Here is a 267,483-nt window from a genome sequence, read left to right as displayed (position 1 = left end):
GTGATGTTTTCACCCTAGAACAGTTACTTTGCATTTTTGGTTCAATAAGCTGATCCTTGAAACAGTTTTTCAGGCTCTTCCCATGATCCCACGGTCTCCACCTGAAATAGTTTCACACCATCTGGAGAGTTATGGTCTGGTAGTTCATAAAAATGTGTAATAAATTTCAAGTTAAATTCATGAAAGATGATCACTGCTCACAATTCCCCACTCAGAGGAATAACCTTGAACCTCACCCTTTGTTCCTTAACCGTGACCTTAGTTGAAAGGGCTTCCTCTTTCTCCTTAGTGTTACTTTACCTGAGGAAAGATCAAAGTCCAGGTCAATAGCCAAGAATTCTAGACTTTCGAGGGAACTGTTGGGACTGTTGAAGAATATGTTTAAACTTAACTCTTCACAGAAACTAAAAACTTGTAATAAAGACAGTTCTGGGGAAAGTTTAAATAGTAATTAGATAAGCCACAACTAGCCTATAGAATGCAGACGTGCAAACTTATTAAAGCAATCCAGCCTACCTCCTGCCAATTAAGTGAATGACATCCATTCAGTTTAAATTTCCCTTTTGGAAAATCCCCTAATAGTTTGTACTATATATAAACCGTTCAAAATTGTAATGTGATTCTACTTTGGTGGGTAGCGTCTGAGGTCTTAAAAGCTTGTGAGTGGCCATCTAAGAAACTCCACTGGTCCCACCCTGTCGGGAGCAAGGGAGAATGAAGAAAACCAGACACAAGGGAAAGATTTGTCCAAAGGACAATGGACTCCAACTACCACAGCCTTCACCAGACTGAGTCCAGCACAACTAGACGGTGCCTAGCTACCACCCCAGACTACTCTGACAGAACAAAATCCTAACTCACAAAAAAAGACCAGACACTTCCTGGTCTGACAAGGACTGGGAAACCCTGGGAGTATGGCCCCGGACACCCTTTCACTCAGTACTGAAGTCACTCCTGAAGTTCACCCTTCAGTCAAAGATTAGACGGGCCCATAAAACAATACGAGACTAAATAGGTGTACTAACCCAGGGGCAAGGATGAGAAGGCAGGAGGGGACAGGAAAGCTGGTAATGGGGAACCCAAGGTTGAGAAGGGGAGAGTGTTGACCTGTCAAGGGGTTGGCATTCAATGTCACAAAACAATTTGTGTATTAATTGTTTAATGAGAAACTAATTTGCTAAGTAAAGCTTCATCTAAAGTACAATAAAAAAAAAAAAAGTGTGGTGGGATGGGCTCATCTCTTTGGAGGGCTGCTCCCTGTTGGAGAACAGTTTTTCTCCCACCCAAAAAACATTTTCACTCTAATTGACTTATTGATGAGATTTTTTCTTTCAACAGGACAGACCCTTCACCAAGAAAGGAAAAGCGAGGACTTCCCCCTTTGACTGTGAATTCATCTTTACGGGTCAGACTAGAAACTGGAATTCCAACCTGTATGATTTTTGTAAAAGAGAAAAAGAACACATCTTTTTCAAAGAATCAAATCCCCCGTGCATCACTTTTCTAAGTCTGGATTTTTTTTTCTCAAAAAATTCCACAGTCTTTGTTTTGTTTTGAATGTTCTTTTTTAATTTTTAAAACAGCTTTATTGAGATATGATTGACATGCCATACAGTTCAACCATTTAAAAACCATGGCTTTTAGTATATTCACAGGATTCACCGATCACCATAATCAATTTTAGAACATTTTTGTCACCTCTCCCCCACTCCCCCAAAAAATATCCCCATTAGTGGTCACTCCCTTTCTTCTCTCTCCCTCCAGCCTTAGGCAGCCGCTCATCCACTTTCTGTCTTTATGGATTTGCCTGTTCTGGATGTTTCATATAGCTGGAATCATACCATTTAGATTTTCCTCCCATCAAACTGGAAGCAAAGCTTCTGAATGATTTGGGGTTAACTTTGCTACAAAAGCTGCTTTTCTTACCATATGCCATGTGCCCCGAGAGGTTTCTTAGACATCATTCACTGCTTTTCAGATGATAAATGAAACTCCTGTTGTAGAAACTTGGGAAGATTACAAAGATGTTAAGGAAGAAAACAGAACCCCTCCCTGCCCCCCATAACCCTATTAGCTTGAGGGGATATTGTTTTCCGATCTTTCTATTCCAATCTGTCTGGTTTTACATTGGGCCTCACACATGATACATGACCAAGAGCTATGTTAATGTTAGATTTTTTTTTTGTGAAGTTTTGTAATGTATGGTGTTGATACCTGATGTATTTTTATACCTTCCCCCTGCCCATCAGTATTTCTCAATGGTTGTTCATGGCTGTACTACATTCCATCATATGGGGCTACAAGAATTTCTTTAACTAATTCTCTATTATTGGGCAGTTGAATTGTCCTCAAGGAGCCCTGGTGGTGCAGTGGTTAAGTGCTTGGCTGCTAACCAAAAGGCTGGCTGTTCGAACCCACCAGCTACTCCACAGAGAAAGGTGTGGTAGTCTGCTTCTGTAACGACTACAGCATTGGGAACCCTATGGGGTAGTTCTACTCTGTCCCACAGGGTCACTAAAAGTCAGAATCGACTCAACGGCAGCAGGTCAGGTTTTGGTTTTGAGTTATCCTCAGTTTTTCACTATTATAAATATTTCATTGGACATAAATGTAAGCAAATCTTTGTGTGCATTTCTGATTACTTCCTTAGTATAAATTGCTCTAAGTGGATTTACAAGTAAACGGGTAGTATAGATTTTTAGATTGTAAATACATGTTGCCAAGCTATACTCCACACGAGTATACAATTGACTTTCTGGTCAGCAGCTGATAATAATTTTAGCACAGTTTCATCAGCACTAGGTATTTGTGTTTTTAAAGAACCTTTGAAAATTCGGCAAACTCATCAGGCATTTTTAGATCTGAACTTGTGTAACTTCTCCCTAGAGTCTGACTGAAGTTAAATATGCAAATAAAAGGATTAATCTGATTGTTGTTTTTATTGTTGGTTGCCATTGAGTTGATACGGAGCCCTGGTGATGAAGTGATTAAGAGCTGGTCTGCTAACCAAAAGGTATGCAGTTCGAATTCACCAGCTGCTCCTCAGAAGCCCTGTGGGGCATTTCTACTCTGTCCTATAGGGCTGTGTCTTAGTCATCTAGTGCTGCTGTAACAGAAATACCACAAGCAGATAGCTTTAACAAAGAGAAGTTTATTCTCTCACAGTCCGGTAGGCTTGAAGTCCTAATTCAGGGCATCAGCTCCAGGCGAAGGCTTTCTCTGTCGGCTCTGGAGGAAGGTCCTTGTGATGCATCAGTCTTCCGTTGGTCTGGGAGCATCTCAGTGCAGGAACCTCAGGTCTAAAGGACGTGCTCTGCTCCCAGCACTGCTTTCTTGGTGGTATGAGGTCCCCATGTCTCTCTACCCGCTTCTTTTTTTCATATCTCAAAAGAGATTGGCTTAACACACTATCTAATCTTGTAGACCTCATCAGTATAAATGCTGCTAATCCATTTTATTACATCATAGTGACAGGATTTACAACATACAGGGAAATCACATCAGAAGATAAAACAGTAGACAATCATACAATCATACAAGGGAATCATGACCTAGCCAAGTTGACAGAAATTTTGGGGGGACACAATTCAATTCATGACCGGCTGCTATGAGTCACAGTCAACTCTGTGGAAACAGGTTTGGTTTGGTTTGAATTGAGTTGATTGTGATTCATAGCAATCTCACGTGCCAGAGTAGAACTTCCTCATGGGGTTTCTTAGCTGTAATCTTTATGAAAGCAGATCACCAGGTCTTTTTCCCTTTCCAAGAGCCGCTGGTATGTTCGAACTGCCAACCTTTCGGCTAGCAGCCAGCTTTTATTTATTTATTATTATTGTGCTTTAGATGAAGGTTTAGAGAGCAAATTAGTTTCTCATTAAACAATTAATACACAAATTGTTTGTAACGTTGGTTGCCAACCCCATGACATGTCAACACCCTTCCCTTCTTGACCTTGGGCTCCCTGTTACCATCTTTCCTGTCCCCTCCTGCCTTTTCCTCCTTGCCCCTGGGCTGGTGTGCCCATTTAGTCTCATTTTGTTTTCTGGGCCTGTCTAATCTTTGAAAGAAGGGTGAATCTCAGGATTGACTTCAGTACCGAGTTAAAAGAGTGTCCAGGGAGCCATATTCTTGGGTTTCTCTAGTCTCTGTCAGACCAGTAAGCCTGGTCTTTTTTTGTGAGTTAGGATTTTGTTTTCCATTTTTTTCCAACTCTGTCCGGGACCCTATATTGTGACCCCTGTCGAAGCAGTCAGTGGTTATAGGCAGGCACCATCTAGTCGTGCTGGACTTAGTCTGGTGGAGGCTGTGGTAGTTGTGGTCCATTAGCCGTTTGGACTAATCTTTCTGTTGCGTCTTGGTATTCTTCATTCGTCTTTGCTCCAGATAGGCTGGGACCAGTGGAATATCTTAGATGCCCACTTAGAAGCTTTTAAGACCCCAGATGCTACTCCTCAAAGTAGGATGTAGAACATTTTCTTTATAAACTATGTTATGCCAATTGAGCTAGAATGTCCCCCGAGACCGTAGTCCCTAGCGCTCAGCCCAGTAATTCGGTCCCTCTGGGAGTTTGGATGTGTCAATGAAGCTTCCATGGCCCTGCCTTGTACAAGTTGTGCTGGCTTCCCCAGTATTGTGTACTGTCTTACCTTCACTTACCACTTAGAGTAGTCGATTTGTAAGGATAGTTTTTTCCTTGCTTCTGAAATCTTTTCCTCAGCCTGGGGCTCACCTGGACCTGATCAGGTAACATCAGAGGCCCATGAGAACAGAAATGTGGCAAGGTAGCCATTGTCGTCGTTGTTCGTTGCTATCAGTTGATTGCAACTCATGGTGACTCCATGTGAGTAGAACTGTGCTCCACAGTCTTCTAAAAGCTGTGACTTTTCCAAAGCAGATCTCCAGGCCTCTCTTCCAAGGCACCTCTGGGTGGATTCAAACCACCAAACTTTCAGCTAGTAATCAGGTGTTTAACCATTTGTGCCACCCAGTTACTCCAAGGGAGCAATTATTTGTCCTTATTGAGGACTGTTCATGCCCAGGGTACGTCCCTCAGCCCACTGGCCTGCCACCTTGAATCAACGGTAGTAACATCCCTTGAGTAGAGTTCCTGGGGAATCATATGAGGTGGTACATGTGGTGCACACAATAAATACTGGCCATTAAAAAAGCCGGCTTTCACCAGTGGGAAGTGGGGTACACCCCTCTGCTCTGGAGTTTCCAAACCTGTCTCCATCAGTCACACCCATCCCTCACACCCTGGATTTTGACCTAGAGGGAGGCCAGGAAGCTGGTCTCAACTCTCCAGTTTCCATACCTCCCTCATAGCTCCTTTCCCTGAGCCTTGACCCTACCATGTGACATATAACCTGCTTATCTCTACCACATGACTTAGAGTGGGATGCCATTGAGTCTGCTCAACATGTAAAGTGAAGGTTTGGGGAATTTAGAAAGCCCTTTTATGTCTCAAGAAAGCCTGGCTCTGGCATACACAAATCCTTGCCTTCCACAACTATTGCTCTGAAAAGGACTTCACTGAGTGCTTCTGTTGAGTATCAAAAGCTGAACTCCAACTCCTTTATCTTACTCTGGTTCTACTTTCATCCATCAGTCATGGTGAGTGGAGTAAGAATTATCAGCAACAAGGATCACATGCAGGTGTGTGAAGGGTTAACATTAGATCTGGGTTGATGTAGGCCTGCCTGGATGTGACTTTGATCTTCTCAATTCCGTTTCCTTGAAACTACAAAATAAGCATGAAATGTTGTGAGTCAGCATGCGGCCTTAGGCCTACATGACTAAAATGGTATAAAGAAGTTGGTGGGAAGGAAAGGCTGGTTTCTCTGTGGGGGGTGAGCCACAAGCATGGTGGCTTCCTGCCTGTAGCCGTACATGCCCCACGTGGTTGAGGAGACCAAAGAAGCTAAGGATGTGGAGAGCTGCTGGCCTTTCTGAAGAGAAGAAGATGGTGGGCATCCCTGGAATTCACTTCCTGTATCCTTTTACAAAACTAATTAAACATAGATCTAAGTAAAAAAAAAAAAGCCGGCTTTCCCACTGGACTCTAGGTCCGTTAGGGCCAGGGCCAGGTCTGTCCCGCACCCTGACCTCTGTACCGTGCCTGGCTGGTGACAGTCACTTCGTAAATGTTGATGGGTGGATGGACAAGTTCATAATTAAAAATCTCTAATTCCATGACCCACTGGTAATATTTTGATATAACATCTAGAATTTTTGTGTGTTTTTTTTTTTAAACAGAAATGGAATCATTTCATTCATTCTATTTTATAACCTGCCATTTGCATTTAACATATGATGGTGCACGTCTTTTAATGTCAAAAATTGTTCTGCCTTATTATTTTTAATGACTGCATTGTATGCCATTATATGGATATTCAGGTTTTTTCTTCAGCAAATCCTGATCTCAGTTCTCAGTTAATGGCTGTTGAGACTGTTACTACTTTTTTACTACAGTGGAGTTTCATTTCACTTGCATGAATTCAACTAAAGCAAAAAAGAGGTGAAAACTACCATTAAAGCAGTAGAGCAGGTGAGTCTGGCTGCCCTGGCCTCAATGCGCATGGGTACAGGTGACTGGAGACAGAAGCCATGAACTTGCTGTCCCCTCCTGAGTTCCTGTCACTTTCCGTGTGCTTGTCCTAACAGAAGCTCTGTCAAGCTAAGGGTGTCTCTAGTATTTAAGGACATTTGTTGAACAATGTGGTCTCTAAACACGAGCCAAATATTTCTTCTGGCGCTGAACCAAAGAAACCATTCTGTTCCAGCATTAGAGAAAAAACTGTGTCTCTTGGACTCCAGACAGAGAGCGCCTTCCTAAGGAGTTCCTGAGAGCAATTTTGATTCTACCCACTTTTCACCAACTGAGCTACATTTCTGACTCAACTCTCGCGTTGTGAGCAGCTCTCTGACGACAGACTTTTGTATCGTCTGTAAACACTGGCATCATTATTTTTGGATTAAAGGGTAGGCTCATTCTGAGAATTTTGGTACGTGACAAATTGCACTTCTCTAAATTCATGCGAGTGAAATACCTACCAGCTGTGTATGAGAAATATGCTGAAAAATACAGCATCTGCAATTGGCAGTTCAAGTGGCTGGCTTTCAGAGCAGATCAGACACGGACAGGATAAAAAAACTGGAAGAAAGGTTCATAGAAAATATCCAAACCAAAGCACCCAGGGAAAAAAAGAATTTAAAACAATAATAGAAAAGAGTGTTTAAAAAAAATGTGGACATAGTCAAAAGGCCTCTGGTATGTGTAGTTAGAGTCGCAAAGGGAGAGGAGAGAAGGAACGGTATTGAAATAATATTCAAAGAGAAAGTAGCTGAGAATTTTCCAGAAGATATCAACCCATCAATTCAAGAAGTTTAGTGATCCCCAAGCAGGAAAAACATAGAGAAAACCATCCTGAGGTACATCGGAGAAAAACTGTTGAAGTTTCCTACAATAGATAGCATCCCAACAGAATATTCTTTATTCAGTCCTCTTTAGATAGTGGTGCCCAATGAGATGCTATCACATGGAGGTTGTGCTTTGCATTCATGGGGCACTTAAAAAAAAAATGATTAGTTTTTTAAAGGAGCAACAATCATTTATTATTAATATCTCTCACAATGCTGGGTGTGGCTGGGCTCAGCAATGCAGTTTTCCCTCAGGGTCTCTCATGCTGTTGCTGTCAGATAGTGCAGGGGCTGAAGTCATCATGAAGACTTTCTTCCTCGTATATTTGGTGATTGATGCTGGCTGTCGGCAATGACCTTAGCAGGGGCTACATGCAGGAACACCTAAACATGGTCTCTTCATATGGTATGGGCTTCCTCATGACATGGAGGTTGGATTCCAAGAGCAAGAGTCTCAAGAGAGCAGGCTAGGTAGAAACTTGTTACGTGCCATTGTGTCCGTTCCGATTCATTACAACCCTACGTACAACAGAACGAAACACTGCCTGGTCCTGAGCCATCCTCACATTTATTACTATGTTTGTAATCATGATTGCACCTACTGTGTCAATCTATCTCCTTGAAGGTCATCCTCTTTTTCATTGACCCTGTACTTTACCAAGCACGATGTCCTTTTCCAAGGACTGGTCCCTCCTGATAACGTGTCCAAAGTACCTCGCTTCTAAGGAGCATTCTGGCTGTACTTCCTCCAAGACAGATGTATTCATTCTTCTGGCAGTCTGTAGTCTGTTCAGTATTCTTTGCCTATACCGTAATTCAAAGGCACCAGCTCTTCAGTCTCCTTTATTCATTGTCCAGCTTTCCCATGCATGTGAGGTGACTGAAAATACCATGGCTTGGGTCAGGTGCAGCTTAGTCTTCAAAGTGATATCTTTGCTTTTTAACACTTTAAAGAGGTCTTTTACATCACATTTACCAAATGAAATACATCGTTTGATTTCTTGACTGCAGTTTCCATGGGCATTGATTGTGGATCCAAGTAAAAGGTTTCTTGACTGCTGCTTCCATGGGTGTTGATTGTGGTTCCAGGTAAAATGAAATCCTTAATAACTTCAGCATTTTCACCATTATCATGACATTGTTCACTGGTCCAGCCGTGAGGATTTTTGTTTTCTTTGTGTTGAGGTGTAATCTGTACCGGAGGGAGTAGCCTTAGATCTTCATCCGTAAAAATTATTATTGTGTTTATTACAGTAAACATAGGTAACAAAACACTTGCCATTTCTACAGTCTTCATATATACAGTTGATGACATTAGTTACGTTCATCATGTTGTGCAGCCTTTACTATTAACTGTTCCTGAATTTTTCCATCGTCCTAACAGAAGCCCAGTGTCCTGTGGTGCACTTTTGATTGCCCCAGTGATTAGGGTCTGTCTTAGTCTCCTAGTGCTGCTGTTACACAAATACCACAAATGGATGGATTAAAAGATCAGAAATGTATTGTTTCACAGTTATGGAGGCTAAAAGGCCAGATCAGAGTCTTGGCCATTCTCACATGACATCTGTCTTCCCCTTGTGTGTCTCTGCGCCTAATCTACTCTTTTCAGAACTTAGAAGTGATTCGATTTAGAACCTGCCCAACTTGGGTATGGTCTAATTAACATAGCAAAGAAAACCCTATTTTCAAACAGGATCACATCTACAGGTGGGAGGTTAGGATTCCAACACATATTTTCTGGGGACACAATTTAATCCATAACAGGGTGCAGTAGAGGCTTGTCTTTGGAGTGAAGTGAAAGGGAGACAGGCTTCCCATCCAGCAAAGTACATCCCATACAATAAAGAACTATCTTGCCACACACTCAAGTCGGTGAAAACCTGTTAATGATGACCTTTACATACGACATCATTACATGTGATGATGTCGTATGTAAAACTGTGTAAAACACAAAGGAAAGTTTTCATGATTCTAATAGTTTTCCAGGAATGCAAATTCTGTGTAAGTTGACAGAAGATTATACTTTGTGTTGTTCTGACCTTTACCAAGCATTGCTCGCCACTTCATAAAGTCACGCTACTAATGGCAAATGCCACAATGGAACCTGAGTCATCCGTACAGTGCACCTGTGTCCGTGTTGTCTGTTTTTGTTGCTGTTGTGTTGGTTTTGATGACTGTGGAGATCAGTGCCAAGCATTTCACAGCATCTCGGGGGGAAGTCACATTCCAGCATTTACATATTGAAACTCATTTTTTATTTCTCCTATATATTGTGGTGAAGGGATTACATTGACTTTGTTTAAACATGTGAACGTAGCAGGTTGTAGCCATTCATTTCGTTTCAGGAGGTGGTATTCAGAAGCTTGTGTCATAAAAAGTGGGCATTAGGATTGAGCTGATCGCAAAGATTCTTGAAACTTTGGAAGCCACGTTAAACAGTTATCAGATACACAGCTGGCCCAGGAGTTGAGAATTCCTTTACACATGCTAAATATTATAAGCTTTTTTTTAAAGCTTCAAAGTGAAACATAGACATGTTTTCATTGCCTTCAAAAGGAAAAGCCATCGCCAAAGCCTCAGAGAAGAAACCAGTCTACAGGGCTGACAGCCTACCCTGAGACCAGAAGAACTAGATGCTGCCCATCCTCCAATACTGACCATGCTAACGAGGGGCACAATAGATAAACCCCGATAAAACGAGAGGAAAATGTGCAAAAGAATCCAAATTCTTAAAAAGTTCAGCTTTAACTGGACCAGTTAAGACCAGAGGGCTCCCTGAGATTGTCACCCTCAGATACTCTTTAATCCTTGAACTGAAACTATCCCCTGAGGTTACCTTTTAGCGAAATAACAGATTGGCACACAAAATAAAGGATATTATCTGTAAGTAAAGTGCTCCACTAAAAAAACAAAAACCAAAAAACATCTATATGAGAGCAAAAGGTCAACAATTATTCTAAAGCAAAGATGAGAAGATAAGGGAGCAAGGAAACTGAACAACTGGTACACAAAAAGAATATTGACACTGTGTGAAAAATGTAACTAATGTCGTTGAACAATTAGTGTAGAAGTTGTCAAGTGGGAACTTAATTTGCTGTGTAAACTTTCGCCAAAAACACAATAAGATAGTATTTTTTAAAAAGTAAAAGCAATTGTTCACTGTTTATAAAAAAGAGGTGGGGGGGCATTTGCATCTGATAGGAGAAAACATTCAATTCAGGAGAAACTTAGTCCTGGTCAAACAATCCCACAGGCACTAAAGCCTTGCTTTCCTAAGATGCCGACATTCCAAATTTGACTCCATGCCAGTGCAATTCAATCCATCTTGATTAATTTCAGCAAACCTTTGTTAAGAGGAGTGTAAGAGTGTAGATTAATGGATATGTCCAAGGCCCTTGCTTCAAAACTAGTTGCACCTCTCACGAAGTTCCAAGACCTTCCTCTGCTTCAGTTTCCCCGTTTGAAAAAGTGGAATTAATAATATGGGGGATTAAATGAGGTCGTTCAGAGCACTGCCTGGCACACAGTGAGCATTGGATGCATGCTGATTTCACAAAGGCACACGGGGGTTCACAAAAGTTAAGGCAAACAGACCTATAGAAACAGTTCACAAAATCTGAAGGCAGGGACAGGGTCAAAGCCCAGCTAAGTTGAGCTCTGTTAGGGACTGAATTGTGTCCCCCCAAAATACATGTGTTGTAAATCCTAACCCCTATGGGGCAGTTCTACTCTGTCCTATAAGGTCACTGTGAATCGGAATCGACTTGATAGCAGCGGGTTTTATATCTGTGGTTATAAACTGATTTGGGAAGGGGTTTTCTTTATATGTTAATAAGACAGGATTGGTGTAGGGTATGTCTTCAGTCAGTCTGTTCTGAGATATAAAAAGAGACTAAACAAGAAAGCAAGAGAAGCAGAGATGGGGGAAGAGAGATGCCAAGCTACATGAAGATCACCCAGGAGCAGAAGCTCAAAAGTGACAAGGACCTTCTTCCGGAGCCAACAGAAAGAAAACAATCCCCTCGACCTGACACCCTGGCCTCCTAAACTATGAAAAAATAAATTGCTGTTTGTTAAAGCTATGCATTTGTGGTCCTTCTGTTATAGCAGCACTAGATAACTAAGACAAGCTCATAAAACCTTCCACATATGAGGCAGGCTTGTGTGGGGTTGTGGGGATTCCGGGCTGCATGAGGAGGGAGGGAAGGGGTTTCCAGCCAAAGGAACAAAAGAACAAAGTCGCTGGCACGGTCAACAGCATAACGTACTTGGGCAACAGAAGATACCTTTGTGTGGCTAGAACGAGGTAGGTAAGGGTGTGGCTGGGCTGGGGATGCTGATGGTTCTGAAGGCCAAGAATGGGGATTTCACCGAGCACATTCAGAAAACAATGGTCCAATCCTATCGCACACCCCATTCTTTGTAGCATTAAAAATAATTTTTTTATTGTGCTTTAGGGGAAAGTTTAAGAGCAAATTAGTTTCCCATTCAATAGTTTGTACATCAATTGTTCCATGACATTGGTTTCAGGTCCCACAATGTGTCAGCACTTTCCCCATTTCTGTCCTAGTTTCCCCGTTTCCTTTCATCCTGGTTTTCTACCCCTTCTTGCCTTCTCATCTTTGCTTTTGGGAAAATGTTGCCCTTTTGATCTCATGTAATTGGTTGTTCTAATGAGCACATTCTCCTTAGGTGTTATTGTTTATTTTATAGGCCTGTCTATGGTTTAGCTGAAATGGTGGCCTCCAAGAATGGCTTAAGTTCCAGTACAGAGGGTGTCTTAGGGCCATAGTCTCAGGTTTCCTTTAGTCTCTGTCAGACCAGTAAGTCTAGTCTTTTCTGAGAATTTGATTTTTTGTTCTGCACTTTTTCTCCCGCTTTATTGAGGGGCCTCTGTTGTATTTTTTTTCTCTTGTGATCCCAGTCAGAGCAGTCGTCTGTGGTAGTAGCCAGGCACGGTCTAATTCTTCTGGTTTCAGGGTCAGTGTCATAAATTGAATTGTTTCCCCCAAAAAATGTACGTCCACTTGGGTAGGCATGATTCCCAGTATTGTGTGGTTGTCCACCATTTTGTGATCTGATGTGATTATTCTATTGTTGTAAGTCCTAACCTCTATGATGTTAATGAGGCAGGATTAGAGACAGTTATGTTAATGAGGCAGGAGTCAATCTACAGGATTAGGTAGTATCATGAGATAATCTATTTTGAGATATAAAAGAGAGAAATGAGCAGAGAGACAGAGGGACCTCATTACCACCAAGAAAGAGGTGCCAGGAGCAGAGTGTGCCCTTTGGTCCCTGCGCTGAGCAGCTCCTAGACCAGGGGAAGATTGATGACAAGGACCTTCCTCCAGAACTAACATAGAGGGAAAGCCTTCTCATGGAGCTGGCACCCTGAATTTGGGTTCTTAGCCTCCTAAACTGTGAGGGAATAAATTTCTCTTTGTTAAAGCCATCCACTTGTGGTATTTCTGTTATAGCAGCACTAGATAACTAAGACAGAATTTGGTACCAGAAGAGTGGGGTGCTGCTCTAACAGATATGTAAAATGTAGAAGCAGCTTTGAAACTGTAAATGGGTAGAGGCTGGAAAGTTTTAAGACTGTTGGTGGAATTATGGACATCAAAGACAATTCTGGTGAGGACTCAGAAGAAAGTGAGGAGAGTTCATACCACCAGGGGGTCCGGTCAGCCCCACTGTAGTTAGGTGTCTTAATTCAGTTAGAGCAGGTCCCACTGTCAAATCTGACTTACATAAAATAGGAATCACCGGAGTCTTCATGGATGCTGGAGCTGCCTTCATAAATTTGTTCCTCATGGTTGTGGTAAAAGATGTGTCCCGTGGGCACTCCATGTGTGGATCTGTGGGTCTAACCTGATAAATCCACTCTAACATGCCAATTTCCCTAAAAGCCTTTGGATACCTTCTTCTACAGTACACCAAGGCAGGTCTGGTACTTCAACTTGATTAGTGTAGGCCACTGCGTAATCCATGCTTCAGTGACCCAACCAAATAAACTATTAGGTCCTTTCCTAACCTCTCCAGGTGAAACATTAAATGAAGAATCTTTGCTTAGTGGCCCCACATCAATAAACTCAGACTTGTCCATCTTTATGTTCCTTGCACCATTACCCCTCACCCTTGATAACCATTCCCACACACATTCCTCAGGTTTCTGTTTGTACATACCTCCTCCTGGGTCACACTTTGTGCTTTGGGGCTGCTGGGACTTAAGTCTAGTTCTAGGTCTAGGAACATTCAGCATTGTCTTGTAAAGCATCTGCCTCAGGCGATACCAATGACTCAGACAAAGAGTCTTTAGACACAGCTGGGTTAGTCTTATCAGATGGGGGTGGAGGGCACGATGATTTTACTGGGGCGGGTGGCTTAAAAGATGAAGTAATCTCTTCAGATGGGAGTGAAAGGGCTCCTGTGGCAGGAGGGATTCAATGAAATTTAGGGGCTCAATGTTCCCAGCTTCCTGATTATCTGCCCATATGTTCCCATCCCAAGTTTCAGGATCCCATTTCTTCCCAACCAACGCCCACACTTCAACTTCAGACACCATCCATGGTTGGGAATTGAGATGGCATAATTCCGCCTCTTAGGATGAGACTCTGGGTTTGGTTTTTGGCAATATCAGCTCAGTTACTATAAGAAATAAGGCTTTCTTTCAAGGCACAAGTGGAAATTTTGAGGTTGTTTATGCAGTGCTTGAGCCCTGACTCTGAAGCTTCAAGCTCATCTTTTTCTTTCACCACTCTGCCTAGCAAAAGTAGGACCAACAAACCAGCTTCCTTTATACCTCTCATTATGACAAAACTGTAGAAAGGTATCAAACATGCGATCACCCAGAGCCTTTCTTTTCACCAATACCTGATTAGATGGTGGTAATAGTTTGCGTATTTCTATTGCCACCTCATGCCATGGATTAGCAGTGCCCTCTTTAATACTGGAAACAGAGTTATCAACATCTTTAAGATTAACGAGCCTTGAAAACCAATTTAGAAGACTCATCCTTATAATTTTGTTTCTCTAGAACCACTCCCAGTACTAAATATCTTAGGCTTGGTTCTCTAGAGAAGCAAAACCAGTAAAGCATATAAATATATAATATATATAGAGAGAGATTTATATTAAGGAAATGGCTCACGTGGTTATAGATGCTGGAACATCCCCAATCCATGGGTCAGGCAGGAGGCTTCTCCTGATTCACATAGCCACAGGGGCTGGTGAACCCAAGATCAGCAGGTCAGACAGCAGGGCTTTGTCTCACAGGCTGTGAAGACCGATGAATCCCAAGATCGGCAGGCAAGATGGCAGGTAAGCCGCTAGTTCAAGTCCCAAGAACAGGAGGTCAGATGAACAGGAGCCAGCTGCAGGATCCAGAGTGAGCAAAAGCCCGTGAGCCTTGCCAGAAAGTCCACCTATATTGGGTGCAGGCCACACCCCCAAAGAAACTCCCTTTCAACTGATTGGCTGCTCACATCAGATCCCGTCATGGAGGTGATCACATCATTACATGACTGCCAAACGACTGAGAATCATGGCCCAGCCAAGGTGACACACAACCTTTACTATCACAATAACTGAAACAGTCCTGTAGGCTGTGGTTCATGTGGTCCATTAGTCTTTTGGACCGTTGCTCCCTTGAGTCTTTGGTTTTCTTAATTCTCCCTTGCACTGGGTGCAAGAGACCAATAGTTGTATCTTAGATTGCCGCTTGCAAGTTTTTAAGACTTCAGATGCTACTCACCAAAGTAGGATGTAGAATGTTGTTTTCATGGACTGTATTGTACCAATTGACTTAGATATCCCGTGTCTATGGTCCTTTGCCTTCAAGCCCGGGAGCTTTGTCTTGTGAGATGTTTGGTTATGACTAAGAAATTGCCCTGACTGTGGTCCTTGTGTGCTCAATCGTCTCTATCAATATATAGGCAGCACCTACAGTTCTGTATGTAGAAATGTCTACCACCAAACCTATATTTAAAGGTGGAAGTGTTCCCTTATATCCATCCTCCCACACCTCTTGGCATATTTATCTCCCTATGTATCCATTCCTAATTTAGTGTTTATTATTACTATCCATGCTGTAGTATTTACTATTGTTGCCCTTTGCTCTTGTGTTCCTCTTAGTGTCCTCCCATGCCTTGGTCATGTTTGCCGGATACCCCATATTGTGTATTGCCTTTCTCTTCACCAATATTAACATGTGTCTTCTATATTTTATAATTCCTCCCTCCTCCACCACCACATCCCTGGTAACCATCAAGAAATTATTTTTTTTCTGTGTGCGAACGTTCTCTTGTTTCTTTATAACGGTAGTCTCATACGATATTTATCTTTTTTGTGATTAACTTATTTCACTCAGTATAATGTCCTCCAAATTCATCCATGTTGTGAGATGTTTTGCAGATTCTTCATTCTTCATCGTTGCGTAGTGTTTCATTGTGCACCAGTTTGTTAATCCATTCATCTGAAGAGCACTTACCTTGTTCCCATCTTTTTGCTGTTGTGAAAAATACTGCAGTCAACATGGGTGTGCATATGTCTATTCGTGTCACAGCTCTTATTTCTTTAGGGTATATACACAAGAGTGCAAATGCTGGGCTCGTATGGTATTTCTACTTCTAACTTTTTAAGGACGTGCTATACCATTTTCCAAAGTGGTTGTACCTTTTTCTTTGCAGCATTTTTAGCGCCAGATTTCAGCACATCATCCTGTCATTTAAGATAAAGTTGCCAGCTCAACTCTGTTAAAAATAAATAGCGTTGTCAGCAATTGCTTGTGGGGGTGGGGGAGAGGAAACTGCGTCTTCTTTCTCTAATAGAAGTCACTTAGTGGTGGAGAAATATAAACGTCAGAACCGTTGCCTTTTGCTCAGTTATGGTCCGCATGAATTATTGGCGAGGACGTCATGATCTGTGGTGGCAATCGATGCTGCTCAGTGGAAGTTAAGTATAAACTAGGACTCAAATCTGATAGCTGCCCATTGAGTATTCTGGCAACTTTTATTCTTCAAAACCTGGGTTGAAAAATAATTGCAGGATTTAAAGATTTACTGACTCAAGCCTTAGTCACCGGGCGGTGACTGATACCAGGAAGAATTGTAGCAATTTTTAGACCAGTTCAGAACACAGGGAGTCCTAGGAACAAAAGGCTTGCTTCAAAGAGGACTGAATTACTGTGAAAATGAAGTCGTGCCTTGGCTCATTTGGTTGGCGTCGTTGGCTGAATTCAGGAGCACAGTATGATCAACTTTCTGAAGTGGAATTTTATAATCAAAACCCTCAGGGAAGGGGGTATGAGTGCCCTTCTGGGAGAGTTCTGGAATAATCCAGAGGCTCACACACCCTCTGGCCCCCACTGTTGGGAACTCAGTCTTTGTAGAAGTTTTAGCTGTGGATTTCAGCACATGAGCATTTAAATGTCCATCATTTAAGATAAAGTTGAGTGTTAACTCTTGCCACTTCCAGATTGAGAGCAGGGCCCTGCCCTGGCCTTCCCTGAAGCCCCTGGCCTGCCATTTCCTGCAGGCAGCCCAGCCCCACTGACCGTCAGGGCAGGACTCTCCTTAAGCCAGGCCACTGGGCAGCGGTGTGCATGTGGGTCCTGGAGAGAGTGCTCTTCTGGTAGATTTTCCCAGAGGAGCAGCGGAGAGAGGTCCAAGGGGTTGCAATGGGATGACCCCCAAGAGATTGGCCCTTGAAGTCCACCCTCCACTTTGATAGCTCCAAGTGGGGTTGTTGGCAGCTCCCTAGAGCCTACCCCAAGGCCTGCTCCACGCAAGGCTGGGAAGCCGAAGGCACCGGCTTTGAAAGACTAGTTGGTTTAGTAAATGGCAGTGAGGGACAGAGGCCTGCCTTCCGCCCGGCATCCCAGCCCTTTTTTTTTTGCAGGGAGTGAATATGCAACTCACAGAGAAGACACACATCAGGAAACTCGGTAGCCAAGAGAAGGATGACCTAGCCCCATGCCCACACCCTGCCAGTCCTCCAGTCTCTGCTCCATCATCTATCTGCCTCTAGGCCACCCTTTACCTTCTTCGGGAGAACCCACAACTCTATCTGCTTGAAGCTCCTTAGTGGTCCCCACTGAACCACTAAGTCCATCTGAAGAACCTACATAGCCCTCGGCAACCTGGTCCCACCTGGCTTCACCTGGCACCTTGTGTAGCCTCCAGCCTGGCTGGCTGACTTTGGTGCTGAAATGTGTTAGGCTGTCTGCTGTGATGCCTTTGCCATGTTGTTCCCTCGGCCTGGGGTGCCACCCCGACTTGTCCCCTTGGGAATCTCCTCTCATCTATAGATTTAGAGCTGCTAGCCATGAGAGGCCACAGAGTGCTTGAGCCTTGGCTGGTCTGAAGTGAGGTGTGTCACCCTTGTAAAATATACACTACATTTCCAAGACTTACGGAAAAGAGGCGGTAAGATAGCTTCTTGATGCTTTTTGATATCAATTACATGTTGAGATGATAACATTTGGGGCATATCGGAAACCCTGGTGGCATACTGGTTAAGAGCTATGGCTGCTAACCAAAAGGTCGGCAGTTCAAATCCACCAGGCACTCCTTGGAAACTCTACCGGGCAGTTCTACTCTGTCCTATAGGGTCGCTGAGTCAGAATCTACTCCATGGCAATGGGTTTTTGGGGGGGGGGTGAAATAAAATGTATTATTAAAATAATTTCATCTGTTTCTTTCTTCTTAAAAAAAAAAATGTGGCGTCTAGTGAATTTGAGATTACAGCTGTGACTCGCATGTGAAGCTGGTATCGTGTTTCCAAGACCGCGAGCTTTCTCCCTGGTTTCGTCTCACTATGCTGTTGTCCTGGGCCCGAGGCAGCAAAGGTTGCCTTTCTCATCTGTACCTCATTGCCTGGCACTCCCTGGGGACACAGCAGGGGCTTCCAGCTTACTTTTCAAAGGGGAGAAAACCTACGGCTCTTTGGATTTTATTATGGGTTATGTCCCCCTAAAAGATCTGTTGAAGTCCTAACTTCTGTACTGGTGAATGTGACCTTGTTTGGAAATAGGGTCTTTGAAAATGTTAACATGAGGTCGTATTCAAGTGAGGCAGTGGTGGGTCAGCAGTGGAATTCTTGCCTTCCATGCTGGGGACCTGGGTTTGACTGCTGGCCAATGCACCTCAGGCGTAGCCACCCCCTGTCTGTCATTGGAGGCTTGCATGTTGCTATGAGGCTGAACAGGTTTCAGCAGAGCTTTCAGACTAAAATGGACTAGGAAGAAAGGGTTGGTGATCCACTTCTGAAAATCAGCCAAAGAGAACTCTAAGGATTACAATGAACTGATCCATAGCCCATCATGGAGATGGTACAGGACCTAGCAGCATTAGTTCCATTGTCAGGAGTCACCGTGAGTCAGGTGCCAACTTCAGGGCACCTAACAGCACAACATAGCTGAGTAGGGTGGGTCCTAATCCCACCTGAGAGGTGTTCATATAAAAGAGAAGAAGAGACACAGAGAGATGGGCAGAAGGAAGACAGCCATGTGAGGATGGAGGCAGAGATGGGAGTGATATTGCCATAAACCAGGAACAACAGGAGCCACCAGAAGCTGGAACAGAGTGAGTCTTCTCCTACAGCCTTCAGAGAGAACATGGCCCTGCCAACACCCTGATTTCGGACTAGAGCGATAAGAGAGTTGATTTCTGATTTTATAAGCCACCCAGGTTGTGGAGCTTTGTTTCAGCAGCCCCAGGAATCCAGTACAGGCTTGTCCCCCACCCTTCTGCAGTGTGTGGGTGTGTCTCAGGGAGCATGTGGGGATTCCATGTGAGGCTGCATGCTGCCTGAGGTCATCGAGCAGCCAGCATCCCCTTCCGTTTCCCCTCAGCAGGTCTCTGGTTCCAGCAGAGTCTGTAGGCTCCGAAAACAGATCTAAGTCCAATTGCTTCTCTGGATTCGGTGTTGTGTTTTTAAATGAAGCTTTGGCTTGGCATCCGGTTCATTTGTAGAAACAAGATGTTCAGTTAGGGGTTTGGTAAAATAATAACGTTTATTCCCGGTTTCTGTCCACTCCCTGTGCAAGACAACCATGTGCCTGTTGCCTAATGTGCTAAGCCTGGAACTTACTGACCTCTGAGTCATATATACCAGGATGATGGGATGGATGTGGGGTCTCTGGGTGATTCAGAAGGTGAACACACTCAGCTGCTGTCTTAGTCATCTAGTGCTGCTAAGAGAAAAACCACAAGTGGATGGCCTTAATGAACAGAAATTTATTCTCTTATGGTTTAGGAGGCTAGGGGAAGGCTTTCTCTGTCTACTCGGGGCAAAAATCCTTGTCTCAGCTTCTCTAGCATTCTTCACGTGGCATCTGTCTTTCCCCTATTTGGGCTTGCTTGCTTCAGTGTCCAATCTGCTTCTTTTTTTTAAATTGTGCTTTGGGTGAAGGTTTACAGAGCAAATTAGTTTCTCCTTAGGCAATTAATATACCCATTGTTTTGTGACATTGGTTGCCAACCCCACGACCTGTCAACATTCTCCCCTTCATCAGCTTTCCTGTCCGCTCGTGCCTTCTTGTTCTTGCCCCTGGGCTGGTGTGCCCACTTAGTCTCATTTTGTTTTATGGGACTGTCTAATCTTTGGCTGAACTAACCTGTTCTTTCTGTATCTCCAAGTGCTTAGGTTTAAAACACATTTCTACACTGATACGGACTCATTAACACAACAAAGAAAACCCTGTTCCCAAATGGGATTACATCCACAGGTATAAAACCCAAAACCAAACCCTTGCCATTGAGTCAATTCTGATTCACCGATAGGGGTTAGGATTTACAACACATATTTTGGGGAGACACAATTCAATCCATAACAGCTGCTAACTTAAAGGCTGGTGGTTAATATCCACCCAGAGGGTCCTTGGCAGAAAGCCTTGGCAATCTACTACTGAGAAATCAGCCACTGAAAACTGTATGGAGTGCAGTTGTACTCTGACCACATGGGGTTGCCATGAGTCAGAACTGACTCGATGGCAACTGGGTTGGGTGTCCTAGGTAGATCCATAGCGTAGAGGTGGGAGGTAGATGACAATGGCTTGGGAAGAGGTAGGATCTTTGAAGAGAAGATGATACCAGGACATCATCCCGGCCATGGTTTACCGCATCCATACCCCACAGTACCCGCAGCTGCCTGTAAGCTCGGAGTCTGGCTCAGCGGCCTCCGCCAGGGGAGGAAAGGCTCTTGGGGTTCCCCAGGCACAGGAGCAAGCAGGGCTGTGCACTGCTGTGCGTGCCTGGCTGCCCCCAGCACCCAGATCTTGGGGAAAAGTGATCTGTGCTGTCTGGGTTCTGTCCTGACGGCCAGGAAAGGGTAAGTCATCCCCTCCTCGACCTGAAAATAAAGCTCCTCTGTAGAAGGAGCTCAGCCTGCTGCCATCCCTGGGATCCACAAAAGAACCTTGTGCTGAGGACCAGCTGTGTCGCCTGGCTTCTTGGACGGGGTGACAGCGGGGGCTGACTCCCTTTCCCAGGGCATCTTGACCCAAAACACATCCCATAGTAGCCAGTGGGCTATCAGCACATCCCTCCCTCTTGTCCTGAGCCCATGTCAACATTCCCAGAACTGCTTAGATAAATGTGTGTGTTATTTGGCACCTGACCAACCCCACTGCTATCTGTTCCCGGTGAGGAGGGAAAGGGGCCCTTCTCCTGCAACACAAGAGAGGGTATGCAAACCATGTCCCCGTGTTGACGGCGTGGGGAGGGCCCTGCTGGCCATGGGGGTAACACCCACTATTGGCACTGACCTTGCTCTGTTTCTTCTCAATGTGAGTAAAGTGTGGTCTCGTCCAGTGTCTGCGTGTAAATCATGTCTTTCTCAGTGACCTTGGACTGTGGACAGAAAGTGTGGCACAACAAGCTGGGTTGACACCCTCTCTGTACCAGCTTCTTGAGAAAGCTGGCTAGCTGAGGTCGGAGTTGCCCTGGCAACCAACCCATCAATCCAGGCATCCCTTGGCTCCTCACAGACTGGTGTGTGTGTAGAGATCAGACCTCCAGGGTTCTCCACACTGAGGTCCCCATGACGAAGTGGAAAGGTAACGCCCCCTGCTGGATCATCCCCAAGGCAAGTAGAGAGTCCATCCAGTGAGCTGTAGGGTCAAGGTTAGAAAAACTCCTTAAAAATGCAATGTCATAAGAAAAAAAAGGGGAGGAATGTTCTAGAATAAGAGAGTTTAGAGACATCATCACATGCAATGTGTGATCCTTGGTCACTTCCTGGTTTTCAAAAAGCGGTTGTAAAATGTACTTTGGGAACTGCAATGAATTCTGACAACATCTCAGGGTTGGGCCAAACTTTGCAGGTTAAAGGCACGGTACCCACAAGACTACCCTCACCTCAGGCCATCCTCACTTCTGACCAGCTGGCTACAAACTCTAGAGTTCCCACTATTCCTTCAGGTTCAGTAATTCGCTAGGATGACCCACAGAACTCAGGAAAGCGCTATGCTTTGATTACAGTTTGACGATAACAAAAGGTTACAAATCAGAACCAGCCGAAAGAAAAGACGCATAAGGCGAGGTCTGGGAGGGTCCCCAAAGTGGAGCTTCTGGGTCCTCTTCCAGTGGAGTCAGGACACCTCAACCTCCAGGCACATTGATGTACTGTGAGTCAGGGTGCTTACCCGAGCTTTAGTGTCCAGAGTTTTTATTAGGGTTTCATCACCTAGGCCTGATGGATTGAGTCATGTGACTGAAATCTGTCTCCAGCCCCCTCTCCTCCCTCCCAGGAGGTCAGGCTGATTTCATGTGGCTCAAAGCTCCAACCTAATCACGTGGTTAGTTTTTCTGGCATGGCCGGCCCCCATCCTGAGTCACCTTGTTAGCATAAACTCTCTAGGGGCCTACCGTGGGTGTCCACATTAGCATCAGCTATCAGGTGTGGTATGAGGGGCCCCCATGAACAACAAAGACACTTCAACCAGTTGGCCAATTCCAACCATTGAGAGGTTACCTCCCAGGAACCAAGATAAAGGCCAGCCAAATTCTTTTTCACACAGGGACAATGGGAGAAACTTGAACATGACCTCCTTCAAGAGAACACTGGGTATCTAATTTGGTTCAGTGTGATGACAATGATGTAGTCAAAGAGAAGAATGTCCTCTTTGACAATGCAGGGTGGGCTGTTTGGGAGTGAAAAGCCACGTCATCTGTCACTTTGAGAGGGTTCAATCAAAAAGTATAAATGAAACGTGGCAAAATGTCAACAACAGCTCATTCTAGACAATGGGTGTATGGGCGTATGCCGTACTGTTTGGTCTGTTCCTCTGTATATTCAGAAACCTAAACGCTGGAAGGAAGGCTGGGGCCGAGGGGTCAGGTGGGGGCCAGTAGTTGGCCTAGTCACCCCAATTTGGACCTTGCTGATGCAGAGCAAGAGAAAACCACTTTGGCTTTGTGGCTTTTCAACTGGATTCAATTTAGTTCGACAAATATTTACTGAGGGCCAGTCTATGTTCAGGGCTCAAAAAATGGCACTAAACACTTGGCCATTTAGCACTTCTCCAAAATCTGTGTGTGTGTGTGTGTGTGTGTACAAATCCCCTGGGGAAGCTGGTGAAATGCGGGTCCTGCTTCACTGGGTCTGAGATTCTGCATTTTTATTCCGCCTGTAATTTCTTCTGTAACCCAGGAGTTTTTGAGCAAGGTGTTGTTCAGTTTCCATGTACTTGATTTTTTTTCCTTGCTTTTTCTGTTACTGATTTCTACTTTTTTAAAAATAATTTTTATTGTGCTTTAAGTGAAAGTTTACAAATCAAGTCAGTCTCTCTCACAAAAACCCATATACACCTTGTTACACACTCCGATTACTCTTCCCCTAATGAGACAGCCTGCTGTCTCCCTCCACTCTCTATTTTCGTGTCCATTTTGCCTGCTTCTAACCCCTCCACCCTCTCATCTCCGCTCCAGGTAGGAGACGACAACATAGTCTCAAGTGTCCACCTGATCCAAGAAGCTCACTCCTCACCAGCATCCCTCTCCAACCCATTGTCCAGTCCAATCCATGTCTGAAGAGTTGGCTTCGGGAATGATTCCTGTCCTGGGCCAACAGAAGGTCTGGGGGCCGTGACCACCGGGGTCCTTCTCGTCTCAGTCGGACCATTAAGTCTGGTCTTTTAATGAGATTTTGGGGTCTGCATCCCACTGCTGTCCTGCTCCTCAGGGGTTCTCTGTTGCGTTCCCTGTCAGGGCAGTCATCGGTTGTAGCCAGGCACCATCTAGTTCTTCTGGTCTCAGGATGATGTAGTTGCTGGTTCACGTGGCCCTTTCTGTCTCTCGAGCTCATAAGCACCTTGTGTCCTTGGTGTTCTTCATTCTCCTTTGATCCAGGTGGGTTGAAACCAATTGATGCATCTTAGATGGTTGCTTGCTAGCATTTAAGACCCCAGATGCCACTCTTCAAAGTGGGATGCAGAATGTTTTCTTAATAGATTTTATTATGCCAATTGACTTAGATGTCCCCTGAAACCATGGTCCACAGACCCCTGCCCCTGCCCCTGCTATGCTGGCCTTTGACGCATTCAGTTTATTCAGACTTCTTTGTTTTTGGTCCAATTGTGCTGACCTCCCCTGTATCGTGTGCTGTCTTTCCCTTCACCTAAAGTAGTTCTTATCTACTATCTAATTAGTGAATGCCCCCCTCCCACCCTCCCTCCCTCCCCCCTCTCCTAACCACGAAAGAATGTTTTCCTCTCAGTTTAAACTATTTCTCAAGCTATTATAATAGTGGCCTTATACAATATTTGTCCTTTTGCAACTGACTAATTTCACTAAGCATAATGCCTTCCAGGCTCCTCCATGTTATGAAATGTTTCACAGATTCCTGTTCTTCATCGATGCGTAGTGTTCCATTGTGTGAATATACAATAATTTATTTATCCATTCTTCCGTTGATGGGCACCTTGGTTGCTTCCGTCTTTTTGCTATTGTAAACAGTGCTGCAATAAACAAGGGTGTGCATATATCTGTTCGTGTAAAAAAGGCTCTATTATTTTTCTGGGATATATTCCAAGGAGTGGGATTGCTGGATAGTATGGTAGTTCTATTTCTAGCTTTTCAAGGAAGCACCAAATTGATTTCCAAAATGGTTGTACCATTTTACATTCCCACCAGCAGTGTGTAAGTGTTCCAATCTCTCCACAGCCTCTCCAACATTTATTCTTTTGTGTTTTTTGGATTAATGGCAGCCTCGTTGGAGTGAGATGAAATCCCATTGTAGTTTTGATCTGCATTTCTCTAATGGCTAATGATCCTGAACATTTCCTCATATATCTGTTAGCTACCTGAATGTCTTCTTTAGTGAAGTGCCTATTCATATCTTTCGCCCATTTTTTAATTGGGTTATTTGTCTATTTGCAAGTGAGTTTTTGCAGTATCATGTAGATTTTAGAGATCAGGCACTGATCAGAAATGTTGTAGCTAAAAACTTTTTCCCCATCTGTAGGTAGTCTTTCTACTCTTTTGGTGAAGTCTTTCGATGAGCATAGGTGTTTGATTTTTAGGAGCTCCCAGTTATCTAGTTTTTCTTCTACATTCCTTATAATGTTTTGTATACTGTTTATGCCGTGTATTAGGGCTCCTAACGTTGTTCCTATTTTTTCTTCCATGATCTTTATTGTTTTAGATTTTATATTTAGGTCTTTGATCCATTTTGAGTTAGTTTTTGTGCATGGAGTGAGGTATGGGTCTTGTTTCACTTTTTTGCAGATGGATACCCAGTTATGCCAGCACCATTTGTTAAAAAGACTGCCTTTTCCCCATTTAACTGTTTTGGGGCCTTTGTCAAATATCACGTGCTCATATGTGGATGGATTTATGTCTGGATTCTCAATTCTGTTCCATTGGTCTATGTATCTGTTGTTGTACCAGTATCAGGCTGTTTTGACTACTGTGGTGGTATAATAGGTTCTAAAATCAGGTAAAGTAAGGCCTCCCACTTTGTTCTTCTTTTTCAGTAATGCCTTATTTATCTGGAGCCTCTTTCCCTTCCATATGAAATTGGTGATTTGTTTCTCCATCTCATTAAAGAATGTCCTTGGGATTTGGATCGGAATTGCATTAAATGTATAGATAGCTTTTGGTAGAATAGACATTTTTACTATGTTAAGTCTTCCTATCTGCAAGCAAGGTATGTTCTTCCACTTATGTAAGTCTCTTCTGGTTTCTTGCAGAAGTGTGCTATAGTTTTCTTCGTATAAGTCTTTTACATTTCTGGTAAGATTTATTCCTAAGTATTTTATCTTCTTGGGAGCTACCATTGATTTGGTGTTTTCCTCTTCGATGTTCTTTTTGTTGGTGTAGAGGAATCCAACTGACTTTTGTATGTTTATCTTGTATCCCGATATTCAGCTGAACTCTTCTATTAGTTTCAGTAGTTTTCTGGAGGATTCCTTAGGGATTTCTGTGTATATAAGATCATGTCATCTGCAAACAGATACTTTTACTTCTTCCTTGCCAATCTGGTTGCCCTTTATTTCTTTATCTAGCCTAATTGCTCTGGCTAGGACTTCCAGCACAATGTTGAATAAGAATGGTCATAAAGGGCATCCTTGTCTGGTTCCCGATCTCAATGGGAATGTTTCAGGGTCTCTCCATTTACGGTGATGTTGGCTGTTGGCTTTGTATAAATGCCCTTTATTATGTTGAGGAATTTTCCTTCTATTCCTATTTTGCTGAGAGTTTTCTGCATCAATTGATAAAATCATGTGATCATCAATTGATAAAATCATGTGATTCTTGGCTTTTGATTTATTTATGTGGTGGATTACATTGTTTTTCTAATGTTGAACCATCCCTGCATACCTGGTGTGAATCCCACTTGGTCATGGTGAATTATTTTTTTGATATGTTGTTGAATTCTATTGCCTAGAATTTTGTTGAGGATTTTTGCATCTACAGTCATGAGGAATATAGGTCTATAATTTTCTTTTCTTGTGGTGTCTTTACCTGGTTTTGGTATCAGGGATATGGTGGCTTCATAGAATGAGTTTGGTAGTATTCTGTCCTTTTCTATGCTCTGAAATACCTTTAGTAGTAGTGGTGTTAACTCCTCTGAAAGTTTGGTAGAACTCTGCGGTGAAGCTGTCTGGACCAGGACTTTTTTTTGTTCAGAGTTTTTTAATTACCTTTTCAATCTCTTCTTTTCTTACAGGTCTATTTAGTTGTTCTACCTCTGTTTGTGTTAGTTTAGGTACGTAGTGTATTTCTAGGAATTCATCCGTTTCTTCTAGGTTTTCCAATTTGTTTCAGTATAATTTTTCATAGTAATCTGGTAAGATTCTTTTAATTTCAGTTGGGTCTGTTGTAATATCATCCCTCTCATTTCTTATTCACGTTATTTGCTTCTTCTGTTTTTCTTTTGTCAGTTTGGCCAGTGGTTTATCAATTTTGTTGATTTTTTTCAAAAAACCAGCTTTTGGTCTTGTAACTTCTTTCAATTGTTTTTGTTTTCTATTTCATTTAGTTCAGCTCTAATTTTTATTATTTGTTTTCTTCTGGTGCCTGTGGGTTTCTTTTGTTGCTCTCTTTCTGTTTGTTCAGGTTGTAGGGATAATTCTTTGATTTTGGCTCTTCTTTTTGGATGCGTGCATTTATTGATATAAATTGGCCTCTGAGCACAGCTTTTGCTGTGTCGCAAAGGTCCTGATAGGAAGGGTTTTCATTCTCATTGGATTCTCTGAATTTCTTTACTCCATCCTTAATGTCTTCTCTAATCCAGTCTTTTTTGAGCAGGGTATTGTTCAGTTTCTAAGTGTTTGATTTCTTTTCCCTGCTTTTCCTGTTATTGATTTCCACTTTTATGGCCTTATGGTCAAAGAAGATGCTTTGTAATATTTCAATGTTTTGGATTCTGCTAAGGCTTGCTTTATGACCTAATATGTGGTCTATTCCAGAGAATGTTCCATGTGCGCTAGAAAAGAAAGTATAGTTGGTTGCTGTTGGGTGGAGTATTCTGTATATGTCTACGAGGCCAAGTTGGTTGATTATGGCATTTAGATCTTCCGTGTCTTTATTGAGCTTTTTTCTGGTTGTCCTGTCCTTCACCGGAAGTGGTGTGTTGAAGTCTCCTACTATTATTGTAGAGCTGTCTATCTCACTTTTCAATGCTGATAGAGTTTGTTTTATGTATCTTGCAGCCCTGTCATTGGGTACATAAATATTTAATATGGTTATATCTTCTTGGTGTATTGTCCCTTTAATCATTATATAGTGTCCTTCCTTATCCTTTCTGTTGGATTTAACTTTAAAGTCTATTTTGTCAGAAATTAACATTGCCACTTCTGCTCTTTTTTGATTGTTGTTTGGTTGATATATTTTCTTCCATCCTTTGAGTTTTAGTTTGTTTGTGTGTCTAAGTCTAAGGTGTGTGTCTTGTAGGCAGCATATAGACAGATCTTGTTTTTTAATCCATTCTGCCACTCTCTGTCTCTTTATTGGTGCAATTAGTCCATTTACATTCAGGGTAATTATGGAGAGGTATGCATTTAGTGCTATCATTTTGATGTCTTTTTTTGTGTGTTGTTGACAGTTTCTTTTTCCCACTTGATTTTATGTGCTGAGTAGATTATCTTTGTATATTGTCCTTTCCTCATATTTGTTGTTGTTGATTTTGTTTCTGCTAAGTCTGCATTTTTCCCTTGTATTTTATTTTGATGAGTAGGATATTTTGTCTCCTTTGTGGTTACCTTATTATTTACCCCTATTTTTTAAAATTTAAAACAAACTTTTATTTCTTTGTATTGCCGTATCTTCCTCTCCATATGGAAGGTGTATGATTACATTTCTTAGTCTCTATTATTTTAATGTTGTCTTCTTTTATATAATAACATCACTGTTACCCTGTTTTTTTTTTTTTTTTTTTAAATAATCTTGCTTTGTTTTTTTTTTTGGATTTCCCTGTCTTGGTTGATTTCTGGTTGCTCTGCCCAGTGTTCTAGTCTTGGGTTGATACCTGATATTATTGATTTTCTAACCAAAGTAATACCTTTAGTATTTCTTATAGTTTTGGTTTTTATCAATTCCCTAATCTTGCATTTTATCTGGAAATGTCTTAATTTCACCTTCATATTTAAGAGACAGTTTTGATGGATATATGATTCTTGGCAGGCAATTTTCTTCCTTCAAGTTTTTAAATATGTCATCCCATTGCCTTCTTGCCTGCATGGTTTCTGCAAGTAGTCCAAGCTTATTCTTATTGGCTCTTCTTTGTAGGTGACTTTTCGTTTATTCCTCGCTGCTCTTATAATTCTCTCTTTATCTTTGGTTTTGGCAAGTTTGATTATAATATGTCTTGGTGACTTTAACATCTACCTTATGTGGAGTTTGATGAGCATCTTGGATAATCTTCTCATCTTTCACAGTACGAGGGAACTTTTCTGCCAACAAATCTTCAACAATTTTCTCTGTATTTTCTGTTATCCCTCCCTGTTCTGGTACTCCAATCACTCCTAGGTTATTTCTCTTGATAGAGTCCCACATGATTTTTAAGGTTTCTTCATTTTTTTAAAATTCTTTTATCTGATTTTTCTTCAAATATTAGTGCCAAGTGATTTATCTTTGGTTTCAGAAATTCTAGCTTCTACTTGCTCTATTCTGCTCCTCTGACTTTCTATTGATTTGTCTAATTCTGTAATTTTATTATTAATCTTCTGAATTTCTGATTGCTATCTATGGATTTTTCCAGCTTATTAAATTTTTCATTATGTTCCTGAATAATCTTTCTAATTTCTTCAGTTGCTTTATCTGTGTGTTCCTTGGCTTGTTCTGCGTATTGCCTCATTTTCTTCCCTATGTCTTGAAGGGTTCTGTGTATTAAACTTTTGTATTCTGGCTCTGGTAATTCCAGGAATGCACTTTCATCTAGAAGATCCCTGGATTCTTTGTTTTGAGAGTCTGTTGAGGTGATCATGGTCTGTTTCTTTATGTGACTTGATATTGACTGTTGTCTCTGAGCCATCTGTAAGTTATTGTATTAGTTTATGCTTGCTTACTGTGTCGTAGCTGCTTGCTTTGTTTTCTTTTGGTATACCCCTATGGGTTTGCTTGAGTGAGCTAGCTTGTTTTTTTTCACCTTTGGAGCTCTGGTGTCCTTTCCCCAGCTGGCTAGAGCTGTTATCAGGTATATCAGTCTGGGAGTCCATTCAGTTTTCTTGTTTGAATTCAGTTCAGGTTTCCAGATAGCTGATTATCAAGTGTGTGGTACAGGCTCTGTCCTACAGTCTTAGAGGGGCAGGGGTGATTGGCGTATATACCAGTATGATTGCAGCAGGGGGTCACGCTCTGAACAAGGCAGGGGGCTGAGAACTGACCCCCAAGTGTCTCTGAGGAAAACACGTCTCTGTTCCCTAGAGCGTGCTGGTGGGTGGGTTCTGCAGAGGGACCATGGGCACCTGAAGGTTTTGGCTGTAAGGACTGGGAAGTACCAGTTATCTATGGACCCCTGTCACGGGTGGCTGGGTGACTTGAGTGGAGCTACCAGTCTTTTGGTCCCTGATGCGGGTAGGTGAGGACCTTGTTTAATAGGCAAAGCAATGTCAAACGTCAAACACCCACCTCTCCACCGCACAGCTGAAATGGTTGGGAGTTTGCCAACAAGGGCCTATTCTCTCGAAATAGGCCCACAGAGGTCTATGCAGAAGGGAAAGGTGCTCAAGGTCCACGGATGGTTTATGCCTGGACGGGAGCTGCTTCTGTCCTGAGCTCCCCCGGATAATGGAGCTAGCAAATTATCTTTTCCCCCCAGTTGCAAATTTTTCCTTCCCCAAGGCCGGGAGGATGGGTCTAGGTCGTCACCAGGGTCTATCTCAGGCCCAGGAATTCAGCCGCTGAAGCCAGCTTGGGGGTGGCGGGGGTGCGGTAAAATATACGCAAGTACTTAGCTTTTGCCAAGAGCGCCGTTCTCAGGTTCTGGACCTGTGAGTGGGCTGTGTGGCTGGCTGCTTCTCCCTGAGGAAACTGCGGCTGAACGCTAGTACCAGCCCGCTGCCGCCGCCGCTCCGGGAATGGTGCCTGAGGGCTCCCCGCGATTCATGTCCGGTAACTCCTCTCCATTTGTGAATGGTCTCTTCTTCCCCCGCCCCTCAGTTCGTTGCCTAAGTTTGCCATTGATACTCAGGGCTCCCAGGTTGTCACAAATGTACTTGTTTCACTTGTTTTTTCAGGTCTTAGTTGTAAAGAGGGCTAGCCGGAAGCGTCTGTCTATTCCGCCGTCTAGGCTCTGCCTCCTGATTTCTACTTTTATGGCTTTACCGTCAGAGAAGCTGCTTTGTATTATTTTGATGTTTTAGACTCTGTTAAGGCTTGCTTTGTGGTCTGATAATGTAGTCTATCCTGGAGAATGTTCCGTGTGCACTAGAAAAGAAAGTATACTTGGTTACTGTTGGGTGGAGTGTTCTGTATATGTCTATGAGGTCAAGTTGGTTGACTGTGGCATTTAGATCTTCATTGTCTTTACTGAGCTTCTTTCTGGATGTTCTGCCTGCCCTTCACCAAAAGTGGTGTGTTGAAGTCTTCTACTATTATTGTGGAGCTATTTCTCTTTTCAATGCTGTCAACAGTTTGTTTTTTGTAGATTGTGCATTTCTCACCAGCTCCCAGGGGATACCCTGCTGCTGGTCCCACACCACACTGTGAGCAGCCAAATGGCAGCCCTGTGGGAGTCAGTGCTTGGTGAGGGTGGGGAGGATGGGGGATAAGACTACATAACTACGGTGTATCTAGGCACCACGGTAAATGCCAACAGGAAAGTGTAAAAGCCATACTATAAAACTCTTACAAGAAACATAGGCATAAATCTTTGTGATCTTGGGTGAGGCAGTGGTTTCTTGGATATACCGAAAGCACAAGCAAACACAAAAGTTGGACTTCATCAAAGTTAAAAACTTGCACTTCAAAGATCATCATCCAGAACCTGAAAAGACAACCCAGAGAATGGGGGATCTGCATCTGTTTGCTGCCTTTCCAACCTTGGTGGCATAGTGGTCAAGTGCTACGGCTGGTAACCAAAAGGTCAGCAGTTCAAATGCACCAGGTGCTCCTTGGAAACTGGGGGGGCAGTTCCACTCTGTCCTATAGGGTCACTGTGCGTTGGAATCAACTTGATGTCAACGGGTTTGGTGTTGTTTTGGGGGAGGGATTTCCTAGCGCCTAGAGCAGTCCCCAGCACAGAGTAGGCGCTCAGGGGGCACTTGCCGAGTGGATGATTTGTGTATTCGTCATTAGTGCAGGGAGGGGAAAATAGCCACTTTACAACCCCGAAGGAGGGTGGTGGTTCCCATCATATGCTTCATATGCAAAGCTGTTTTCTCTCAGTACCTGTGAGTTCATGTGCAGAAAGGTGGAGCTAGGGCGGAGCATGTCATTACGGGGGAGAGCTCAGTGGTGTGCACGGTGAGATGAGAATGTAGAGCTGAGGGGCCCCTGAGGGGCAGTGTGCCTGGGGGCACGGGAGCCAGGCGATGGCGGAAGTCTGAGAGCGGCAGACATGGGAATGCGAGTAAAAAATCCCGTGGATTACTCTGAGAAATGACGTGCCTCACGTGATTGTAAATTTGTGGTGGCCGAGTGGTGTAACCCCTACCATGACTCCCAAAACCTTCAGAAAAAGGTTTGCCTCCTGACATCTGTAGTATCTTAGAAGGGGGTGGGTGCAGGAGGGGGCTCTGTGCCCCAATTTGAGGGTGGAGAAGGAATAAGAACGAGAATTCAGCAGAGGCAGAAAAGCCTGGGGTGTCCACAAGAACATAAACCTTTCTGGGATTTTGCATTTGCCACGGGCAGTATTCTGAACTTCCACAAGGTGTAGAATGGAAACCTTACAGCTGACATTTGGGTTCTATCTATAACAGCCCAAGATTGGCCATTTAATTGTCACCTTTTGAGGAAGGGATAAATCAGCGTGCATCCATGTGATGATGCACTATACGGTCCCACCATTGAGACCTGGGGCAAGGGCAGGACATCATGTGTGGGGTAGAGGTCCTCCTATCTGTGTTTCAGTTGTAATTTTAAGGGTTAAGTGACCCTCTGTGGACTTGTCGGGGCCTCAAATCACAACTGAAGACAGAGCTCACTCAGGGAACTTGTGCCTCTAAGCCTGCAGACTGCATAACGCCTGGACTGTTTGACCAACAATGGGCAGACTGACTGCCGGCACCCAATAGGCGAACAATCCGCCTGACTGGTAGCAGGCTGGTGGGTGCAGTCCGACTGTGCCCCCAATGTGTGAACTGAGGTTGCTTTCTGGGAGGGAGCTGGGGGGCGCTCCATGGGGCACACTGGCAGCTCCCCACTCCCACGGTCCTGCAGAGTGGATGCTTTAGACGCGGCACTGGGTACGCGAGCCATTTCATCACTGCTTCAACAGCTCAAAGGATGTGCATCTTCACAGTCCCCAGAGGGGAGCTTTTATGCATCCAGTGGTCAATGTCAAGCACGAATCCGAGGGCAAAGACAGATTTGTTTTTATTGGACTTGGCTTTGACAAGGTACTGACAAATGCTGCAGACACTAATACAAAGTGATAGTCAACAAACAGTCCTTGCCCGCAGTCAGCAAAGTTCAGAGAAAACACATACAAAAGTGAAAAGTATTCTTTCCAACACTGACAATAGCTTCCGTATTTTCTTCATACTTTGTGCTTTCAGTTTAGTAAAAGTTAAAAAGGATAATAAATTTGTAAAGTCTGATGCCAAAGTGTACAAAATTGACCAGACCTATTTGGGTAGGGGAAGTTATCATTTTACAAAACACTATGATTTAAGATCAGCAGTATTATTACTTTTTTTTTTTTTTTACTTTTAAGTACCTCTGGCAATTTTACCCAGGAAAATAACATGCATCAACAAATAGGAAAACTGGTTTTCTAAATGGGTTTTCTTTATGTGCCGTATTTCCTATTGTGTGTGTATGTAATGAAAAAAAAAAAAATGCTTTTCTTCCTCTGTTGCCAAAATTTAGGCATTGACAAAATAAGTCGCAGAAAATCTATTCAACTTACCAACATGGAGTAAGTGAAGACAAAGAGAAGAACAAACAGAATCCAAGCACAGTCATCCTGGATAAAAATTCACAGGCACAATTTTATAGGAGGCGTGTATTCATAGGACATTCCACTGGTACCTCAGAATAGACAGATGATACGTAAACGCTATGCGGATAAGTTCCCACAACGGTCCGGAGAACAAACATGCCATTTTTACCCTAGAGTGTCTTGCTAAGACAACGTTGTTGGGTTACATGGCACCTTTAGATACATGATTCATTTTTAAAGCTGAAATAAAAATCATTAGAAAAATAATTTGACGAAGAATAATGAAGCATTTCTTTAAAACACAAAGTTAAGAATATTTTTGAGGACGCAAATCTCATCTTTTCAATACATCAGTTTTGGTTTTGAATGCGATTTAAGTCTCGTATCAAATGCAGCACACTTAGAACCATGCAGCCACCGCTACGAAGCTCAGTTGTACAGGAAACTTCCCATTACAATGGATGTTCAACACCACAATGGTACCTACTTCTGTCACAGGCAAAGATCAAAGTCAACACTTTTGTCTTACACCCCCTGGTCTCTGTCAGGAGTCAACCCACCCTTTGCCAGCTAACCTGTTGCTGTCGAGTCGACTCCGACTCACCGCGACCCTACAGGACAGAGGAGAACTACCTCATAGGGTTTCCAAGGAGCAGGTGGTGGATTTGAACCGCCAACCTTCCGGTTAGCAGCCATAGCTCTCAACCACTGCGCCAAACTACGTGGTCAGTATTCACTGATGAAGCCCTACCCTGATTAAGTTAATCAGTGAAACCAAAGTCAACCAATGAGGCCCTGCCTTTTAGCGGGCCTCCCTGTTGTCCACTGCTGAGGTACTGCTAGGGGCCCTGGTGGCCCACCTGGGGAGCAGCAGCAGCGAGGGGGACTGGCCTGGGTTTGGTGTGTTGTGGGGAAGGTGGGGAGGCGGCTTGAATTTCCAGATCCCTGAGCAGAGAGCTGGCTGGGAAAGCACGGAGCACCTGTGCCCTGTGCCAGGATTTACCTCTAGAATTTTTTATTGTGCAAACCACCGAGAAAGAGCCTTGGGCTTCAGGGACTTCCCTTAGTGACCCTCGAGCTGGGTTCGGATGTGCCTCTTACTGGTCACTTCGGTCCAAGCTTTCCTTAAATGAGATACATTCTTGAGTAAGCTCTGCTTTACATCACGCTTCCATCTCACCAACCAAAGTCTGCGCGTCTTCCCAGCCCTGCTTCTTGTTCTTAACTAAAAGTAGAAAAACCTTATAAAACTTTGTTGGCGCAAGCCTCAGTATTTTAGATAAAAGGTAATAGCTATGAACAAATAAATAATGACATAAAACTCCACGGACAGAAAATCAACATGCACAGAAAATTCTTATGGGCTGCCAATTTCCAGACGCTGTTGCCATGCCTCGAGAGGACTTAGTTTTAACCCAAGACAGGAAAGAGACTTTTGATGATGTGGGTCCTTCAGGCCCCTGGTTCAAGTGCGAACGTATGAAGGAGAAAGTGGAGTCCCAACTTGGAAGAATGAGTGAGCTTGACTCAAGACCATTGCCAACCTCAGCGGAGGGGCTCGGGGCCCAGGACCTGCTGCTGGCCCTCCTTGTGAAGACACTTTGGGCTTGCCATAGAGGTAGGAAAGTAGGGAGGGAAACAGGGAAGAGGTGGAGAACAAAGAGCCCGAGGACTGAGGCTCCCCCGTGTGACCCCCAGCTGATCACAAGTAGAAACTACGGTATTGCTGATTGGCTAAGAAGAATCGTCCCCATCAGTAAGCTGCCGAAGACCCGCCGAGCACAAAGCCCTTCATGCTTTTTAGAAGTAGCACTATTAGACAGACTAAAGAGAGCCAGGAAACCAACTGGCTTGGAAAACATGGAAACAAGGACCCAAGCTCCACATACGCTGTGAGCCCACTGACCGGGAGATGACATTCCATGCTTCAACGGTGCTGACGACGCTCGTTTATTGAAAGGTACGGGTCAGTGCGCTCTCCTCAGCTCCGCTCACCTGGGGCAGTCACGGTCGCGAGTCCTGCGCTCGTGGTAACCGCTGGGGCTGCCCATGCGGGAAACCCTGGCCAGCTGGACCTTGGCATGGGCACTTCCTGGCCTCGGCGACAGGGTGGGGCAATGGTGGGTGCCAGCTCACAGTATGGCCCTTCTGTGTACAGTTTATGGGAAGTTATAAAACAATAAAAAAAAGGACGCACGTTTTAAAAGTTATAATTTACAGCATATTCTGTACAAAAGCAGTCTTGAAAAAGGAGTCCTGCTGTTCTGTCAGAAGAAATCCATGGCGGTTGGTCTCCTCTTTGGAGGGGTGGCCAGCACCTTCCTGGGTGCCAAGGGAGTGCTGGAGGGAGAGCTCGTGGGGGTCTTCAGCACCCCATGGAGGGGCCTCTGCTCAGGGTTGAAGGCGACTCGGGAGGGGCCCGTGGGACTGACCAAGATGCTCTTGTCTGTCTTCTTGAACTCTGCCCCAGATGGAAATAAGGCCCCATATTAACCAGGTGACTTGTCTGTGCAGCCGGCCTAGCGCGTCCCCTGGGGCTGGGTCTCGTGTGGCAGTGACCTGCCACCACTCCCACTCACTCCTGAGAACTTTGGGAACTTCAAGTAGGGGAAAACCCCACAGGAATCAGTTACTTCCTCAAGGAATCGGCCCTGAGGGCCTAAAAGGTCCCGAGGCTCATCCCTAACAGATTCTGGGGAGCCCCCAGGGGTGTCCGTCCTGAAAGGACAAACTTTTGGGGAGACGGGTTTAAGGAACATGGACAATTATTAGTAACCCCAGAATAAAGAGGCTGCAGGAGTCTTATCTCAGGGGATCTGGCTCCCCCATCTTCTCCAGCTATAAAGACCAGGCTTCAGTGGCCCAGATGGGGGCTGAGCATATCAGGTCCTGGCCAGACAGCACCTCTGCACACCTGTACGCAGGCACGCCCATGCACACACACAGGTATGTGGGCATGCCCATGCCCGCGCACACACACACACAGGCATGCCCTTGCACGCACATGTGCACGCACACACGTACGCAGGCACACCCATGCACATGCATGCGCGTTTACTTGTGGTCCCTAAAAGTGGCCAGGTCTTAAAAGTTCATCATATACTTTAATCCCCTTCTTCCCTCAGGCAGCAGGTAGTTCCTCTCAGCCAAGAGGCAGCTACACCTGACAGACAGACCATTAACATCTCAGCTGGCCTCTCTGTGTGATGGCCTGTTCTCGGAAGATGGCTTTTCACATCACCTTTTACAGACAGCCTCCCTCAAGGGGTCCCCATATACTCCTCACCCACCTGGGCCCCCAGTGACAGCTCACTTCTGACTCAGGAGCTGGTAGGGGCTTGGAGTTCCTCAGACACCCAGAACTCCACGGCTGCCTGCCTCATGGGTGGTGCCTGCCCTCGAGGGGCCTCCAAGCCCCTCGGCCATGAGAAGAGCCTGTGCTCCTGATGAAACGCCTCCTAACGCAAACACCACACTCACCTGCAGTCATGTTTCTGTTAAGCCCAAAGGTGACCTTCTTGGAGCTGGACGGGGTTTTGTTTAACTGCAGAGGAGGAACAACAATAGGGGTAAAACAGATGAAACTGAGGTGCTGTGAATGCTCTGTGGTGACTTAGATTCTCCCGGGAGAACTCACGGGATACCTGCTGGCCCAGGAGAGAGAGAGACGCGTTCATCACTCGTTTACTAACCACACACCCAGCACAAATGCCAATGGGCCCACTGTTGCCTTCTGCTCAGTCAGGGACGGTGGTGCCACAGCTGGACGCTGATCCTGCCTCCACAGGTCCCTCAACCCCGCAGCATCAAGTGGTTTCCTGTGCACGTGGGACCCCCCGGCGACCCTGGGAGCTGTTCTGGTCACTGTGCAGTCAGTCACCTGCCCGGTCACCGACCTCTTGGTTCCCTACCTGTGCTGCCAGTGAGGACACAGCACACTCACGGTGGCTGAAGCCTTGAATAACAGGCAAAGTCCATCGCTGAAAACTGTCAGGATACACTTTAATAACTCTCATGCATTTCCTCCCAAAGGATTAAGTTTGGACTTGGCCCCTGGAAATAGCTCCGACCCTTCACTGCTACCCACCATGTCCCCTCGGCAGCACCTCCTCCTCGCCCAATTCACGCAGACAGGCTCTCTAGGGCCTTCCTCCCTCTTCTACACTTTTTCTCCAGGTTTCACCTGTTCCCACAGCATCCGTCCGTGGTCAGGAGTCTGCACCTCCACGTGCCCTTCACTGTGGATCCTGTAGCGGCTGCACCTGACCACCCAGAAATGTCTTGACCTGACTGCAAGGCTGAGAACGCGGCCCCAGAGCCAGCCTGGCCTCCTGCCACCCTAGTGTGGCCTGGCACAGGGGACCTGACCCCTGGACAGGACCCAGAGGCCACGGGGTCTGCCAAGAGTGCAATGGTTTTAGAAGCATTGGTGATGCCCAGGCCAGCATCTAGGCCCTGCCTGCTCGCGCCCCTGTGCCCGCCCGTGTCGGGGAGCAGGGGCAGGCTTTAGTGTCACTCAGGTTCTGCAGACACCATGGAACCCGGACGTACCTGGACAGCGGGGCTCAGAAGGGAGATGGGAGCAGTGCTTTTGGTCTTCCTGAAGAACAAGGGCTTTGGTAAGAAGGGGGTGTCAAACTTCACAAAGTCGTTTTCCACCCTCAGCTTCTTCTTCTTCTTCTTCAAGGGGCTGACTGAGCCACTGTTTCCCTATGGAGCAAGTGGAGAGAAGCAGAAACAGAGAGGTCACACCACAGGGCCACCTCCACTGCCACATCATACACACATGAAGTAAAACTGGAGCGAAAACGAGGTGCAGATGTGGCTGAGAGGCCAAGTCCCAGGCCCCAGTACACTTAGGCTGAGACCCAGGCCCTAAGATGAGACAACCCCACGCCACACGGCCTCCTGTACAGGGTTTGCCCAGACGGCTTTACTCAGCAGAGTTCCCTCATGAGGCAAGCCCTTCTTCATGATGGCACCATGTCCACATGAACCCAGAGGCTTCCTGTCTTCCCAAAACATGAGCCCATTTCCTTCTGATCAAAGACAAACGAAACAAAACAAGCCCATTGCTATCTAGTCAATTCTGCCTCATGGCGACCCCATGGGTTACAGAGTAGAACTACTCCATAGGATTTTCTTGGCTTTGACCTTATGGAAGCAGATCACTAGGCCCTTCTTCTGTGGTACTACTGGGTGGATTTGAACCTCCACCTTTAGGTTAGTAGGCAAGTGCCAACTGTTTGCACCCACCCCCCACCCCGGGGCCTGATCAAAGTCTGGCCTGAGAGAACGAGCTGATGTCCCAGACTTGTTCTGTAGGTCCACTGCAGGCAGACACACAGCACTTACTGGGCCTACAAACTGACAACAACCCACAGACTTGCTCTTGGTTTGGGGCCCACAGGTCTGGGAAACCTAATGCTGTTTGTCTAACTGGTGGTTTGGGCAAGTCCTTGTGTTCCTGGCTTGGAGGTATCTGCTGTGGTCCCTCAGTAGACACCATGGTGCCCCCAGGAAGGACAGCCCAGGAGCCGTCTCTGGCACTTCTCCCCCTCTGCCTTTGGAGACGCACAAAATACAGCTCCTTGTTTTGAGGAGGGCAGCCCTGACCCCATGCCTTTCTGTAGTGACTGTCCCAATCTTCTAAGGCTGCCAGTGGCCTGGAAGATGAGACGTGAAGATGGACATTTCTCTGATGTTCTCAATGAAGAGTGTCCAATGATTACGGAAGGAGGGCAGAGGGCAGCCAGGAAGAGGCAAGGGTGACTGTGCTGGGCTTCAGGGAGTGTCTGTTTTCATTTTTCAAATGGTCTCCTGGCCTTTTCTTTAAAGTGCTAGAGTATTAGATGCTTGTAAACAGCTCACATGCAAACACTCATGCAGGTGTGTGTACATACAAAGACGTAGGAGTTCAAATGTAGGGCTTCTGGGATTCTCACGAGCAAACGACACAGTGACTGGCCTTGAAGCCAACTTGAGGCCCTAGCACGAGCTGCTTCCTGGCCATGAGAACAGCCATCTGGGGACGGAGGAGTGGCTGAGCATCACCTGGACAGAACAGTATAGGAGTCTCCCTCCTCCATCTTCCTGTGTGGGCCAGGGACCTGGGTTAGTGCCCGGCCACAGACAGGTGCACTGAGAGCCCAGGAAGGACTCCTGGCAAAGAGCAGAGGGAGCCCAGGAAGCTTGTCCCCAAGTCATCCCCTCCTTGTCACATGGCATGAGGCTAAGCAGACAGAACCTCTGTGGACAGAAGGCAGGGCCCGGAGCCCCTGCATGTCAGAACAGGGAGGACAGCCCCTGGAGGGAACCTGGTCTGGTGGTGACCTGGGGTGGCGGACATGTGGTCTGCTCAGGAATCTTGTGAGAAGCAGAACAGAGCAGGCTCTTGGCTTTACCTTGGGCCTGAAGTCCAGGAGCTCTGGCAGGGGGCCTGGACTCTAGTTTTACCCCACCCCTGACCCTGGTGCTTCTGATGGGCAACCAGGCCTGGAAATAACTCATTTTCCCCTTGACCAACACCTACAGCCTGCCTTCTCCTTCCAGGTGCCGTTTCAAATGCCAGAAGGTTCTGGGGTGTGGTGGAGGAAGAGAGGCAGGCAAAGGGGAGGTGCGATGGAGCTGCTGGATATATGTCTGCTCTGGAGGGGCCTCTCTCAGAGGCTGGACAAACTGATGCAGTGGGCTCCACAGGGGCTGGTGGGCTGCCTCGAAGCACAGAATTCCAGCACAGGAATGGGCAGAGCCTGGGGCATCGTGGGGCCAGCATTACACAGGGCCTTTTAGGTCCAGGTAAGGAGTCTGGAAAGAGCTTTCCCCACCCCCTGGGAAATCACTGGAGGGTTAAGAGCAACAGAATCAGAATCAAGACAAAGAAAATGAACCCTAGAGACATTAAGTGACTTGATAAAGGCCACAAAGCTAGTTAGAGAAAAACCTAAGATTAGAAACAAATTTCCTGAATTCTAGTTTAGTATTCTGATTTCCCTAGTTGAGTCTTTTTACTGACCGTACACTAACTCAACTAACTATTCAGGCCTGAGACCAGCATTTAACCAAGTCGACAGAAACCAAATCACACCAAACGTGTTGCTGTCGAGTCGATACTGACTCACAGTGATTCTACAGGACAGAGCAGAACTGCCCCTTAGAGTTTCCAAGGAGTGCCTGGTGGATTTGAATTGCCGACCTTTTGGTCAGCAACTGTAGCTCTTAACCACTGCGCCACCAGGGTTTCCAAGTCGACACAAGTTTCCTTAACGAAAGGCTGGATGTCTTGACTGCTGCAATGTAGGATGTGTGGCTACAAGCATAGACCAGGGTCGGCACGCTGTTTTTGTAAATGGCAGAGAGGAAACACTCTTGGCTCTGCGGGCCGGTTTGCCAGCCCTGGTATACAAGCACATGCTACATCTAGAGGTGAGGGTGGGAAAAGACCGACCCCATTTACAGCTGGTGCAAGAGATTCAAGTGGAAACAAAGTCTTCTCATCGACAAGATAAGCAAGACAGGAGCATTTTGGGCTTTCTCTTTGCAAAGTGGCCCAGGACTGGCCGTCAGCTAACACAGAGAATGAGATCAGCATGTGGTGGAGATGCAGTTGGCCTGTCCCATACCACAGAGCCGCACTGCCTGCCTGGCCCATGGGAGCATCACCCACAGCCTGATGCCTCCTGTCCACTGCATGGCCCGGGGAGGAAAGGTGGTGGATGTAGGGTGTCCCGGATGTGGCAACTAGGACTGCTCACTTGTTTATCTAATCACCAGGGGAGACTGTTACATGTCATGACCAATTCTAACTGTCCCTTAGGCCAGAGGCCTGACTGTCCCTCCCACGTCACCCCAATAAAATGGGCCTGAAGGAGGTAGCAGAGTCCCCCTAATGCCTCTGGACCAGAAGCCTCAGCCACCCTGCCTCAGGTTCTCCTTACCAGTGTGTGGACCTGCGTGACCTCGGGCTCCAACACCCCATTCTGCTCCACCAGGTGCGGCATCTCTTTCACTTTCTTCCTCTTTTTCAAGATGGCAGTCTTTGGGTTGGACAGGTCATACAGGTCTATGCTGCTGGGTGCTACTTTCTTCTTCTTCAGTCTCACGCCCTGCGCCAGGGCAGGGTGGCCATCCCCTCCCTCCCCAGGGCTGGTCTGAGGGCTCTTCTTCCCTGGCGGAGGCCAGGCCAGCACAGACGGGCTGCTGCCATTGACTGGGAGCGCTCCGAGTTTCCGCTTCCTCTTCAGGACTCGGATGCCACCTGTTGGGGGACTGCGGACGGTAGGTTCCTGAGCATGGTCACTGCTGGGGCTGCTTTTAGCCATGTCCTCTGGAGGCGGCGCTGCTAATCCTGGGACCCCTTCCTGGACCCTCAGGCTCTTCTTCCTGGGCCGCTTCCTTTTGTTGCATGCAGGGATGGCTGGGGGATGCTGCAGACCACCCTCCTCCGCAATGCCGGAGAAAGCTCCTGCTCCTGTCTCAACCACACCTGGAACCTTCTGGTCTTTTCTCTTACTTTCTTCTGGTTCGCTACTCCCGTTCTGGTTTGGGGACGTGGCTTTGTCCCCTGGGCCTAAATTTTCAGGCTGGAGATGGTTCTTCTTTTTCTTTTTCCTTTTCCTCTTCTGAGTACTGCCTTCGTTTTCCTCTTCCTCTGTACGAAAGGACTTGTTTCCTACAAAGACACAAAACCCAATAAGCAGGCATCCTGAAGCCAGGGTGACATGGTAAGGTCTTGCTGATGATGGAGAGAATTTTCTGTCATTTTACTGCCCAGAAGTCTCTGTCCTCCTGATTGGTGCACTGGAACCCTCCAGTGTTCTCACCTGGCCCATTTCTGCCCACACACAACCATGACTGGGGGCCTTCCGCATGCCCTCCTCGACATAAATGGAACTGAAATACTACTCAGATATCGACTGATGTTTAAGGCCAAAAAGGTTTCTTTGATCTAATATAAACTAACAGTAAAAACCAGATTCATAGTAGAAATTAAATTACTGCCCCCAAGGAGTAGTATCTGTCTGCCTCCAGTTCCTACACCCTTAACCCATCTTTTTTTCTTAAAAGATGCCATTAGGAGTAAGAAGCTTTCAGTCTAAGGAGGCTGGATAGGGGGTGCTGCAGAAAATGGAGAATCACCTGAAAAATACCTTTCCTTTCTAGCCATTAGAGAACTAGGGCTTTTTGCTCCGCTAATGACCTGTGAAGACACTGGCTCAGCAGCGCTTCCTATGACATCAACAGCCAGGCCTGGCCACCTCAGGGCCTGCTGCTCCTCTGCTTTTCATCCCTCTTTGAGTTTCGGCTTTGCAGCTCACCTTTCTCTTTTCCTAAGTAGGTTTTCTCTGAAGGCTTATTTCCTTTCTTCCTACTCTTTCCTTGATGGATGGTATGGTCATCTTCATCAGCAGAAATGTCCTCAGGAAAACTGAGCTGAGATATTCTGCCTGCTAGACACCAAAGCACAGCTGGTCAGCTGAGACCTTCAGGACTCTGCCCCTGCCCACCTCATCCAGGCAAATCCTGAACCCTGATTTCTACCTCACTGCCCCTATTCCCCACTATGTCTCCAACCCAAGCCTGAAAGCTGACACAGGAAGTGCAGACATAAAAAGCTTCTTGGATTTCTCAACTGAGGAGGCAATGGATTAAAAGTCATGGCCAACATGGGGTGTACGTGGCAATGGATCATTTTCTTGGTCCAAAGGAATGACTGGATTTAGACTGGTTACAATAGCAAAATTCAAGGAACCCTGTGACAGCAAACCTCTTCTCTTCCTAAGGGATCCAGTCGGAACCTTCCTAAAGTAATACAACTTCATCGTGTTAAAACACCAGTGAAAAACCACCCACCACATCACCCACAGACGAGAGGAGTGTTTGCAGGGAGAGCCGAGTCTGGCTCAGCGTGGGGTCCCTGTGATGGTGAGTGGAAGCTCCTGTATCTGTGCTACTTCAGGGGCTTCTGCCTAAGGCTCAGCAGTGCTAACACATGGCCTCTTCCTACCTAAGGGCACCATTGCTTATGAGATGGCTTCAAAACACGACTCTCAATCCTGGTTTTCAATATTTGGCATAAATATCCTGAAAGGGGTCCATATTCATGTTAAAACACCACGAATTATAATCTTCTGGCTTTCCTTACTGTCATGGATTGAACTGTGTTCCCCCTAAAATATGTGTCAATGCAGTTAGGCTATGATTCCCCTCCATTTTGTGATTTTCTATGTGTTATAAATCATAATCTCTGCCTGTGGTTAAAGAGGATTAGGGTGGGAAGTAACACTCTTGCTCAGGTCACATCCCTGATCCAATGTAAAGGGATTTTCCCTGGGGTGTGGCCTGCACCACCTTTCATCTTACAAGAGATAAAAGGAAAAGGAAGCAAGCAGAGAGTCGGGGACCTCATACCACCAAGAAAGCAGTGCAGGGACCCCTTTGGACTCGGGGTCCCTGTGTGGAAAAGCTCCTAGTCCAGGAGAACATTGATGAGAAGGCCGACCAAGAGAGAGAAAGACTTCCCCTGGAGCTAATGCCCTGAATTTGGACTTTCAGCCTACTTTACTATAAGGAAATAAGCTTCTCTTTGTTAAAGCCATCCATTTGTGATATTTCTGTTACAGCAGCACTAGATGACCAAGACACTTACCTTCAGAAAGATCTTGGAATCTGAAAAAAACAAAAAACAACACAAACAGAAGTTAATAAAGAGAGGGGACAGTGAGTTTCCATGGGAATATTCAGGAACGGTTAATGGTGGTGGCTAAACAACAGATGGACGTATTTAGCGACAACGAACTGAGCACGTGAAGACTTGAAATGGCAAATGTAATCAAGACAATGTAGTGAAAAGAAAGTTTACAGTTAAAAAACCAACCGATGGATGGGTGAAGTGTGTGCTCTGTGAAAGATATCTCGATAAAGCTGTTTTTGAAAAAGAAAAAGATAAAAAGTTTATAAAGAAATCTGACTTCTATAAACATGTCCGTGACTTTGAGAACAATCCATCTCTGGATTATCTGTCAATTTGCTTCCCTTTCCTTCCAGGAGGGGGCGTGAGAGAGGAAAGGTCATTAAAGAAAGTAGGTCTGATGTAATGGCAGGAACTGACAGGTGACACCGCCCTCCATTATCGCCAGTATCATCAGGGACATGCTGATCGAAAGACCCTGTCCTTATGCACCCAAATAAAACTGACGGAATTCATTTCTCCCCCTATTTGTTTCTTAAGGAAGAAATGGTTTAGATAGCTATTCTAAACTTACATTCAGTTCTCCTCCTTCACTTACTGAGTGGAGAAAGGCCAAGCGGTGTTTTGCTAACACAAACTTCTGGTGCACTAGAACACAAATCAAGCATGCAGAAGCTGAGGCATGGTGATGAAGTGCATGGATCCTAAAGCAGAGCACTGGGGCCAGGGGAGGGGAGGCTTCCAGCCCCACCCTTTAATAGCTGTGTGACCTTGGGCAGGTTCTTCACTTTCTCTGTACCCCAGTTAACCTATCTACAAAGTGGAGAAAATTATGGAAACCAGGAAATGATTTCATATAGGCAGAATGCTCAGAACAGGGCCTGGATCATATAAAGAATGTGATCACTCTTACTTTCTAGCAGCCATGGATCACAGGATGCCAAAGGGCTCTGTGGCAAAACCACGGTCGTGGTGACATCAACAAGGACTAATGGATTAACCACACGTTTGACGTAGCCATATTTGGGGGTGGGGTAGAGGGCTGAAAGAACTAAATCCTTATTGATCTTAATAGCACACCAACAGCTGACACTTCAGTGGTCCATTTACATGCCTCTTTCTCCATCTATCAGTTTTAAACATTATCAAGACTTCCCTTTGTGTCATTCTAAAGTGGCTAAAAGGGCTGAGTATGGTTGTATCTGAAGAATGAAACTTGAGGGCAGGGAGCTTTCCATTAAACCTTTGATTTAATATATTCAGAAATCTCAAACAGGGCCTGGCTCATATAAAGAATGGGATCGTTCTTAGTTTTTAGCAGCCACTGATCACAACATGCCCCAGGGCCCTGTCCAAAACCACAGGAACATGGTGGTCGTAACATCAACAAGGACTACTGAATTAACCACACATTTGACACAGCCGTATTGGGAGGTGGGGTAGGGGGTGAAGGAGGGGTAGAGGGGTAAAGCTGCATCTGAAAAATAAAACTTGAAGGCAGGCTGCTTTCCATTAAATCTTTCAATTATCTGTGAATGTTACATTGCTATGGATAAAAGCATTGAAGGACAAAGAAAAAAGGTAAGCCTGATGATAGCTAGTCCTACTAACCAACCAAACAACTCATTGCCACGGAGTTGATTCCGACGCATAGTGACCCGACAAGACACGGCAGAACTGCCCCCTAAGGTTTCCAAGGAGTGGCTGGTGGATTCGAACTGCCGACCTGTTGGTTAGCAGCTGAGCTTTTAAGCACTGCACCACCAGGCCCTGCTAAACGAAAGGACTGGACTTGAACGTGAATGATCACATGAAATCCTCTTACCCAATCACTTACTTTTTGATTAGTTTAGAGAGACATTTCCTGTTGAAGGGAGGGGTGTTTTTTCTGTTGGTTACTCCCAGCAGTCGGTCAGCAACAGCCTTATAGTCAAACTACGTGAAAAGAGAAATAAAGCATAAATCCGCAGGAAAGCACACTGCCTGAGCAGGCCGCGTCTATGTCAGGTACATGGATCCTGGAAGCACTCTGCAACACGACAGCCTGAACTCACGTGTGCTAACACGTGCTAACCATAAATGGAAGCGGCATCTTTGAAAGGTTCATGTTTTATTTCTGAGAGAAGCTGGGTGTACTTCTTTTTAAGTTCCATCTGGAATTTCCATTTGAACCTGGTCGAGTAGCAAACTTCCTTTTATTTGAAGACTATCACTGAAGCCGTCTTTATTGTGCAGAATAGGGCAGATCTTAAGGATTAAAACCAAAACGAGGACGGACAACTTTGCAACTTCCATCATATTTGACTTCCTTCGTCTCAAATAGGAAACCCTGGTGGTGTAGTGGTTAAGTGCTACGGCTGCTAACCAAGAGGTTGGCAGTTTGAATCCGCCAGGCGCTCCTTGGAAACTCTATGGGGCAGCTCTACTCTGTCCTATAGGGTCGCTATGAGTCAGAATCGACTCGACGGCAGTGGGTTTGGCTTTTGTCTCAAATGAGCTCATTAAGAGGAAGGTGACATTTTCCAGTGACTGAAGGGATTAAAAGGAACTTTAGCACCAACCTTCCGGCCGAACTAGCTTTGACCCTAATTCCCAATTAGCTGGGCCAACCCACAGGAATCTATGCTTTACACACAGCAACACCACCACCGACCTGGAGCAGTGGCCCAGGGTCTTCACAGGCACCCACGCTGTCTCTCTCACTGTCATCGCTGACGCCATCTGCTGGGCGACGCTTGCTTAGGGCTATCAAAACACATCCAAAGACAAAATTCTTCCTATTAACAGACTTCACACAGCAAGGACTACTTCTAGACGAGCCACCACCTAATGAAGTGTCTTTGACTGAAAAAGTGTTTTTCTTTAAAAGGGAAAAATCTACAAATATATTTGTCATTTCCCAAAGATAATCTGGTTGCTCGGTCCCTGGGACCGAGGATGGGTCTGGAGAAGCCAGGCTGCCCACGCCGGATGCCACCTTCACAGCTAACCCACACACAGCCTGCCTGGCCTCCTCCTCGGTTTCCCTACCCTGCCCCTCGTCCTGTCAACACGGAGGCGACTGGGAAGTGCTGGAGCTAGCGGACTTGGCCAATGAGTCAGGGCACATGTTGTCCTTGACTATGATAAGGAGAATGGAATTCAGGAGTCTGTCCCCGATTTCAGATAAAAGTTTGGGACCTTGGTAAAAGCTTATTATAGCAGAACACTAATGTTTCATGGGAAACCCTGGTGGCGTAGTGGTTAAGAGTTACGGCTGCTAACCAGGTCGGCAGTTTGAATCCACCAGGCACTCCTTGGAAACTCTATGGGGCAGGTTTAGTCTGTCCTATAGGGTTGCTGAGTTGGAACTGACACGATGGCAATGGGATTTTTTTTTAATATTTCAAAAAAATTAAAACCTCAAAACAAGCAAACAAAAAACCCATTGCCATCAAGTCATTCCAACTTACAGCAACCCTATAGGACAGAGCAGAGCTGCCCATAGGGTTTCCAAAGCTGTGATCTTTATGGGAGCAGACGGCCACATCTTTCTCCCACAAAGTGGCCAGTGGGTTTGAACAGCCGACCTTTCAGTGCACAGCTGAGTGCTTAACCACTGTGTCACCTGTGCTCCTTATGGCCGCCTCGGGAAACATAATGAGTTTATATGAACCTGACTTTAAGCACTTAAAAATACAATTCAAAGAGTGTCAGCAGCTTAGGAAGAAGGGGACCAACCTATGAATCAGAGCTGAGGACTCTTCTCACTTCTGGGCTACTTTTGCAACGTGGAAATCCTGGTGGTGTAGTGGTTAAGAGCTGCGGCTGCTAACCAAAAGGCTGGCAGTTCGAATCTACCAGGTGCTCCTTGGAAATTCTACAGGGCAGCTCTACTCTGTCCTATAGGGTCGCTCTGAGTCGGAATCAACTCGACAGCAACTGATTTGTTTTTTTGGTTTTAAGCTCATTCTTGGAGTGGCTTCAAGGCCGGCCTGGAGGAGACAGAGCAGGGTTTAACCCAGTAGGGTCTCAATAAATGTTTAATGAAGAAACTGGGAGATCTCTGTACCTGCAAACGGGAAAGAGTGAGAGGTCTCTGATTTAGACCGGCAAAAACACGGCAAGCAGAAGAGGCCCAGAGACTGCTCCCAGGATTAGGAAGAATTAGCTCAAGAACATTTCATTAACTCGGCCACCTACACTCCATCTAAAATCAGAATAATTCCTTTTTCTTTTAAAGACTTGTTTTTTTTCTGGTTAAAAAATAATACATGATCATTGTAGACAATTTAGAAAAGTATAAAGAAAACAGAAATCACCCATAATTCTACCACCCAGGGCTAACTATTGACATTTTGGTACGTATCTTTCCAGATTCTCTTTTGCAGACATATATAAATGTTTAAAATAAATCAGGTTCCTCCTACATAGTTTTGTATCCTGCCTCTTTTTTTCCTTCACTTCTATTAAATTTTCCTTGGCCATTAGTTTTTGACATCTCTGCTGTCAAGGCTGTACCATATTTCCAAGTGTGGTGTCCTCTAACTTAACCGTATACTTGATGCAAGCACTGAGATGCTGCAAATCACTGAGAGAGCTTTGATGGGGTGTCATTTCAAAGGCTTGGACTGCACGGAAGTCTTGGGAGATATTTAAACATCCAAAGAAAAAGAACTGAAGGAAGTCGTGAGATCATCGGAGAGCCGTTTGGAGTGTAACTATAAATCTCAGGTCTTCCACAGAGAACACTCATACAGGTACAAGCCCACATCAGGATACTTAAAATACACCAAACTCCCCCAAACCAACAGCGATAGCAACAACAAAATCCTTGGAGGAAGCCCCGAAACCCAGAGAGACACAGAAGCTTGAGGGGTGCACTGTAGCTGGACTTAGGGGTTCCCCAGAAGACCCCGTCCCAGGCACAGCTGTCTTACTATGCCTCTGCTTTTTTTCTTGGGGGAGGGGGAGCACCCTAAGGCAGAGCCGTCTTCTATGAATTCCAGGTTGTTTTCAGTGAGATTCCACAAAATGTATTAAAAAACATTGTTGGGTTTGACAAGCGTTTTACCCAGGAAAAATATGACCTTTTGAGGAGATTCTTGTACCTGTCTTCTTTTTGCTGATCGTTTTTCTCCATGTCATCTCATTACCCTCAGAGATCTCTTCTTCAGAGGGCTGGCTGTCACCCGCTTGGGTTCTCTGCTCCTCCACCACCTCTTCAGGTACAAAAGGAGACTGATCCATGATGGCTTCAAAAACACCCCTCGCTATTGTCTGGACCAACGTGTGGCTGAAGGGGGAAGCACAACAGAGAGAAGGGGATTAAGAAGAATGGCCTGGGCTGTGGTGTTTCAAGGAGTGCTGAGGGTACAGAAGTAGGAGAGAGCGACAGCACACCCTATCAGCCACTGGGCTGACTGATCATCACGTGAGCAAGCACCTGGCTCATCACCTGTGGCTGCGAGGAGCCAACAACAAGCTGCTGATGAGGCCAGGGACAGAAGGCAGAAGGGGCTCTTTGTGTGACAGAACCAAAGAGGACTGGGAGGGCCTGGTTCCCAGAACTGCTGAGGTCAAACCCAGAGGAGCCCATTCCTTTCCAAAAGCCTCCAGTATTTTGCTAGTGGGAGTCAAGAACGTGGTTGCTCTTAGTTTTGGATAACCACTGCAGGTCTCTCATGTCATGCCCCACAATGGAAAACAATTTGTACATTTCCACAATTAAGCACCAACTGAGGCAAGAAAAAACCAACACATGAACCACTTACTCCTTAGTCTTGGCAGCAATTTTGCAGAATGGATCAATAAACTTGAGATTCTGATCGGCCAGAAGCTGCAATTTAGAAATAAAATGGGAAAGAAAAAGTGAGGTGGGGGGGGAAAGCTTTTTATTCTTTCTGACATGTCCTTGAAAAAGGACGTGTCTGCACTTCCACCCAGGCGGAATCAGACTGAATGATGCCTCTCTCACACCGTCCAGAGTGCCCTTTGCATGTCCACCCACTGATACCTGGAACCCTGCTCCAACGTCATGCAGCACTTCTAGCCACCCTGCTACCCCAATGCAGTAACCCAAAGAAACCTGCCCAGTCCAGACTGCATTACTGTACATTTTCAATGTGCATACGCCCTACTTTATGGAGACATTCTATACGGATCTTATCTGGAAGCATAAGACGGGGGAATTCTTTCTTTAATGTAACATTTATATTCTCTTTATATAAAAAAAAATGCTAACTGCAGAACACTTGTGAAAAAGTAAGTAAAAATTAATCATAACCCCCAATTCAGATAAATATGATAAAAAAAAATATATGCTTTCTTCCCAGCTCCGTGTCTGGTTATATGAATCTCTGCTTTCAAAGAAGATCAAGCCATTGATACAGCTTTATCTACTGCGTTTTCCCTACTGCTTTAAAAAAGCTCCGTCCACCCTGAGCATGTCTCTCTGCTATCAAATGCCTTATTTGATTGTGTCAACTGCTTCCAGTTCTGCTTCACAGTATGACTGCGATGTCCACCCTCGGTGCCTAGGGCTCTGTCCACACGCCCTACTAGCTCTTTAGGGTGTACTCCTAGAAGGGGAATGATGGAGTCAAAAGATTTAAAAAAAACAACAAAAAACAAAAAACCAAACCAGGTGCTGTTGACTCCTGGCCACCCCATATCCGTCAGAACAGAACTGCTCCATAGGGTTTCAATGGCTGAATTTTCAGAAGCAGATCACCATGCCTTTCTTCTGAGTTGCCTCGAGTGGACTCAAACCTCCAACCATTCGGTTAGCAGCCGAGCGCATTAACCATTTTCACCGCCCAGGGACGCCGGGTCAAAAGCCAGGCGAAAGCATTCAGTGTTGCTATGGTTACCGGGCAGGCTGAGGGCGGACAGAGGGCATCTGATTAACAACTCATCTGGGCCTTCACCAGAGAGCCAACCCAGCTTCCGTTCAGGTTAGTTGTGGCTTTGCTGCATGGCTGGTAGGATGTCTCACGTCCTCTCACCTCTTTCCCTCCCACCTTGGACAGTTCATCCAGGTAAATATCAATGAAGTGGAACTTCACTCCATTCGGAGACTGGCTCTCAGGATGCAGGATCTCCTTCATTAAGACGTCTAGAAGAAGCTTAATTCGGCTAAGGGAAAAAATACACACGGGTCTGTTAGCTTCAGCATGCAGCATTCCTCTCTTCTCCAAGAGAAACCAGTCATGTTCAGTCGAGTGCCCACACTGCGTAACAATCAAACGCAAAACAGTCCATTAAAAGTGCAAGGCTAATGGCCACGGAGGCTAGATGAACCCCTGAAACTACTGCCCTGGGATAATCTTTAAACCTTAAACCAAAAATATCCCCTGGTGTCTTCTTAAAACCAAACAATAGTTTAGCTTAGCTAGTAAAGAAGACAGCCTTGAGCATTATGCCTTTTTAAGATCTATCTATGTGGGATCAAACTGACACCAGCAATTCAAATGATCAGACAGGAAATTTAGGGGGCAGTGAGTTGATGTTAACAGGGGAGGAACAGCTCAGGAGAGGAGGGAGAATGGTTGCACAACTCCCGGAATATAATCACTGTCACTGAATTGTACATGTAGAAATTGTTGAATGTTCTGCTGTGTATATTCTCAACAAAAATACATTTTATATTAAAAAAAAAAAAAGCCAAGGCTAACAAGATCTTCAAAGGAAAAAAGCAGTCATTAGAATTGGTATAAAAGGTTAATTGTTACCCATGCTTCACTACTTTGTTTCTACTGGGTTCCAAGTTCCTACAGGCAAAGATGGCTTTTCTTTCTCGTAACAATCAATAGCAGTGGGCCTAGATCAGGCAATTAATATTAGCTGATTAATCAAAAAACACTCTATTGCATAAAACACAAAACCTTTTTTTTTATCTGTGGTCCTGTGTGAATCTAATTATGAAAAAAAAAAAATCTGTTGATAATATGCTTTAGCACCGTAAAAGTTTTAAGGTTACCAAATGCTAACACACAGTTGACTAACCCTTCTTCCCAGCCATTTCGCTTCAGCACCTCAAAGGACTGCCTCAGGATCAGACGGGTCAGCTGTAGAGAAAGGACTTCTGTCATAAATGGGAAAGGAAAATCACAGCAGCTCCGCAGAGCCGGGAGAGCAACGAAGCTGGTATAGTCTGATGACCCCTCCAGGAGCCCTGGTAGCTGCATGGTTAACGCACTGGGCTACTAACTGAAAGGCTGGTGGTTTGAACTCACTAGCCGCTCTGCAGGAGAAAGATGTGGCAGACTGCTTCCTTAAGGATTTACAACCTTGGAAATCCCATGGGGCAGTTCTACTTTGTCCTATACGGTCGCTATGAGTCGGAATTGACTCAATGGCAATGGGTTTGGTTTCTTCAGTTTAATGGCCCCCCAAGTCCACTCCCATGACAGCCAAAACAGTCTGTTCACTTATGAAACAAAGCAAGCTCCATGTGGAAGGAAACGGTGTGTGCTCACAGGGAACTTGCTCTGCTTCATAAGCGAACTTTTCTATAGCTTCTAAAACACTGAAAATTCTCTTCTCCACAAGGGCTTTTGAAGTGAATTTGGACAAAAAGCCCCTGCGGTCTTACCATGTAGTACTTGTCCAGGTGCAGCCTGTCAATCCCCTTCCACTCTCGATTCATGGTTTGCCAAAAGGTCTGAATGAACAGGTGCTCTGCAGGAAGAAAAGTCTCTGAATGCTTGGTCCTCATGTTAACATGCTACCACACAGCAAGAAAATAATGAAGAGAAAAAAACTATGATCATTGATCATTTACTCGTCTCAGGAATCCTTGACATATAGAAACTCTGGCCAATAAATAAATATGCTCAATAATTTCTTTTACATTTAAATAAAAGCATATTATTACAACAGCAAGTCAGGTGTTATTTTCATGTTCAGTTAGAGTGCTCCGTGGATGTTTTTCTTTATCCACTACTAAGCCATGTTCCTCTCAAAATCAAAACATCCTCTGATCCTAAGGATGTCTGCTGGCCCTTCCCATCACACTTATACCTAACAATTCCTCCAGAACTGTTAATTTTGATTAATACTTGTATGACCCATGTAGAAACTCAACTTTTTGTCTGATGTTAGGCATCACATGGGTGGACTATAGCACAAAACATTCTATTTATCTCTTCTGAGCCATGAAACTAGCACCTTGTCATTCAAAATATTTTTGTTTGTTTTTTTTTTACTGGTTTGCTTCTTTTCCCCACAATTCTTTTTGGCTATCTGCAAACCTATCCTATATTCTAGATGTAAAAATTTGTTCATTACTACTCAGCTGAAACCCTGCTAAAAGTCAGAGGACTCCTGAAAGTTATTAAAACCATTGGGATAGTTTTGTTCGTAGGAGCGCTAAGCAGAACAAACAAATTCTGCTGGTTTTTTCTTCCTCTGTATGGACTCAAAACCCAAATGCCTCAGAAATCTCTTAATTAATCTTTCTCTTTGCTTATTCTTTTTGGTAAAGAGAAGGCATTTTATAGCTTTCCTAATGAGGTCCTTCCATGGCTCTAACCTTGGGGAAGATAACCTGGCATCCCGAGTTACTGTGAACACTGGCTTATGTAGACACAACCTCAAAGAGGATTAAACAGCTGAGACTTGTGAGGCTCTGCAGGAATTTTTCTTACAACAGTTTCTAGAAATCTTTGAGATGTCAAGTATGAGACTCCATGAGACACTCCTTTGCCCTCGTACCAAGTCCACATCCGAGTTCATCCTGTTTTTTAACAGGAGACAGCTTGTCACCTGCTGTCTGTCTACATACTCAGCATTAGGCTCATCGCGTTACATTAGCACCCTGGAAAACTGCAACTTTGTAGAAAGGAGAGACACTGTACTGAGCAGGTTTCCTAGGAAGTTACCAAAGCCGATGACCAAGGAAGTTTTGAAAGCCATGAAAAAGCCAAGACTTACGCGCCTCTGAGTTGTTAACAACATGGACGAGCTGGGATATCGTGTTTGCTAGCTCCTCCTGCGGGGTGGGTGGGGGAAAACACTGGGATTATTGGGTGCAATACTGAGATGACAGCACCGGGGTCTGTGTCCTCTTGCACCTGCTGGTGGGAAACCTGTCCCTCCTGTTTTCCATGTCACTTCCATTAAGAAATGAGTAAGGGGAGTGTGAACTGCATCCAACATGAAATTCCCAATTTCGACAAACTACCATGTCAACTTCATATGCCTCAGAGCTGTTAACACTGTAGGTTCAAAAAGCATCTCTAGCTATCAGGTCCAGCGCTCCTTGCTTTAAAAATTACTAGTGTAAGTTCAGTTTCCATTCTAATTCCCCAAATAATCTGAGACCCAAAAGACAAAAGGCTGACTTGACTGTGGCTGGATACTGGGGATTCTTGCCCCACAAGACTAAACCCACAGCTTGGTCAGTGCTCGATGGGAAAGCCAGAGCCTAGGGAAGCAAAGGTTATAGCGTCCTTTGAGGTGTTCTGTCCGGGACAAGGGTGTAATCAGAAGAACCTGGCCTGCTGAGATGGGAGGACTCGCCTGCGGGGAGAATTCGGGGTTCGGGTCCTGCCATGGGGAGTGTCCGACAGGGGAATTCTTTTTACGAGGTTACATCAGCAAAGAATGGCTGGCACTTCACCTAGCCTGATATCTTCCTTATCCATGTTAGAGGCACTCCCAGACTTCAAAATGGTGTTCCCCTCGATATCTTCTGCCTCCACTAAAGCTGTTCCTTTGTTACTTTGGAATGAAATTTACAAATACTTTGCCCTGCTGTCCTACTCAAAATATGTTCAGTGGAGTAGAAGCAGTAAGCCCAACCACAGGATTGCGTGGCTTGGGGGGGTGCCGAGGCTGTGCGTCAGGAAAGCAAAATCTCCCCGTGAACTCTTACATGCCTGAGGCACCCTCAAGGCCGACCCCTCTGCTTCCACAAAGGCAGGTCTGCTTGCATGCGGCAAGAGCAAGTTTTTTTTTTAACACTGAAAAGCACTTCCTTACATGGTGGTGGGCTCAGCGGGCTCACAAAACGGGGCCCAATGTACACACACATTTTAGTCCCTATGTGAGGTCTCTACTGAGCTTTGAGTCAGAAGCAGCATCAGCTGCGAGGGCCTGCTGCTCACTTTATGAAGAGCCGAGCACCCAGAGAGGTGGCTGTCTTGCCCCTGTTTACCCGGTGAAGCTGTGGCAGAGATGGGTGAGCCTGGAGCCCTGGATCTTAGACTAGCATTATTTCGTGCTATTTTTGACAACAAACAACAAACAACAAACTTAAAGACAAAACAGAAACCTCAAAATAAGTAATATAAAAACCCAAATGGGACCCATAAAATTGTGGCAGAGAAATAATAAATCTACACCCTATGGGTATCTGTCACTATTTGAAGAGATAATTAACAACCTCAATGCTCTGACACCACTCTCTTTGCCTTCCATATGGACAAGAGGTGAGAACTCAGTGACGGAAGCAACGGGTCTCTACTTGCTTGGGTACATTGGGGGCCTGAAGGAGCCCTGGTGGTCCCCTGGTTATGCACTCGGATGCTAACCCAAGGTTGGCGGTTTGAACCCATCAGCCGCTCTAGGGGAAAAAAGAGCTGGTGATCTGTGTCTGTAAAGATTATAGCCTGGGGAAACCTTATGGGGCAGTTCTACTCTGCCCTACAGGGTTGCTATGAGATGGAATCCACTCAACGGCACCCAACAACAAATCAGGGGACTGACAGTTACAGAAGGACCAGGCCTCTATTACCCATCCACGCCAAAAGCACAGTCATCTGACAGTGGGAAGCGCGTGTTACCTGCAGCAGAGGCTCATCCTGTACCCACATGCAGTAGAAGAGTCCTTTCCAGATCTTCAAAAGTTCTTCTTGGCTGAAGCCTCCTGGAGGGCAAAACGGCATAAAATCTAGTTTAAAGTCTACGTATTTCCTCCTCAAAGTTTAGAATTGCACATAAGCAGCGAAAATCAGACCATAGACATTTCAACTCTCTCTCTTCCACAAGTGCTTTTTTTTTTTTATTTGGAAGTCCACCTTTCTTGTCACTACACATGCGAATGTCGACAGCCTGGGCAGCTTTACCAGCCCCTGGGGAGGAGGCAGGGGGCAGCCTGTTCTCATCATCTGAGCGACATCGGGATGCACACGCCGTCGCAAAAGCCAAAAATTAACTCACGAGCTGGCCATTTATAAAGTTAGTTCCTCTTCCTGCTTAAAACGAGCATCTCACCCATGAACCAATGTTCCCACGAACCAATATTTTCACTGGTCTTGTAAGGTAAAACCGCACGTCCTACAAGAGGTGCAGGAATTCAGCAGGTTGAAGTGGGTGTGAAGAATCGGCCCCTCGAGTTGCAGAGACAGTCCCTGGCAAGGCAACCAGGCAGCCAGCAGAGCCCCTCCTGAGCAAGAGAGCCAGCCAATCACATCAGTCGATCAATATGAGTTCACAGGAGACACAGGTGGCAGAGGAACACGCTATATGAGACCAGGAATGCAATCCACAGCCCTAAATGGGGTGAAATTCTGCAGGATAGACAACCCAGTCACTCCAATAAATACATTACATGGGGAGGAAAAAAAAAAAAAAAGATAGAAAGTGTTAGGAGTTGAGAGTCTTAGGAGACAGCATCCAGTGTGATGGTGGGTCTTGTCTGGCTTCTGATTTCTCATTACATCTATGAGACAACTGGGGAAATGGAACGAATTGGATATTTCACAACCTACAAGGAATTTTTTAAAAGGTGTGACAATGGTACTACGATGGTAAAAAAAAGAAGTCCTTATTTCTCAGAGCTACACCGTGAAGCACGTGGAGATGAAATGAGTGGTTGGATTTGTTCACAATAATCCAGCGGGGAGGAGGAGAGGCAGGCTAGAGGCTAGACAAATGGTCCTGATATTGATAATTGCTGAAGCTGAGTCATAAGTGTACTTTTTTGTGTATTTGAAGTTTTAAGAAGATAAAAATGAAGCATGAAATTATCAAAGTGGGACCATAGGCCCTGCTCTTTTTTTGTTTTGAAAGGCTTCCCGTAAAGGAAACTAGAAGGGCATAAACAGTGATGAACCTGAAAGCACAGAGGATTTATACTGCATGAGGCTCAAGTTCAGGGCACTTCTGGTGTTGGCCGAGCAGCAGCATATGCTGTCACCCTGTTGGATGCTCTGCAGTGGTGGGTGGGGGGGTGGTGGGAAGTGGTCTGGGCAAGCTCACCTCATGAGGTGGCGAGGCCTACCTACGGCAGAGGGGTGGTTCAGGAAGGGACCAATGACCCCCTCACGGATGAAGATCATTTAGCTCAGGCTTTAACAGAGTTTCAGCTCTCACTAGACTGGAAGGGAAGATGAAGGGCACAGAGTCTCAGCCCTCTCACTAGACTGGATGGGAAGATGACGGGCACAGAGTCTCAGCTCTCACTAGACTGGGAGGGCAGATGAAGGCCACAGAGTCTCAGCTCTCACTAGGCTGGATGGGAAGATGAAGTACACAGAGCCTCAGCTCTCACTAGACTAGAAGGGAAGAGGAAGGGCACAGAGTCTCAGCTCTCACTAGACTGGAAGGGAAGAGGAAGGGCACAGAGTCTCAGCTCTCACTAGACTGGAAGGGAAGATGAAGGGCACAGAGTCTCAGCTCTCACTAGACTGGATGGGAAGATGAAGTACACAGAGCCTCAGCTCTCATTAGACTAGAAGGGAAGAGGAAGGGCACAGAGTCTCAGCTCTCACTAGACTGGATGGGAAGATGAAGTACCCGGAGCCTCAGCTCTCATTAGACTAGAAGGGAAGAGGAAGGGCACAGAGTCTCAGCTCTCACTAGACTGGAAGGGAAGAGGAAGGGCACAGAGTCTCAGCTCTCACTAGACTGGATGGGAAGATGAAGTACACAGAGTCTCAGCTCTCACTAGACTGGATGGGAAGATGAAGTACACAGAGCCTCAGCTCTCACTAGACTGGATGGGAAGATGAAGTACACAGAGCCTCAGCTCTCACTAGACTAGAAGGGAAGAGGAAGGGCACAGAGTCTCAGCTCTCACTAGACTGGAAGGGAAGAGGAAGGGCACAGAGTCTCAGCTCTCACTAGATTGGAAGGGAAGAGGAAGGGCACAGAGTCTCAGCTCTCACTAGACTGGATGGGAAGATGAAGTACACAGAGTCTCAGCTCTCACTAGACTGGATGGGAAGATGAAGTACACAGAGCCTCAGCTCTCACTAGACTGGAAAGGAAGAGGAAGGGCACAGAGTCTTAGCTCTCACTAGACTGGAAGGAAAGAGGAAGGGCACAGAGTCTCAGCTCTCACTAGACTGGAAGGAGAGAGGAGGTGCACAGCTTCGCCAAGCCACCTGGCCACTTGAGGGTGGGCCTGCGTGAGGATGGAGAAAAACTAGGTTCTGGCTCATCGGTTATGCTCCTGAACGAAGCTGTGTCTCATCTGTTCCCCTCACAACTAGTGTGGCTTGGATAATCTCACAAGTTGCAACTGAAAGAGTCCTGAGAAATAAAAAACATTTTTACTGCAAAAAAAAAAAAAAAAATCACATACAATCAAAAGTTTGGCTTGTTCACTGCCTCCCAAGGCTCAGTCCCCTCCCCAGAAGAACCACTGTTGCCTGAGGGATGTGGATCTTTCTAGACCCTTTTCTATGCATTTATACACACTTACCTGGTATAAGGGATGCCAGAAATGTCTATTTGTGTGTGTGTAGCATAAGCCGCATCATATTCTATTACTCTGTATCTTGGTCTTTTTCAATTAAAAACAGTACACTGTTGTTGCGTCGATTTCAACTCAGAGTGACCTTACAGGACAGAGTAGAACTACCCCAGAAGGTTTCCGAGGCTGTAACCTTTATGGAAGTAGACTGCAACATCTTTCTCCCACAGAGTGGCTGGTGGGTTTGAACTGATGACCTTTCGGTTAGCAGCCAAGTGCTTTAACCAGTAGGCCACCAGGGCTCCTTAAAAAAAAAAAAAAAAAATAGTGTATATTTATCTGCAGACAGCTCTTCTAAGTGCACCAGTATATGAAACTAACTGTAAGTGACAATATTATACACCCACTACCTTTGGATCACCCACATTTACTACAGGTAAAGGCATAATACACGTGCTATGCTGAGGCTGTCACGATGGAAAACTAGATTTGGACAAAGTAACAGGGTGACACTAGACCCCAGACAGCAGGCAGGAAAGGGCACTGAGGCAAACATGTGTTCCAGCTGTCTCACCTCTACGGGGGCAGCAAAGTATGGGCGAAATAAGCCCGTGGTTGACCCCTAACTGTGCGGTCTTAGAAAACTGGCAACAAATCTTCGGGCCTCAGTTTCCTCACCTGTAATCTACGTGAGGGCTATGGTTAGGGTGAAAAATAAGAGCACATGTGACAAACACTGCATAAGAATAAAAGCACTATTCACTTGGTGGATAGTGTTATAGCCATTGTCTCAGTTTATCTGCGTTCTTTTGAAGCTTTTGTCTTTGAAAACATTGACTTTTAATATATGTGTAGTAATCACTTGTTTTTGACCAGGAATTTAATTGGCAAAAACAAGGTGCTAATTTTGGATGCATTTAAAGTAAAACAGAGAGATGCTCATTACTGAATATCTTTCAAAACTCAGAAAAGGGAAGCACCTGAAGTGGTCTCATTCCATTCTGTCTTTTCTTCTCGGGGCCAGAACTGTAAGTTTCTGCCAATACAGATTTGGTTATGTCAACATAAATGAAGTGAACGTGATAGTGATGGATGTAGGCAGAGTAAATACCAAGAAGCTTTGAAACGAGAAAATCCAACAGCCAGTCTCACCATGCAATGACCACAGAAGCCACTTCAAACGGGGGTGATGTTTTAGACTCTAGCCCACCCCACTGTCACGACAGCCACAACTCCTGTTTGTCAGACCACTGGGCTGAGATGATCCTAACCCTGTCTGCATGAAAAACACTTATTTCCCCATCATCTCCACTGAATTCAGGACACCATCTGTTTTAAGACACACCAAAAAGGAAACAATGATGCAAATGAAACCATCACAAGGTTGGTTGTAAGATACACCTCAATTTTAGGAGATGTTAAAAAAAAAAGTCGTAGAATCACTAGAACAGGCAGGGATTTTTTTTTTAATTAAAACTTTTATTGTGCTTTAAGTGAAAGTTTACAAATCAAGTCAGTCTCTCACATAAAAACCCATATACACCTTGCTACACACTCCCCATTACTCTCCCCCTAATGAGACAGCCTGCTCTCTCCCTCCACTCTCTCTTTTTGTGTCCATTTCACCAGCTTCTAACCCCCTCTACTCTCTCATCTCCCCTCCAGGCAGGAGATGCCAACATAGTCTCAAGTGTCCACCTGATCCAAGGAGATCACTCTTCACCAGTAACCCTCTCCAACCCCATTGTCCAGTCCAATCCATGTCTGAAGAGTTGGATTTGGGAATGGTTCCTGTCCTGGGCCAACAGAAGGTCTGGGGGCCATGACCACTGGGGTCCTTCTAGTCTCAGTCAGACCATTAAGTCTGGTCTTATGAGAATTTGGGGTCTGCATCCCACTGCTCTCCCAGGCAGGGATTTTTGTCTGTTCATTGCTGTATCCCCGATGCCAAGAACAGTGGACATAATGGCACATAGCAGGTGCCCCATAAATGTCTGCTGAATATATGCACGAATAGGTCTGGGCAAGAGGAACTTAAACCAAGGACAGTCTTCATCCCATAAATGTGAATGCCCAACAGGAACAGTGAACGTACCAGAGCAACTGTTAGTGGCTTGAAGATGCATAAAGATTCCTGCTGATGGGCAGCTACAAGGATTACTGAGAGGAAAACTTCAGATTTCCTTTAGCGTGCCCAGAAGAAGACAAAAAACCTATGAGTCTGCCGAAAAGATACAAATGCCGGGTCAATTTACTTCCAAGCTTGTGTTTATTTTGTCATGGCAGCTATGGCCATTGAAAATCCTATAGAGTGCAGTTCTACTCTGAAACACGTGGGGTTGCCATGAGTAGGAACAGACTCAATGGCAACTGGCGGCTGGGGCAGAGACCGTTCTGCTCCTCTCAGTATCACTGTGACCATGACATTTGCTAGGCAGAGTTAGTCTTTGAAGGCCAGGATACCTACTGTAGACATGGAGGTGAATGGAGGGATAACACATGTAATTCTAGGTGGTATGAGCACCAACTGGGCTGGACACTAGGCAGTGGGTCCAACCCAACTGGCCTCGTGCCCCTGCATCACTTTAGCCTCTGGCAGACCCGGGGCCTTGTCACCAAATGAGCAACAGGCCCATTCTACAGCCCCACATGCTGTGCATCTGGGCCTCGGGATGCACACGATTCTGTTCTGCTCTTGTGCATGGCCAGGAACTTCTGCAGCTGGACTTGCTCTGACTTTCAGCTGAGAAAACAGATGGACGCTGATAGCGTTTGGGAGGCGAAAGGATGCCACGTTAACAGCTAAGTGCTACAAGAGAGGTCTACTGTGGAATTTAGCATCTCAGTGGGGGAGGGCGATGATGAGGGGAGGCTTTTGGAGGAAGTGATACTGGACTAAACACTGAAAGCAGAAAGCGGGTGAGATTCTTCACAGAGCAAACAGAAGAAACAAGAGCAGCGGTGTACTGTTGACAGCTTGTTGTTGACGGAGCAGAAAGAGTTAGGTGGGAGCTGAGGGGAGCCCCCGAGTCTCAAGAAAGGTAGTGATGTAATCAGATTTGTTTTAGGAAGATTGCCGTGGGCTGGTTTGCGCAGGATGGATTCCAGGGTTACACAAATAGAGATAAGAAGTTTAAGAAGTACGTAGGTACGTGAGCCCTGACGAGACAGAGGGCCTATGGTTCAGGGAAGGGAGTCCTGGTGGTACAGGTTAAATGTTTGGTGGCTAACCGAGAGGTCAACGGTTCGAACCCACCATCCACTCCATGGGAGAAAGATGTGGCAGTCTGCTTCCATAAGGATTTACAGCCTTGGAAACTCTCTGCGGCAGTTCCACTCTGTCCTATAGGGTTGCTATGAGTTGGAATTGACTTGATGGCAATGGGTTTCTTTTGGTTTATGGTTAATGGTGGAGTAATTCAGGTGGTGAAATAAGTAGGGCCAAGAGATACTGGATGTGGGATGGGGTGGGGGTGGGGTGGGGAGAGGATGGGGCAGAGAGAGCAGTCCAGGATAATACCATGTGTCCACCTGCAGAGTATGAGAGGATGGCGGGAACCAGCAACTGAAACAAGACAGCACAGAAGTGGGTGGGGAACAGTTTTGGGGGAAGAAAAATGAGCTGGTTTTGGGCATTCTGAGCCTGAGGGGCCCGTGAGACACCCAGGTGCCAGGCAAGCCGGTCCTGCCTAAGCTTAAAACGGGAAAAGTCTGGATTGAGGAAAAATTCAGGGTAGAGGGACCACCAGCGTATATGCGATACCTGAAACCATGAGATTAGTGAAATCTCTCAGCAGGAGCCCTAAGAGAATCAAAGGCAGGAATTTCAGTCTTTATCCTCCTTTCCATCTACTACATGTTCCATAAAATTCTATTTTTTTTTCTGGCTCATCTATTTCTCTTCAAAATAAAAGAAACTAAAGCACATCAGTGAAGGCATAGAGAATACCTCTTCCTTCAAGTAGATGCTAAATGCATTAGCAGCAGTAGTAAATGGATCAAACTTTACCTTATTGAAACACAAAATCTCTACTGCACATTGTAGTTCCCACTCCAGGGTTTACAGGAGCATATTTCGTACCAGGTAAATGAAATCCTCCAGTGGTATCCCATGAAATTATCATCCAAAGTACAAAGCCCTGCCTGATCTGGCCACTGTTAGCATTTCCAACTTCATCTTATGACACCCTTACTTACTCTTGTTTCTACCAACTGATCCACTGTTCGTGGGCAGTGGCATTAAAGCATGGGGCAGGTTCAGCTCTTTCCTGCCTCTCTGCATGGCTGGCTTCCTGTCTCTTTTCAGATCTCAGAACATCACAGCAGAGAGGCCTTCCTGGAACAGCCTGTATACAGGTGCTCCCTCCCTCCCTTTATTCTATCATATTACCTGATTTCCATTTCCTTCTTACCCAAGTTTTATTTTATTTGTTTATTCCCCTCCCCAGCGCCCCCCCCCTCCCCAGCTTTACTACTAGAAGTTCTTTGCAGGTAGGAACTCTGTCTGTCTCCTCTCCTGTATCTTCAGCCCTAAAGGTATTGGTCAAATGAAGGCATGAATCAATGAAGGGAACACCAGAATAAACCTGGCTGAGTTTAGTGATTTCAAGAGCAGGCTCAGGAATTAGACCTGGGTCTCATCCCGCTTCCACACTTACTGAATGTGACTTTCACCAAGTTCCTTAACCCCTCTGGGCCCCAGTTTCCTCACCTGTAAAAAGGGACTACACAGTAAGTACGCGGCCACCACAGTGCGGGACACACCGAAGCACGCGATGGATGTCACGAAACATTGCACATAACCGAAATCGAAGTACAGTTCCCTCTCCCTGCTCGCCTGCCTGCCAGCGCCGCCCCGGGGCTGTTCCCCAGGGTGGGCCCTGCGCTTCCCGCCCGCCGGGCCCTCCCGGCCGCCGCAACAGGCTCGGGCCGCCATGTGCGCGGCGCGCTGACCATCGGCGCCCACCTGTCTCCCTCTGCGTCTTCACACTGATGTACTGGCGCAGCTTCCTCACCGCCCGGTCCCGGATCCCCTTCTCGTTGGACGCCAGCCGCTGGGCAAACTGGATCTCGGCCGGCTGCATGGCAGGGGCCATCGCGCCTGCTGGAGCATCCCCTGCCGCTCAGCTCCCGTCCCCTGCGCCGCCCGCCGCAGTCACAGCGCTGCCACCCGGGCCGCGGCTGCGCAGAAGGCGGAAGCAGCTGGGGCTGGCGGCCGGCGCGCGGGCTGATGATGTCACAAAGGCGTGGCTGCGGACTCGCCGCGCGTTCCGGGAGCCAGCTAGCGCGGTGGGAGCCCTGGCGGTGGGGCCCGGCCGCCCAGCCGTCCAGCCGCCCAGCCGGGGTTGGGTCACCCCTTCGCGCCTTCACGTCTTCGCGGTCTTTGGTTGCCAGAATTCAAAACGCACTCAGGACCGTTGACGGCGCGGTCAGCCGGGGTTGGTCTTGGCCAGGCAGAGCCGATGACTATTTTTAAGTGGTCTAGAATCTTGAAGCCCACTTCACAAAAACCCGGTCAGATTAGCAGCTCCCCTAGCATCGACACGGCATCGTGGAGCCGAGTTTTTAATTGTATTAAACTACTCCGGCCGTAGTTGATAGAGCTGAGGTTGGCAAAGATTGGCCGCACCTGGGGATTTCCTAAAAGGCTATTGGGCCAAACATCCCTGGAGGGGCGGCTTTTCGTAGCCCCGCGGCTTTGTGGTTCCCCTGGCAGAAACTGCTCTGTTTTCTTCATGCAAGTGTAGGGGTTTCAGTGTGCAAGCGAATTCGTTCTTTATAGCAGCTTCCATCAGGCCTGGAAAACATCCACACGCTTATGTGATAATATGAAAAATGTTGACTTGTTGCTAACATCAAAGAGGGAAGGAATGTCTCTTAGTCCTTTTGTAGCTTTGGATATATTTTAAAACCATAGGCCACACTACATTTTGTGAATTCAGGATGGGGCAAGTTAATGGACTAGGTGACCTCTTGAAATTTATGATCGTCTTCGTTATTTCACTTAGTTATTTGGCTGAAATAACTTTTCTAGGTAATGGAGGCACAGTGGCACAGTGGTTGAAAATTATGGCTGTAAGCCAAAAGGTCAGCAGTTCGAATACACCAGCTGGTCCTTGGATAAACCTATGGGGCAGTTCTACCCTGTCCTATAGGGTCCCTATGAGTCAAACTCTAAGACAACAGGTTCTTTTTTTTTTTTTTAGGGTGGTGTAGTGGTTAAGAGCTCGGCTGCTAACCACAAGGTTAGCAGTTTGAATCCACTAGCCGCTCCTCGGAAACCGTATGGGGCAGTTCTACTCTGCCCTGTACGGCCACTATGAGTTGTAATTCACACAATGGGTTTGATTAAAAAAAAAAAAAATTTTTTTTTTTAAATCATAGGTGGAGTTCCCGAAGAGTCCAGTTGTCAGAAACAAACCCTTAACTTAGAGTTTAGAAAGCAGGAACGCAGGCAGTTGCTGCGCGGATAGTTTCCTAGAAACAGGGTTCCCATTTGAACGCAGCCGCCCCTTCGCCCAGCATTCCTTGCTAGCGATTCGATGTCTGTTACTTGACCTTTACACCTGTGTCTCACTTCTGCTTTGCAGTTCACGAGATTCAGGGAAAGCTGAAGCGGGGTCCCGCTGAGCCCACCCCTTGCGCCCCGGGCCGAGCGTGCTCCGCAAACTCACCCACGTTTGAGCCTCGCGGCTGTCCGTACCTAACCCGCAGCTGAACACGTTCCCGCGCTTTCCAGCCAAAGGGGGCAGAGGGCGCCGCGCAGGCGCAGAAGTGAGCAGGCGCAGAAGCGAGCAGGAGCGGCCATGGGCGAGTCCAGCAGCGCTGAGGAGGCCTGCCGGGTCAGTGCTGAGATCCGGGCCCCGCATGTCCCTGCCGTCGCTCTTTGCTCCCATGCGCCACACCACAGCCGCCACGACCTTGGAAACACGTAGCCGTCGCGTGGTCGTGGAGGTCTGGCGACTTCTCCACAGACGGCACGGATTGGCCAGGGGGTGGGCGACGCGGGCGTCATGTGACTGTTCAGTGAGGCCCGTGGGGGTCTCCGCCTCAGAAACGAACACGAGTGCAACTCTTGGTGGGGGATAAAGGGTGGGGACCAGGAGATTGGGGGTCAGGGGTTGAATAAGGTGAAGATGGAGATGAGAGGGTGACATGGATGATTAGTCTCTTTGTGCCACCCGGAAGTCCGGTTCTCATCTGAATGACCTGGTCCCTTGTTTCAGAGTTTAGTGTAAGGTTTCGAGAGCACCCGGTCTTCCTCGGAGGCTTCCATTGCATGTGATGAGAAAGTGCTTAAACTTTGGCTCCAAAGTGGATTCAGATCCTGGCTCCGCCCTTTATTAAGGACGCGTCAGAAAAGCAATTCAAGCAAGTTGACTGGCTACATGGGGGACCTCACCTGTGCTCTCTGTGCCTCAGTTTCCTGTTGGACAACATAGACGAGTTGTGGTGAATGTTAAATGAGATGACCAGCAAAGGGCTTGGTACCCCTAGTAGGAACCCAGTAAAGCTGATTTCTTCTGATTAACTGGGTTCTGCAATGCTAACAAAATTTTGCATCATTTTCTTTGGCTTTTAGGATGAGGGCTCTTGTGTGCACAACTTTTCCCCTCATATCTAACTGCCATTTTGAAGGTTTGGTCTTCAGCTCTCAAAATGCAGTATACGCATATAGAAAAGAACACATTAGGAAAGACGTTGTTTTGAAACTATTGTGAGCAGTTAGAAGGAAGCAAGTTGACCTGGGTGGCTGGTTTTAGTCATATGAAGAGAAAATAATCTTAAGTTCTGCTTGTCCTTTTAGCACGTGGGGACTAAAGAAGAATTTGTTAAAGTCAGAAAGAAGGACTTGGAACGGCTGACAACTGAAGTGATGCAAATACGAGACTTCTTACCCAGGATACTAAATGGGGAGGTACTGGAAAGCTTCCAGAAATTAAAGATTGTAGAAAAAAGTGAGTCTCACTCCTTTTTTAGCAGCCATTGGTGATGGCAACAATTTGTTCCAGCAACTATAGTATTACCTTTTGTAAATAATTATAAAGTAATTATAGACAAATTTTAAGATACTGTTATAGATCTTGTAATTATAGGCCTGAGTAAGTCAGCTAATACAGAAAAAAGGGAGGTGCCCTCAAATGAGTACCTTGGATATATGTGAGTTGGTGTTGGATGAAAGCTTGCCACCTCTCTTCCTCAGCAGAAGGATTTTATACTTTTGGTAATTGAAGAGCTCTACCCTAAAAATCAGACCTTTACTTGTGTAAGTTAAAAGTCTTGCCACATAGAGTTGTGTAGAGTTGAATGTGTCTGTGAAGACAGCTAGGCATGTCTTCACTTGTGTCTAGGCTGATGGATGGGTCCATCTGTAGCACCAATTTAAGGTCAGGCTAGGCAGGACTTGTCTGTTCAGACTTTTGTGATTTGAGCTAAGCCGTTATGTCAAATATCAGTCTAGCAGCCAGTTCATGTTCTTGGAGATACTCCAGGACTGATAACAGCACCTGCCTAATGGCAATGAATTAGCTAATTCACCACCCTGCATCTGACTTTTAGCTGTCATGTGCATCTAGGGGCCCAGTTAGTGATTTAGCGCTAGTCTAGACGAGAAGATGCCCTGACTCAAGAATAAAAATTTCTAGTTTGTGCAAATACACCTGGACGACGGGGCAGACATAAGCCACTTAGGAGAGAAAAGGTTCAAGGTTACTATAGCACCATGCCCTGTTTACATCTCTTTGAAGTCCTCAGATCCACACTCCCCTTCTGTGCCTTGTGGTGTGCTCTGGGAGGCAGGCCCCCACAGACTACTCCTCTGGTTCCCGTGTTGGCTGGCTGGCTGCCAGCCAGTTGGGCTCACAATGGAGGCATCAGTGGGAGGAGAGAGGTTGGGGTATTTCCTCCTCCTCCTTCCCTGCTGTGTTGCTTTTCTCTAGCGGTAGCTGCAACCTTCCACACCTGTGTCTCCTGCCTAGTGGCCACCTCCACAGTGCTTTCTCTCATGGGCTCCAGTAACACTGTTTTCTCCCCTCTCTCCTTCAGTTGTTGCTTATGCCTCAGTGCCTCACCATCCCCTGTTCCTTTGCTCCTGTTCTCACCTGTACAGTCATTCCATTAAGATCTTTTGACATTTGGGTTGATTTCTGGTTCTCTTTGGGACCCTAACTGATGTGCTCCAGTAGTTGGTTCCCATGTAGCTCCAGGGCTTCTTAGGTCCTTAGTGCTAATCTCCCAGTCACCTAGCTGCCTCCTGAGAGTGAGTGATTTGTTGTTCCATACGCATTTGCACTCAGGGAAGGAAAGTGCTGACCGGTAAGGGTGAACAGGTCAGCCTGCTGGTTGGTTGTATTTGTCACTGTAAATGAATAAACTGACTTTCTGAAAAATACACCAGGGCCTCATGGCTTGCTTGTTGTTAGTTGCTCTTGAGTTAACTCCAACTCCTGGCAACCTATGTACAACAGAATGAAACATGTCTGGTTCTGGGCAGTCCTCACAATCCTTGCTATGTTTGAGTCTGTGGTGGCTGTTGTGTCATTCCACCTCACGGAATGTTTCTCAAGATTTCGTTGGCCTTCAACTTTACCAAACATGATATTCTTTTCTAGCGATTGATCTTCCCTGATGATGTGTTTAAAGTAAGCAAGCCAAAGTCTCGCCATTCTCGCTTCTAAGGAGCGTTCTGGTTGTATGTCATCGAAGGCTGATTTGTTGGCTATTCTGGCAGTCTACAGCATATTCCATACTTTTTGCCAGCACCACGGTTCAAGCACATCAATTCTTCAGCTGTTGTTCCCATCATCCAGTGAAGTTAGCCAATAGAAAACAATGAATGGGTCACAGCACAATGAACTGCTTAGCATTAGTCAGCCTCTTAGAGGTCAGTCCGTCTGCCAAGATCAGATTGTGCTGCTTATGAAAGGGAGGGCCACAAACAATCTGTGGTAACCTGATCGAAGCCAGAGCTCAGGAGGCCTTATCTGGCAGATCCGACCTTCCTTGGGCTACGTGATTTCTCTCCGCATTGATCTGTCTGGCGTTCCTTCTCAGTCTCTTTTACTGATTGATCTCACTATTCAACAGCCTTCAAATAGTGGAGTTGTTTGCGGCTCAGGCCTCACTCCTTCTCATTCCACGGCCTTCCTTGAAGCAATCTCAGGTATACATGTAGCTTCAATTACCTCCTTCATGCCGCTGGTTCCTAGACCTATCTCTAGCCCGAACCTCTTGTCCAAGCTCAGGACCGTTGTGTCTAATTCCTACTTGACATTTCTTCTTGTTTGTTTCACAATTATTTTGAATTCTAAATGTCCATCCTCATCAGCCTAAGACCAGCTCAGCAGGAACAAATCTGTAGTCCGACAAAGGTTTATTGGCTCATTGCAGTGAGGGGAACCACTCAGCGGAGGACCGTAGGGTGTCTCAGTGGATAAAAGGGAAGAGTTATTTTGATGGGTTTAAAGCAAAGTAGAGCTGTGTGTGTGGGGGTCAACATCAGGCCTGACTGTGGAGAGGACCCAGGACCCATTTGCTTGAAAACTACAAAGTTCAGGTGGACTCTGTAGTGGAACATTGTGCCTAGAAATCCTGTATTTGATACTCTGTACCTGGTTAAAAATCAAGGCCATTTTTCTGCGTCAAAATGACTCAGATTCTCCAGGCAAGAGTGCGATGTTTCTTCCCGTTAGGCTGAGATTTTAGAGAATACATTTTCCCAGTGAATAAGAAGTCAGCAGTCACTCATAGAAGGGGTCGTTAGGACATTTTACAGCTGCCCTATGTCCTTGAGAGAAATACCGTTTCCTGTTCATTTTGTAGAGGCTCTGCGTCTGTTTTCCAGCCTGACAAACAACAGGACACATTTTCACTGTCTCAGAGCCTGCAAATGTTTACTCTTTCATGTCTGACTCATATCTGCCACCCCGCCCCCCTCCAGCTGGCCAGCCTTCAGAGTCCCATCAATGGGACCCCCAATGGACCCCCAGCCTAGAGACCTAGGAGTCCTGCTCGGTGTTGTCTGTCTTCCTCATCATTCCCCCCACCTGTCCACCTGTAAGTCCTGTGCATTTACCTTGTAGATGGCCCCTGAGTCCATTGGTCTGCTCCATCTGGACTGCTCCATCTGAGCCCCAGCCACCGTCTTGTTTTGCCTGAATCCTTGCCTGTGTGTACTGATTGACACTCTCCACACGATAACCTGAGTGATTTTAACAGTTTAGTCTGATTGGTCATTCCCTTGCTTAAGTCTTCAATGGCTTCTCCTTGCTCTTAGGATAAGGACCAAAAACCCCACCAAAACCCACTACTGCCCCCAAAACAAACAAAACTGTACTGTGGCCTGAAAGGCATTCTGTTGTTGGACTCAGCCTCAGGCCAGGTGTTACTTCCTGCGGGGAGTCTTGTCTGACTGCCTAGACAAGACCTAGTTTCCTGTTAAGTATTTTCATAGCACCTGTGCTTTTCTTTTCGACCAAATGGTTCTGTTACCACTTTACGTTATAAGTTGGTGGGTGGGCAGGGCCCTTGTATTTGCATGGCACAGAGAAGGCACACACGTACTCCAGGAAACCTGTTAGGAGAAAGAAAGGATCAAGGTAGACAGGAATGCTTTCAGGGGGCTTCCCTGGGAACTTTGAACTTGAGCTGTACACTGAAGACTTGCTTTTCTGGGTTGCGGACTGGCCTAAAAGAGTACTTGTCTCCTAATTTCAGCTCTTTAGGTCTTACTAACAGTGACATGGAGCAAACCTAAGGAAAACAAATATTTCCCTCTTTTTCTTTCTACAAGGTCTAGTTCCGACGGTCCTTTCAGGGCCTTCACAGGGCCTGTCTTCCCAGACTGGTCACATGGGCCATGGCTCGAAGAATGGACCACACAGAGGAAATTCAAAGTAGACAATGTGGCAGCAAGAGACATTTGATAAGTTGATTCTGCCATGTTTTCTCACCCTGTGGTCCATTAGGGTTCTTGGCTTTTAGTAGCAAAGTTTTTGCTTCTAGAGATTGGTGTGTGCTACCCATCAAGTAGCAGTGAAAGGCAAACTAAGGGTATGAATGAATGCAGGCTGGGAAGAAGTGGGGAAGCCATAGGTCCTTTTTGAGAAGCAGTTTCTTTAAGTGTAGGTGTAGATGGGTTTGGATTGCTTGGGGCCAGGGGACTCAGGCTATATAACTTGTGAGCCCAGCAGAGGATGTCAGTTGATACGAGTATCAAGTAGTAAACAGGGCTTGATTCAGACTCTAACATAGTAGCATCTTTTGGGAAACTGGGCGAGGTAGGTGGTGGAGTTTGGAATAATACAGATGATGGTGTTGCCTGAGAATCTTTAGGGAGTAGGTGAGCAACAGTGAGAGAGGTATGCTTTATTAGAAGAAAAAGGGGAAGAAGTTTGAGGCTAGAATGGCAACTTGAATGAAAGCTGCAAATGGAAGTGAGCAGAATTGATCAGGGATCAAGAAGCTAGTTTTTTGCTTGATGTGTGGAGCAAGGATTGGGGTATAGCCGATTTGAGAATAGTAAATGCGAGCAGGTATGGGAAGCAAAATGACCATGGATTAGATATTTTTAACCTGCGATGAGAGGTAATTGGAAGTTACATGTGGAATGACATCAAAATAGCGATTAAAATGACATTTTCAGGGGAATGATTTTTGTACCTGAGTGTAGGTTAGGCCTGAGGGATAGAGTGGAGGATGAAGGAGAATTAATGACAGGGAGCCATCAAGGAAGGTTGTATGTGTTCCTTTTGTATGTGAGACTGGCTGTGTGAGTGGGGTAGGAGGGAGAGACTCATCTGACAGCATTGCCATGAAGAAATGATTAATCCTGTGATGGAGTGAGAACGGGGCATCCTGGCTCTTTGGGATCAGCAGTGGGAGCACGAAGGTATAGGGAGTTATCGGTCTACAGCTTTCTAACTGATGTCTCAGGGTGTTTCCCTCTCTGTAAGACGGGAACAGTGATACTTATGTCATAGGATGTTGTTGTTCGTTGCCATCAAGTCGGTTCCAGCTCACGTATAACAGGATCAGAGTTGTTAACCCATACGCCCAGGAGAAACAACCTTATCAGCTAGAGGTCAGTGTTATGTGCAGTTCCTTTTGCCTTAGTCTTACAGATTCCACTCATTTCTCGGGTTACTTAGGTCAGCACCCGCAGTGCAATGGGTTTCTCTTTATATATGACCTTTCTGGTCCTGGGTTTGTAGTTCTAGCAAGACGATTTGCTAGGTCACAACCTTGCAAAGAGATTGGACAGTTTATTATGCAAATAAAGTGCATAAAATCCTTGCGGGGATGGGTCAATTACTAAGCAAATTAGGTGATTGTCGCCTACTGAAGAAATTGGTCAGTTTGTGGTCTTGGTAGGAGGAGTAGGCTTATAAAAGAGCCAATCCCACAGAGATTGAGGGGGAACTCACTACCATCAAGAAGAAGAACTTGGAGTGGAGCGCATTCTCTGGACCCTCGGGTCCGTGTGTCGAGAACCTCCTAGACCCAGGAGACAGAGCTGTAACACCGGAGACAGTGTGAGATGGTGCAAGACAGCACCAGACAGTTCAAGCAGTTTGAGTAGTGAGAACCAGGAGACTGGTATGAGACAATTGTGGTGGGCTTCCTGGCCTACGGAGCAAGGTGACTGCAGTGGGCTTGCTGACCCATGGGGTGAGAGCCAAACACCTTCTGGCAGTAGGCTTACTGGTAGAGTAGAGTGCCTCCGGGCACTGGTAGGTGGAGCTAAAGAGCTGTAAAACTTGCCTGAGCAGGGCAGAAGCCAGGAGGAGGCTAGCCTGGCTGAGAAGTGTGGCCTGCCTGTGGGCACAGCCAAGAAGGAGCTGAGAGCTCTCCTGGTTAGAAGCTGTCCTGATTGTCCAACTGTAACCTGTATCCTGTTATCTCCAAGTTGACCCTGACCCTGAGGTGTAACCTGTTACTTCCCTAATAAACCCATAATTGTGAATATGGTCTGTGAGTTCTGTGTGGCCATTGCAATGAATTACCGAACTCAGCAGAGAAGTAGAGAGTGCCGTGGAGGGACAGTTAACGTCAGAATTGGTGAAAAGGTTGGAGAGTGGAGGTATGTCTGACCTCTGCCTCACAGGATGCAGCTTTGTGCTGATGCTAATGATCTTGATTCCCATCCCTCTCCCTGAATTTAGGTAACTTCTGAAGTCACTAGCTTATACCACCTCTCCCCTCACTGCCTTCAGTGAGGTTGTTCCATACATTTGTAATGGAGTTAGATTCTCTTGTCACGGTCTACGTTCCTTTCTGGGATCCCTGGACATCCTAAATGACTTAAAAAATCTGCATACTTTAAGGTTCACTCTGTGCTGTAAAGTTTTGGGGTTTTGAAAAATGTATAATGTCACGTACTCACCTCTACGGTGTCCTTCAGAATAGTTTCACTGCCCTAAAAGTGCCCTGGTGACCTCAGGTGTGTCATAGTGGAACTGTGCTCCGTAGGGTTTTCGATGGCTGGTTTTTCAGAAGTAGATGCCCAGGCTTTTCTTCCAAGGTGCCTCTGGGTGGACTTGAATCTCCAACCTTTTGCTTAGCAGCACCCAGTGAATCAAAGTCGACTCGATGACAACTGGGTTTTCTTTTTGTTGTCGTTGTTTAAAAATGTCCTGTGCTTCATCTATTTAGACACTTTCCCATCCCTTGACAACCATTAATCTTTTTACTGTCTTTTCTAGTTTTTCCTTTTCCAGAATGTCGCATGATAGGAATCATACAGTATGTAGCCTTTTGAGAATGTCTTCTTTTGCTTAGAAATAGGTATTTTTTTTAAGTGCAGGGAAAAAAAAAAGAGCCGTTTTCATGTTCTAGTTCCAAACCCCCCTCCTTGGTTTGCTTAAAAATTTTGGCCCCAAATTAAAGTGTTGTTTGGCTAACCTGGGATGGGCACCAGGATTTCAAAGGCATTTGAGCTCATAATTGTTTTTTCTTTTTTTTGGAAATCCTGGGATATTCTCATTTTACTTGCTTTTTCAACTTCTATATCAGAACATTTATGAAAAATTCCTCAAGGGGATCATTGAGGTTTCTAAAAACCAAATCCATTGCTGTCAAGTCGATTCTAACTCATGGCGACCCCATGTGTTACAGAGTCGAACTGCTCCTTAGGGTTTTCTTGGCTGTAATCTTGATGGAAGCAGATTGCCAGGGCTTTCTCCCATGAAGCCGCTGGGTGGGTTTGAACTGCTAACATTTAGGTTAGGAGCTGACTGCAAACCACTTGCACCAGCCAAGGACCTATCGTTGAGATTTACTAAGTAAGAATGTATGCTTTAATACAAAATACTTAATAGACATTGTCAGCTTTGTGGAGGAAGGGGCCCAGATAATTTTTTTTAAGCTTTGAGTGAGATTAGAGAAGTTTGAGATGAGATTTTTTGAATTCTACTTTCAGCTATTAAGATGGGTAGGTAGGTAGAAAGTTTAAGTGTACTGTGGGGCCATCGCTTACCATCTAAGAAGATAGGCCAGATTAGTGGGTCAGATTCCATGACCTTAAGTATTTTGTAAGCTTCTCATTCCCTGTACTCATTGGTGTTTACACCCTTAACACTTCAAGGACCCTCTATTTGCCTTTGAGCTGCAGGAGCCTGCATCCCAGTGCAGAGAGCCAGCCTGGAAAAGCAGAACCTCAAGACAGAATAGATACTCATCACTTTAAACAAGGCAGGCTTGTTAGGGTTGTGTGTAAGAATAGAGGATTCCATGAGCTTTGGATCTTGATCTGAGATGGAACCCTGGGCCTAACAGTTCTATGTAGTTACTCAAAGGAACAAGAGATACGCAGATGACTACAGTGTAAGGAGGTGTATCATAGATGCCAAATGAATGTGGAAAGGCTATCAGTATTCTGAGGAGGAAGAGGATGGTCAGGGAGGCTTTTTGGAGGAGGTGGACTTAGGATTGGGTCAGGAAGGAGGAGTGGGTTTTCACAGATGCAGGTTACAGGAGCATCCCAGGTAGGAGTGGTCTCAGCCAAGAGCAGAGAGGAGCAAGCATGTGGCATGTTAGGCAATGGAAAATAGTGCAGTTCTAGCATGCTAGAAAAGTGCCGTTTCTGCATCACACCAGGGTGCAGTGCGGAGACTGCTCACTCTGTCCCTGGGGATTTATTAGGCTCTAAAAGTTTTTTAAAAGTCATGCTTCGCGTGGATGTTAGTTAGGGGTATGTTACTGTCTTCTAGGAACCTCTGAGTTACTCAGAGTACCCAGTGTATTCCAACCCTTGGTTATGAGTGGGCACAGAGCTGGGTATGCTTCAGTTTGGGAGCTCTCACCCAATCCTATTAGCTCTTGGGGACCTTGAAGGATCCAGAGTCACCTTGGAGACTGGGGCTGTGTGATTTGGGAAAACCATGTGATTGGGGATGCCTTTGGTCAGTGGGCTGTCACTATCTGCTTGACTGGTCCCATGTGGGGCTGATTGTCGTGTACGTAGGAAGTTCTGATGTGATCCTAGGAGATTACCCCAGATTATTACCCAAATGTCAGCCCACAGTAAAGATGGAATCCATTAATAACTTATTCTAAGTTCTTTCCTAAACCGATTAGAGAATGACAAGAAAGTGAAAATTAGTGGCTGTTAAAAAGCCTTATTTTGGATTTGAGACTCGTTCTTGAGCTATTTTGATCAAAGTCAAATATTTTAACGTTAATATGAAACCAGTCATCATTTCTTATAACCATGCCGGGTGATGTAGTTCTAAGAAGTAGATCTCTTTTGTTCAGTTTTAATTTCTTTGATTCATGTTTTGGAAATCTTGCTCTTCTTCATCGCTGTGCCCTGCCTGTGAGTATTTAAAAACACTTTATTCTCGTGTTCTTAGAGCCACATCGAGAAAGGACTGTGATTTCAGAAGATAGATGTTCCATTGGCCTGTGGTTTGTGCTGTTCCTGTGTATTGGCGGTCTGTCTGGACCTTGCCACACTTCCATTCAGCTCACATAGTTAAATTGCAGTCACTCCTCCGTTTTGAAAAGATTAGCCATGAAATTAGTCTAGGCTGGTGGCAGCCCTGCCCGATCTTAGTGTCAAGGCTGGACAGGATAATCTCTCGACTGCATGTAACGGGTCATTCAGATGTCCATACTCTTTCTGTCGCTTTTTTAAAATCGCAGACGCAGTACATGTTCATCATAGGAGAATGAGAAATATAACCCAAGGAGCTGTGTGCGTCTCTGTGTTCCAGGATCAGCAGAATGACGGAGTGAATGATGAGGAAGTTTCACCATATATGGGTCTAGGCGTTGGGATGAATCAGAAAGCGAAACCGATGAAACCCTCTGCCCTTGCAGTCGTGTAGGGTTGCTATGAATCGGAATTGACTCAACGGCAATTTTTTTTTTTTGCGCAATTGCTTTAGGGGGCTGGGAGTGGGCCAAGTTGAAAACGGTGGGAGTTTCTGAGGTGGCGGCAGTACCCTATCTGGCCACCAGGCGGCAGCTGCGTACTGTGGAGGGGGGCCTGCTTCTTGGAGCCAGTAGGAGTGTTGGCTCTCTGATGCTGAGTTCTAGGTCAGCTACCTGCTGTAGATCGGGATGTTTTAGCCCTGTCCCTTTGTTACATAACCTGCACTGTGGTCATATATGGCTGAATGGAGCGAGGGGCTATGAAACTGCCACAATGAGAATTTCAGGAGTCTCTCTGGCCAAGGGTCAAAATTAATTCCTACAGATTTTTATATGCCATAAGGCTATAGAGATGTAATTTCTTGTCTTTATTATGTTCAAGTAACATATGGTTTAAAAATAGGAGTTAATGGCAAGGAAAGTGTTTTAGACCACCAATAATTTTAGTCCCTTTTTTCATTTTGTTTTACTTTTGGTCTGTGACCATATGTAGTGTGTATTTCACACATAATTACAATATATGTGTAAGTGTATGTAAATAACATATATGTTCATTTAACACTTGTAAATAGGCATCTGTGTAGTGTTTCACAGCATAGCACTTGACTGAGAGCTGGTTTCTTGGATGGCCGGGATCAGTGGGACAAAATAAAGAATACCAGTAAAAGTCATGTATCGTACATCATAAAAGAGCAGAAAACTTGGATTTGAGGGAGAAGAAAGAGTCCAAAGTTATTTCACCCTAGTTTCTAAGAAACATTTGTAGAGCTTTGCCAGCCAATTTCATAATCTCTAGTTCAAATATTTACCCTTAGGTTCTAATCTGAACTTCTAGGGCAGAGGGGCTCTAGAAGGCATAGAGATGCTCCCAAGCTTTGTGACACTGGCCCTATAGCTGCAGGCAGTTCCCACAGGGTTCTCCTTTGGGCTTCCCCTTCCCTTCTCAGATCCCAAGGTTACCAAGCCACGCCCATTCTCTTGTGTCTACTCTTAACTGGGGGAAGTGTCTGTAACCTTTTTCTCCTCTAGGATGGAGTAAGGTTGTATTTTCCAGAGACCTGCACTTTGAGCCAGCCTCTCACACATAGCCGGCTGCCTTCTGCTTCCTTCTAGTTTTTGGTCTTTCGCATTCCTGTGGCTGGGTTCCGTTGCTTGCTGTCACTAGCTGTGCGTTGTGTCTGCATTTCATTTTGTTAGTGACGTGAGACCAGGCTGTGGGCTTAGAGCAGTCACGTTCGAGCTGTGGTTCTGGGACTTGTTGGAAATGCCCATTTTCAGGCCAGCCCCGGACTTACTGAAGCAGAAACTCAGGGGTGGGGACCAACAATCTGTGCTTCAACAAGTCCTCCAGGTGATGTGGGTGCACACTCAAATTTATTCAGTAAGGAAGACCTGGTGGTGTAGTGGTTAAGAGCTATAGCTGCTAACCAAGAAGTCGGCAGTTTGTATCCGCGAGGCGCTCCTGGGAAACTCTACGGGGCAGTTCTACTCTATCCTATAGGGTCGCTATGAATTGGAATCGACTCGATGGCAGTGGGTTTGGTTTTGGTTTGGTGTTCAATAAAGCAGAGGTGCCCTGGTGGTGCGGTGGTTAAGCGCTTGGCTGCTAACTGAAAGTCAGCAGTTTGAACCCACCAGCTGCTCTGTGGGTGAAAGATGTGGCAGTCTGCTTCTGTGCAGATTTACAGCCTTGGAAACCCTATGGGCAGTTCTACACCGTCGCGTACGTAGGATTGCTATGAGTGGGAATCGACTCCATGGCAGTAAGTGGGGCACTGAAGCATGGCTGCCGTAATCAGAAGGTAGACCATTAACTGTAGCATATGTTCCTTGTCAAATCTGGGTATATGTCAGCCTAAAAACTGATGATTTCTCAGCCCTTGCTATCCTTGCACTTAAAATTTTGAATTATGTATCTCTGATTTTCCTGAATGTCAATATTTCTGCAGCATGATATTTTATTTAAAGTTGATACTTTTGATTTCTGATTCGTTGACATGAATTTTTTCTTTTGGCCATTTGAATCATCAGTGGAGTAAATGTGGTAGAGAGGAAGTATCATGGGACTCGCACCCCTGCGCTCTGGCCTTCTCTTGTCCTGGTCACCGAGCCTCCCTCCCCCATTGATGACTGCTGCAGTTGTTCCATTGAGTCAGCGCACCAGTTGGTGAGACTTGCTTGTGAATCAGCCGGTGTTGGCACTGCAGACTCACTGAGCTGCCATCTGCTTTTTATGGAAAAGATACAAGTCTGTGCCATGAGACATTCGGGCTCTCAGCCCTGCCTTCAGTCCTTTAAATAACGCACTTTCTGAAAGTCCTCATCACAAGTCTGGCAGTCAAGTGTGGCCTTAAAAACACAAAACAGAAAACAAGAGTGCTTTCTGCTGTGGGCTCAAACCTGCTGAGAACATAAAAACCCTGACTTTTAGAATATTGGTTATTCAAGGACTGTGGGAAATTAGAGTAAGCCTAAGTAATCAGTACAGTTTTACTAAGAAAAAATTAGGCAAAAGAGATGCTTAGGAGAGGTTAGTGGTTTGAAATATCTTGAGTATTTTTATGTCTCTTTCTTTTAGACCTGGAAAGGAAAGAGCAAGAATTAGAGCAGCTGAGAATGGATTGCGAACACTTTAAGGCCCGCCTGGAAACTGTGCAAGCAGATAGCATGAGGGAGAAGAAGGTACGGTGTTACAGACGGAGTTCCCCAAACACCAGGTTCACATCGTGTCCAAAGTGGGGTTGGCTTACAACCATTTTTAATAAGCCATAGGTCTTAGTATTTCTAGCTCTTCAGCCTTAGGAGATTGCATTTTTAAATGTGTGTATTTTGAATGAGTTGGAAAAGAGTGGAACAATTGGATTTATTTTTTATCGTGGCGAAAATATATACGCAGCAAAACATACGCCAGTCCAACAATTTCTGCGTATGTAACTCAGCAATATCGATTACACTCTCCATGTTGTACAAGCATTATTGCTGTCCCTTTCCAGATTATTCCACCTCCATCTTCAGAAACTCAGTTCCCCCGAGCAAAACCTCGCTCTTCCCCTCCCACCCATCCCTGATGAGTGCTAATAATATTTGGTTTCTGTGTATCTGCATGTTTTGTGTAAGTGAGATCATACAGCGTTTGCCCTTTTGCGACTGACTGACTTTGCTTAGCGTGTTTTTAAGGTCCATCCAACAGTTGGATTTTATAACCACTTAACAGGGTGATTATTCACTTGTTGCTTTTTAACAGTCACTGACTTAATTTTTATGTTTAAAAGGCCAATCCAAAATGTAAAGATTTGTAATAAAATATGAATAGTAAAAGAAAATACAGTATAAGTAGTGGCTTATAATTGGAGATATATTAAACCAGAAGCATTTGTAATTGGGGAATTACTGATATTTTAGAAATAATCAGTTGTATTTTATTTTAATATTGGGAGACTATATTTCTTAAAAATTACACATTAATTTTTACTTTTTGTAATGGTGTAAATTATTTTCTCTTATACAAACCTAGAATTACTCTTCTACTTCTGGTAAAATTTTGGGCTTAGATGTATTTTTGTTTTCGGATAATGAAACAACACTATTACTAATAGTAGTAGCATTAAAAACCCGTTGCATTCGAGTCGATTTCGACTCATAGCGACCCTATAGGACCCAATAGAACTGCCCAAGGAGTTTCCAAGGAGTGCCTGGTAGATTTGAAGTGCTGACCTTTGGGTAGCAGCCGTAGCACTTAACCACTAAGCAACCAGGGTTTCCACTCTTAATATCTAGGTAGGATGTATTGATTGTTTCCTGTGTGCTGGGCATGGGTGAAGCAGCTATCCGTGCATTTCTCTTGCTTCTGTCTACATGGCACCATCAGAGGGTACTGTGAACTCATGGGAATGTTACATAATTGCTCCAGGGTCACGCTGCCTGGGTGCTGAGACCTCACTTCGTATTGCCTCCTTGTGTAAAACAATTCTAAGTGCTTGTGGTTACAATAGAGGTTTTCCCAAAGTGGTGGATTTTGTATAGATTTTAATATTGAACAAGTCAAAAACATGAGGGAAAGAGTTTTATTTTCAAATATGAGTTAGGTGAAGTGCCACATATGTAAAGTTGAAATGTTAGTTGTGTCATATTCTCTTTAGATCGTGATAAACTAAGACGGCAGTCCGGTTGATTAGTCTGGGCTTAGAAGTTTCACGGTCTGAAAGAAGTTGGCCAATGGGCGAGGAGAAATTTGATGAGTGTTAAAAATACAATCCATTGGTCTTGTCCTTCCTCGACTTGCTGGATATATCCTTGTTAAAACTGAAGTTCAAATTCAGCAAGTGCTTAGATTTCTTGTTTTCCTAAATTGATGCAGGCTTTGCTGGCATTTTGGATGTAATGCTTAAAAATCAGCCATTCCAATGAAATGCCGTATAGAAGAATGAAATGGCCATGGTACGTTAGTTTCATATCACTGCAGTGTTACTGCCCTGGTACTTTGATGTTAGTTAAAATGTGATCCTATTGTTGCTTAAAATATTACTTGTTTCTAATTACATTTCCTGTTTAATAGTCCCAGCCATTTAATATAGGTGGCAGCCACTACAGGCTTTCTGCAAACGAGACCATTTCTCATTTTCCTGCTGTGGGGAAGGCCTCTTCTTTGCATTTTCTGTGGTCACAGACAGATCATGGACAGATCATGAGGCTGGACTCTGGAAGCTTATTTTAGAATTGAGGAACCAGGAAAGAATCCCGGGACTAGGATCCTAAATTAGATTATTGTTAGTAAGTACCTCATTGTGAGTAAGAGTCGTTACAAAAAGCCAGAATACTGAGTCCAATATGTAAGGAAAGCTTAGAAACAAAGTATGTCATCAAAGCCCTAAGGAAGTACTGTATTATCAGCAACTCCCATACAGCCTAGAGAATGCCCTCGTTGGTTGAAATATTGCCTCCGCAGTGATTGCGTTGGATCAGTGGAAGGGGCAGGCTTAGATTTGATATCTGCTCTATGGTTCGGAAGTTGGCCAGGAAAGAGTCCTGGCAGCAGAGACCTTCGAACTCTAGAGACAAATCCCAGCTTTTACTGCGTAGGCAAAGCTGTGAAGCACCAAGCTGTTACTCTAAGGTTCGACGTGGCTTTTTGTGAAGTGTCTGCTTGAGGAGCTTCTGCAGTGCCATCCTGGCTTTTTTAAGTGTTTGAGATTATCAGGTAATAGGGGCCTAGAACCCCAGAACCAAATGCTAATTACATGTACAGAGTGAAGCTGTTTTCCATCTGAGGAGAGAGCATCTCGGTTTTAGTTTTGTGATTTTTTTTTTGTGAATTTACGCAGTGTACAACTGTCATTCCAATTTGGTTTGTTTTTGGCTTTAAATTTTTATTTTGATGTAATCAAGATACAGAACTGTTCCATCAGCACCAAGGCTTCTTGTGCCACACCCACCCCCTCTCCTATCCCTCACCCCTGGCAGCCATTTTTTTTTCTATCTCTGTAATTTTGTCATTTCAAGAATGTTATATAAATGGAACCATAGAATATATAACCTTTTGAGATTGCCTTTTTTCAACCACTCTGATCGGTCTAAGTTGTTGCATGTATCAGTGATTCATTCCTTTTTATCGCTGCATAGTACTCCATGGCATGGATGTACCATCGTTTCTTTTACCACAGTTTACTTAATCAATCACTCATTGAAGAACATTACTATTTTTTGCCTATCATAAATGAAAATGCTATGAGCATCCATGTACAGGTATTTGTGTAAATACACATTTTCATTTCTCTGAAATAAATGCCCGGGAGTACAAATGCTGAGTTGGGTGGTAATTGTACATTTATTTTTATAAGAAATTGCCAAATTATTTTCCAGAGTGGCTGTACCATTTTATATTCCTGCCAGCAGCGTGTAAGTTCTTCCACATATTCACCAGCATTTGGTGTTATTACTGTTTTTTAAATTTTTTTATTTTAGCCATTCGGGTAGGTTTATCGTGCTACCTCATTGTGGTTATAATGTGTGTTTCCCTGATAGCTAGTGGTGTTGGACGTCTTGTCATATACTTGTTTGTCATCTGTATATCCTTTTCTTTGAAATGCCTCTTCATGTCTTGCCCATTTTCTGATTGGATTGCTTGCTTTTTGTTGTTGAGTTTTGAATTTTCTTTGTATATTCTAAATATGAATTCTTTGTTGGCTTTGTGGTTTGCACATATTTTCCCCTAGTCTTTAGCTTGTCTTTCCTTTCTCTTGACAGTCTTTCATGGTGCAAAGGTTTTTAATTTTGATGAGGTCCAATTTATCAAGTTTTCCTTTTATGGGTCAGATTTTTGGTGTCAAGTTTAAGACCTTTTCACCTAGTTCTAGGTCTCAAAGATTTTCCTCCGTGGTTTTTTAAATTTTTTTCCCCTGAAAGTTGTATGGATTTATGTTTTACATTGAAGCCCCTGGTTGATTTTGAGTTAGTTTTTGTATAAGGCATGAGACTTAGGTTGAAATTGATTTTTGTTGCTTATGTTTGTCCCATTGTTCTAGCACCATTTGTCAGAAAAACTGCCCTTCCTGCACCGAATGGCTTTTATACCTTTGTCAGAAATCAGGGAGGATACCTGTCTGGGTCTATTCTCAGCTCTCTACTCTGTTCCTTTGCCAGTACCGCGCTGTCATGATTACTGCTGCTATATAGTAAGCTTTAATATTGGGTACAGTGATTTTTCCCATTTAATTATTTTTTTAAAATGATCTTAGCTATTCTAGGTCCTTTTTTTATTTTCCATATAAATTTTAGAGTAAGCTTGTCTGTGTCTACAAGGAAACTTGCTGGGTTTTTGGTAGGAATTGTATTATATCTGTAAATAAATTTGGGAAGAACATCTTTACTATGTTTATTGTTTCAGTCCATAAACTCAGTGTGTTTTTCCATTTACTTAGACTTTCTGCAGTTGCTTTTATCAGCAGTTTGTAATTCTCAGAATACAGGCCCTGTTCATGTTTTGTTAGATTTATACCTTTGAATTTAACTTTTCTTTGGAACAGTTATAACTGGTATTGTGTATTTAATTTTGGTTGCCACTGTTTCGTTGTTAGTGTATAGAAATGCCCACCGCTTGTCTGTCAGTTTGTTGTACCTGTTGTACCGTGGTGGCTTGCATGTTGCTGTGATGTTGGAAATTATGTGTCTTATTATCTAGTGTTGCTTATAACAGAAATACCACATGTGGATGGCTTTAACAGAGAAATTTATTCTCTCACATTTTAGGAGGTTAGAAGTCTGAATTCAGGGCACCAACTTTAGGGGAAGGCTTTCTTTCTATTGATTTGGAGGAAGGTCTTTGTTATCAATCTTCCCCTGGCGTAGGAGCTTCTCAGCTCAGGTACCCCAGGTCCAAAGGACATGCACTGCTCACGGTGACTCTCTTGGTGCTATGAGGTCCGCCCGTCTCCCTGCTTGTTTCTCTCTTTTGTATCTCAAAAGAGACTGTCTCAAGATACAACCTAATATTTTAGATTGAGTCCTAACTCATTAACATAACTGCTTTTAATCCTGCCTCATTAACATCATAGATAGGATTTACAACACTTAGGAGAGTCACATCAGATGACAAAGCGGTGGACAGTCACATAAAACTGGGAATCATGGCCTAGTCAAAATGACACACTATTTTGGGGGACACAGCTCAACCCATAACACTATGCCACAGGTATTTCAGATACCAGCAGGGTCACCCATGGTGGACAGGTTTCAACAGAGCTTCCAGACTATAACAGACCAGGAAGAAGGACCTGGCAGTCTACTTCTGCAAAATTGGCCAGTGAAAATCTTACGAATAGCATTGGAATATTACCTGATACATAGTGTCAGAAGATGAGCCCCTCAGGTTGGAAAGCGCTCAAAATATAACTGGGGAAGAGCTGTCTCCTCAAAGTAGAGTTGACGTTAGTGACATGGATGGAGTAAAGCTTTCAGGACCTTCATTTGCTGTTGCAGCATGACTCTAAAGGAGAAGAAACAGCTGCAAACATCATTTAATAATTGGAATGTGGAATGCACAAAGTACGAATCTAAGAAAATCAGAAGTCATCAAAAAGGAAATGCAATGCATAAAGGCAGATATCCTAGGGATTAATGAGCTGAAATGGACTGGTATTGGCCATTTTGAACTGGACAGTCATAAGGTCTACTGTGCCAGGAATGACGAACCGAAGAGAAATGGTGCCACATTCATCATCAAAAAGAACATGTCATGATCTATCCTGAAGTACAAGGCTGTCAGTGATTGGATAATATCCATACGCCTGCAAGGAAGGTCAGTAAATACTACTATTCAAATTTACGCACCACCCACTAAGGCCAAAGATGAAGAAGTTAAAGATTTTTACCAGCCTCCGCAGTCTGAAATTGATCAAACATGCAATCAAGATGCTTTGATAATTACTGGTGATTGGAATGCAAAAGTTGGAAAAAAGGAACAAGGAACAGTAGTTGGGAAATATGACCTTGGTGATAGAAACGATGCTGGAGATAGCATGATAGAATTTTGTAAGACCAACGACTTATTCATTGCAAACATCTTTTATCAAGAACATAAAAGGCAACTCTACATGTGGACCTTGCCAGATGGAATACAGAGGAATCAAATCAACTAAATCTGTGTAAAGAGAGGATGGGGAAGCTCAATATCATTAGCCAGGACAAGGCCAGGGGTGGACTGCAAAACTGAGCACGAATTGTTCACATGCAAGTTCAAGTTGAAGCTGAAGAAAATTAGAGCAAGTCCACTAGAGCCAAAATATGACTTTGAGTATATCCCACCTATATTTAGAGACCACCTCAAGAACAGCTCTGACGCATTGAACACTAATGACCGAAGACCAGACGAGTTGTGGAATGACAGCAAGGACATCATACTTCAAGAAAGCAAGAGGTCATTAAAAAGACAAGAAAGAAAGAAAAGGCCAAAAGGGATGTCAGAAGAGAGTCTGGAACTTGGTCTTGAATGTGGAGTAGCTAAAGTGAAAGGAAGAAATGATGACGTAAAAGAGCTGAACATAAGATTTCAATGGATTACATCATATCCCTGGAGAAGGACATCATGCCTGGTAAATAAAGTAGAAATTCAGCTAAAAAGAGGAAGACCCTCTGCGAGATGGATTGACATAGTGGCTGCAACACAGTGGGCTCAGACACAGCAACAATTGTGAGGATGGCGCGGGACCAGGCAGTGTTTCACTCTGTTCTACATGGGGTCACTGTGAGTTGGAACCGATTCGATGGCACCTAACAACAGCGATAGAGAAATGCAATGGATTTTTTTGTGTGTGTTTGTCTTGTCTCTTGAGATCTTGCTGAACTCACTCACTTACTAGTTCCAGAAATTTTTTGTAGGTATTTTGAGATTCTTCTATGTAGACAGTCATGTCATGTGCAAACAGGGGTAGTTTCTCCCTTCCGATCTGTGGATCCTTTATTTCTCTTGCCTTGAACTGGGACTTCCAGTACTCTATTGACCAAGAGTGGTGGGAAACATCCTTGCCTTGTTCCTGCATTCAGTCTTTCACCAGTAAGTGTGATGTTAGCTGTAGGCTTTCTGTAAATGCTGTTTACCAAGTTGAGGAACAGCTTGCTGAGAGTTTTCATCATGAATGAGTGTTGGATTTTGTCCAGGTAAGTCATAGAACATTTTGGTCACCCCCAAAAGTTTTCTCATTTCCGTTTGCAGTCTGCTCCCATTCTTGCACTCAGCCTTAGATTTTTTGTCTGTATAAATTTGCCTTTACTGGCGATTTTGTGTAAATGGAACCATACAATATGTAGTCTTTTGTGCTTGGCATAATATTTGGCAGTTTGCCCATGTTACAGCACACATCCGTGGTTTTTTTTTTTTTTTTTTGTATTGCTAAATATTCCACTGAGTGGCTATACTGCATTTTCTTTATTCATTCACCAGTTGATGGACATTTAAATTGTTTCCAGTTTTTGCTGTTATAAATAATGCTGTTGTGAACATTCATGTATAAATGTTTATGTGGACATATGTTTTTATTGAGGAGATACCTAGGAGTGAAATTGCTGGGTCGTACGGTTGATAGTTTGAATCCACCAGCCGCTCTGTGGAAGAAAGATGTGGCAGTCTACTTCAGTAAAGATTTGCAGCTTTGGAAACCCTCTGGGGCAGTTCTACTCTGCTGTAGGGTCGCTATGAGTCAGAATTGACTTGACAGCAGTGGGTTTGGCAGTGGGTTTGGCAGTGGGTATGGTGTGTATATGTTTAGGTTTCAAAGAAACTACCAAAATGTTTTCCACAGTGACTACTGTTGTTGTTGGTTGGCTGTTGAGTCATTTCTGACTCACCGCAACTTTATATATAACGGAATGCAGTGTTGCCTGGCCCTGTGCCGTCTTCATGATCATTGGCATGTTTGAGTCCCTTGTTGGAGCTATTGTGTCAATCCATCTCATTGAGGATTTCCCTTCTTTTTGTTGGCTCTTTACCCTACCAAACATGATGTTCTTTTCTAGTAATTGGTTTTTCCTGGTGATGTGTCCCAAGTAAGTGAGCTGAAGTTTGCCATCCTCACTTCTATGGAACATTCTGGTTGTAGTTCTTCTAAGATTGATATGTTTAATATTCTTTGCCAACACCATAGTTGAAATGCATCAAGTCTTCTGTCTTCCTTAGTCCAGCTTTTGCATGTATAAGGGCGAGTCAGCTGTACATAAGTCATCAAAGTGACATCTTTGCTTTTAAAAAATTTAAAGAGATGTTTTGCAGCAGATTTGCCCAACGCAATAATACATCATTTGATTTCTTGACTACTACTTCTGTGGATGTTGATTATTGATCCGAGTAGAATGAAATCATTGACAACATCAATTTCTTCTCCATTTATAATGATACTGTTTATCAGTCCATTTGTGGGGACTTTCATTTTTTTCACGTTCAGGTATAATCCATACTGAAGGCTGTAGTCTTTGACCTTCAACAGTAAGTGCTTCAAGTAGTCTTCACTTTCGGCAAGCGAGATTGTGTCGTCTGCACATCACAGGTCGTTAACGAGCCTTTCCTTAATCCTCGTGCCGTGTTCCTCAAAAGTGCAGCTTCTTGGATTATTTTTCAGCATATAGGCTTAATAAGTAAGGTGAAAGGATACAACCCTGAAGCATACCTTTTCCAACTCTGAACCATGCGGTATCCTCTTGTTCTGTTTGAACAACTGTCTCTTGATCCATGTACAGATTCTGCATGAGCTCAATAAAGTGTTCTGAATTCCCATTCTTCATAATGTTATCCATGATTTGTTATGATCCACACAGTCGAATGCCTTCTTGTAGTCCATAAAACGCGGGTAAACATCTTTCCGGTATTCTCTGTATTCAGCCAAGATCCATCTGATAAGAGCAGTGATAAAAAATGAAAAACAAAGTGAATATACCAGTTGCCATCGAGTCGATTTCGACTCACGGAGACCCCATGTATGTTAGAGTAGAACTGTGTTCCATACAGGTTCAGTGGCTGATTGTTTTTCCTAAGTAGACCATCAGGTCTTCTGAGATGGACTCAAACTTTGAACTTTGTGGTTAGCAGTCGAGCACATTAACCATTTGCACCACCCAGGGACAAAGTGACTGTACCAGTCTGTATTCCCACCAGCAACGTATGAAGACCCCACTCTCTCCATATTATTGCCAACACTTCGTGTCGTCGGTCTTTGGATTGTAACCATTTTGGCGGCTGTTGAATGGTATATCTTTGTGGTTAAAATTTGCATTCCGCTAATGACTAATTAAAGAACCCTGGTGGCACAGTAGTTAAGCCTTAGCTGCTAACCGACAGGTTGAATGTTCAAACCCACTAGCCACTCTGCAGGAGAAAGATGTGGCATTTTGCTTCTGTAAAGATTACAGCCTTGGAAACCCTGTGGAGCAGTTCTCATAGGGTCCCCATGAGTTGGAATTGACTGGATGGCAACGGGTTTGATTTTTTTTTTAAATTACTAACTAGCGATTAGTATCTTTTCATGTGTTTATTGTTCACTCGTATATTTTCTTTGATTAAATGTCTATTCAGATCTTTTGCTTATTTTTAATCAGTCTGTTTATCTTACTATTGAGCTGCAAGAGTTCTGTGTATATTCTGGATACAAGTCCTTTGTCAGATATATGATTTAGAAATATTTTTTTAGTCTCTGGCTTGTCTTCACTTTCCAGTGGTGTTTTTTGATGAATAAAATTTTTAAGTTTTTTATGAGATTTAATTAATTTTTTTTCATGGATCATGATTTTGGTGTGATATCTAAGAAATATTTAACGAACCCAAGGTCACAAAGGTTTTCATTCTAGAAATTTTAAATTTTGAGTTAATTTTATTTTGTGTATCAGTATCCAGCTGTGCCAGTGTGATTTGTTGAAGACTATCCTTTATCCATTGAACTGTCTTGACAGCTTTGTCAGAAAGCAGTTCATACAGATGCCAGTATTTCACTGATCCATATATCTGTCTTTATGCTAATATGATTCTATCTTGATTTCTGCAGCCTTTTTTTTTTTTTTTAATTGTGCTTTAGGTGAAAGTTTACAGAGCAAATTAGTTTCTCATTGAACAATTAATACACGTATCGTTTTGTGCCATTGCTTGCCAACCCTGCGACATAGCAGTACTCTCCCCTTCTCCGCCTAGGGCTCCCCATTTCCATTTGTCCAGCTTTCCTGTCCTCTCCCGCCTTCTTATCCTTGCCCCAGGGCTGGTGTGCCTATTTAGTCTTGTGTATATGGTTGATCTACGTATTATTGTTTGTTTTATAGGCCTAGCTAATCTTTGGCTGAAGGGTGAACCTCAGGAGTGACTTCAGTACCGAGTTAAAAGGATGTCCAGGAACCATACTCTTGGGGTTTCTCCAGCTTCTGTCAGACCAGTAAGTCTGGTCTTTTTCCGTGTGTTTGAATTTTGTTCTCCGTTTTTCTCCAGCTCTGTCTGGGACCCTCTGCTGTGATCCCAGAGCAGTCGGTGGTAGCCAGCCACCATCTAGGTATGGTGGACTCAGTCTCATGGAGGTTGTGGTAGTTGTGGTCCATTAGTCCTTTAGACTAACCTTTTCCCTTGTGTCTTTTCATTTTCTTCATTCTCCCTTGCTCCAGATGGTATGGGACCAGTAGATGTATCTTAGATGGCCACTTACTAGCTCTTGAGACCCCAGAAGCTACTCAGCAAAGTAGGATGCAGAACTTTTTTTTAATAAACTATGTTATGCCAATTGAGCTAGATGTCCCCCGAGACATCTAGCCCTTAACCCAGCCTTCCGCCCAGTGGTTTGGTCCCTCAGGGACCATCGTGTGTATGTGCCTTTGTTTGTTTATCCATCCATAAGCTGATGGGCACTTAGGTTGTTCCATCTTTTTTCTATTGTGAGTATTGCTGTAGTGAACATGGATGTGCTTATGTCTCTTCGTGTGATGGCTCTTATTTCTCTTGGCTGCATTCCTAGGAGTGAGATTGCTAGATCGTATGGTATTTCAATTTCTAGTTTTTTAAGGAAGTGTTGTATTGTTTTCCAAAATGGTTATACCATTTTGCATTCCTATCAGTAGTGCATAAGAGTTCCAGTCTCCCCGCAGCCTCCCCAATATTTGTTATTTTCTTTTTTTGATTCGTGCCAGTAATGACGGGATGAGATGGTACTTCATTGTAGTTTTGATTTGCATTTCTCTAATGGCTAGTGATGGTGACCATTTCCTCATGTGTCTGTTAATTTCCTTAATCTCTTCTTTGGTGAAGTGTCTGTTCATATCCTTTGCCCATTTTTTTATGGGATTATTTGTAGAGGTGTTGGATTTCCCTATAGATTTTAGAGATCAGACCTTTGTTGGATTTGTCATGGCCAAAAATTTTTTCCCAGCCTGTAGGTTCTCTTTTTACTCTTTTGGTGAAGTCTTTTTTTTTTTTTTTTTAATTTTTATTGTGCTTTAAGTGCAAATTTACAAACCAAGCCAGTCTCTCATACAAAAATTTATATACACCTTGCTATATACTCCTAGTTGCTCTCCCTCTGATGAGACAGTACTCTCCTTCCCTCCAGTCTCTCTTTTGTGTCCATTCAGTCAGCTTCTGACCCCCTCTGCCCTCTCATCTCCTCTCCAGACAGGAGCTGCCCACATAGTCTCATGTGTCTACTTGAGCCAAGAAGCTCACTCTTCACCAGTACCATTTTCTATCCCATCGTCCAGTCCAATCCCTGTCTGAAGAGTTGGCTTTAGGAATGGTTTCTGTCTTGGCCTAACAGAAGGTCTGGGGACCATGACCTCTGGGGTCCTCCTAGTCTTAGTCAGACCATTAAGTCTGGTCCTTTTTACAAGAATTTGAGGTCTGCACCCCACTGCTCTCCTGTTCTCTCAGGGGTTCTCTGTTGTATTCCCTGCCGGGGCAGTCATCGGTTGTAGCTGGGCACCATCTAGTTCTTCTGGTCTCAGGCTTATGTAGTCTCTGGTTTATAGTGCCCTTTCTGTCTCGGGCTCATAATTAACCTTGTGTCTTTGGCGTACTTCATTCTCCTGTGCTCCAGGTGGATTGAGACCAGTTGATAAATCAAAGATGCTTGCTTGCTAGCGTTTAAGACCCCAGATGCCACTCTCCAAAGTGGGATGCAGAGTGTTTTCTTAATAGATTTAATTATGCCAATTGACTTAGATGTCCCCTGAAACCATGGTCCCCAAACCTCTGCCCTGTTACACTGGCCTTCCAAGCATTCAGTTTATTCAGGAAACTTATTTGCTTTTGGTTTAGTCCGGTTGTGCTGACCTCTCCTGTATTGTGTGTCGTCTTTCCCTTCTTTTGCTGAAGTTTTTTGATGCGCATACGTGTTTAATTTTTAGAAGATCCCAGTTACCTGGCTTATCTTCTGGTGTTTGTATTGTTATTTATGATTTGTATCCAATTTATGCCATATATTAGGGCCTCTACTGTTGACCCTTTTTTTTCTTACATGGTCCTTGTAGTTTTTGGTTTTATATTTAGGTCTTGGATCCATTTTTAATTAGTTTTTGTGTATGTTGTGAGGTATGGGTCCTGTTTCATTTTTTTTCCAAATGGACATCTCCTTTTGTCAACACCATTTGTTGGAAAGACTGTCTTTTCCCCATTTAATGAACTTTGGGCTTTTGTTAAAGATCAGGTGACAGTAGGTGGATGGATTTGCATCGCGGGTTCTTGATTTTGTTCTATTTGTCAATGTGGTTGTCGTACGATTACTGCGGTGTTTTGACTACTGTAACTGCATAGTAGGTTCTGAGATCAGATAGTGTAAAGCCTCTTACTTTGTTGTTCTTCAATAATACTTCACTTTTCTGGAGCCTGTTTCCTTTCCATATAAAGTTAATGATTAGTTTTTCCATCTTCTTAAAGAATGCTGTTGGTATTTGGATCAGGATTGCATTGTATTTGTAGATTGCTTTGGATAGAACTGACGTTTTCACCATGTTGCGTCTACATCCATGAACGTGGTGTTTTTTCCATTTATGTAGGTCTCTTCTGGTTTCTTTCAGTAGTGTTTTGTAGTTTTCTTTGTATAGGTCTTTTATGTGCCTAGTTAGATTTATTTCTATGTATTTTATCTTTTTAAAAAGATATGTTTATAAATGGTATTGTTTTCTTGATGTCCTTTTTTGTAGTTGTTTTTATTGGTGTATAGGAATCCAACTGATTTTCGTTTTTCTTGTATCCTGTGACTTTGCTGAATCTTTCTATTAGTTCTAGTAGTTTCCTTTTGGAATCTTTTGGGTTCTCTATGTATAGTATGACATCTGCCAATAGGGACAGTTTTACTTCTTCCTTATCAATTTAAAAACCCATTGAGATGCCCTTTAATTCTGTTTTTTTGCCTTATTGCTCTAGCTAGGACTTCCAGCACAGTGATAAATAGTAGTGGTGGTAAAAGGCATCCTTGTCTTGTTCCTCTTCTCAGGGGGAATGTTTTCAGGCTCTCTCCATTGAGAATGATGTTGGCTGTCGGTTTCGTATAGATACCCTTATTATTTTGAGGAATTTCCCTTCTGTTCCTATTTTAGTGAGAGTTTTTATTAGGAATGGGTGTTGGACTTTATCAAATGCCTTTTCTGCATCAATTGAAATGATCATGTGATTCTTTTTTGTTTTATTTATGTGGTGGATTATATTGATTGATTTTCTAATGTTGAACCATCCTTGCATACCTGGTATGAATCCCACCTGGTCGTGGTATCTTATTTATTTATTTTTGTAATGATGCTGCATTCTATTGGCTAGAATTTTGTTGAGAATATTTGCACATGTATTTATGAGAGATATTGGTCTGTAATTTGCTTTTTTTGTGGTGTCATTGCCTGGTTTTGGTATCAAGGTTATGGTAGCTTTATAGAATTTGGAAGTTTCCCTTCCTTTTCTATGTTCTGAAATAGTTTGAGTAGTACTGGTGTGAGCTGTTCTCTGAATGTTTGGTAGAATTCTCCAGTGAAGCCATCTGGGCCAGGAATTTTTTTTGTTGTTGTTGGAAGTTTTTTAAATTACCTTTTCAATCTCTTCTCTTGTTATGGGTCTGTTCAGATTTTCTATCTCAGGTTGTGTTAGTTTATGTAGGTAGTGTGTTTATAGAAATTTGTCCATTTGCTCTAGGTTCTCATAATTTGTGGGAGTACAGTTTTTCATAGTACTCTGTTATGATCCTTTTTATTTCAGTCAGGTCTGTTGTAATGTCCCACATTTCATTTCTTATTTGGGTTATTTGTGTCCTCTCCTGTTTTCCTTTTATCAGTTTGGCCAATGATTTGTCGATTGTGTTGATCCTTTCAAAGGATCAGTTTTTGGTTTTGTTGATTGTTTCTATTGTTTTTCTATTTCATTTACTTCTGTTCTGATCTTTATTATTTTCTTTCTTCTGGTGGCTGTGGGCTTCTTTTGCTGTTCTCTATTTGTTCAAGTTGTAAAGCTAACATTTTGATTTTATCCCTTCTTTCTCTTTTGATGTGTGCATCTATTGCTGTAGACTGACCTCTGCGCACTGCCTTTCCTGTGTTCAAAAGGTTTCAGTATGATGTGTTTTTATTCTCATTTGATTTTAGGAATTTTTTGATTCCGTCCTTGATTTCTTCTGTGGCCCAGTGGTTTTTAATCAAGGTGTTATTCAGTTCCCATGTTTTTTTTTCCTTTTCCTGTTGTATCTACTCTTATGGTATTGTGATCAGAGAAGTGGCTTTGTATTATCTCAGTGTTTTGGATTTTGTTGAGGGTTGCTTTGTGACCTAAGATGTTGTCTATTCTGGAGAATGTTCCATGTGCGTTGGAAAAGAATGTGTACTTTGTTGCTGTTGGGTGGAGTGTTCTATATATGTCTATGAGGTCAAGTTGGTTGATTGTGGTCTTTAGATCTTTCATATCTTTGTTGAGTTTCTTTCTAGATGTTCTGTCCTTTACTGAGAGTGGTGTGTTGAAGTTTTCTACCATTACTGTTAAACTGTCAATTTCTGTTTTCTGTGCTGTTATAGTTTTAAAATTTATTTTGGAGCCCTGTCATTGGGTGCGTCGATATTTATCATGGTAATGTCCTCATGGCGTATTGGCCCTTTAATCATTATATAATGTGTTTCCTTGTCTTTTAGGGTGGATTTTTCCTTAAAGGTTATTTTATCTGAGATTAGTATTGCCACCACTGCTCTTTTTTGGTTACTGTTTGCTTAATATATTTTTTTCCATCCTTTGATTTTTAATATATTTATGTCTTTGTTTCTAAGGTGTGTCTCTTACAGACAGCATATTGATGGGTCCTGTTTGTTTATCCATTCAGATACTCTCTGTCTCTTTATGGGTGCATTTAAGCCATTTACATTCAGTGTGGTTCTCAATAGGTATGAGTTTATTGCTGTCATTTTATAGTGCTTTGTGTGTGTGTGTGTGTGTGTGGTGCTGATATTTTTTTTTTGTTCCTCTTACTCTCCTGTGCTGAGTTCGTTGTTTGTGGCATTTCTTTTTGTTTCTTTCATTTTTGCAGGTTTTGTGTTTACTGACTCTGTTTTTATTTTTTCTTTTGATGAGTAGGTTTGTTAACTTTCTTTGTGGTTACCTTGAAATTTACGCCAGAATTCCTATGTTTGAACGAGTCTTTTATTACTTGATATCACCTTGACTTCCTCTACATTTGAAAGTTCTATATGTATATTGTTTATTCCCCCTTTTATTGTTCTGATGCTGTTGTCATTTACGGATGGACGTCTCTGGTTCTCTGTTGTCTTTTAGCTTTGTTTTATTCTTCAGAGTTCATTACTTGGGTTGATATCTGGCTGATGCTGTCCTGTGTCTTAGATTCAGGTTACTGTCTGATGTTGTTTGTTTCTAACTGAAGAACATTTTATGAGTAATTCTTGTAAGTTTAGTTTGGATTTTACGTATTCCCTTAATTTCTGTCTATCTGGAAATGTCTGAATTTTGCCATCATATTTGAAAGAGAGTTTTGCAGGATATATTATTCTTTGTTGGCAGTTTCTTTGAAGGTTTTATATATGTCATCCCATTGCCTTCTTGCCTGCATGGCTTCTGCTGAGTAATCAGAGCTTAGTTTTATTGTTTCCCCTTTTTGTGTGGCTTCGCATTTTTCTCTACCAACTCTCAAGATTCTTTGTCTTTGGTTCGGCAAGTGTGATTATGATATGTCTTGGTGAGTTTCTTTTGGGGTCTCTCCTATATGGGGTTCATTGAGCTTCTTGGATGATTAGCTTTTCATCTTTCTTGTAATTAGGGAAGTTTTCTGTTAGCAAATCTTTAATGATCCTCTCTGTGTTTTTCATTTTGTCCACCTGTTCTGGAACTCCAATTACATGCAAATTTTTGCTCTTGATTGTATCCCACGTAGTTCTTAGGTTTTCTTCATTCTTTTCTCTGATTTTTCCTCAAGCACAGTGGTATCCAGGAATTTGTCTTCAATTTTGCTGATCCTCTCTTCCATTGTTTCATATTTTCTCCCAAAACATTCTATTGTGTTGTTTATTTTTTGAATTTCGAATTGCTGTTTTGTATGACTTCTAATTATTTATTTTGACATTTTGTTCTTATTTTCCTGTATTCTTTCATTGCTTTGATTGTGTTTTCGCCTGATTCTTTCCCTTAGTTTTATCTGTGTTTTCTTTCATCTCTTTCCTCATCTCATGGAGAGCCCTGAATTGTTAGACTTTTGCATTCTCTATCAGGTAGTCTAGAGCCCTGGTGGCATAGTGGTTAAGAGCATGGCTGCTAATCAAAACGTCAGCAGTTTGAATTCAACTGCCGCTCCTTGGAAACTCTGTGGGGCAATTCTCCTCTATCCTATAGGGTCACTATGGGTTGGAATCAACTTGATGGCAGTGGGTTTTTTTTGTGTGTCTGATAGTTCCAGTGCATTTTCTTCCACCTGAAGGTCATCTGGTGTTTTACTTTGGTCACTTACTGGAACCATCCTGTCCTATTTTTTTTGAATATGTTTTGATACTGTCTGCTGTTTCTGAGACATTCAGGAATTATTTTTTTCATTTATTGACTGTGGGTTTGTATGTTTTGTCCTGCTTTTTTGTTTTATTTGGTTGTGTCTGGGTGGGTGGGCTGAGCGTGATTTGTTGCTTGCTCGTCCATGGGCATTATAATTCTCAGCACCTTGTCCAGGTGGTCAGGGCCGGTTGCTCAGCTGTGGTGTAGCAGGGCGGGTCCACCAGGGTTGGGAAGGGCAGGGATGTGTTGTTTGTGGCATGAACTGGGCCCAATGGGGCTAGACTGGGGGTGGTGTGGTGGGACAGTGTCCAGGAGTCCAGAGGTTTGCATTATGTCCCACTTGGTGTGGAACTTGGTGGGATGGGGCTGGGGACAGCATGGAGTGGAGTCTGGGGGTCTACATGGTGCCACTCGGGTGTGGTGCTTGAAGGGGTGGGGAGGGGCTGGGGGCAGCGTGGGGTGGGGCCTGGGAGTCTGTGTGGTGCCACTTAGGCATGGTGCTTGGAGTGGTGGGGCTGGGAACAGCATGGGGCTGGTTTCAAGGTTTGGGGGTCTGGAGATATACACCAGTGCCACCCAGGGATTTGGCACTTGGTGGGATGGGCCTGGGGGGTGGTGTGGGGTGGTGTGGGGGGTCCGGAGGTCTGTGCAAGTGGTGCTTGGGGGGGCATGGCTTTCGATGCACAGTGCAGAGAGGCAGGAGGGAAGGGAGAGGATGTGATGTGCAGAGCTAAGTGGGAGAGAGAAGAGAAAGAAACTAAACCAAAAAAAATGAAGAAAGAAAAAATATGTTAATCAAATGCTAACTCAGTGGTAGTTGGGGGATGGGGGAAGGGCAGATACAGGGGGGTGGTGTGCTGGTGGCTCTCTAGGCAAGCAGTGCAGCACGGCCCATCAAGAAGGGGCAAGGGTGGCCCATGGGCCTAGGTGGATGGGATAAAAGAAAGGAAGGAAGGAAAAGACAGAGAAGAAACAAACAAAAAGCCCCAAAACCAAAACAACAACAACAACAAAAAATACGGTGCTGAGGGAGCCAGCTGTTGAGGACAGGGTAGAACGTGGATGGCGGCTAGCTGGTATTTTGCTGGGTGGCACAGTATGGCCCATCAGGAAGGGACAAACGCTGTGCAGCGTCTAGGTGGGAAGGAGAAAGAAAAAGATAAGGAGAAATAAAATATAAAGTGCTGAGTGAGCCGGTCTGAGGGGATGGTGCAGAACCAGGGAGGCCATGTGCCAGTGTCACTCTAGATGAGTGTTGCGGCATGGCCCGTCAAGAAGGGGCAGGAGTGGTGCATAGGGCTAAGTGGGAGGGAGAAAAGAAAGGAAGGAAGGGAGAGAGAGAGAGAGAAGAAACAAAAAAACACAAATGAAAACAAAAGTATGGTGCTGAGTGTGGGGTGGACCTGGAGCAGCAGTGAGCCAGTGTCTCTCTGCCCAAGCAAACTGTGGCCTTTTGGAAAGTGGTAGAGGCATCGTACAGGGCAGAATGTTGGGGGCAGGAAAGCGTATATCTCTGGTTACTGGGTGCTCTGTCAACTGTTGGGAGCTCCGTGAAATTGCCTTCCCGTGTATACTCCCTGTCTGGGGTTATTGGTGGCTGTGATCCAAGATGGTGAATCCACGATTTGGTGCTTGGTCTAGTTCTTTATCCCTTCATTTGATGCTTAGGGTTCCAGGAGTGATGTTTGTCTCTATTTTACTTAGTATTTTGGAACTTTGCAGCAGAGGGCTGGCATGGTACTTCTGTCTGTAGTGCCATTCTGGCTCCACGTCTCGATTTCTGCAACTTTTTAAAATTATTTTATTTTATTATTTCAGTATTTTTTAAAAAATTATTTTTGTTATTGAGACTGTATGGAGCAGAACATACACCAATTCAACAATTTCATCATGTGACATTGAGTATATTCTTTGAGTTGTGCAACCAAGCTCACCCTCACCTTCTGAGTCATTCCTCCCCCAGCAACATAAACTCACTGGCCTTTAAATTTCTTATCTAATCTTACGAGTTACTGATGTCAGTGTGATCCCGTATAGATAGATCTTAAAAGAGCGCGATGCTCAAGGCAGACATTCTTTAGTAATTAAGTAAACTATTGTTTGATTTTAGTAATACTTCAGGGGTTTGCAGCTTTTTTTTTTCTTACTGTGCTTTAGGTAAAAGCTTACAGTTCAAGTTTTTCGTACAAAAACTTAAACACACAGTATGTTACCCTAGTTGCTATCCCTGTAATGAGATTATACGTTCCTCCTTTCCATCCAGGTTTCCTATCCCTTTCGGTTTGCAGCTTTTATAGAGAAATTTTTTTTCTCAAGCAGATAGTGTTAGTCCTTAGTTATCTAATGCTGCTGTAATGGAAATACCACAAGTGGGTGGCTTTAACAAACAGAAATTTATTCTTTCATGGTCTAGGAAGCTAGAAGTCCCAATCCAGGGTGCCAGCTCCAGGGGAAGGCTTTCTGTCTGTTGGCTCTGGGGGAAGGTCGTTGTCGTCAACCTTTTCCTGGTATAGGAGCTTCTCAGCGCAGGGACGCTGGGTCCAAAGGACTGCGCTCCTGGCTCCTCTTGCGTGCTGGTAATGAGGCCCCCATGTCTCTCTGCTTGTTTCTTTTATATCTAGAAAGAGATTGATTTAAGACACAGCCTAATCTTGTATATTGAGTTGTCTCATTAACATAACTGCCTCTGATCCTGCTTCACTAACATTATCAAACCAAAACCAAACCCGTTGTCATCGAGTTGATTCCAACTCTTAGCGACCTTGTAGGACAGAGTAGAACTGCCCCATAAGGTTGCCAAGGAGCGGTTGGTGGATTTGAACTGTTGACCTATAGTTAGCAGCCAAGCTGTTGGCATTACAACACAGAGAAATCACATCAGGTGACAAAATGATGGACAATCACACAATACTGGGAATCACACATTTTTGGGGGACATGGTTCAATCTATAACAGTACTACAACATTGTTCCTTTTTTTCTCAAAAAACTTTTTAGTTGTTTCAAGTCCTTTGCATTTCCATGTGAGTTACAGCATAAGATTTATCACTTTGTACAAAAAAGCCTGCTGCTGCAATTTTGATGGGAATTGTGTTGAATCTGTAGGTCAATTTGGGGAGAACTACTGTCTAAACAGCATCAAGTCTTCCAATCCACAAACATGATGTGTTTCTCCACGTATTTAGATGTTTTTTCTCTCAATAATGCTTTGTAGTTTACACTTACAGGTCTTAACGCCTCTTTTCTTAAATTTATTCTTTTTTTTTTTTAATTTTTATTGTGCTTTAAGTGAAAGTTTACAAATCAAGTCAGTCTCTTACACAAAAACTTATATACATGTTGCTACATACTCCCAATTACTCTGCCCCGATGAGACAGCCCGCTCTCTCCCTCCACTCTCTCTTTTCATGCCCATTTCACCAGCTTCTAACCCCCCCTACCCTCTCATCTCCCCTCCAGGCAGGAGATGCCAACATAGTCTCAAGTGTCCACCTGATCCGAGAAGCTTACTCCTCACCAGCATCCCTGTCCAGTCCATTGTCCAGTCCAATCCATGTCTGAAGAGTTGGCTTCGGGAATGGTTCCTGTCCTGGGCCAACAGAAGGTCTGGCGGCCATGACCACCAGGGTCCTTCTAGTCTCAGACCATTAAGTCTGATCTTATGAGAATTTGGGGTCTGCATCCCACTGCTGTCCTGCTCCCTCAAGGGTTCTCTCTTGTGTTCCCTGTCAGGGCAGTCATTGGTTGTAGCCAGGCACCATCTACTTCTTCTGGTCTCAGGATGATGTAGTCTCTGGTTCATGTGGCCCTTTCTGTTTCTTGGGCTCGTAATTACCTTGTGTCCTTGGTGTTCTTCTCCTTTGATCCAGGTGGGTTGACCCCAATTGATGCATCTTAGATGGTTTCTTGCTAGTGTTTAAGACCCCAGATGCCACTCTTCAAAGTGGGATGCAGAATATTTTCTTAATAGATTTTATTATGCCAATTGACTTAGATGTCCCCTGAAACCATGGTCCCCAAACCCCTACCCCAGCTACACTGGCCTTTGAAGCATTCAGTTTATTCAGGAAACTTCTTTGCTTTTGGTTTAGTCCAGTTGTGCTGACCTCCCCTGTATTGTGTGTTGTCTTTCCCTTCACCTAAAGTAGTTCTTATCTACCATCTAATTAGTGAATATTCCTCTCCCACCCTCCCTCCCTCCCTCCTCTCATAACCACAAAAGAATGTTTTCTTCTCAGTTTAAACTATTTCTCAAGTTCTTATAATAGTGGTCTTATGTAATATTTATCCTTTTGCAACTGACTAATTTCACTAAGCATAATGCCTTCCAGGTTCCTCCATGTTATGAAATGTTTCACAGATTCCTCACTGTTCTTTATTGATGCATAGTATTCCATTGTGTAAATATACCATAATTTATTTATCCATTCATCTGTTGATGGGCACCTTGGTTGCTTCCATCTTTTTGCTATTGTGAACAGTGCTGCAATAAACATGGGTGTGCATATATCTGTTCGTGTAAAGGCTCTTATTTCTCTAGGATATATCCCGAGGAGCGGGATTGCTGGATGGTATGGTAGTTCTATTTCTAGGTTTTTAAGGAAGCACCAAATCGATTTCCAAAGTGTTTGTACCATTTGACATTCCCACCAGCAGTGTATAAGTGTTCCAATCTCTTCACGACTTCTCCAACATTTATTATTTTGTGTTTTTTGGATTCATGTCAGCCTTGTTGGAATGAGATGAAATCTCATTGTAGTTTTGATCTGCATTTCTCTAATGGCTAATGATCATGAACATTTCCTCATATATCTGTTAGCTACCTGAATGTCTTCTTTAGTGAAGTGTCTATTCATATCTCTTGCCCATTTTTTAATTGGGTTATTTGTCTTTTTGCAGTTGTGTTTTTACAGTATCATGTAGATTTTAGCGATCAGATGCTGATAGGAAATGTCATAGCTAAAAACTTTTTCCGAGTCTGTAGTCTTTTTACTCTTTTGGTGAAGTCTTTGGGTGAGCATAGGTGTTTGATTTTTAGGAGCTCCCAGTTATCTAGTTTTTCTTCTTCATTCCTTATAATGTTTTGTATACTGTTTGTGCTGTGTATTAGGGCTCCTAACGTTGTCCCTATTTTTTCTTCCATGATCTTTATTGTTTTAGATTTTATATTTAGGTCTTTGATCCATTTCGAGTTAGTTTTTTGTGCATAGAGTGAGGTATGGGTCTTATTTCATTTTTTCGCAGATGGATATCCAGTTATGCCAGCACCATTTGTTAAAAAGACTGTCATTTCCCCATTTAACTGTTTTGGGGCCTTTGTCAAAGATCAGCTGCTCATATGTGGATGGATTTATGTCTGGATTCTCAATTCTGTTCCATTAGTCCATGTATCTGTTGTTGTACCAGTACCAGGCTGTTTTGACTAGTGTGGCAGTATAATAGGTTCTAAAGTCAGGTAAAGTAAGGCCTCCCACTTTGTTTTTTTCGGTAATGCCTTATTTATCCGGAGCATCTTTCCCTTCCATATGAAGTTGGTGATTTGTTTCTCCATCTCATTAAAGAATGTCATTGGAATTTGGCTCGGAATTGCATTAAATGTATAGGTAGCTTTTGGTAGAATAGACATTTTTATAATGTTACGTCTTCCTATCCACGAGCAAGGTATGTTTTTCCACTTATGTACGTCTCTTTTGGTTTCTTGCAGAAGTGTAGTTTTCTTTGTATAATAAGTCTTTTACATCTCTGGTAAGATTTATTCCTAAGTATTTTATCTTCTTGGGGGCTACCGTAAGTGGTCTTGATTTGGTGATTTCCTCTTCGATGTTCTTTTTGTTGGTGTAGAGGAATTCAACAGATTTTTGTATGTTTATCTTGTATCCCGATATTCAGCTGAACTCTTCTATTAGTTTCAGTAGTTTTCTGGAGGATTCCTTAGGGTTTTCTTTGTATAAGATCATGTCATCTGCAAGTAGAGATACTTTTACTTCTTTCTTGCCAATCTGGATGTGCTTTTATTTCTTTATCTAGCCTAATTGCTCTGGCTAGGACCTCTAACACAATGTTGAATAAGAGTGGTGACAAAGGGCATCCTTGTCTGGTTCCCGATCTCAATGGCAGTGCTTTCAGGCTCTCTCCATTTAGGATGATGTTGGCTGTTGGCTTTGTATAAATGCCCTTTATTATGTTGAGGAATTTTCCTTCTCTTCCTATTTTGCTGAGAGTTTTTATCATGAATGGGTGTTGGACTTTGTCAAATGCCTTTTCTGCATCAATTGATAAAATCATGTGATTCTTTTATTTATATGGTGGATTACATTAATTTTTTCCTAGCGTTGAACCATCCCTGCATACCTGGTATGAATCCCACATGGTGAATTATTTTTTTGATATGTTTTTTATTCTATTGGCTGGAATTTTGTTGAGGATTTTTGCATCTACGTTCATGAGGGATATAGGTCTATAATTTTCTTTTCTTGTGGTGTCTTTACCTGGTTTTGGTATTAGGGATATGGTGGCTTCATAGAATGAGTTTGGTAGTATTCTGTTCTTTTCTATGCTCTGAAATACCTTTACTAGTAGTGGTGTTAACTCTTCTCTGAAAGTTTGGTAGAACTCTGCAGTGAAGCCGTCTGGGCCAGGGCTTTTTTTTTTTTGGGAGTTTTTTGATTACCTTTTCAATCTCTTCTTTTGTTACGGGTCTATTTTGTTGTTCTGCCTCTCTTTGTGTTAGTTTTGGTGTAGGTAGTGTGTTTCTAGAAATTCATTCATTTCTTCTAGGTTTTCAAATTTGTTACAGTTTTTCATAGTAATCTGATATGATTCTTTTAATTTCAGTTGGGCCTGTTGTAATATCACCCATCTCACTTAAATTTATTCTTAAGAACTTTCTTATTTTTGATGTTATTGTGAATGGAATTTTTTTCCTAAAATTTTTTTTTGAATTCTCAAGTTGTTATTTTTATTTTAAGTTTTTTCTGCCATCACTTAGTCTGCTCTGTGCTGCCCTGTGTGGGGCATGTCTGCCTGTACCCACCTTACCCAATGTGGTGAGGATGGTCCTGCCCAGTCCTTGCCAGGAGTCCTTTGACAGCCGTGCAGAAGCCCCACCATTACCAGACCACTGGGACGCAGGCTACTTTGACTGTGAAGGAAGCGCACATTCTGAAAGGGAAGGCTGTGGTGCAGCATGGGGGACCCGAGTGCTCAGCTCCATCCACCCTGAGTGATGAATCTCAGAGTTTATACATCATAGAAAGTGGTGCTAACATGCATTTTTTCTCCTAAAATCAGTGTGTATGCGTGTATGAATGCATGGGAACCTCTGCATGCAGAATGCATTGTCCCAAGGGCGATATGAATGGGGTGTCGTCGGGCAAATTATGAGGTCTACAAAGTTTGATTCGTGGCCCAGTGCCCCTTTTTCTTCCCTAGGTAGAAACCCTCCACTTCAGCTGCTCAGTATCCCCCTTTGTACAAGAAAAACCTAAAACATCTAGTATACTTTGCCTGTGGGGATTATTTAACTAATCATACTTTGGTAGGAAGGAATTTATCTAGATTTTTGTGTTTCTGAGGAGCCCTGGTGGCACAGTGGTTATGTGCTCGGCTGCTAACCAAAAGGTAGGCGGTTGGAACCCACTAGCCGCTCCATGGGAGAAAAATGTGGCAGTCTGCTTCTAGAAAGATTTCAGCCTTGGAAACCCTATGGAACAGCTCTACCCTGTCCTATAGAGTCGCTGTGAGTTGGAATCGACTTGACAGCATTGGGTTTGACTTGGCTTTTGGTTTATATTCCTAAGTTTATTTCTTGTTAAGTAAGAAAATGCTATCACCTTTTAAGGGAATTGTAGGGAACATGAAACATTGAAGCTGGCGGTGGAGGCTGAAGAGGGCAACACCTCAAGTCATACATCACCTAAGTCCTACCTGAAGGTGAATCTGATTTGCCTTCTTTAAGAATACTTGTGTGTTCAGAGGTGCTATCCGGGGGGTAGTTGACTGTTCAGGCAGCGCGGGCTGAGACTTGCCCAGTTCTAGTTATCGGGCGGAGTTCTTCCAAAGGTGCTGGTGGGTAAAGTTAGAAACCTCTCCTGAGCTCCACCTTCTTCACACTCTGGCATTGGGCTTGCTGTGGCAGGCTCCTTGGAGCCCCATCCTTCTCACTCTTCTGCCTCTGCCACATTTTCCCTGCCTGGTCTTATGATGGTATTCTTCCCTCAGTTAACTATTCACAAGCACCTTAGAGAAAATTCTCGTGAGGATTGAAGGATATGTTTGTGAAGAGTAGGTCTTTCTGTAGTAAACTCTTTCCTCCAATGTTAGAATGTACCCCAGCGCCCAGTTTGGTGTCTGCCCCTGGCACAGGGTGTTTTACCATGAATAAGCGGGCTGTTTGAAGCTGCGAGCTCCTTCCCAGACCCAGGGCTCTGTGTGAGGACTGCTGTGTTAGGCTGTCACCTCCTTCATTGTCACAGGTGGCACTGGTTCTGGGCATAGCCACTTGGGACAGGAGTGGCCTCATGTTTTCATTTGACTTAAAGCAGGTGAACTCAGTGCTCCAGGGTATTTATGCACTGCAATTGTGTGTTCTTTTTCAAAAGTCTTATCTTTGCCTCTGCAGTTCTTGTTTTTGTTTTTAATGTGGATTATGGCTCCTTAGGGAATAGCTTTGATTTGCTGATCTTTTTGTATAATTCTGCTTGCATTTCCTTTCTTTTAAAGATACCTTTGTGAAAGAGGCAACGTAACAGAGATGTTTTAAGGTTTGAATGCTATTGTTCATTTTCCTGGTTTTATTTTGTTTTGGTTTCAGGAGAAACTGGCTCTTCGACAACAGCTGAATGAGGCAAAGCAGCAGTTGCTGCAGCAAGCTGAGTATTGCACAGAAATGGGGGCAGCAGCTTGCACCCTCCTGTGGGGTGTCTCCAGCAGCGAAGAGGTTGTCAAATCCATCCTGGGAGGAGTAAGTATGACATGCGGCCCCATCTGGGTATTGTTGATCATGTTCGTTTAACTTAGGTCATTGACACAGTGGGTCAATTCATGTACTTACAGACTAAGTCCATTTGTCAAATAGTTATTGCATACCTACTCTGTGTAGTTCATTGTAACCTGGTGCTCTGGGGGTATGCAAAGATGAATGAGTAAGACCTCTACCCTCTTAGAACCTACGCGGTATTAGTGGATATAAGATACTACCACTTTAAGATTACTACTGGACATTTATATGCGGTTAACAAGGTTTAAGCTGCTTTTACATATGTTATCTCAATGTTCATGTTTAATTTATTGAATTTATGTATGTTATTTGGAGCCCTGGTGGCACCGTGGTTAAGAGCTTGACAGTTCGAATCTATCAGCTGCTCCTTGGAAACCCTGTGGGCTGGTTCTGCTCTGTCCTGTAGGGTCTCTGTGAGTCAGAATCGACTCGACGGCAGTGGGTTTATTTTTTTGAGGTGTTTATATGTTATTTAATATATGTAACCCCCATATGTCTGTCAGTTTGTCGTACTGTGGGGGCTTGTGTGTTGCTGTGATGCTGGAAGCTATGCCACTGGTATTCAGATACCAACAGGGTCACCCATGGAACACAGGTTTCAGCTGAGCTTCCAGACTAAGACAGACTAGGAAGAAGGACAAGGCAGTCTACTTCTGAAAAGCATTAGCCAGTGAAAACCTTATGAATAGCAGCGGAACATCGTCTGATATAGTCCTGGAAGGTGAGCCCCCCAGGTTGGAAGGCACTCAAAAGATGACTGGGGAAGAGCTGCCTCCTCAAAGTAGAGTCAACCTTAATGACGTGGATGGAGTAAAGCTTTCGGGACCTTCATTTGCTGATGTGGCATGACTCAAAATGAGAAGAAACAGCTGCAAACATCCATTAATAATTGGAACTTGGAATGTACGAAGTATGAATCTAGGAAAATTGGAAATTGTCAGAAATGAAATGGAACGCGTAAACATCGATATCCTAGGCATTAGTGAGCTGAAATGCACTGGTATTGGCCTTTTTGAATTGGACAATCACATAGTCTACTATCCTGGGAATGACAACTCGAAGAGGAATGGTGTTGCATTCATCGTCAAAAAGAACATTTCAAGATCTATCCTGAAGTACAACGCTGTCAGTGATAGGATAATATCCATACTCATACAAGGAAGACCAGTTAATACGAATATTATTCAAATTTACGCACCAACCACTAGGGCCAAAGATGAAAAAATAGAAGATTTTTATCAGCTACTGCAGTCTGAAATTGATTGAACAGGCAATCAAGGTGCATTGGTAATTACTGGTGATTGGAATGTGAAAGTTGGAAGCAAAGAAGAAGGATCAGTAGTTGGAAAATATGGCCTTGGTGATAGAAACAATGCCGGAGAGCGAATGATAGAATTTTGCAAGACCAGTGGCTTCTTCATTGCAAATACCTTCTTTCACGAACATAAACGGCGACCATACACATGGACCTCGCCAGATGGAACACACAGAAATCAAATTGACTACATCTGTGGAAAGAGACAATGGAAAAGCTCAATATCATCAGTCAGAACAAGGCCAGGGGCCGACTGTGGAACAGACCATCCATTGCTAATATGCAAGTTCAAGGTGAAACTGAAGAAAATCAGAGCAAGTCTACGAGATCCCAAATATGACCTTGAGTATATCCCACCTGAATTTAGAGACCATCTGAAGAACAGATTTGATGCATTGAACACTAGTGACCGAAGACCAGACGAGTTGTGGAATGACATCAAGAACATCATCCATGCAGAAAGCAAGAGGTCACTGAAAAGACAGGAAAGAAAGAAACAGACCAAGACAGATGTCAGAGGAGACTCTGAAACTTGCTCTTGAGTGTCAAGCAGCTAAAGCAAAAGGAAGAATTGATGAAGTAAAAGAACTGAACAGAAGATTTCAAAGGGCCTCTCAAGAAGACAAAGTAAAGTATTATAATGACATGTGCAAAGAGCTGGGGATAGAAAACCAAAAGGGAAGAACACGCTTGGCATTTCTCAAGCTGAAGGAAGTGAAGAAAAAATTCAAGCCTCGAGTTGAAATAGTGAAGGATTCCATGGGGAAAATATTAAACGATGCAGGAAGCATCAAAAGAAGATGGAAGTAATGCACAGAGTCATTATACCAAAAAGAATTAGTCGATATTCAACCATTTCAAGAGGTGGCATATGATCAGGAGCCAATGGTACTGAAAGAAGAAGTCCAAGCTGCTCTGAAGGCATTGGCGAAAAACAAGGCTCCAGGAATTGGTGGAATATTAACTGAGATGTTTCAACAAACAGATGCAGCGCTGGAGGTGCTCACTCGTCTATGCCAAGAAATGTGGAAGACAGCTTCCTGGCCAACTGACTGGAAGAGATCCGTATTTATGCCTATTCCCAAGAAAGGTGATCCAACCAAATGTGGAAATTATAGAACAATATCATTAATATCACACGCAAGCAAAATTTTGCTGAAGATCATTCAAAAACAGCTGCAGCAGTATATTGACAGGGAACTGCCAGAAATTCAGGCCAGTTTTAGAAGAGGACGTGGAACCAGGGATATCATTGCTGATGTCAGATGGATCCTGGCTGAAAGCAGAGAATACCAGAAGGATGTTTACTTGTGTTTTATTGACTATGCAAAGGCATTTGACTGTGTGGATCATAACAAACTATGGATGACATTGAGAAGAATGGGAATTCCAGAACACTTAATTGTGCTCATGAGGAACCTTTACATAGATCAAGAGGCAGTTGTTCGGACAGAACAAGGGGATACTGATTGGTTTAAAGTCAGGAAAGGTGTGCATCAGGGTTGTATTCTTTCACCATACCTATTTAATCTTTATGCTGAACAAATAATAGGAGAAGCTGGACTATGTGAAGGAGAACGGGGCATCAGGATTGGAGGAAGACTCATTAACAACCTGCGTTATGCAGATGACACCACCTTGATTGCTGAAAGTGAAGATCTGAAGCACTTACTAATGAAGATCAAAGACCACAGTCTTCAGTATGGACTGCATCTCAACATAAAAAACCAAAACCAAACCAAACCCAGTGCTGTCGAGTCGATTCCGAATCATAGCGACCCTATAGGCCAGAGTAGAACTGCCCCATAGAGTTTCTAAGGAGTGCCTGGCGGATTTGAACTGCCAGCCCTTTGGTTAGCAGCTGTAGCACTTAACCACTACGCCACCAGGGTTTCCATAACATAAAGAAAACAGAAAATCTCAGAACTGGACGAATGATCAACATCATGATAAATGGAGAAAAGATTGAAGTTGTCAAGGATTTCATTTTACTTGAATCCACAATCAACAGCCATGGAAGCAGCAGTCAAGAAATCAAAAGATGCATTTCATTGGGCAAATCTGCTGCAAAGGACCTCTTGAACGTGTTGAAGAGCAAAGATGTCACCCTGAAGACTAAGGTGCGTCTGACCCAAGCCATGGCATTTTCAATCACATAATATGCATGTGAAAGCTGGACAATGAATAAGGAAGACCGAAGAAGAGTTGATGCCTTTGAATTGTGGTGTTGGCGAAGAATATTGAATATACATATCACGGACTGCCAAAAGAACGAACAAATCTGTCTTGGAAGAAGTGTGACCAGAATGCTCCTTAGAGGCAAGGGTGGCAAAACTGCGTCTTACATACTTTGGACGCGTTGTCAGGAGGGATGAGTCCCTGGAGAAGGACATCATGCTTGGCAGAGTACAGGGTTAGCGGAAAAGAAGAAGACCCTCAACGAGGTGGATTGACACAGTGGCTGCATCAGTGAGCTCAAGCATAACAATGATTGTAAGGATGGGGCAGGACTGGGCAGTGTTTCGTTCTATTGTGCATAGGGTCGCTATGAGTTGGAAACGACTCGACAGCACCTAACAGCAACAACGACGACAATATATATAAATTTAAAGTAGTATATATATATATATATGTATGTATACCCATTACCCATTGCCACCGAGTCGATTCCGACTCTTAGTGACCCTGTAGGACAGAGCAGAACTGCCTCATATGGTTTCCAAGGAGCACCTGGTGGATTGGAACTGCCGACCTTTTGGTTAACAGCTGTGGTTCTTAGCCAGTATGCCACCAGGGTTCCCAATATGTATATATATAGGAAAACTTCACAGAGAAGGAGGGATTTGAAGAGGGCCTTGATTAACTTTAATGGGTAGAAATAGTTGGCAGTGGGCACAGGGTGAGAAGCCTAAGGTTTTCTTTAGGGACAGTGAGTAGGTCAGTTTTCACAGAGTGGAGTTTTATGGAGCAAAGTAGTTGGGTGGTAAGGCTTAAAAGGTAGGTGCGTTGGAGCGTGGCTGTGGGAGATTTTAAATGCTGAGTTGATGACGTTCTTCTGTAGATGGGAGGCCTTTGTTCCTTAGGGAGTGACAGTAAAGGAGCAATAGGACCAGAGCAGAATGCTGGAAAGATTACCCTGGCAGTAAGGTGAGGATGGAGGTGGTGGTGGGAGACTAACTAGGAGGCCTTTCTGGCGATGCAGGCAGGTGGGATCTAGGCTTTGTAGTGGAGAGTCGGCTGTGGGGGCAGGTTGGAGGTGGTAGGCAAGAGGAATGGAGGCACCAAGGAAGACTGTGGTTCAACTCTGGGAAAACAGTGTGGCCACGGAGAAAAAGTCGAGAGGAGGATATTTGGCGGGAGAATAGTGATAAATTTGTTAGGTAATAGCTGCCTTATAGAAATAAAAATTGTATTTGACTTTAGATACTAAGAAACCAAACCTGTTGCCGTCAAGTCAATTCCGACTTACAGCGACCCTGTAGGACAGAGTAGAACTGCCCCATAGTGTTTCCAGGGAGCACCTGGTGGATTTCAACTGCCAACCTTTTGGTGTGCAGCCAAGGTCTTAACCACTGTGCCAGAAACTCTTTTCCTGACTTTAGATGGAAGGGACTAAATGCATTTACATTTTTAAACGGTTTTATTGAGGTATAGCTTTAAAAAAAAAAAAATAGCTTAAAATTAACCCACTCCTGTTCGTAGCAGATTTTCAGAGTCATGCAGTCATCAGCACAACCCAGTTTTAGAACATTTCTGTCACCCTTAAAAGTTCCCTTGTGCCCATTTGGAAATCATTGGTTTTTAAACGGTTTTTCAGAACTCCAGCACCTACAGGGGAATGCTTCCAAGACCCTGCAAGCTTGGGCATGGTATTGCCACGTAATGAAGGTCTAAACTGCCAGAGCAACCTGATTATTGCTGTTACCTTTTTACGTGTTGAGGTTTCGATTACAGTTTTATTTGAAAAAAAAAGTTCCGGTAGAGGTTTGAAAATCTTTGGTTTAATGCATAGATGGAACAGGCAGAAACTATATTTTCCTAGTATATTTCTGTTATATTTTTGAGTGAATTCATTCCAGTACTTCCATCATTGCGGAAATTTATTCTATTTCCTTCATATGGGTATGAACATGAGTTTTTTTTACACTTTCCCATCAGTTTTGGGGGTAATTTTTCTTGCTCCTCCTTGCCCCAAACTTCTTTTCTCTGATCTTTTCAACGGGAGCTTTTACTGAAGAAATAGATTTTAAAATAATGCTTCTGTAATTATCTTCTGTATCCTGTATTTACAAAATATTTTTATACTGGTGTCTGTGACAGGGCATGATACTTTCATTTCCAAATTTCCAGGATAAAGCCCTCAAGTTTTTCAACATCACTGGTCAGACAATGGAGAGTTTTGTGAAGTCCCTTGATGGGGATGTCAAGGAGCTTGATTCCGATGAGAATCAATTTGTTTTTGCTTTGGCTGGGATTGTAACAAGTAAGTGATTCTTTTCAAATGTAGTCACTGTTACAGGTGTGCTGTAGAATAATGCTTACCAATCAGGTGTGTGTGTGCTTAAACATCACTTGGAAACATTTTCAAATGTTTGTTCTGGGCCTCACCCTGGAGAATCTGATTCAGTGATCTGACATAGGTACTAAACAGTGTATTTTGGAAAATATCCCCAGGGGATTCTGATAAGTATTGGTATCATGAAGGACTGATCTAAAGGAAATACAGTATGAGCTTGCATGTTCTGTTCAGTTATGTACATTGACAGAAGTCCATACAAAACTGTAAGTTTAATTACTTGTGTGGAATCATCCTCCTTTTACTAATGCCTGATAGCTAAAGTAAAAGGCTGAAGCAAAGCTTAAGCTATATTCCTCTGTCAGTTTCTTGTGCTGTGATGCTTGTGTGTTGCTGTGATGTTAAGAGCTACGCCATCAGTATTTCAAATACAAGCAGGGTCACCCATGGTGGACAGGTTCCAGCGGAGCTTCCAGACTACGACAGACTAGGAAGAAGGACCTTGCAATCTACTTCTTAAAAAATTGGCCAGTGAAAACTTCGTGAATAGCAGTGGAACATTTCTGATATAGTGCTGGAAGATGAGCCCCTCAGTTTGGAAGACACTCAAAATATGACTGAGGAAGAACTGCCTCTTCAAAGTAGAGTTGACCTTAATGACGTGGATGGAGTCAAGCTTTCAGGACCTTCATTTGCTGATGTTGCATGACTCAAAATGAGAAGAAACAGCTGCAAATAACCGTTGATAATCAAAAGGTGGAATGTACGAAGTAGGACTCTAGGAAACTTGGAAATCGTCAAAAATGAAATGGAATGCATAAACACCAATATCCTAAGCATTAGTGAGCTGAAATGGCTGGTATTGCCAATTTTGAATCAGACAATGATATGGTCTGCTGTGCTGGGAATGACAGATTAAAGAGGAATGGCATTGCATTCATCAGCAAAAAGAACATCTCAAGATCTATCCTGAAGTTCAGTGCTGTGAGTATAGGGTAATATCAATACATCTACAAAGACCAGTTAATATGACTATTATTCAAATTTGCACATTAACCACTAAGGCCAAAGATGATGAAATTGAAGATTTTTACCAACTTCTGCAGTCTGAAATTGATCAAACATGCAATCAGAATGTACTGATAATTACTGGTGATCGGAAAGCAAAAGTTGGAAACGAAGTTGAAGGTTCAGTAGTTGGAAAATATGGCCTTGGTGATAGAAACAGTATAGGAGATCGCATGGTAGAATTTTGCAAGACCAATAACTTCATTGCAAATACCTTTTCTCACCAGTATAAACGGCAACTATACATGTGGACCTTGCCAGATGGAATACACAGGAATCAAATTGACTGTGTCTTCGGAAAGAGACAGTGGAAAAGCTCAATATCATTAGTCAGAACGAGGCCAGGGGCCAACTGTGAAACAGACCATCAATTGCTCATACGCAAGTTCAGGCTGAAACTGAAGAAAATTAGAACAAGTCCACGAGAGCCAAGGTATGACCTTGAGTATATTCCACCTGAATTTAGAGACTGTTTCAAGAATAGATTTAACACATTGAGCACTAATGACTGAAGACCAGACAAGTTGTGGAATGACATCATACATAAAGAAAGCAAGAGATCATTAAAGAGACAGGAAAGAAAGAAAAGACCAAAATGGATGTCAGGAGAGACTCTGAAACTTGCTCTTGAATGTAGAGTAACTAAAGGAAGAAATGAAGAAGTGTAAAAGAGCTGAAAAGATTTCAAAGGGCAGCCGGAGAAGACAAAGTATTATAATGACATGTGCAGAGACCTAGAGTTAGAAAACGAGGGAATAACACGCTCGGCATTTCTCAAGCTGAAAGAACTGAAGAGAATATTCAAGTCTTGAGTTACAATATTGAAGGATTCTATTGGGAAAATATTAAATGACACAGGAAGCATCAAAAGAAGATGAAAGGAATACACAGAGTCACTGTTCCAAAAAGAATTGGTTGACATTTAAGCATTTCAGGAGGTAGCTTATGATCAAGAGCTGAAGAAGTCCAAGATGCACTGAAGGTATTGGTGAAAAACAAGGCTCCAGGAATTGACGGAATACCAACTGAGATGTTTTCAACAAACAGACGCAGCCCTGGAAGTGCTCACTGGCCTGTGCCAAGAAATTTGGAAGACAGCTACTTGGCTAATGGACTGAAAAAGTGCCCGTTCCAAAGAAAGGTGATCCAACAGAATGCAGAAAATGTTGAACAATATTAATATCGCACACAAGTAAAATTTTGCTGAAGATCATTCAAAAGTGACTGCAGGAGTACATCGGCAGGGAACTGTTAGAAACTCAAGCCAGACTCAGAAGAGGATGTGGAAAAGGGGTCTCATTGCCGATGTCAGATGTATCTTGGTTGAAAGCAGAGAATGCCAGAAAGATGTTTGCCTGTGTTTCGTTGACTATGCAAAGGTATTTGGCTGTGTGGATCATAACAAAGTATGGATAACATGAAAGATGAGAATCCCATAACACTTAATTGTGCTCGTGTAGAACCTGTACATAGACCAAGAGACAATCGTTCTAACAGAACACAGGGATACTGCATAGTTTAGAGTGAGGAAGGGTGTGTGTCAGGGTTGTATCCTTTCATCATACTTATTCCGTCTATATGCTGAGCAGATAATCTGAGAAACTAGACTATTGGAAGAAGAATTCTGCATCAGGATTGGAGGAAAACTCATTAATGACCTGTGATATGTAGATGACACAACTTTGCTTGTTGAAAGTGAAGGAGACTTAAGTACTTACTGATGAAGATCAAAGACTACAGCCTTTAGTATGGATTGCACCTCAACATTTAGAAAATAGAAATCCTCACAACTGGACTTACAAGCAACATCATGATAAACAGGGAAAAGATTGAAGTTATGAAGGATTTCATTTTCCTTTGATCTGCAATCAGTGCCCATGGAAGCAGCAGTCAAGAAATCAAAAGATGCCTTGCATTAGGCACATCTGCTGCCGAGACCCCTTTGAAGTGTTAAAAAGCAAAGATGTCACTTTGTGTACTAAGGTGGGCCTGACCCAAGCCGTGATGTTTTCAAGTGCCTCATATGCATGCGAACGCTGGACGATGAATAAAGAAGACCAAAGAAGAATTGATGCTTTTGAACTATGGTGTTGGCCAAGAATATTGACTATACCATGAACTGTCCCAAGAACGAACAAATCTGTCTTGGAAGTAGTACTACTGGAATGCTACTTAGAAGCAAGGATTGGCAAGGCTTCAACTCACATACTTTGGACATGTTATCAGGAGGGACCAGTCCCTGGAGAAGGACATCATGCTTGGTAAAGTAGAGGGTCAGCAAAAAAGAGGAAGACCCTCAAAGAGATATATTGAAACAGTGGCTGTAACAATGGGCTCAAGCATAACAGTTGTGAGGATGGCGCAGGACCAGGGACTGTTTCGTTTTGTTGTACATAGGGTCACTATGAATCAGAACTGACTCAGTGGCACCGAACAACAGTGAAAGAGAGAAGGACCCTCGATGAGATGGATTGACACAGTGGCTGCAACAATGGGCTCAAACATAGCAACGAATATGAGGATGGTGCAGGACCAGGAAGTATTTCGTTTTGTTGTATATAGGGTTGCTATGAGTTGCACCAACTCCATGGTACCTAACAACAACATCCCAAACCTAAATTGTCTCTTTAGCAAATTTCTCTGAAAGGGCTATAAAATAACATTTTCACTTGGAGTTATGATAACATTCCATCCAAATTGTTTTCAAGAATAAAGCCAAGGGACTAAGTAATTGCTTAGTGTAGTGGGAGGTGGGATATTCTTGTAATTAACGTCTTTGTTCTGAAGTCAGTGAAATAGTTAAATACATTGCTATGACTTTTTTAATTGCAGTAAAAATGTACAACCGGAACATTCACCAGCTCAACAATTTCTACATGTAAAACTCCGTGACATCGATTACATTCCTCATATGTGCACCATTATTGCTAGCCTTTTCCAAATTGTTTACCGTCATTAGTACAAACTCAATGCCTTCTAAGCAAAAACTCCCCCTTCCCCCTCTGAGTTACTTTTTTTGCATTGATCTTTTATCTTTGCTGTATCTTAATGCTACTTTTAGGGTTATCGTTGTTAGTTGCTGTCAAGTGGGCTCCAACTGATGGTGACCTTAGTATAACAGAACGAAACATTGCCCAGTCCTGCACCATCTTCAGGATTTTTGATGTTTGAGCCCGCTGTTGTGGCTTTTGTGTCAGTCCATCTCATTGAGGGTTTCCCGATTTTCTGTGTACCTTAACTTTACCAAACATGATGTCCTTTTCTAGGGTTTGTTCTTTCCTGATGATGTATCCAAAGTAAACAAGACTAACTCTCCCCCACACAAATCACAATATCCTCTAACCTGAGACCAGTAGAACTAGATGGTCCCCAGCTACCACCACTGTGTTTCTGACCAGGGACACAATAGAAGGTCCCAGATAGAATGGCAGAAAAATGTAGAACAAAACTCAAATTCCTAAAAGAGACCAGACCTATTGGACCAATAGAGACTGGAGGAACTCCCAGGAATATCGCCCTAAGATAGCCTTTGAACTTGAAATTGAAGCTGTTTCTGCAGGTCACCTTTCAGCCAAATACAGATTCGCTTATAAAATAATCAACCCCACCTGTGCTGTGCACCCTTCAATGGTCAACTCTATTGGACTAAGCAGTCAACAGTTACCGGACAGCATAGAGGAAATGGCAAGGAGGGAAAGGGAAGCTAGATCAGTGGAAACAGAAGGAACAGTACGGAAATAATGAGAATGCTGATGCATTGTAAAAATTGTAACCAGTGTCACAAAACAGTTTGTATAAAGATTATTAAAGGGGAACCTAATTTGCTGTGTAAACTTTCACCTAAACCACAATAAAATTAAAAAAGTTTCTGTCCTTCTAAGGAGCATTCCAGTTTTATTCCTCTGCTATTAAACACAAGGAAAATTTTGTTTTTCCTCATAGTAATATCCTTCATGTACTGAAATTCCAATGAGACAAATCCTGTGTAGAAGGTTTTTTCGTAATCCTGTAAAGATTGGTGTTTTTTTTTTTTTTTTTTTTGATATGGGGGTTAGATGTTGAGAGTCAGGTAGTCTTTGGGCCAATACTGATTTGCCCAGCAATTTAATCTATTTTGGGCAGCATTATGCACTTTCATTATGTACTCCTCAGTTAAAGGAGACTTGTATTTCTCAACTTAAAAAAATTTTTTAAGGTCTTTTATTTTCATAGAAGACATTTGCAAAGTTGATGATTGGGTTTTCTGCTTTTTGTGAGTGACCCCAAAGGCCCGTGAGCTATGTGATTCGTAATTTTGCTGAGCTGTGAATTTGAGTTGCCCGAGTTGCCCAGCTGGTATATAGTGAAGTGGGTGGGGCAGTAAGTTGCCCAGCAGCCAAGCTCAACTTGCCTTTGTTTTTCTCTGCTTTTGATGGCTTAACGTAGGCACACTTATTAAGGGTTGGAAAATGGGCTTTTTTTTTTTTTTTTTTTGTGCTTTAGGTGAAAGTTTACAGTGCAAACTAGTTTCTCATTCAAACGTTTATACATAAATTGTTTTGTGACATTGATTGCAATCCCCTACTCTCCCTCTCCCACCCCACATTTCCTGTGTCCATTTGTCCAGTTTTCCTGTTCTTTCCTGCCTTCTTGTCTTTGCTTTTGGGCAGGTGCTGCCCGTTTGGTCTCCTATACTTGACTGAACTAAGATGCACATCCCTCACATGTGTTATTCTTTGTTTTATAGGCCTGTCTCATCTTTGGTGGAAAAGTGGACTTCAGGAGTGGCTTCAGTTCTGAGTTAGCAGGGTGTCTGGTAACCATTGTCTTGGGGGTTCTTCTAGCCTCTGTCAGACCAGTAAGTCTGACTGTTTTGGTGAATTTGAATTTTGTTCTATATTTTTCTCCCGCTCTGTCCTGGAGCCTCTGTTGTGATCCCTGTCAAAGCAGTCCGTGGTGGTAGCTGGGAACCATCTAGTTCTGGATTCAGGCTGGTGGAGGCTGTGGTTCATGGGATCCATTAGTCCTTTGGACTAACATTTTCCTTGTGTCTTTGGTTTTTTTCAGTCTCTTTTGCTCCATACAGGATGGGACCAATAGATGTATCTTAGATGGATGCTTGCAAGCTTTTAAGACCCCAGATGCTACTCACCAAAGTAGGATGTAGAACATTTTGTTTATGAACTGTGTTACGCCAGTTGGCCTAGATGTACCCTGAAACTATGGTCCCTAGTCCTCAGCCCTGGTAACTCAGTCCTTAAAGGTATTTGGATGTGTCTAGGAAGCTTCTGTGACTTTGCCATGGTCACATTGTACTGACTTCCTATAATGTGTGTTGTCTTTCTCGTCACCAAAGTTAACACTTGCCTACTATCTGGTTAGTGATTTCCCCTGCCAACACCTCCTCTCCCTCATAACCATTAAAGATTTTTTTTTCTCTGTGTAAACCTTTTCTTGAGTTTTTATAATATCGGTCTCATAAAATATTTGTCTTTTTGTGGTCAACTTATTTCAGTCAGCGTAATGCTCTCTGGATTCATTCATGTTATGAGGATTTGTCATAGGATCGTTGGATAGTATTCCATTGTGTGTGTGTGCCATAATTTGTTTATCCATTAAGCTGTTGATGGGCACTTAGGTTGTTTCCATCTTTTTGGTATTGTGAATAATGCTGCAGTGAACATGGGTGTGCATATGTCTATTAGTCTGACAGCTCTTATTTCTCTAGGATATATTTCCTAGTAGTGGGATTGCTGGATTGTATGGTGTTTCTATTTGTAGATTTTTACCGAGGCACCATATTGTTTTCCATAGTGGCTGTACCATTTTACATTCCCACCAGCAGTGCATAAGAGTTCCAGTCTCCCCACAACCTTTCCAACATTTATTATTTTCTTTTTTTTTGATTTGTGCTGATAATGTCGAGGTGAGATGGAATCTCATTGTAGTTTTGATTTGCATTTCTCTAACGGGTAATGATCAGGAACATTTCCTCATGCGCCTGTTAGCTGCCTTGAATGTCTTCCAGTGAAGTGTCTGTTCGTATCCTTTGTCCATTTTTTAATTGGATTATTTGTCTTTTTGTTCTTGAGGTATTAAAATATCTTACAGATTTTTTATAGATTTTAGAGATTAGGCTGGATATGTCATAGCCAAAAAGTTTTTCCCAGTTTGTAGGTTCTCTTTTTACTCTTTTGGAGAAGTCTTTTGATGAGCATTCCCACCACCCCACTGCCGTTGATGAGCATTAGGGTTTAATTTTTAGGAGGTCCCATTTTTCTAGTTTATCTTCTTCAGTGTGTGCATTTTTAGTTATGTTTGGTTTTCTACTTACGCCATGTATTAGGGCCCCTAGCATTGCCCCTATTTTTTCCTCTATGATTTTTATAGTTTTAGGTTTTATATTTAGGTCTTTGATCCATTTTGAGTTAGTTTTCGTGTATGGTGTGAGGTATGGGTCCTGTTTCATTTTTCTATATATACATATTCAATTTTGCCAGCACCATTTATTGAAGAGACTCTCTCTTCCCCATTCAGTAGACTTTGGTCTTTTGTTGAATGTCAGCTCTTCATAGGTGGATAGATTTACATCTGGGTTCTCAATTCTGTTCCATTGGTCTGTGTGTCTCTTGTACCAGTACCCAGGCTGTTTTGAATACCATGGCTGTATGGTAGCTTCTGAGATCAGGTAGTCTTACTTGGTTGTTGTTCTTCAGGAAAGTTTTACTTATTCGGGGCCTCTTTTCCTTCTATATAAAGTTAGTGATTAGTTTTTCCATTTCGTTGAAGAACGCTTTTGAAATTTGTATCAGAATTGCGTTGTATCTATATATCACTTTGGGTAGTATTGACATTTTTCACTGTTAATGTTCATATCCAAGAGCATGTTTTTCCATTTATGTAGGTCTCTTTTGGTTTCTTACAGTAGGGTTTTGTAGTTTTCTTTGTATAAGTATTTTACATCCCTGATTAGATTTAGTCCTAAGTATTTTATCTTTTGGGGGGCTGTTATAAATCAGGTATTGTTTTCCTGATTTCCTTCTTGGAGTTCTCTTTGTTAGTGTGGAGGAATCCAACTCATTTTTGTATGTTGAATTTGTGTCCTGCCACTTTGCTGAATCCTTCTACTAGTTCCACTAGCTTTATTGTGAAATCCTTAGGATTTTTTATGTCTAGGATCATATAATCTGTGAATAGGGATGGTTTTACTTCTTCCTTGCTGATGTGATGCCCTTTATTTGCTTTTCTTGCCTTATTGCTCTCATTAGAACTTCTGATACAATATTAAGCAAGAGTGGTAATAAAGGGTGTTCTTGTCTCATTCCCGTTCTCAAGGGAAATGCTTTCAGATTCTCTCTCTTGAGGATAATGTTGGCTGTTGGTTTGGTATAAATGCCCTTTATTATGTTGAGGAATTTCCCTTTTATTGCTATTTTGCTGAGAGCTTTTATCAAGAATGGGTGTTAGACTTCATCAGATTCCTTTTCTGTGTCAATTGATAGGATCATGTGATTCTTTTCCTTTGTTTTATTTATTTGGTGGATTACACTGATTGATTTTCTAATGTTGAACCATGCTTGCATGCTTGGTATGAATCCCACTTGGTCATGATGTATTATTTTTTTGATATGTTGAATTACATTGGCTAGGATTTTGTTGAGAATTTTTGCGTGTGTATTCAAGAGGGATATTAGTAGTAGTTTTCTTTTTTGGTAATGTCTTTGCCTGCCTTTGGTATCAGGGTTATGCTGGCTTCATAGAATGAATTTGGGAGTATTCCTTCCTTTTCTGTGTTTGGAAGAGTTTGAGTAGAATTGGTTTCAGCTTTTCTCTGAATGTTTGATGAAATTCTTCACTGAAGCTGCCTGGACTGGGGCTTGTTTTGTTGGAAGTGTTTTTTTTTTTCTTTTTAATGACCCCTTCAATTTATTTTGTTATGGATCTGTTCAAATATTCAACCTCAGTTTGTGTTAGTTTAGGTAGGTAGTGAGTTTCTAGAAATTTGTCCATTTCCTGTAGGTTTTCAAATTTGTTGGAGCACAGTTTTTCATAGTATTCTGTTATGATCCTTTTTATTTCAGATGATTCTGTGGTAATGTCACCCATCTCATTTCTTATTTGGGTCATTTGCATCTACTCCTGTTTTTCCTTTGTCAGTTTGGCCAGTGGTTTGTCAATTTTATTAACCCTTTCAAAGAATCAGCGTTTTGTCTTGTTGATTCTTGCTATTGTTTTTTGTTTCTCTACTTCATTTATTTCTGCTGTAATTTTTATTATTTCATTTCTTCTGGTGACACTGGACTTCTTTTGCTGTTTTCTTTCTAATTGTTCAAGTTATAGGGCTATTGTTTTGATTTTTATCCTTTTTTGATGTGTGCGTTTATTGCTATAAATTGACCTCTGAGCATTCCTTTTGCCGTGTTCAAAGGTTTTCGAATGTTGTGTTTTTCTTATTTTGTTCTAGGAATTTTTAAAATTCCATCTTTGATTTATTCTATTACCCAGTAGTTTTTAAGTTGGGTGTTATTTAGTTTCCATGTATTAGGTTTTTCCCCCTTGCTCTTCCTGTTGTTGATTTCTACTTTTATAGCATTGTCATCAGAGAAGATGCTTTGTGTTATTTCAGTGTTTTTGAATTTGTTGAGGCTTGCTTTGTGGCCGAAAATGCGATCTATCCTTGAAAATGATCCGTGGTCATTGGAGAAGAATGTGTACTTTGCCGCGGTTGGGTGAAGTATTCTGTATATGTCTCTGCGGTCAACTTGGTTGATTGTAGTATTTAGATCTTCTGTATCTTTACTGAGTTTCTTTTTAGTCATTGGTCCTTCACCAAGGGTGCTGTTTTAAAGTCTCCTAGTGTTACTGTGAAAGTGTCTATTTCTCTTTTCAGGGCCGTTAGAGTTTGTTTTATGTATTTTGGAGCTCTCTGTAGGGTGTGTATGTGTTTATTTTGGTTATGTCCTCTTGGTGGATTGACCTTTTAATCATTATATAATGTCCTTCCTTGTCTTTTATAGTGGATTTTGTCTTAAAATCTATTTTATCAGAGATTAATATTGCCACTCCTGCTCTTTTTTGGTTATTGTTTGCTTGATATCTTTTTCCATCCTTTAAGTTTTAGTTTGTTTATATCTTTGGATCTGAGGTGTGTCTCTTGCAGACAGCATATCAATGGGTTGTGTTTTTTCATCCATTCTGCCAATCTCCATCCTCTTTACTGGTGCATTTAGACCATTTACATTCAGTGTGATTGTCCATAGGTATGAGTTTATTGCTGTCACTTTGTTATACCTTTTTTTTTCTTTCTGAGGTGTTGATGGTTTCTTTGTTCCACTTAATTTTCTGTGCTGATTTTTTTGTTTTTTGATTGTGGCTTGTCTTTTTATTGTGCCTTAAGTGAAAGTTTACAAATCAAGTCAGTCTGTCATACAAAAATTTGTATACACCTTGCTATGTATTCTTAATTGCTTTCCCCCTAATGAGACAGCACACTCCTTCCCTCCACTCTCTCTGTGTCCATTAGGCCAACTTCTGACCCCCTCTGCCGTCTCATCTCCTCTCCAACGTAGTCTCATGTATCTCCTTGATTCAAGAAGCTCATTCTTCACCACTATCATCTATCCCATGGTCCAGTCCAGTCCCTGTGAAGAGTTGGCCTTGTGTATGGTTCATGTCTTAGGCTAACAGAAGGTCTGGGGACCATGACCTCTGGGGTCATTCTAGTCTCAGTCAGACCATTAAGTCTGGTCTTTTTATGAGAATTCGGGGTCTTCATCCCACTGCTCTCCTGCTCCCTCAGGGGTTCCCTGTTGTGTTCCCTGTCAGGACAGTCATTGGTTGTAGCTGGGCACCATCTATTTCTTCTGGTCTCAGGCTAATGTAGTCTCTGCTTTATGTGGCCTTTCCTGCCTCTTGGGCTCATAATTACCTTGTGTCTTTGGTGTTCTTCATTCTCCTTTGCTCCAGGTGGGCTAAGACCAGCTGATGCATCTTAGATGGCCACTTGCTACCATTTAAGACCCCAGATGCCACTCTCCAAAGTAGGATGCAGAACGGTTTCTTAATAGATTTTAATATGCCAGTTGACTTAAATGTCCCCCGACACCATGGTCCCCAAACCCCTGCCCCTGCTCTGCTGGCATTCGAAGTGTTCAGTTTATTCAGGAAACTTCTTTGCTTCTGGTTTAGTCCAGTTGTGCTGACCTCTCCTGTACTGTCTGTTAACTTCCCCTTCACCTAAAATAGTTCTTATCTACTATCTAATTAGTGAATACCCCTCTCCCCTCCTTCTTCCCTCCCCCATCTCGTAACCGTCAAAGAATATTTTCTTCTCCGTTTAGACTATTTCTTGAGTTCTTATAATAGTGGTCTTATGCAATATTTGTCCTTTTGCAGCTGACTAATTTCATTCAGCATAATGCCTTCCAGGTTCCTCCATGTTATGAAATGTTTCACAGATTAATCCCTGTTCTTTATTGATGCATAGTATTGCATTGTGTGAATATACCATAATTTATCCATTCATCCGTTGACGGGCACCTTGGTTGCTTCCATCTTTTTGCTATTGTATACAGTGCTGCAATAAACATGGGTGTGCATATATCTGTTTGTGTAAAGGCTCTTATTTCTCTAGGATATATTCCGAGGACTGGGATTGCTGGATCGTATGATAGTTCTATTTCTAGCCTTTTAAGGAAGCACCAAATTGATTTCCAAAATGGTTGTACCATTTGACATTCCCACCAGCAGTGTATAAGTGTTCCATTCTCTTTATGACCTCTCCAGCATTTATTCTTTTGTGTTTTTTGGATTAATGCCAGCCTTGTTGGAATGAGATGGACTCTCATTGTAGGTTTGATTTGCGTTTCTCTAATGGCTAATGAGCGTGACCATTTCCTCATGTATCTGGTAGCTACCTGAATGTCTTCTCTGGTGAAGTGTCTGTTCATATCTTTTGCCCATTTTTTAATTGGGTTATTTGTCTTCTTGTAGTTGAGTTTTTGCAGTACCATGTAGATTTTCGAGATGAGGCACTAATTCGAAATGTCATAGCTAAAAACTTTTTCCCAGTCTGTAGGTGATCTTTTTACTCTTTTGGTGAAGTCTTTGGATGAGCATAGGTGTTAGATTTTTAGCAGCTCCCAGTTATCTAGTTTTTCTTCTGCATTCTTAATAATGTTTTGTATACTATTTATGCCATGTGTTAGGGCTCCTAACGTAGTCCTTATTTTTTCTTCCATGATCTTTATTGTTTTAGATTCTATATTTAGGTCTTTGATCCATTTTGACTTAGTTTTTGTGAGTGGTGGGAGGTATGAGTCTAGTTTCATTTTTTTGTGGGTGGATATCCAGTTACATCAGCACCATTCCTAAAAAGACTGTCTTTTCCCCATTTAACTGATTGGGGGCCTTTGTCAAGTATCAACTGCTCATACATGGATAGATTTATGTCTGGATTCTCAATTCTGTTCCTTTGGTCTATGTATCTGTTACTGTACCAGTACCAGGCTGTTCTGACTACTGTGGCGGTATAATAGGTTCTAAAATGAGGTAGTGTGATGCCTCCCACTTTGTTCTTCTTTTTCAGTAATGCTTTACTTATCTGGGTCCTCTTTCCGTTCCATATGAAGTTTTTGATTTTTTTCTCCATCTCATTAAAAAATGTTGTTGGAATTGTATTAAATCTATAGATTGCTTTTGGTGGAATATACATTTTTACAATGTTAAGTCTTCCGATCCATGAGCAAGGTATGTTTTTGCACTTAAATAGGTCTCTTTTGGTTTCTTACAGAAGTGTTTTGTCGTTTTCTTTGTATAAGTCTTTTACGTCTCTGGTAAGATTTATTCGTAAGTATTTTATCTTCTTGGGGTCTACTGTAAATGGTATTGATTTGGTGATTTTTTCTTTGATGTTCTTTTTGTTGGTGTAGAGGAATCCAACTGATTTTTGTATGTTTATCTTGTATCCCGATACTCTGCTGAACTCTTAGTTTCAGTAGTTTTCTTGAGAATTCCTTAGGGTTTTCTGTGTATAAGATTGTGTCATCTGCAAATAGAGATACTTTTACTTCTTCTTTGTCAATCTGGATGCCCTTTATTTCTTTATCTAGCCTAATTGCTCTGGCTAGGACTTCTGGCACAATGTTGAATAAGAGCAGTGATGAAGGGCATCCTTGTCTGGTTCCCGATCTCAAGGGGAATGCTTTCAGGCTCTCTCTATTTAGGATGATGTTGGCTATTGGCTTTGTATATATGCCCTTTATTGTGCTCAGGAATTTCCCTTCTATTCCTATTTTGCTGAGAGTTTTTATCATGAATGGATGTTGGACTTTGTCAAATCCCTTTTCTGCATCAATTGATAAAATCATGTGATTGTTCTCTTTTGTTTTATTTATATGATGGATTACATGAATTGTTTTTCTAATGTTGAACCATCCCTGCATACCTGGTATGAATCCCACTTGGTGATGGTGAATTATTTTTTGATATGTTATTGAATTCTATTGGCTAGAGTTTTGCTGAGGATTTTTATATCTAAGTTCATGAGGGGTATAGACCTGTAATTTTCTTTTTTTGTGGTGTCTTTACCTGGTATTGGTATCAGGGATGTCCTGGCCTCACAGAATGTGTTTGGGAGTATTCCCCCCTTTTCTATGGTCTGAAATACCTTTAGTAGTAGTGGTGTTAACTCTTCTATGAAAGTTTGCTAGAACTCTGTAGTGAATCTGTCCGGGCCATGGCTTTTTTTTTGTTGGGAGTTTTTTGATTACCTTTTCAATCTCTTCTTTTGTTATGGGTATGTTTAGTTATTCTACCTCTGCTTGTGTCAGTTTAGGTAAGTAGTGTGTTTCTAGGAATTCGTCCATTTCTTTTAGGTTTTCAAATTTGTTAGAGTACAGTTTTTCATAGTAATCTCATATGATTCTTTTAATTTCAGTTGGGTCTGTCATAACATTGCCCAAAACCAAAAATGCACTGCTGTTGAGTCGATTCTGACTCATAGCAACCTTATAGGAAAGAGTAGAACTGCCCGGTAGAGTTTCCAATGAGTGCTTGGTGGATCCGAACTGCCGACCTTTTGGTTAACAGTGGTAGCGCTAAACCACTATGCCACCAGGGTTTCCATTTCACCCATCTCAATTCTTATTCGGATTATTTGCTTCCTCTCCTGTTTTTCGTTTGTCAGTTTATCCAGTGGTTTATCAATTTTGTTAATTTTTTCAAAGAGCCAGTTTTTGGTCTTGTTAATTCTTTGAATTGTTTTTCTGTTTTCTATTTTATTTAATTCTGTTCTAATTTTTATTGTTTGCTTTCTTCTGGTGCCTGAGGGCTTCTTTTGTTGTTCTCTATTTGTTCAAGTTGTAGGAATGATAATTTGATTTTGGCCCTTTCTTCTTTTTGTATGTGTGCGTTTAGTGACATAAATTGACCTCTGAGCACTGCTTTTGCTGTGTCCTAAGGGTTCTGATAGGAAGTGTTTCGATTCTCATTGGATTCTATGAATTTCTTTATTCCATCCTTAATGTCTTCTATAGGCCACTCTTTTTTGAGCAAAATCCAAAACACTGAAGTGTTACAAAGCATCTTCTCTGATCGTAAGACCATAAAAGTAGAAATCAATAACAGAAAAAGCAGGGAAAATAAATCAAACACTTGGAAACTGAGCAATAAATACCCTTCTTAAAGGACCCAATATGTGGTCTATTCTAGAGAATGTTCCATGTGCACTAGAAAAGAAAGTACACTTGACTACTGTTGGGTGGAGTGTTCTGTATATGTCTGTGAGGTCAAGTTGGTTGATTGTGGCATTTACACCTTCCCCATCTTTATTGAGCTTCTTTCTGGATGTCCTGTCCTTCACTGAAAGTGGTGAGTTGAAGTCTACTACTATACTTGTGGTGCTATCTATCTCACTTTTCAGTGCTGTTAGGGTTTGTTTTGTGTGTCTTGCAGTCCTGTCATTGGGTGCATAAATATTTAATATGGTTGTATCGTCGTGGTATATTGTCCCTTTAATCATTACATAGTGTCTTTCCTTATCCCTTGTGGTGGATTTAACTTTAAAGCCTATTTTGTCAGAAATTAATATTGCCACTCCTGCTCTTTTTTGATTGTTGTGTGCTTGATATATTTTTTTCCACCCTTTGAGTTTTAGTTTGTGTCTCAAGTCCAAGGTGTGTCTCTTGTGGGCAGCATATAGACGGATTGTGTTTTTTAAATTCATTCTGCCACTCTCTGTTTCTTTATTTGTGCATTTAGCCCATTTACATTCAGCGTAATTATGGAAAGGTATGAATTTAGTGCCGTCATTTTGATGTCTTTTTTTTGTGTGTTGTAGACAGTTTCTTTTTCCCACTAAATTTTTTTGTGCTAAGTAGTTTATATATTTTCTTTTCTTCTCATTCGTTGTTGATTTTGTTTCTGCTGAGTCTCCATTTTTTTTTTGTATTTTATTTTGATGTGTACGATAGTTTGTCTCCTTTGTGGTTACCTTAATATTTACCTCTATTTTTCTAAATTTAAACCTCACTTTTATTTCTTTATATCGTCTTGTCTTCCTCTCCACATGAAAGATCTATGACTACATTTCTTAGTCCTTCTTTATTGTTTTAATGTTGTCTTCTTTTACATAATAACATTGCCATTTCCCTGTTGGGAGCATTTTGTTTATCTTGATTTATTTTTGTGATTTTCCTTACTGGGTTGACATCTGATTGCTCTGCCCAGTGTTGTAGTCTTGGGTTGATACCTGATATTATTGATTTTCTAACCATAGAACTGCCTGTAGTATCTCTTGTAGTTTTGCCTTGGTTTTTACAAAATCTCTAAACTTCTGTTTATCTGGAAATGCCCTAATTTCACCTTCATATTTGAGTGACAGTTTTGTTAGATATATGATTCTTGGCTGGCAATTTTTTTTCTTCAATGCTTTATATAAGTCATCCCATTGCCTTCTTGCCTGCATGGTTTCTCCCAAGTAGTCCAAGCTTATTTTAATTGACTCTTGTTTGTAGGTGACTTCTCATTTATCCCTTGCTGCTCTTAATAGTCTCTCTTTATCTTTGGTTTTGGCAAGTTTGATTATAATATGTCTTGGTTACTTTCTTTTAAAATCTACCTTATGTGGAGTTCAATGAGCATCTTGGTTAGATACCTTCTCATCTTTCACGATATCAAGGAAGTTTTCTGCCAACAAACTTTCAACAATTCTCTCTGTATATTCTGTTATCCTTCCGTGTTCTGGTAGTCCAATCACCCGTAGGTTTTTTCTCTTGTTAGAGTCCCACATGATTGGTAAAGTTTCTCCATTTTTTAAAATTCTTTTTATCAGATTTTTCTTCAAATATAATGGTGCCAAGTGCTTTATCTTCAAGTTCACAAATTGTGCCTTCCACTTGCTTATTCTGCTCCTCTGGCCTTCTATTAAGTTGTCTAATTCTGTAATTTTATTATTAATCTTCTGAATTCCTGATTGCTGTCTGCCTATGGATTTTTCCAGCTTATTAAATTTTTCATTATGTTCCTGAATAACATTTTTAATTTCTTCAACTGCTTTATCTGTGTGTTCCTTGGCTTGTTCACTTCCTGATGTCTTGAATGATTTTATATATTAATCTTTTGTATTCTGTATCTGGTAATTACAGGAAGATACTTGCATCTCAAAGACCCCTTGATTCTTTGTTTTCAGAGCTTATTGAAGTGATCGTGGTCTGTTCCTTCATGTCATTTGATATTTACTGCTGTCCCGAAGCTATCTATAGGTTATTGTATTAGTTTATTTTGTTTGCTTACTGTATCCTAGATTCTTGCTTTGTTTTGTTTTGAAATGCCCAGGTGGGTTGCTTGAGTGAGCTAGCTTGATTATTTTCACCTTTGAAGCTCTGACGTCCTGTCCCGAGATGGCAAGAGCTGTTATCAGGTGTATCAGTCTAGGAGTCCATTCACTTTTCTTGTATGGATTAAGTTCAGGTGTCCAGGTAGCTGCTCATCAAGTGTGTGGTACAGGCCCTGTCCTACAGTCTTAGAGGGGCAGGAGTGATTGGTGTAGGTACCGGTATTTGGTCGCAGCAGTGGGTCACGCTCCGAACAAGGCAGGGAGCTGAGAATCATCCCCCAAGTGTGTCTGAGGAAAGCACGTCCATCTTCCCTAGAGCATATAGGTGGGTGGGTTCTGCTGATGGACCATGGGCACCCAAAGTTTTTGGTTGTAAGGACTGGGAGGTACCAGTTATCCTCGGACCCCTGTTGCGGGTGGCTAGGTGACCTGAGTGGAGCCACCAGTCCTTAGGCCCCTGATGTGGGTAGGTCAGGACCCTGTTTAATAGGCAAACTGGTGTCAAACATCAAACACCCACCTCTTTACCGCACAGCTGAAACAGTTGTAGTCTGCCAGCAAGGGCCTGTTCTCCTGGAGTAGGCCCACACTGGTCCATGCAAGGTACTCTTAAGTCCATGGACTGTTTATGGCTTGACAGGAGCCGCTTCTGTCCTGAGCTCCCTGATTTAGTGGAGCTAACAAATTATCTTTTTCCCCAGCTGTGATTTATTCCTTCTCCAAGGCTGAGAGGATGGCTCTAGGGACTTGACAGGGCCTATCTCAGGCCCAGGGAAATACACAGCCTCTGAAGACGGCTTTGGGAGGCGGGGGTCGTGGTGAAATATATGCAAGTACTTAACTTTTGCCGAGAGCACCGTCCTTCTCTGGTTCCAGAGGTGTGAGTAGGCTTTGTGGCTGGCTACTTTTCCCTGAGGAAAGTGTGGCTGAACTCTAGTACCAGCCCGTTGTAGCCGCTCTTGGGAATGGTGCCTGGGGGCTCCTGGCGATTCAGGTCCGGTAACTCCTCTCCACTTCTGAACCTTCTCTTCCTCCCCCTGCCGCTCAGTTCGTTTTCTAACTTTGCCTTTGACGTTCAGGGCTCCTAGCTTGTCATAAATATACTTGCTTCACTTGTTTTTTTTTGGTCTTTATTGTAAGAGGGCTCACTGGAAGAAGCATCTGTCTGTTCTGCCATCTTGGCCCTGCCTGTCTTTTCATTGTTTTTGGTTTTGTGTGTACTAAGTCTTTACAGCTTTCTTCTTTTACATTTTGATGAGTAGGTTTGTTAACTTTCTTTGTGGTTAACCAAAGTTTGAAGTAGTAGCTTATCTACTTTTTTTTTTTTTTATGGTGCTTTAAGTGAAAGTTTACAATTCAAGTAAGTTTTTCACACAAAAACTTATACACGCATTGTTATGTGACCCTGGTTTCTCTCCCTACAATGTGACAGCACACTCCTTCTCTTTGCCCTGTATTTCTCGTGTCCATTCACCCAGTTCCTGCTTACCTTTGCCTTCTCATCTGGCCTCCAGATAGGAGCTGCCTACAGAGTCACGTGTATCTACTTGAGCTAAGAAGCAGACTCCTCACCATTATCTTTTTATGTCTTATAGTCCAGCCTAATATTTCTGTGAAGAGTTGGCTTCAGGAATGGTTTTATTTCTGGACTAACAGAGAGTCTGGGGGCCATGACTTCTGGGGTCCCTCCAGTCTCAGTCAGACCATTAAGTCTGGTCTTTTTACTAGAATTTGAGTTCTGCATCCCACTTTTCTCCTTCTGCATCAGGGATTCTCTGTTGTTTTCCCTGTCAGGGTAGTCATTGGTGGTAGCGGGGAACCATCTAGTTCTTCTAGTCTCAGGCTGATGGTGTCTCTGGCTTATGTGGCACTTTCCTTCTCTTGGGCTCATATTTTCTTTGTGTTTTTGGTGTTCTTCCTTCTTTGCGCCAGGTGGGTTGAGACCAATTGATGCATCTTAAATGGTTGCTTGCTAACTTTTAACACCCCAGATTCCACTCACCAAAGTGGGATGCAGAAGGTTTTCTTAATACACTTTGTTATGCCAGTTGACCTAGATGTCCCCTGAAACCATGGTCCCCAGACCCCCGCCCTCCTTCTCTGTCCCTCGAAGTGTTAGGTTGTATTCAGGAAACTTTTTAGCTTTTGGTTTAGTCCAGTTGTGCTGACTTCCTCTGTATTGTGTATGTCCTTTCCTTCACCTAAAATAATTCTTGTCTACTATCCCTCTCCCTCCCCCTCCACTGTCATAACCATTAAGAAATATTTTCTTCTGTGTTTAAACCTTTTCTTGAGTTCTTACAATAGTGGTCTCATATGATATTTGTCCTTTTGCAACTGACTAATTTCACTTAGCCTTCCAGATTCCTCCATGTAATGAGATGTTTCATGGATTCATCGTTGTTCTTTATTGTTGTGTAGTATTCCATTGTGTGAATATACCATAATTTGTTTATCCATTCATCTGTGGGTGGGCACCTTGTTTGTTTTCATCTTTTTGCTGTTGTAAACAGGGCTGCAGTGGACATGGGTGTGCATTTATCTATTTGTGTGAGGGCTCTTAATTCTCTAGGGTATATTCCAAGGAGTGGGAGTGCTAGATCATATGGTAGTTGTCTTTCTAGCTTTTTAAGGAAGTACCAAATCAATTTCCAAAGCGGTTGTACCATTTTAAATTCCCACCAGCAGTGTATAAATGTTCCAGTCTCTCCAGAACTTCTCCAACATTTATTATGTTGTGTTTTTTGGATTAATGCTAGTCTTGTGGGGATGAGATGGTATCTCATTGTAGTTTTGATTTGCATTTCTCTAATGGCTAATGATCATGAGCATTTCCTCATATATCTGTTAGCTGCCTGAATGTCGTCTTTGGTGAAATGTCTGTTCATATCCTTTGCCCATTTTTTAATTGGGTTATTTGTTTTTTTGTTGTTGAGATCTTATAGTGCCGTGTAGATTTTAGAGATTAGATGCTGATCAGATTTCTCTCAGCCAAATTTTTTTTCTCAGTCTGTAGGTTCTCTTTTAACTTTTCTGTGAAGTCTTTGGATGAGCACAAGTGTTTGACTTTTAGGACCTCCTTGTTATCTATTTTCTCTTTTGGTGTTTGTGCGTTGTTAGTAATGTTTTATATTGTTTATGCTATGTATTAGGGCTCCTAGCATTGTCTCTATTTTTTCTTCCATGATCTTTATCATTTTAGATTTTATATTTAGGTCTTTGATCCATTTTGACTTAGTTTTTGTGAGTGGTGTGAGATGTGGGCCTTGTTTCATTTTTTTACAGATGGTATCCAGTTATGCCAGAACCATTTGTTAAAGAGACTGTCTTTTCCTCATTTAACTGACTTTGGGCCTTTGTCGAGTATCAGCTGCTCATAGGTGGATGAATTTATTTCTGGATTCTCAATTCTGTTTCATTGGTCTATGTATCTGTTGTTGTACCAGTACCAGGCTGTTTTGACTTAAAGAAGCAATTTATTTCTTGATATCACCTTGACTTTACTTCCTCTCCATATGGAAGTTTTAAGCCTGTGTTCCACTCTTTATTCCCCCTTTATGTTTTGAAGTGGTTGTCAATTACAGACTGACATCTCTGCTTCCCTGTTTTCCGTCTTTTAGCTTTATTTTATTTATGAGGGTTCTTTATCTGGGTTGATATCTGTCTGATGTTGTCATGTGTTTTAATCTCAGGTTGTTGTCTTGTGTTGTTAGTCTTATGTCTGAAGAACTCTAACATTTCTTGTAAAGTTGGTCTGGTGTTCGCAAATTCTCTTAATTTTTGTTTATCTGGAAATGTCCTAATTTCACCATTGTATTTTGGGGATAATTTTGCTGGATATATAATTCTTGGTTGTTAGTTCTTTTCTTTCACGGGTTTGTATATGTCATCCCATTGCCCTCTTGCCTGCATGGTTTCTGCCGAGTAATCAGAGTTTAGTCTTATTGATGCTTCTTTGTGAGTGATCCTTGGTTTTTCCTGGGCTGCTTTCAGAATTTATTTATTTATTGTGCTTTAGGTCAAAGTTTACAGCTCAAGTTAAGTTCTCATACAAAAATTTATACACATATTGTTTTGTGACATTAATTCCAGTCCTCACAATGTGACAGCACACTCCCACTTTCCACCCCAACCAGTTCTTGTAACTTTCTGTCTTCTCATCCTGCCTCTGGACAGGAGCTGCCCATTTGGTCTTGTGTACGTACTTAAACTAATAAGCACATTCCACATGTGTATTATTTTTTGTTTTATAGTCCTGCGTATATCTGAAGAGTGGGCTTCAGGAATGGTTTCAGTTCTGGGTTAACGGAATATCTGGGGGCCATAGTTTCAGGGATTCCTCCAGTCTCTGTTAGATTTAGGATCTTTGAAAGAAACAAAGTCTTTGGTTTTGGAAAGCTTGGTTATGGATGTCTTGGCTGTTCTTTTGGGATTTACGCTTTATGGTGTTTATTGTGTTTCTTGTATGGTTGTCTTCCAGTCTTTCATGATTTTAGGAAAGCTTTCCGTGAGCAATTCTTCAACAATTCTCTGTGTACTTTTTGTTGACTCTTCCCCTTTGCGATTCTCATCATGTGTTATTTATTTTTCTTGATGGTATCCCACATAACACTTAGGCTTTCTTTGTTCTTTTTTTTTTCCTCGAGCAGATTAGTTTGAAGGGATTTGTCTTCTATTCTGCCGATCCTGTCTTCCATTGTTTCAGTTCTACCCTAGGAACTTTCCATTGAGTTGTCAATTTCTGAAATTTTATTGTTAAGCTTCCGGATTTCTAGTTGCTGTTTTTATGTGGTTTTCAAATGTCTATTTATTTTGTCATTTTGTTCTTGTATTGTTTTCCTGAGTTCTTCTAGTGTTTTTGTCTGTGCCTTCCTTGGTTTTGTCTGTGTTTTCGTTAATTCCTTTGAGGACCCTATACATAAGTCTTACGAATTCCTTATCAGGAAGTTCCATTACCTTTTTTTCCTTACGGAGGATTGCTGGTTCTTATTTTGGCCACTTGCTAGGGCCGTCTTGCCCTGCTCCTTTAGGTGGTTTGCTATTGTCTGTTGTCTCCAGGACATTAAGGGGTTATTGTGTTTATTTTTCAATCATATAATTGTTTGCTGGGTTTTGTTTTTTTTGTTTGTTTGTTTTGATGATTCCTGGCAGGCATGGCTGGTGTGCTGCTCTGGTCGCTGGACTGGTCTTGCTGGGGCACTCCCTTTCTCTGGGCAAGTGGTGTGGTGGGTAGGTATGGGAGCGTGGGTCTCTGTTTACTGGTCTTGTGGGATAACTGATGGTGGTTTGGTCAGGCTTTAGCCTCTGTCTCTCTTTGGTGGTGCAGGAGCAGGAAGTGGCGCTTTTGTTGCAGGTAGAGCCACCAGTGTGGTGGGCGAGTGGGGTGCGGTTGTTACCTCTTGCCAGTTGGGGGGCAAGGTATGGGTGGTAGATGGGGGCAGTGGGCAGACGTGTGTAGTTGCTCTACCTCCGCCTCCTCCTGGGCATGGGGAGGGAGGAAGGAATGGCAGGCGGTTGCTGGCTCAGTCACCCTGCATCTATCTGTCGGTGGCAGGGAGAAGGGAGGAAGGTGAAGTGGGTGGGTGCACCTGTACTCCCTCCTCTTCTGCCTTGTGCTGGTCAGGGGGAGGGAGGAAAGGGCCTCGGGGAGGGGGGTGTGCACGCGGTTATGACTCCTCTGCCCTGGCTGGGGAGGTTGAGGCAGTTGTGACTCCCCTGCCCCTGGCTGGGGAGGTTGAGGCAGTTGTGACTCCCCTGCCCCTGGCTGGGGAGGTAGAGGGAGTCATGCCTGGTGGATGCGTGCGTTGAGGTGCTGCCTCATGTCAGGCAGGGGGAGGAAGGAAGGGACTACAGGAGGATGAGCACACAGTCACAGCTCCTCTGCCCCTCGCTGGGCAGGTTAAGGGATGGAGTTACCCCTGGTGGATATGCACACAGTGGTGCTGCCTTGCACCAGGTAGGGAGAGGGGAGAAGGGGTTGTGGGGAGATGCTGTGCACAGTTGTGGCTCCTCTTCCCCTCACTGGGCGAGTTAAGGGAGAGAGTCATACCTGGCAGATGTGCACACAGTGGCGATGCCATAACCTCATGCCGAGTGGCGGGGAGGAGGAGGTGGCAGCAGGCAGGCTCTCTCTCTGTCTCACTGCTGCTGCTCTCCACTGAGCCCTTGGGGGGTGTAGGTGGCGGGCATGGGTACATGTGGGGACACACCTAGTCTCCCTTGTCAAGTGGGCAGCGGAGGGTAGTGGATGGGGTTGGATGGGATAAGGGGGAAGAGGACAGGCTTGTGCTGTGGTCCCCCAGTATGACAAGGCAGTGGGGTATGGGACCCTTTGCTGCCTTCCATCAGGAGGATGGGGTGAGGGGGAGTGCATTCCTCCAGCTAGGATACTTGGGTGCTGGGGCACCTTGTGTCTGCTGCAGGCAGTGAGTGGGACCTATCCTCTTTCAAGTGTGAGGAGGAGCTGCGTGGGGACCAGTTGGGTGGGAGAGCTCCCGTCTACTCTCTGTGAGTCTGCTGCCTTGTGTGCTGCATTAACCCGTGAGGTCAGGGGCCACGGCTCCTGAGTATCTCTGGTTCTGGATCCCAGTGCCCCCCCCGTCTCTGCTTCATTCCGTGTGTGTCTGTAGAGTTTCTCTGTCCTTTTTGGGATAGTTGTGAAGTTGCCTTGCTGTTTTCTTCACCTGGGGTCACTGCTGGCTTTGTCCTGAGATAGCTGCATTGGGCTGGGTTGGCTGACTGAGCTCCTCCATTCCAGGTTACCCCTCTTTCGCTGCTTTTACTCACTTTTTCTTTCCAGCTGATATTTGGTTCAGCTCTTAGACCTTTGTTGATATTCAGGGTTCCCAGATTGTTATCTGCTTCTGTTTTGCTTCGTTTTTGGGGTCTTTAGTGCAGGGGGATGTTATGGTGTATTTGACTAAGCCGCCATCTTGGCTCCACCTCCGTTAGGGTTTTTAAAACAGATAACATTAGGTGATGGCAGGGATTAGTGCAAAGAATAGTCCTTTTCCTGTTTAGCTGGTTACAGTTGGTTTAAGGCCTTCCTTGACTTCAGCTTTAGAGGGTATTGAAGAAGCTTAGGGAAAGATTGAGAAGAATCATTTTGGATTCTTGACCTTTGCTCCATTTATTTTGCTGTGTCCATGGAATCTTTTGCCCACGGGGATTCTAGGACTGTAGTTAATTCTTTGGTTATTTCTTGAATCATGCGTAGTATGGACAAATTAATATTCAACTAAGCTATAATTTGTGCATAGGAGAATTTTCTGGGAGTTCTAAAAATAATCCTTCTGCAGTACATTTTATCTGTCAATTCAGCTTGCAAAATACATCTCTTATCTATTAAATTTTGGGGGGATTGTGTGACCCAGAGCAGAGGGAATGTTCCCATTGGTACCAGAGTAACAGTTCCAGGTTGGCAGAAGTGAGAGACACTGGGTGTCTTCCTTTCTTGAGTGAGCACTCTGGTGCTGAGGTAGAAATCTGAGCAAATTGAAAGCACAGAACTGTGCTTTAGATAAGCCACAGGACAGATGGGGAATTTCTCGCCTGGAGCTGTTTTCTTCACGGTGGATCAACAGGTTGTAGCAGGTCAGAGCGCTTGGTGGAAGTGGAACTGCACCCTCATGCCTTGCCATTCCCTCTTCGAGATTGGCCTTCCCAACAGTGGGACAGGCTCCAGGAGGACCTTATCTGACCTGGGCAGGAGGCAGGCTTGCAGGCGAGGGCACAGCAGATTGTAAGCGAGATGGGAACATCTTCTAGGAGTCACTGTGATGCTACTGAGGGAGAGGATGGGCTCACCTCTGTCAAGCAGCCCTCAGGTCACAGGCCACTTCTCTCCAACCTGGCTTCTCACCACAGAAGCACCATCAACCCACAGTGAGAACGAGACTGAATTCTAGGGGCCACTTCCCAGTGGGACTGGGCATTCCCTCCTCCAGGGAGAATTGACTCCCCTGTGAGGGGCTTTCTGTAAACAGTACACAAAGAAAGAATCCCCAGATTGGGATTACCCATGGCCCTGTTCCCTTCCCCAAACCCGACAGCTGGAGAGGTGAACTGATAAGAGACCTACCACAGCTAACCCAGCAAATACAAAGAAACAAAATCCAAAAACCAAAGTAGTGTGTCACAGGATTAATATCAAAAGAAACTTACATAGTTGCTCATTTTCCTAACCCCAAAAAGAAACCCTGCTCCCTTAGCTGTCACTCCCACCCCACAGTCCTACCACCTACCCTCTCAGTCTCCCAGGCCTAAAAACAAAACAAACAAAACCCAGACCCATTGCCATCAAGTGGATTCCAGCTCATAGTGACCCATAAGACATGGCAGAACTGCCTTATAGGGTTTCCTGGGCTGTCATCTTTATGGGTACAGACTGCCACATCTTTTTCCCTAACAGTGGCTGGCGGGTTTGAACTGTTGACCTTTTGGTTAGCAGCCGAGTGCTTAACCACTGTGTCACCAGGGCTCCTAGCCTTTTCTGGAGAGTTCCTGTAAGTGGAATCATACAGTTTGTGACCTTTTGTGACGAGCTTCTTTCACTTAACAGTGTTTTCAACATTCTATGTTGTGGCATTATTGAAACTTCATTTCTCTTTATTGCCAAATATTCCATGTTTTTTATAGGTATACCGTATTGTAGTTATCCAGTCATCAGCTGATGGACATTTGGGTTATTTCCACTTTTTGGCTATTGTGAATAAGGCCGCTATGAAATTTGTGTACAGAATTTTACATGGACATGTGTTTTCATTTCCCTTAGCAGTTCCACCTGAGTGTAGAGTTGCTACGTCATATGGAAACTTTAACTGTTTGAGGAATTGCCAGACTGTTCTCTAAAGGAGCTCCATCATTTGATGTTCCCATTAGCAGTGTATGAGTTTTTTCAGAATCAATTTTCGTACCCACTTGTTTGACCTCATATGATTTCCATTTGCTTTTGTGGTTGAGAGTCCTAACTGGATATAAGGCAGATTTTAGGGTCATTGGTCCCAGCTATGATAACCAGCCTCCATCTCACGTTTGGGACCCCGACTGCCCACAGCTGTTTGGTCTGTGTATGCTGGGTCAGGGTGCAGACGTGCTCAAATGAAAAGACTGTGTCCCATCACGGAGGCATTTGCTAATCACAGTGGATCTTACTCACTGATTTCGCAACATGCTGTGGTTGTCAGTCTTCCTGGGCCATCAGCTGTGTAATAAAACCACAGTTTAATACTTGCTTTGCGATTCTGTGTTTTCATTAGGTCTGTTAGTAGAGAAACAACAACAAATACCCTGTACTGGATAGACTTTGCTAGATGCTGATATACCTGCGATCTTGACGCTTTGTTTTCTCTCTCTGGTGCAGACGTGGCTGCCATTGCCTGTGGCCGTGAATTCTTGGTGAACTCAAACCGGGTGCTCTTGGACACCATACTGCAGCTTCTGGGGGACCTGAAGCCAGGACAGTGCACCAGACTTAAAGTGTATGCTGTTTATTTTATTAAAAAGCTGATGTTTATTCTCAAATTATTTAGAATATGCTGACTGGGCCTCTTTTCAAGCAAACTTGGTAAATTTGGCAATGGTTCTAAAAAACAGAAGAAACAAATTGCCTGGAGAATTAAGGGGCACACTGTCTATTAAATACTATTTTGGAAAAAAAATTTAAAAAGAATGTTCTCACCTTAGAGCAATCAGTGAGTTCCAGATACTATCAGGTGACACTTCAAGGTTATATTATCTCAAAATGCATTTAAGCTTAGTTCTCTTCAATAAAAAAGTTACATGCCTGAAATACAAACAGTTACAACAGTCATGTGATGAACTCTCTGATAAGGGCAGAGTAGTGCAAAGCAGGACATTTTTATTCACTAATTTTGACAGGGCTGCAATAAACGGGTCAAATTCAGATGCAGAATTTTTACCACGAGGCAATGTATGGAGCAGATGTTTTTGACTGTCCTCATCCCTTGTTTTGTCCCAGAGCCTCCTTGCAAACAGGATGGGGTAAGACAACTGCCACATACATTACTTGGATTGAAAAACAAACACCAAAACTGAAGTTGTGGTGGTTTGTTTTGGGATCACAACTGTTTTGTTCACATTGCAGCATCCCTCTTTCTCCACGGATGGACTCTTCCCTTTGCTGTGTTGTCTCTGCCAGCGTCCCTTCTCATTCTGGCTCCGAGCATTCTGTGTGTTGCCGTGACTCGCGCTCCCACCAGGTTGGCTTTGACTTGGAGTGGACCTAGTTATGCTTGTACTCTTCGTTTACTTTGGTTTTGCCCTTTGCTTTGGGTTTTGCCTTGACTCAGCTCTTATGTTTGCCTAACTGCTTTTAGAGTAGACCTTCAGCATGTTCTGGTTTTGCTTTCACGGTTCCCATTGGACAAAACCTGTCTCCAGGAAGCACAATGAAGAGTTTGTCACCCGCCTTACTTATGCCCTGCTAAGTCTTGCCCACTGTCCCCTCTCCCTTGTAGGGTGGGGTTTTTCAAGCTCAGCACTATTGACATTTTGAGCTAGGTAATTCTTTGTGGTGGGGGGCTGCCTGTGCACTGTAGAGTGTTGAGCAGCACCCCTGGCCTCTCCCCACTAGATGCTGGTGGCACCCCTTCCCCCAGTTGTGACAACCAAAAATGTCTTCAGACATTGCCAAATGTCCCCTGGTGGGCGGAATTGTCCTGGCTAAGAAGCACTGCTGTGGGGCATTATCACTCATGGTCTCCTGGAGTTCTAATGAGAGTTCAGAAGGTGTCTGGTTTCTTCAGCCAATTATGCCAGATCCAGAGACACCTGTGTTTTCCACAAAAGTTGTGTGTTACTGTCCCCGTGAGGGCTCATGTGTAAGGGGCTGGCCTATGACTATGGAGAGATCCAGGATCCAGCATGTGGAGATCTTGCGGAGCTCCTGCAGTCCCTCAGAAACCACACCAGGCATTAGAGCGCTAAGTGAAGTGTGCCAATTTTAAAAAAGTAGCTTGACTGAGGCATAACTGATATACAATAAACTGTACATACGTAATGTGAACAATTTGATAAGTTTTGATGTATACCCCTGTGAAACCATCACTTTTATCAAGAGAATACCCATCATCCCCCAGAGTTTACCTCTTTCCTCCTGTCCTTCCCTGCCCACCCCTGTCCTCAGGGACAACCAACCACTGACCTGCTCTCTGTTACTATGCATTAGTTTGCATTTCCCAGTATTCTATATAAAGCTTTCGGGGGGGGTCTGCTTTCATTCAGTATGATTATTTGATATTCATCCACGTCGTAGCATGTATCAATAGTTCATTCATTTTCATTGCTGAGCTGTAGTCTGTTTTATCAGTACACATAGTTTGTATCTGTAGTTGCAGGCTGTGACAGTGTCCAACGGGAATTTGTTGATCACAGCCTGACTTTTGGGCTGTTTCTGGTTTTCAGTTAATACAAATAAAGCTGCTATGAGCATTTGTGTACTGCTCTTTATGTGGACATACACTTGTATTTCTCTTGGGTGAATACCTAGGAGTGAAATGACTGGATCATATTGTGGGTAAATATTGAATTTTTTAAGAAAGTACCAAACTGTTTTCCAAAGAGGTTATACTATTTTACATTCCCCCCACCAGGATATGAGAATTTCAGTTCCTCTACATCCTTATTAATACTTGGTATGGCATTGCATTATGGTTTTAATTTGAAAGTTTCCATAATGACTAATGATGCTAAGCATCTTCTTTATGTCGTTATTTGCCATCTTTATATCTTCTTTAGTGAACCATCTATTCAAATTTTTTGCTCATTTAAAAAATTGGTTTGTTTCACTATTACTGAGTTTTAAGGGTTCTTTATATATTCTGGGTATAAGACTCTTATCATATATGTGATTTGCAAACATTTCCTCTCAGTCTGTGGCCTGTTTTAGCCTTTTGACGAAGTATCTTTTGGAGAGTAGGAGTTTTTATTTTTGGTAGAGTCCACTTTTCAGTTTTTTCTTTTATGGGTCATGCTTTTGGTATGGTATCTAAGAAATTTTTGCCTAGCCTAAGATTACAAAGGTTTTTTTCCTGGAAGTTTTATAATTTTAGGTTTTATGTTTAGGCCTCTGATCCCTTTTGAGCTAATTTTCATATATGGTGGAGGTATGGATCAAAGTTCATTTTTTAAAAAAATTTTTATTGTGCTTTAAGTAAAAGGTTACAAATCAAGTCAGTCTCTCACACAAAAACTTTTACACACCTTCCTACATACTCCCAATTGCTCTCCCCCTAATGAGACAGCCTGCTCTCTCCCTCCATTCTCTCTTTTCGTGTCTATCTTGCCAGCTTCTAACCCCCACTACCCTCTCATCTCTCCTCCAGGGAGGAGATGCCAACATAGTCTCAAGTGTCCACCTGACCCAAGAAGCTCTGTCCTCACCAGCATCCCTCTCCAACCCATTGTCCAGTCCAATCCCTGTCTGAAGAGTTGGCTTTGGAAATGGTTCCTGTCCTGGGCCAACAGAAGGTCTGGGGGCCATGACCACTGGGGTCCTTCTAGTCTCAGTCAGACCAATAAGTCTGGTCTTAAGAGAATTTGGGGTCGGCATCCCACTGCTCTCCTGCTCCCTCTGGGGTTCTCTGTTGTGTTCCCTGTCAGGGCAGTCATCAGTTGTAGCCGGGCACCATCTAGTTCTTCTGGTCTCAGGATGATGTAGTCTCTGGTTCACATGGCCCTTTCTGTCTCTTGGGCTAGTAATCGCCTTGTGTCCTTGGTGTTCTTCATCCTCCTTTGCTCCAGGTGGATTGAGACCAATGAATGCATCTTAGATGGCCACTTGCTAGCATTTAAGACCCCCGAACTCTGGGTTTTTTGTAGATGCCCTCTTTCAGGTTGAGGATGTTCCTGTCTATTCCTAGTTTGCTGAGAACTTTTTTTTAAAATCATAAATGAACGTTGAATTTTGTCAGATTTTTTTTTTGGGTCAGTTTAAATGATCTTGTGGTTTTTCTTCTTTAGACTGTGACCATGGAGGAGTACATTGATTGGTTTTCAAATACTAAACCACCATTGCATTTGTGGCATAAACTCCACTTGATTGTGGCTTATTATTAATATTATTTAGTATTAATAGCCTTTCTTAAGAGCAGTTTTAGATTTACAGAAAAATTATGCTGAAAATACAGTTCCCATATATTCCTCTCCCGCCTGCACACTGTTTCTGTTATTAACATCTCACATTCATGTGGTACATTTGTTAAAATTGATGGACCAATATTGATACAGTACTGTTATCTACAGCCGATAGTTTACATTAGGGCTTGCTCTTTGTGTTGTATAGTTCTGTGGGTTTTGACCAAATATATTATGTATCCACCATTATGATATCATACATGATATTTTCACTGCGCTAAAAATCCCCTTGAGCCAGTAAACAGCATCATGCATGATAAATGAAGAAATTGAAGGTGTCAAGGATTTCATTCTACTTGGATCAACAATCAATGTCCATAGAAGCAGCAGTCAGGAAATCAAACTATGAATTGCATTGGGAAAATCTGTTAAAGACGTCTTTAAACATTTTTAAAAACAAAGACGTCACTCTGATAACCAAGGTGCGCTTGACCTAAGCCAGGGTCTTTTCAGTTGCCTCATATACATGGGGAAGCTGGAAAGTGAAAAAGGAAGACAGAAGAATTGATGCCTTTGAATTTGTGGTGTTGGCGAAGAACATTGAATATAGTGTATACTGCTGGAAGAATGAACAAACCAGTCTTAGAAGAAATAACAACCAGAGTGCTCCTTAGAAGAATAGCGAGACTTCATCTTCTTTGCTTTGGACACGTCATCAGGAAAGACCAATCACTGGAAAAGGACATCCTTCTTGACAGAGTAGAGGGACAGTGAAAATGAGGGAACCCTCAATGGGATGAATTGACACAGTAGCGGCCCCAGTGGTCTCAAACGTCCCCTCACGTATCACACAGGGTTCCTCCCCGTGCTTCTGTGAGCACCCTCAGATTCCTTGCCGCTATGTCCTGATGCCTCCAACCTTGGACTGGCTTGCTGCCATGGTCTCCACCCCTGCACCAAGGCTGCTCAGTGATGCCTGAAGGCTGCTTTTCCAGGTGCACACACTGATGTCCCTGCATCCTCACCTGGGCCTTGCACCTGTTGGCATCCTTTCCTGTGTCCTTACTTAGTTTCCATGGTGACTAGACTAGACTTCTAGCGCTCTCTTTGCTACCCTTTTCTCTTAGCTTCCTGTCTCTGTAGATGGCGTCCTAGTGGGCAGCTTTACTTCCTGCTTCAAAGGGAGGATGGTGGGTGTGGCTGTGGGCTTACTCATCTCAGCCTCCTCATTTATTTATACCCACGCCCACCCTCACTTTCTTCTGTGTCAGAGGAACACGGGCCCTTTGGGTCTTTTTGTGAGTAATCCGGCCACCTCTGCTTTTGACTTGCTGTCCTCTGGGACTTTGCTCAGGGAGTTACACCTCTTGCTTCAGCATTTCCAAGTTCTTCCTCTCTTCTGACTCTTCCAGCAAGCCCTCAGGGTCCCCATCAGAGCAGGTCTGCTGGCATTTGGGTGGCCTTGGGTGTACCATGATGCTACCCATGAAGGACCAGCACAAGTTCCTTTTGCTTCCCCTTGGGGTCCCCAGGCACCCTGTAAGTCCCAGGCTTAGAGCAAACTGGATTGTACTGTGAGGACACAGTGCCATCTTTCTGGTGGCAAACACCCATCAGGGGACGTGTGGAGCCTTTCGTGACTCTCTCTGCGTTCTTTCAAGGCTGTGGCCTCCAGGTCATACGGTCTGCCAGTTTTGGGAAGCACTTCTTTTTAACTCTCCAAATCTCAGTCACCCAACATCTGATGATCAGACACTGCAGCTGACTTTGGGGCCCCAGGTGCTTGTACAGCAGTGGATGACTGGACACTGGCTCTGTGGTAGGCCGTGGGGCATCCCCTGACACCTAGACCTCCAGTGAGGCCTCGCGGCTACACCAGTCAATGCCAGTGCCTTCTCTATTAGAAATTCTTCATAGTCAAATCTGTCTCATTGTTGTCTGCCACCAGCAGTCACTTCACAGGCTGAATGCATGCAGGCTGCCCCCAGTCTAGGCTCCTACCAGTTAAGGCTGTTAACAAGTACTCATTAATACATGCACACAGCACACCGCTGGCAGGGGTCCTCTTGTCTGTACAATCTCCTCAGTCCCTTGGAAACCTGGACAGCATGCATCAGGAGCTTTCCCATCTCAATGTCCTCGGCCCTTTGGCCTTCTATCTCTGGCCGTGAGTCACCGTGTGGGACCGGTACCAGCAGCTCCTCTCTGTACCCGGAACTGCCTCAGTTGCCCCTTGTGTTTGCAGAGATGCCATTTAACACCCTCCTGACCCTGCTGCTGGCAGGGTGGCCTCTGAGTCTCTCTCACTGCTGTGGCTTGTCTTCACTACTGCTGTCACAGGGCCCAGTACAAGATCATTCTTCTGATACCTGTAAGAGCTAGACAGCCGAAAGCTTTGTTTCATATTGGAAATCTGTTTCAGGAATTAGGATTGCCTCCAGCCATTTTAAGTTTTCTTTCTCCCTTACCTTCTTCTCTTCGTTCCTCCCTCCCTCCCTCCCCTACTTTCTTCCTTTGTGTCTCTCTCTCTCTCACTTTTTCGCTTTCTTGTTGAGGCCAGATTACTTTTTCTTATTGCCCAAGCTTCATTATGACTTACAGCAACCCTATAGGACAGAGTAGAACTGCTCCATAGGGTTTCCAAGGAGTAGCTGGTGAATTCGAACTGCCGACCTTTTGGTTAGCAGCTGAACGCTTAACCACTACGCCACCAGGGCTCCTCATCATGACTTACCAACCTTTATTGACGAGGCTACAGAAGGCTTTTTAACATGTGATTCTAACTGCTCCTTAGCATCCTTAGGGTCAGTATTGGGGTCAGACCTGCTGGAGTTCTGGACTTGTATCATTAATGGGTTGGTTGAAGGCCCAGAATTTAAGGTGGTTGCTTAGCTGGAGGGAGAAGCCACTGGCAGGGGAGCTGGATGCCAGGGAAAGGTGAACGTGCATATGCCTGTGATAAGTGATCCATTACGACATATCTGTTCTAGAGAAAGTGTATGTATACACACCATGGACAGAAGTGTGATAGCAGCGCTTTTAATAGCAAAACTAGGAACCTACCTCAGTATCTATGAGCTGGAGAATAGATAAATAACTTAAAATCAGTTAATACATGGCAACCCAGCCATGAACATACATGAGAACTGTACACATCAACGTAGATAGATCTCACCGTAGTATGTAAGATGTACAGTATGCTGTCATTGATATAAACATGCAAATCACGATTAGGAGGGCCCAAACATACACAGTAGAAGTATACAGAGATGCATGGCTATTTCAGATACCGACCGTCCGATAGTGGTTACCACTCCGTGAAGCAGAAGCGCAAGGACAGTTAACTCTGGTGGCAAGGTGCTCTTTCCTAAGCAGGGAGGGATGTATGAGGGCTGTTCATTATGTTGCTCTTTATGTAGTTTTTGTGTGTTTGCAACGTTACATGATAGATAAAAATTAATAGATATTTGATTAGGGCCACACATGTTAGAGGCCACAGATTTTTAGGTTCGATTGGAAGGGGGCACAGAATTTAAGTCGTTAGTTACTGCATTTCTTCTTATTAAAAATTAGTAAGTTATTAGAAACTGCAAATTTCTGTCAAGAGTCATGTGGTCTGAAAATGTCTGATTGCATTGCTGTGCCAGTTGCTTCTTTCTCAAATAATTCATGCAGCCTTTTGTGAGAATGTTATTGCTCATTGCTGTGTAGAGTTTCTTTATGGTGATAATTTGGCCACTTCAGATTTTAGTCCCTTTAGGATGACTGATTAGTGTTACTTGTTTCTGGGCAGTGCACGTCACCACCATGGCTTTTTTCTTGTTTATTTTATTGCTAGTTTGTTTTGAAGTCCTGGGTATGTTTATTCTTTGTCACTCCTAGGTTATGAGTTATGTTTTCTTTTAAAATGAAGAATAAGGTGGTTGAGTTGCATTGCTTTTACTTTCGGTGACTCTTTTTGTACGTCAGACTGTTGAGAGGAGCTTTCTTACTGTTCACTGGAGAATGTGTTCATCCCTCAAGCCTTGTGCATTGAGGTAAAGAAAGCTTCCTTTTTGTGGATGGTGAGTTAACTGTGTCGCTCTCTAGCCTTTCACATTTGTTAATACCTTTATTTTAACTTTGCTTTCAGTCCTTTTATTATAAATGTCAGATGTATCTGAAATTATCAAGTCTGCAGAGATGGAGAAGTTGCTCTTTTAGAGCCCATTAGTCCCATTTACAGTGGATTTTCTGCTTAGGTTTGTAGTAGGAAACAGAATTTGCTTACCTTTTTTTGTCTTTGGAATAAAAAACCTGACTCCTAGTACCAAACCAAACCAAACCAAACCCGTTGCTCTTGAGCCAATTCAACTCACAGCGACTATATAGGACAGAGTAGGAACTGCCCCATAGGGTTCCCAGGGAGCAGCTGGTGGATTCGAACTGCCAACCTTTAGTTTAGCAGCTGTAGCTCTTAACCACTAGACCACCAGGGCTTCACTCCTAGTACAGTAGTTTGGAAATGATATTTACTTTTAATATCTCAATTCTGGAAGAGTGAATTGAATGGGTAGTCTCTTTTGACCTGAAAGTTAGAAATTTGATACATTGTTTAAAAAATGCTTGGAATAGAAGTGTTATGTTGGAGAAAATACTTTGGAGCTTGTTGTTTGCTAACTCCTCCTGTGACCTTGAAGAAGTAGCTTTGGTCTTTTGTAAGATGAAGTTGGGGGTAATGACATGCGTTCTCAGGTGGCACCGTGGTTTACACAGTTATAGTTGTTCCATTTTAGCTTCTTATCAGGAATGTCTGATTTTAACCAAATATGAAATTTTAAGACTCTTTTGTCAATTTGTGAGTCTTTTTTTTTTTTTTTTTTACCACTTTAAAGTTGAATGGCAGTCAGTGAAGGATTTCAAGTGAACGTGTTTTCTAAAGTTTGCCCCGTCTTAGAGTGATCATCCAGATGTTGTCTTTACCTTTTAAGATCTAGGAAGATTGGGCCTTGAAGGCAGGTTTCAGCAAACTTTTTCTGGAAAGTATCAGATAGAAAATATTTTAGGCTTTTTGGGCCACCTGGCCTCTGCTGTAGTGACTCAGCCCTGCTCTTGTAGCGTGAAAGCAGATGTAGACAAGACATAAATGAATAAGTGTGGCTGTGTTCCAATAAAACTTTTTACAAAAACAGACAGCTAGCCCAGTTTGACTTGCAGGCAGTGGTTTCTGGACTTCTGCCCTAAAGGATGGTGCAGCCATCGAGGGTGCATTACGTCTGCAGAGCCTTCAGTAATCACCGACATTACAAAGAGAGCTGGAAGCTGCCACCTACAACCCGTGTCCAAGTGCAGCATCAGCTGGCACTGGTCACGCAGTGGTTGGTGTGAGGCTCCTCCAGCGCCATGATGGCAGACTGTCCAGTGCTTGATGATTATGGATAAAGCTGTCATAAATATTTGTGAACAGGTTTCTGTGAGGACATCAATTTTCATTCCTTATGGGTGAGTATGTAGAAATGCGATTACCGGGTCTTAACGGTGGGTATGTTTAAAACCTTCGTGAGAAACCGCCAAATGGTTTTTCATCCCTATCAGCAATGTAAGAGAGTTTCAGTATCTCCTTATTCTCTCCAGCACTTCACTTTTGCCAGGTTTATTTTTAGTTCTAACAGGTGTGTAGTGGTGTCTCATTGTGGCTTTAATTTACATTTCCTTAATGATTAATGAACGGAGCCCTGGTGGGGTAGTGGTTAAGAGCTCAGCTGTGAACCTAAAGGCTCGCAATTCGAATCCAGCAGCTGCTCCTTGGAAACCCTGGTTAGATTCAGATTGCGAGCTCTTTCTTATTTTTTTCTAGGTGGTGGTTCTAATGTCAGTTTAGTTTTCAAAGCCTTTGCTGTGGTGTTTTGGGCTTTCCCCTCACATTTACCACTCTGGGGTTGGTCTGGGATGTGGGCTATAATTTATACTGCAGTTCAGTTCTCCAAGCCTTTGTCATGCTGCTTTGGTTATGTTCTGTCCTCCTGCGGCTCAGGGCACAGTCAGTTCATTTGCAAAATCAGACCTCCACTCTAGCTCTCTTCTCTCTGGGATTTCCCCCACACTCTGTGGCTCTCAGAAGGCCCTTGCCCTGTTGCTCTGCTCCGACAGTTGGGCTTCTCCCAGACTTTCAGCATCCTGTGCTCTCATGCAGTTTCTCACGACTGGGCACCTCAGGGCAAAGTGGCCTGAGAAAGGAGAGAGAAAAATAGCATTCCTTGGACCTCAGGGCCCCTTTCCTTATTCCTCTGCCTGGAGAGAAGAGTTTTTCTTGGGTCTTAGGTGCACACTGCTTGCTGTCTTTCCTGTGGCAGCAGTGCAGCGCCTCAACTTGAGCCACCCTCAAGTCAGGGCTAGGGGAGGAACAGCAAAATAAAAGGAACAGAAAACCTGTATTCTACTGTACTCTTCTACTTACATTGTTGTTGGGTGCCATCGAGTTGGTTCTGGCTCATAGCGACCATCTACATAACAGAACGAAACACTGCACGGTCCTGTGCCATCTTGTGATTGTTATGCTTGAGCCCATTGTTGCAGCCACTGTGTCAATGCGTCTCGTTAAGGGTTGTCTTCTTTTTTGCTGACCCTTTGCTTTACCAAGTATGATGTCCTTCTCCAGGGGCTGATCCCTCCTAACAACACGTCCAAAGTGTGGAAGACGGTCTCGCCTTCCTTGCTTCTAAGGAGCGTTCTGGTTGGACTTCTTCCAAGACAAATTTGTTTGTTCTTTTGGAAGTCCATGGTATATTCAATATTCTTCCACTTATAGGGGCCTCTTTTTCTGGTCCTCTGGCCAGAATGAGTAGTTTTCTCTTGGAGTTTTAAATGTCTGCACCTGTTGCACTGTTCTGCATATCTGGTCACACGTGGGTCAAAGCCTGGCCAGAACCTCCATCCGGTGTTGATTAGAAGTGGCAAGAGAAGACTTCTTTGTATTGTTCTGTAGGTTTAATTTTTTTTTTTTTAATTTTTATTGTACTTTAAGTGAAAGTTTACAGATCAAGTCAGTTTCTCATACAAAAATTTATATACACCTTCCTATGTACTCCTAGTTGCTCTCCCCCTAATGAGACACCACATTCCTTCTCTCCACCCTATATTCCCCGTGTCCATTCAGCCAGCTCCTGTCCCCCTCTGCCGTCTCATCTCCCCTCCAGACGGGAGCTGCCCACATAGTCTCACGTGTCTACTTGAGCCAAGAAGCTCAATCCTCACTGTAGGTTTAACTTTAAAAAAAACCAAGAAACCTTTCTAAAGTGGTTTTGGAAACCCTGGTGCCCAGTGGTTAAGAGTTTGGCTGCTAACCAAAAGGTTGGTGGTTCAGATTCACCAGGTGCTCCTTAGAAACCCTGTGGGGCAGTTCTACTCTGTCCTGTGGGGTCACTATGAGTCGGAATTGACTCAGCAGCAGCGGGTACAGGTAAAGTGGTTTCACCTGCTTTTCTTTTTATCCTTGTGAGGATTCAGTTAGTAGTAACAATAACTTTCATTCTTTGCATACTTAATTTCTGGCTGGCATTGTTTTAAACTTACTAGACTTTAAATTCTGGAATGGCACAAATATCTCTGTTTCTCATTCTGTGCCCAGACCCTAGCACAGTGCCCACCATACTATAGATGAATGAATTTACTTATTTTAATCTTTGCAGTTTGTTTAATCTTTGCAACAACATGTGTTTGGGAAATATAACTGAAAGTTAGGAAGTGTTAAGTATTGCTTGGAGGCACAAAGCTGGGATTTGAACTGAATTCTGACTTCAGGGTTCTAGCCCTTAACCAGTAAACTAAAACGTGTGTGCACCGTGACCTACCAGCACTGGGGGTCGCCTGACTCTAAGAGGAGGGATGAGGATCAGGATCATCAAAACAAAGCTGATCCCTGTGAGGTACGGGTCAGATACACTTCCACTCGCCAACTTTCTCACTGTTTCTGACACCATCCATCCCCCCAGCACGGTGTACTTCTCTGCTGGGCTCAGTAACTCGTTGCAGTGGCCACACAGAACTCCCAGAGTGTACTCATGATTAAGTGATTTGCTAGGCAAGTAACAGGCTACAACTCAGGATCAGGATCAACTTGGAAGTATCAGGATACAACTGAGGGGACAGGATAGTTCTTCAGTCAGGACAGTTTCCGCCAAGAGAGCTCACAGCTTATTCTTTTTTTTTAAAATAATTTTTATTGTGCTTTAAGTGAAAGTTTACAAATCAAGTCAGTCTCTCACATATAAACTTATATACACCTTACTATATACTCCCATTTACTCTCCCCCTAATGAGTCGGCCCGTTCCCTCCTTCCAGTCTCCTTTCGTGACCGTTTTGCCAGTTTCTAACCCTTTCTACCCTCCCATCTCCCTTCCAGACCGGAGATGCCAACAGTCTCAAGTGTCCACCTGATAGAAGCAGCTCACTCCTCATCAGCATCTCTCTCCAACCCATTGTCCAGTCCATTCCATGTCCGATGAGTTGTCTTCGGGAATGGTCCCTATCCTGGGCCAACAGAAGGTTTGGGGACCATGACCGCCGGGATTCTTCTAGTCTCAGACCATTAAGTCTGGTCTTTTTATGAGAATTTGGGGTCTGCATCCCACTGTTCCCCTGCTCCCTCAGAGGTTCTCTGTTGTGCTCCCTGTCAGGGCAGTCATTGGTTGTGACCGGCACCATCTAGTTCTTCTGGTCTCAGGATGATGTAAGTCTCTAGTTCATATGGCACTTTCTGTCTCTTGGGCTGATAATTGGGTTGAGACCAATTGATGCATCTTAGATGGCCGCTTGTTAGCGTTTAAGACCCCAGATGCCACACTTCAAAGTGGGATGCAGAATGTTTTCTTAAAAGAATTTATTTTGCCAATTGACTTAGATGTCCCCTGTATCACAGCTTATTCTTGGCCATACCTGCTGGCAGAGTGACAAGTGCCCAGAAGCACCCCATTCCACCAGCGACCCTTCTGCCTAAAGACAGTCAGCTGTCTCTCACTCCATGGGTCAGCAAGCCCACTGCAGCCGCCCTGCACCAGTCCTCTGCTTAGCACTGCTCGTACTGCTGCCACCATTTCTCTGCCACTGGCCTCTGCTGTGGTTGCTGCCTTGTCTTGCTGTCTTGCTCTGTCTCCAGTGTTACAGCTCTCTTTCTCTTGTGTCTAGGAGGTTCTCAGCACAGGGACCCCAGGTCCCAAAGATGCACTCTGCTCCAGACTCTTCTTGATGGTAATTAAGTCCCACAAGACTCTGTGCAGTTGGCTCTTATGTCCTACTTCTTGTCTGTTTCAAGTCATGGTCCTCCCACCAGACCACGAACTAACCAGTCTCCTTGGTAGGCCATAATCACTTAATTTATGTAGTAATCGACTAATTCCCAAAAGGTCATTTAATCCTGTGGGGTGGTTTTACATATTGTATTTGAATAGTAGACTAACCAGTTGCTTGTAACATTGTGTCCCAGCCAATCATTTTTGGCAGAATTATAAACCCAAGGCTAGAAAGGCCACATATAAAGAGAAACCCAGGGAGCCAAGATGGCGGACTAGGCAGACGCTACCTCGGATCCCTCTTACAACAAAGACAAGGAAAAACAAGTGAATCGATCACATACATAACAATCTACGAACCCTGAACAACAAACACAGATTTAGAGACAGAGAACGAACTAATACGGGGAAGCAGCGATTGTTTCCAGAGCCTGAAGCCAGCGTACCAGTCAGGTACGGCACAAGCACAGAGAGCTGCTCCACCCCCCTGAACTAACCCCGGGAGGGGGACCAGCCAGTTCCACGGGCGGCGTGGGACGCAGCCGGTGGGAGAAGTCCCCGGGAGGCAGTGACTGGTCTTGGAGCAGAAAGAGCAGCGTCCGAGCCGGGGAACCGTCCCGCAGGGATTTGGACTGGACGCAGGTGCGGCATAAACACGGAGAGTTGCTCCACCCCCCTGAACTAACCCCGGGAAGGGGACCAGCCGGGTCGCGTGGGCGGCGTGGGACTCAGCCGGTAGGAGAAGTCCCCGGGAGGCAGCGACTGGTATTGGAGCGGGGAGAACAGCGTCCCAGCCGGGACACTCGGTCACGGCACAAGGACGGGGAGCTGCTCCACCATCTGAACTAACCCCGGGAGGAGGCCCAACTGGTTCTCGGGGGCGGAATGGCCACGCGGCTGGAGGGACGAGAAGTCCCCGGGAGGCAGCGACTGATTTTGGAGTCGAGAGCGCACCGTCCCAGTAGGGGAGCCTTGACGCTGGGCATGGGGCTGGAAGCGGAGGATCTGACCGTGACTCCAGCGGGCCAGACCCCCCGGGGGCAATCTCCACACAGCCAGCACACATAGGCTATGCACCCGTGGGAATCTCAGATATAATAGTCATTCCAAGCAAGGCAAGCAACTCTGGCTATATTCTGAGGTGCTACTCTCCTATCTCTCTGTTCCCTCCCCCACCCTCCCCAGGCGGCTTCATTAACATCCGAATAGCCTGAGCCAGAGGGAGAACTCTGATAGGGATCTGACTGCATTTTTTTTTTAGCGGATTTTCTGGAAAAACTAGTTTCCCAGTGATGGCTCGGAGACAACAATCCATATCAAACCACTTAAAGAAGCAGACCATGACAGCTTCTCCAACCCCCCAAACAAAAGAATCAAAGTCTTTCCCAAATGAAGATACAATCTTGGGATTATCAGATACAGAATATAAAAAACTAATTTACAGAATGCTTAATGATATCACAAATGAAATTAGGATAACTGCAGAAAAAGCCAAGGAACACACTGATAAAACTGTTGAAGAACTCAAAAAGATTATTCAAGAACATAGTGGAAAAATTAATAAGCTGCAAGAATCCATAGAGAGACAACATGTAGAAATCCAAAAGATTAACAATAAAATAACAGAATTAGACAACGCACTAGGAAGTCAGAGGAGCAGACTCGAGCAATTAGAATGCAGACTGGGACATCTGGAGGACCAGGGAATCAACACCAACATAGCTGAAAAAAAATCAGATAAAAGAATTAAAAAAAATGAAGAAACCCTAAGAATTATGTGGGATTCTATCAAGAAGGATAACCTGCGGGTGTTTGGAGTCCCAGAACAGGGAAGGGGGACAGAAAACACAGAGAAAATAGTTGAAGAACTCCTGACAGAAAACTTCCCTGACATCATGAAAGACGAAAGGATATCTATCCAAGATGCTCATCGAACCCCATTTAAGATTGATCCAAAAAGAAAAACACCAAGACATATTATCATCAAACTTGCCAAAACCAAAGATAAACAGAAAATTTTAAAAGCAGCCAGGGAGAAAAGAAAGGTTTCCTTCAAGGGAGAATCAATAAGAATAAGTTCAGACTACTCAGCAGAAACCATGCAGGCAAGAAGGGAATGGGACGACATATACAGAACACTGAAGGAGAAAAACTGCCAGCCAAGGATCATATATCCAGCAAAACTCTCTCTGAAATATGAAGGCGAAATTAAGATATTTACAGACAAACACAAGTTTAGAGAATTTGCAAAAACCAAACCAAAGCTACAAGAAATACTAAAGGATATTGTTTGGTCAGAGAACCAATAATATCAGATATCAGCACAACACAAGGTCACAAAACAGAATGTCCTGATATCAACTCAAATAGGGAAATCACAAAAACAAACAAATTAAGATTAATTAAAAAAAAAAATACACATAACAGGGAATCATGGAAGTCAATAGGTAAAAGATCACAATAATCAAAAAGAGGGACTAAATATAGGAGGCATTGAACTGCCATATGGAGAGTGATACAAGGCGATATAGGACAATACAAGTTAGGTTTTTACTTAGAAAAATAGGGGTAAATAATAAGGTAACCACAAAAAGGTATAACAACTCTATAACTCAAGATAAAAACCAAGAAAAACGTAATGACTCAACTAACATAAAGTCAAGCACTATGAAAATGAGGATCTCACAATTTACTAAGAAAAACGCCTCAGCACAAAAAAGTATGTGGAAAAATGAAATTGTCAACAACACACATAAAAAGGCATCAAAATGACAGCACTAAAAACTTATTTATCTATAATTACCCTGAATGTAAATGGACTAAATGCACCAATAAAGAGACAGAGAGTCTCAGACTGGATAAAGAAACACGATCCATTTATGTGCTGCCTACAAGAGACACACCTTAGACTTAGAGACACAAACAAACTAAAACTCAAAGGATGGAAAAAAGTATATCGAGCAAACAATAAGCAAAAAAGAAGAGGAGTAGCAATATTAATTTCTGACAAAATAGACTTTAGACTTAAATCCACCACAAAGGATAAAGAAGGACACTATATAATGATAAAAGGGACAATTGATCAGGAAGACATAACCATATTAAATATTTATGCACCCAATGACAGGGCTGCAAGATACATAAATCAAATTTTAACAGAATTGAAAAGCGAGATAGATACCTCCACAATTATAGTAGGAGACTTCAACACCCCACTTTCGGAGAAGGACAGGACATCTAGTAAGAAGCTCAACAGAGACACGGAAGATCTAATTACAACAATCAACCAACTTGACCTCATTGACTTATACAGAACTCTCCACCCAACTGCTGCAAAATATACTTTTTTTTCTAGTGCACATGGAACATTCTCTAGAATAGACCACATATTAGGTCATAAAACAAACCTTTGCAGAGTCCAAAACATCGAAATATTACAAAGCATCTTCTCAGACCACAAGGCAATAAAACTAGAGATCAATAACAGAAAAACTAGGGAAAAGAAATCAAATACTTGGAAACTGAACAATACCCTCCTGAAAAAAGACTGGGTTATAGAAGACATCAAGGAGGGAATAAGGAAATTCATAGAAAGCAACGAGAATGAAAATACTTCCTATCAAAACCTCTGGGACACAGCAAAAGCGGTGCTCAGAGGCCAATTTATATCAATAAATGCACACATACAAAAAGAAGAAAGAGCCAAAATCAGAGAACTGTCTCTACAACTTGAACAAATAGAAAGTGAGCAACAAAAGAATCCATCAGGCACCAGAAGAAAACAAATAATAAAAATTAGAGCTGAACTAAATGAATTAGAGAAGAGAAAAACAATTGAAAGAATTAACAAAGCCAAAAGCTGGCTCTTTGAAAAAATTAACAAAATTGATAAACCATTGGCTAGACTGACTAAAGAAATACAGGAAAGGAAACAAATAACCCGAATAAGAAATGAGAAAGACCACATGAAATTAAAAGAATCATTTCAGATTATTATGAAAAATTGTACTATAACAAATTTGCAAACCTAGAAGAAATGGATGAATTCCTGGAAAAACACTACCTACCTAAACTAACACATTCAGAAGTAGAACAACTAAATAGACCCATAACAAAAAAAGAGATTGAAACGGTAATCAAAAAACTCCCAACAAAAAAAAGCCCTGGCCCGGACGGCTTCACTGCAGAGTTCTACCAAACTTTCAGAGAAGAGTTAACACCACTACTACTAAAGGTATTCCAAAGCATAGAAAATGACGGAATACTACCCAACTCATTCTATGAAGCCACCATCTCCCTGATACCAAAACCAGGTAAAGACATTACAAAAAAAGAAAATTATAGATCTATATCCCTCATGAACATTGATGCAAAAATCCTCAACAAAATTCTAGCCAATAGAATCCAAAAACACATCAAAAAAATAATTCACCCTGATCAAGTGGGATTTATACCAGGTATGCAAGGCTGGTTTAATATCAGAAAAACCATTAATGTAATCCATCACATAAATAAAACAAAAGACAAAAACCACATGATCTTATCAATTGATGCAGAAAAGGCATTTGACAAAGTCCAACACCCATTCATGATAAAAACTCTTACCAAAATAGGAATTGAAGGAAAATTCCTCAACATAATAAAGGGCATCTATGCAAAGCCAACAGCCAATATCACTCTAAATGGAGAGAACCTGAAAGCATTTCCCTTGAGAACGGGAACCAGACAAGGATGCCCTTTATCACCGCTCTTATTCAACATCGTGTTGGAAGTCTTAGCCAGGGCAATTAGGCTAGACAAAGAAATAAAAGGTATCCGGATTGGCAAGGAAGAAGTAAAGTTATCACCATTTGCAGATGACATGATTATACACACAGAAAACCCTAAGGAATCCTGCAGAAAACTACTGAAACTAATAGAAGAGTTTGGCAGAGTCTCAGGTTATAAAATAAACATACAAAAATCACTTGGATTCCTCTACATCAACAAAAAGAACACCGAAGAGGAAATCACCAAATCAATACCATTCACAGTAGCCCCCAAGAAGATAAGATACTTAGGAATAAATCTTACCAAGGATGTAAAAGACCTATACAAAGAAAACTACAAAGCTCTACTACAAGAAATTCAAAAGGACGTGCTTAAGTGGAAAAACATACCTTGCTCATGGATAGGAAGACTTAACATAGTAAAAATGTCTATTCTACCAAAAGCCATCTATACATTTAACGCACTTCCGATCCAAATTCCAATGTCATATTTTAAGGGGATAGAGAAACAAATCACCAATTTCATATGGAAGGGAAAGAAGCCCCGGATAAGCAAAGCACTACTGAAAAAGAAGAAGAAAGTGGGAGGCCTCACCTTACCTGACTTCAGAACCTATCATACAGCCACAGTAGTCAAAACAGCCTGGTATTGGTACAACAACAGACACATAGACCAATGGAACAGAATTGAGAACCCAGACATAGATCCATCCACGTATGAGCAGCTGATACTTGACAAAGGACCAGTGTCAATTAACTGGGGAAAAGATAGCCTTTTTAACAAATGGTGCTGGCATAACTGGATATCCATTTGCAAAAAAATGAAACAGGACCCATACCTCACACCATGCACAAAAACTAACTCCAAGTGGATCAAAGACCTAAACATAAAGACTAAAACGATAAAGATCATGGAAGAAAAAATTGGGACAACCCTAGGAGCCCTAATACAAGGTATATACAGAATACAAAACATTACCAAAAATGATGAAGAGAAACCCGATAACTGGGAGCTCCTAAAAATCAAACACCTATGCTCATCTAAAGACTTCTCCAAAAGAGCAAAAAGACCACCTACAGATTGGGAAAGAATTTTCAGCTATGACATCTCCGACCAGCGCCTGATCTCTAAAATCTACGTGATTCTGTCAAAAGTCAACCAGAAAAAGACAAACAACCCAATCAAGAAGTGGGCAAAGGATATGAACACACATTTCACTAAAGAAGATATTCAGGCAGCCAACAGATACATGAGAAAATGCTCTAGATCATTAGCCATTAGAGAAATGCAAATTAAAACTACAATGAGATTCCATCTCACACCAGCAAGGCTGGCATTAATCCAAAAAACACAAAATAATAAATGTTGGAGAGGGTGCGGAGAGATTGGAACTCTCATACACTGCTGGTGGGAATGTAAAATGGTACAACCACTTTGGAAATCTATCTGGCGTTATCTTAAACAGTTAGAAATAGAACTACCATACAACCCAGAAATCCCACTCCTAGGAATGTACCCTGGAGATACAAGAGCCTTCATACAAACAGATATATGCACACCCATGTTTATTGCAGCTCTGTTTACAATAGCAAAAAGTTGGAAGCAACCAAGGTGTCCATCAACGGATGAATGGGTAAATAAATTGTGGTATATTCACACAATGGAATACTACGCATCGATAAAGAACAGTGACGAATCTGTGAAACATTTCATAACATGGAGGAACCTGGAAGGCATTATGCTGAGCAAAATTAGTCAGAGGCAAAAGGACAAATATTGTATAAGACCACTATTATAAGATCTTGAGAAATAGTAAACCCGAGAAGAACACATACTTTTGTGGTTACGAGGAGGGGAGGGAGGGAGGGTGGGAGAGGGTTTTTTATTGATTAATCAGTAGATAAGAACTGCTTTAGGTGAAGGGAAAGACAACACTCAATACATGGAAGGTCAGCTCAATCGGACTGGACCAAAAGCAAAGAAGTTTCCGGGATAAAATGAATGCTTCAAAGGTCAGCGGAGCAAGCGCGGGGGTCTGGGGAACATGGTTTGAGGGGACTTCTAAGTCAATTGGCAAAATAATTCTATTATGAAATCATTCTGCATCCCACTTTGAAATGTGGCATCTGAGGTCTTAAATGCTAACAAGCGGCCATCTAAGATGCAGCAATTGGTCTCAACCCACCTGGAGCAAAGGAAAATGAAGAACACCAAGGCCACACGACAACTAAGAGCCCAAGAGACAGAAAGGGCCACATGAACCAGAGACCTACATCATCCTGAGACCAGAAGAACTAGATGGTGCCCGGCCACAATCGATGACTGCCCTGACAGGGAGCACAGCAGAGGACCCCTGAGGGAGCAGGAGACCAGTGGGATACAGACCCCAAATTCTCATAAAAAGACCAAACTTAATGGTCTGACTGAGACCAGAGGAATCCCGGCGGCCATGCTCCCCAGACCTTCTGTTGACACAGGACAGGAACCATCCCCAAAGACAACTCATCAGAAATGAAAGGGACTGGTCAGCGGGTGGGAGAGAGATGCTGATGAAGAGTGAGCTAATTATATCAGGTGGACACTTGAGATTGTGTTGGCAACTCTTGTCTGGCGGGGGGATGGGAGGATAGAGAGAGAGGGAAGCAGGCAAAATTGTCAAGAAAGGAGAGACTGAAAGGGCTGACTCAATAGGGGGAGAGCAAGTGGGAGTAGGGAGTGAGATGTATGTAAACTTATATGTGACAGACTGATTGGATTTGTAAACGTTCACTGGAAGCTTAATAAAAGTTATTAAAAAAAAAAAAAAAAGAGAAACCCAACTACACTGTAGTAGGTTTTCAGTGGTGCACCTCTTATTAAGAAGTGATAAAGCCCGTTGATAAGCACACTCTCTGAAATTAAGTATCTGTATAAAATTTTTTTTTTTTTTATAGTGTCGTGACTGTCCCTCCTTTTATAGTTGTTTGTCATGTTTGTCCTTCTGTCTCTGCTCCCTTTTCCCAACAAAAAGTAAAGTATGTACAGTTGTGTGCATAATCCAGACCCTTGTGAGGTGTGACTGCTTCTCATTGGTCAGTGCTCGGTCAGGGTAGGGAAGGTAGATGGAGTCTTTGTGGCTTGTTTTACTCCCAGTCTGTACTGACAGACCTGGGAAGGCTGAAGCGGGGTCAGGGTGTGAACCAGGCTGCCAGCCCTTCTGGAAGAGTGAGGCTACAGGGGCATAGATTTTGGGTTAATACAACAGGGTTACTGTGCTTCTCTTGGGACGCTGCGGCCATAAGCCTGCCGATTCTGCTTAATCCTGTTTTGAAGTGGAAAAGAACTTTGTGTTATTAATGAAATCCTGTGCTGTAGCTGAGCAGTTGGGGTATTTCTTTTACGCTGCCCTGATGGCACAGAAAGCGTAGAAGGTAGTGCATATATGTCTGAAAATGTAGTTTTTGGACAGCTATAGTCCCGAAATGCCAATGACAATAGGCATTACCACACAGTGAAAAGAGAACCAAACTGCAGCCAACTAAACAGATGTGATAGAGTTATTTTTGTGGTGCTGTTGTGGTGTGCTGTTGAGTAGATTCCAACTCATAGTGACCCTATAGGACAGAGTAGAACTGCTGGTAATCATTTAATTAAGAAATGAGAATAACAGCAATCAAAAAAACCATGTCATGCCAGAACAGTACTGATGGTGCCCTGACTAAAGCGAGAACTACGGCTGCTAACCAAAAGGTTGGCAGTTTGAAGCCACCAGCTGCTCCTTGGAAACCCTATGGGGACAGTTCTACTCTGTTCTGTGGGGCGCTATGAGTCAGAACTGACCTGACAACAGTTTTTTTTGGTCTTAAGACTGTAGGAATTCTACCTATGTGTGTTTGTGATTGGAAGTAGCAATTTTTCTCTTTTGTACACTGGATTAGATAGAGACCTGGGTAAATTCTAGTTAAAGTGTTGATTTGCTTATGAACACTACATTCAGGTAGCTCTTAGTAACTCATTTAGTGGGTTACTGGTTAATAGCTTTTGGAAATGTGTAAAAATTGAAGCCTTGCAATTTTGTCCCATTTTGTAGCCTGTTAGGAGGCGGAGGATCATTTGACGATTGAGAACTGCCGCTCTGTGGGTGCTGACGTGGCTTGGTCCCCTTTGCCTCGGTCATTGCCACTGACTTCCTACTTGACAATGCCCACGGAAATGGGAGGGAAAGAAGGCCTTTTGTCTGTACCTATTTTGCTCTGCTGAGGCTCTCAATCCCTGGGGGTTGACTCCACTTTCAAATATAAATACTGAATACTGTTGTGTCCTGGGTACTGTATCGGTCTGTGAGGATAGAAAAACAAGTAAGCCATAGAGCTTGCTTTTGACAAACCAAGTTTAGTGGGAGAGCCAGGTATTTTAATAGAAAACGATGATGAAACTATCCCAGGGCATGTCTCTATGCATGTACCACAGTTTATCTCCCTAGAACCCCCGTGTGGGCTAGATCAGCAGCCCTGATTTTTCCGTCTGCCTCAGGCCCGACCGCATCTTGGCTTGCACTGTGAGTTAAATTTTTGTCCCTGTACTGGACAGTGCAGAAGATGCATTGTAGAGACTCTGAATTCTGTTACCTTTTTCTGAAGAGAATTGATGTTTGTCCTTGCAGGTAGGGAGTTTTGCCTGACTCACCCTTGACCTCTGTCTCCCCTGAGGTGCTCAGCAGCCACAGCTTGTATCCTCGCCCTCGGTTTCCTGCCCTCCCTGCCACTGGGCTCCTCACATCTGCCCTCCTGCTGCAGAGCTCCAAGGCCAGCCGAGGGCCTGGCAGGTACTCGTGTGCATTTTCCTGTGCTTCCCCTGCTCTGGGACCCTCCTGTCTGGGTTTCCCATCCCTTTTTGCCGCCATGGCAGCCCTGAGCTCTGTCCTCTTACATCATGAGCCAGTGATAAACTCTAACAGCCCCAGTCCCCATGCTGTACGGTCCAGGGTTGCCCAGAGGCGGAAAACTGCCCAAACCCATGTCTCACCTAGCACAGGCCCATTCTTTCAAGGGGTGCCACTCTCCAGTTTCTGCCTGCTTTTAGTCGCTTTCTGGTACCTATAAGTAGTTTTCTTTCTTTTGTCCATAATTGATAATTATGATCTGTGGGAGGGTTATTCCAATGCAAGTTATTCTGCCATTACTTCAGCTCATTAATTTTTAACCTTTTTTTTCTAAAATAAGCATTTAAACCACTCTTGATGTCTATATACATACACACACGTATATGTACACACATGTGTATGTGTGTGTGTATAAACACACATACCTGGGTAGTGCAAACGGGTAAGCACTAACTGAAAGGTTGGCAATTCAAACCTACCCAGAGGCACCTTGGAGAAAGGCCTGGCAGCCATGAAAACCCTGTGGAGCACAGTTCTACTCTGCATACATGGGGTCGTCATGAGTCAGAATTGACTCAGCAACTGGTTTGGTGTGTGTATATTGGTATATGTTACTAGCTGCATTTCACAAGTTTTATGTAGCACATTCAGGATTGTTCAATTCTGAATGTTGTCTAGTGTTCGTCATAATTTCTTATTTGACCTATTGTAATAGAGGCATAGTTTTACATTTTTCAAATGTTTGCATTTTAAAACTACTTTGAAATTGATTTTTAACTTAATTGCATTGTGGGTCACAGAACACAGACTCTGCGATATTGATTCTTTACTAACTGCTGAAGTTTGCTTATGGCATAGTACAAGGTCAGATTTTTATTAGCATTCCAGGTATACTTCACAAAAAGCTTATTCTCTAATAGTTGGTTGCAGGACCAAACTTGTTATTTTTTTTGCTCAAATAGTCTATATTCCTTTTTTAATCAGCTTACTCTGTCAAGTACTGTAAGAGCTGTGTTAAAATCTCCCATTATTGTGACCTCGTCAGTTTCTTCTTGTAGTTCAGTTTGTGCCTTTAGATATTTTTGAGGCTGTTAGTAGGTGCATGTAAGCTGAGGATAATATCCTCCTGATGAACCGAACCTTTCATCATCACATATACCCCCTTTATCACTCAGAATCCCATTTCCCTTATTTTATTATCTCACTATATAGCTATCTCATTGTTTTTCTTAGTATGTGCTTAGTCTGTCTTTTACTTCCTATGAACCTTTCTATGAACTTTCATTTTGGGTGTGTTTCTTTTAAACAGTATGTGCGACAGTTTATAACCCCTACCATTTAATGGGAATAGTCCATTAATATTTGTGATTAATGAAGTACCAGGATTTCTGTCTTTCATTATGTTTTGTTATTTCTATTTGTCATGATTTTTCTGAGTTGTTTAAAATTTTTCTTTTGAATTCACCAAGATCTCTTCGGAGTTCATTTTTTTCTTCTAGTGTTTCGGAAGTTTTACCTCTATTTCTGTCTTTCAATGATTGAAAAACCAAACCCGTTGCCATCAAGTTGATTCTGACTCATAGAGACCTATAGGACAGAGTAGAACTGCCCCATGGGGCTTCCAAGGCTGTTATTGTTTTTTGTTCGTTTGTTTAAAGCCTCTTCAGATTTTAGAAGCAAAGCATTACAGGACTAGAAAACATTCAGAGCAGACATGTGCGCTTACAAGTGTCTTTGTATGGTCTTCAAGTTTAACCATCAAGGACTTTGAGAGCTGGCAGGTCCCTGGTGACTGTTCTTGTCACCATATCAAAACCTGAGGTGAAACAGTGCATCAGCTGATGATGACAGCAGAGGGTGGCAGGGCTGAGAGCCCTATATTCACTTCCAGGCTGCTGGAGAATAAATCAGTGTGCTTACAAAACAAAATGAGGGAGGTCAGAGCCTCTTTCCAGCCTGACCTGATGGCTCCTGGCCAAAGCAAGGAAGTGTCACGGACAGTGTGGGGTGGTAACGGTGCAGGAAGGGACTTTGGCAAGAGGAAGGAAAAAGCAGCACCCTTCAATCAGTTGTGGGAAGAGAAGATGGGGGAAAGCCCTGAATTCCTCACCAAAGGCCAATTTCAGAAGGGAGCGGAGGGGATTACAGTCTATGCTTTGGCCAAGGGTAGCAGTGGAGGAGAGCGGGGAAGGACGATGGCTTGGAATGGGGGGCATCCTTTTAGACTTAAGCACCCCACGCACCCAGCAGTGTTCCCATAGGCTGCAACCTGAAACCTTCACATCTATTCTAGCAAACCACCCCAAGCTGGAGGGCTATTGCAGGGAGAGAGGGATGAAGGCAGGGGGAAGGGAAAGGGGAGAAGGCAGAGACCCCAGGCCGTGTAATCAGCAGCAAGGTGATTGTGTGATGTGCCTTTTCACAGTTGAGTTAGATCTGCCTTGCCAGTTATGATGGGAATCAATTTAAATATGATGTCTTGGTCCCAGGAGTTCAGCTACGTGGACAGTGGTTGCACCTGACAGGATGATTTGTTACACCACTACTTGTATATTTCAAGGGGGCAAAAAAATTAGCATCATTTACCATTAAAATTAAAAAAAAATTTTAATTTTTTCATTTACCATATCTTAAGATAAATCGCCTCTGAATGAGATCTTCCCTTCCAGTACTTTGAGGTCTACAGGATGTGTCTAGAAAATTTGCTACTGTAGAAAATGAAGACTGCGTACATCGAGTGGAGGGGTGGGGTGGGCTGTGGCTTTTCTTTTTGATTAATTGCTGTAACACTGTCCTTCAGGCAGTTAGGGGAGTTTCATACTTTGTTTAGACATCATTAGGCGCCAAAGCTCTTGCAGGACAACTTTGGTACTGTATGAATCCTGCAATTTTGCTAGCGCTGATAGGGCTTTTGGGTCCATCACTCCATTAGAGCTATTAACTCCATTCATATTCATTTTTGTTACAAATTTTACAAAAGGAGGTGCTTCTGGGTATTCAGGTGCACACTGTATTCTAAAGCTGTATATCCAGTTTTCATAAATTGTCTGAGCTTATGGTGATTGCCATCTTGCATCGCCGTCGCTTGAAGGCTGGCCCCTTTTTCAAGGCTGTGATTTTTACGCAAGCAGACTGCCACTTCTTTCTCCCGTGGAGCGGCTGATGGGTTCGAACTGCTGACCTTACTGTAAGCAGCCAAATGCTTAACCACTGTGCCACCAGGGCTCTTTCTTCAGTGATTACCCCCTTTTAGAGCATGTACATAAAACACTTGAAAGTAATGCCTTTATTTTCCTCTTGGGGTTGCCATGAGTTGGGGTCAACTTGATGGTAACTGCTTTTTTGTTGTTGTTGGTTGTTTGTTTGAATGACAGATAGACCTGGGAATGCTTTAATACCTATGTCCTGGATTACATGCTTTCGTGGGCAGTGTCTTAACGCTATTTAGGATTTTTTTTTTAATTACATACCTTAGACATTTTTCATTACTGCTTTTACTATCAGTGTTTGCGTATCTGTACTCATGTCATTATTTTTACTCAGTATTTCTGCTTGTATCTCAGAACTTTCTTCTGAGATAATTTTCCTTTTTTCTGGAGTTTATCTTTCAAATTTTTAGTTCAGGTTTGTTTTGGTAAGATCTCTGAGGTTTTCTTTGACAGTATTTTTACTTTATCTCCTTTGCTGAAAACATGTTTCCTGAGTTAAATTCTGAGTTTACTATTATTTTCTCTCTATCCTTGAAAGATATAATTTTCCTGTGTTTTAGATTCCATTGTTGTTACTGAGATCCCAGCTTTCAGAGTAATTGTTGTTCCTTTGTAAGTAATCTGTCTTTTCTCTCTGGCTGCTTATAAAGTCTTCTTTTTATCTTTGGTGTTCCACAGTTTGACTGTAATGTGTGTAGATTTGTATTTATTTTGATTTTTTTTTCCTAGTATGTGTGCTTCTTGAATCTCAGGGGTTATATTTCCTCATTTCTGGAAAAGTCTCATTCATTATCTTTCACATCCTTTTGTCCATTTTTCTAGTTCTATTTTCTGTTTAATATTTCTCCTTTCTGATGTGTCTAATTACCCTTGAGTTTTCCATTTTGCTTATTATAGTTTTCATCTTTGTAAGTTCTGTTAGGTTTTTTGTGAATTGCCTGGTCATTTATAATACTCAGTAATTCCTTGGCCACGTTTGTAATTTCCTTTTTACTAATTTGTACTTTTTTAAACATATCCCTTTTCTGCTTTGCAGTCGATGTAATTCTAATATCTGAAAGTCTTTTGGTTCTGCCTTTTTCATTGGTTTTTGTGCTGACAATTTCTTTTTTCCTGTATCTGTGACTTTTATTGTGAACTCACATTGTTAGTGCTGTATTTGTGGGAGTTCTTTGAAGACCAGGTTGAGGTTCCTTTCTTTTAAGAGAATGGTTGTGTTCACTTTAATTAGGCAGCTGGAGAGCTACTATCCTAGGTCTACTTTTTGTTAATTATTGGCTCGTGGACTTTCCGGTCATATAAAAAAGTGTGAATTCATGCCAAGCTTGAGACAGGTAAGATTTTTAAATTTTGTTTCTAAGTTCACTCTTTTCTGGCTTTATGCAAGGGCCTGTGATCTGAATCCAAACTGGTGTGGATGGCCTGACCTGGTACCCAGACGTTATATATATAAAATATTCATTTAAGAAAAAGATATGATTATAATTTATATGGCTGTGTTGAACTTTTAGAATAAAGTACACTTAAGAATTGAAGACTCCTAGTATATAAATGGAAATAAAAGAGGGGTCAACAAATGCGATTTGTGAAGTTTCACGTGGACCTCTCGTTTCATTTGTGTGTCTTCACTTTGGACGTGTTATCAGGAGGGACCAGTCCCTGGAGAAAGACATCATGGTTGGTAAAGTAGAGGATCAATGAAAAAGAGGAAGACCCTCAAAGAGATGAATTGATATGGTAGCTGCGACAATGGGCTCAAATATGGCAATGATTGTGAGGATGGCAGAGGACCGGGTGGTGTTTCGTTCTGTTGTACTAGGGTCGGTGAGTTGGAACCAACTTCATGGCACCTAAGAACAACAATAAGAGGTGGTATTATGTGAGTAGAATTGCCCCCCATGGGGTTTCCAAGGCTGTAAATCTTCACAGAAGCCGACTGCCACATCTTTTCCTGTGGGGCCACTGGTAGGCTTGAACCACTAACCTTTCAGTTAGCAGCCAGCCTCTTAACCACTGCATCACCAGGGCTCCTGTATGCAATATTAATGCTAAAGCTTTCCATTTTCCTGTAGCCTCATACAGACAGATAGAACTTCATATATCTTATGTTATACCTGTTACCCAGATTGTAGAAGTTGGGCATCTGAAATGTAAGCGAACTCCTAACTATGTTGAGGTTCTATAAACTATGAGATGTATTTAAATTGAAATATAATGTGGATGGGCCAAAATTTCAACACCATCTCCTTTTACATTTCAGGCTAATGCTGATGTCCTTGTACAATGTGAGCATCAATCTGAAAGGCCTAAAGTACATTAGCGAGAGCCCAGGATTCATCCCTTTGCTGTGGTGGCTCCTTGGTGGTGAGTGGGGTTTATGTGTCCAGCTCCACGTACAGCTTATATGCCTGCTACTTCGGAGCTAGACTGAATGTTAAAGTAGTAGACGTTAGGGCTGATTATCCCAATATTTTGTAATTTCTTTTAAAAAGTGGCCATAAGTTATAGAAAACTAAGTGGTATGGTAGAAGTTATTTCTAGTTCTGTTTCTGGAGTATCGCTTTCAATTTGGTAATGATTTACAGTGATTCTATGACACAAAGAAAAGTTATTTTATAAAACAGATGATAATGGCCTTGGCTTGTCCCTTTCGCTGTAAACAATGTAGTACTATGTGTGGTGTGTGTGGCTTTGTATATATCAGGCAAAGGAGAAGTCCCATTGTTGAAGATTTTGGGTAAAAAGAAATCTGATCGGTACTGCAACATATATGTGTATATATATATACACACACACATACATAATGTCTATGTGTGTATTTATTTTCTTTGAAATAAAAACTGCAATACAGTGCTGCTTTTCCTTCTCACCTGTCTTAGGGTTCTCTAGAGGAAGAACCAGTGAGACACACACAGATTGATTGACTTCAAGGAATTGACTCAAACAGAGTTGTGGGGGCTGGCATGTTTAAAGTCCATAGTTGAGGCAACAGGCTGGAGACTCCTGCAGGCTTGTGTCCCAAAATCCAGAGGTCGGGCGTTGGGAGGAGTCAAGGGAGCAGGAGCTCTGGCAAAGCGTCCATTGCTCCTGAAGCCTTCAGGTGATCAGGTGAGGCCCACTCACAATGTGAAAGGCAGCCTGCTTTACTTGAGGCCAGCTGATTTAATCACGTGACTACAGCAGCTAGACTAGGGTTTTACTAAACAGCTGGGCACTGTAGCCTGGCCAAATAGACATAAAATTACCATCACCGCACCCTTTCCACCAGTTTAACCCAGACCTTTGTCCCAGTTGGTTATCATTTTTTTTAATTTTTATAGTGCTTTAAGTGAAAGTTTACAAATCAAGTCAGCCTCTCACACAAAAACTTACATACACCTTGCTACATACTTCCAGTTGCTCTCCTCCTAATGAGACAGCCTGCTCCCTCCCTCCACTCTCTCTTTTTGTGTCCATTTCACCAGCTTCCAACCCCCTTTACCCTCTCATCTCCCCTCCAGGCAGGAGATGCTAACATAGTCTCAAATGTCCACCTGATCCAAGAAGCTCACTCCTCACCAGCATCCCTCTCCATCCCATTGTCCAGCCCACCGATCGGTTATCATTTTTTTTTGACACTGTCTTGTATCTCACTCAAATATGCAAAAAAGTATGACTTTCCTTATTTTGCATAATTCCGCTTAGTCTGTGTTTTTGAGCTTCTTTCCCACTTGGTGGTGAATTCCTTTTTTTTTAAACAGCTTTGTTGCAGTATAATTGATGTACAATATGCTGCATGTATTTAAAGTGAGCAATTTGATACGTTTTACATAAATATGAACCTGTGAAACCATCACCACAATCAAGAGTGAACATACCCATCACTCCCAAGGCTCCCTCATGCCCCTTTGTGCTCGCTCCATCCTCCCCTCTGCTCGCCCATTCCCAGACAGCCACTGACCTCCTTTCTGCACTGTAGGTTAGTTTTCATTTTCTACAACTTTATATAAATTGGAATCATACATTTAGTATACTTTGTTGCCTAGCTTCTTTCACTCATCATAATTATTTTGCAATCCATCCATGCTGTTGTGTGTATCAAGTGTTCATTCCTTTTTATTACTAAGCAGTATGTCATTATGTGGATAGGCCTCAACTGGTTTGTTTATTCATCTGTTGATGAACAATTGAGTTGCTTCCAGGTTTTGGATATTATAAATAAAGCTGCTGTGAATGTTCATGTTCAGGTCTTTCCATGGACATGCGTTTCATTTTTCTTGGGTAAATACCTAGGAGTAGAATGGCTAGATCATACAGTAGGTGTGTGTTTAACTTTTATGAAACTGCCAAACTGATTTCCAAAGTGGTTGTACTTTTCACATTTCCCACCAACAGTATATTAGAGTTCTAATTGCTGCGTATTCTTGCCAATACTTGATGTGGTCATTGTGTTTAATTTTCTACATTCTAATAGTCATGTTGTTGTTGCTCGTTGCCATCAAGTTGATCCTGAATCATGGTGGCCCCATATGTGCAGGGTAGCACTGCGTTCCATAGGGTTTTCATGGCTGTGACCTCTCGGAAGCAGATCACCAGGCCTGTCTTTCGAGGTGCCTGTTTTCCACAATGGCTGTACCATTTTGTGTTTCCACTAGCAGTGGATAAGGGTTCCAGTGTCCCACATCCTCACCAAGATTTGTTATTTTTTTTGTTTTTTTAATCTTAGCCATCCTAGTGGGAGTGAACTGGTATCTCATTATGGTTTTGATTTGCATCTTTCTGATGGCTAATGACGCTGAGCATCTTTTCATGTGTTTGGTGGCCATTTGAATGTCCTCTTTGGTGAAATGTGTATTCAAGTCATTTGTCCATTTTATGATTGGATGTATTTGTCTTTTTGTTGTTAAGTTGTCGAAGTGTTGTATATATTTTGGTTATTAGATTCTTGTTGGCTATATGGTTTCCGAAGATATTCTTCCGGTTGGTAGCTTGTTTTTTCACTTTTTTTGTAAAGTCTTTTGATGAACAGAAGTTTTAAATTTTTATGCTCTATCTATACTGTATTCATTTTGTTTTTTGCTGTTTGTGCTTTTGTTATTATATTAGATAATCCATTGCTAAAAGTTAGGCCTGACAACCTTGTCCCTGCTTGTTCTTCTGAGAATTTCATGGTTTTAGTTTGCACATTTACACTCTTAATCCATTTTGAATTTGTTTTTGTGTATGGTGTGAGGCATGGATCCTATTTCATTTTCTGCATGTGGAAATCCTATTTTCCCAGAACCATTTATTGAAGAATCTCTTCCTTCCCCAGTGAATGGATTTAGCACCCTTGTCAAAAATCAGTTGACCATAGATATTTCTGGACTCTCAATTCTATTCCATTTTTTTTATGTATCTGTTGTTATACCAGTACCAGGCTGTTTTGATTACTGTAGCTGTATAGCTGTGTAGCTGTATAGTATATTTTAAAATCAGAAAGTGTGCATTTTCCTACTTGTTCTTCTCTTCTTGCCCTACCGTATAAAGTTGAGGATTGTTTTTTCTATTTCTGTAAAGAAGGCTGTTGGAATTTTGATTGGAATTATGTTGAATCTATAGATTGCTTTGGGTAGTATTAACATCTTAACAATATTAAGTCTTCCAATCCATGAACATGGAACGTCTTTCCGTTTATTTTAGTCTTCTTTAATCCCTTTCGGCAGTGTTTTATAGTTTTCATTGTTTAAGTCTTTTACATCTCTGGTTAGATTTATCCATAGCTATTTTATTCTCTTAGGTACTATTGTAAATAGAATTGTTTCCCTAATTTCCCTTTCAGATTTCTCTTTGCTGGTGTACAGAAGCCCAGCTGATTTTTGTTTATTGACCTTGTACCCTGAAACTTTGCCATATTCCTCTATGAACTCTAGATATTTTCTCATGGACCCTTTGGGATTTTCCATATATAGGATCATATTATCCACAAATGGAGATAATTTTACTTCTTCTTTTCCAATCTAGATACCTTTTATTTTTTTCCCCTTGTCTTTTTGGTCTGACTAGGACTTCTAATACAATATTGAATAGAACTGGTAAGAGCAGGCACCCTTGTTCCCAATTTCAAGGGGAAAGCTTTCAGTCTTTCTTAAGTATAATGTTGGCTGTTGGCTTTTCATATATCTCTTGAATCATATTGAGGAATTTCCATCTACTCCAACCTTCTTTAGGGTTTTCATCAAGAAAGAATGTTGGATTTTATCAAGTGCTTTTTCTGCATCCATTCAGATAATCGTGGTTCTTTTCCTTTGTTCTTTTGATGTTTTGTGTATATTGATTGATTTTCTAATGTTGAACCATTCCTGCATTCACCAGTACGGTTGTATGTCAACTTGGCTGGGCCATGATTCTCAGTGGTTTGGTTTGATTCTCATGTAGTTTGGCAGTCATATGATGATGTGATCACTTCCATGATGAGATTTGATATAATGTGATCACCTCCGTGATGGGATCTGCTGTGAGTAGCCAGTGAGTTGAAAGGGAGTTTCCTTGGGGATGTGGTCTGCAACCAATATAAGTGGACTCTCTGGCAAGGCTCGCGGGCTTTTGCTCTCTCTGGATCCTGCAGCTGGCCCTTTTTTGCCTGACCTCCAATTCTTGGGACTTGAGCTAGCAGCTGATCTGCTGTCTTGCCTGCCAGTCATGGGATCTGTCAGTCTTCGCAGCCTGTGAGCAAGAGCCCTGCTGTTTGATCTACCAGTCTTGGGTTCACCAGCCCCCAGGCTACATGAATCAGGAGGAACCTCTAGCCTGACCCACAGACTGGGGATGTTCTAGGCTGTACAGTCACATGAGCCATTTCCCTGATATAAATCTCTCTATATATTTCTATGTTTTACTTGTTTTGCTTCTCTAGAGAACCCAGCCTAAGACAGTCGTGGTGTGTGACTCTTGTAATACGCTGTTGAATTCTGTTAGCTAATATTTTGTTGAGGATTTTTGCATCTATTTCATAAGAAATATTGGCCTGTAGTTTTTTTTTCCTTGTGGTGGCTTTGTTTGGTTTGGGTATCAAGGTTATGTTTGTCACATAGAGCGAATTAGGGAATATCCCTTCCTTCTCTGTCTTTTGGAAGAGTTTAAACAGTATTAGTACGAATTCTTCTCCAAATGTTTGTGAGAATTCTCAAGTGAAGCTGTCTAGTCCGGACTTCATTTTATTAAGAGGTTTTTTTTAAAAAAAAAAAAAATTTTTTTTTATTGTGCTTTAACTGAAAGTTTACAAATCAAGTCAGTCTGTCACACACAAGCCTATATACACCTTACTCCGTACTCCCAGTTACTCTCCCCTGTTAGGAGGTTTTTGATCACTGATTTGAACTCTTCACTTGTTAGGAGTCTGTTGAGACTGTTTCCTATTGAGCCAGTTTGAGTAGGTTGTGTGCTTTTAGGAATTTGTCCATTTCATCTAGGTTATCCCGTTTATTGCCATACAGTTGTTCATAATATTCAGTCACATTCTCTTTATTTCTGTCAGTGGTCCTGTCCTCCAGACTCTATGTTGGCCACACTCTCTGGATCCTGGGTGGAGGCTGCTTGGCCCTGGGCTTCAGATCCACCTTCCAGGCCCACTAGAATGGCAACCCTGCTGTCATGAATTTGGGCTGCCCCATTCTCCTAGTCATTCTGAGTGGTGACTCCATACTTTAAGACCCCAGAGGCCGTGGCTCTACCCTGAGAGATTGAGGCAGCTCTGCTTTTTGCGTTCCTTGTCTCTTCAGCTTCTGCTTCCTAGTTCCTTGGCCTTTTGGCCCATTGGACCTTGCAGCCTGCTCTGCCATGCTCAGTCAAGTGTTCCAAAGCTCTTTAGCTCCACAATAAGGGCCTGGAGGCACCCGACTCTGCCAGTAAACTTCAGAAGGCACTCAGCTCTCTTGCTCATGGGTTGGCAAGCCCAGCTCCACTGATAAGTTCCTGGAGGCATCCCACTCTGCCAGGAAGCCTCCTGCACAAAGGCACTCAGCTCTCTCACTCCGTGGGTCAGCTCCAGTGCTGTCTCATGCTGGTCTCCTGGTTCTGCTACTGCTGTTTCTCCACTGCTTTTGTTTCTCTGTTGCTGCTGTTTCTCTGCTGCTGCCATTTCTTTGCTCCTGCTGTTATTCTGCTGCTAATTCTCACCATCTACACTGTCTCTAGTGTAACATTTCCCCTCACATCCTTCTGAGTCCTCACCAGAATTGTCTGACATCTCTTGTCTCTTCGAGGCAATCTAGGCTTTTACAATTAAGCATTTTAAAACTCTTCGGGGCGGAGCCAAGATGGCGGAATAGACAGACGCTTCCGTTGAGCCCTCTTTACAACAAAGACCCAAAAAAACAAGTGAAATGAGTATATTTGTGACAAGCTGGGAGTCCTGAGCATCAAAGGCAAGCTTAGACAAGGAACTGAGGGGCAGGGGGAGGAAGAGGCTGTTCAGAAGTGGAGAGGAGTTACTGGACCTGAATCGCGGGGAGCCCTCAGGCACCATTCCCAGAGCGGCAGCGGTGGCGGCTAGGGTTTGGCCGCAGTTTCCTTAGGGAGAAGCAGCCAGCCACACAGCCCACTCACACCTCCGGAACCTGAGAAGAATGGCGCGCTCCTGTCAAAAGCTAAGTACTTGCATAAATTTTACCCCGCTCCTCCCACCCCCGCAAGCCGGCTTCAGCGGCTGAATCCCTGGGCCTGAGATAGAGCCTGGTGAGCACCTAGAGCCGTCCTCCCGGCCTTGGGGAAGGGAAAAAATTTGCAACTGGGGGAAAAAGATAATTTGCCAGCTCCATTAACCGGGGGAGCTCAGGACAGAAGTGGCTTCTGCTCAGGCATAAACCGTCCGTGGACCTTGAGCACCTTTCCCTTCTGCGTGGACCTGTGTGCGCCTATATCCGGAGAATAGGCCATTGTTGGCAAACTCCAACCATTTCAGCTGTGTGGTGGAGAGGTGGGTGTTTGACATTTGATATTGCTTTGCTTATTAAACAAGGTCCTCACCTACCCACAACAGGGACCTAAGGACGAGAAGCTCCACTCAGGCCACCCAGCCACCCACGACACAGGTCCAAAGATAACTGGTACCTCCCAGTCCTCACAACCAAAAACTTTGGGTGCCCATGGTCCCTCTGCAGAACCCACCCATCTGCACGCTCTAGGGAACAGGGATGCATTTTCCTCAGAGACACTCGGGGGTCGGTTCTCAGCCCCCTGCCTTGTTCAGAGCGTGACCCCCTGCTGCAATCAGATACCGGTATATACGCCAATCATCCCTGCCCCTCTAAGACTGTAGGACGGAGCCTGTGTCAGCTACCTGGAAACCTGAGGTGAATTCATACAGGAAAACTAAATGGACTCCTAGACTGATATACCTGGTAACAGCTCTAGCCCGCTGGGGACAGGACACCAGAGCTCCAAAGGCAAAAATAATCAAGCTAGCTCACTCAAGCAACCCATAGGGGTATACCAAAACAAAACAAAGCAAGCAGCTATGACACAGTAAGCAAGCATAAACTAATACAATAACTTACAGATGGCTTGGAGACAACAGTCAACATCAAGTCACATAAAGAAACAGGCCACGATCACCTCAACAGGCTCTCAAAATAAAGAATCCAGGGATCTTTTAGATGAAAGTGCATTCCTGGAATTACCAGATGCAGAATAGAAAAGTTTAATATACAGAACCCTTCAAGATATCAGGAAGGAAATGAGGCAGTATGCCAAACAAGCCAAGGAACACACAGATAAAGCAACTGAAGAAATTAGAAAGATTATTCAGGAACATAATGAAAAATTTAATAAGCTGGAAAAATCCATAGATAGACAGCAATCAGAAATTCAGAAGATTAACAATAAAATTACAGAATTAGATAACTCAATAGAAAGTCAGAGGAGCAGAATCGAGCAAGTAGAAGCTAGAATTTCTGAACTCGAAGAAAACTCACTTGGCACTAATATATTTGAAGAAAAATCAGATAAAAGAATTAAAAAAAAAATGAAGAAACCTTAAGAATCATGTGGGAGTCTATCAAGAGAAATAACCTAGGAGTGATTGGAGTACCAGAAGAGGGAGGGATAATGGAAAATACAGAGAAAATTGTTGAAGATTTGTTGGGAGAAAACTTCCCTGATAATGTGAAAGATGAGAAGATATCTATCCAAGATGCTCATTGAACTCCACATAAGGAAGATCTTAAAAGAAAGTTACCAAGACATATTATAATCAAGCCTTCCAAAACCAAAGATAAAGAGACAATTATAAGAGCAGGGAGGGATAAAAGAAAAGTCACCTACAAAGGAGAGCCAATAAGAATAAGCTCAGACTACTCGGCAGAAACCATGCAGGCAAGAAGGCAATGGGATGACATATTTAAAAACTTGAAGGAAAAAAATTGCCTGCCAAGAATCATATATCCATCAAAACTGTCTCTTCAGTATGAAGGTGAAATTAAGACATTTCCAGATAAACATAAAACATAAGTTGAGGAAATTCGTAAAAGACCAAACCAAAACTACAAGAAATACTAAAGGGAGTTCTTTGGTTAGAAAATCAATAATATCAGGTATCAACCCAAGACTAGAACACTGGTCAGAGCAACAGAAATCAACCCAGACAGGGAAATCCAAAAACAAAAAGCAAGATTTAAAAAAAAAAAAAGCCCAACACAGGGCAACAGTGATGTTATTATACAAAAGAAGACAACATTAAAATAATAAAGAGGGACTAAGAAATGTAATCATACACCTTCCATATGGAGAGGAGGATATGGTGATACAAAGGAATAAAAGTTAGTTTTAAATTTAGAAAAATAGGGGTAAATAATAAGCTAACCACAAAGGAGACAAACTATCCTACTCATCAAAATAAAATACAAGGGAAAAATACAGACTCAGCAGAAACAAAATCAGCAACAACAGATACGAGGAAAGGACAATATATAAAGAAAATCTACTCAGCACATAAAATCAAGTGGGAAAAAGAAACTGTCAACACACAAAAAAAGACATCAAAATGTTAGCACTAAATTCATACCTGTCCATAATTACCCTGAATGTAAACGGACTAAGTGCACCAATAAAGAGAGAGAGAGTGGCAGAATGGATAAAAAAACAAGATCCGTCTATATGCTGCCTACAAGAGACACACCTTAGACTTAGAGATACAAACAAACTAAAACTCAAAGGATGGAAAAAATATATCAAGCAAACAACAATCAAAAAAGAGCAGGAGTGGCAATATTAATTTCTGGCAAAATAGACTTTCAAGTTAAATCCATCAGAAAGGATAAGGAAGGACACTATATAATGCTTAAAGGGACAATACACCAAGAAGATATAACCCTATTAAATATTTATGCACCCAGTGACAGGGCTGCAAGATACATAAAACAAACTCTGTCAGCATTGAAAAGTGAGATAGACAGCTCCACAATAATAGTAGGAGACTTCAACACACCACTTTCAGTGAAGGACAGGACATTCAGAAAGAAGCTCAATAAAGACACGGAAGATCTAAATGGCACAGTCAACCAACTTGACCTCATAGACATATACAGAACACTCCACCCAACAGCAACCAACTATACTTTCTTTTCTAGTGCACATGGAACATTCTCTAGAATAGACCACATATTAGGTCATAAGCCAAGCCTTAGCAGAATCCAAAACATTGAAATATTACAAAGCATCTTCTCTGACCATAAGGCCATAAAAGTGGAAATTAATAACAGAAAAAGCAGGGGAAAGAAATCAAACACTTGGAAACTGAACAATACCCTGCTCAAAAAAGACTGGATTATAGAAGACATTAAGGATGGAGTAAAGAAATTCAGAGAATCCAATAAGAATGAAAATACTTCCAATCAGAACCTTTGGGACACGGCAAAAGCCGTGCTCAGATGCCAATTTATATCAATAAATGCACACATCCAAAAAGAAGGAAAGGCCAAAATCAAAGAATTATCTCTACAACTTGAACAAATAGAGAGCAACAAAAGAAACCCACAGGCACCAGAAGAAAACAAATAAGAAGAATTAGAGCTGAACTAAATGAAATAGAAAACAGAAAAACAATTAAAAGAATTAACAAGACCAAAAGCTGGTTTTTTGAAAAAAATCAACAAAGTTGATAAACCACTGGCCAAACTGACAAAAAAAAAAAAAAAAAAAAAAAACAAGAGGAAGCAAATAACCCAAATAAGAAATGAGAAGGGCAATATTACAACAGACCCAACTGAAATTAAAAGAATCATATCAGATTACTATGAAGAACTATACTCAAACAAACTGGAAAACCTAGAAGAAAGGGATGAATTCCTAGAAACACATTACCAACCTAAACTAACACAAACAGAGGTAGAACAACTAAACAGACCCATAACGAAAGAAGAGATTAAAAAAGTAATCAAAAAACTCCCAACAAAAAAAAAAAGCCCTGGTCCGGATGGCTTCACTGAGAGTTCTGCCAAACTTTCATAGAAGAGTTAACACCACTACTACTAAAGGTATTTCAGAGCATAGAAAAGGACGGAATACTACCAAACTCATTCTGTGAAGCCACCATATCCCTGATGCCAAAACCAGGTAAAGACACCACAAGAAAAGAAGAGTGTAGGCCTGTATCCCTCATGAATGTAGGTGCAAAAATCCTCAACAAAATTCTAGCCAATAGAATTCAACAACATATCAAAAAAAATAATTCACCATGACCAAGTGGGATTCATACCAGGTATGCAGGGATGGTTCAACATTAGAAAAACAATTAATGTAATCCACCACATAAATGAAACAAAAGACAAGAATCACATAATTTTATCAATTGATGCAGAAAAGGCATTTGGCAAAGTCCAACATCCATTCATGATAAAAATTCTCAGCAAAATAGGAATAGAAGGAAAATTTCTCAACATAATAAAGGGCGTTTATACGAAGCCAACAGCGAACATCACCCTAAATGGAGATAGCCTGAGAACATTCCCATTGGGATCGGGAACCAGACAAGGATGCCCTTTATCACCACTCTTATTCAACATTGTGCTGGAAGTCCTAGCCAGAGCAATTAGGCTAGATAAAGAAATAAATAAACAAATGAAGGGCATCCAGATTGGCAAGGAAGAAGTAAAAGTATCTCTATTTGCAGATGACATGAACTTATACACAGAAAACCCTAAGGAATCCTCCAGAAAACTACTGAAACTAATAGAAGAGTTCAGCAGAGTATTGGGATACAAGATAAACATACAAAAATCAGTTGGATTACTCTACACCAACAAAAAGAACATCAAAGAGGAAATCACCAAATAAATGCTATTTACAGTACTCCCCAAGATGATAAAATGCATAGGAATAAATCTTACCAGAGATGTAAAAGACTTATACAAAGAAAACTACACTACACTTCTGCAAGAAACCAAAAAGAGACTTACATAAGTGGAAGAACGTACCTTGCTCGTAGATAGGAAGACTTAACATTATAAAATGTCTATTCTACCAAAAGCAATCTATACATTTAATACAATTCCGATCCAAATCCCAACGACATTCTTTAATGAGATGGAGAAACAAATCACCAATTTCATACGGAAGGGAAAGACGCCCCGGATAAATAAGGCATTACTGAAAAAGAAGAACAAAGTGGGAGGCCTTACTTTACCTGATTTTAGTACCTATTATACCGCCACAGTAGTCAAAACAGCCTGGTACTGGTACAACAACAAATACATGGACCAATGGAACAGAATTGAGAATCCAGACATAAATCCATTCACATATGAGCAGTTGATACTTGACAAAAGCTCCAAAACAGTTAAATGGGGAAAAGGCAGTCTTTAACAAATGGTGCTGGCATAACTGTATATCCATCTACAAAAAAATGAAAGAAGACCCATACCTTACTCCATGCACAAAAACTAACTCAAAATGGATCAAAGACCTAAATATAAAATCTAAAATGATAAAGATCGTGGAAGAAAAAAAAGGGACTACGTTAGGAGCCCTGATACATGGCATAAACAGTATACAAAACATTATAAGGAATGTAGAAGAAAAACTAGGTAACTGGGAGCTCCTGAAAATCAAACACTTATGCTCATCCAAGGACTTCACCAAAAGAGTAAAAAGACTACCTACAGACAGGGAAAAAGTTTTTAGGTGTGACATTTCTGATCAGCGCCTGATCTCTAAAATCTACATGATACTGCAAAAACACAACCACAAAAAGACAACCCAATTAAAAAATGGGCAGAAGATATGAATAGACACATCACTAAAGAAGACATTCAGGTAGCTTACAGATACGTGAGGAAATGCTCACGATCATTAGCCATTAGAGAAATGCAGGTCAAAACTACAATGAAATTTCATGTCACTCCAACAAGGCTGGCATTAATCTAAAAAACTCAGAAGAGTAAATGTTGGAGAGGCTGTGGAGAGATGGGAACACTTCTACACTGCTGGTGGGAATGTCAAATGGTACAGCCACTTTGGAAATTGATTTGGCACTTCCTTAAAAACCTAGAAACAGAACTACATATGACCCAGCGATCCCACTCCTTGGAATATATCCTAGAGAAATAAGAGCCTTTACACAAACAGATATATGCACACCCATGTTTATTGCAGCCCTGTTTACAATAGCAAAAAGATGGAAGCAACCAAGGTGCCCATCAACGGATGAATGGATAAATAAATTATTGTATATTCACACAATGGAACACTACGCATCGATAAAGAACAGTGAGGAATCTGTGGAACATTTCATAACATGGAGGAACCTGGGAGGCATTATGCTGAGTGAAATTAGTCAGTTGTAAAAGGACAAATATTGTATTAAGACCACTATTATAAGAACTTGAGAAATAGTTTAAACTGAGAAGAAAACATTCTTTCGTGTTTACGACAGGGGGGAGGGAGGGAGGGTGGGAGACGGGTATTCACTAATTAGATAGTAGATAAGAACTACTTTAGGTGAAGGGAAAGACAACACACAATACAGGGGAGGTCAGCACAATTGTTCTAAACCAAAAGCAGTTTCCTGAATTAACTGAATGCTTCGAAGGCCAGTGTAGCAGGGGCTTGGGTCTGGGGACCATGGTTTCAGGGGACATCTAAGTCAATTGGCATAATAAAATCTATTAAGAAAACATTCTGCATCCCACTTTGAAGAGTGGCATCTGGGGTCTTAAATGCTAGCAAGCAGCCATCTAAGATGCATCAATTGGTCTCAACCCACTTGGATCAAGGGAGAATGGAGAACAACAAGGACACAAGGTGATTAGGAGCCCAAGAGACAGAAAGGGCCACATGAACCAGTGACTACATCATCCTGAGACCAGAAGAACTAGATGGTGCCTGGCTACAACCGATGAGGGCCCTGACAGGGAACACAAGAGAGAACCCCTGGGGGAGCAGGAGAGCAGTCGGATGTAGACCTCAAATTCTCATAAAAAGACCAGATTTAATGGTCTGACTGAGACTAGAAGGACCCCGGTTGTCATGGCCCCCAGACCTTCTGTTGGTCCGGGACAGGAACCATTCCCGAAGCCAGCTCTACAGAAAGGGATTGGACTGGACAATGGGTTGGAGAGGGATGCTGGTGAGGAGTGAGCTTCTTGGATCAGGTGGACACTTGAGACTGTGTTGGCATCTCCTGCCTGGAGGGGAGATGAGAGGGTGGAGGGGGTTAGGAGCTGGCGAAATGGACATGAAAAGAGAGAGTGGAGGGAGAGAGCGGGCTGTCTCATTCGGGGGAGAGTAATTGGGAATGTGTGTAGCAGGGTGTATATGGGTTTTTGTGTGAGACTGACTTGATTTGTAAACCTTCACTTAAAACAGAATAAAAATTATTTAAAAAAAAAAAATCTCCGGCCCCTGTGCTTTCAGGGTTTCAGAACGCTTCCACATTTTAGGTATCTGTTAGAGTAGTATCCAACTCCATCACTACCAAATTCTGTCTTAGTTATCTAGTGCTTCTATAACAGAAATAATACAAGCGGATGGGTTTAACAAAGAGAAATTCATTCTCTCACAGTTTAGGAGGCTAGAAGTCCAAATTCAGGGTGCCAGCTCTAGGGGTAGGCTTTTTCTTACTCTCGGTCCTCAGGGAAGGTCCTTGTCATTGATCTTCGCTGGTAGAGGAGCTTCTCAGTGAAGGGACCCCAGGTCCAAAGGACCTGCTATTCTTCTCTTGTTGGTCTGAGGTCCTGATGTCTCTGTGCTTGCTTTTCTCTTTTATATTTCAAAAGAGATTGACTTAAAACACAACCTAATCTTATAGATTGAATCCTGCCTGATTAATATAACTGCCTCTAATCCCCGTTCATTATCATCATAGAGGTAGGATTTACAACACAGGAAAACTCACATCAGATGACAAAATGATGGACAGTCGCACGATACTGAGAATCATGGACTAGCCAAGTTGACACACACCTTAGGGGGGACACATTCAATCCATAATCTATTTCTTGCAAGTTTGTTTTGGTTTTTGTGAATTCCCTTAATTTCTGATTATCTGAAAATGTCCTGACTTCGCCATCACATTGAGAGAGTTTTGCAGCATATGCTATTCTTGGTTGGCAGTTTTTTCTTTCAAGATTGTATATATATTATCCCATTGCCTTCTCGCCTGCATAATTTCTGCCAAGTAATCAGAGTTCAATCTTATTGTTTGCGCTTTGTATGTGACTTTTCATTTTTCTTAAGCTGATCTCAGCATTCTTTTTTTTTTTTTCCTGGCGTGGACTGGTGAGCTTTTTTTCCCCCACCTTGTTCTTAGGATAGTTTGTTTTTTAACTGTTGTTGAAAATACACACAGCCTAACATACACCAGTTGAACAGTTCCTACATGTACAATTCCATGACATTGATAACATTCTTTGAGTTGTGTTACCATTCTGAACCCCCTTTTCTGAATTGTTCCTCCGCCATTAACATTAATTCACTGCCCCTTAAGCTTCAAGATTCTTTCTTTGTCTTAGGTTTTGGCAAGTGTTATGACATTTCTTGGTGATTTTCTTTTGGGGTTTATCCTATATGGGGTTTGTTGAATTTCTTGGATGGTCAGCTTTTTGTGTTTCATAATATTTTGGAAGTTTTCTGCCAGCAGGCATTCAACAGTCTTCTCTGTGTTTTCTGTTCTCTTCCCCTGTTCTAGAATGCTGAGCATGTGCAGATTTTTGCTCTTGATTGTGTTCCATAAAATTCTTAGATTTTCTTCATTCTTTTCTCTGATTTTATGAAACAAAGTGGCATCCATGGATTTGTCTTCAGTCTCACTGATTCTGTGTTCCATTATTTCAGATATGCTCCTAAAGCCGTCTATTGAGTTGCCCATTTCTGAATCCTTTTTCCAACTTTTGGACTTTTAGTCGCTGTCATTGTTTTCTAATTACTTGTTTCGATGTTTTGTTCCTGTATTATTTTCCTGAATTCTTCTATTACCTTGCCTGTGTTTTTGTTGATTTTGACCATCTTTCTTTGTTATGTCTGTGTTTTTCTTGGTTTTGTCTGCATTTTTCTTGATTGCTTTCCTAATTTCTTGGAGAGCCCTAACTATTAGTCTTTGGAATCCCATATCAAGTAGGTCCACTGCCCGTTCTTATACCAGAAGGTTATCTGATTCTTTATTTTGGTCTCTTGGTGGAGCTATCTTGTCCTGATTTTTTATATGTTTTGATATTATCTGCTGTGTCTGAGACATTAAGGTATTATTTTCTTTGTTTATTGATTGTATGTTCCTTTACTTCTTCCCGCTTGTTATTTTGTTTTGTTCTGTCACGGTAGGCGGGCCAAGCATGCTTTGCCGCTTGCCAGTCTGGGCACGATAGCTCTCACCACCTTGTCTGTGTTGGCAGGGCAGCAGCAAGTAGGGCAAGAGCTCTCTGCTGTACACTGGTTTGGCAAGGTGGCTGAGTGTGGACTGGGCAAATGCTCTGTGTCGCTTGTTATCGGTCCAGCAGTGTGGGAGCATTCACAGCACCTCACCAAATGGGTGAGGATGTTGGACGAGGAGTGGTAGAGGCTCACTTCCCCCCCTTCAGCCACTGGTCAAGTGGTGGGGTGTGGAAGGGTATCGCGGGCCCTGCACAGCAGCAGGCCTGATACTCTAGCTGCAGTGGCACTGTGAGTGTCAGCAGAAACAGGGGAAAAGGGCATATGGGGCTAGGTGGGAAGGAGAAAGAAAAGAGGGGGACTTAAAAAAAAAAGAAAAAAAGGATGGTACGATGGTAGCCAGTGGGTGGGGATGGTACACACCTGGAGACTAGTGGTAAAGTAGGGGAGGTGGCATACAGGGTTATGTGGGAGGGAGAAAGAAAAGAAAGAACAAGAAAAAAATGAATTGGCTGTGCAGTGGAGGCACTTTCATTTTTTATTTTGGCTATTTAAAACTTTTTTCTTTGTCATTCTAGGTAAAGTTTTGTCAATTTTATTGATGTTTTCAAACAGCTAACTTTTGGTTTTACTGATTTCTCTTTATTTTTTTTCTGATATCAATTTTAGTTATTTCTGCTCTGATTTCTTTATTTCCTTCTGGTAGGTTTAGACTTAGTTTGCTCCTTTCTTTCTAGTTTCTGGAGTTGTCCAGTTAGGCTCTTAATTTGAGATCTTTCTTATTTTTTAATGTAGACATTTATTGTTGTAAGTTTCCCTGTGAGTACTACCTTTGCTGCATCCCATAAGCTTTGTTATGTTGTGCTTTCATTTCATTTGACTCTAAGAAAGTATGATATCTCTTTTGGTTCCTCCCTTAACACATCGGTAGTTTAATTGTACAATTTTCATATGTTTATATGTTTTCCAGGCTTTTTTCTGTTACTCATTTCTAGCTTTACTCTGTTGTGGTCAGAGAAAATACTTTGTATGGCGTCCGTCTTTTTAATTTTATCGAGACTTGCTTTGTGGCCTACAATGTGGCCTATTCTGGAGAATAATCCATGTGCACTGGAGTAGAATGTATATTGTGCTGTCATTGGGTGGAGTGTTCGATCTATGCCTGTTTAAGTCTACTTGATTTATTGTGTCATTCAGCTCCTCTGTTTTCTTGTTGATCTTCTTTCTAGATGTTCTGTTCAATATTGAAAGTGGCGTACTGAAGTCTCCAGCTATTATTGTACTACTATCTATTTCTCTGGAGCCCTGGTGGCACAGTGGTTAAGGGCTCAGCTGCTAACCTAATGTCAGCAGTTTGAATCCACAGGCTGCTCATTGGAAATTCTGTGGGGGCAGTTCTACTCTGTCCTATGGGGTCTCTGTGAGTTGAAATTGACTTGACAGCAATGGATTTTGTTTTGGTTTTTGGTATCTATTTCTCCCTTCAATTCTATCAGCATTTGCTTTATATATTTAGGTGCCCTGATGTTCAGTGCATATATATTTATAATTGTTAAATCTTTTTAATAGGCCCTTTTATCACTGTATGATGTCCACCTTTATCTTTTCTGACAGATTTTGTCTTAAAATCTACTTTGTCTGATATTAAGACTGCCACCCAGCTCTCTTTTCGTTATTATTTGCTTGGAATATTTTTTCCATCCTTTCATTTTCAACTTATTTGTGTCATTGGGTTTAAAGTGTGTCTCTTGTAAACAGCATAGTTGGATAATATTTTTTTTAATCCATTCTGCCGTCTGTGCCTTTTTTGATTGGAGCATTTAGTCCATTTACATTCACTGTAATTACTGATGATAAGTGACTTCTTCCATTTTGTTGGTTTTTTTTTGTATGTCTTAAGCCTTCTTTGTCTTTTAGTACTGCTTGCCTTTGTGCCTTGCTGGTTTATTGTAGTAACCCTTTTGGTTCCCCCTTTTTTTATGTACATATTTTCTTAGTGGTTACTGTGAATTTTACATTTAAGAGCTTATATTTCTAACATTCTAGGTTAAGTTGATACAAGCTTAACTTCAGTAACAGAAGAAATTCTCTATACCATTCCTCTCCCCACATTGTTGTCAGTAATTATATCTTTATAGTTTCTGTGCCCTGTAACATAATTTTATTCTTCCCTTTTATGTATTTGTTATTAAAAATCATGGAGGACAAAACATGAATACCTTATTTCTATCCCTAATACTTGTCCATGAATTTCCCTTTATTAGGGATCTTTCTTTTTATGTATAGCTTTGAATTACTTTCTAGTGTCTTCTCCATCTACAGAACTCCCATTAGTATTTTTTGTAGGACCCGTCTGGTGTATATGAACTCTGTCAGCTTCTGTTTGTATGGGAATTTTTTAATTTGTTCCTTATTCTTGAAGGATAGTTTCTCTGGGTATATGTCTTAATCAACTAGTGCTGCTGTAAAAGAAATATCACAAGTGTATGGCTTTAACAAAGAGAAGTTTATTCTTTCACAGTCCAGTAGGCTAGAAGTCTGAGTTCAGGGCACCGGCTCCAGGGGAAGGCTTTCTCTCTTTGTTAGCTCTGGAGTAGGGTCCTTGTCATCAATCCTCCCTTGGTCTGGAAGCATTGCAATGCAGGAATCTTAGGTCCAAAGGATGTGCTCTGCTTCCGGCCCTGCTTTCTTGGTGGTAGGAGGGCCCCATGTCTCTCTGCTCGCTTCTCTCTTTTATATCTCAAAAGAGATTGGCTTAAGACACTATCTAATCTTGTAGACCTCATCAATATAACTGCTGGTAATCCATCATATTACATCGTAGTGATAGGATTTACAAGACATAGGGAAATTACATAAAATGGTGGACAACCACACAATACTGGGACTCATGGCCCAGCTTAGTTGACAGATATTTTGGGGGGACACAATTCAACCCATGACTGTATAGGCATCGATCATTTTTGTATTACACCCTCTTCTGACTTACTGACATGATTAGGTTCCAAAGACCAGGTGGATATGCGAAATTCGTGTTAGGCAAAAAGGAAGGATGACCACATCAGATCCCAAAATGGAGGATGAATTATGTCATTACACAGCTGCCAAGTTACATCATTACATAATTGCTAAACCACTGAGAATCATGGCCCAGCCAAGTTGACACATAACCTTAAACATCAAAGCCAGCATAACTTTCGCCTTGTATCTCGGTGTTCATTTTACCAGACATATATCATTAAAGTGCAAGATACTGTAAATTTTTTCCTATTGCTGTAAATGCTAAATGTCAGATAATGAGAGAGTCAATTTAAGTGAGGACGAAGTGTATTATGCCAATAACACAATTTATAATAAATTTTGATAGCTTTATAATAAACTTTAAAGCCAGGTAGCGTAAGGACTCCACCTTTGTTCTTCTTTTTCAAAATTGTTTTGGCTTTTTCTAAGTCCTCTCCATTTCTATATGGTTTTGAGAATCAACATGTTAATTTCTACCAAGAAAAAAGTCCCTTGGGATTGTTATTGGGATTGTGTTGAAGCAACAGTTTAGTTGGGGGAGAATTAACATTTTAACTGTATGTATGTGTGTGTCTGTCTACACTGTACATGCAGACAGGCTGTGCCTCAAACTTCCAGGTAGCCATAAGACTGCTAGAAATGAGATACATACACTCACTGGCATCAGTTATTCTACGGGTGCTATATTCATCTGTGATTTAGTAGGTTACACAAGGCACACACACAGTGTTGGCAAAGTGAAAGCCATTGTTATTATTCATAGAAGCAAATGGGAAAAATTATAAATCGTGCAGGAGGCATCAAAAGCAGATGGAAGGAATGCACAGAGTTTACTGTACCAAAAAGAATTGGTCAACATTCAACCATTTCAAGAGGTAGCATGTGATTAGGAGCTGATGATACTGAAGGTTTTGGCAGAAGACAGGATTCCAGGAATTGATGGAATACCAATTGAGATGTTTTAGCAAATGGATGCAGCATTGGAAGTGCTCACTCATCTATGCCAAGAAATTTGGAAGACAGCTACCTGGCCAACCAACTGGAAGAGATCCATATTTATGCCTATTCCCAAGAAAGGTGATCCAACTGAATGTGGAAATAACTGAACAATATCATTAATACCACATATAAGTAAAATTTTGCTGAAGATGATTCAAAAGTAGCTGCAGCAGTACATCGACAGGGAACTGCCAGAAATTCAAGCCAGATTCAGAAGAGGACGTGGAACCAGGGATATCATTGTTGATATCAGATGAATCCTGGCTGAAAGCAGAGTACCAGAAAGATGTTTACCTGTGTTTTATTGACTATGCTAAGGCATTAAACTGTGTGGATCATAATAAATTATGGATTACATTACGAAGAATGGGAATCTCAACACTTAGTTGTGATCATGAGGAACTTGTACATAAATCCAGAGGCATTTGTTCGAACTGAACAAAGGCATACTCTGGTTTAAAGTCAGGAAAGGTATGCCTCAGGGTTGTAATTCACCGTACTTATTCAGTCTGTATGCTGACCAAATAATGCAAGAAACTGAACTATGTGAAGAAGAATATGGCATCAGGATTGGAGGAAGACTCATTAACAACCTGCGTTATGCAGATGACACAGCTTTGCTGAAAGTGAAGAGGACTTGAGGTACTTAGTGATGAAGGTCAAAGACTACAACCTTTAGTATGGATTGCACTTCAACATAAAGAAAACAAAAATCCTCACAACTGGACCAGTAAGCAACATCATGATTAATGGAGAAAAGATTGAAGTTCTCAAGGATTTCATTTTATTTGGATCTGCAATCAACACCCATGGAAATAACAGTCAGATCAAATGACAAGGGTCCAAATTCCATCAAATGGGGACAAGACGGTCTTTTTAACAAATGGTGCTGGCAAAACGATGTCCATCTGCAAAAACAAATGAAACAGGACCCACACCTTACAACATACGTAAAAAGGAATTCAAAATGGATCAAATACCTAAATATGAAACCAAAAACTGTAAAGATCATAGAAGAAAAAATAGTATCAATGCTGGAGGCCCTAATACATGGCATTAACAGGATACAAACCGTAATCAACAATACACGAACTCCAGAAGATAAGCTAGATAACTGGGATCTTCTAAAAATTGAACACTTATGCTCATCAAGACACTTCACCAAAGAGTAAAAAGAGAACCTACAGACTGGGAAAAAATTTTTGACTATGACACATCTGAAAAAGGTCTAATCTCTAAAATCTATAGGAAAACCCAATACCTCTACAACAAAAAGACAAATAATCCAAATCCAATTAAAAAATGGGTGAAGGAAAGGAACAGACACTTCACCAAAGAAGACATTCAAGTGGCTGACAGACACATGAGGAAATGCTCGAGATCACTAGCCATTAGAGAAATGCAAATCAAAACCACAATGAGATACCATCTTACTCCAGCATTACTGGCACAAAAAAACAAAACAAAGTAGAAAATAACAAATGTTGGAGAGACTGCGGGGAGATTGGAACTCTTATGCTGTACTAGTGGGAATGCAAAATGGTACAACCATTTTGGAAAATGATATGGCACTTCCTTAGAAAGCTAAACATAGAAATACCCAATGACCTGGCAATTCCACTTCTAGGAATATATCCTCAAGAAATAAAAGCCATCACATGAAAGACATATGCATACCCATGTTCACTGCAGCATTGTTCACAGTAGCAAAAAGGTGGAAACAACCTGGATGCCCATCAATAGATGAATGAATAAACAAACCGTGGTACATACATACAATGGAGTACTACACAACGATAAAGAACAATGATGAATCTGTGAAACATCTCACAACATGGATGAATCTGGGGGGCATTATGCTGAGTAAAATAAGTCAACCACAAAAGGACAAATATTGTATGAGCCCACTACTATAAAAACTCATGAAAAGGTTTACACACAAAAAGAAACCATCTTTGATGGTTACCAGGGAGAGGAGGAGTGGGGATGGAAAAACACTAACTAGACAATAGATGAGTGGTAACTTTGGTGACGGCTAAGACAGTATACAGTACTGGGGAAGCCAGCACAACTTGTCCAAGGCAAGGCCATGGCACCTCCATAGACATATCCAAACTCCTGAGGGACCAAATTGCTGGGCCAAGGGCGGCGGGGACCATGATCTTGGGAAACATCTTGCTTAATTTGCATGACATAGGTTTTTTGTTTTTTTTTTTAATTGTGTTTTAAGTGAAAGTTTACAAATCAAGTCAGTCTGTCATACAAAAAGTTACACATCTTGCTATGTACTCCTAACTGCTCTTCCCCTAATGAGATAGCACATTCCTTCTCTCCACCCTGTATTCCCCACGACATGACATAGCTTTTAAAGAAAACGTTTTACATCCTACTTTGGCAAGCAGTGTTTGGGGTCTTAAAAACTTGTGAGCAGCCATCTGAGATGCTCCAGTAGTCTCACCTCATCTGGAGCAAGGGAGAATGAAGAAAACCAAAGACACAGGAGAAGATTAGTCCACAGGACTGATGGACCTGAAGTACTACAGCCTCCACCAGACGGAGTCCAGCAAAACTAGATGCTGCCTGGCTACCACCACTGACTGCTCTGACAGGGATCAGAGCTGGAGAAAAATGTAGAACAAAATTCTAACACACACACACACACACACACACACACAAAGAGACTGGAGAAACCCCGAGAGTATGGCCCCTGAACATCCTTTTAGCTCAGTAATGAAGTCACTCTCGAGGTTCATCCTCCAGCCAAAGATTAAATAGGCCCATAAAACAAAATAAGACTAACAGGGCACACCAGCCAAGGGGCAAGGAGTAGAATACAGAAGGGGACAGGAAAGCTGGTAATAGGAAACCCGAAGTCGAGAAGGGGATAGTGTTGGCATGTCTTGGGGTTGGTAACCAATGTCACGAAACAATATGTGTACTAATTGTTTAATGAGAAGGTAGTTCTGTAAGCCTTCATCTAAGGTACAATAATTAAAAAAAGAAAAAGAAAAATGACACATCGCATTGGGGAAAACTGCTGCAAAAGGCAAAGAATATTGAACATACCACGGACTGCCAAGAGAGCGAACAAATGTCTCTTGGAAGAAATACAGCCAGAATGCCCCTTAGAAACAAGGATGGCAAGAGTACATCTGACATACTTGGGGCATGTTATCAGGAGGGACCAGTCACTGGAGAAGGACGTCATGCTTGGTGAAGTAGAGGGCTAGTGAAAAAGAAGGAGACCCTCAACAAGATGGATTGACACAGTGGCAGCAACAGTGAGCTCAAGCATAACAACAACTCTGAGGATGGCGGAGGACCATGCAGTGCTTCGTTCCATTGTACATAGGGTCACTATTAGTCTGAACTGACTTGGCAGCACCTCGCAACAACAGCAGAAAAGAAACATTATGTAATAACAACAGATTCTCAGAAGGAGAACTGCTTAACCTTCTCCAAATTTCCGTGTCCATTCTTTTGTCACTGGGGAGGCACACCATGGTTCAGGTGAGATGCTGTGTTCATGTCATCGCTGCCTACGGCTGTCACCATGCTATTTGGGGGTAGGGTGGGGGGGGGGTCACGTGGCTCCTGATGCTTCTTCTCTATCGCTAGGCCTTGCTGGCCTCTGCTGCTGGCTTCTGCCATGCTACCTGGGCCTGTGGCTCTCTCTTGCTGCCACATTATCTGGGCCCCTACTTCCTCAGAGTGGAAAGGCATGCAACCCGTGTACGGGCACACTCAGGCCTCTCTTTCCCTGTACAAGCGTTATAGCTCTTTTAGTTCTTCTGGCAAACCTCCTGTCCAGAGGCATCTGGCTCCGCCCCATTGTAGGAAGACCCTGCACAGGATCTTCCAAGGCAGCACCTGCATGGGGCACACTCAGGCCTCTGCCCAACACAGCAAGTGTGACTTTTAGTTCTGCCGGAAAACCTCCTATTCAAAGGTGCTCAGCTCTTGCTATGTGGGCTGGCGAGCCGATTGCAGCCACCTTGCTCCATGGGCTAGCAAGCCCACTGCTGCTGTCTCTTGTCTTATGCTATATTTTGTGTTGGCTCTTTCTTCTGGGTGTAGGAGGTTCTCAGTGCAGGAACCCTGGGTTCTCGTTCCAAGGGATGCACTCTGCCCCCCCCCACTCCTCTTCTTGGTGGTGGTGAGATCACCCTGAACCTCTGTGGGGTTGGCGTTACTCCCTGTCAGTTTTAAGGCATGGTTCTCCCACCAGGACCACAAACTAACCAATCCCGTCAGTAGATGATAAGTCACTCAATTTGCATAGTCCAAGCCCGTCATTTTGTGGGAGTTACAAGGCCATGGCTAGAAGGGCCGTATAAAAGCAGTTCACGGTACCATATTAACATTATTGAGTCTTCAAATCCATGAATACAGTATATATCACCATTTATTTAGACATTGCTGGGGGTGAATCTCTTGTATTCATGTCTTATGAGCAGAGGCGTTGACTGTGTTTATTCCTGGTTATCTTTTCAAGGATGTCTGTGTAGTGAAAACCCTTGGAAGATAGAGATACTGTCTCCTCCAGAGCACAGGGCAGGTTTGTTTACTCACATGCAAGGGCAAAGTTCAGGCAGGCTTATGACCCATTATAAAACACTTGGTTCTCCAGGCTTGGAGTTCCTCTACTGTAACATGACCCCCTGTGTGTGCATGGCCCTGTGGAATTAGGTCTTCATGAACGAGTGCCATTGCTGATGCTCTGACTACTGCTATTGCTGAGAATAATAAAGTCCTTTGTCTCTGACCCAGAAGTCATATGTCTTCTGCCAACATCCATGAAACTGGCAGGCCAACTTGTTAGCCTGTGAGTTGGCTAAAACCTCAGACCTTCCACAGTTTAAGGGCAGGCAAGGGAGTACATTTGTACTAAATGATAATCTCCACCCCCAGGGTTGGGTACTTGACCAAATCGCTTTTTTTCTCTTGAAAATTTGAACTACAAGACCTGTGGAATCAGTGGCGGGTGGGTTCTGGACTCTAAAATGACTTATCAAGATTAGTTATCAATCTCACTCCAACAAGGCTGGCATTAATCCAAAAAACACAAAATAATAAATGTTGGAGAGGCTGCAGAGAGATTAGAACTCTTATACACTGCTGGTGGGAATGTAAAATGGTACAACCACTCTGGACATCTGTCTGGCGTTTTCTTAAAAGGTTAGAAATAGAACTACCATACAACCCAGAAATCCTACTCCTCGGAATATACCCTAGAGAAATAAGAGCCTTTACAGGAACAGATATATGCACACCCATGTTTATTGCAGCACTGTTTACAATAGCAAAAAGATGGAAGCAACCAATGAATGGTTAAATTAACGATGGTATATTCACACAGTGGAATACTATGCATCAATAAAGAACAGTGACGAATCTGTGGAGCATTTCATAACATGGAGGAACCTGGAAGGCATTATGCTGAGTGAAATTAGTCAGAGGCAAAAGGACAAATATTGTATAAGACCACTATTATAAGATCTTGAGAAATAGTATAAACTGAGAAGAACACATTCTTTTGTGGTTATGAGAAGGGGGATGGAGGGAGAGTGGGAGAGGGTTATTTACTGATTGGTTAGTAGATAAGAACTACTTCAGGTGAAGGAAAGGACAATACTCAAAACAAGGAAGGTCAGCTCAACTGGACTGGACCAAAAGCAAAGAAGTTTCTGGGATAGACTGAATGCTTCGGAGGTCAGCGGAGCAAGGGCGGGGGTTTGGGGACTATGGCTTAAGGGGACTTCTAAGTCAGTTGGCAAAATAAATTCTATCATGAAAACATTCTGCATCCCACTTCGAAGTGTGGCGTCTGGGGTCTTAAATGCTAACAAGTGGCCATCTAAGATGCATCAATTGGTCTCAACCCACCTGGATCAAAGGAGAATGAAGAACACCAAGGTCACACAATACCTATGAGCCCAAGAGACAGAAAGGGCCACATGAACCAGTGACTACATCATCCTGAGATCAGAAGAACGATGGTGCCCGGCCACAACCGATGACTGCCCTGACAGGGAACACAACAGAGAACCCCTGAGGGAGCAGGAGATCAGTGGGATGCAGACCCCAAATTCTCATAAAAAGACCAGACTTAATGGTCTGACTGAGACTAGAAGAATCCCGACGGTCATGGTCCCCAAACCTTCTGTTGGCCCAGGATAGGAACCATTCCCAAAGACAATTCATCAGACATGGAAGGGACTGGACAATGGGTTGGAGAGAGATGCTGATAAAGAGTGAGCTACTTGTATCAGGTGGACACTTGAGACTATGTTGGCATCTCCTGTCTGGAGGGGAGATGGGAAGGTAGGGTTAGAAACTGGCAAAATGGTCACAAAAGGAGAGACTGGAAGGAGGGAGCGGGCTGACTCATTAGGGGGAGAGTAAGTGGGAGTATGTAGTAAGGCGCATATAAGCTTATATGTGACAGACTGACTTGATTTGTAAACTTTCACTTAAAGCACCATAAAAATTAAAAAAAAAATTAGTTATCATACTGGACCATGTGTACGCTTGGGTGGTGGTGGTGGTGGTGGTGGTGGTGAGAGGAAGAAGGGAAAGAATCATGTACTAAGAATACCTAACACTTCTTAAGTGCTAGCTGTTGTAAGTGCTTTACATATATTCACCGATCAATTCTTTCAACACCCCGTTGTTGTTAGGTGCCACTGAGTCATTCTGACTCAGCGACCCTATGTGCAGCAGAATGAAACACTGCCCAGTCCTACGGCATCCCCACGATCATGTCTGTGTTTGAGTCCGTTCTTGCAGCCACTGTGTCAGTCCATCTTGTTGAGGGTCTTCCTCCTTTTCAAGCATGATGTCCTTCTCCAGGGACGGGTCCCTCCTGATAACATGTCCAAAGTACATGAGATGAAGTCTTGCCATCCTTGTTTCTAAGGAGCATTCTGGGTGTACTTCTTCTAAGACAGATTTGTTTGTTCTTCTGGCAGTCCATGGTACATTCAGTATCCTTCATCAACACCGTAATTCAAAGGCTTCAGTTCTTCTGTCTTCCTTATTCATTGTCCAGCTTTCACATGCATATGAGGCGATTGAAAATCCAATGGCTTGGGTCAAGCACAACTTAGCCCTCAGAGTGACATCTTTGCTTTTTGACACTTTAAAGAGGTTCTGGCAGCAGATTTGCCCAATGGAGTACACTGTTTGACTTCAGCTGCTTCCATGGGCATTGATAGTGGATCCAAGTAAAATGAAATCCTTGACAGCTTCAATATTTTCTGTTTGTCATGATGTTCCTTATTGATCACTTGTGAAGATTTTTGTTTTCTTTGTGTTGAGGTGTAATCCATACTGAAGGCTGTAGTCTTTGACCTTCATCTGTAAGTGCTTCAAATCCTCTTCACTTTCAGCAAGCAAGGTTGTGTCATCTGCATGTCACGTGTCCTCCAATCTTCTTCATATAGCCCAGTTTCTTGGATTGTTTGCTCAGATTGAATAAGCGTGGTGAAAGGATGTAACCCTGACACACACCTTTCCTGATTTTAAGCTATACAGTATCATCCTCTTCTTTCTGTTCAGAGGACTGCCTCTTAGTCTGTGTACTGGTTCCACATGAGCACAATTAAATGCTCTGGAATTCCCATTCTTCACAGTGTTCTCCATAATTGGTTATGATCCACAGTCAAATGCCTTTGCATAGTCAATAAAACACAGGTAAACATATTTCTGGTATTCTCTGCTTTCAGTCAAGATCTATCTGACATCAGCAGTGATATCCCTGATTCCACGTCCCCTTCTTAATCTAGCTTGAATTTCTGGCAGTTTCCCGTCAATGTACTGCTGCAATTGTTTTTAAATTATCTTCAGCATAATTTTACTTGCATGTGATATTGGTAATATTGTTTGATAATTTTTGCATTTCTTTGGATCACCTTTGATTGAAATGAGTGTATATATGGATTTCTTGCAGTCGGTTGGCCACGTAGCTGTCTTCCAAATTTCTTGGCATAGACGAATGAGTGCTTCCAGTGTTGCGTCCATTTGTTGAAACATCTCAGTTGGTATTCCATCAATTCCTGGAACACTATTTTTTGCCAGTGCCTTTAGTGCAGCTTGGACTTCTTCCTTCAATACCATCGGTTCTTGATCATGTCCTATCTCCGAAGTGCTTGAATGTCGACCAGTTCTTTTTGTACAGTGGCTGTGTCATCCATCCATCTTCTTTGGATGCTTCCTGTGTTCAGTTTTTTGCCCATAGAATCCTTCAGTATTGCAGCTCGAGGCTTGAATTTTTTCTTTAGTTCTTTCATCTTGAGAAATGCCAAGTGTGTGTGCCTCCGCTTTGGTTTTGTAATTCCAAGTGTTTGCACATTTCATTGTAATGCTTTACTTTCTTTGTCTTCTCAAGGTGCCCTTTTAAATCTTCTGTTCACTTTTTTTACTTCTTTGTTTCTTCCTTTTACTTTGGATACTCTACATTCAAGAGCAAGTTTCAGAGTCTCTTCTGACATCCATTTTGGTCTTTCCTTTCTTTCCTGTCTTTTTAATAACCTTTTGCTTTCTTTGTGTATGATGTCCTTGATGTCATCCCACAACTGCTCTGGTCTTCAGTCATTAGTATTCGATGCATCAAATCTATTTTTGAGGTGGTCTCTAAATTAAGGTGAGATATATACTTAAGGTTGTACTTTGGCTCTCACAGACTTGTTTTAATATTATTTAGCTTCAACTTGAACTTACATAAGGGCAGTTGATGGTCTGCTGTGTAGTCAGCCCTTGGCCTTGTTCTGACTAATGATATTGAGCTTCTCCATTCTCTCTTTCCACAGATGTAATCAATTTGATTCCTGTATATTCCTTCTGGCAAGGTCCACATGTATAGCCACCTTTTATGGTGTTGAAAAAAGTATTTGCAGTGAGTAAGCTGCTGATGTTGCAAAATTCTGTCATGCGCTCTCTGGCGTCATTTCTGTCACCAAGGCCATGTTTCCAACTACCGATCCTCCTCCTTTGTTTCCGACTTTTGCTTTCCAATCACCAGTAATTATCAGTGCATCTTGATTGCATGTTTGCTCAATTTCAGACTGCAGAATTTGGTAAAAAATCTTCAATTTCTTCATTTTTGGCATTAGTGGTTGTTGTATAAATTTGAGTAACAGTCATACTAACTGGTCTTCCTTGTAGGTATAGGCTATTATCCTATTACTGACAGTGTTGTACTTCAGGATAGATCTTGAGATGTTCTTTTTGATGACGGGTGGGACATTTTTCCTCTTTCTACTTGTCATTCCCAGCATTGGTGATCATATGATTGTCCAATTCAAAATGGCCAATACCAGTTCATTTCAGCTTGCTAATGCCTAGGATATCAATTTTTAAATTTTCCATTTCATTTTTGACAACTTCCAGTTTTCCTTGATTCATACTTCATACATTCCACATTCTGATTATTAATGAATGTTTGCAGCTGTTTCTTCTTATTTTGTGTCATCCTACATCAGTAAATGAAAGTTTTGAAAGCTTTACGCCATCCATGTCGTTGAGGTCGATTCTGCTTTGAGGAGGCAGCTCTTCCTAGGTTTTATTTGGAGTGCCTTCCAACCTGAGCGGCTCATCTTCTGGCACTATACTAGACAGTGGTCCGCTGCTATTCATAAGGTTTTCATTTTTTTTTTTTTGAAGTAGATCACCAAGTTCTTCTTCCCAGTCTCAGTCTGGAAGCTCTTCTGAGTCCTGTTCACCATGGGTAGACCCAGCTGGTATTTGAATACTGGCTGCGTAGCTTCCAGCATCGTAGCAACACTCAAGCCACCACAGTACGACAAACTGACAGACGAGTGGTGATCAACACTGCTATAAAAAAAAAAAAAAGAGTAAATAATTTTATTTCCATTTTATAGATGAGGAAACTGAGGCACATAGAGATGAAGTAACTTGCCCAAGGTTATACAGCTACTAGGTGGCCTGTCTGGGATTTGGAACCCAGACAGCCTGGCTCCAGATTGCCTTTTCCTACCACTCAGGGAGGCTGCTTCTCAGCTGGAAGCACCTTGTGGAAGCCTTTGCGTCTGGTGACTTCTCACCTGTAGTTGCCAGCAGGTCTGGCTGTGCTGGACTTCTCAGACATTTGTCCTGAAACATTGCGCCCTCTCTATTTAAGCCAGCTTGTAGCCAGGGCTTCTTCAAGAGGCTTTTGTGCATTGTTTACCTCTCCTGAAAGTCTGTTTTCTTATTTAGAGAGGGTTTTAGTCCCTTTCCAGCTCTGGTACTCTAGAAAATTTCCCAGGGTGGGTAAAAATTGTTGGGTTTCATTTTAGCATATGCAGCTCTATGAATAGCAAGCAACCCAAGAGTGTCAGTTTCTGACATTCATCAGAGAGACTGCTGTTTCAGCAGTGTGGGTTGTTCTTCCTTAAACGTTAGTCATGTACGTTATGGGATTGTTGTTTCATCCTGGCTTTGTTGTATCTTTTTGTGACGTTGGTTGTAAGAGAGTAAGCTGGGGTATCCGAGGCCTTCTTGTCCACAGAGACAATTACTGTTTCTTCTGGCACGCCTGAGTACAGTCTCAACCCTAATAAATCTATATTAATAGCATCTTACTTGATATCTTACAATCATTTTTCATAGTCAGATAAAAAGCAAGGTCTGTTCAAGCCCAGAATGTTTGACCCCTGAGTTATATATGGAATTATTTTAACTTAAATTTTAAAATTTGTTACAGAATTTGGTATGTATTTTAGGGAGGGGAATATTTATGTTTTATTATGGAATAAAAATCTAGGAACGAAAGCAGTCCCTGAAAAATAAAATAATATGTGCTTCCTGGTGCTGGGTACTGTTGGTGGTGTCGTTTTTAGAGTTTTAGACTGTCATAACCTCTTAAGATTAACAGAGAATTTGAAAATTGGCCTCTTCTACACATTTGCTGTTTAGGTAGTGTCTTAGTTGTCTAGTGCTGCTATAACAGAAATACCACAAGTGGATGGCTTTGACAAAGAGAAATTTATTCTCTCACAGTCTAGTAGCTAGAAGTCCAAGTTCAGGGCGTCAGCTCCAGGGGAAGTCTTTCTCTGTCTGTCTGTTCTGGAGGAAGGTCCTTGAAGTTCAGGGTGTTGGCTCCAGGGGAAGTCTTTCTCTCTCTGTTCTGGAGGAAGGTCCTTGTCCTCATTCTTCCCCTGAAGGAGGAGTTTCTCAGGTGCAGGGACCCTGGATCCAAAGGACACACTGTGCTACTGGTGCTGCTTTCTTCATGGTATGAGGTCCCCACTCTCTGCTAGCTTCCCTTTCATTTTATGTATTGAGAGATAAAAGGTGGTACAGGCCACATCCCAGGGAAACTCCCTTTACATTGGATCAGGGAGGTGACCTGAGTAAGGATGTTTTACAATCCCACCCAAATCCTCTCAACATAAAATTACAGTCACAAAATGGAGGACAACCACACAATACTAGAAATCATGACCCAGCCAAACTGATACACACATTTTTGGGGGGACATAATTCAATCCGTGACAGGTAGATAAAGTTTATGAAAATATACTAGACATGTAGAATCTCTTCTAATTTTTAAATTATCTAGGAAAAAAGGATTGTATTTCCTCCCTTAATAATTGATTCCTACTTTTATCAATTTTCTCTGTTAGGAAGTTTGATATATTTTAAAGAATATGGACTTTGAACTCTTCAAACTCATATTTGAATTGTAACCTTTCTACCTGGAAACTAACCTAACCTTTTAGAATCCCCCTTTTCTGATCTGTAAAATGGCGATTTCTACCTCACGGGTCTTCATGAGTATGAAAATGCAGTAGTGCCTGGTCCAACACCTAGTTTAACCCAAAAACCAAAAACCAAACCCATTGCCGTTGAGCTGGTTCCAACTTGTAGCAATCCCGTAGGACAGAATAGAATTGCCCCATAGAGTTTCCAAGTAGCAGCTGGTGGATTTGAAATGTCAACTGTTTGATTAGCAGCTGAGCTCTTAACCACTGTGCCACCAGGGGTCCACACCTATTATAAAAACCCATTGCTAGTGGATCAGTTCCAACTCATAGTGACCGTATAGAACAGAGTAGAACTTCCCTATAGGGTTTCCAAAGAGTGGCTGGTTGATTCGAACTGCCGATGTTTGGTTAGCAGCCAAGCTCTTAACCACAGTGTTAAATAGGTGTTTTCCTTTTTATTTGGAACCTATACTCACGCCACAGTGAAAGCTCTTTTACCTTAATTTTGTTTGACCTAGCAGCGGCAAGTTGGTTTCAAACATTGGAACCACTTTGGACCAGAGTGTAGGAGCAATCATTATTAATCATCGTTGATGGAGTAATCTCATTTCCTTTAACCTTTGCCGGATTTTATTTTCCTTCCCTTTGGTCAACTATGTAGCTAGCTTTTTCCCAGGCTTTCTCCACATTCTTCACATTCCTTTTAAGCTGCGTAACTGTCACACAACACTGACAATTAGCCCGTGAGGACAAGGGAGTATTGGAATGATGACCATGTGCTATGTTACTGCTAATGTACGCTAATATTGGGAGTGCATTTCTAACAGTAGTGCTGCACTTACCCAGGCTTACACTGTCAAAAGGGCACGTAGACATTTACTCCCCATTTGACATTTATTTAGTTTGTCTGAGGACTGTGAAACATTGATCAGGTTCTCCCAAATTTGTATCTCCAGCCCAGAGCTCTCTCCTGAACTTAGACTCATATATCCCACTACTTACTGCCTATCTTCACGTGGACGTCTAATAGACATTCAGACTTAGCATCTTCAGTCTAAGTTCCTAATCTCCCCATACACCAAACTCTGTTCACGGCCTTCCCAGCCTCACTTGATGACAAGTCTTGTTTTTCTAATTTCGCAGACCTTTGGTTTTCATGATCTCACAGGATGTAAGGGATATGAGACAAAGTCCAGGTCCCACCAAGGTCGGTGGTCCAATAGGAGACTACAGAGGTATTTACCGATAATGGAAGGGCAAACTAAAGATATTCCACCAACCCCTGGAGACTGTAGACATTGCCTTTTGGCCTTTGGTACTTTGCATAATGAGGAAATCTCTTCTGAGAATTTATGACCATAGGCTGATTGTCATTCACTTTTGAAGCTTTAATTCAAACTACCTGGGTGGACCAAAACACCTCCAGCCAAAAATGTAGTTTCAAGTGATCCTTGGTTGGTAGGATTTCCAGCCATTTAGAGAAAACTGCAGATCTCTTCTGGAGGATTGTTTGATTTTAACAAGGCCTTAAAGAAAAAGCCTCGGGAGACGTCATTAGGGAAGACCAACAGAAACATCATCAGATCTGCAGAGGGTTTCAGACAGAAGAATTATCGGATCAGTATAAAATAAGCACGTTTAACATGCTCAAAGAAATAAAAGAAGGGATTAAAATGTGAGTAAGAGAGTATAAAAATGACCAGGTATATCTAAAAAAAAAAAAAATCAATATTTCTTGAAACAAACAAGGTAATGATTACAACTATAAATTTGTTGGACAGTTTTAACAGCTTATCATACATATTTGAAGTGATCATTCAAAGAAATAGAAAATATGAGCAGATAAGAGATGTGAAAGAGAGACTAAGAATTTAACATTTGACTAATCAGAGTTCTGGGAAGAGAGTGAGTGGGACAGAAGCAACATTTGGTAATGGCTGTGAAGTTTCCCAAACCTATGAAAGAACCAATCCTTAACTTGAGAAGTCTGTCCAATTCTAAGCAAGATAATTGAAAAGAACTCTACACTTAGACACATCATAATGAAAACTACAGAGCACGAAAGATAGAATGGATCTTAGAAATGGACAGACAGAAAAGATGAACCAAAGGAATGACACTTAGGCTGAGAGTCGACCCTTTAACAACAGCAGTGGAATATCCTCATGCTGAGAGAAAATAACTGTCAAACTGAATTTGTATTACACCCCCTCCGCAAGTATCTTTTAAGAACAGGGTGAAAAAAAGATGTTTTCAAACAAACAAAACCAAGAGAGCCTGTTACCAACAGACCTTCTGAATAGGAGATTCTAAAGTTTGTATTTCATGAGGAGTGTGGTCTCAGATGGAACAGTAACGACTGAAGACCAGACAAGTTGTGGAATGATATCATACATGAAGAAAGCAAAAGGTCATTAAAAAGGCGGGAAAGAAAGAAAAGACCAAAATGGATGTCAGAAAAGACTCTGAAACTTGCTCTTGAATGTACGGTAGATAAAGCGAAGGAAGAAATGATGAAGTAACTGATATAATGACATGTACAGAGACCTGGAGTTAGAAAACCAAAAGGGAAGAACACGCTTGGCATTTCTCAAGCTGAAGGAAGTGAAGTAAAAATTCAAGACCCGAGTTGCAATACTGAAAGATTCTGTGGGAAAAATACTGAATGACCCAGAAAGCATCAAAAGAAAGTGGAAGGAATACAGAGTCACTGTACCAAGAATTGGTCAGCGTTCAGCCTTTTCCAGAGGTGGCATATGATCAAAAACTGATGGCATTGAAAGAAGTTCAAGTTGTTCAGAAGGCATTGGTGAAAAACAAGGCTCTAGGAATTGGTGGATTTCTAGTAGAGATGTTTCCACAAACAGATGCAGCACTGGAGGTGAGCACTCGTCTATACCAAGAAATTTGGAAGACAGCTACCTGGCCAACCAAGGGTAAGAGATCCTTTATTTGTGCCCATTTCAAAGAAAGGTGATCCAACAGAATATGCAACCCTACCCTCAATCAGTGCCATTTTCCCATCACCTTTAACCCCCTTTTTCCTCCTGCCTACCACCCTGGGTAACCACTGATAAACTTTGACCTCTGTACGTGTGCCTTTTCTTGTCTTTTTATATAAGTGAGGTCATACAATATTTTTCCTTTTGTGATTGGCTTGTTTTGCTCAGCATAATGTCTTCAAGCTCCATCCATACTGTAGAATGTATTAAGACTTCACTTCTCCTACTGTCTGAGTAGTATTCTGTTGTATGTTTGTACCACAGTTCTTTATCCATTCATCTGTTGATAGGCATTTAGGTTGTTTCCACCTTTTGGCTATTGTGAATAGTGCTGCAGTGAACATTTTTTTTGAGTCTGCTTTCAAGTCCTTTTGGTGTATACCTAGGAGTGGGGAATTGCTGGATCATACAGTAGTTCTGTTTTTAGTTTTTTGAGGAACTGCCACACTGTTTTCCACAACAGCTACACCATTTTGCGTTTCCACCAACAATGGATAAGGGTTCCAGTTTTCCCACGTCCTTGCCAACATTTGTCATTTTCTGTTTTTGTTTTTTTAAAATCTTAGCCGTCCTAGTGGGAGTGAAATGGTATTTCATTGTGGTTTTGATTTGCATCTCATGGCTAAATGACACTACCATCTTTTCATGTGTTTGGTGGCCATTTGAATGTCATCTTTGGTGAAATGTGTGTTAAAGTCCTTTGCTCATTTTATGATTGGGTTATTTGTCTTTTTGTTGTTATCAAAGTTTTATATATATTTTGGCTATTAGATTCTTGTTGGATATATGGCGTCTTAGTCATCTAGTGCTGCTGTAACAGAAATACCACAAGCGGATGGGTTTAACAAAGAGAAATTTATTCTCTCACAGTCTAGGAGGCTAGATATACAAATTCATGGTTCCAATTCCAGGGGAAGGCTATTTCTCGCTGTCAGTGCTGGGGGAAGATCCTTGTCATCAATTGTTCTCTGATCTAGGGACTTCTCAGCACAGGAACCCCAGGCCCAAAGGACTCACTCTGCTCCCAGTGCTGCTTTATTGGTGGTATAACGTCCCCTTGTCTCTCAGCTCGCTTCTTTTATATTTGAAGAGTTTGACTCAAGATGCAGTCTAATCTTGTCGATTGAATCCTGCCTCCTTAACATAACTGCTTCTAATCCTGCCTCATTAACATCATAGAGGTAGAATTTAAAACATACAGGAAGACCGCATTGATGACAAAATGGTAAACAATCACAATACTAGGAGTTGTGGCCTAGCCAAATTGACAGACATTTTGCGGGGGGACACAATTCAGTACATAACACATGATTTCTGAAGATATCCTCCCAGTAAAAACTTTTGATGAACAAAAGTTTTTAATTTTTATGATGTCCATTTATTTTGTCTTACTGCGGCTTATGCTTTTGTTATTATATTAGAAAATCCGTTGTTGAAAGCCGCCTTTCCTGTCTTTTTAATGACCTTTCTCTTTCTTTATGGATGATGTTCTTGATTTCATCCCACTATTCATCTGGTCTTCAGTCATTAGTATTTCAGTGCGTCAAATCTGTTCTTGAGATAATCTCTATATTCAGGTGAGATGTATTCAAGGTTATACTTTGTCTCTCATGGACTTGTTTTAATTTTCTTCAGTTTCAACTTGAACTTGCATATGAGCAATTGATGGTCTGTTTTGCAGTCAGCCGCTGGACTTGTCCTGACTGATGATATTGAGCTTATCCAACGTCTCTTTCCACAGACTTGGTCAGTTTGATTCCTGTGTATTCCATCTGGCCAGGTCCACATACATAGCTGCCATTTATATTGTTGAAACGGTTTTTGCAATGAATAAGTTGTTGGTCTTGCAAAATTCTATCATGTGATGCTCAACATTTTTTCTGTCACCAACGCCATATTTTCCAGCTGGTGATCCTTCTTCTTTGTTTCCAACTTTTGCATTCCAATCACCAATAATTATCAATGCATCTTTTTTAAAATTTATTTTTAATTTTTATTGTGCTTTAAGTGAAAGTTTACAAATCAAGTCAGTCTCTCATACAAAATCTTATAGACACCTTGCTATATACTCCTGGTTGCTCTACCCCTAATGAGACAGCACACTCCTCCTCTCTACCCTGTATTCTCATGTCCCCCTCTGCCTTCTTATCTCCTCTCCAGACAGGAGCTGCCCACGTAGTCTCATGTGTCTACTTGAGCCAAGAAGCTCACTCTTCACCAGTATCATTTTCTATCTTATAGTCTAGTCCAATCCCTGTCTAAAGAGTTGGCTTTGGGAATGGTTTCAGTCTTGGGCTAACAGAAGGTCTGGGGACCATGACCTCTGGGGTCCTCAGTCAGACCATTAAGCCTGGTCTTTTTATGAGAATGTGAGGCCTGCATCCCACTGCTTCCCTGCTCCCTCAGGGGTTCTCTGTTGTGTTCCCTGTCAGGGCAGTCATTGTTTGAAGCTGGGCACCATCTAGTTCTACTGGTCTCAGGCTGATGTAGTCTCTGATTTATGTGGTCCTTTCTGTCTCTTGGGCTCATAATTACCTTGTCTTTGATGTTCTTCATTCTCCTTTGCTCCAGGTGGGTTGAGACCAATTGATGCATCTTAGATGGCTGCTTGCTAGTGTTTAAGACCCCAGACGCCACTTGCCAAAGTGGGATGCAGAATGTTTTTTTAATAGATTTTATTATGCCAGTTGACCTAGATGTCCCCTGAAACCATGGTCCCCAAACCCCCACTCCTGCTACTCTGGCCTTCGAAGCATTTGGTTTATTCAGGAAACTTGTTTGCTTTTAGTTTAGTCCAGTTGTGCTCACCTCTCCTGTATTGTGTGTTGTCTTTCCCTTCACCTAAAATAGTTCTTGTCTGCTATCTAATTAGTGAATACCCCTCTTCGGCCCTCCCTCCCTCCCCACTCTTGTAACCATCAAAGAATATTTTCTTCTCTGTTTAAACTATTTCTCCAGTTCTTAAAATGGTGGTCTCATACAATATTTGACCTTTTGCAACTGACTAATTTCACTCAGCATAATGCCTTCCAGATTCCTCCATGTTATGAAATGTTTCACAGATTCATCATTGTTCTTTATCAACGCATAGTATTCCACTGTGTGAATATGCCATAATTTATTTATCCATTCATCCATTGATGGTCACCTTGGTTGCTTCCATATTTTTCCTATTATCAGTGCATCTTGATTGCATGTTTAATCAATTTCAGATTGCAGAAGTTGGTAAACATGTTCAGTTTCTTCATCTTTGGCCATAGTGGTTGGTACATAAATTTGAATAATTAGTTGTATTGACTGGTTTTCCTTGTAGGTGTATGGATATTATCCTATCACTGACAGTGTTGTGCCTCAGGATAGATCTTAAAACGTGCTTTTTGATGATGAGTGTGATGCCATTCCTCTTCATTTTGTCATTCCCGGCATAGTAGACCATATGATCGTCTGATTCAGAATGGCTAATACCAGTCCATTGCAGCTCGACTAATGTCTGGGATATCAGTCTTTATGAATTCCATTTCATTTTTGACGACTTCCAATTTTCCTGGATTCATACTTTGTACATTCCACGTTCTGATTATTAATGCATGTTTGCAGATGTTTTTTCTCATTTTGAGTCATGCCACATAAGCACATGAAGGTCCCGAAAGCTTTACTTCATCTCTGTCATTAATTAAGGCCAACTCTACTTTGAGGAGGCAGCTCTTCCTTAGTCGTATTTTGAGTGCCTTCTGACCTGAGGGCTTCATCTTCCGGCACTATACAATGTTCAGCTGCTATTCATAAGGTTTCCTTGGCCAGTATTTTTAGAAGTAGATTGCCAGGTCTTTCTTCCTAGTTTGTCTGAGTCTGGAAGCTCCACTAAAACCTGTCCACTATGGGTGACCCTGGTGGTATTTGGAATACTGGTGGCATGCATAGCTTCTAGCATCACCACAACATGCAAGCCACCACAGATAATACAGGTGAATATTTTTATTACCTTAGTAGAAGAAAGGTTAAAACATAACAAAATAAAAACCATAAAGAAGTGGATCAGGAACTCAGTTACATTAAATGCAAGATCTTACATTCATCAAAAAGCACCTCAAATGAAGGTAGAAGACCAAGTTACCACTGGTAGGAGACATTTTAAATAAGAGAGTAAACAAATGATTGGTATGTAGAATACAAAGGGGGAAAAATAAGAAAAAACCTTCCCCGATAAATTAGTTTAAAAAAAAAGATTTTCACTTGAGAAAAACACGTGAATAGCCGCGAGACACAAGAAGAAGCTCAAATGCCATATGAGAAAATGCGCATTAAGTGACAGATAAGATACCGTTTTACACGCACCAAATTGACAGAAACGTCATTTGGGAATCCCCAACACACTTCTAAATAACACATGGATCAAAGAAGAAATCACAAGGGTAATTAAAAAAAATCTTTAAATGAAAACAAAAACACAACATGTCAGTATTTACGTATGTAGGCAAAGCAATGTTTAGAGAGAAATTTATAGGTGTAAATACCTATATAACAGGAGAAGAAAGATCTGAAATCATTTAACCTAATATCCCACCTTCATAAAATAGAAAAAGAAGATCAGCATTCTTCTCAGGCCTCTGTGTCTTTTTGTCGCTGCCTGCTGCCTGCCTGTTGCCTGCCTGCCTGCCCGCCCACTCACCTCAGCCCCCAGCATCGTGTGCAGACTTCTGTTATGCTGTGCTCACCAGACTGACTGCTCAGATAGATCAGCCCATCTGGGTTGAGATCATGTTCCCCAGGTTAACCTGGAATGGTATGATCGACTTGGTTTCTATGGCGCTATCCCCTTGCTCTGCTTGTTCTGCCCTGCTCCGCCCCATCTCCTGTTGCTTGTGGGACCCAGGCAATGCCAGCTATTGGAGCACAGCCCCAGTGACGATCTCAGTGATGGGCTGTGACCTGAGCTGGACCAGAGTCTTTCTCCTGGATTTTCTAATGGGAGCTTCCCCCACTCCTGTGTTGTGGGTCTGTTAGATGTAACTTTAGAGCTGCCCATGGCGGTGATTCTGGCCACCTGGAGAAAGTTGATCAGGGCTGACAACTGTGAGGCTGAGACAGAGAAGCTGAAACAGAGGTAGAAGACAGAGATGGAAGAGGAGCCCTGCAGTCCACTGCCCCATGTCACCTGGCCTTTCCAAGGCTTGTGCTTTAGGTTTTTCTCAAATTTTGAGTTACGCTAGCATTTTCCATGAATAACTCCTCTGGTTTTCCTTGAACCAGCTTAAGCATCACCTTCCTTTCAGTTAGGGCAGCATACCCCCCTCCTCCCTAACACACTGCTTTATCTTTTCCAACGACCTACCATCTTCTTACACGCTGTATGGTGTTTGTCTCCCCGAAGTGCGGCGAGAGTTTGAGAGGGCAGGGTCTGCGTTTGATTCATCGATGTGTCCCAAGCACCCACAGGACAAGGGAGGTGCTGAAATTACACATCAAGTGGATAAAGAAAAGACTCAAGTTTGTGCACAGCCGTGCACCATCCCAGCGTCTGGGGGAAAGCCATTGTTTGGAATTTGGTTGTATTGTCATAACAGAGAAAGGCTGAGGGGTTTGGTTACTAGTGGAAGCTTTGTTACATGGCCTCAGAATTCTTACCAACTCAAATAAACGCGTGGCATTGCCAGAGTGCTATGTGTGTTACGACTGCAGTCAGCCTCAGCTCCATGACATGAGCGGTGTGTCACCATTTGATAGAAAAGCAAGCTTTTAAGGCCTTTATTTGCAAAGATTGTCAATATAAATGTTTTATTTTGTTGGTTAACTAATTCTCCTAATACTTTTGTATTAGCCCAATGTTCAGACTGTTAGTCCAACAAGCTCCCGATCTGCTGGTGTTTGCCTTTAAAAAACAAACAACCCTCAAACATTATTGACTTGAAACTTGTCCTTCAAACACCCAGTGGAACAAAGAAGTCACTCTTTCCACAGGAGAGCACGGGGCCATTCTCTTTGATTAATTAAAGCTTTGATGATAATTTTAACAAGAAACATAATCTAAACATCTGTGATTTCCAGCTGCTAATAGAATTGAGTGGTCAAGTGACCATTTCACATGTTGAAGGGTGTCAGAAAGCATTTGGCTTGCATATGTCAAACCCAACAGTTGGAGAGCAGTCTAAATCTTGTTGGAGTGTGATCAAGGTACAGTTAACTCATAGGCACAACATAGAAAGGGGAGTTAGTATATATGGGAAGATAAATTTGGTTCAAGACATGCTCAGTTTGAAGTAACAGTAAAAAATATCCAGATGGAAATATCCAAAAGGTAGTAGGAGATGAGAAACTTGCAGTCCATGTGATCAGCTAGTAACATTGGCTTGGGAGTCATTCTTTAAAGAAATGACAGAGCAGAGAGACAGGGGAGCTAGCTGTTCAAGGGTGCGTTGGTAGAGAACTTCAAAGAGCTGAGGCTGGGCCCTAGGGCAGAGGAGAGGCCTCTGCAGCAGATGGGGGCCTCTAGGAGCCCTGGGTCAGGAGAGGCAAGCCTAGGGGTTGGGAGATGGTGCTAGTCCCCCTCCTACTGTTTTCTAGTTTTGTGGCTCTGGGTGAGTCCCTTAAACACCGCGATACTCAGGCTTGTCATGTACAAACTAGAAATGCGAATACAGCCCGTCTCCCTCACAGGGGCTCTGAGCACTTGGAGCAGTGAGGAGAGTGCGTGATGCGCTGACAACAACAGAGGACAAACAGTTCTTGGAGAAGAACAGAATGGTCATTAATGTCAGCTGTAACTCAGAAGTCAGGAAGACAGGAAAGGGGAAAACCTTTGACAAGATTTTCGGTAGAGTACAGAATTAGGAAGGAGGACGCTTTAAGGGGAGAATAGAGAAGAAATAGGCGGAGTGAGGATAATGCCACATTTGGGGGAGACTTGCTAGTGAAAGGAGAAAGAGTTCTGCTTGTTCGTATGAAGGGAAATCAGATTCAAATGTTCAGGTTTTCAATTTAAAATGGAAAAGAATTAAAAGCAAGAATTAATATCTTACTTTAAAACACATTGTGACCTTTTTAACATTTCTTGGACTAAGAGTTAACTATTCTCTTGCAATTTCTCTTGAAATAGTGGCTTCTTTTATGGCTTAAATGTAGGTTATGACAACATGTTATTTGTTCTACTTTTGGTGGTTGGTTTCGATATAGACCACAGATGCTGGAGTAATTTTTATAATCCTTTCCGTCTGAGTTCTGCATTATTCTTTAAGAAAGGCTGTCATTGAGGTTCTTCATTAACTCACTGCTGAAAGATTAGGGCTTAGGATGATTTTTTAAATAAGATTATTAGACCTCAGCTAATTGAATTTCCCCTGCGATTTGTAAGCCTTCCAGCTGTGAACATAGTCTACAGGTGGCAATCTTCGTTACCTGACACCTTGGCAGCCATTTTATTCAGAGCATCTAAGCCTTTAAAAAAAAAAGATGAAAATCAGGGAGTTAGCGCTTATCAAAGGTTTGTTGAGTTATATTTCTTGGACATAAGTGTAGCATTTTAAGGGCTAAAATTGTAGGGAAAAACATTCATGTCCCAAGGTCATATGGTTCCAGAAGAGGCCCTGGCTAGAAGTGGAAGGCACACAGCTGGAGCATCTTCTTATCTTGCCTACACCACCCCTGCAAACCAGATGTCCTGCCAAGCAGAGGGATTTATGTGCAGAGACTGCCAAGGCCTCGGGTAGCCACTGTGGCTTCAACCCAGGAAAAGCGCAGAAGGCAGAGGATTCCTCCTGCCATCTCCCCGCTCCGTCCGCTCCCCGCACATGCACTTAACCTGGGGGTGTGTGCATTAGAGCTCTGCTTACCTTACCTGGGGGTTACAGGATTCTTCAGAGCCATCTCTTACATCGTATCAGGTCAGAGCACTCTAAGATTATTATTTGCATTTTAAAGCTGCCCACTAAATAGCGCTAAGAATTAATACAGTTCTTAAGCTTATTATAGCTTGGATTGGGAGTCACATGGCCTTTCTTCCGCGGCGTATGTGGCCGTAGCTGTATGTCATGGACACCACGGATGGCTTAGCCAGCCCTTCGTCCCCTTCCTTATTTCTCACAGAACTCCAGCTTATTCAGGAATCCATTCTCCTTTTCATGGGCCATAGGATTCAGGGAAAGAGATCCTACACTCTAGCAGGGGGCTTTGTTAAAAAAATAAATAGCCCGTGTCCTGATCTTCATGTCCCCCTGGCCCTGAGATTATACTTTAATTCATCTGGAGTGGGGCTAGACATCAGGAGTATTAACTCTCCTCAGGGGATTCCGATGTTCAGAGCAGGGCTAAGAAGCAGTAATCCCAGCCGGTCCTGGCTGTCCTACCTTTGTACCAGTAACTGGTGTAGGATTCAACGGGTAAGCCAGTCTGCTCCTGGTGTCCTGCAAGCAGCTGCTGGCCCAGCGGTGGGTGTGTGACCTGAGGAGGACCACTTAGACCCACAAGGTGGCCCAAGGCTTCCCCTGTGCTGGCGTGAATGAGGAGACATGCAGCCCTGGAAACTGGTTGCACCACACCCACAGAGAGGCAGCCTCACAGCTGAGGAGAAGGAGGAACCTGGTCATGAACCACGGAATCCAGCCCGACCTGGGCTTTGGTGGCTTGAGTGAGCCACGGAATCCAGCCCTACTCCTTTACTTCCTGTCCTAGGAGGTAAATGTTGTTACCGTTTAAGCCAGTTTGATCCTGCCTCACTGCTTCTGCAGTAAATACAATTACAAAGTTTGCACATCAGTTCTGAGTTTTTCTGTACGCAGAATGAAGGGCTGTAATGAAGGTGTGATAGCAGGGATGGTGTCTGCATTTGTTCCAGGACAGTCCTGTCAGCGTCAGCTGACCTGCTCTGCTTTTCTCAGCAAAAGCGGAAGAGCCACGGTGCAGACAGGGAAGCGTGCATGAGAGCTCTGCCCTGCCCGAGCCCTCTGCATGTGGTAGAGGGTGGTGGTGGTGGGGCAGGCTGCTGGAATGCCAGTCCCACCTGTCAGTTGTACATCTCGATCAGGCCCACTGATTAACCTGTGCTCCAGCTCCTCATCTGTAAGATGGTGCCCCTGCTGCCTCCTTCCGAGCCGTGTAAGAGCTAAAGGAGTTGGTCCGCATAAAGCACCCAGCACAGTGCTTGGCCCAGGCATTAGGTGGAGCCGCACAAAATTGCCAGCATCTGTCCATTTAAGACCTATGAAAATGGCAGCTTCATGTGGTTTAATGGAATAATTGCTTTAAAAATGGATTAACAGTAAGTGAAATTGAGAGTTGAGGATGTCATCAGGATAAGAGAAGCATTATTTTGGCTTCAAATAATGTTCAGTGAAAGTTTTTTTTGTTTGTTTTGTTTTTAGCTGTGTTTGCCATTTCACTTCACTGTGCATGATTTAAAACCATAGGTAAAGAAATAACTTGCTCAGTTGTTTTCAAGACTGTGGAGTGCTTAATTCACAGTAACTGGAATGCAGTAATTTTGCCATTTCTTTAAAGGTTTAGCATCACCGAAGCGAGGTTTTCATCTATGAATTGAGATAGTGGAGGGTTGCCTTCTGTAAAGTATCTCGTAAGATAGATGCAATGGTTTATTTTTTAATCGCTGGTGACTCATGTCGTGTATCTGTGGTGAAAAGCAGCACGTTTTCTTGTGCACTTAACCACGTGACAGCCACTGGACTAAAGTCTTTACTTAACGCACTTGGTTTGATCTTTACAATGGGCTTATGTTACGTATGAAGACACTAGGGCTCCCTGAAGTGTAGAGACCCTCCACAGCCACACGGCTAGTAAGTGATGGTTCTCCGAGAGCTCTGGCTTAAGTGGATGGTTGTAGACAGGGTGGGTGTGGACACTCAAAACCAAACCAAACCCACTGCCATTGAGTTGATTCTGACTTATAGCAACCCTATAGGACAGAATAAAACTGCCTCCCAGGGTTTCCAAAGAAAGGCTGTGATCTTTATGGGAGCAGATTGCTCTATCTTTCTCCTGTGGAGCAGTTGATGGGTTCAAATCGCGGTACCTTTTGGTTGGCAGCCGAGCACTTTAACCACTGCACCACCAGCGTTCCTTGTGGACGGTCAGGAGGCATAAAACAAAGGGCTAGCTTCAACCTCCATTCCATGTAGAATTTGAAGTCACTGAGTTCAAGGCCCAGGTGGGTGGTCCCATAGCTGATGTTGGTATTGCTGCACACTACAGGATATGGGAATTTCAAAATGACTTTCAAGTTAGGAGTTAAATGTCCTTGGGATTTTCCACTACCTCTCATTTTGCCCTTATCTTGGCTAAGGATAAAAGATGTCTTTGGGGTTTTTCTTATTCCACGGTGGAATCCTGACAGTAGTTAATTCCACCATCCTGTGGAATCTGTTCAGATGCACTTATGTGTATGGCAGGGTTGCTTCCCAGCAGCGTTGCATTTTCTTTGGGGCTAATGAAATTTTTCCTCAAAGTAAAAGTGCAGTAGTGTGTGTGAAAGTACCTTGTAAGTGGTAAATTGGTAGTCAAATGTTAGTTATTCTTAGCAGCTTCTCCTCTTGGAAAGAATCAGCCCTTCAGAGAGCAGCCAGGACTCCAGTCTGTCCAGCAGTAGCCAGAAATCCATTCCACCATCTTGTAGTTGGAGAGAGACACCTTCCCTCAGGCTCCTGAGGGCGTCGGAAGTCATAGCGAAGGGCGCCATTTTCTATGGCAGGTGATGGCTTCTTCCTCAGAATTGCACAGGCTTTTACCACATTGTTCTTATTTTAGCCTAAAGGGAGGGAGCTACATTTCCCAATAGAGAGGAGGATGCTCCTGCCTCCAAATGTGGCCTGATGCTTTGTGTTCTGCAGCCTTTGTGGCCGACTTGACTGTACCTGCACAGGCTGTGATACAGACCCACTGTAATGTTGGGAATATACCAGGGACTTTGAGTTCCAATTTTTCAGGCATGGGCTGTTTTACGTCACAAAACTCCATTAACAGGCCTCCCAACCCATTACCTTGATTGCCTGTAAGTGATACCTGAGGGCTCCTTGGCCTGGGAGGAGAAGGAAGTAGAGCAAGATGCCCTGAGCTCTGTGTGTCTTCTGTGGCTAGTCTTGCTGGCTTGTCTTTGCCACCCCGTAATCAGGAGAGAGCATGAAGCAGCTCTATTTGGCCATCTTCTAGCAGTCCCAGCAGGCTGAGGAGAGGCCAGGAGGTGTCTTCCAGCAGGAAAATCAAGGCAGATCCTTGTATCTTTAAGGTGCGTTTGTGCTGGGTCGGGGGAGGATTGGTCCTCAGTGGTGTCAGTTTTAAAAGGACTCGAAAACAAACAAACGAACGAGGTGTTAAGAACCATTGCTCCTAACGTAGCTAGCCACCTTTTTGGTTTGCTGGGTACCTCCAGAGAGGATGCAGCCAGTGTATGCCAGCTGACCAACAGTGAGGATCCTTGATTGGTTTTTTCTAATTCAAGTGCTGAATGTAGTGCTGCAGGTTGAAAGGGCGTGATGCTGTGGCTGTGATGTTTTCAAGGAGGCTTGATGACGGTGACATCAGCTAAGAGCCCTTGTGGCCAAGCCTTCCACTTTTAGGATCCCAGAACAGTCTCAATACAGAGAGGCTGACTCAGGTCGTGCTCACTTATAGAAACTGAGGTATATAGAGCCCACTGAGTACTTGACATCAGGGATGGTCACTGCTTGTGACTGAGATGCTCCTGCCCTATTCATACCTGTGGCTTCTCTTCCAGTGTCTGACTTCTTAGCATGCCAGACCACCAGCCACAGGCTTGCCCCAGTGGTGTGGGAAAGAGAACAGAGGGAAGGCTGTGGAGCGTATAGAGGCTGACAAGGCTGCTCGAGGCCTAAAGAGTTATCCCTGCCTCTCAGCATGGTGGTTGTCTCCAGGGGTTACACCCCAGCCTCTCCCCGCCTCCGCCGCAGTCCTTAGCACTCTCCCCTGATGCTGCCCCTTTGTATTTCAATCCAGCTCAGCCAGCCCCTCCATCCACACAGTCTTGACCCACTGGTTATGTCACACACTGTGCCCTGTGGAGCAGAGACCGAATTCTGTCCTGCTGGAAACTCAGCAGTTACAGAGTTGGGGGTATCAGTGTCCCATCAATATTTATTAAATGAACGAATACATTTTGGTCTGTCCTTCCAGAGATTGCAGTGAGGCCACTTTGGAGTTTTGGGTAGTCCATGTGTTTTCAGTGAGGCTCCTGTCTTAGGCTGGGTTTTCTGGAGAAGCAAAACCACTGAAGCATATATGTATATATACATATATATATAAAAGCCCTGGTGGCACAGTGGTTAAGGGCTTGGCTGCTAACCAAGAGTCCAGCAGTTCGAATCTACCAGCTGTTCCGTGGAAATCCAGTGGGGCAGTTTTACTCTTTTTTTTTTTTAATAGGGCCACTATGAGTCAGAATCAACTCATTAGCAACAGGTTTAGAGAGAGAGAGAGAGAGAGATTTACATTAAGGAAATAGCACATCCGATTGTAGATGCTGAAAAGCCCCAAGTCCATGGGTCAGGCATCAGTATGGAGGCTTCTCCTGACACATAGCTGCAGGAGCTGGCGAACCCAAGATGGCAGGTCAGACAGCAGGCCTCTGGCTCACACGCCGTGAAGGCTGACAAATCCTAAGATCAGCAGGTAGGATGGCAGGCTGCCGGCTTACCGACTGTAGAGTCTGACAAATCCCAAGATTGACAGGCAAGCTGCTAGCTCAAGTCCCAAGAACTGGAGGTCAGGTGAACAGAAGCCAGCTGGAAGATCCAAAGAGAGCAGAAGCCTGGGAACTTTGCCAGAAAGTCCACCTGTATTGGATGCAGGCCACACCTCCATGGAAACTTCCTTTTGACAGATTGGCTGCTCATAACAGTTCTCATCTTGGAGGTGATTATATTATACCAGATCTCATTATGGAGGTGACTACATTAATACATAGCTATGAAACTACATCATAACTGCCAAACCACTGAGAATCATGGCGCAGCCAACTTGACACACAGCCTTAACCATCACAGCTCCTAAGTAATTTTCCAAGATTTCTTGTCGTGCATATTCCAGGTATGTAGGTTTTTCTAGTTCCATTCTCAGAGGCAGCATTACTAACCCCTTCTCAGGGGGACCCACGCTCTTTTGGCCTGTAAACCACAGCTCACTTTGAGGCCCCACAGTGCCTAGGAGTCTCAGGCACTGCAACACAGCTGACAGTACAGATGCCACCCAGTGGGGCATGCTCGTCCCGGCCTCACACTGAGCAGCAGCATGCACAAAGGTTATTTTTCTGTGGTCACAGGGTTAGGAAATGGTGGATCCAGGCCTCATACCTCATTGTGTCTTACTTCAGGGCACTGTGCTTTGCATTTAGGGGATATATTCATTTCTTCACTCACCCTTTCATGGATTCGTTCGGTTATTCACTGGACATTTAGTGAGCAACTACTCAACGCCAGGTGCACTGCAGGGTGGGGAGCACGGTAGGTTTGGTTCTTATTCTCACAGCTCATAGTCTGTACACCCCATTGCTCATATCTTTATGTACGTTGTCATTGACTAGCACAGTGAAGTGAAATTGATTTGGGCCCTATTCAAGTGTTATAGTATGGGGAAGAAAAGTAAAAAATATGCAAAAACACCTAAGGCATGGACAGCCAGTTTAGTCAAAGATAGAACTATTTTTCCCTTTCCTAAAACTTGTGATTGTGTGAAAACATGTGTGTCTCAGAGGACCCTGACTCTAAGGCGGCTGACAGGGAGAAGAAGCCTGTGTCAGCTGTGAACTCTCCACCCAGGAGAGGGCTCTGGTGGGGCTGGGCTCCAGCGGGTTGTCTGAGCTCTTGAAATGCCTGTGAGCCACCAAGAACGGAGAGAGTGGATGTTGCCAGAGCACACTGAGGGAGCATTGCTGTTACCGTGTTTACCGTGGGCCCCTCTCTGTATTGTTTGGCTGGTATTGGGAGTGTGGACAGCATCTTAACATGCTCTTTCTTCTGGTCTACTGCTGATGGCATTTTCCTCAGGCTTTCCTGGGGCCACCTCTTCTTCAGCCTCCCCTTTAATCATTGGTGTCCCTGGCAGCCTTCTTTTCCCAAACCATACATTCTCTCTGGGTAGCCATGTCTATACCCACAGCTTTAACTACTTCCTTCATTCCAGTAACACTCAGAGCCCTAGCCCAGAGCTTGCTCCCAAGCCCTAGGCCAGCATATGCAAGAGTTCATGGATCAGCTCGATACCTACAGACATCTGCAGCAAGAGAGGCCCAGAGCCCACATTGTCATATTTCCTCTAAGGCTTCCTCGTCTATTCCCTGTTCTCCAGGCCCTCTATCCCCACTCCCCGTGCGCTGTACTCCCTACTCACTGTTCCTCAATTACCCGCTGTCCGTTCCCTCTACTCCCTACTCACTGTTCCCTCTATTCCCCACTCTCTGTGTCCTCCCTGCTCACTGTTCTTCTATTTCCCACTCTGTGTGTCCTCTACTCCCTACTCACTTTTCCCTCTATTCCCCACTCTCTCTGTTCTCTAATCCCTACTCACTGTTCCCTCTGTTGCCCACTCTCTGTGTCCTCTACTCCCTACCCACTGTTCTCTACTTCCCAGTCTGTGCCCTCTACTCCCTACTTACTGTCCCCTCTATTCCCCACTGTATGTGTCCTGTACTCCCTACTCACTGTACCTCTATTCCCCACTCCCCATGCCCTCTACTCCCTACTCACTGTTCCCTCTATTCCCCACTCTCTGTGTCCTCCCTGCTCACTGTTCTTGTATTCCCCACTCTCTGTGTCCTCTGCTCCCTACTCACTATTCCTCTGTTCCCCACTCCCGTGCCCTCTACTCCCTACTCACTGTTCCCTCTATTCTCTACTCTCTGTGTCCTCTGCTCCCTACTCACTATTCCTCTGTTCTCCACACCCGTGCCCTCTACTCCCTACTCACTGTTACTCTATTCCCCACTCTCTGTGTCCTCTACTCACTACTCACTGTTCCTCTACTCCCCACTCTCCAGGCCCTCTACCTGCTACATACTGTTCCCTCTATTCCCTACTCTCTGTGTCCTCTACTCCCTACTCACTATTCCCTCTATTCCTCACTCCCCATGCCCTCTACTCCCTGCTCACTGTTCCTCTATTCTCCACTCTCTTGTGCCTTCTACTCCCTGCTCACTGTTCCTCTATTCCCTACTCTCTGGGCCCTCTATTCCCTACTCACTGTTCCTCTCTTCCCCACTCTCTGTGTCCTCTACTCACTACTCACTGTTCCTCTGTTCCCCATTCTCTGGGCCCTCTACACCCTACACACTGTTTTCTCTATTCCCTACTCTCTGTGTCCTCTATTGCCTACTCACTGTTCCCTCCATTCCCCACTCCCCATGCCCTCTACTCCCTCCTCACTCTTCCTCTATTCCCCACTCCCCGTGCCCTCTACTCCCTACTCATTGTTTCCTCTATTCCTACTCACTGTTCCCTCTATTGCCAACCTGTGTCCTCTACTCCCTACTCACTGTTCCCTCTGTACCCCATTCCCCGTGCCCTCTACTCCCTACTCACTGTTCTCTCTATACCCTACTCTCTCTGTCCTCTGTTCCCCTTTTCTATGCCCTGTATTCTCTACTCCCCATGCCCTGTACTCCCTGTTCTCTGTGCCCTCTCTTCCCTATTCCAGTTGATGGTGCCACGCCGTGCATCACTCAGGCCAGGAAGTGGAGTGAGCCCAGCCTCTCCCTTCTCTCTTCTCTGCACGTGCAATTGGGCTCCCAGTCCTGTCGATTCTAAAGAGAATTTAGAACTAAATTCTCTTCTAACTTCCCAGAATATCTTTCTGGTTTTTCCCCTCTTCCTGCCCTCATAGACTGTGGCTTTGTCCAGGCCCTTACATTTCTTGTTTAGGTCATTGTAGGGGTCTTTTCGTGGTTTCCTCTGCTTCAGGTATGGCCTCTTTCTAACCCAGACCTTCTCTCCCCTAAAGTGTTGTTAGATTGATCATTTCAAAATGGAAATCTCACCACTGACCTCACAATTGAAAGGCAGCAGTGACATACGATTGCCTTCATGATAAACTCCAGACTCCACGATGCCCTGCTGTCTCCTCTTACCCTGCTCTCATCACGCCTTCCTCCACACACACCGTTCCTTGGTTTGATGTGCATCCTTCCCCGGCCTAAGTGTTCTCCTGGTTAACTCCTACGAATCCTTGGGGCTCGGTGTAGGTGTCAGTTCCTCCTGAAGCTGGCTAGGATGCATCCCTCCCCAGGAATCCTGGTGTGCCTGTGCTTCCTTCTTCTGTCACATCACTTGACCTACCAACATTCCATTCGTAATTGTCAGGTTTCTTGTCACTTCCCCACACTAGGCTGAGGTATCTGTGTCCTACCTCCTAGCAGAGTTTTTAGGTACCTGGAAAATAAATATTTGCTGGTTGAAGGAATGAGTAATTGTCCTAAAAGGCTTTAATAATTTTATTCAGAATTGGATATGCTACCGTGTCTTACCATTTTTCTGTTAAGGTATGTAGATAAATGGTATGTATCAGGAAAGATTCCAATACAGAAAATAGGAACCAATTTGGCTATATCAAGAAAGGGAATTTATATGAGAAATTGGGGGAGAAGGCTAGAGGGGCAGGCATTAGGCTGGGCCTCAAGGAATGGCTCTTGGAACAGCATTGCTAAGTTGGCTGTCCTGGGAAACTGCTGTTTGCCGCTTCAGAAAACTGGAGACATGAGAAGGTTTTTGCTGGAAATGTTAAGTCCAGGAGCTTGCTGCTTTAGCTGTGATCCAGGGACCAGAAATCCACTGTCACAATTCTGTAAGATCACAGTGAGGTCCTGCCTCTCAGATCCAAACCCACAAAGTAGGAATGTGCCACACTGAACCTTGTTGGTAAAATTTTTTTTATTGTGCTTTAGACAAAGGTTTACAGAGAAAATTAGTTTCGAAAATTAGTTTCCTGTTAAACAATTAATGCCCATATTGTTTTATGACACTGGTTGCCAACCGCGTAACATGTCAGCTCTCACCTTGTCAGTTTTGGGTTCCCCATTTCCACTTGGCTGCAGCACTGTATCAACAGGGAACTGCTAGAAATTCAGACCAGTTTCAGGAAAGGACATGGAACCAGGGATGTCATTGCTGATGTCAGATGGATCCTGGCTGAAAGCAGAGAATACCAGAAGGATGTTTACCTGTGTTTTATTGACTATGCAAAGGCATTTGACTGTGTGGATCATAACAAACTATGGATAACATTGCGAAGAACGGGAATTCCAGAACGCTTAATTGTGCTCATGAGGAACCTTTACATAGATCAAGAGGCAGTTGTTCAGACAGAACAAGGGGATACTGATTGGCTTAAAGTCAGGAAAGGTGTGCGTCAGAGTCGTATCCTTTGACCGTACCTATTCAGTCTGTATGCTGAGCAAATAATCTGAGAAGCTGGACTGTATGAAGAAGAACGGGGCATCAGGATTGGGGGAAGACTTATTAACAAACTGTGTTATGCAGATGACACAACCTTGCTTGCTGGAAGTGAAAAGGACTTGAAGCACTTACTGATAAAGATCAAAGACCACAGCCTTCAGTATGGATTGTGCCTCAACATAAAGAAAACAAAAAACCTCACAACTGGACCAATGAGCAACATCATGTTAAACGGAGGAAAGATTGAAGTTGTCAAGGATTTCATTTTACTTGGATCCACAATCAACAGCCATGGAAGCAGCAGTCAAGAAATCAAAAGATCCATTTCATTGGGCAAATCTGCTGCAAAGGACCTCTTCAAAGTGTTGAAGAGCAAAGATGTCACCCTGAAGACTAAGGTGCGCCTGACCCAAGCCATGGTATTTTCAATCACATCATATGCATGTGAAAGCTGGACAGTGAATAAGGAAGACCAAAGAAGAGTTGACGCCTTTGAATTGTGGTGTTGGCAAAGAATATTGAACATACCATGGACTGCTAAAAGAATGAACAAATCTGTCTTGGAAGAAGTACAATCGGAATGCTACTTAGAAGCAAGGATGGCGAGACTTTGTCTTACATACTTTGGACATGTTGTCAGGAGGGATCAGTCCCTGGAGAGGGGTATCATGCTTGGCAAAGTACAGGGTCAGTGGAAAAGAGGAAGACCCTCTATGAGGTGGATTGACACGGTGGCTGCAACAGTGAGCTCAAGCATAACGATGATGGTGAGGATGGTGCAGGACCGGGCAGGGTTTCATTCTGTTGTGCTTGGGGTCGCTATGAGTTGGAACTGACTCGACAGCACCTAACAACAACAACATGAGTTTACTGCCGTCATTTTTTTTTCCACTTTTTTTTGTGGTGTCAACAGTTTCTTTGTTCCACTTAATTTTCTCTGTGGAGTTGTTTTCTTTATGTATTTTCTTTCACCATTCTCATTACTGTTGATTTTGTGTTTGCCGAATCTTTATGTTTTTCTTTTTTCTTTTGATGGGTGGGTTTCTTAGCTTCTCTCTTAGTTATCTAGTGCTGCTAAAACAAATACTACAAGTGGATGTCTTCCACAAAGCGAAATTCACTCTCTCATAGTCTAAGAGGCTTTAGTCCAAATTCAGGGCATCAGCTCCAGGAGAAGGCTCTTTCCCTCTGTCAGCTCTGGAGGAAGGCCTCTGTCATCAATCCTCCCCTGGACCAGGAGCCTCTCAGTGCAGGAATCCCGGGTCCACAGGACGTGTTCCACTCCTGGCCCTTCTTTCCTGGTGGCATGAGGTCCCTATGTCTCTCTGCTCACGCTTCTCCTTTATATCCCAAAAGAGATTGGCTTAAGACACACAATCTAATCTTGTGATCTCATCAATATAACTGCCGCTACTCGATCTCATTAACATCATAGTGATAGGCTTTACCACACATAGAAAAATCACATCAGATGACAAAATGGTGGGCAGTCACATAACACTGGAAATCATGGCATAGCCAAACTGACACACACATTTTGGGGGACACAGTTCAATCCATAACAGCTTCCTTTGTGGTTACCTTGAAGATTACCATTATTTTTGTAAGTTTAAATCAGTCGTTTATTTCTTGATATCACCTTAACTTTCTCTCCATATGGAAGTTCAGTGATTCTACTGTTTATTCCCTCTTTTATGTTTTGATGTCATCGTTTACATATCGACACCTCTGGTTCCCTATTTTCAGTCTTTTAGCTTTGTTTTTTTGTGTGTGTGTGTGAATTCCCTATCTGGGTTGATAATTGATCGATCTGTCCTATGTCCTTGTCTTGGATTGTTGTATGATATTGTTGATTCTGTAACCAGAGGACTCCATTTAATATTCCTTGTAATTTTGGTTTGATTTTTACAAATACCTGTAACTTCTGTTTATCTGGAAAGGACTTAATTTCATCATCGTATTTGAGAGACAGATTTGCTAGATATGTAATTCTTGGTTGGCATTTTTTTTTCCTTCAAGGCTTTATATATTTCAACCCATTGCCTTCTTGCCTGCATGGTTTCTGCTGAGTAGTCAGAGCTTAGTCTTATTGGTTCTCCTTTGTAGGTGACTTTTTGTTTATCCCTAGCCACTCTCAAGATGGTTTTGTCAGGTTTGATTATGATACGTCTTTGTGACTTTCTTTGGGGGTCCACACTGTATAGGGTTTGTTAAGCTTCTTGGATGTCTTCTCATCTTTCATGTTGTTAGGGAAGTTTTCTGCCAGCAGATCTTCAACAATTCTCTCTGTGTTTTCTGTTATCCCTCCCTGTTCTGGTACTCTGATCACTTGTAGGTTTTTCCTCTTGATAGTGTCCCACATAAGTCTTAGGCTTTTTTCCTTTTTTAAATTTTTCCTCAGATAAATTGGTGTCAAGGGATTACTTTTCAGTCTCACTAATTCTGACTTCCATTTTCTCAATTCTGTTACTATGACCTTCTATTGAGTTGTCTAATTCTGAAATTTTACTGTTAATCTTTTGGGTTTCTCGTTGCTGTCTCTGGGGGGTTCTCTATCAGCCTGTTAATTTTGTCGTTTCGCTTTTGTATTGTTTTCCTGAGTTCCTCTGTTGCTTCGTCTGCGTGTTCCTTGGTTTGGTCTGAGTTTTGCCTGATCTCTTGGAGAGCTCTGTATATTAGTCTTTTGAATTCTTTGTCAGGTAGTTCCATTACCTTCTTCCAGAAGGTTTTCTGGTTCTTTATTTTGGTAGCTTGCTGGAGCCTTTTTGAGCTGCTTCTTTATGTGATTTGATATTTACTGTTGTCTCTGAGTCATCAATAAGTTATTATATTTATTTATTGTATGTTTGTTTACCGTGTCCTAACTCTTTGTTTTGATATGCCCAGGTAAGCAGGGCATGTGAGCTACTTTGGTTGTTGGCATCTTCGAAGCTCTCATGTCCTACCTCCAGGTGGTCAGAGCAGCTGCTAGGTGTGTGAGCCTAGGAGTCTGTTCACTTTTTTGTGGGGGTGTGGCACAGGTGTCCAGGTCATCGGTCACCAAGTGTGTGGTACAGACTCTCAGCTACAGACCTAAATGGGCAGGGCTGTGTAGGGGTGTTAGGAGCAGGCATAGGTGTCTGGCTGCAGTAGGGGGCTATATATGGTGCAAGGCAGGGGGCTGACGGCTGCCCCCCAGTGCCTGGGTGAAAGGCGTGTCCCTCTCCCCTAAAGTGTGTAGTAGGGGGGTATTGCAGCCAGTCCTTGGGCACCCAGTGCTGTTAGCTGGAGGGACTGGGAGGCGCCACTTATCTCAGACCTCTGTCATGGAGGCTACTAGATGGAATGGGTGGTACCACCAGCCCTCAGGCCTTTGGTGTGGGTAGGTGAAGCCCCTGCGTAGGGGGCAGGGCGGAGTCAAATGCCACGAATCTGTAGCTCCCCCTTGACTGCTGCAGTTGAACATGGCCTTCACATATATGCCCTGCTGTTTTACGCTAATGAGGGCGTGCAGTGTGGAATCGGCCCACACAGGTCTGAGCAGGGGTGAAGGGTGCTGCGAATCTGTGGACCCCTTATGCCAGTGGCTGGGTGAAGTGGCTGCAAGACTGGTGTGGGAGTGGAGAGGCCCGAGTTCCCCCTGTAGGGGGTGTGATGTTTTTTAATACCTCAGGATTGGTGTTGGAGTGGAGCAGGGTGGGGAACGGGTGAGCGGAAGGAAGCGCTTCTCTGCCGTGAAACTCGGGGAGGAGGAGGGGTTGTTTTGCCCTCACGCAGTAGGTTAGAAGCTTGCGCTCTCTCAGGTCTGGTGTTGCGCCTGCTTGGTTTCGGAGGTGTGTGCAGATTTGCTGCTGCTGGCGTACACCTGGTGTGGTGAGGCAGGCCTCAGAGTGTTGCTGCTTGCCGCAGCCCACGTGCACCGCGCAGACTCAGCTCGCGTGGCTGGCGGTCTCCCCTTGCGTGCTGCTCCTCTGCTTCTGAATTGTCTCTCCTTCCGCCTGCCGCTCAGTCCAGTTTTCCTAGATTGCTTTTCCAGGTCTTTGTTGTAAGAGGGATGACAGCAAGAGTCTTGACTGTTGGGCCATCTTGACCTGATAATGTTTTTTAGGTCTCCTACTTCTTTACTGATATTCTGTTTCTATCAGTTGGTGAAAGAAGGATGTTAAAATCTCTATCTTTGTAAATTTGTTTCTCTTTAAATTTTTGTCAGTTTCTGCTTGATGCGTTTTGAAGGTTTGTTGTTAAATGCATACACATGCAGGCTTCTTATGTCCTCTTGATTAATTGACTCCTTTATTATCATGAAATGTCCCTCTGTATCCCTGGTAATCCTTACTCTGAAGCCTGCTTTGTCTGATACCAGTATAGCCATTGTAGCTTCCTTTTAACTAATGTTAGCGTATTATACTTTCCCTCATCCTTCTACTTATAACTGACCGTTGTCTTTATATTTTAAGCAGCTTTCTTATAGACAACATGTAGTTGGGTCTTGTTTTTTAATCCAATCTGACAATCAGTTTTTTAACTGAAGCATTTAGATCATTTATATTTAATGTCATTATTAACATGGTTGGGTTTAAATCTACTGTCTTGCTATGTGTTTCCTACTTATCCTATCTGTTTTTTTGTTCCTTTTTTCCTCCCCCAATTCCTGCTTTTCTGGGGGATTCATTTAGTAATTTTGTTTTATATCTATTATTGTCTTACTAGCTATCTCTCCCTGTTTTCTTTCCTTTTTTTCTTTTACTGGTTGCTCTAGGGTATAAAATACACACCTTTATCTTATCATAGTCTGCCTTCAGATAATATTATAAAGCTTCATGTGTAGTATAAGAAACTTGGGACAGTATACTTCCTTTTCCCCTTTCCACCTTTTTTTTTTTTTTACTGTTGTTGTCATGTTGTTGTTGTGTGTCCCTGGTGGTGCAGTTGTTAAGCATTCAGCTGCTAACCATAAGGTTGGTAGTTCAAACCCACCAACTGCTCCACAGGAGAAAAGACTGATGACCTGTTCTCGTTAAGATTATAGCCTAGAAAACCCTATGGTACAGTTCTACTCTGTCCTAAAGGGTTGCTGGGAATATGATTGTTGTCATGCATGTTAAAAACCTCAAAAATAATTTTTATTATTTTTGCTTTAAGCATCTACCTTTTAAAAAGACTGAAAAGTATGGGAAAAATCCCTGTATTTACCATTTTTGGTGCTCTTCATTCCTTTGTGTAGATCCAGATTTCCATTAAGTATCATTTTTCTTCTGCCTAAAGAACTTCCTGTAACATTTCTTGTGGTGCAGGTCTGCTGACATTGAGTCCTCTCAGTTTCAGTCTGTCTGAAAAACTCTTCATTTTACCATTATTTTTGAAGATACTTTTTCTGGGCGTAGAATTCTAGGTTGATACCCCCCTGCCCCCAGTATTTTAAAGATGTTGCTTCATTGTCTTCTGGCCTGTGTAGTTTCTAACAAGGAGCCTGCTGTCATTCTTTGTTCCTTTGTATGTGTTTTTTCCTCTTGTTGGTTTTAAGAGTTTCTCTTTATCATTGGTTTTCCGCAGTTTGTGTTGTGCCTCAGTATAATATTCTTCATGTTTCTTTTACTTGGAGTTCATTGGATTTATGGGTTTATTGTAATAAAATATGGATATTTCTGGCCGTTATGTCTTCAAAACTTTTTTCTGTCCTCCCCTCCTCTTCTAGGAATCCAATTAATATTGCACCATGGGTCACTGACGATTTGCTCCCCCCCCTCCCACCCCCCCGCGGTGTTCTTTTCTCTGTGTGAGGGCAAAATGTCCAATGAAGAAAATCATGATAATGAGGATTTGGTAACTTGGTGTTTCCCCTTGGGGTTATAGCCATCATCATTCTCAGAAAGCATTTAGGAGCAGCCTGTATGTGCTCACAACCTTTTCTTCATATTTCTACCACTGCTTCACCCCATGTTGTAGTATCACAAGAAAGAAAGACATATGTACTGACACAGACCCTCATATTTAAAATTTACTAAGACCTTAGCTGCTAACTAAAAGGTCAGCAGTTCAAATCCACCAGCCACTCCTTAGAAACCCTATGGGGCAGTTCTACTCTGTCCTGTAGGGTCGCTCTGAGTCAGAGTAGACGGCAATAAGTTTATTTGAAAACTTGAAAAAAATTCTTGAAAAAATAATTCTTTTAGATTAGGTCACAAGTACGTGGTAATTCTCATGGCTGAAGGAAGCACACTAACCAGTAAGAATTCTAAATAGCTACTACTTATTGAGTACCTACTCCATACCTGGCAGATGCTTTATATCCGCTGTCTGATGTACTCCATAAAACTCTTTGAGATGGGTGTGCTTTCTCTTTCACTGACAAGGAAACCCAGGCTCGGAGAATATGAATACTTGCCAAGGCTAACCAGGATGCGTCATATTTGGCATCCATATCCTGGCCCTGACTACACACCCTCTGCTTGAGCTTGTGTGCTTTCTCCTGTGCCATGCTGAATTCATAAATTTAACCTACATTTAATTCTGAAATGTAAAAATTATATGTTGCCTCCATTTAATAGATGATACACCATTCTGAGAACTCTGTGTTTGCCAGTGGTATTTCTCTTTTGGTTCCTGACATCTGCTTATTTTAATGCATTTTGACATGTGTTGACATGGGGCTAATTTGGTTGTTCAGGCTCTGCGTGTGTATGAGAGCTGACACATCTGCCACACATGTGCACTTTAGAAAAGGAGCACGTTCCTCGCTGGGCTCAGTAACACCTTTCCACTTTTCTCCGTGTGTGATCTGTTGTCTAAAGTATCGTGTTGAAAAAGTCAAGAAGTGATTTTGGAAAGAGAGAAGTGAGGAATCTGTTGCTAGAATGTCATTCAGAAACACATGAGCTAATGGAAGAAGCCGAGATGGTCGCGTTCCACTACATGGGAGTTGTTATTTTACTGTAAAGGTCAAAGCAATAGCATCTTTTCCGATTTCAGAAGGAAAAAAAATTAGAAATGTACAGCAGCAAGGCTATCAAATAAAACAGCCTACAACATAAAAGATTTACTAGTTGTATGGATTGACTTGTATCCTCTGAAACTGTGCGCCAGCTTGGCTAGGCCATGATTCCCAGTATTGTGTGGTTGTCCCCCATCTTTTGATCTAATGTGATGATCATCTTGTATCTTGTAAATCCTTGCTATGAGTCGGAATTGACTCGAGGGCACTGGGTTTTTTGGTTTTGTTTTTATGATGTTAATGAGGTAGGATTAGAGGCAGTTATGTTAATGAGGCAGGACTCAATCTACAGGATTAGGTTGTATCTTGAGTCGGTCTCTTTTGAGATATAAAAGAGAGAAGCGACCAGAGAGGAGAGGGAACTCATTACCACCAAGCAAGAAGAGTCAGGAGGGGAGCATGTCCTTTGGTCCAGGGACTGCTCTGAGAAGCTCCTAGACCCAGGGAAAGATTGATGACAGGGACCTTCCCCCAGAGCCAACACAGAGTGAAAGCCTTCCCCTGGAGTTGGTGCCCTTCATTTGAACTTCTAGCTACCTAAACTGGGAGAGAATAAATTTCTGTTTGTTAAAGCCATCTACTTGTGGTATTTCTGTTATAGCAGCACTAGATAACTAAGACATCAGTCCATCTCATAATTATTCAAGTGGTTAGAGATGTTGTGTTTCTCGACCTTCAAAATCCATCTAGAAACAACTCTCCAGGGAGCTTTTGCAGGTTTCCCGCCCTCAAGTCTGACCATGCCTTTTTATGTAACCCACAGTGAATATTACAACTAGAGTCATACGTCTACCTTGTGAAATGTGGTTGTTAATAGTCTGGAGCTATTTCAATTATAAAAAAAAAATCCCTGACTAGGTAAGAGTGTAGGGACTAGAAGTTGTATTTCCTTTGCCTCTAACGAGGTATAGTCATGGGGCTAAGCACCTCCTCTGCAGATACTGTTGCTGTGTGGTCATGCTTGACCTTCAGCCAGACAGTGCTGTGGGGCAGACGTGTGATGGAGCTCAGAGCTCACTAGGGTAGATCATCCCAGGGTGTCAGGCGAGCTTCATTTATGAGCTCCCAGCTCAGTAAGAGAATAAGAAGTGAACAAGACAAGTTTTCGCCCTCATGGAACTTTTATTCTGGTCAGGAAACCTGACCATAGACAACTATAATGTCGTGTACAGTATAGTAATACAAAGAAAAGTGGAGTGACATAGGGAAAGAAGGTGATGAAGGTGGGGTGCTGTTCTTGGGATTTGAGCGGAGACCTGAATGAAGTGCAGGACAAGGGAGCTGAGCATCGTGGACCAAAGATGGGCGGTGGAAAGGCCCTGGGGCAGCAGTGAGCAATAGAGCATTGAGGGAGTGACGAAAAGGCCTGTGTGGCAGGAGAGGAGGTCAGAGGCAGCAAGAGCCAGATCACCAAGGGTGTCGTAGGCAGATTGAACATTGAACCGTACCCTGAGCAGGGGCTGTCAGCGTCTGATAGACACTGGACAAAGCTTGTTCTGACCGCTGGAGAGGAGCGGGTGGCGGGTTGGGGGCTGGTTAAGAACAGCAGCAGGAGGCATCAGCGTCTGATAGACACTGGACAAAGCTTGTTCTGACCGCTGGAGAGGAGCGGGTGGCGGGTTGGGGGCTGGTTAAGAACAGCAGCAGGAGGCAGTTGCAGTTGTTCGGGTGAGAAGACAGAAGTAATTGGATTCAAGATACTTTTTAAAGGGAGAGGGAGGTGAAGCAGGAGAGAGATCACAGGTGACTTGCAGGTTTCTGGTCTGGGTAACGGGGTCACTGGTGGTACTTTTGGAAGGACTAGGGGAGGAGGGGAGCCCTGGTCTTGCAGTGGTTAAGAGCTACAGTTGCTAACTAAAAGGTTGGCAGTTCGAATCCACCAGCTGCTCCTTGGAAACCCTATGGGACAGTTCTGCTCTGTCCTATGGAGTTGCTGAGTCAGAATCGACTTGATGGCAACAGATGTGGCTTTTTTGGCCCAGGGGAAGAGTGAGTTGAGGGACTCAAGAGTTTGGTTTGAAGCGTGTTAAGCTTGTGATGCCTGTCAGATGCTCGAGGGGAAGGGTGGAGCACACAGTAGGATTTGTAAGCCAAAATTCAGCAAGAGTTTGGGCTAGGATTCACAGGAGGGGCTAGGACTGGAGATTGAGCTTTGTCACAGTCATCATTGTGCAGAAGGTGCTTTTAGCCTTGGTAGTGGATTGCACTAGGGGGAGCCTGAAGATGGAGCCTGGGGCCATGCCAGCCTTCCGTACAGGTGGAAGAGGAAGCCGAGGAGACCTAAGGGAGCTCCAGGCTGCAGGGTGAGGCAGGAGAAGAGCTAGAAGGACATGGTGTCCTTGAGGTCCCAGGACGCTGTGTTTCAAGGAGGAGAGGGTGGCCGTGTTGTGTGCTCTGGAGAAACCAAGCTGGAGTAGCCAGCAAGTTGGAGAGTGAGGGGCCCCGGTATGTGGGTACTGGAAGGATCTAAAGCTGTACTCCGGCACACCTGGTTCCCTCACCTACACCAGGCTCACCATCACTGCCCAGGTGTATGTGCTGTGATTAACTTAAGTACATATCTGGCATCAGAACCCTGATAAGGACACAGGGTCTGACTCTACAGGAGTGACACATTTGCGTGTGGCTCAGAGATCAGCTCTGAGGCAGCTGCGGGAAACGTTCCAGAAATGTCCTGAACGGTGACAGCTTTGGAGCTATGATGGAAACTCCCACGGGTGGCTTCTTTGTAGGAGAGCACATTTAGGTTGCATGAGCTCTGGTTCTTTGTGGCAAGGTTACTCCCATTACCCTAGTGCCCTGGGGACCCCCTGGGCGGTTTCCATTTGACTAGGACGCCCCAGGGGAAGAGCCGGCTATGAGAGGCAGGGAGCAGATAGCTGCCTACTCAAGCCCCCCTCTGCCACGGAACCACTGACGAGGGACCAGGGTTCTTCCTGAGTGATTTGTTTCATTTAGTAGATCCTTAATGAGCACTTGATTTTGGTAGAGAGGAGTTTTTTTCTGCAGACTCCTGGGCTTTCTGTTTGATGGCTTTTATGTGTTCAGCTTGCCCTTCTGGGTGCCACACAGTGGTAACCACCTGCCTGTTTTTGCCTTTGAGAGAGTTGGCTGGATTTCTTTCTGCAATCTCTCAGTTCCTTCCTCAGAACCAGCCAGATCATTTTTCCCCAGGGAGGGCATTCGTTTTTATTTTGTATTATGCTTGTATATACTTTGATTTACTCAGTAAATGTGATCTTAAAAATCAAATTATGTTTTAATTGTTCTTATAGTTTAATAGGATCCTATGGTCACTCCTTTTGTAGAGTCACCTTGGAAGGAATCTGTTTTGTAAATCTCTCTTTCATTGTCTTAAATTTACTCAAAACGTGCAAAGCACAGCTGCCTGCTCTTTTCTTAGGGTCGCGTGCAAAGGAGTCTAATTTCCTCATGTACGTTGCCTTCTTGCAGCTAGTTGTATCTTTGTACCAACTCTTTCAGAGAAGAAGATAGGCAAGGTGTGTGTCATGGATTGAATTATGTTCCCCCCACCCCCCCAAAAAATATGTACGTCAACTTGGTTAGGCCATGATTTCCAGTATTGTGTGGTTGTCCTCCATTTTGTGATTCTAATTTTATGTTGAGAGGATTAGGGTGGGATTGTAATACTGCCCTTACTCAGGTCACCTCCCTGATCCAAGGTAAAGGGAGTTTCCCTGGGGTGGGGCCTGCACCACCTTTTATCTCTCAAGAGATAAAAGGAAAAGGAAGCAAGCAGAGAGTTGGGGACCTCATACCACCAAGAAAGCAGCACCAGGAGCAGAGTACGTCCTTTGGACCCAGGCTCCCTGCACCTGAGAAGCTCCTCAACCAGGGGAAGATTGAGGACAAGGACTTTATTCCAGAGCTGACAGAGAGAGAAAGCCCTCGCCTGTACCTGACACCCTCAATTTGGATTTGTAACCTACTAGACTGTGAGAAAATAAATTTTTCTTTGTTAAAGCAATCCACTTTCTGTCATGGCAGCACTAGATGACTAAGACAGTGTGGAACTCTCCAGAACTCACTTTCCTAATAGCCAAGGGCGGTAATGATAGCACTGTGGTAGGGAAGTGGGTATTACTCAGTTGCTCGTAGAAGGATGATCAGATACTTTGTCAAGATTAAGCATTACCCTCAAAAGTACTTGTGCATTGTTTTTATATTCTAGTGCTACATCGGGCAAATCTGCTGCCAAAGACCTCTTTAAACTGTTAAAAAGCAAAGATGTCACTTCGAGGACTAAGGTGCACCTGACCCAAGCCATGGTATTTTCAGTTGCCTTCATATGCATGTGATAGCCGGACAATGAATAAGGAAGACTGAAGAAGAATGGACGCCTTTGAATTGTGGTGTTGGCGAAGAATATTGAATATACCATGGACTGCCAAAAGAACGAACAAATCTGTCTTAGAAGAAGTACAACCAGAATGCTCCTTAGAAACAAGGATGGCAAAGATGTCACCCAGAAGACTAATGTGCACCTGACCCAAGCCATGGTATTTTCAATTGCATCATATGCATGTGAAAGCTGGACAGTGAATAAGGAGGACCGAAGAATTGATGCCTTTAAATTATGGTATTCGCGAAGAATATTGAATATACTATGGACTGCCTGAAGAACAAACAGATTTGTCTTGGAAGAAGTAACAGCCAGAATGTTCCTTGTAAGTGAAGATGGCAAGACTTTGTCTCAGGTACTTTGGATAAGTTATTAGGAGGGATCAGTCCCTGGAGAAGGATGTCATGCTTGGTAAAGTAAGGGGTCAGTGAAAAAGACGACCTTCAGTGAAATGGATTGACACAGTGACTGCGAGAATAGGCTCAAAAATAATGGTTGTGAGGATAGCGCAGGCCTGGGCAGTGTTTCATTCTGTTGTATATGGGGTGGCTATGAGTTAGAGCTGACTTGATGGCACCTAACAAATGCTACATTTGTGCAGATGGGCTTTTTAATCTGAGGATTCCTATAGCAATATTCAGCATACTGAATCTGGCCTGTCTTAATGTTTAAGACCCAATAAGTGCCTCCTGGTTAGAGACTTAGAGCATTTTGGCTAATTTGTAAAATGAATTTTCTTTTTATCTTAATGGGATTTTTTTCTTGATCCAGTGGCTTTCTCCTCCTCAAGCCACAGAGAAGTGATTGTAAAGAAATGGTTTGTGTCATTTCTTTCAAGAAGAATGTACTTTCCATTTACATGTAAGCACTGTGATAATCTGTGAGGAGTGCTCAGAGGCCATTCCAGGAACAAGAACAGTTGCCACTGATGACATGGTGCAGTGAATGGCTAAGAAGAGTCATAAAGAACTTGACAAAAATGAGGGAGTTCCTAAAGTGCTCATTTGTCAGTAAGAGCAAATAGTCTACAAAGAAAAAAAAAATGAAGATTCCCTGGGGACTCTTTAGAGGCTGTAGAAGTCCTTTTACATTACGGTTCAATGCTCGTGGCGCCTATCTCTTTAATCTAAAGGGAAGAGAGCTGCAGGATCAAACGAAAACCAAGAAAAAACTTCACTTCCTGGCTTGATGAGGTTGTTGCAGATGGTGTGTGGCCTGTTGGAAAGGCAGCTTGGTGTGATTTATTGTTGGAATGTGTCTACAGACAGTGTGGGAGACTGGGCTGGCCATCTTCCTGCTCTGGGTCACCGCTGCGGGGTACGACAGCGGCTCTCATGCTTGGGAAACTAGAGGCTGTCTGCGCAGTGGCTGTTGCTGTGACGCAGGCCCCTCTCTGTGGCTCCAGCTGGCTTTGTTTCCCACACGTTTCTGTGTACTCAGGTGCAGTATCGGCGGTTACCACAAGTACGAGTGCCTGTGAACCCACACAGTGCTGGGTCTGGGTCTGTGAGGTTACTCCTGTGCCCTGTGGTAGAGAACATGAAATGTGCAAGGAAGGCAAGACTTACGTAGATTAACACGGTACAGAATCTTGATGGTGATGACGAGGAGGATGATGACGGTGATGACAGCAGCTCACATTTCAAATGCTTGCTCTGCGCCGAGCCTGTTATGAACATTTTCCTGTAATGACTCACAGAGTTCTCACAATAGCCCCGTGAAGGCAGTACTGATGGTACCCAGGAGCACGTGGTATCGGTAGAATTGGAACCGAGGCAGGGGGTACCGATAGAGGAAGTAGTTTGGAGAGGAGAGACATCAGGATGGACTGGAGCTGATAGGCAGGGAGATGCCAGGCCATCAGAGGAAGATGGTGCCGAGATAGGTAGGAAAGGCTTTTCTGGAATCATGTTGGCAAATTTGTTCTTTTTCTCTTTCCCTCATTTACTTCCTCCTTCCCCTTCTCAAAAAATTTTTGATGAGAAGTGTAACATAGACAAAAGTACACAAAACATAAAGCTCAGAGTTCAGAGAGTTATCAAAAAGGAACAGTCGTTAACCACCACCCAGATTAAGAAATAGAATGTTCCAGCACCCCTCGGCCTCCCTCTTAACCACAACACACTCGCTCCTGTTTTTCCTGTTTTTGAAACTTTACATAAATGGAATCATACTTTTATATCATCTTTTTCATGCAGCATTCTATTTGTGAGTTTCATCCGTGCTCTGGATGTAGCTGTAGGTTGTTCATTTTCATTACTGTGTAGCAGAGTTCCTCAACCTCAGCACTCTTGGCATTTGGGGCTGGATCATTCTCTGTGGTGGGAGACCATCTTGTGCACTGTAGGATATTTAGCAGCATCCCTGGCTCTACCCATTAGATGCCAGTAGCACCCCCCACCTCAAGTTGTGATGACTTAATGTCTCCAAACATTGCCCAGTGTCACCTGGGTGAGGAGAGGAGGGTGATAAGGATGCCGTCCTCCTCCCCACTTCCCCATTGAGAACTACTGCTGTATAGTATTCCATTGTATGAATTTATCATGGTTTGTTAATCCATTTTACTATTTATGGATATGTGATCTTTTCCTGGTTTTTGGCTTTTACACATAATGGTGCTCTGAACATTCTTATACTTGTCTTTTGGTAAATACGTGCATATTTTTCTGTTGGGCATGTATTACAGGAATAGCAGTTAGCTCTATGGAAGTGCACATCTTTAACTCTAGTGGGCTGTTACACTTTCGCCAGCAGTATATGAATGTTTTAGTTGCTTTTTATTCTCACCGACCCCTGGAATTGTCACCCTTTTTCCTTTTAGCTATTCTGATGAGGTAGAGTGTTACCTCATTATGGTTTTAATTTGCATTTCCCTGATGAGTCCCGACGGTGAGCACCTTTTCCTGTTATCGGCCACCTGGATATCCTCTTTTGTCAAGTCCTGTTCAAATCTCTTACCTGTTTTTTTATTAGGTTGTTCGCTCTGTCTTCTTATTAATCTGTGATTATTTGTATACTCTGAATACAAGATCTTTGTTGGTTTTTATAGAAGTTGTCTTTGTATTTTACCACTGCATTACTTGCTCTTTTTACTCTTAATGGTGGCTTTTTTTTTTCTTGTTCTTTCTTTTTATTTTTTTATTGTGCTTTAAGTGAAAGTTTACAAATTAAGTCAGTCTCTCATACAAAAACTTACATATACCTTGCTATGTACTCCTAATTGCTCTCCTCCTAATGAGACAGCATACTCCTCTTCTCCACCCTGTATTCCCTGTGTCCTTAACGGTGGCTTTTGATGAATAGAAGTTCTTAAATTTAATGTGATGTAAGTGCTTTATCTATCCTACCTCAAGGTCATGAATATATTCTTCTGTATTATTGCTGGAGCCCTGGTGGCACAGTGGTTAAGAGCTTGGCTGCAAACCAAAAGGCTAGGCCAGTTCAAGTCCACCAGCCGCTCCTTGGAAACCCTATGGGGCAGTTCTGCTCTGGTACCATTGGGCCACTATGAGTCAAAATCGACTCAATGGCAACGAGTTTACATTATTGTCTAGAAGTTATCTTTTTTTGCCTGTTACATTTAAGTGTTCAATCCACCTGATGTTTGTATGTTGTGCGGGTAGGGGCTGTTTCATTTTTTCCCATGTAGCTCTCCCTTGACTAGCACCATTTTGAGAAGATTGTCCTTTCCCCGGTGCTCTGCAGCAGCCTTTGTCCTTTAGCAAATGCCCATGTATATGTGGCCTGCTTCTGGGTCCTCCATCCTGCTCTGTCGTCTGTTTGTCTTTCTGTATTACCGCATCGCCTTGTCAAGATTGTAATTCTTGATATGTAGTACAGAGATTTCCTCCTACCTTTTTTTCCTTCAGGAATATCTTAGCTATTATTGGCTCTTTTCCATATTGTAGTACAATGAATTACTTAATGTGGCCCTTCTAGCTGGCCTCCACCTCATAGGAATCAGCCTTGGGCTGTTGATCTTGATTCTCCTTCCCTCTCGTGAAGTTGGACGAGGAGGTCAGATGCCCTACTATGCCATTTTTACACATATAAATTTTAGGATCTGCCTGTCAAATTCCACAAAGGAACTATTTTGGTTTGGTTTGGAACTGCATTGAATCTGAAGATCCGTTTAGGAAGAATTGACACCTTCATCATATTGAGACTTCCACATTATGAACAATACATATCTCATCACTATTAGGTCTTACTTTTTCTCAACAGTATTTTGTAGTTTTCTTCGTAGAGATCTTGGGTATCTTTCTTTAGGTTTACTCTAGGCATCAGTCTTTCTTCTTTTGGATGTAATTCTTCTGTCACTGTTGTTGTTGGGTGCTATTGAGTTAATTCTGTCTCATAGTGACTCCACACGACAGAGTAGAACTGCCTCAGAGGGTTTTTTAGGCTGTAATCTTTTTACGGAAGCAGATTGCCAGATCTTTCTCCTGTGGAGCCGCTGGGTGAGTTTGACACACCAGTCTTCTGGTTAGCAGCTGAGTACTTAACCATTGCATCACCAGGGCACCTTCCTTTGTCACTGGACACTGTTAATCCATTCCACAAATACTTATTGAATGACTGCTCCTACTGTGTGCCAGGCTCTGTTCTAAGCACTGGGATCACAACAGTAAGCCAAATAGTCCAAAATCCCTACCTTCATATAACTGGAGTAAAGAGAAACAATAGAAAAAACAAGTAAGCAAAATGTACAGTATGTTATATGATATTTAATGCTATTAAGTAAAACAAAGCAGGGAAGGGGAACCAGAAGGTGGGTTTTTGTTTGCTTGCTTTTTCTTTTAATTTTAGGATGGTCATGGAAGGTTACTGAGTAGCTGACTTTTGAACAAAGACCTGATGAAGGTGGGAAGTGAGTTATTAGGATATCCAGGGAGGAGTATTCTAGTCAAAGGGGCCAGCAGGTACAAGTGCCGTGAGGACAGGAGTGCTTGCTGTGAATGAAGAACAGCAGTGAGCCTCTGTGGGAGAATGGAACACTGGGGAAGGGAAAGGGGTGAGGTCAGAGGGGAGCTGGTGCATGGGTGTGATGACTTACTAGGCACTAGGGTTTGGCTTTAAGAGGACAGACCCATGTAATTGGGAAATTACTGTGTGTGAAGTGCCAGCTACGTACCAAGCATTTTGATAGACAGGTGCACATGTATCTCTTCACTTAGTCTTTATAGTAGTGAAATAGATAATTTAAAGCTTCAGTTTATGGATGGGAAAACAAAGGCCCAGAAAGGTAAGATAGCTTTCCCAAGGCTAAGCTGGTGAGTAACTCCAGCTTCCATGTGCTCATCCTATCCTTGCTCCTGTCCTCAGTCATGGTAAGGAGCTCTCAGTTTACCTTACATTTTAATTCATGCATTTAATATATGATTTGGAACTGTCAGAAGTTCAAGCTGGATTCAGATGAGGATGTAGAATGAGGAGTATCATTGTTGATGTCAGATAGGTCTTGACCAAAAGCAGAGAATACCAGAAAGATGTTTAACTGTGTTTTATTGAATACATAAAGGAATTTGTCAAATTATGGATAACATTACAAAGAATGGGAATTCTAGAACACTTAATTTTGTTCACGCAGAACCTGTACATAGATCAAGAGGCAGTTGTTTGAACAGAACAAGGGGATACTTTGTGGTTCAGAATTGGAAAAAATGTGCAGGGTTTTATCCTTTCACCTTACTTAATCCAATATATATGCTGAATAAATAATCTGATAAAATGGATTATATGAAGAAGAAGGGGTCATCAGGATTGGAGGAAGACTCATTAACCATCTGCGATACATAGATGATACCTTGCTTGCCAAAAATGAAGATGACTAGAAGCACTTACTGATGAAGGTAAAAGACCACAGCCTTCAGTATGGATTATGTCTGAACAAGAATAAAATGAAAATCCTCACAACTGGACCAATAAACAACATCATGATAAACAGAAAAAAACTGAAGTTGTCAACAATTTCATTCTACTTGCATCAACTGTCAGTGTCCACGGAAGTAACAGGAAATCAAATGACATATTACATTGGGCAAATCTGCTGCAAAAGACCTCTTCAGAGTTTTAAAAAGTGAAGGTGTCACTTTGATGACTAAGGTGTGTCTGACCTAAGCGTTGGTCTTTTCAGTCACCTCATATGCATGCGAAAGCTGGGCAGTGAAAAAGGAAGACGGAAGAAGAATTGGTACATTTGAATTACGGTTTTGGCAAAGAATATTGAATATACTGTGGACTGTCAGAAGAACGAACAAGTCATACTTAGAAGAAATACAACCAGAATGCTCTAGAAGTGAGAATGGCAAGACTTAGCTTGCTTACTTTGAACAGGAAATACCAATTGCTGGAAAAGGACTTCCTGTTTAGAAAAGTAGAAGGCTATCAAAAACAAGGGAAACCCTAGATGAGATGGATTACATAGTAGTGGTAACAATGGGCTCAAACATACCAAAGATCATGAAGGTGGCGCACGACTGGGCAAGGTTTCATTCTGTTATACATAAGGTGGTCATGAGTCAGAGCCGACTCGACAGGAGCTAACGGCAATTATCAAAGAAGTAGAGATAGGTAGATTTGTTTGTTTTAATTATAAGGTGTGATTAAGAACAAAAAGGCCATCTGAGGTAAGCCTTTGTTAAGGAAATAGTACAGCTGTAATGAAATCCATTGGGGCTGAGTGGCAATTTTTCTTTGAGTCAGCATGAGTGACCAAGTTTGAGAAACATGGCATTTTCTCATGATGAGAGCTGTCACAAGGGCATGTGGAGTTAGGAGTGTTGAGTGTGGAATGTCTCAATGCTATATCATTGTCCTCCAGTCCTTAATCAGCCAAAACTTAATTACCAGAGTGTGTTGTTTTGTCCCTCCTTTCCTTCCTCCTCCCTGTGGCAGTGGGTGTGGTCATAGATGGGAAAACCTATTTCCATCTCAAGGAACTAGTGCTCCGATGAACTCCGTTGGAAACCATTGATCTAGCTTCATCCTGATACTGAGTGTGTATATGGAGAATAGGAAGGGATGGAGAAGGAGAGGATAGAAAAGGAGGGAGTCTTACACCTGTCTTCCTGCTATACAGAGAAGTTTGTGGATGTCAGAAGCTTCGTTCCAAGGAATCTCAGATCAGCCCTTGACAGCTTTAGGGTAAAACATTTGAGTTCTGCTGTGTGTTCAAAGAAATGGATTTTTTTTAATTTGAAATAATTTTATTGAATTAATGGTTGCGTTCTAATCTCCATTCTGGGTTTCCCCCACATCCTTGAACATAATAATAGGGAAGAGTATGGCCTGCCACTAAATATTGTCAGTCAGTCACAGCAGTAAGTCCTCTGTCCTGGTGTTCAGGGGCCGGTGGGCACATGCCAGTTGTGTTGGCACAGCTGGCAGAGCTAGTTGCTTCTGTGGTATTTACCATGGCTGTGGTACAGTTACTTAAACCTAGCTATAGGCTCGCTATCAGTTGGAATCGATTCGATGGCAGCAGAGTTTTTTTTGGTTATAGGAGCAGTTGGCTGTGGTGACAGATGTGACTGAGTAGGCTACATGCTGATGAGAGGCTTAGTCAGTGACAGATCCATGACAAGACCACAGTGCTATGAAGGATGCCAGCCTGGGGGAAGTCGTATCACCTTGTTAAAATTACTTTGGTGTTTTCCAATAGGGGTGGCCCTCTTACACACTTTGTTGCAGATCATTAGCACGGGGTCTTTTCCCCCTCTCCTACTCCCACGTGATTTGAACATAAAATCATTAACAGAGAAATCTGTCTGCTGTTTGGGAGAAAACATGATATGATGCAGTGATTTCATGTCCATGTAAACTCTCGATAGGACTGCGTGAGAAGAAAATAGCCCCAAAATGGTGAGAGAGGATTGCATAGAGAAACTATAAAAAAAGAGCACACAGAGTATTATTTCACTTGTTTTGATTTGCCTGAGCTTCCATAATGAAATAACCTTTCCTTCCTTCCTTCCTTCCTTCCTTCCTTCCTTCCTTCCTTCCTTCCTTCCTTCCTTCCTTCCTTCCTTCCTTCCTTCCTTCCTTCCTTCCTTCCTTCCTTCCTTCCTTCCCTCCCTCCCTCCCTCCCTCCCTTCCCTCCCTCCCTCCCTCCCTCCCTCCCTCCCTCCCTCCCTCCCTCCCTCCCTCCCTCCTTCCTTCCTTCCTCTTTCTTTCTTTCTTCCTTTCTCTCTCTCTTTCTCTTTCTCTCTCTCTCTCTTTCTCTCTCTCTCTGTCTTTCTTTCCGTCTTTCTCTCTCTCTCTCTTTCTCGCTCTCTGTCTCTCTGTCTTTCTCTCTCTCTCTCTCTTTCCGTGTGGTTCCATTGATATTTTCAAGAGCAGACAAAACTAACTTACATAGTGACAGAAACCTGAACGCTGGCTGCTTGTGGGTGAGACTTGGCTGGAAGGGGCCCGAGGGGACTTTACAGTGATGGAAATGTTCTGTATCTTGATAGGGTTATGCTTTATGAGAGTGTATACATTCGTCAAAACTTACTGACTTACACACATAAGGTTTGTACATTTTACTCCATGTAAATTTTAACCTCATTTTGATGAGAATATCTAGGGAAAATTTGGTTTTATTCATGTAATTTTACATTTATATGTACATAACTAATCATTGCCTAAGGTCTTGACATGTTACCAGTCCCAGTGGAGTGTAGAAGCTTTACCTCCCTTTATGTCCCTTTACCTTTCCTCATTTGTAATTACAATTATCTGAAATATTTCCTCTACATACAGTGACAATGACATCAGTATAAGTTTTGCTTCATCCATCAAACATAGTTTAGAAAACTCAAAAGGAGAAGGAGAGTCTATTATATGACCCATATTTTTACTCTCTATTGCTTATTCTTCCTTCCTGGTATTCCAGGATTTTTTCATTTATCATTTCCTTTCTGTTTAGAGAACTTTCTTTAGCCATTCCTTTTTTTTTTTATTTCATTTTTAGGTTTATAAAAAGTAGGCAAAAATAGTGCTGAAGAGTACCCCTTATTCAGCAACCCTTAATGTTAACATCTTATATAGACATTTAATGGTTATTGAAACCAGGAAAATAACATTTTTTTATTAACTAATCTTCAGCCCTAATTTGAGTTTTGCCTTTTTTTTTTTTTTTTCAGGCTCTTTTGGGTAATTTCTACTGTTCTGTCTTCCAGTTCACTGGATCTTCCTGTGTCTTCTCCATTCTGCTGTTGAGCCCATCCATTGAGATTTTTATTTCAGTTAATGTACCTTTCAGATCTAAAAGTTCCATTTGGTTCTTCTTTATATCTTCTGTTTCTTTGCTGAGACTTTTTGTTTGTTTCTTTCCAGCATGTCATAGTTGCTCACTGAAGCATTTTTATGCTGGCAGCTTTAAAATCCTTGTCAGGTAATCCCAACATCTGTGTCTTCTCTGTGTTGGCCTCAGGGTATTATCTTTTCTGACTCAAGTTGCCTTAAAAAAAAAAAAAATTCAGAATTGAGCCATGACATTCTCGAAATGTTCTCAGTTTGAACTAATGAGGTTGTCCGTAATTGTTTTAAAATACAAATTATGTATTTATAACTCAGACCTTGGTGATCTGCAACCAAACAGACCTGTGTTCAGTGTTAACCCTTATTGGTAGAGTTTTGTCTTTTCTTTGTCTGTGTTCCCTTCAAATGCTATCTTATCTAGGAACTGAGCATTTTTCCCTTATGATAGAATAATTGTGAGGTTACTCCTACTGGGCTGGACTCTCGACTGTGTTTGTCTCATTTACTCCTGAGCCTCAGTGGCCTGTTTATTTTACCCTTTTTGGAACCACACAGCTTCAGTTCACCTAGTTATTTTGTTGATTCATGAAATTTCTTTACCATTTGTATTGAATCAGCCTTAGTCACATACAATATTAGAGTCCTCCCTCTAAGTATCGGAGACATAGGCATAAGCAAGACAGACAAGGTCCTTGCTTTCATAAAGCTTTCAGTCTAGTGGAGAAGAGAGAAGATGCCTTCACTGAGCAGGTGTTATACAGGGCACTAAAATAGGGGGGTAGGGTACAGAGGGAGTAGGTGGTTACTTTATATTTGGTGGCCAGGAAGGTCTCTCCAAGAAGATATTTAAACTGAAATTTGATTCTTAGGATTTTCATATCTCTGCTTACATTACCTATCTGTTCTTGTATGTTGTCTGTTTTTTCCATTAGTGCCTTAGCATATTAATCATAAAAAAATTAAAAAAACATAGTTATTTTAATTTTCCTGATAATTTTGACACATATGAATCTGGTTCTGATGCTTGCTTTGTCTCTTCAGACTTTTTTTTCTTGCCTTTTAGTGTGCCTTGTAATATTTTTGTTGAAAGCCAGACATGACTTACCAGGTAATGGAAGCTGAGGTCAATAGGTATATTCAGAAAACTGAGAGCGGGCCAGTGTTAGTGGTTCACAGTGAGGAGGAAGGGAGTGTGCTGTGTGATAAGCCCAGGGAAGCAGGCAGGGGCTTGATCGCATGGGGCTTTGTTAGCAAGATTGAGGATTGGGCAGTAACCAGAGGCCTGTTTGGAGTCAAGGAGGATTATTTTCTTCTCTCTTTCCTTTTTCTTTGAAGTTTGTAAGCCCTGAGCTCATAGAACTGCTGGAAAAATCCATGTTCCTAAGTGCCCAAGGAGGATAGTTCATAGCCTAATGTGTGGCCAGTGTGGCTCCAGGCTGTGGTCCAGGTTCCATATATGCCTTTTAATTGGCTTGCAAGCCACCAGGAGGTGACACGCACAAACAACGTATGCCCTTTTGTGAAATGCTGGACAGAAAAATGTTTGATTACGTTAGAAATCCATTGGCATTGTGATGGAACATTTCATCAGCAGATGAAAAGATTTGTTAGAGTCTTTAAATATAATTTCAACTGTTAGAAATTCTGAATGGTTGTAAAACAGTTTAAAAAAAATTTTAATACTACATGTGTGAACAGATCAGCATTATGGTGGTTATCAAGAATTTGAATAGATCATTATTATAAATTCTAAATTAGAGATTGTATAGAGTCATTTAAAGCATGCAACCTAAAATAGTCGTGCTCACAGGAATAAATTCCTCATTAAATTTGATAACTTTTTTTTGGATGTTTTGTACAAAGTCGGTATTTAATATCTTAATACTTTGGGTTTTATTTTTCTTGCTGTGATTGTACAATATAAAAATCATTATTTTTCCCACCAGATTCCATATAAAAAAAAACTGTTGCCATTGAGTTGATTTCAACTGATAGCAACTCTATAGGGCAGGGTAGAACTGCCCCATATGGTTTCCAGGGAACAGCTAGTAGATTTGAACTGCCAGCTTTTTGGTTAGCAGCCTGAGCTCTTAACCACTGTGCCACCAGTATAGCCAGTCACAAATCTCTTTCAGGTTACTGTCATGTGCTCTGTAGATATCATTTTTTATGTGGGCAGTGTGAAGCACTACTCCAAATTATATCTTCGTAATATTTAGTTTTAAGCATTATCTATTTTTTGTTAGAAAGGAAGATGGCTCTGGTCTTGTTCTTCCTCAAGTCCTCTCTCTTCTATAATTCAAATGCAGTCATTTTTGGGTTAGGTTAATATTTCGTGTTTACATTGTTATGACTACTGTTACTCAGAGTTGAGCCATAAAGTAAACTATTAGAACTTTTCCTTTCCTTACAATTTCTTGTTTCTGTTTCTTACAATCTCTTGTTCCTTACAATTTCCTTTCCTTACAATTTCTTGTTTCCCTCAGCAGGAAAATTTTCTTCCTTCATTTATTTAGTTTTCTATGTGTTTATTATTAATTTAATTAAATCCTCTAGCAGTTGTTCAGATCTCCTCTCAAGATGTTCATTTCTTTCAAGTATATTTTTAATTTCATATTCCTGAAGAAATCTCTGCTGGAGCTTCTGACCTGTTCCAATCTGAGTAGGCTACCCTCTGTACCCAGTGCGCAGCTGTGATCTGAGATTTCCCTTCACCGTTATGCTGAGGATTCTCTTCTCCTTTCTTCTGTTGATGCTTCTGTCTTCTGTTTCCCATGTCATCTTCTTTCTCGGTTTACTTCTTTGTTTAGGTGGAGCATATCCTCTAGTAGTCTCTAGAGAATGTGTGTGTGGGAGATAAAGCTTTTGAGATATCTTAACGTCTGAAATGCTCTTTTTTATTCTCACCTAAGATAGTTGGAGTTTGGCTGGATATAGTATTCCAGGTTGGAAATAATTTGACTTCTGAATCTTGAAGACATCATTTCATTATCTTCTCATGTCCACTGTTGATAAGTTTTGATTCCTGATTCTTTGTATATGATGTTTTTCCCCTTCTAGAAACTTATACGTTCCTTATAGCGGAGGCCCTATGTGGCAAAAACTGTTAAGCACTTGACTAGTAGGTGAGAGGTTGGTGGTTCGAACCTACCCAGAGACACCTCGGAAGACTGGTCTGGCCTACTCCTGAAAGGTCATAACCTTGAAAACCCTGTACTTTTACTCTGCACACATGGGGTTGCCATGTGTCGGAATCAACTTGACAGCAACTAACAACAGAATCTTTTCTTTGTTTCATTTTCTGAGCTGAAATCTTATGTAGATGTGCCTGTATATATTACATATATCTCTTATCAGTTTGGCTGGAAATTAAAAGAACCCTCTCATTTTGGAAACATATCTCTGTTTTGGGCATTAAAAAAAGTTAATGGTGATGTCCTCCTCTCTGTTGACTTAGTTCACTCCTTTTGAAATACCTGTTAATTGGATGTTGAACCCCTATGTCTAGTCCTGTTTCTTTTTTCTGTTTTTCATTTCTTTGTCTTTTAGTACTACTTTCAAGAACTTTCCTTGACTTTATTTTTTACAATTTCTATTGAAGTTTTCATCTCTACTATTATATTACTTTCTAAGACTACTTTTTAAAAAATTTTTGTTTTATGTGAAAGTTTACAGTACAAATTAGTTTTTCATTTAAAAATTTTATATACAAATTGTTTTGTGACATTAGTTGCAGTACCTGCAATGAGTCAGCACTCTCCCCCTTTCCCCTTGCCGCCTGGTTTCCCTGTGCCTATTCGTCTAGTTTTCCTATCCCTGCCTTCTCATCTCTGCTTTTCGGCTGGTGTGCCCACTTGGTCTCGTATACTTGATAGGACTAAGAAGCACATTCCTCACATGTGTTGTTTGTTTTATGTTGTTGTTGTTAGGTGCCATCAAGTTGGTTCCGACTCATAGCAGCCCTGTGTACAACAGAATGAGACACTACCCAGTCCTGTGCCATCCTACAATCATTGTTATCCTTGAATCCATTGTTGTAGCCACTGAGTCAGTCCATCTCACTCAGGGTCTTCCTCTTCTTTGCTGACCCTCTACTTTACTTTACTTTTGTTTTATAGGCCTGTCTAATCTTTGGCTGAAAGGTGGACTTTGGGAGTGGCTTCAGTTCTGAATTAGCAGGGTATCCAGGGGCCATACTCTCAGGGGTTCCACCACTCTCTATAAGACCAGCAAGTCTGGTCTTTTTTGTATGTGTATGAATTTGAATTTTGTTTTACATTTTTCTCCTGCTCTTCTGGGACCCTCTATTGTGATGGCTGGTGGAGTCTGTGGTTCATGTGGTCCATTAGTCCTTTGGACTAGTATTTTACTTGTGTCTTTGGTTTTCTTCATTCTCCTTTCCTCCAAACATGATGACGCCAATAGATGTATCTTGGATGGCCACTTTTTAGACCCCAGATGCTACTTCACCGAATTAGAATGTAGAACACTTTCATTATGAATTATGTTATGCCAGTTGACCTATGTTGTCCCCTGAGACGATGGTCCCCAGGCTTCAGTGCCAGTAACTGGTTAACTCAGGGTGTTTGGCTATGTCTAGGAAGCTCCTATGACTTTGCTTCGGTCAAGTCATGCTTGTCTGTTGTCATTGTATGTTGTCTTTGTATGTTGTCTTTTCCTTCACCAAAATTAACACTTGTCTATTATCTAGTTGGTGATTTCCCCTCCCCAACCTTCCTCTCGCTTATAACCATCAAAGATTTTTTTTTTCTGTGTGTAAACTTTTTCTTGGGTTTTTATAATAGTGGTCTCATACTATGTTTGTTATTTTGTGGCTGACGTATTTCACTCAGCATAATACCCTCCAGATTCATCCATGTTGTGAGATGTTTTGAAGATTAACCATTGTTCTTTATTGTTGTGTAGTGTTCCATTATGTGTCATGCATTGAATTGTGTCCCCCAAAAACATGTGTATCATGGCTAGCCCATGATTTCCAGTATTATGTGATTGCTCACCATTTTGTCATCTGATGTGATTTTCCTACGTGTTGTGAATCGTCCCTATGATGTTAATAAGGTGGAATAGGTGGCAGTTACGTTAACGAGACACAGGACTCGATCTACAAGATTGAATTGTGTCTTGAGCCAATCTCTTTTGAGATACAAAAGAGAGAAGTGAGCAGAGAGACAGGTGGACCTCATACCACCAAGAAAGCAGCACCGGGAGCACAGCAAGTCCTTTGGACCTGGGGTTCCTGCTCAGAAAAGCTCCTAGTACAGGGGAAGATTGATGAGAAGGACCTTCCTCCAGAGAGAGAAAGCCTTCCCCTAGAGCTAACACCCTGAATTTGGACTTTTAGCCTACTGGACTGTGAGAAAATAAATTTCTCTTTGTTAAAGCCATCCACTTTTGGTATTTCTCTTGTAGCAGCACTAGATAACGAAGACAGTACCCTAATTTGTTGACCCATTCATCTGTTGATGGGCACTTAAGTTGTTCCCATCTTTTTGCTATTGTGAATAATGTTGGGTGTACATATATCTGTTTGTGTGACGGCACCTATTTCTCTAGGATATGTTCCTAGGAGTGGGATTGCTGGATTGTATTTCTATTTCTAGTTTTTTAAGGAGGTGCCATATCATTTTCCATAGTGGTTGTACCGTTTTACATTCCCACCAGTAGTGCGTAAGAGTTCCAGTCTCCCCACAATCTCTCCAGCATTTGTTATTTTCTGTTTTTTTGATTAGCACCAGTAATGTTGGGGTGAGATGGTATCTCACTGTACTTTTGATATGCATTTGTCTAATGGCTAATGATTGTGAGCATTTCCTCTTAACATCTGTTACCCGCCTGAATGTCTCCTTTGGTGAAGTGTCTGTTCATATCGTTGCCCATTTTTTTTAATTGGATTATTTGTCTTTTTGTTGTTGAGGTGTTAAAGTATTCTACAGATTTTAGAGATTAGACCCTTGTTGGTTATGTCATAGTCAAATTTTTTTTCCCAGTCTGTAGGTTCTCTTTTTACTGTTTTGGTAAAGTCTTTTGATGAGCGTTAAGTGTTTAATTTTAAGGAGCTCTCAATTACCTAGTTTATCTTCTGGTGTTTGTGTGTTATCACCTATGGTTTGTATTCTCTTTATGCCAGGTATAAGGGCCCCTAGCATTGTCCCTATTTTTTTTCTAACATGATCTTTACTGTTTTAGGTTTTATATTTAGGTTTTTGATCTGTTTTGAGTTAGTTTTTGTGTATGGTGTGAGGCATGGGTCCTTTTTCATTTTTTTGCAGATGGACATCCAATTTTGCCAGCACTGTTTGTTTAAAAAGACTTTTTCCCCACTTAATGGACTGTGGTCTTTTCTTAAAGATAAGCTGATCATAGGTGGATGGATTTACATCTGGATTCTTGATTCTGTTCCATTGGTCTATATGCCTGTTGTTGTACCAGTACCAGGCTGTTTTGACTACTGGGGCTATATAATAGGTTCTGACATCAGGTAGGGTTAGGCTTTCTACTTTGTTTTCTTTCTTCAATAATGCTTTGCTTATCCAGGGCCTCTTCCTTTCCATGTGAAGTTGGTAATTAGTTTTTCCGACTCATTAAAGAATGATGTTGGTATTTGGATTGGGATTGTGTTATATCTATAGATTGCTTTGGGTAGGACTGACACTTTTACAATGTCGAGTCTTTCTATCCACAAGCATGGTATATTTTTCCATTTATGTAGGTCTTTTTTGGTTTCTTGCAGTGGTGTTTTGTAGTTTTCTTTTTATAGGTGTTTTATGTCCTGGATTAGATTTATTCCTAAGTATTTTATCTTTTTAGAGGCTATTATAAATGATATTGTTTTCCTGGTTTCATTTTTGAAGTTCTCTTTGTTAGTGTGTAGCAATCCTACTGATTTTTACATGTTGATCTTGTATCCTGCTAACTCTGCCCAATCTTTCTGTTAGTTCCAGTAGTTTTCTTGTGGAATCTTTGGGGTTCTCTATGTATAGTATCATATCATCTGTGAAGAGGGATAGTTTTACTTCTTACTTTCCAATTTGGGTGCCCTTTCTTTTTTTTGCCTTACTGCTCGAGCTAGGACTTCAGCACCATACTAAATAGGAGTGGTGATAAAGGGCAACCTTGGCTTGTTTCTGTTCTCAGGGGAATGCTTTTAGCCTCTGCCCATTGAGAATGATGTTGGCTGTTGGTTTTGTATAGATGCCCTTTATTATGGAATTTCCCTTCTGTTCCTATTTTATTGAGAGGTTTTTTCAGGAATGGGTGTTGGACTTTATCAAATGCCTTTTCCGTGTTGATTAAGAGGGTGACATGATTATTTTCTTTTGTTCTAGTTATGTGATGGATTTCAGTGACTGACTTTCTAATGGTGAGCCATCCTTGCATATCTGGTATGAATCCCTCTTGGTCATGGTGTTTTTTGTTTTTTTTTTGATAGGATGCTGAATTCTGTTGACTAGTATTTTGTTGAGAATCTTTGCATCTATATCCATGAGAGAGACTGGTCTGCAATTTTTTTTTTGTGGTGTCCTTGCCTGGCTTTGGTATCAGGGTTATGCTGGCTTTATAGAATGAATTTGGGAGTATTTCTTCCTTTCTATGCTCTGAAATAGTTTGAGCAGTACTGGCGTGAGCTTGTTTCTGAAAGTTTGGTTAAATTCTCCAGTGAAGCCGTCGGGGTAGGGCTTTTTTTTGTTGGGATTTTTATTTATTTTTTTTAACCTCTTCATTCTCTTTTCTTGCAATGGGACTATTCAGAATTTCTGTCTCACTTTGTGTTAGTTTAGGTAGGTAATGTGTTTCTAGAAATTTTACATTTTCTCTAGCTTCTCAAATTTGTTGCAGTACAATTTTTCATAGTATTCTGCATTTTTCTCCATATCTGTTTCCAAAGATCACCAGAAGCAGTTTGTCTTCAGCTGACAATGCCAGCAAAACACCCTCACCGTCCTACCTCGCATGTAAAACCCTGGTTGGCATAGTGGTTAACTGCTATGGCTGCTAACCAAAAAGTCAGCAGTTAAAATCCACCAGGTGCTCCTTGGAAACTCTATGGGACCATTCTACTCTGACCTATAGGGTCACTATGAGTAGGAATTAACTTGACAGCAATGGGTTTTGATCCTACCTCACAGGTATATCAGCTGTCCAGCGCTGTTATAATTTCGTCCACAGGGACCTTGACTGTCTTTCCCGTCTATAAGACATCACACTGGTCCATTACATTGATGACATTATGGTGATTGAACTGAGTAAGGAAGAAGTGTCAATAACTCTGGACTTACTGGTAAAACATTTGCATGCTAAACCAAAAAACCAAACCTGTGGACCTCGAGTTGATTCTGACTCATAGCAACCCTATGGGACAGAGTAAAACTGCCCCATAGGGTTTCCAAGGAGCGGCTGATGGATTTGAACTGCCAGCCTTTTGATTTGCAGCTGTAACTCGCCGTAGCTCTTAACTACTGTAGCACCAGGGCTCCATTTGTGTGCTAGAACGTGGGAAATTAACCCCACAGGCATTCAGGAGCCTTCTACCTCAGTGAATTTTTTAGGGGTCCAGTGGTGCCAGGCGTGTTGAGATAGTCCTTCTAAAGTGAAGGATAAGTTACTGCATCTGGTCCCTGCTGCAACTAAAAAGGAGGTACAGTGCATAGGGGGGCTCTTTGGATTTTTGAGGCAACATAAATCTCATTTTGATGTGCTACTCCAGCCTGTGTATCAAGTGACTCGAAAAGCTGCCGGTTTTGAGTGGGGCCCAGACCAAAAAAGACTCTGTAACAGGTTCAGGCTGCCGTGCAGGCAGCTCTGCACTTGGGCCATGTGATCCAGATGATCCAGTGGTGCGTCAAGTGTCAGAGGCAAATAGAAATGCTGTTTGGAGTTTTTAGCAGGTGCTTATTGGTGGATCACAACGCAGACCCTTAGGATTTTGGAGCAAAGCGCTGTCATCTTCTGCAGGTAACTTACTCTCCTTTTGAGAAACAGCTTTTGGCTTGTTACTAGGCCTTGGTAGAGACTGAACGCTTAACTGTGGACCACCAAGTCACCATGCAGCCTGAGCTGCCCATTGTGAACTGGATATTGTCTGACTCACAGAGTCATAAATTTGGATGTGCACAGTAGCACTCCGTCATTAAGGCAGGACCTGAAGGCACAATTAAGTTGCATGAGGAAATGGCCAAAATGCCCATGGTCTCTCTACTTCTGTCACATTACCTTCTATCTCCCAGTCTGTACCTTATGGCCTCATGGGGAGTTCCTTATGCTCAGCTGAGTGAAGAGGAGAAAATTCATGCCTGGTTTACAGATGATTCTGCACGATATGCAGCACCACTCAAAAGTGGACGTTGGCAGCACTACAGCCCCTTTCTGGGACCTCCTGAAATGCCAGTGGTGAAGGAATCCTCCCGGTGGGCAGAACTCTGAGCTGTGTACCTGGTTGTTCACTTTGCTTAGGAGAAGAAATGGCCAGATATGTGATTATGTACTGCTTCATGGGTAGTGGCTGATGGTTTGGGTGGATGGTCAGGGACTTGGAAGGAACATGATTAGAAAATTGGAGACGAAGAGGTATAGGGAAGAGGTATGTGTATAGACCTCTCTGAATGGGCCACAGAAACGAAGATATTTGTGTCTCATGTGAATGCTCACCAAAGGGTGATCTTGGAAGAGGAAGATTTTAACAATCAAGTGGATAACATGATGCGTTCTGTGGAAACCATCATCCTCTTTCCCAAGCCACTCCCATCATTGCCCAATGGACTCATGAACAAAGTGGCCATGGTGGCAGGGATGGAGGTTGTGTATGAGCTCAGCAACATGGACTTTCACTCAACAAGGCCCAGTTGGCTACAGCCACTATTGAGTACCCAGTCTTCCAGCAGAGACCAACACTGAGTCTCCCCGATAAGGCACCATTCCTAGAGGTGATCAGCCAGCAACCTGGTGGAAGGTTGATTACATTGGACTGCTTCTATCATGGAAAGGGCAGCATTTTGTTCTTACTGGAATAGACACTTACTCTTGGTACAGATTTGTCTTCTTTGTGCTTAATGCTTCTGCCAAAACTGCCATTCGTGGACTCACAGAATACCTTATTCACCATCGTGGTATCCCACACAGCATCGCCTCAGATCAAGAGACTCACTTCACAGCAAATGAAGTGCAGCAGTCAGCCCATGATCATGGAATTCACTGGTCTTACCATGTTCCCCAATCATCCTGAAGTAGCTGACCGGATAGAATGATGGATTGGCCTTCTAATGACACAGTTACGGTGCCGACTAGGTGGCAGTATCTTGCAGGGTTTGGCAGCATTCTCCAGGAGGCTGTCTATGCTCTAAACTAGTGTCCAGTGTATTGTGGTGTTCCTTGCATACCCAGGATTCATTTATCCAGGTATCAAGGGGTCTAAATGGGAGTGGCACCAGTCAGTATTACCCCTAGTGACCCACTCGCAAAATTTTTGATCCTGTCCCCAGTACTCTATGCTCTATGCTCTATGGTCCAAAGGTCTTAGTTCCAAAGGGAGGAGTGTTCCCACAAGGAGTCACAACTCCAATTCCATTGAACTGCAAATTAAGAATGCCACCTGGCCACTTTGGGCTCCTTGCACCTCTGAATCAACGGGTAAAGAAGGAAGTTACCATATTGGCTGGTATGAATGATCCTGATTACTAAGAGGAAATCAGATTGATATTATATAATGGATGTAAAGAAGAGTGTGTTTGGAATACAGGCGATCCCTTAGGGCATCTTTTAGTACTACCGCGCTATGTGGTTAAAGTCAATGGAAAGTTACAGCAACCCAATTCCAACATGACTACTAATGGCCGAGACCCTTCAGGAGTGAGGGTTTGGGTCACCCCACCAGCCAAAGAACGACGACTAGCAGAAGTGCTTGCTGAGGTTAAAGGGAATACGGAATAGGTGGTGGAAGAAGGTAGTTCACAATACCAGTTACGGCCGCGTGAGCAGTTGCAGAAGCAAGGACTGTAATTGTCATGAATATTTTTTCTTTGTGTGTATGCATCAGATATTTTTGTTTTCTTCACTTAAAAAATAATAAGAGGTAAATAGTTCTAGTGCACTTTTGGTTGTTTGCCTGTTAGTTGTATCATATTAGGCGCAAGTACGACTTTATGATTGTCTTCTTTTAGAGATGTGTATGGGTGCTAAGTTGACATATGGTGGACTGTGATGATTAAGGTTGGGTGTCAAGTTGGCTGGGCCACGATTCTCAGTGGTTTGGCAGTTATAATGTAGTTTGGCAATTCTGTAATAATGTAATAACTTCCGTAATGAGATCTGATGTAGTGTAATCACCTGCAGGATGAGAAACGTTATAAACAGTCGAGTTTCCTTGGGATTGTGGCCTGCGTCCAGTATAGGTGAACTTCCTGGCAACACTCACTGGCTTTTGCTCATTCTGGATCCTGCAGCAGGCTCCTGTTTATCTGACTTCCAGTTCTTGAGACTTCAGCTAGCAGTTTACCTGCCTATCTTGGGATTCATTGGCCCTCGTAGCCTGTGAACCAGAGGCCTGTCTGACCTGCTGATGATGGATTCTACAGCCCGTGCAGCTATGGGAGTGAGGAGAAGCCTCTAGCCTCACCCTAGACTTGGAATTTCCATCACTATCACCACGTGAGCCACTTCCTTGATATCAGTTTCTCTCTCTCTGTATTTATGCACTTCCGTGGTTTTGCTTCTCTAGAGAACCCAGCCTAAAACAGTATCTTCCAAGGAATTTGTTAATTCTGTGCAAGTTGTTGTATTTACGAACATAAAGCTGTTCGTAATGTTACCTTACTATCCTTTTAATATCTGCAGAAATTGTAATGATGTCCTCTCCTTCATTCCTGATATTTGTCATTTTTCTCTTTTTCTTGACTAGTCTATCTAGAGGTTTATCAATTTCTGTAGACTTTTGAAAGGATCAGCTTTTGGTTTTATTGATTTTTTCTGATTTTTTCAATTGCTTTGACTTTTGCTCATAGTTATTTTTTGTCCTTTTTGTGTATTGTAGGTTTGATTTTCTTTTTTTCTTGTTCTTTGTTTGCTGTTGTATTGAGTATTATTTTTTAATATTTCATCTGCACTGTTGACTTATTTAACACTTTAAAAAAAATTTTAGTGTTCACAATATGATCTTTAATCACAATCTGTCTTTAAATAATCTACTGTTTCATGTGTGTTATAAGAGCCTTAAAACAATGTATTCTCATCTATTAATCATCTTTATTTTAAGTTTCCTTTCTCCCAGAAAAAGATTATGCCAATATCTCTGAGTCTGTGTTTGTTGATTGGTTTATTGTTTGACAGTGGTCCCCCTCCCCCTTGATTTTTCATTGTAATTTTTGATTGCATGCTTGATATTGTGTATAGGAATAGATCACAGATCAGTAAACTTTTCCCGTAGTGAGGCAGATAATAATATTTTGAGTGTTGAGGGCCACATATGATCTCTGTTGCATAGTCTCCTCCTCCTCTCTCTCTTTCTTTCTTCCTTCTCCTTTTTTTTTTTTTAAAGCTTTAAAAATGCCAAAGCCATTCTTAGCTCGTGGCCTGTACAGAAACAGGTCACAGGCTGCATTTGCTTCAGGGCTGTAGTTGACCAACCTCTGCAGTAAAGATTGACGCAAATCGTATTTATTCCTGGAAATGGCCACATCTCTTCTTCTGCTAGGTTGTTAATGTAGGGGACTGAGCTGGGTTTGTGGTGGTGGTGGTTGTTGCCGTGGTTACCCCGGTGCACCACTGGCTTCAGATCCCTCTAACCTTTTCTTGTGCTAAAGGGTGAGGGCTGAGTTGACAGAGTATTTTTCTCAGCGTTCTTGGCCCACCCTCAGCTTGTGGACTTCTCTCTGCACCTGTGCCTCAGAGGGGCTCCTTGCATTCTCTTGCCTCTCCCCCAGCTGTAGACTGGGTGTTTGCCAGACACATGGTAGAGGACAGCAGGGAGTTCCCTGTTGTTTTGGTTCAGCCTGAGTCTCAGGCAGGCCCTGTCCACCTGCATCTGGGTGGTGGTGCTTTCCCAGTACTCCTGCCCCATCGCCCTGGGACAGCTGCACTCTACCCAGCATCTTTGGCAGGTCTGTGCCCCTCCCCTACGGTAGGAGCCTGCTAGTGGTCTGGGCCATGCTTGCCCTTCCTCTCCGTAAGGGTACAGGGGGTGGGAGAGGTTGGCAAACATAGGAAAAAAAAAAAATTGTTTTTTTTTTTAGAAGGTATGCATTATTTGGATAAAAATATGGTACTCCCTAAAAGACTTTTTGAGTAATTGTAGTGCTAAGAAAGAGATACTGGTTTTGAGCCTTGTTCAGTTATACTGCCCAGTCCAGAAGTGAATTAATAGTATGTTTAAGGTTCCCAGTAGGGATAAAAGGTAAGGAGAGTTGGTGTCATCCTGGTTATGAAGTATAGCTTTGGGTTGGGGCTCTTGTTTGTCCTTTTGTTTTTCGGTAGTTACTACGATATATGCAGGGCTGTCAGGTTATATAGGAGCCCTGGTGGTGTAATGGTTAAGTGCTCAGCTGCTTGTCAAAAGATTGGCTGTTTGAACCTACCAGCTGTTCCATGGAAGAAAAGACCTGGTTATCTGCTCCTATAAAGATTACAGCCTAGGAAGCCCTATGGGGCAGTTCTGTTCTGTCCTATAGGGTTGCTGTGAGTTGGGATCAACTTGGCAAGCATACAACAGCAACCACTAGGTTGTATAACTCAAGGGACATTCACTTGGAAAATGTGGAATAGTGTGAGTAGTATGCCTTGCAACATTGTATAACTCATTGGCCCGTAACATATGCATGTGGACTTGGAGGGACTTGCTGTAATCAAAGGGAAAATGAAGCAGTACCTTTTCTTAAAGATCTCATAAGTGGACAGAATTATCACAGACAACAGGAAAATCTTTCATATCTCATATTTTAAGGTCAGTATTTTCAAATCATATGATTGTGAGTAATAGATGATAAATGAGTTTTCTCATGTTGCTCTTATGACCCTAAGCTTTTACATCAAGAAGTGACTCTGTTTCTGGGTCAGCCATAGTCTTCAAAATTTTCTCAAATAAGTCTGTCATTCACAAAGGCCAGAAACCCCTCAAAAGGTAGAACTGCATCCAGATACTGTAGAAAGTTTTATTCTAACGAGAAGCTTTACTCATTTTCCCACAGACCCAGATGCAGAAGTGTGTCTCCATGTGTTGCGTCTGGTCCAGTCTGTGGTTCTAGAACCAGAAGTCTTCTCCAAGGCAGCCTCCGAGTTCCGGAGTTCCCTGCCTCTGCAGCGCATCCTGGCAATGTCAAAGAGCCGCAACCCGCACCTCCAGAGCGTGGCCCAGGAGCTCCTGGAAGACCTGCGAGTTCTGGAGCATGATGCATAGGGGTGCTTGCTTGTCCACAGAGGGTTTGGTAAAAATGCCAGTGTTCCTTCCCTGCCCCCATGCCCCTTACTTTGCGTTTTAAAAACTATCACCGTGTGCCATGAGTTGCGAATGGCTAAATGTGATTGACTAGAGATGGATGTGAATTGAGATATGTATCCTACTTAGCTTCCTCTTATAGGTGAAGTACTTGTAGATGGTTGGTTAATCTTTCCAAAGGTGAACCTGAAAAGACCCGTCCTTCCAGAAAGGTCTTCTGTACCTGGAAGCTCTAAGAGTGGTTTCTTGCTGCTTAAACTTTCTGTGACCTCTAGGTTCACCTGTAAAAATGGGAGCTTAAAGAATCATCTACCCCACTGGTCAGCATTTTCCTGAGGTACATTTATTTTGAAAAACAATTCATAATTATAATTAATTCCCCCAAATGCAGGTTTACTTTTGGTAAACCTGCTATTTCAGATGACATCTTAGTTCTATATTTTTGTGCCTCTTTTATTTTTGAATAAAGAAAGTCAGAAGCCTCATTGATGTGTTTACAACTATTGTTTCCTGTAATATTATAAACTTAGGGAATTATTTTCCTTTTGTATATTATACATACACATGATTGAATCGGAATCGACTCGATGGCAGTGGGTTTGGTTTTTGGGTTTACACATGGTTGCTATAAAAACCTCTCCTTACATTGTTCTGGTCCCTTTGGCTATAAAAACTTAGAAGTTTGGTTTTTCTTACAGCAAGTATCATAAAAACAGCATCATAGATTTGAACACATATAATTGTTTGAAATTCTGTAAATGATCATCATTTCTCTGTTCTGTACATGGGTGTCTTAGTTATCTAGTGCTGCTATAACGGAAATACCACAAGTGGATGGCTTTAACAAAGAGAAGTGTATTTTCTCGTAGTAAAAGTAGGCTAAAAATCCAAATTCAGGGCATCAGCTCCAGGGGAAAGACATTCTCTCTCTGTTGGCCTTCTCATCAGTGTTCCCGTGGACAAGGAGCTTCTTCACACAGGGACCCTGGGCCCAAAGGACACACTCTGCTCCCAGTGTTTCTTTCTTGGTGGTATGAGGTCCCCCTGTATCTCTGCTGGCTTCTCTCTTTTATATCTCAAGAGATAACCTCAAGACACAATCCAATCTTGTAGGTTGAGTCCTGGCTCCTGAACACAATTGCTGCCCCTCCTCCCTCATTAACATCATAGAAGCATGATTTACAACATACAGGAAAATCACACAATACTGGGAATCATGGCCCAGCCCAGTTGATACACAGTTTTTGGGGGACATAATTTTATCCATGACAATGGGTATGTCTGTATACCAGGGCCCCCCACCCATGTGTAGCTGCCTCATCTGCTTGTCAGGACATCTAGCTTGTGATGTAGGCCACTAGCCGAAAACAAAGGAGAATGCACTTGCTTCTCTCAGAAACCATGACGTGTGAGAGTGAAAGCTGCCATTTCAGTTAGTCCTTAAAGTCACATCAGGCAGCATGTTCCCTACTTCATTCTGTTGCTGCTGCCCCCATATGACTCTGTAGGACTGTAAGAGCGAGGCATGTGCGGGCATCACCTTCCACAGGCAGTCCGAGGTACACTGAGAGGCTGTCTCTGCTGTGTGTGTTGTGTTTTAAAATAACTTCACTTTTCTTTTTAGTAGGTTTTTATGGCCAATGTGCAGTGTGGGGCTGAGGCTGAATGGAGGAGCGAGAGGAAGGCACAGTTGCTTGAATTTCACAAACCAACATATTGTGCAGCATTAGCTCTTTGGTGCCAGGGAAATGTTGTAAAAGGCAATTTAAAATTCATGGAAGCAGAAATTTGTCCATCTGTGCTGTGTGGCTGTGTAGGTCCTGATTATTGGTGAATAAAACAGAGGATGCTGTGTTTTTGTACTTATTCTAGCATGGTATCATTTTCTTTTTGGTTGTTACTCGTTTGTTAAGGTAAGGTGATAAACTGGTGTAATTGGTTTTTGCCCCCTCTAGAACTGCAGGGTTTTTTCCTGCCAGAGATGGATGGGGTCAGTAGGGTATAGAGAGAAAACTGGACCAGACTCTTGAGTGTTGCACAGTTTAGCTAATTAGTAGGTGGCATTTTTTTTTTTTTTTTATGATTAAGAAGGATGTCTTTCCTCCTGATTTTAAGGTGCTAAAGGTAAGGTAAGGAGAGTTCTTATTAAAGCTCCATCAGGAAGAAACAGCTGACAGGTACATGCTCTGTGTATCACAGAAAAGGCGCTGAAGGCCAATTTGAAGGAGTAAATAGCTTCTCTGATATTGCAGCTCTTCATATGAAGGTTAAGAGAAAAGCATAGATTCTTTCATTTTCCTGTATCTAACAATCTAAAGAAAACCCACTCAGTAAAAAAAAAAAAAGGTATATATCCAACAATGTACTTTGCAGTTTTGAAGTCTCTTGTGAATTTTAAAATTGGAGACAAAAGCAATAAAATAATTCACATAATTTTTTTTATATATATTATCTCTTTATTGAACTTTTCATTTTGTTTATATGTCATTTTCTTTAGTTTTTTGTGTTTTCCTTTAGCTTTTTGAACATATTTAAGGCAAATGTTTTGAAGTCTTTATCTAGTAAGTCCATGTCTGGCTGCCTCAGGGATGGCTTCTCTCACTTTATTTTTTCCTTATAATGGGTCATCCTTTTTTGTTTCTTTGTATATCTTGTGATTTTTTTTGTTGAAAGCCAGGTATTTGAATATTATTACGAGGTAACTCTGGAAATCAAATTCTCCCTCTCCCTAGAGTTTGCTGTGGTTTTGTTTGTTTAAGGCAGTAGTAATCCATTTGTTTAGTGATTTTTTTCATACTGGGTGGGGGGTGCAAAGACTGTATTCCTTGTTGTGTGTGGTCACTGAAGTCTCTGTTCCTTTAACTTGTGTTCAGCTGGTATTTTGACAGAGAGCTAAAATAAAGAAAAAAGAAAAAACTTTTCCTCTCCTGGTCTGCAGATTGGCTCTGTGCTGGGGCATGCCTTCAGCACCTAGCCAAGCTTACGCTGACCTAGGGATCAGCCTGAGGTAAAAGCTTAGGGTCTTCTCAGGTGTTTTCTGAGCATGGGTCCAGCCCTGGGCATGCACGTAACTTTGGAAATTTCCCCGTTGTTTCAGTTTGACCCAAAGGGGTCTATGGGTGTCTTGGATGGTCTGTCAGATGTGTTATGAGGAAGTGAGACTCACACAGGAAGACCAAAAAACAGGATATATTACTCACAGGTCCTACAGGGGAAACCACAGTATGTCTTGATGCAGGGGCACACAGAGTTATACCTAGGAACAAGGCAAATAAGCTGAAATTGTAGGAAAGGGCTTATGTATGGAAAGCAGGGTTGGGTTAGCTAGGTTTTGCAGGCTGGGGATTGGACGATTTGAGTATTCTACAAGCTCAGGGGGCACAGGGGCTGTCCCTACTTGATGGGTACCTGGCCCCAAGGAGATTAGGACAGTTGCATAGTGGACCAGGAGTGTGAGAACCTGCCAAGGGCAGTGGCTGGGGAGTGGACTTAATCAGCTGTTCAAAAAGGGGAACAGACTGGCCTCCAGTCAGGGCCTCAAAACTGGGTCAAGACAGCATGTAAAGGGAGAGTATTATACTTTTAGGCACGGGTGCTTTTGAATATCCTAATTTCCGAAAGAAACTCTTCCAGCATTCCTTCCAAACTTTAGACAGCCTTTTGTATGTCTAACTGCAGTCCCTTGCTCCAGGTATCTGAGGTCGTTGGTTAGCCTTACAGTGTTTTCAAACAATAATCACTGCTTTTCATTTCTGGCCTGAGTGAGCTCAAAGTTTGGGGAAAAAGAGGCCTTGTGTCAGTTCCTCAGGTAGTTCTCAGACAAGTTAGAGTAAACATATGTAATAGTTTGTGAATAAGGTCAGCTTTGCTCCCTCTGGAACTAGGGACCGCTCCCACCCTGGGAACATGGGCTGCTCTGCCTCCCAGCTGGGAAGAGGGTGGGGCATGGGTGTGTGAAAAAGCCAAAAAGCTTTCCTACTCTAGCCTTTTCCTTGATTCAGCATTCACTTGGTTGCTTCAGGCCTTTGACTGTTTTCCAGAGTTCTGATAGAGTTGGTTCTGACAGTTTCTGGTGGTTTTTTGGTGTTTCTGTGACAGCACTCACATGTCCCTCTGCCTCCCCTGCCCCCATCAGAGTAGGCCTCTTGCCATCTGGCTTGTTGTTAAAAACAAAACAAAAAAAAACCCAAATCAGTTGCCGTTGAGTAGGTTCTGACTCATGGTGACCCATGAGTGCAGAGTAGAACTGTGCTTTTTGGGGGTATCAAGGCTGTGACCTTTCAGAAGCAGATCTCCAGGCCTTTCTTCAGAGGCATCTCTGGGTGAATTCAAACTGCCAAACTTTTGGTTAGTAGGTTAGCACTTAGCCGTTTGTGCCACCCAAGGACTCCTCATTAGCCCACCTAATTTGTGTTCTGTGAAGTCAGAAAAAGAGTAGATCCTCACTAAGATGCAGATCGGTGCAGAATACCGATGGCTAACGTGTGTCCTACTAGCATGATTATATATTGGGATAAGCTGGATGCTATAAGCATCTACTTTGAGCTGCCTCCTCAAAGTAGAGTCAACCTTAATGACATGAGTGGAGCCAAGCTTTCGGGATCTTCATTTGCTGATGTGGCATGACTCAATATGAGAAGCAGCAGCTGCAAGCATCCATTAATAATTGGAACATGGGATGTACGAAGTATGAATCTAGGAAAATTGGAAATTGTCAGAAATGGAATGGAATGCATAAACATTGATATCCTAGGCATTAGTGAACTGAAATGGGCTGGTATTGGCCATTTTGAATCAGATAATCATATGGTCTACTATGCCAGGAATGACAACTTGAAGAGGAATAGCTTTGCATTCATTGTCAAAAAGAACACTTTTTCAAGATCCATCCTGAAGTACAACGCCATCAGTGACAGGATAATATCCATACACATACAAGGAAAACCAGTTAATATGACTACTATTCAAATTTACACACCAGCCACTGAGGCCAAAGATGAAGAAATTGAAGATTTTTACCAGCTTCTGCAGTCCGAAATTGATCAAACATGCAATTGGAATGCAAAAGTTGGAAACGAAGAAGAATCGATAGTTGGAAAATATGGTCTTGGTGATAGAAACAATGCCGGAGATCACATGATAGAATTTTGCAAGACCAAAGACTTCTTCATTGCACATTCCTTTTTTCACCAACATAAACGGTGACTGTACACATGGACCTTGCCAGATGGAATACACAGGAATCAAATTGACCATATCTGTGGAAGGAGATGATGGAAAAGCTCAATATCATCATTCAAAACATGGCCAGGGCCAACTGTGGAACAGTCCGTCAATTGCTCATAGATAAGTTGAAGTTGAAACTGAAGAGAATTAGAACAAATCCATGAGAGCCAAAGTATGATCTTGAGTATATCCCACCTGAATTTAGAGACTATCTCAAGAATAGATTTGATGCCTTGAACACTAATGACCGAAGACCAGACGAGTTGTGGAATGACATCAAGGACATCATACATGAAGAAAGCAAGAGGTCATTAAAAAGACAGGAGAGGAATAAAAGACCTAACTGGATGTCAGAAGAGACTTGGAAACTTGCTCTTGAATGTTGAGCAGCTAAAGCAAAAGGAAGAAATGATGAAGTAAAAGAACTGAACAGGAGATTTCAAAGAGTGGTGTGAGAAGACAAAGGGAAGCATTACAATGATACGTAAAGAGCTGGAGATAGAAAACCAAAAGGGAAGAACATGCTTAAGCTGAAAGAACTGAAGAAGAAATGCAAGCATCAAGTTGCAGTAGTGAAGAATTCTATGGGGAAAATATTAAACGACGCAGGAGACATCAAAAGAAGATAGAAGGAATACACAGAGTCATTATACCCAAAAGAATTGATCGGTGTTCATCCATTTCAAGAGGTAGCATGTGATCAGGAACTGATGGTGTTGAAGGAAGAAGTCCAAGGTATACTGAAGACACTGCCGAAAAACAAGGCTCCAGAAATTGACAGAATACCAGTTGAGATGTTTCAACAAACAGATGCAGCACTGGAGGTGCTCACTCATCTATGCCAAGAAATTTGGAAGACAGTTACCTGGCCAACAGACTAGAAGAGATCCATATTTATGCCTATTCCCAAGAAAGGTGATCCAACCAAATGTGGAAATTCTAGAACAATAACATTAATATCACACGCAAGCAAAATTTTGCCAAAGATCATTCAAAAGTGGCTGCAGCAGTATATCGACAGGGAAAGGCCAGAAATTCAGGCTGGATTCAGAAGAGGACATGGAACCAGGGATATCATTTTTGATGTCACATGTATCCTGGCTGAAAGCAGAGAATACCAGAGGGATGTTTACCTGTGTTCTATTGACTATGCAAAGGCATTTGTGTGGATCGTAACATCGCGAAGAATGTGAATTCCAGAACACTTAATTTTGCTCATGAGGAACCTGTACATAGATCAAGAGGCAGTTGTTTGGACAGAACAAGGGGATACTGGGTGGTTTAAAGTCAGGAAAGATGTGCATCAGGGTTGTATCCTTTCACCATACCTATTCAATCAGTATGCCTAGCAAATAATCCGAGAAGCTGGACTATATGAAGAAGAAGGGGGCATCAGGATTGGAGGAAGACTCATTAACAACCTGCGCTGTGCAGATGACACAACCTTGCTTGCTGAAAGTGAAGAGGACTTGAAGCACTTACTGATGAAGATCAAAGACCACAGTCTTCAGTGTGGATTGCACCTCAACATAAAGAAAACAAAAATCCTCACAACTTGATCAATAAGCAGCATCGTGATAAATGGAAAAAAGATTGAAGTTGTCAAGGATTTCATTTTACTTGGATCCACAATCAACAGCCACGGAAGCAGCAGTCAAGGAATCAAAAGACGCATTGCATTGGGCAAATCTGCTACGAAAGACCTCTTTAAAAGTGTTGAAAAGCAAAGACGTCACCTTGAACACGAAGGTGTGTGCCTGAGCCAAGCCATGGTATTTTCAGTTGCATCATACGCATGTGGAAGCTGGACAGTGAATAAGGAAGACCGAAGAAGAGTTGACGCCTTTGAGTTGTGGTGCTGGTGAAGAATATTGACTATACCATTGTCATGGATGGAATTATGTTACCCCCAAAATGTATCAACTTCGTTAGGCCATGATTCCCAGTATTGTGTGGTTGTCCTCCATTTTGTGATTCTAATTTTATGTTGAGAGGATTAGGGTGGGATTGTAACACCACCCTTACTCAGGCCACCTCCCTGATCCAAGGTGTAAAGGGAGTTCCCCTGGGGTATGGTCTGCACCACCTTTTATCTCTCAAGAGATAAAAGGAAAAGAAAGCAAGCAGAGAGTTGGGGACCTCATACCACCAAGAAAGAAGCACCAGGAGCAGAGCACGTCCTTTGGACATGGGGTCCCTGTGCCCGAGAAGCTCTTCGACCAGCGGAAGGTTGAGGACAAGGACCTTCCTCCAGACCAGACAGAGAAAGAAAGCCTTCCCCTGGAGCTTATACCCTGAATTTGGACTTGTAACCTACTAGACTGTGAGAAAATAAATTTCTCTTTGTTAAAGCCATCCACTTGTGGTATTTCTGTTATGGCAGCACTAGATGACTAAGACAACCAGACTGCCAAAAGAATGAGCGAATCTGTCTTGCAAGAAGTACAACCAGAATGCTCCTTAGAAGCAAGGATGGCGAGACTGTGTCTTACATACTTCGGACATGTTGTCAGGAGGGATCAGTCCCTGGAGAAGGACATCATGCTTGGTAAAGTACAGGGTCAGTGAAGAAGAGGAAGACCCTCAACAAGATGGATTGACACAGTGGCTGCAACAGTGGGTTTAAGCATAACAACGATTGTGAACATGGTACAGGACTGGGCAGTGTTTTGTTCTGTAGTACATAGGGTTGCTATGAGTCTGAACCGACCCAGCGTCACCTAGCAACAACAACATAAGCAGTTCTACTGATCCTAGGTATTTATATAGCCTAGTATCTTTCACTTTTTCCAGAGGATTTTTAATTAATTAAAGTAATTAGCATTGGATCACACGTTTGGGGCCTAAAGAAAGTTAGACCGAGGGTAGGAGTGAGGTCATGGGGAAGGAGGATTTTAATTAAGGTGGTAACTATACCCACTGTACCGATTCCTCCCTGCCTGCCATTGTCTGCATCACCATGACATTAACATGAATCTAAGAGGTTGACAAATACTCCTGTAAGGTCCTAGAGATTTCTTTTGAAAAGTCCTCAAACTGCAGTTTGCTCAGTTTTCTTCCGTGGCGTATATGCCAAGAGAGCATCACCAGGACTTGTCAGACTGGTGCAGGATCTGCAGTGTAGACAGTGGGGCAGCGGAGGGTGCACCATAGGCCGCACCATGTCCTGTAGGGTGCTGTAGGCCCAGGGGCAGTGCGGACCGCGGGAGAGACTCGGGGTACTGTTGGGCCAGGTTCAGGTGGGAGGGCAGGAGACCACGGGCCACGCCGCTGTCTTCAGGAACTCACCCGGGGCCCCGGGGTCTCTGCTCAGAGCCTGCGTGTTTGAAGTTATCGCCACATGTCGCATTAGAAGCTGGAGTTCCCTGAGTGGGCTCGTGACAAGGAAGACTGTTGTAACTGTCATTGGAAAGTATTATTATTTAGATGATTTTTCAGAATTAAACTTTGATTTATGTTATGCTTCTCATATTTTTAACATATTTGGTTTGTTTCCTGAATAGCCTTTATCGGAAAGATTTTTAAGTTGCTCACAACGGCGCTCCCTAAGTGGTTGCTTTTCCCACCACAGAGGACTATTTCATTTTCTTAGAACAGCGCACATGACTGCCAGTAAAGAAACGTGACACCGCTCATAGTCAATTACATTTCAGTTGAGGACACATGTCCAGAACAGACAGTTTTCTCACAGTAAATGGTGACTGTTTGAACATCAGAGAGAGAGAGGAGGCGCTGTCAGCGCAGAGGACTGCTCGGGTCTTGATCAGGGCATGTGAAGACCAGCGAGGAGTGGGGAGAGGGCCACTGGAGGAGGTGGCCCAGGGGCTCAGGGCCATGGGAAAGACTTCTCGAGTTGACTGTGTGACGGCAGACTGTGTGTGGTTGGGAGCAGGAGCAGTATCTGATCCACATTTTAAAATGTGAAAAAACTGATTTGGATTCTAAGATTAAGATGGCTACGCCATGCCCTTCACCTCACCGTAGGTGAAATGTCCCTGACACCAAGGCCAGCAAAATGAGTGTGTCTCCAGAACTACCCTCCCTGTGGGTGGAGCCTCCGCTCTTCCTGGACTTCTTGGGCCCCATCCGTCTGCCCCCGCCCCCATGCCCAGTGAGCCTCATGGGGGTTGGACACCCGCGCCCCCCCCCCCCCCCCCCCGTCAGTGGGCCATACCTGTTCAGGTCCTGTGCTGCTGTAGCTGCTGTGGACATGTGCAGAGTGTAGGCGGCATAGAGGCCCAGACGTCCTTGTCCAGGTGGGGCCCCGGCTTCTCTGCATGTGAGACACGGCCTGGGGAGAGCACTACCTTGGGGCTGACAGCCGTGGGAGTCCCGCTCTCAGCTTCTCACCCACTGGGTTCAGCGGTGCCTGTGTGTCTGTGTCTGCGCTCCTCTCCGGTCACACACCCATAGAACAGTGGTTCACAGCCTTTCTGGAGTCATGAGCTGCTTTAAGGATCTGATGAATTTTCTCTAAGGAAAAATGCACCAAAGCATATACACCATTCTGGATCCCATTTCTGGGGATTTCTGAGGCCTCCTCTGACCCAGGATTAGCAGCACTGTGGTGAGGAACCCTTTCCCCAGACCTGGAAACTCCAAGTGCAGTGCCAGGCCGTGTAATGAGGCACTTTTCTATCAAAAAGCATGTGGTCGTGCCCTGGTGGTGTGACTGTTTTTAAGGTGAGAAGGTAGCAGCGGCGCGTTCTTCAGTGTCCAAGGGAGGAGACAGCTCCGAGGGGCTCAGCTCAGAGGCAGGGCCGAGAGCCGGGCTCTGAATCTGGACCCCTTTCATGCCCTTGATCACAGTGCCCATCAGCTCCACTCCCTGGATGCGTCCTCTTCTGTGAAGTGGAGCAGTCGGCCATTTGTTCTGCAGAACGGCGTCCTGTCCTGCCCTTGGTTTCAGAGGTCTGATGATTGGCTGCTTACGTGCCAGCAGCAGAGGGGTCAGCACCCTCTGCCCAGCGTTCTCTTCCCCAACCCCCAGGCCTGTGCGATCGTGGTGCAGGGGAGGGAGGGGAGGACACTCCTCATATGCTGTGAGACGGCCACCAGTGAGCCCTTCTGGTCCCGCCACTGGTGTGGACAAGCATGTGTTATAACGGACAGGTTCAGGGCCCGTCTGAGAGCATTGTAACATTTCAGAAAGAGTAGGGAGCAACATGTATTAAAAATACCTACTTATAAAGGTTCTGTTCAGTATCCACATGTCAGTTTACAAAGTTAATATTCACTCCTGCCTCAGAGAGATGATAGCTAGCAACCCATCTGAGCTTTGCTTGCAATAGTTGAGTCTGACTTCCTTAGAGTCAGTCTTCGAGATTCCAGCGCTGAGACAGCCAGATTTGGAGCAGGACAGATTTCCTTCCCTACTCTAGGGTGGAAACCCTGGTGGTGAAGTGGTTGAGTGCTGCGGCTGCTACCCAGAAGGTCAGCAGTTCAAATCCACCAGGTGCTCCTTGGAAACTCTTATGGGGCAGTTCTGCTGTGTCCTGTAGGGTCGCTATGAGTCAAGATCAGTTCCATGGCAAGGGGTACCCTAGGGCAAAAGGCCAGTGCCGGACACTGCAGGAGGACACTGGAGACAGAACGCTTGGCACCTCAGGTCTGGGGCAGGCTGGTCACTGGCCTGAGGAGTGACAGTGAGTTTACCAAACTGGGGGGTCAAGAGGCAGGCAGCAGGGAGAGGGGCACCCCTGTGGAACAGCTGAGGCTTCTTTCTTTTTCTTTTTTAACTTAACGCTAACAGAGAAGACAAAGAGGCAGCTGAAGTTTGAAGGAAATGAAGATCTTCCTTAAGGGCAGAGGCTCTCTTACAAGCGTAAAATTGAGAAAAAGTGTGTTTTTCTGGGAGCTGAGGCTTACCTCTTCAGCACCAAAGCTGTTTTTGACCTGAGCCATTTTGGGGGGGAGCCTGTGAAATGTCACGTATTTCCTGCTTTTACAAATTGCACTTGGAATGTTCAACTTTCTGGATGAGTCTATGTCCTCCCCCAACCCCCTAGTCAGGGAGGTCAGATTTCTAGAGTCTCGGCTCTGCTGCTGCTGCTTGCACACATGTCCTCAGTACAGGAGCAGATGGCTGCTCTCACATCCGGGTCACCTCCATGTACCTAAGAGCCTCTGTGAAGCTGGTTATAAGGAGGAGGGGGCACTTCTTGGCCCTGAACCCCATTCATCAGAGGGCAGGCAGGTTTGGTTCTGAGAGGGAAAGGACCCTGGGTCCTAGTGGAGCTGGGATTTTACCCATAAATGGCGCTGGCCCACAGCAGCCTCAACGAAGTGGGCCGGTTTGGGAGGCAGGGCACGGCAGGACCTCACCGTTCTCCTATCTGGCCTCCCTGGTCCCCTAGAAAGTTAGCCTTGGAAAACTGTTCAGGACAAGAGGGCAGGCCCTCGCCGTGACACTTGTTCTTGGGAAGCTCTGCCCAGGGGCTGTGCCCCAGGACTTACCTGGCCTGGGGCGGGTGGGGAGTGGTGCCAGCCAGCCTGTCTCCTGAGCCTGCTGAGTGCACACAACCCAGGCTTTTTGGGACCTGGCCACCACCCAGGTAAAATTTACCCCGCTTTTCTTTTCACATTCAGTACATCAGCACCTTTCTGGGAACAGGCGTCTTTCTGCTGCAGACCCGGTGTGCCTCTCGGTCCAGCATTTGATGAGGTCAAAGGAGGCTGTGAGAGGAGGCAAGGCCATCACGGAGACCAAAGGACAGTCAGAAGCCCCCGCTGATCTGAGTCTAACTAGCATTAGATTTGCATTCCTATAGAGATAAACCATCCCCCGCCTGGAGGCTGGACTGCAGACTAACCCCCAATACTGGCTCTGCTCCAACCTGTATCACGATCTAAATCTGCATTTGTCATCTCGCATCTCTCCTGGGCCAGAGAGTCCCTGGAAGTTGAATGATGAAAAGCCTGACCTTCAGGTTAAAGAGCTGGACTCAGTAGGTGAACAAGCACACCCAGAGAGGCATGCCTGGAAGCCCAGTGCCTGTGACCAGCTGCCCTGCTCCTCCTGCAGGCCACAGGCATGTCCCAGCACAGAGGCTCAAGGACAAAACCACGAATGCCCTCAGGAAGCACGACCTGGGTCCAGGTAGGTACATGGGCTTCCTGTTTGTCCTTTCAACTTAGCCACACCCAAGGCCAGGCCAAGACATTGTCTGCTCCAATTGTAAGTCCCTGGCAGCCAGGGGGCAGGGCAGGCCAGGTTGCACCAAGGGCAGCAGGCACAGTGTCCCTCCAGGAGGCGGGCACGCTTCTCATCTCCATCTGTGCACACAAGCCTGCACTCTGCACACGGTTCTCTTTTCCAGAGACTTGTGGCTGTTTGGAGGTGGACCCTACTCCACCCTGCTCAGGAGGGGGCCGCCTTTCTCCTGAGAGCCCCTGTGCTATGTGAGGCTCAGCCTCGCCGAGGGGTTGCAGCTCTGGGCTGACTTACAGGTGGTGTGAGGACCCCAGTATTTCTCGTCTATGGCCAGAGCGCTTGGTGAATGATGTCCAGGGGACTAAAGAAAATGCATGAGCAGAGCAAGCCCACGTTCAAGGTCCTCCTCTACACAAGTCTGCGTGTCCTGTCTTGGGGGAAATCCACCTAGTGCTCTATGGTGGCGTCTCTGAGCAGCCTGCTGTGCCAGTGGCAGGGGCATTTCCCATGGCTCCAGACCTGCTGTCTACACCTGGCCTGGTGCCCCCAGCTTACAGCCCTCTGGGCCACCAGGTGTCCCCAGGCCCTTCCCCCGCCCCAGGGCTCTGCCCTCTCTGGGGCCAGAAGCAGCAAGCCCCTGCCATTCTTGCTGTGTTCCAAACCCCCATCAGGGGCTGACCCAGGAAAAGCAGGAGAGGAGAGCCCAGATTGGGTCCCTCATCATAGAAGAGGGGACACATCCCCGCCCTGGCTGACTTCCACGGCCCCTTCTTCTCATATTTGACAGCTATTCATACTTAGAAAAAGGAGCCCTGCTGGCACAAATGGTTGAGTGCTCGGCTGCTAACTGAAAGGTTGGCGGTTAGCACCCAGCAGCCACTCCATGGGATAAAAGACCTGGTGACCTACTCCCAGAAAGACCACAGATAGGCAGCCCTATGGGCAGTTCTGCTCCATCGTAGGGGGTCACTGTGAGTTGGAATTGGCTCAGCGGCACACAACAACTTACCTAGAAAATGCCATGGTTGCCACATGCTGTAGCAGGAAGAAAGAACCTTGGTGGCTCAGTGGTTAAAGCAGTCGACTGTTAACCAGAAGGTTGTTGGCGCAAAACGGCAGGAGAAAGATGTGGCAGGCAGCTTCCCTAGAGATTTATAGCCTCGGAAACCCTGTGGGGTTGCTGTGTGTCAGAATCGACTTGACGGCAGTGGATTTTTTGGTAGCAAGAAGGGCCAGTGCCGAGCAGACAATCTGAAATAGCGAATTACAGTCTAAAACATCTCACGTTTTTTTTTCTAACTTTTTTTTTTAATTGTAAAGATACATGTAACACATTTGCCATTCCAGGATTTTCCATATGTACGATTTAGTGACACTAAGTACATTAATCATTTGTTCAACCATTACTCTCCGCCCCATGGTGGTGGGTGGGCTGTCGCCTCATACTCCCAGAGGACGAAGAACTGGGTGACAGGGTACCCTGAAGGCTGTTGGCCAGTTCTCTCTGTAAGGTGCCAAGACAGAGAGAAGGATGCTAGAGTTCTGGCTCTCTGGGGTCTCAGCAGAGGATGGGGCCCAGGAGAGGAGGGGTGAGTGGTCTCTATTTACAGTTGGGGACACTGAGGTATGGTGGGGCTGCCCAGGATCATGGTCGGTGCGAGGATACTCTACCCAGTCCTGGCTGCTCGGGAAGGCTCATGACTTCATCCCGGAGTTGGCTCTCTTGCCAGTTCTGGGAACAAAGGAAGTGGAGGAAGTGCTCAAGTTTCCTAAGAAGTTTCTTCAGAGAACTACAGCCAGGGGGCCCAGATCTGGTACTGGACGCAAGCCTAAATGTCACAGCAGAGGCGGGGGCGCAGGGGACAGGACAGGAGGCGGGACAGTGGGTCCAGTGGCAGCCCAGGTCCCCAGGGTTCAGCATTGCAGGCCAGAGATGCCCCAGGCTTCCTGGATCGCCCAGGGGGACTCTGCCAAAAGTGGGGTGGGGGAGGAGGTAGTGGATGATGTAGCACCCCCAGCCCAGTCTGTCCCCCAGGAGTAATGCTGGGCCTTCCAGGAACTCCCAGCCTGTGACGGCTTGCTGACCCATTGATTTCCAAAGCAAGGATCAGATGAGACTCCGGCCAGAGGAAGAACCGGCTCCAGCTCCGACTGCCAGCCAGCCTTAGATCAATACACAGACAGATCTGTCTCTGAGGAGCAGGGTTGGTGGGGGCCAGAGCAGGGGGCAGACTCCAGCCGGCCCTTCCCTAGGCACCAGCCGAGTCCAGCTTCTAGAGGCCATAGGGTGGCAAGGCCAGGAGGGCACAGTTCATCCATCCTCCCAAGGTGTCCCGCCCAGGAGGGCCACTTCTGGGTCCCACCCATCAGTGGCGCTGAGGCTGCAAACGCTGTTCCAGCAGCGTGGGGAGGAGGGAGTGAGTGCGTGGCCGTGTGCACAGGTGGGGGCGTCTTATTTATCTCCCAGACTTTGTGCTCGCAGTGGTGCTGGGTACCTGCTGTTGCCCGCAGACACTCCTGTGGTCACTGCCCAGGGAGCAGAGTTCAGGGTGAGGGCAGGCCTGTTGTTTGGCTGCTGCAGCAAGGAAGATGGGCACGGAATCCAGTGGAAATGCAGGTTACCCCAGGAGGGAGGCAGGGTTGAGGGGAGGTGAGGCCAGTGCAGGGCAGCCCCAGGAGGGCAGGGCCAGCCTGCAGTCAATCCTAGCCTGGCAGCACCTGCTCCTTGGCTGGGATGTGGGCATGGCGGTGTCTCCCTGGGGGCAGTTGTGCGAGGACTTGGGGGCCCCCAGTGTCACAATGTCTGCCCTCTGTCTCTCTTCCCAAGCAACTTGGAGCCTCACCTTCCCAGGGAAGCCTGGCCCAGCCACCCCACCTTCCTCACATCCTCTCCCTCTCTTCTTGATCTTCCCCCATGTGGGCATTGAGGTCTCAGGTGCAGCAAGCAGGCCCTACTCCATCCCAAGGCAGGGGCACAGCATGACTCCAGGTTCTGTATGGATGAAGGACAGGAATTCACCTGCTGCCCATACAGCTTATTCAGCCATGGCAGTAGCAGGTCAGGGTGGGGACCTCCCGGCCACCATTCCTCCAGACCCGTGACTGGGAGTGATGACAGACAGCCTGAGCCAGTGTTGTTGGCGGACTGTGAAGGTGACCGCTTCAGCACCTTTCTCCGACTAGGAAACTGTCCGGGAACACACAGGCCCGTCCCCCTTGGTCTGTGGGCTCCCAGGCACGCCAGAGGGGGTGGGCTAGTACAGGGGCTGTGAGGTCTGGGGAGACTGTATATGGGCCTGGGCAGCTGTGGCCCCAGTGACTCCCCTGCTCGGGCAGCCCCCGCCCAGGAGCAGGTAGGCCAGCCCGGCCAGCCCGGCCTTCACCACACCCACATCACCATCACAGCTGAAACGTGGTCTTGTCGGGCCACGGCTCCACTGTGGGGGGACACCGCTCATGGCCTGCACAGGAGCACCTGCTGTAGCCTCAGCTCCCAGCACATGGCCCTTGTGATGTGGGTCAGGGAGGGGACTGCTTTGAGGTCAGGCCTAGGAACCTGCTCCAAGGCAGACACCGCCCAGGGAGCTGGTGGAGCTGGTGCAGGT

General features: G+C 43.2%; 2 protein-coding genes and 1 pseudogene across 5 annotated transcripts; 1 reads left to right on the top strand and 2 right to left on the bottom strand.

Moving 5' to 3' along the window:
• Window positions 1–33,212: 33,212 nt before the first annotated feature.
• On the bottom strand, window positions 33,213–63,950 carry RRP1B (ribosomal RNA processing 1B). 4 transcript variants are annotated; one of them, XM_064279516.1, is made up of 17 exons: window positions 63,751–63,858; window positions 58,794–59,088; window positions 55,930–56,012; window positions 54,077–54,134; window positions 52,737–52,822; window positions 52,148–52,209; window positions 51,148–51,277; window positions 49,915–49,979; window positions 49,252–49,436; window positions 46,815–46,906; window positions 45,999–46,096; window positions 44,120–44,139; window positions 42,789–42,920; window positions 41,409–42,142; window positions 38,023–38,181; window positions 36,952–37,015; window positions 33,213–35,932 (listed from the first exon to the last, which is right to left on the bottom strand). In XM_064279516.1, the coding sequence occupies exons 3-17, from the start codon at window positions 55,957–55,959 to the stop codon at window positions 35,739–35,741; spliced, it is 2,109 nt and encodes a 702-aa protein (XP_064135586.1). In that variant the 5' UTR covers window positions 55,960–56,012; window positions 58,794–59,088; window positions 63,751–63,858; the 3' UTR covers window positions 33,213–35,738. The 4 variants fall into 4 exon arrangements, with proteins under 4 accessions (XP_064135586.1, XP_003419081.2, XP_010596975.2 ...); XM_003419033.4 differs by lacking the exon at window positions 58,794–59,088 and having other exon boundaries at window positions 63,751–63,950; XM_010598673.3 differs by lacking the exon at window positions 58,794–59,088 and having other exon boundaries at window positions 42,789–42,917; window positions 63,751–63,950.
• A 112-nt stretch (window positions 63,951–64,062) lies between these two features.
• On the top strand, window positions 64,063–253,811 carry HSF2BP (heat shock transcription factor 2 binding protein). The gene is made up of 9 exons (XM_003418988.4): window positions 64,063–64,222; window positions 65,375–65,626; window positions 66,592–66,742; window positions 78,736–78,839; window positions 104,434–104,583; window positions 110,285–110,417; window positions 136,694–136,811; window positions 164,795–164,898; window positions 251,252–253,811. The coding sequence occupies exons 2-9, from the start codon at window positions 65,591–65,593 to the stop codon at window positions 251,458–251,460; spliced, it is 1,005 nt and encodes a 334-aa protein (XP_003419036.1). The 5' UTR covers window positions 64,063–64,222; window positions 65,375–65,590; the 3' UTR covers window positions 251,461–253,811.
• LOC111753080 (ubiquitin-conjugating enzyme E2 variant 1-like) lies at window positions 162,100–162,804 on the bottom strand (annotated as a pseudogene).
• Window positions 253,812–267,483: the final 13,672 nt, after the last annotated feature.

The sequence above is a fragment of the Loxodonta africana genome, chromosome 2 (assembly GCF_030014295.1).
Source record: "Loxodonta africana isolate mLoxAfr1 chromosome 2, mLoxAfr1.hap2, whole genome shotgun sequence".
NCBI lineage: Eukaryota > Metazoa > Chordata > Mammalia > Proboscidea > Elephantidae > Loxodonta > Loxodonta africana.
Note: the sequence above shows the minus strand (reverse complement) of the source record. Positions and strands in the feature narration are given on the sequence as shown.

Excerpts from the sequence above, each read along its gene's own strand:
- HSF2BP (XM_003418988.4), top strand. The coding sequence starts at position 65,591 with ATGGGCGAGTCCAGCAGCGCTGAGGAGGCCTGCCGG. Across the intron at positions 65,627-66,591 it reads GCGCTGAGGAGGCCTGCCGG|CACGTGGGGACTAAAGAAGA; the intron begins GTCAGTGCTGAG and ends TTGTCCTTTTAG. Across the intron at positions 164,899-251,251 it reads GCTGTGGTGGCTCCTTGGTG|ACCCAGATGCAGAAGTGTGT; the intron begins GTGAGTGGGGTT and ends ATTTTCCCACAG.
- RRP1B (XM_003419033.4), bottom strand. The coding sequence starts at position 63,880 with ATGGCCCCTGCCATGCAGCCGGCCGAGATCCAGTTTGCCCAGCGGCTG. Across the intron at positions 49,980-51,147 it reads CCAAGGTGGGAGGGAAAGAG|CTTCTGGCCGATCAGAATCT; the intron begins GTGAGAGGACGT and ends TCTAAATTGCAG. Across the intron at positions 44,140-45,998 it reads CTCTCTAAACTAATCAAAAA|ATTCCAAGATCTTTCTGAAG; the intron begins GTAAGTGATTGG and ends TGTTTTTTTCAG.